Source organism: Hesperophylax consimilis, chromosome 13 (genome assembly GCF_061612785.1).
Source record: "Hesperophylax consimilis isolate HC1 chromosome 13, BYU_Hcon_1.0, whole genome shotgun sequence".
NCBI classification, from domain to species: Eukaryota; Metazoa; Arthropoda; class Insecta; order Trichoptera; family Limnephilidae; genus Hesperophylax; species Hesperophylax consimilis.
In genome coordinates this window covers 30,578,854-30,867,211 of record NC_142848.1, presented here as the reverse complement: position 1 = coordinate 30,867,211, position 288,358 = coordinate 30,578,854, and the positions used below count along the sequence as shown (strand labels likewise).

The 288,358-nt window shown below is 35.3% G+C and overlaps 9 protein-coding genes, 1 long non-coding RNA gene and 3 other non-coding genes across 19 annotated transcripts; 4 read left to right on the top strand and 9 right to left on the bottom strand.

Moving 5' to 3' along the window:
* Positions 1-11,286: 11,286 nt before the first annotated feature.
* LOC149418772 (uncharacterized) lies at positions 11,287-14,459 on the top strand. The gene is made up of 3 exons (XR_016302993.1): positions 11,287-12,916; positions 13,042-13,585; positions 14,166-14,459. It is a non-coding gene; the product is annotated as an uncharacterized LOC149418772 (long non-coding RNA).
* Positions 14,460-56,413: 41,954 nt separating this feature from the next.
* On the bottom strand, positions 56,414-62,806 carry LOC149418771 (uncharacterized). The gene is made up of 5 exons (XM_089638423.1): positions 62,541-62,806; positions 59,457-59,665; positions 58,625-58,840; positions 57,957-58,111; positions 56,414-57,017 (listed from the first exon to the last, which is right to left on the bottom strand). Exons 1-5 carry the CDS (start codon positions 62,692-62,694, stop codon positions 56,744-56,746), a joined length of 1,008 nt encoding a protein of 335 aa, XP_089494549.1. The 5' UTR covers positions 62,695-62,806; the 3' UTR covers positions 56,414-56,743.
* On the top strand, positions 62,798-87,009 carry Fcp1 (RNA polymerase II subunit A C-terminal domain phosphatase Fcp1). 4 transcript variants are annotated; one of them, XR_016303017.1, is made up of 12 exons: positions 62,798-63,549; positions 67,090-67,240; positions 68,167-68,304; positions 68,429-68,670; positions 71,082-71,275; positions 72,710-73,782; positions 76,494-76,653; positions 77,919-78,220; positions 81,053-81,239; positions 82,523-84,835; positions 84,897-84,971; positions 85,157-87,009. XR_016303017.1 is itself a non-coding variant. In XM_089638992.1 (10 exons), the coding sequence occupies exons 1-10, from the start codon at positions 63,332-63,334 to the stop codon at positions 82,744-82,746; spliced, it is 2,889 nt and encodes a 962-aa protein (XP_089495118.1). In that variant the 5' UTR covers positions 62,798-63,331; the 3' UTR covers positions 82,747-87,009. The 4 variants fall into 4 exon arrangements, 1 of the variants encoding a protein (XP_089495118.1); XR_016303015.1 differs by having other exon boundaries at positions 84,897-87,009; XR_016303016.1 differs by having other exon boundaries at positions 82,523-84,971.
* On the top strand, positions 76,280-76,411 carry LOC149418770 (small Cajal body-specific RNA 8). Its single transcript, XR_016303052.1, has one exon.
* Positions 87,010-89,598: 2,589 nt separating the features above from the next.
* mRpS17 (mitochondrial ribosomal protein S17) lies at positions 89,599-91,604 on the bottom strand. The gene is made up of 2 exons (XM_089638656.1): positions 91,387-91,604; positions 89,599-90,018 (listed from the first exon to the last, which is right to left on the bottom strand). Exons 1-2 carry the CDS (start codon positions 91,546-91,548, stop codon positions 89,659-89,661), a joined length of 522 nt encoding a protein of 173 aa, XP_089494782.1. The 5' UTR covers positions 91,549-91,604; the 3' UTR covers positions 89,599-89,658.
* Positions 91,605-99,963: 8,359 nt separating this feature from the next.
* PIG-O (phosphatidylinositol glycan anchor biosynthesis class O) lies at positions 99,964-122,363 on the bottom strand. Its single transcript, XM_089638991.1, has 10 exons — positions 121,723-122,363; positions 121,139-121,268; positions 116,593-116,814; positions 115,073-115,182; positions 111,617-111,778; positions 108,679-108,830; positions 107,360-108,594; positions 107,042-107,227; positions 103,214-103,419; positions 99,964-101,714 (listed from the first exon to the last, which is right to left on the bottom strand). The coding sequence occupies exons 1-10, from the start codon at positions 122,278-122,280 to the stop codon at positions 101,520-101,522; spliced, it is 3,156 nt and encodes a 1,051-aa protein (XP_089495117.1). The 5' UTR covers positions 122,281-122,363; the 3' UTR covers positions 99,964-101,519.
* A 129-nt stretch (positions 122,364-122,492) lies between these two features.
* LOC149418764 (uncharacterized) lies at positions 122,493-227,885 on the top strand. Of its 4 annotated transcripts, XM_089638653.1 has the most exons (10): positions 132,117-132,298; positions 132,817-132,857; positions 216,523-216,990; positions 218,709-218,845; positions 219,316-219,525; positions 220,024-220,221; positions 221,118-221,240; positions 223,098-223,328; positions 225,072-225,114; positions 226,573-227,885. In XM_089638653.1, exons 3-10 carry the CDS (start codon positions 216,648-216,650, stop codon positions 226,635-226,637), a joined length of 1,350 nt encoding a protein of 449 aa, XP_089494779.1. In that variant the 5' UTR covers positions 132,117-132,298; positions 132,817-132,857; positions 216,523-216,647; the 3' UTR covers positions 226,638-227,885. The 4 variants fall into 4 exon arrangements, with proteins under 4 accessions (XP_089494781.1, XP_089494779.1, XP_089494780.1 ...); XM_089638655.1 differs by lacking the exons at positions 132,117-132,298; positions 132,817-132,857; positions 216,523-216,990 and adding exons at positions 122,493-122,852; positions 127,606-127,781; XM_089638654.1 differs by lacking the exon at positions 132,817-132,857 and having other exon boundaries at positions 132,117-132,208.
* On the bottom strand, positions 144,784-144,902 carry LOC149418766 (5S ribosomal RNA). The gene has a single exon (XR_016303040.1). It is a non-coding gene; the product is annotated as a 5S ribosomal RNA (ribosomal RNA).
* LOC149418765 (5S ribosomal RNA) lies at positions 145,225-145,343 on the bottom strand. The gene has a single exon (XR_016303091.1). It is a non-coding gene; the product is annotated as a 5S ribosomal RNA (ribosomal RNA).
* Positions 227,886-228,417: 532 nt separating the features above from the next.
* On the bottom strand, positions 228,418-237,671 carry Gcat (Glycine C-acetyltransferase). Its single transcript, XM_089638421.1, has 8 exons — positions 237,443-237,671; positions 237,038-237,390; positions 235,381-235,482; positions 235,095-235,302; positions 234,025-234,205; positions 231,730-231,922; positions 229,347-229,524; positions 228,418-228,678 (listed from the first exon to the last, which is right to left on the bottom strand). Exons 1-8 carry the CDS (start codon positions 237,669-237,671, stop codon positions 228,521-228,523), a joined length of 1,602 nt encoding a protein of 533 aa, XP_089494547.1. The 3' UTR covers positions 228,418-228,520.
* Positions 237,672-241,581: 3,910 nt separating this feature from the next.
* Positions 241,582-259,263, bottom strand: LOC149418762 (ATPase ASNA1 homolog). The gene is made up of 7 exons (XM_089638990.1): positions 259,075-259,263; positions 258,881-258,986; positions 257,023-257,216; positions 251,264-251,393; positions 249,978-250,106; positions 249,583-249,759; positions 241,582-248,787 (listed from the first exon to the last, which is right to left on the bottom strand). The coding sequence occupies exons 1-7, from the start codon at positions 259,188-259,190 to the stop codon at positions 248,641-248,643; spliced, it is 999 nt and encodes a 332-aa protein (XP_089495116.1). The 5' UTR covers positions 259,191-259,263; the 3' UTR covers positions 241,582-248,640.
* A 3,013-nt stretch (positions 259,264-262,276) lies between these two features.
* On the bottom strand, positions 262,277-268,100 carry LOC149418761 (ribitol 5-phosphate transferase FKRP). The gene is made up of 4 exons (XM_089638651.1): positions 267,243-268,100; positions 266,144-266,329; positions 265,163-265,335; positions 262,277-264,281 (listed from the first exon to the last, which is right to left on the bottom strand). Exons 1-4 carry the CDS (start codon positions 267,987-267,989, stop codon positions 263,882-263,884), a joined length of 1,506 nt encoding a protein of 501 aa, XP_089494777.1. The 5' UTR covers positions 267,990-268,100; the 3' UTR covers positions 262,277-263,881.
* Positions 268,101-269,881: 1,781 nt separating this feature from the next.
* Positions 269,882-286,695, bottom strand: LOC149418760 (FIGNL1-interacting regulator of recombination and mitosis-like). Its single transcript, XM_089638650.1, has 12 exons — positions 286,487-286,695; positions 286,120-286,269; positions 285,469-285,701; positions 283,101-283,258; positions 281,573-281,766; positions 279,149-279,294; positions 278,066-278,192; positions 274,308-274,485; positions 273,569-273,776; positions 271,709-272,045; positions 270,785-271,036; positions 269,882-270,609 (listed from the first exon to the last, which is right to left on the bottom strand). The coding sequence occupies exons 1-12, from the start codon at positions 286,586-286,588 to the stop codon at positions 269,962-269,964; spliced, it is 2,733 nt and encodes a 910-aa protein (XP_089494776.1). The 5' UTR covers positions 286,589-286,695; the 3' UTR covers positions 269,882-269,961.
* Between the last annotated feature and the right edge of the window lie 1,663 nt (positions 286,696-288,358).

Below are 288,358 nucleotides of genomic sequence, written 5' to 3'. Positions count from 1 at the left end.
GGTGAATCTACATCACATTTGGAGTCGATTTTGTAGTATATTTTTTTTTTATTTGAGCTTTCGTTATCGAGTAAATCGAGTTTGAAGTTGATTTTTTTTTTTTTTTTTTTTTAATCAAATTCTTATAAATTATTACTGAAGATCAAAGTAGCCAACTAATTAAAACTATTTGAAAGTAAAACAAATGAAGAAACTCGGATTTGAAGCATTATTTTGAAATCACCCTTCATTTAACCCGGTGTAATCATAAAATATTTCTGCTCTGCAGGGTTAAAACATCTGTTATTCAACCCTAAACACCAGAAAAAACTTTAACCCTAAAATAGCCGAAAAATATTTTTTTTTGGTTTTTTTTTTTTTTTTTTGAAAATGCTCAAATCAAAAAACTTTATGTTTTTTTGGGTTCCCCATGTGGTGTAGATTCTCCAGTTTCCCGCTTGTACTACGAGTTTCCGGACACCGTGTATATTATCTTATATTTACGTATAGGATAAATAAAGATAAAATTCATAGTTCTTTCTTTTTTACTTAATGTATAATTTATATATTTTATTTATTTATTATTTATTAACGCCGATTATAGCGGCTTTCACAAAAAAATAACATTTGTTTTACATATTAATACAGAATATACATAGATAAAAAAAATATAAATATAAAATACATAAAAGAGAACAATAGAAATAGTTATTATAAATACAATACAACAATATATATGTATATATATATATATATATATATATATAAATATATAAACAATTCATATACAATAAATCCCGGATAAATTAATACTTTAAAACTATATTTGATTATAATCCATCTGAGAAGCGCTGACATACAGTTTTAATTAAATAGTGTTTGTATGAGGTTAAGCTAGTAATGTTTATAGATTCATCCAAAACATATTTATTACCAAGTACATGTAGGCGATTTATTATGGAATTGAGTTCAGCGTTAGATCCTGTATTGTTGCAATGATAGGGTAATTTGAAACGAACTGATCGATATTTATACGTATGTAACAAATTTTTTATTAATAAATAAAAAAAATAAAAAATGACGAGATTTATGTTTGGGTGAAGGGTGTTCCTCTCATTGTCCGCGCTCTGACTACTACAGAATGTCTTACTATTACCCATTGACCTAATATCTACCTATTAAATGTTACTGTTGTTAGTATCACTTAAGCTGGGCGAAGCCCAACGAAGTGCCGCCCGCAGGTACTAGCAGCAAAGGGTTTTTAACTGCTAGTCTAGAATTACTCTGGTATCTCTATTCTTATATAATTACAATAATCTCTTCATATTAAAATGAGTGACGTAATAATAAATCAGGAGTATAATAAAAAGAACCTTACAGCCTGCTTAAACCATATTTAATTATGAACCAAGTTTTAACCTTTTGTTTATGTGCGTTTTTTGTCACTTGTTGCAAATTTGACATCAAAGCTCATTAGCTCGGTAACCCCGCCACAAAGTGAAATCCAATCTAAACTCAAAAACAACTCTCCCAGACAGTTTTAGAGTAGCCTCACACACCGTTCTCGGCAGGCACGATAATTCCGGGCACTGCCCGCAGGACCCCTCCACGCTCCGCACAAAACTATTTTTGAGCCCCGGTCGGCCTCTGTTTTCACGAACTCTGCCGTTTCATCGCTCACTTGTAGCAGTTTGGGAAAAAAAAATGTCGACCTCAGAGTCTTCGGACTCTGAGTCTGAAATAGTAAGGACTTACGCGGCATATGTCAATGCCAAGTTGAAGTCCCGAAAAAGAAAGTCAGACAATGGAGATAAAGGCGAAGAGACCGCCTCAACTGGTGAAAACTCGAGAACTGAATTCAACCGAACTAGCGACCAACAACAAATCATAATGACCCCGAACTCCTGCCCTGAACAGGAGAAACTCCTCCCCTCCCTTTTGAGCCTGAGAAAAATTGTCTCCATCATCACCGAAGGGAGCAACAAGCTCAACAAAAACGATAAGACCGAAATTACATCTCTGGTTGACTCGCTTATGGCAGATCTCACATCCATCTCTCTAGAACTCACTGCAGTGAGGACCAGAAGCGTCACCATCGACCAGATCCTGGCCTCCCAACAGTCCCTAATCGTAAAAATTGACAAGGAGATCAGCAATCCTGAAACCAGCATCCCCAGTTCCACTACAAGTCCAAGATCCTACGCAAGCGCTACTGCCAGCGCACCCCCTCTGTCAAAATCCATAATCACGAATGGAGTCGAACGACCAGCTCCTCTCCTACAGCCTACCATTCTATTCTACCCGTCCATCCCAGAGGGCAAAACATCAGAGGAAGTGCAGAAAAACCTAAGCGAAATCCTAAACCCTCGGAAGGACGGATTCCAAGTAGTGCGTACGCGAAAGATCAAAGGGGCTGGGATTGCTGTCCAAACCACCACTCCCGGAGGCATTCTCAACATCCAGAAGGCGATGGTTAAACTGGCCGACAAGGGAATAAAAATGGTAGCTCCCCAGGGACGCCTACCTAAAATCGTGATATACGATATCCCCCGAGGAGACTCGGAAGGAGACACCGCCTTGTTCGATGAAATATTTGAGAACAACATCTCAGGCAAGAGTGTCCTCTCTAAGGTTGACCATCTGAGAACTATGAGACGAGTCTCCCTGTTCGGGAAGTAAGAGGGAGCTACCATGAACATGGTAGTAACTTGTCATCCAGAAGCCAGGAAACTCCTCATTGATAGCGGCCTATGCTTCCTGGGATGGAACGCTTGCAGGACCAGAGATTAGCAATACGGCCACATCTCCAAGGCCTGCACCCAGGAGAGCACCACCTGCAGACACTGTGCAGAGACGGGGCATGAGTTTGAATTCTGTCCGAAGAAAAATCTGGTGGCTACATGTGCCACGTGCACCAGATTCAAGAAACCAGCCAACCACGCGACAGGTGACAGACTCTGCCCAGCACTGCAGGCCGCCACAAACGTTTGTTAATTATTGTGTTATTATCAGATCTGTTATATAGAATTATTTTGGTATCTCTATTTATAAGTAATTATAATAAACTCTTCATATTAGTATGAGTGACATAATAATAAATGTGGAGTATATTAAAAAGAACCATATGAACCATAACAAAAAACCGAATTAAAGCTAACAGCCTGCCAAAACCATATTTAATTATGAACCAAGTATGTAAATCTATATCTAAATATTTTATAATGAGTTTTTGGAACTTTCATTCATACACATTCAATAATACAAAACAAGGCCAAGAAAGAAATCAGTGCGTTACATAGTGCCCATAGATGGGTCGCGCTTAGAAGCTTCTCGTCACATCCGTGTTTGCCTTCGATCTTCCAAAATTGGAGTTCAAATCCGTTATCTCCAGAAATTGGAGATAATTAGACTTCGAGGCATTTTGCAAAGAACTGAAAACCTCGCCGCTCTGTGATAAGGAAAAGTATTGTGAAAGTCAGGTAAAAGAGTTAGGGGGCATTTCACTATCTGTGATTATGTTCTGACTAAGCACTAATCCGCGGATTAGTCATTTTTTCGTTTTCACTATATCTAAATAACGCTAACGCTCGGGTTAAAGTTCGATTTGACTAATCAGTGCTCGAACCTCACGTTAGGCGCTATTCCTCGAATCAAAGATGGCGTCAAAACATTCCGAGTTTGACAGCGGAGAAGTGAGTCGAATTTTGTTGCGAATTATTATGGATACCGAGGTTTTTGATTTAATAGAAGAGATCGAGGAGGCAGAAGCAGGTGAAAGGGCGGCGATGCGAAGGCCGCGAGTTTTAAGAGCTCGAATGAATTTTTTGGAGGTGTTAGACGACACGGATTTTCGTTCACGTTATCGGCTCACAAAAAATGTCGTCGTTATAATTCACGACCAAATCAAGGAGAGAATCTGCCCAACGACTACCCGGTATGTAATTTTAATATGCAGCCTCAAAATACATTACAGAATAGTTGTATTCACATGTTTTATCAATCAATGCAGTGTATTCAATGACATTACTGTTTGTAATATAATATAGAATTGTTTTCAGAAATGATGCTGTACCGACAATTGTCAGATTATTACTGACCTTGAGGTTCTTCGCAACGGGGTCGTACCTGATGTCCGCCGGAGATTTGGTTGGTGTGAGCCGATCATCCGCTTGCAGATTTATCAAGGAGTGCTCGGAGGCTATTGGACAACTTCGTGCCACATATATACAATTCTCTCAGGACCTGATTCCCTTAAAAGAGGGCTTTTATAACCTGGCAAGGTTTCCGAGAGTCGTTGGGGCCATCGACTGTACGCATGTTGCAATGTCACCGAGTAAGTACCCTTGCTATTACAATATCACACTACACTAGTAATATAATAGACAAATAATAGTCATTACAATCACGACTACTAAACAATCAAAAATAAAAGCACAAATTGACTTCATTCAGAAGACTATGGTCAGACCAGCGACAAGCTTAATTGTTTAGTGTCGCCTAATGGCACTTGTTTGTAGATTCGACATGAAAGGATTCTCACCATGTACCTGTACAATTACAACATTATGCCATTTCCCTAAGTGAAAATATTTTCCTTTGTTTCAGATGGAGAAAATGCTGAGGTGTACCGCAATATCCAACGGCAACATCCCTTTGAAATTATTTTTAAAATCAATCCATCAACATTTGAACTTAAATAAAAATAAACTTAATAATTATTAGAACTTTATAATGTGTGATTTGAGTGCTGTGTTTAAAAGTGAATATTCTGAAATTTGCTCAAAAATATCGGACTTTCGAAACGAACGGCAACCGGTAAATGCACTCCAGATGTTTTCAACTAAATTCTCGGAAACTGGGCAAGCTTGGACACTGGCAAGTTTTTTACTAAGCCCAGGGCAATTTATTACCTAACCTTCGCTTTTTATTGCGGACAGAATGCACCACTTCAACAATTATCAGGAACAGGATTACATGGAGATAAATGATGGACTTGCCAAACGTCACAGCGGTGCTGCCAGGGTCTCTTGTCTATGTGAGGTGTCAGCGCTTTATTAGCAGCAGATACATACCTGGACGCTGTTGTTGGACGCGGTGGACTCTCTTACTGCAGCAGCTGGTCCAGTTCCTTCACCACTTAGGATTCTTGCTGCAGAGTCTCCATCTTCTATCTTCGTAGAACGTCACAGCGGTGCTGCCAAGGTCTGGTATCTGTGAGAGGATAGTGTGTCAGCGCTTTATTAGCAGCAGACACATACCTGGACGGATGACGAACCTCGTGCTGGCACTGTTGGTGGACGCGGTGGACTCTTTCGCTGCAGCAGCTGGACCAGTTTCTTCACCACCTGGGATTCTTGCTGCAGAGTCTCCATCTTCTATCTTCGTGTCACCTGTTCCTTTACTTCATTTTACTTAACTTAACTTCACTCTATTTTTGTAATATTTATATTTTCTGTAATACCTGCATCAACTGTAAAGCGCCCCTGAGGTGATATCTCACAAAAGCGGCGCTATACAAATTATCCAATAATAAATAAATAAATAAAATAGAAAAGGTGTTTTCTCCATGAATGTGCAAGTCATCTGTGATGCAGAGTTAATGATACGAGACATTGTAGCCCGTTGGCCTGGATCCAGCCATGATCAAACTATTTTTAATAATTCCCTCATAAAGGCGAGATTTGAAAATGGCGAGTTCGGCAACGGTGTTCTGTTAGGTGACAGTGGCTATCAAAATACGCCTTATTTGTTTACACCTCTGGCACGAACAAACACCCCAGCGGAAAACCTTTACAACGAATTCCAAATTCGCAGCAGAAATGTTGTAGAGCGGTGTTTTGGGGTTTTGAAAAGTAGGTTCCCTGTACTGCGGAGGAAAATAACACTGTCTATGGAACGCACCACAGCTATTATAGTGGCATGTGCTGTGTTGCACAATGTGGCAGTGAGAATGAACGATGAGCCCTTTCAGTTAGATAGAGAACAAGAATTTGACGTGATAGAGGAACAAATAATTCAACCTGATGATGCAGTCAATAATCCAAGGAGACATCTCATCTTGGATTATTTTACTCCCATGTTAAATAATCATGATCCTCTGAATAATTAAAAGGGTGTCGATTGCCACTTTAGTAATTCTTTATAATTCTAAGCTAATGGCTTTACTTGACAAAAATGTACTTTCACAGAGGTTTTTTTTTAAGATAGATAAACATTCCCGGGTTACGAATAACCTGACAATATTTTAAAATGTCTTACTACCACCACAGTAAGCGGAAAATGTTGCTTGTGTTGTGATGAAGGACTTAGCCAGTCGAGGAATTGAACACAATAAACCTGGGTGAGATCCAAACGCGATGTCAACTCAGCCACCGACCGGTCAAAGGTATGCCGCATTCCAAATTGCTGCAAATGGTTCGATGCTGAATGTCTCAAGAAGAAAAGGGAAATGCGGAAATTTGAGGTTTTACAGACGAAACCCGACTTTCAGCAATCGGAAACTTTGGATTGCGAAGCCAAATGCTTACAAGGAAGAAATAACGCAGAAAAAATCAAACTTTTGGTGTGAGCAAATTGAGTCAGAAAAGGACCCTCGAAAACTGTGGCTAAATATAAAGACTTTGTAGGAAGAGAGCAACATCGAGGTTGATTCCTCTCTTGAAGCAGATAGTCTTGCGACATATTTTAGAAGTAAAGATGAAAAATTTGGGCCCTCAGTGGGGTAGGACTGCCTTCTGTCGCAGCAACAAGTCCGCTCTCTGGTAACTTCACCACTTTTGCAGCAGTAACGGAAGAAGATGTCATACGTGCTGTGAAGTCTTGCCCAAACAAGCAATGCGCTCAAGACCCCGTACCGACCTGGCTCTCAAAATAATATCTTCCGGATATAGCACCTGTAATTACCGCAATTATCCAGAATTCTCTAGTAAATTCACTTCTACCGGGAACACTTAAAAAATCAATTACTACACCGATATTAAAAAAACAAAATCTTGATACTGATAATACAGATAATTACAGGCCAATATCCAACCTACCGATAGCCTACCTACCTTACAGCGCCCTTGAGGTGTTTTTGCACAAAAACGGCGCTATGCAAGTCATCCAAGTATTATTATTATTTATTATTATTACCATTCCTAACAAAACAGCTGGAGAAAATCGTTGCCAAACAATTGGTGGTGTACTTGAACTCCGCTGGTCTGTTTGCCAAAAATCAATACGCATATCGACGGTTTCATTCAATGGAAACTGTTCTTTTGCGGGTTATTTCAGACTTGATCATCGGAATGGAAGCAGTTAAGTTGGGTTTGATGTCTGTTCTTGATATGAGTGCGGCATTTTATAGATTATAGTGAATATATATGTTGGTTGAATAGGTGGGTAGGAATTAGAAGTGACGGTTTTGAATCGACCTTACGTATGTTTGGGGATAAAAGAACGAATGACAACGGGAACAGAATACTTGAAGTATGTTTGGAGTGGAACTTTTTGTGTCGAATACTTTCTTTCATCATAAAGGTATCCACCAATATACGTGGCAAAGAGGAAATGAGAGGTCAATTATTGATTTTGTAGTAATTGACTCTAGGTTGAAAGCCGTTACTGAGGACACAATAGTTTTTAGAGGGGCTAAGGTTGAAACTGATCACTTTCTGGTAGTGTCGAGAGTAAACCTGTTTCGCGGTTGGCGCTCTAAAGTGAAAATGGTATCAACTTCAACAAGAGTCACCAAACATTTTATCCCAAATTAACATCAATATTCCATCAAGAAAATCAACAAGGAGGATGAACGACATTTTCTATATTAAAGCCTACCACACAAATACAGGATATTTTTCCCCTGTACCGCGAACATTAAGAAGTTATAACATTATACATGGCTCTAATAATGTAATAGACATTTTTAATGACCAATTTAAACACTTCAAAAAAAATGTATTACCTTTAATCATATTAAGCTGATATTGTGATGAAACCCTTTATTTAATGAGAAGCAACATTGTACCTACCTAATCATTGTCTCACCAGTACAGGTGTGACAATAACAAATCGTTTATGAACATATTTGTATTTACCTTTTACCCATTCTTATTTGTTATTTACTTCCGCATATTTAGCTTATTCATTTTGTTACTATTTTTGTTGTTATTATGTATTTAAACATCCATGTATGTAAATTTAAAGTTGTTATTATGTATTTAAACATCCATGTATGTAAATTCTTGGGCACCATGCCTGTTTTATGTACTTAAATAAAAAAAAAAGTCTGACGTGTTTTGGTCGTTCTCGTCTTTCTTCGATAATTACGAGGGATATTTCATTTATTTCGCCCTTAAAAGTGTCAATAAATGTTCCTTACTGTCTTTTGTTGCGTAAGTGTACTAAAAACTAATTTTACTGTGACTAGTGTGGACGTAATTACAGATTTTAAGAATAGGTAACAAATAATATTGTTAATCCTAAGATATAGTGTGAATTCAGTGTCTATAACACGAGACCAGCATATTGAACATTCACCAGATGTGGTCATCCCTTCGGCCCTTGCCCCGTGCCCCTCGCCCACCCGCACCAATACTGCAAACCCCGCATACCATGCCGTTACAGACTGTGGGCCATGTATGTGGGTCATATGACCTGTCCATTGCTTCGGCCACAGAATCGTTGTTTCTCTGAATCTCCCCCCGCACAAGAAGAGAGTCATTTGGCGACTCCTGCAACCCCAGCGGCAGCTCTCGCTCCCCGCCGCTCGTGCCCCTGAGCACGTGGAAGGATGAAATCGGACTGAACCCGCGCCCATTGTTTTGCTTTCTAAATGGAGTGATTTAAAACAATTATACAGTGATAAAATATCTATTTTTAGTGGTAGTTTATCTGTTTAGCCATCCTTGAACCGTTTTTTTGGTTAAGTTTAGGATTAAGTTAAATATTACATTTAGCTGTTTGTTATTGTTTTTACACGTGCTATAAAGTGTATAAATAAGTATGTTTTTTAAAAGGCCCCAAAAAGGGCGTTAATAAATAATTGTGTGTAACGGTATGTTAAGTTTTTATAAGTAGTCCTTGGAAGGGAATGGCCGACAAAGATGTCAATGAGGTTCGCTATCCATCACATTGCCAAACTTAAAAAAGAACAAATGACAACGGGAACAGAACACATACTGGTTTGTTGAATGAAGTATGTTTAGAGTGGAACCTGTTTGTGTCAAATACTTTCTTCGATCATAAAGGTATCCACCAATATATGTGGGAAAGAGGAAATGAGAGATTGATTTTGTAGTAATTGACTCTAGGTTGAGAACCATTACCGAGGACAGAAGAGTTTTCAGAGGGGCTGAGGTTGAAACTGACCACTTTCTGGTAGTGTCGAGAGTAAACCTCTTTCAACTCCAACAAGAGTCAAAATAGAAAAACGATAATGTGAGAAGTAAGTATGTGAATTGTGCAGAGATGAGATTTAATGAGAAGGAAATGGACGATCCAAGTAATGGACGGTATTTCGAGGAAGTCTTCGAAAGCGACCTGAGTGACAGTGAATCCAGCGGCGAATCAGATTTGAATGAAGATGGAGTGAATGTTACCGAAATCAGCATGGATGAGATAAAAAGATTGATTAAATGTATGAAGAATGGTAAGGCTGTCGGTTTCGACAATATTGCTGCTGAATATTTTAAAGGAGATAGGCGTATAATTCTCACATGGTTGTGCAATCTTTTTAACCAATGTTTAAAGGAGGCTTACTCGCCTTTAGATTGGAGAAGGGCTGTGATCATGCCATTATACAAAGGTAAAGGGTGACGTATGGAATGTGGGAATCATAGGGCTATTAGCCTGCTAAGTTCAGTTGGCAAGCTGTATGGTAGAATTTTGATTGAAAGGGTAAGAAAGGAAACAAAGGATAAAATATGGGATGTACAAGGTGCTTTTATGAGTGGAAGGGGGTGCATGGACCAGATATTCTCATTGTGTATGCTCACTGAGAAGTCTCTGGCAAAAATCCAGAAACTTTTCTGTGCCTTTGTAGATCTACAAAAAGCATACAACCGAGTCAACAGGAAAAAGCTATGGAAGGTGTTGTCCAAGTATGGAGTGAAAACGAAGGTTTAAATATTTTCTATATGTATCTGATAGTATTATTACCCTAGCGTCTGGACGGTAATTCTGACGCGAGTGAGTTTTAGGGTTCTGAAATAGACGGCGAGTCTTTGTCAAACCCTATAGACGCGCCAGGCACCAGTGCTTGTGGTACATCCGCTGCTCCGATTTTTCATGTGCCGGATCCCACAGTTGCATTAAAGGAACCGTTAATGGGAGCACCGACAGATGCTATGTTGTATACAGACAGATACTCCCGGTTGGTGTAATGTACGCTACGCAAAGGCATTAAAAGAATATGCAGCAGAACCGGGATTCAAAGAGTTAGAAGTAAATTGCGAGCTCAATTCCCTCACGCCGGCATGTGCTCAACTCACAGGAATGGAAAGGACCTTTGCAGCAATTACTCACGTGGCGCTCCAACAAAGGCAGGTCATCCAGGACTCTATACAGAGCGTCCTAACCTGGAGCTGTCAGCCTGACACCGAACTTTCATGACATTTTCTTTTGTTGGTATTCCTGATATGAGTGGCGAAGGGATAAATATTTTCTATATGTATTCTGATAATTATACTTAAATTGTCTTATTTTCACTTAGGTTTCCCCACAAACGGGAAAAAATTAAGAAATGGATAGAAGCAATCCGGATTCAATTATGTGACAATAATTGGCTACCATTAGCAGGAAACTAATATGAAATTAAGTGATTGCTTTCTTTAATAGAGAAGCAAGCTGACCGCCGCCTGAGACGGTCATTTAGTTCATCCATACCGCTTTATCTGGTTTGTGTATTAAATTACTTCCGGGCGCCTCTACTTTGTCAGAGGTTTATACCTGCCGGCAATAGATAATAATTTTCAAGAGTACTAGTAATAGTAGAAAAGTACTAGTAATAATATTGTATTTAAACTGGCCCCAGCGACTCTCAATCTAAAATCACGACAGCTGCTGAAGAAAGGGCGTAACAGAATCCCTGCTGGCGTCACCACAAGATCCGCAACCGGAACAACATGCATGACAGTAGCCCGAGGCGCCCACAACTCTGATAACTGGAGGGAAAAGGCGGAGGAACCGCCATATTCGTTTGTCAATCCATCACATCTACAAGAATCCCCACTCCAAGTTGAAGCATACTGAAGCCACAATTATCGAAGTCATCATAGAGGATAAAGCGAATACCATCATTGCCGTCTACTGCAATAAGAGCAATAATCTCGTGAGAGAAGATTTAAACAAATTGTTCAATTTGTGACCCATTGTTGTGATAGGAGGTGATCTGAACGCCAAACACAACTACTGGAATAACTACACAGAATGGAACGCGAATGGAACAACACTCTTCACGCATATGCAGAAACATAACTACTCGATAATGGCACCGGACAAACCGACGTTCTACGTGCCGCGCGCAAATTACCCCAGTACGCTAGACATCGTACTCGAGAAAAATGTCAAATCGATCTCGCCACTGTGCACGTTAGAAGAGCTGTTATCGGACCTCCTGCCCCATGAGCTTCACTGTAGGAGGCATGATTTCAAGGAGCCCTGTGGAGGACTGGGAAGGATTCAAGAAGGAAATTAACGAATGGATACATCTGACATCAGGAACTCTGCGATCACCTCAAGAAATCGATAAGGCTACTAGCACTCTCACGGAAATCATACAACATGCTCAAAACACATTAATACCTCTCAAAGAAGTAGACTCATACACGATCACGCTTCCTGACTACCTTTTAACGCTCATCAAGGAGAAAAATCGCTTGCGACAGGGGCGGCTCTTGTAAGGAGGTCATTTGGACAATGCCCCTCCAAAAATATGGGGCGATTCGTAATCCGTAATCGTGGCGGGTCCAGTGCCATCTAGCGCCCAAATGAGAAGCTCCTGTATGTACCTAGCATGGGTTACTTTAAACTTTGACCGAAAAAAGATATTCTTTCTTTCTCTTTGCCTTAACCCTTTCCTTACCAGAGTGCTTCTGGTGGAACACGAAGGAAAAAAAAATTTTTCTCTTGATTTTACGAAACAAATAGCCCCGTATTTTGCATATCGCTTGAGGAAGATATTGCTTATAAGGAATAGAACAAATCTCGTACTGGCAACACATAATATTACTGTTATTTCGAATTAAAAACGCGTGTTTGGCAGCTTTTAACGGTTTGACATTTCTCAGATTTCAACATTATTTTAAAGGTAAGATATCGCATATTTCTGTTGAAAATAATTATTTTTCATGTGCCGGATCCCACAGTTGCATTAAAGGAACCGTTAATGGGAGCACCGACAGATGCTATGTTGTATACAGACAGATACTCCCGGTTGGTGTAATGTACGCTACGCAAAGGCATTAAAAGAATATGCAGCAGAACCGGGATTCAAAGAGTTAGAAGTAAATTGCGAGCTCAATTCCCTCACGCCGGCATGTGCTCAACTCACAGGAATGGAAAGGGCCTTAAAAACATTGGTTTTTCATTTGGTTTTCAGTAATAACATTCATGTTCCTGAGCTGGCACTTTGGTTGTTCGTGGATGTTTTTCATAGAAATCTTTCTTTGGCCTTTAATATTGTTTTACTTGTTTTTATTTGATTCTCTCAAGATATATTAATTTATTTTATTATTTTCCGGTAGACTTTAACTTATTTCAATCATTTTTATAGATGGAGCATCGTGGTTTGACACATGAGGAGATCACCGTGATACTGGAAGGAGATATTTCCGACGTGGAGTTGGAAGATGAAGAGGGCTGGTCTGTTGAATATTTAGAAGATTTCCAGAATGCTGCAGAGGAAACCAATGTGGAGGCATTGAGCCAAGCTCTTGGAATGGATGTGGAAGTCCATGTAAGTACTTTTGTCATTATTTCTTATTGTTATATTACAGCGATTATTGCGTTTGATGTTGATTTAAGTATGAACAAATTTGTGTTTTAAATAAAACCATAAAGTATATTTTTTTTTAATTATAGACTTTGGAAGAGAGGCAGCAACCAGTGGAAGGCGAGCCAGAGTCCTGCACCATACACACTGGGCTGTCCACAAGGACAGTCCAGTGAAGCCTCAGCTTGCCATGGACGGAGAACCGATCTACGGTGGATCAAGAAAGATGTCGATCATGTGGACTCTTACTGTGATGTTACTTTCTCAAACCCACCACTGGATATGTCTGCTCTACAATATTTTTTATGTTTCATAGATGAAAATATTATAAAAAATATTGTTGAGCAGACAAATTTGTATTCAGTTCAAGAGAATAGCACCAGCGTGAACACCTCGGTCAATGAAATGAAACGATTGCTAGGAATGCACATCATGATGGGTATCCTTAAGTATCCGGCATTCCACCTTTACTGGGCCAATGATACGAGGCTTGTCCGCAATAGACGATTCTTCAAAACCCCTCCCTCACCCTCGACCTCGACAAACTTCTAGATAGCACACTACCCACAATAATAACAGGCGACCTTAACTCCAAACACTGTTCTAGGCATTCCTGGATAACAAACAACAAGGGTAAGTTTACTGCCGTCTCTATAGAAGGCCGTTCTGTAGAAAACCAACTGACATTCAAAGAGTCCTGTTTTTGGGACTTCGTGGTAGCTTTTTTCTATGCGCCAGTATGGATGTTGTAGGCATCTGGAAAGTGTGTGCAACTGATTGAAGCAGTTATTTAACATTTTAAATCACGTTTCTGCAATATTTATACTTCATTTTTGTAAAACAATACGTTGGTGGTTATATACGATCGTTAAGGTAAGACATTTTAAATATATTTACAATTTTAACGTAGTAAATAATGTTTTCAACAACTTTCATAATGGCGGTTGACGCTTAGCTTTGGATCTGTACAGATTATCATTAGAAATGGTGTAATTTACTAGATAATATAATATAATCTACATAATAGAGTACTATGTAATAACATGTGTAGAGCTTTCTGAGAGAATAATAGGGTAATTCATAAGCCGCCACGTTTTTAGTAGGCACTTGGAAATGATACTTCGTTTCAACTCGATTGTTGATTTGTTTTCAAAGTGAAATTTGATTTGTTTTGAAAATACGTAGTATATTTATTAGTGGATATTATTTTCAGATGCCTCATAAGTGCTGTGTTCCCGGATGCAAAGCAAATCACACCAGTTCTCTGAAGAAGGAAGGAGCAGGTTACCATCTTCAAATTTCCAGCGGAGGAAGAACGCAGACAGTCATGGATCAGGGCCATTCCTCGCAAAAATTGGATTCCAGGTGCTTTCGCTGCATCAATCATTTTGACAAAAAGGATATTATATCGCACCCTAAAAAACCAAAATTGGCCATCGGAGCTACAGCAAGTATTTTTAAAGGTTTGCCAAGTTATTTAACAAAGAAAAAGGCACTGGATAGAGTGAATCCCGAAAATAGGAAGTTAAAAATAAAACACCGACACGAGGAACAAGTTGAACTTTTCTTTCAAAGTGACACAATAGTGATTTTGTTGGAAATATGCAAATAAAAATTAAACTCGGTGAGTGGAATGTAAAAACTATAAATGACATAACATATTTATACGCCACAAACTTTGACAATGTAGATAAACATTTATATTTAAGTTCTCAAGTTGTAGTTGACCATAATCTGAATATCAAAGTATTTGTCGGAACAAATGAACTTTCTCATAGTGAATTGAAGTGGTTATTCCCCAAAACTATGATATTGAGTTTATGGTCACAATTAGAAAATTTGTTGGAACGTTATCATAATATTAATATAGATGACAATGTTAATTATGAAGACAAGAGTCAGAATACTGTAAATAATCATTTATTAAAAGCTCATATTTATTTAAAGTCCGCACTAGACGCTGCCAGTAGTCTTGAATGTGAATTTAAAAACTCTTTAGAACTACTTTTAGATCAGGTTAGTTTATTAACATCAAAAAGGAGATGATATATGTAGTACTACCACTTTAATCTTTGGATTTACTCGAGGTCTCCTACATGTTACAGATTAATTAAAGATTTTTTTATTTTGCCACATAAAAGGTATTTACAAAGCATTTCTTCGTCGTTTGATGTTTCACCTGATTCTTCAAATAATTTATATTTTAAAAATATAGTAAAGGAGCTTTCGGAGCGTGAAAAGTTTGTTTCCTTATTGATTGATGAAATTTACATAAGTAGTTGTATTACTTATAAATCCAATAAACTTACAGGTTTTGCATCAAATGATTCCTCAAAAATAGCAAAAACAGTGCAATGTTTTATGATGTTTTTTCACTTCATGTTTTGGTGGTTTAAAAGAAGTCGTTCGACTGATGCCAGTTAGTTCTATTTCTGGCAGTGATTTGAATACAATCACCTTAAATGTTTTAAATTTTGTTCAAAAACTTGGCTTTACGGTCACTTGCATTATTACTGACAATAATCGGGTGAACCAAAATATGTTCAAACAAATATCTCCCTTGGATAATTTTAATAAAATATATACTTGTACAAAAAATTCTTTTCCTATTTATCCATGAAAAATTGTACTGTATTGTGTATAATGTAATAAAATATATACTTGTACAAAAAATTCTTTTCCTATTTATCCATGAAAAATTGTACTGTATTGTGTATAATGTAATAAAATATATACTTGTACAAAAAATTCTTTTACTATTTATCCATGAAATTCTAAAATATCTACTTCCCACAGTAAATATATATCTTTTTACCCATAGGATTTAGGCGAGTATGTATTCATTAATATGAATCAAAACGATTTGCATAGGTAAAATAGGTAAGTATTTATAAATATGAAATATCCGTGCCTTCACTTTAAATTAAATTCATTAGAACCTTTTAAATCAGAGCTGGAATGATGTCTTTGCTTCTTGGGGAAATAGGCCTCTTTACTTTGAAATTTGACTTCCCGCTAAATCTACAGCACGGCTATGTAAATAGAGACGACAGTGGTAAGTTTCTTTTTAATTACTTCGCAGATAAATGTATACACGCGTGTCGTCCCGTTGCTGTCATAGATAATCTTGTAAATATTTACATTAGTAAAGTGAGTACTTTAGATATACCATTTTATTTAGGAACATTTATTCTTCGGGTGTCTTCAAAAATATTCCGTTGCGGTGCATATTCTTCTATGGTCCATTTTTTATTATCTCCAATAATTTTAGATAAGTAGTTTGGATTTTTAATTCTTAAAAATGAATAACGAAGACATCGAAAACTTTGTGTTAGATTGTGATTCGGACTTTTCCATGAGTGATGATGAAGACTATGTTCCAGAAGATTTGGAGAGATAGATGAATCATCAGAAAATGGAGATAGTGAAATTGACATTTCTGGTTTGGAAGAACATTCCTCCCCTGATATAAATTTCTCCCCAATATGGGAAAATGGAATTAATTTCCAACCTGATTAATACAATTATCAACAATCTGGTTTAAGAGATTGTGAACTCAATCAGGAGAGTAGTGAAGTTGAATTTTTTGAGCTTTTCCTAAATAAAACTGTCGTGGGTTGCATTACAACCGAAACCAACAGATATTTTGATACTGTAAAATCACAAAAAGTATTTGCTCCAAATTCGAGTTTACATAAATGGAAAAATGTTGATACAGAGGAAATGTAAGTGTTCATTGCCCTAACTAAGCTAATGGCAAGAAGCAAGAAGGGAAAAATCGGTCAATATTGGACAAGCTAATTTCATCGCCAATATTTGGAGAAACCATATCAAGAGATCGGTATTTATCTATTTTTCAGATAATGAAAAACAAAAAAGGGGCGATACGACATTCAAAATAAGAGATTTGTGGTTATTGTGTGCAGTCAGTTTAAAAAATTCTTTTATTCATACAAGAATTTGTGCATTGACGAATCTTTGGTATTATTCAAAGGTAGATTATCAATTAAGCAATATCTTCCAGCAAAAAGGCATTGATTTGGTGTAAAACTATTTGTTTTATGCGATTGTAAAACTGGTTTCATTTTACAATTTGTCATTTATGTGGCGCTAAAATGGACATTGACATACCTGTTGGCACCTAAGCATCGTGCTACCTACACCTTTCCTTTTGATCTCCTTTGTGAAATGATTGTTGCCCATCGACCCAACTCCTACCTCCCATGCCGACTTAGTTGAACTTTAGTTGAGTTAAAAAAATCGTCCTGTCAACAACGTTTGATTACGGAGCCCCCTTTATCGACCGTGTTGAAAAATTAAAGCCATCGTGAGCTCGCGCATTGTGGTGAAATTTAGTGATTTGTTTATGAACCAGCGCAAAGGAAAGAAAACCGTGGAATAATAGAAAAGGTAAGTCGGCATATCCGAACTTTCCACTCCTGTTGCATTTCCGCGGTGCGACGGTGCTTTTCCGTCCCCAACAATACCAAATGTGGAAGAAGGCATATCGAAGCAAATGATTGTTTCTGGGAAAGCTGTGGTGTCATTATTGGCTGACTATTTAGGAAAGGGCCACACAGCATACACAGATAACTGGTATACGAGCCCTTTTTTAACTAGTTATTTGCACAGTAAAACCACTAATGCTTGTGGCACTGTTAAAAAGACGAGAAAATGTTTACCACCATTTGGTGATGTAAAAAAAGGAGACATGGAAAGCAAAAAATCTGGGTGCCTACTTGCAATCGAATGGCATGATAAAAGGGACGTTCATATGCTGACCACACCACACAACGCTTCAATGGTAGAAACAGGAAAAGTGAATCGGAAAACAAAGGATCCAATAGTAAAACCCAGTTGTAGAGTAAATTATAATAAGAATATGGGGGGTTTGATAGGTCAGACATGTTGATAACCTTCGTGAAATGTGTTCCTAAAACTTTTACGTGGTGCCAAAAAATTGAGTTTCGGACAATCGATGTAGTACCTCTCAGCTGTGACTCGTGCGCCGGCGCACAAGAAATATTTTTGCGAGTAGTGTTTGCTCCGTATTAAAATAGCGGAATTGAGTGAAAAAGTTTATTTAATCAGTATAAAAAGTTTATTTAATCAGCATAAAGTAGCTGCAGAGTTGAAGAAGTTGTCAAATGACAAGTTGAAGCAACGAAATTTCAGTAAATGTAATTTTTGTATTGCCTATGCTGAACTGTCTACATACATATCGCTACTTGACCACAGAGGGCAGAAAAACGTGCAGGAATTAAACAAAAAATAAAATAAATTAATGTTTTTCGCTATTCGTCAACAGATGGAACTAAATACATAAATTGTTTCAAACAAATTGCGAAACATATTTATTTTTATTATTCCAATAAAATCAAGAAACCTCGCATACAAGAAATATCTGTCTATTTAAAATAACTAAACTCAAATACAAAACCATCTTTAAAAAATGCCCCCAAAAAGTGATATGGATCAAAAATTTGAAAGCTTCAAAGAACAATTATTACAAACAATGAGCGATAGAATCGACCTTCAACTTAAGAATTTTATAACCACTGGAACGATTTCGGTCGAAAAATCGACCACTTTTATTTTTCTGCGATTGATATCGGTCCAAAAATGGACCGATTTTTCTACCATTCGTAAAATATTTATTGTAATTATTTAAAACGTTTCCATGGCCAGCTACTTGTTTTATTGAATAGCTGATAATATATTCTCTTTATGTCTATGAACTTATCCGTTGTCTTTGAAGTGTTATTTAACGAGTTTTCGCGGTTTTTTATGGCGTCCTGCCAGAAAACAAAATAATAACTTTTCAACATTTCACGAAATTTTGGTCTCTTCCTAAAATGCCGTAAGTAATTAATTTATTGGGTTTTTAACGCATAATTATATATCTGTGTAATCATGATTGACTTATCTATCTTTGAAATGCGTTTTTAATTCGTTTGTTTCTAATATATTGTTTTGGTGGAAGTTTTTGTGTAAAAATTCGTCCACTGAAGACGTCATCTGTTTTTGATTTACAATAATTTCATAAATACTGCACTCGCGCATTTGAAAATAGATATTCCATCAGAGTGATTCAAAACAAAGAGATATTATATATAAGTTTTATTTGAATTGGTTCATTATTAATACAGATATTTGCTAACCAATTATTTTAAGTCATATGTCAAAAAGTCAACTCTTTTTTAGATGTAAAATGGTGTAAAGCCTTCGTCACACAATAAAAATTTAGTCATTTAGTTGTATAATCAATTAATTTGTTTACTTTTACCAAATTTGTGCAGAAACAGCTGTCGTCCAGGGAAAGGGAGCACTCCACGACCCTGGTTTAAATAATTATTTTCAAATTTTATATTAGTGCAATATTTAACAAAATTTAAACATTTAAGTACTTACATTAAGTGTTTTCAATTTAAAATATAAAGAGTGGTGCTGACTGCAAGAGGAGGTAGAGGAAGAGGGAGAGGTGGGGTACGAGCTGGTGCCGGACTACCAGCTGGTGCCGGACCACCAGCTGGTGCCGTACCAGCTGGTGCCGGACCACCAGCTGGTGCCGTACCAGCTGGTGCCGGACTACCTGCACGTGGACGTCAACGCAGAGCTGCAATTGCAGCCTCGTCTGGAGTGTTAGTATTTTTTAATGTTTTTTTATGAAAGTACTTTGCTGTGGCCGTTGAACTCATCATATATTTGTATTTATTTAAACAGCGACCCTGCTTTGCTACTGGTGCGAGAGGATCGCGTCAAGGCCCTAAAGGCTGTTAGGGCCCTGCCTGCTTCCTTCCGGCTAGAGCTGGAAAGCCGAAAATTCAAGAAGCAGGCGGCGCGCATTTTGCTCCCTACCGCACCTCCAAGAAAAACTAAACAAAAGTAAGTAATCGTATTTAGATGCTTGATACAATATTATTGTTTTTTCCCGACAGCGTTCCACTCTTACAGTGAGAGTTGGTAAGATCAGCGCTCTGTGCATTTGGCACATTCAGTGCATATTTTACAGAGTTCTAATTTTATTGTTTATTTACATACTGTACTTACTGTTTCACACGTGAATGAGAACAATTTATATGATTTATGTAAATGTTTTCAGAATTCCATCTCCGGAGAGAACAACGTGTCCCTTTTCACAAGGGACACCTTCACCGTTGCCACGACCCGTTCCACCACCGTGGATGTCCACTCCTGCACAGACCCAATCAACGGCTCCCAATGCACCAATTATGCCAATCCGTGCAGCATCTCCGGAGCCGTTACCTGGGACATCGCGGAGTGGGGAACTCCAGTGTGGGGAACTCTTCTCTCCGGAGGCCGGCTACCACAGCGAGCTGTGGGTGGACGTGCCATTCTACGAAGAATTGTCGGCCTTTGGGAACGGTGAGTTTATTTTTTGAAATGTCATACCAGGGGCTCAATATAAAATCAATTATCTATATTTTATATTGATATCCCTAGCACAGTTTCACTGTTGGTATATTGGCAGGAAATAAGCATAGTACTTAAAAATTCCACCTCACAAACATACAAAATGTATTGTTGTTATGATGTGGATGCATCATTACACATCTTTTTTTTTCTGTAACGGGTATTGCAGAGTGAGAAATGAGACATGCCGAACTTCTTTGCGAGGATTACATTTGATTCACCGGCTTCTAAACGGTGTAATACAGCACTTTTTTCTTAAATTGAAAAAACACTTTCGCTTCACGGGACTCATTGTGTCGAGCTTCCTAGTCAAAAGCGAGGCTGTATTGGTAGGTGGGTTTTGTAACCGGACAAATTATCATTAAAATAGGTCGCTTTACGTAGTTGGTCACTTTAAACGGATACGTTTTCCTACTAAAAGCTATGAAACCTTACTAGAGTTTACATTATCGTCACTTAAAACAGTAGACCGTTAAATGCAAAGTCATTATATCCAAATTCTACTGTAAATTTGTGTTATCTTTTATTTCAGAGTCAGACATGGGCAGAAACAGTAACGTGGACGAGGCAGCTGTACTAGAAGAGTCTGTACTTGGAAACCGTGAGTTATAAAACTAACTAACTTACCTTCACGCCATTTCCCTGCAGGGGTAGGCAGAGAGGATGAACCACCATGCAACTCGATCTTGGCACACACACTCTTTTCTTCATTCCATACCTACCTGACTGTGCTATTCTGACTCCTGACATTGCCCGCCTCAAGTATTTGATTAACTTTTTATTTTTTTTTTTATATGAATACCTCACAAGAGCCTCAGCTGGAGCCAGTGAGACTATGGCATCCCCAATCGGGGTATGTTGTGAGGCTGAAGGTAGCGGGGAGGGGAAGGAGGTGTGGAAGAGGGAGGTGGAAAAGTACCTGGCTATTCAGAACTGGTCACCAAACACGGCTAAAGCCATTTCAAGCAACGTTTCAATTCTGAATGGGGTCTTACACCAGGGCGATACTATGGGTATCTTCCACTCTGGAACGTGCCGCAAATATAATATATACTATTTTAAATGAATTTTGTGTGAAAATAACACTAATTATTCAAATATAATTTATTTGATTTGATCCCGCGACCATCGTATTGCGAGTCATAAGCCGTACCAGAGGCAGTGGGTTATCGTAATATAGACACATTAAATTAATTTGGGTTTTCTGTTGTTTCAGAAATGGATATGGACAGATCGAGCGACGAGGATGACGAAGCGAGCGACGTCGACCACGAAGAGAGCGATGAGCATACCTTCTGCATGCCACCAATACCTTATCATAATATTATCAACGTTTCACCTAACTCCGCTATGGCCATAGACTTTAGTAGACAAGACCAGGTAGATAGTGCTGCAATGCGTTCGATTCTGCCGCCTGAAGGTTACTCTTTCGATTGGTCTAATGATATCTTACGTTTTACTGGGATAAGGGAGACATGTCTCATGTTATGTTGTCCTCAAAGGTTCTATATGATAAGGTTCGGTGGACATTTAATATGTATATTTCAATTCTGATCATTGAAATATGCATGTTAACAAATGCACAGGTATTCTCATTTTTCCCTGTTTATTGTACACATTAAATAACTCGTTTTATTTTTATGTCTTAATTATATTTTGTCAATTTTTCTGTAAAGAGGCTTTTCCAGATCTAGTCACTAAACATAACTAAGCCAATTCAAGCAATGTTCAATTCTGAATGGTGGTCCCTCACCAGAGCGATACTCAGAATCTCACTCTATAGCGAGGCACAATGATATTATTATGTATTGATTTTCTTAAATTATGAATAAACCAATAAATTGAATACATTTTTATTATGACAAAGTGTGTAAACAATGTTTAAATCAATATACTGCTCTTTCATTGTAAGCATACAACTGTAATATTGATTTAAAAGGATATTAGGGCTTAATAAATAAATCAATTATTGGTTCCATCAATTATTTTCCCCTCCCCCATTTTTTTTCGATACCTTTGCGTTTAGATATAAAATTATCACTATGATTTTATTTGCCATTCTACGGTCATACAAAGGTTTGATATATATATACAAATTTATCATCATTTTACATATTCCGATTTACCCTATGTAGCTTGACCTTAAGGTAGCTGTCAGAAGTGATTTTTCGTCAAATATTGGTGAATTTCATCAACTTTCAAAGTATCCCCCTGAAATATTGGCAATGTTTATATCTATGATATATATCTCATTTTAAGCCTTATTTCCTCGTTTTGCACGTTATATAAAAACATGGTTACAAATCTCCAGTTCTAATTTACAATTATTTAAAAAGCAGCACCATGATTTTGACATCGTGAAATAGGCTCTCCGTATAATTCATCAAATGAATAAAATAAACCAACACGGCGACTATGCTTACTAAAAATTGTAGACAGTTAATGTATCTTCCTAACGTTATACCAGTTTTTGTGGTAAATTTATTATATAGTATAATACAGTGATTTCAATTTTGACACGTCACGCACTCAAATTTTACAAAATCATTTTCTGACCAAACTTTTGAAGAGATCATAACATACAAAAAATTATTTTTCTATTATATTGTTGCATCTGTGGTTATCAAACAGGCCATAGAGAACATAAAAACGTAGAAAATATTCTATAAAGATATTTAAAACTGCCACTGGCGGCAATTTCAAATCACAAAAACGCAAATTTCGCGCATTTATAAAGTTTAAGATTTTTTAATAATTTATCTATCAATTCTAAAAATATAGAATAATTATTAAAATATAGGTGAATTCATTGGCTATATAGCACTACAATCAGTTTTATGTCTCCGTATTAAAATTCGGAGGTTTGATTTTTTTAATGTTGGCGGAAAATATTCAAAATCGTCGCCAAAAAACCGCAAGCAATCGTAGAAAAAAGTTTTTTGACACGCGATCGTTCGAGTGGATAAAGAAAGACATAAATAAACTATTTTTGGAAATAAAAAATGAAATACAAGACTTAGTTAAAAGCGTAGAATTCTGCTCAAGCAAAATTGATGATTTTGAGAAGGAAATAAAAAAAACAAATGATCACCAAAAAAAAAATGAAGCGAAAATTGTGGAATTGCAAAAAGAGGTTAAAAATCTAAAATTAACTGTAAACCATATCTAACAGAGCGCGCTTGAAAATTCTATCGAAATACAAGGAATTGAAGTGGAGAAAAATGATAATGTACGAAAACCCATCGAACTACTGATGTCGGCCCTAGACTGCAGCGACTTATTAAAAAACAATTCCTTGGTAAGCTACTACAACAATCCGGCCAATAAGACCATTTCTATTCAATTCAATTCAATTCAATTCAAAAGAAACAAAGGATAAGGTAACTAAACAAAAAAAATAAAGGAATTCTTACCCCTCAAGAAATGAAGTACTCGGAGTCAACACAGAAAATCTACATCAATGAAAAACTAACGCCAGCAAATAAACAGCTCCTATGGTTAGCCAAGTCGACAAAAGCATTTGGATACAAATATGTATGGACGAAGGACGGACAAATCTTACTTAGAAAGAGCGACGACTCCCCTATAATACGTATAAAAGATGCAAACGACATACCACTGCAATAAGCATATACTGGACAAGAAGAAAGAATTTTTATACCTTGTGAAAATGGATCCCACTGACGATTATACGTTAATAGACACAAAGGTATGTGAAGATACTACAGAACTAAAAAACTACATAAGTGAAGGAATTACTGACTTCAACATAATAAATTTAAATATCAGCAGTATTTATAAACATTTTGATGAATTTTGTATCTTCCTCAATTCTCTAGGATTTCAACCAAATGTGATTATACTTACGGAAACGCAAATGCGTGAATTTATCCCTTACTCCATCTCTGATTATATCACTTACTCACTTCCCTCTAAACATACTACGCATGACGGTCTAAAGATATTCTATAGTGCACATAAAATAACTGATGTAATAGTAAATATCCCTAAATTTAAGTTTTCAAATGCCATACATTTATCATTCACGCTAAGCAATAAAAAATATTCTATAATTGCTGTTTATCGCTCCCCTTCCTTAGATTCTAAATCTTTTATCACAGAAATAAAATATTACATAAAAGAAAATAACTGCAACCAATCAGATTTCTCGTTTATAGTAGGGGATATAAATATTAACATAGAACATTCTATCCTAAGCCCAATTGCAAATGAATATCTTAATGTTATATATAGCGAAGGATATCTATCTTATATAAATAGCCCTACAAGATACGGTTCTTGTCTTGATCATATATTTCTCAAAACCAATAAAAATTTTATACCTAGATCAGCTGTCCTAAAAATTGATATAACCGATCATTTCCCAACTTTTTACGGCCTAATACCTAGGAATTACTATAGACAGCCAACTAAAATGGACAAATCACGTAGATAAGCTTGTAAATAAACTTAGGTATTTAACTTACATTTTTAAACGATTAAATAACATAGTTGAGATCAAAAGAATGAAACTGGTTTATCATGCACTGGTGCAATCATCAATATCTTATGGAATAATTGGATGGGGGGGGTATCTATAATAACCACATTAAGCCGCTAGAAATAGCTCAAAAATTAATACTAAAAATAATGTTGCAAAAAGATGTTACCTACCCCTCCTTGCAATTATTTCAAGAAGCTAAACTCTTAGATATAAGAAAAATTTACTTTATGCAATGTCTGAAATATATATTTTCACGAAATGTACATTTTACAAAAAACGAAAATCGTTCTAGCAGTAGAGTAAATAATGCATATGAGGTTCCACTATGCAAAACTAGGCTTGCGCAGAGACATGCTTTTTTCATTGCCCCAAAAATCTACAATCAGAAAAATCTCTTTCAGACTATAGAAATTAGATCTAAAAATATATCGTCTTACAGCATATACAAAATTGTAATAAAGACTTGGATCACTACCATTGACACAAATACTTACCTGCTATAACATCCTACCTTTTGTAAATTTACAAATCCTTAATTTTTCTATTTTTTAACCTTTTTTTCTTAATTATAATTTTGTAAAAACGGAACTATTTTTTTAATAAACTGCACTAAACAAAATAATTATACCCACGAACTGGCGATGCCTATGTGGGACTTTTTTTTGGTATATATGCATACTATTCTATTATATTTTTTTATTTAATTGTATCATTTTATTTTTCTTATCTTAAAGCTACCTTTTTTTTATTTTTTATAGTACCTTCTTTACCTGTGAATGAAATGCTTTTTGTAATACTATAATAATTTTAATAATGTAATACTTGTTTTTGTAATACTTGATTTTTGTAATTATATTTTTATGCATGTAACAAAAGAAAATTATTAATAAAATTTTTTTAAAAAAACTTGTATTTCAGAGCCACACATGGTTTAATTTGTCTTATAAAACGTCATTTTTAGTGAAGAGAAATGGAAAAGTTAGGATTCACATTTACAGTGTTAGCAGCATTGGATGGAAAAACCAATGTGATCTGCATTACGTCAGTCGAGACACCCGATGGACATTTATTTGATATTCCTGATGATTTGAAACTTGCAAACAAACACACCGCCATACCAACTACGGATGTTTTTTACCAAAATTAAGAATTCTCTAAAGAAAAGACATCAAACACGGAAACTCTGGAATTCCTTAACCCAAGATTTGAGGAAAATTTACATAGACGAAGGTGGGAATTTACAATTTGGTGAACAATACCTGGATGAAATTACACATGAAACGAGACTTTCTGACAATAATACTAGTAAAGGCCCGAACAAACCGCCGCGATCAAAGCGCGTCCACGATCCCGTGCACGGTGGCGATCAGATGTTGTGTATGAACTTGTAGCAACGTGTTCACATCGAAGCGTTCTCTGATTGGCCGCGGCGTCCTGTGCAGCGTCTGGACGCGGCGATCGCTCGCGTCCGCGATCAGTTGCTGCTTGCAAGATCTGCACGCTGCACGCAACGTAATTATCTCTGAGTTTGTGGTATTTCTCATGATGTCGGATACAAATACAGAGAGAATGATCAACGAAATTAGCATCTGCCGATGGTTTTTTCATGTTTTCAGCTATTAAATTACAATTATTATCACTTTTGATATAAAATATAATAAACATAATCGATTAGCTATGAATATTCATATTTTTCCGATATTAAATCGCTTATTTTGAGATGTGTATTGACTACACAGCACCGGAACGCGTGTATTTTTTTAGCACAGTTCTATGTTTATATTTTGTACAAAAGAAGTTGTAATTATTATATATGTGTTCGATTAATTTGTTTTATTAACCATTCTTAAGAATTTTGTCCCCATTAATCTGATATTTAAAATATTGAAATCGAAAGAAACTCTTGTAATTAAAATTCATTAAAAAATAGTTTATTCAAATATACATAAATTCTAACAAAATTGCATTATGGGTTTCATTTTATCCTACCAACCCGTCGAAATTATTTATCTTACCAAACCGTCTTTTAAGTAAATTTACACTTTTCAGGGGCTTTTTCACCATCTTCCCAATAGCTTATCTACCCTAATAACGAATATTATTAAAATAAAAATAAAACACTTGCAGTGGTTAAAAAAATCGGCCAACTTATCCAATATATAGCCACTATACATAGGTTCGATTACCGAATTATAAACTCCAACTTAATAAATAAATAAACCGTAAATCGAAAATATTCGTTATTAGGGTAGATAAGCTACTATCTTCATCGTCTGCAATAGCCGCTAGAAGTAATAATTCTTCTTCAGATTCGTCTCCAAACATGATTATGATTATTTAAATGGTTCCCGCTCCGAGCTATACCTACCACACAACCGACACGAACGTACGAGTGCCACGGACACCAGCTGATCGCTAGTTGATCGCTAGTTTGGTGTGAACGGTTCTGCACGCGCATAGGACGCTCACCGTGCACGCCATCGCGGACGCAAAATGATCGCGGCAGTTTGGTCTTGCCTTAAGAGCACTGAAAATAAAAATCTAGGAAAAATAGCAGAAAGATTTTTACTTGAGAAGTTTTCAGGAAAAACATCAATGTTAATCAATGGATTTTGAAAATGAATGTACACGTTTCGAGATATTAAAGGAGACAGAAAAAATTGAGGTTTTAAAGTATTTACTTGAAAAACAGTGCCTAGATTGGTACACATCGGTATGTTAATAAAATATACAGTAAATGCAGGATGGGCAATATGGAAAACAAAGGTTGGTCACAGGTGGTTCTATCAAACTGGTATCCGTTGTTCCTTTCTCCAGAAAAGTCGCATTGTTAATGGCGTACTTGGATCTTTCAAAATTCTGCTAACATATGTTACATATGATACTGTAGCACAAGAGACTTTCTTCACCAGGATTTGCCATCGCAGGTGCTTCAGAAATAAGCTCTCTGCGACACATGAAGGGAAAAGCTAACTCGTTACTTTCTTTGAAACAACGAGTTTTGACATAACTTCCAACTTCTTCAGGAGTCACGCTCCGACAGCGCCGCCAACCACACACTTTTGTGCGCCGCCTTTTCCTACTGTGCCTATCTACAGTCTACCGATTGCCACGTGCCCCCACCGTGTCCAATATCGAGTTTATAATATCAAGTCATCGTGCCTTCACGTTTTTCTTCGCCAACTGAAGTTTTTTCGTGCAAGTGCCCGCCGCCGCAGCCAAATTGTGTCACATCTATAATTTATTCTGTGCCCCGACGCCATAACCAAACCCACGTGCCCACAGTGCATCGTGCCCCATTGTGTCACCAGTCGTGCTACACCTTATTTCAATCTGCCTTCGCGTTTTTCTTTATTTAAAGTTTTTTCATGCAAGCGCCCGCCGCCTCAGTCAAATTGTGCAAATTCTCGCTCTCACACTGTACAGTGCTAAACTCATCCAAACCAGTGATTTCATTCTACCGAATCTACGCCTTACAAAGTGCCGCATCCACGTGTCTGTTCCCAGCCTTTCCCACAAGCATTCCCGTTCAAAAAATCACCACAGTTCCAGTTCCAAACAACCTCCGTCTCAAATCATCCAGTTCCAAATCACTCCAGTTCCAAAATCACCTCAGTTCCCAAACCTCCCAACCTGTCCGGTTCCTAACCACAGTCAAGTGCCAAATTTACATTCAGTCTCTTTGAACTTTCGCCGTGAACCCTGGTTTTAACAGAGTATTAGCCGCCTGAAAGACGAGTAGGGCCCGTTGCTCGCTCAAACCCGAGTTTTCCCCGAAATCAGAGCTGTTACCACTCCAAATTCACCATCACGCCAACCGCTACCACGCCAGCCGCTCCACCACGCCAGCCCTCCACCCGTAAGCTTTTCTTTTGTCCTATTGGCTTATCTGGCATACAGCTCTCTCCAAGTTTAAAACTCATTCTATCTATTTTCATTCATTCATTCAATTGCAATTAAACATTTGTCTCTCTCTCTCTCCCCAACTACCCATCATGTCTCTCGCCCAATCCCAAACATCCAGCCCCATCGAAATGGAAATCGAAAGCATCAAACTTGAAACTTTCCTTGATTCACACCCCGACCAAAATTCCGTCACCGATGAGGATAAAACACACATATTCGATCTACAAGTCCGCCAATTCAATCTAGCCCGCTCCCCGTCCCTATCCCCTTGCAATTCGCCCCCCCAGTGACGCTATAATTTCATGCTTCATTAGCATTTATTTTACGAAGGTCAAACACGTTTGGTTTGTTTACAAACATCAAATACCGTAAATTTTTCAGTATTTGCGCAAAATTTAAATATTTTTTTTCGAGGATATTAACAGTGTTACTGTTCGAACTCCGAAAATTGCGATTTATAGAGTTTCGTGTGTTTTTTTGTGGTTTCTTTGTGTTTTCGTTATTTCGGATTCCGAACGTTCCGAGAGCGGGTAAGTCGAATTTTCGAGGGCGGAAGTCATGAAGGTGATTCACACGGACACGCGGGGCAAGCGTTCGAGGGTCTGCGGCGAAGACAAAGCCAAGAGACAGAGGGTTTGTGAACTAGCTCCCGCCGACCCGCGAATTGACGTGTTAACTCAGCAGATGGCCCAGATGCAGGAAATGTTGCGTCTGCTGCTGGAGAAGCGTTCGAATGCTCCCGTCCGTGGCGCCTCGGACGACGATGACAGCATCTCCCTGGACACCCCTGCGTCGCTTCGGGAGGAATTGGCAGGAGATTTGGGAATGGGACTCATCCATCCTAATAAGCCGTCTCGTGACTTGGATCTTGGGGAGTGGACAACTGACCTAAAGCAGCCGAAGATACCATCGGACGACCCAGGGAGGGTGAAAAAAGTGGAGCTCCTTCAGCATCTAGGGACGGCCAACTGGAACAATGTCCGCTACCTCGAGATCCAGAGGTCGTATGCCGCAACCCCTCTCTTCTCAATGTTGGCATTGAACCCGGAATTGAAGTGCCTAGTTCAGGAGGAATCGGCCAGTAAGTCAACGGACTCCTTCTGCGGCTCCCTGTCTAATGCTCTTTCCCTGCAGGCCGATCTCCTGAAGGCCTCCTTGCAGGAACTGGTCAACTGGAGTGCGGAACCGGGCACGAAGCTGAGCACTTCCACTCTTTTCGAGAAGGTGCAGTCTCTCTTCGCGGCGGGGTCTGAGTCCCAGAGGGTGTCCAAAGACATCATGCAGATGGTCTGCGGAAAACGGGCTAGCCACATTGAGTATCGACGAGAGGGGGCATTGCGAGGCATCAGCGACGGATACATCCGAGACGCCTTACGGAAGATCCCGCCCACATCGGAATTTCTCTTCGACCCGAACCTCCTGTCGGCCCAGCTGGATGGGTTGGGGGGAGTGAAGAAGTGCGTTTTGGTTGGGAAAGGGCATTTTGGAGAGCGGATCTGAAGTGTCGGGCCTTGGGTCCACCTCTTACGATTCACAATCTAGGAGAAGCACTGATAGACACCAGGACCAACAACCTCCCTCCTCAAGTAGTCCTTCACTCTGGAGATTTGGCTTTGTGGGGGTGGGACAAAAACCTAACAAGATGGTCAAGTCAGCAGAAGGAACTTCTTAGATCCGGGTGGAGAAGTTCCACCCTTCGCACTTATGCTCCGGCATGGCGGAGGTGGCAGCGCTGGGCGTCAGAGAATCAGCTCGATGCCACGCGTCCCAAAGCTGAAGACTTAGCCAGGTTCCTAGCCGATCTACACATCAGAGAAAAGCTATCGCTGAGTACCATTTTAGTTCACAAGTCAGTGGTGTGTACCTTAGGCTCTCCCCAAGACAATAGAGAGCTGAGCTCCAATCCGATAGTGAAGAAGATATTAAAAGGGATATCTTTAGCTAGACTAAGGCCTTCGAAACCCCCCATTTGGGACCCGAGGGTTGTATCATCATGGCTGGAGAAGAATTTGCCTCAACATATTACTCTCTTTGAAGCATCAAGGAGAGCAGCCACCATCCTGCTTTTGGCATCAGGGCGCCGAGTCCACGATCTCACATTGCTCCATTGCACAGCTGAAAGATTGTCAGTGGACAGTGAAGGCATCTCCATTTGGCCAGTGTTTGGTGGCAAGACAGATTCGGCAGACTGGCAACAATCAGGGTGGAGACTGGCTCGCTCGGAGTCTAGGAACATAGACCCTGTCTATTGGACGGAAATGGTCATAGAACTGTCAAAGGAACTGAGAGCGCAGGCGATACTGCCTAGCCTATTTATTACAACTTGTGGGACAGTGAAAGCGGCCTCCAGGGGGGCAAGCACAGAAAATTCGATAACTTTACAATATCGGATCGACAGACGTAACTTCCGACGAGTTTATATCAATACCCCCTAGCATGTAAAAGCTATCGGTAACTATACCAATATTGATAACGCAATAAATAAGAAATCTATATACGCTGGCAATACTGAAGCAGTTGTCTATGGATCGCTTCTCAAACGTCAAACGTGAAACTTCAACGGTTACCAACGGCTTTACGTATTATCTACAAAAATCAACTTATTATGATGTCGAAGTCAAATGAATCAATGTAAGTTATTTATTTATCTTGTTTATATGGGATTATCAATAAAGATGTGCTTGTAGACATTCAGAATGCTTTATTACGATTTCAGCAAGAAAGTACGGTCGACGGCCAGTCAGATTGATTTTCTCACCAACTATATGGCAAGTCATTCAGAATTCGCTGCTGGCAGATTTGTTGGTCCTCAGGGTGCCCAAAAAAACCGCGACATGTGGCAGAAGTTGGCAGAGCAATTGGCTGAACTAGGTCCTGCTAAGTCAGCCGAGCAGTGGAAAACAGTGAGTATTTTAACTTACCTAAACAAACTGGCTTTTTTTTACGAAAATGCCGGACTTCTAATCTAATCTATCATGAAGACACTTAATATAAGTCCGTAAAACACTTTTAAGCTGATATTATTTTTGTTCTTTTCAGACATGGCGTGATTTAAAGTGTAAGTCGCGGGCAAAAAACGCCGATCCCAAGCGAGCTGCTCTCAGAACTGGAAACACTGTTACCATACCGGTATTAAGTGACATCACTCAAAAAGTGATTAGTATCATTGGCAGAGCCAGTTCTGAGGGCAGTGGAGTTCCCGAAAGCTGCATAGGAGAGGGACCAGAACAACTTAAGTACTCCGATCAGCAGCTCTTCACGCCTCAGCCCAGTGTAGGGATGGAAACTGGGCTGAGAAGTCAACCCAGCCAAGAAGAGGAAGCTAGCTGCTACGCCAGATGTCGGCTGTCGTATGGCAAAAGCTCAAGAAGCCAGCAACAACATCTCTAAAGAGCTTGTGGCAGTCGCCAACAGATTTACAGATGTTTTTGAGGTATTTCCTACATATTTCTTTTTGAATCACTCCCAAGTAATTTCAAATTAAGTAAAATTTATGAATTGTTATTTATAATTTCAGAGTTCAGTGGCAACCTTTCAAAGTTCAGCGGCGGCCTTCTTATTCTCATTAACTTACTAGTTAACCATCACGCCGTTTCCCGCAGGGGTAGGCAGTACCAGTACAAAGGATGTACCGCCAATCAACTCGGTCTTGGCACACACTTCTTGCCTCTTTCACATTCATACATCGTCTCATAAATTAATGTCATCATATACAATGTAAAACGAAAATACGTCAATGTAAAATATATGGTCTCATCGGTAAATTAATGAATTATTATCTATCGTTTCAGAGGTACACTGCAGCACAAGAAGAAAGGGTTGACATACTCCGACAACAGATATTGAGGTATTACAGTACATATATATATATATAAATACACAGTTTCTTTGTTTTATTTTGCTCGGGGGCCAATTAGGCGAAAATCGACCTCTCTCCCCCTTAAGTTCAAACAACTCGAGGTTCGTTTTGGCGTGCCAGAAAAAAAGTTGCCTTTCATTTGTTTCGGTCTTCAGGCAAAAAGCGACCGAGACGCCTTCCCGTCCGTATAGAAGCCGAAGCTCAATTCGGTCTGTAAAAACTGAAAACACGAGTCAGTATAAGTTTGTATGAAAATGTTTTCTAATTTATTCGTTCGGGGTAATTTGTCGACACAAATTTGAGTAGCATCTGGCGGCGGAAACTGGAAGCGCTCGCGGCGCGCCATGCGAAAGTGCGCAGTTCTCTCTCCGGCCGCCGGGTTCACCCAACACGCAAAAAAATGATTTAATCGGGAGAGCTTCGCGGCGAAAGAGAAAGTCACGTGGTCACGCAAAAACCACGCGGTATGCTTTTTTTATAAAATCTACACGCTCGACTTGATGATTGCATTCCGCAGCAAACACGCGGTCTGCCTTTAAAATTATCGAAAAAATTCATCCTCCGAAGGTTTAGGAACGTTAATCGGCCGTTCCACAGATGGCGTTCGGTTCAAAATGTCTCACAGTAACCGGCTAAAGTTTTGACATTTGCCATTTGAAACGAAAATGCTTACAATCGGGCTTTTGGTTAATCAGAAATAATAGCCGATCATAGACTAGCAGCGAAATGTTGAATTCAAGGAAACAATAAAAACTGTGTAGGTACTTACTTGGCAGTATATTTAAAAAAATCGATAGTGCTTTTGAACGAAATAAAATAAAGTTTGGTAAAAATAATTTGGCACGTATACCGTCGCCCCGTAGTGAAAAACTACATCAATAGCGTCTCGCAAATTTATTATTTGTACCAGGATTGCAGAAGTTATATAGGGTGAAGCGGTGTTATTGTTTCGTAAAATAAACATTATTTTAATCAAAAGTTTTTGCAGTTTGCGTGTTTTTAATAATCATTAAATTTGAGAGGCGGGCATGGGTACCGTCGCCCTGGGAGCCATTCTTATATTAAGTGCTTATCTCTTTATTTTTTAAATTTTGAATTTTGTCAGTGACGAAAATCACTACCGAGTCACAGTGACAAGTTACATTTTTATTCTTATGTCGACATCCCTAGCTAGGGACGCTAACTTTAATTGCAATATCTATGGTTTTGAACTTTCTTTCGATTTCAGATTTTTGACTGTTAGAGCTGTGTTTTACGCATTGTCTGAAATTTTTTATTGATTTTACTGAATAATTATGAATGAAAGTTCGCAAAGTAGCGTTTCGGGGAGTGAGTTGATAGATCAGGGTAAGTGTGCTATAAATGCTCAGTGTGAAAGGCGAAATTTGCGAAAATGCTGTGTTCCCACACAAATTTGTGAAATATCTTCTGAATGCATCGGCGATAGGAAAATTATTGATATGGATGTTGTGCCAGATGATCTTGATAAGAGGAATTAGCTATTGATCAAGTGGGAGAATGTATCGCCGATACCAGTTCTAGAGGGTCGGAAAATAGGCGGGAAAATGAAAATATGAAAATGTTTGGTAATGAAAAATTCAAAGCGAATGAAAGTAAATTAAATACAGGAGAAAAAAAAACTAACTTTGAATCAAATAGCATATCAAAAGAAAAAGGCAAAGAATGAAAGTAAAAAACAGGCTGAAAATGTTCAGAAAAGCATTATTGTGGAAGAAGAACGCAAAAATAAAATAAAATTGATAAACAAAGTAGCGTATGAAAAGAGACAGCAGAAAAAGAATGCAGAAAAAGAATGCAAGAAGTTGGTTGAAAAAAAACTGTCTGAAAAAAAATTGTCTGAAATAAAACTGGCTGAACGGAAAGAACTAGAACGCAAAAATAAATTATGTTTGAATAAAAAAGCTGCTTATAAACAGAGAAAAATCGATTCGAAAGAAAAAAAAATTCAAACAGACAAACAAAACTATCGCATTAAACATGCTCAACGTAATGTCGATTCAGTGGCGGATGAAAGTCCATCAACATCGCGAGGTGTAGTGGAATTCATGGTTGATGAAGCATTTCACCATGAAGTAGTTTTTGCGCCAAATGGAGATTCTGCACCAACGAGAGCTGTTGCAGAATTCGTGGTTCATGAATCACTACACAGTGAAATTGTTTCTGCGCTGAATGAAATCCCTGCACCGACGATGATCTCCGACCCTGGTGACATATTAAATTTACAATACAATCGCATTAAATGCTCAACGTAATGTTGTTCCAGTGGTGGATGAAAGTCCATCAATATCGCGAGGTGTAGCGGAATTCGTAGTTGAGACATTACATGATGGAGCGGTTCTTGCGCCCTACGCTCCTGCACCAACGAGAGCTGTTGCAGAATCCGAGGTTCGTGAATCACCTCATGATGTGGTTTTTGCGATCAACGAAATCCCTACACCAGCGATGAACGTGACTGCATCTGACCCTGGTGACGTATTAAATTTTGGAACAGTTTTATTGCCCAGAATAGTCCTTCCACGCAATAGGAGCAATGTTTCTTCATTCAAATGTGCCATTTCAGGAACTTCAAATGCAATGTCTCCTTCTGTTCATTATTTAGGAGTTTTGGATCGTGAATGTACCGTAAACATCTGTCGAGCGGTTCATTTTGCAGCAGAGAGAAGTCGTCTGAAACATAGTTGTTGCCACTCTGGAAAGGTCTTCTTCAACCCACAATCAGACTATCCAGCCGAGTTTAAAGACTTTTTGCTAGGTAATGGTGCCCGTGCTAAGAATTTCAGAGCTTTCATCAGACAATACAACAATGCCAGCGCTTTTGCTTCTTTTGGTGCTAAAATTGTCAACGTTCCAGGCAGGGGTCCGTTTTGTTTGAAAATTTCAGGCGAGATATGTCATCTTACTTCAACCACGATGGAGCCAGAAGCAGATCGATCCCCCTCTTATGCTCAGTTATATGTATTTGATTCAGACACGGCAGTCATTCTTCGAATGAATCATCCGGCTAACGTGAATTGTGTCCAGGAAATCATGTCCATTGTAGATAGGGTAATCCGTCAAATTAGTCCTTATGCAGGTAGCTATATGAATCTTCAAACGGCTGTTGAGGAAGAAGAAGCACGTTGCAGAGAGAGCGGTGATCCACGGCGTATCGTTAGTTTGTTGTTTTCGCGTTCTTCATCCGACGATCAGCGGCGATATAATGCTCCAACGAGTCCGAATGATGTCGCTGTGATTTTTATTCAAGACCATCAAGGCAATCTGCCTGCTGAAATTGATATAGCCATTTTTCCCAATAATAGGCCTCATAGCACCCAACGCATCAGTATGTTATCTCCAAATTTAGATTCCATGGTCTTTCCTTTGCTATTTCCTTCAGGAGAATGCGCGTGGTCACCAGATCTTCAGCACCACCCAGATTTTGCGACTGGAGTTCGGAAGAATGTCACTTTGCTCCAATTTTATTCGCACAAAATTGCTATTAGGCGTGCTATTTTCAACCCCATTCATTCTTCAGGAAAGTTGTTTCAGCAGTACATCGTCAATTCGTATGTTCGCTGCGAATCCAATAGACTTAATTATTTGAGGTTACATCAACAGGAATTGCGTGTCGAGTGTTACCAGGGATTGTTGGATCATTTGAACGATAGGCATGTAGATTGTGACATTCGTGCAGGAAACGTCGTTATCTTGCCATCGACCTTCATCGGTGGCCCTCGGCATATGTCTAAATTATACCAGGATTCTATGTCAGTGGTCAGAAAATACGGTTGGCCTGACCTGTTCATAACGTTAACCTGTAATCCAAAATGGCGTGAAATAGTTAATGAGCTCCATCCATGGCAAAGTGCCTCTGATAGGCCAGATTTAGTGGCGCGAGTTTTCCAGCTGAAGGTTGAGGAGTTCATCGATGATATTGTTAAAAGGGAAGTGTTCGGTAAGGTTTTAGCGTACGTTTACGTAATTGAGGAACAAAAGAGAGGTTTGCCACATCTTCACGGTTTGTTCACTCTTGGTGATTCAGACAAGTTGTATTCCCCGTCCGATATAGATAGTGTCATCAGTGCAGAGTTACCCGACAGAGAGAGGGACCAGGATTTATATAGGACGATTCTAAAGCATAATATTCACGGTCCATGCGGCGCAGTCAATCCTAACTCAATTTGTATGGTTGACGGGAAATGCTCTAAGAAATTTCCTAAAGCATTTCGCGAAGAGACTGAAGCGGATTTAAACGGCTACCCGGTGTACAAACGCTGGACAATAGTGCAGAGGATCATTTGTGTCGTAGTCTCAAAGTAGACAATAGATTTGTCGTGCCCTTCAACTCATATCTGACAAGAAAATTCAACGCCCACATTAATGCAGAAATTTGTTCCTCCGTCGTTGCAATTAAGTACATTCATAAGTATCTCGCCAAGGGTCACGATTGTGCTCGCATGGAAATAAGACTTCTTCAAGAAGCAGCTGAGAGCACCAGCAACAGTGCGATTGTTCATGATGAAATTAGTCAGTTTTTGGACTGTAGGTTCATCAGCGCCCCGGAAGCAGCTTGGCGTATTCTTGAAAATCCAATTCACGGTCAGTCCCATACCACAATTTTACTTGGAGTACATTTGCCGGGCGGAGAACAGGTTTATTTCAGAGAAGGAAATGAAGAAGAAGCACTAGCGCTCAGCCACATTACGACTTTAACTGCTTGGTACAATTTATCGATTAGATGACTCTGCCCATTCCTATTTTTACCAGGATATCCCGAATTTTTTTGTTTTCAACAGCAATAAGATCTGGAAAAAACGCAAACAAGGGGGCGACAAAGTTATCGGGCGAATTGTTTCCGTTTCACCACGCAATCGAGAACTTTATCATCTCAGAATTCTCTTATTGAAAGTCAAAGGTGCTACTTCTTATGAACATCTCCGAACGGTTGACGGCGTCATTCTTCCTACTTTCAGTGATGCAGCCCGTGAATTGGGACTGACGGATAATATCAACGAATGGGTAAAGTGTTTAGAAGAAGGGGTTGTTTTCATGATGCCGAAGGCACTTAGAAATCTTTTTGTTGTCATTTTAGTTCACTGTCTTCCCTCTGATCCACTGCAAATTTGGAATACTTTCAAATCAGCCATGTCGGAAGATTTTCTCAGAAATGTTGATAGTGCAGACTTGGCGGTGAATCTGGCACTTCTCGAAATAAGTGACGCCCTCCTGAACGAAGGTTCTTCTTGCATCGCACAAGGTCTACCGGAACCTGATAGAACTGTGAATATAGACATTAGTCGTGCAGACAATGTAAATGAAGGAAACCTGGCATCTGAGATGCAGTCATTGTTGAACGCCCAACAACGAGAAGTGTTTGATTCAATCCTTCAAGTGCTCTCGGATAGATCGATTGAAGGTTCTTCTAGGTGCTTCTTCATCGATGGTGCAGGAGGAGCAGGAAAGACTTTTTTGTACAAAACATTAGTTCATTCGTTGCAATCGCAGGGGTTCAGCGTTTTAAGCGTAGCTTGGACTGGAATAGCCGCAATTTTGATTCCTGGTGGCAGAACGTGCCACACTGCATTCAATTTGCCTTTAAATTTAAATAGTTCGATGACGTGTCGACTTTCAAATAAATAAAACTTTAATAAGAAACGCCAAATTAATATTGTGGGATGAAGCTCCGATGGCTCCTATTTTAGCTTTTGAAATGATAGAACGTGCGATAAGAGATGTAATGAGAAACGAACTGCCCTTTGGCGGAAAAGTTATCGTTTTAGGCGGAGATTTTAGACAAGTCTTGCCCGTTTGTCGTAGAGCTTCCCGCGGAAAAATTGTTGCATCGTCCATCAAAAGGAGTCCGCTTTGGAGATTATTTAAAACGATCCATCTAAATATCAATATGCGTACTGCGAGCGACCAGACTGTGTTTGCCGAATGGTTGTTGGAGTTGGGGAATGGAACATTACCAACTCCTCAAAATTGCGTACCGTCATCAATAGTTTTACCATCAAGTACGATTTGCCAAGATGTTATTAGCGCACTTTACGGAGACTCTCATTCTGTAGCCGATTCAAATTTATTCAGTGATAGGGCGATACTGTGTCCCAAAAATGTAGATGCACGTAAAATTAATGAAAAAGTCTTAGAAAAATTAGAAGGTCCATTGAAAACATTTTATAGTATTGACTCCGCGAGAGATGACAAGGGTAATCCAGATCCCGAGGAGCAGGTTAGATTTCCATTGGAATTTTTAAATTCTTTCAATCCACCCAGTTTACCTGTTCATGCCTTGAATTTGAAGATTGGAGCCATAGTAATGCTGTTAAGAAATATGTCCATCGCAAATGGCTTATGCAACGGAACTCGAATGATAGTTAAAAATTTTTCAGATAACATTTTACAGGTTGAAACAATCACAGGAGATAAAAGGGGAAGCATTCATTTTTTACCTAGAATTATATTAGATACCTCCGCAGATGTAACTGTTCCTTTTAATCTTTACAGGCGCCAGTTCCCAGTTCAACTTGCTTATGGAATGACAATTAATAAATCGCAGGGTCAAACTTTTAATCAGATTGGTGTTTATTTACCAGAACCCGTCTTTACGCATGGACAATTGTATGTAGCTTGCTCCAGAGTTAAAACAATAAATTCATTAAAAATTCAAATAGTCGACGGAAGTCGTCAAGGTGTAAATGATGCTGGAGTTACAACCCAAAACATTGTTTACAGGGAAATTTTAGATTAGATATTGTCGTTTCATATCTATTTAAACCAGTAAATTTAATCTATTTAAGACTAATCTTCCCATTTTAAATTTATTCACAGGGTTAAATACATACAGCGTGGCTTGAACTTATCATTTAATGATAACGCAAACCTAAATTTGTCACTATTTAAGGGAACTGTTGATTTTTATCATTAGGAAAATTTAGTTTCAGATTAAATAGATTCCCAAATGCATTTTAACTATTTTTATATTCTGTTTAAACTTTAAAAAGTAAAACAAGTTAAACTCAAAAGTTGTTCTAAATATTACTAAAAAAAATGGCTCGACTAACATATTAACTATAAAAAAATATTAAATATCTTTGAGCACTATTTAAAATGAAATATAGATTCAGTTATAGAAAAGTAAACATCTACGATAAACGAATAATTAATTATCTCACACATACTTTGAAAAAGTATATCTTTTATAGAAACGTTGGCTAAAGAAGGAGGTAGTGCAACACAGCATAATATCCCAAAAACAAATCACTATAATCACAGAGATTATTATAAAATATACTTAATAACAGCATATCGTTCCCCACACGTTTCCATACTGACCTATCAGACTAAGTAGAAGAAAGATAAAAAGATCTCCCGAGAGTGTGTTTTATTTTAGCACAATTAATGAAATGTTTTTTCATCATTTTCTAGATAATTATTAAAGCGATATTTGAAAAGTAACGCAACTTCCTTTGACATGAGGAGCAGTGTTACTTGAATAGAATTTTGAAGGTACAGGCCTTTGTGGCGAATTTGAAAAACTATATTGGCGATAGCTTCATAATTCATTTGGCCTTCTCTCTTCTAGGAAGAAAGCTTTCGTAGCATAATGTTTTATCATTCAGAGGTTGAATCAAATTTAAATTGCAAACTTTAAAATGCATATCTCTATCAAAGGTTAAATTCTTTATTAAATGAAAAAATACGCTGTCAGATCAGATAAATTATTATTTAACAGATGGCCTTGAATTAACATAGGTAATTTCCAATAATTTACCTGCACAGTAAATTCCTTACAAAGATAATTTTGAAGGTAGATCAATAAATACTACTTTATTTATAAACCGATTCCTAGAATTCAACGATTTACAAATAAAATTGTATGTGGACAGTTTGTGTTAACGATTTAACATATTTTTAATATGTTTAAATAAAAGTTTCTCTGTTAATTTTAAAATTCTATACCTTGAGAGTACTTCATATTCTTATTTTTTAGTTGTAACACAAAAATAATTGTACAATATACGTAAATACAATTTTTTTATCAACGTATGTATTACGCTATCTTATGTTGGATTTTAAAATATATAAACACAGTTTATTATTCAAGTAGGCACTAACTACATCAAGTGCATAGTTTCTTTCAATATAATTGTTCTTCTAATATCAACTGTATCTCTTTGTCGACATTATGTTTTAACCTCCCGTAAATCATTTTATAGACAAATATATTTTTTACCACACAACTGCATCGCAAACTGATATAATTAGTAACATAATCAATGTAATGAAATATGGTGAATATATAATTTGTCAAATGTAATTAAATGAACTCTTTTTTTTACAATGATCAATAAATATAAAAATAAGTTGATATAATATTATATTATATATTATTATTCTGGTTGATATTTGACATGAAATATGAATATATGAAACGCAATTAATATGCTATATGGGTTTCTTTCTGGTTCTTCCCATATTACTTATATCGAATCAGGTTTAAAAAAAATAAATACACTTTAATGAAATTAAAACGTTGTTTGATTTTTACTTATTTCCAAAATCTGTTATTTTATTTTATTTATTTATTTATTTCATTCAAAAAACAGTTTTTACATAAAAAGCATACTCTGCACATCTCACTAGGGCATTCCTGTATCAAGATGTGCAGTTTTACAATTTATAATAGGTTAAAATTTCCATTATGTTGACATTACAGTTATTATAAATAATTTCATGGAGTGGACTTTCAACAAACTGCGTCAAACTGTACAGATGATTTTGAAGTGCCATAAGTCAAAGTTCCAGAATTTTTTCCCCCTTTTTACACTAAATGCACAGGAGGCCTGAATGAAAATAATTTCCCTCGGGGCTTATGGCATCTTTGGGGATGCAGTGAGGAGGGTCTTTTGAGGAAAGAAAAGAATGAATACAGGCCTTGAAGAGACTCATGTTGTAGGAGGGAGGAAAAGCGACCCATTATTTTAATTACAATTTGAAGAATTTCAAATTCTGTTATTATTTAAGTAAAAAAATTACATTTGATGAATTGTTCAAGTCCTGTGAAACAATCCATACTTTTACAAGTAGCGTGTGAATCTTAACACAGCATAGATTTGTTGGTCAAATACATTGTACCTACATATAGTTTTGTATTAATGATCGACAAGTCGGTGAATGCAATCTGTAAGACAGATGGTAGAAATATATTACAAGTCTGTTCATCGCTACGCAAATCATCCAAATTTTATTTTTTTTATTATTAAAAGCCAGTTGTTTCACAGAAATTCAAATATAACATTCAATTGCCATCAGAGAGCCGTTCAAACAATTTTGGCCGCGTTGAACGCTGATTTCAGTTTCAGCTTTATTTGGATATGTTTGTGGTTATTAAAAAAAATTACGTATGTATTATGGTAGATTATTCTCCCTGCCAATGCTTATGAATATACTCTGGGAGAAATAAGGATTATTATTATGAAACTATAAAATAAATCGAAGTGTTATGAAATAATTATTATTAACCTGCAAAAAATGCACATCCAACAGTTCAAACATAAATATTGAGTTCAAATGACATATGGAAACCACAGATCGATGATAAAGTAGATCGATGATCGATGAACAACCAGTGTTTTGAGAGAAATATTTAAGGCTAATCAAACTTAAATAATTTGGCAATGTAAAGTCACCATACATAAACGTCAATATCATTATCAATCAATAATAATTAAAATAACCGAATAATATTATACACTATATTATTGAATTTGATTTAAATGTAAGCATTCACTTTAACATACATATATTTAAATACATTTGTGTGTGCCCACATACACATAGATTCCATTCAAACATCACATTATAAATATAAAAGTAGCTAAGGCAAAATGCTAATTTTAGGAACATACATTCAAACATACATATATTTGAATAAATTTGTGGGCACACATTCATTGCTTCATTCACATGCAAACATACATATAACATTTTTAAAAGTTTTTAAATTTTGCGTGTTTTTGAGGTAAGGTTAGGTTAGAACATGGAAAATAGGTATTTGAATCAAATCACAAACCAGTCTATACAAGTAAGTTTTTAGATTCTCACGGCCAAAAGCATTTTTGTTGTTTGTTTTTGGGGTGTTATGCCGTGTTGCGCTAACTCCTTCTTTAGCCGACGTTTCGGACAGCGTTGCAGTGTCAATCATCAGGGCTGATCCGGTAGATCCGAAGATGTGTAAATTTTGGTTGTCGAGTTTGTGCTTATTTATTTGTGGCCTGGGCCCGTCCAAGTGCGAAATGCCAACGGAAGTGGCGACATCTGTGGCGAATTCTGAAAGCACAGTATTTATGATAGCCTGGGGCCCATCCAAGTGCGAAATGCCAACGGAAGTGGCGCCATCTTGTGGTGAATTCTAGAATTAGAAAACCGATTGACAGCGGTTAGAATAGATGGCGCCACTTCCGTTGGCATTTCGCACTTGGATGGGCCCCAGGCTATCATAAATACTGTGCTTTCAGAATTCGCCACAAGATGTCGCCACTTCCGTTGGCATTTCGCACTTGGACGGGCCCAGGCCACAAATAAATAAGCACAAACTCGACAACCAAAATTTACACATCTTCGGATCTACCGGATCTGCCCTGATGATGGACACTGCAACGCTGTCCGAAACGTCGGCTAAAGAAGGAGTTAGCGCAACACGGCATAACACCCCAAAAACAAACAGTCTATACAAACCTAGCGTAGCCCACAAACTACTTGAAAACTGGGATATAACTCTAAAGGGGACGCGAGCAGGCGTTATTAAAGGGGCAATTTTTGTTACAGAAAATATGTATTAGAATTAAATCACAAACCAGTCTATACAAACCTAGCGTAGCCCACATACTATTTGAAAACTGGGATGTAACTCTAAAGGGGACGCGAGCAGGCGTTATTAAAGGGGCAATTTTTTATTACTTAAAAATTTGTAGTCCCACACCCTCGCCTCATCTACATTCAAATACTACACCACGCAATTAATTTTTACCCATTAGTTGCCTGCAACGGGCAAAAAGCTAGTACATATATTAAAACTCAGTTTCTTTGTTTTTTTTGCTCGGGGAAAATTAGGCGAAAATCGACCGTTCTCCCCCTCAAGTCGTTTACACTCGAGGTTCGTTTTGGCGTGCCAGAAAAAAAGTTGCCTTTCATTTGTTTCGGTCTTCAGGCAAAAATCGACCGAGACGCCTTCCCGTCCGTATAGAAGCCGAGGCTCAATTCGGTCTGTAAAAACTGAAAACACGAGTCAGTATAAGTTTGTATGAAAATGTTTACTAAAATATTCGTTCGGGATAAAATGTCGACACAAATTTGAGTAGCATCTGGCGGCGGAAACTGGAAGCGCACGCGGCGCGTCATACGAAAGTGCGAAGTGCTCTTTCCGGCCGCCAGGTTTGCCTAACACACAAATTGCCTAACACTAAAGTTGATTTGCGGCAGTTTAATTGGCACAGCTTCGAATCTTTGATAAAAATAAGTCACGTGGTCAACACGAAACCACGTGGTATGCCTTTTTATAAAATCAACACGGTCAACCTAATGATAGAATTCCGTCAAAAAGGCACAGTCTACGGTTAAAATTATCGAAAAAATTCATCCTCCGAAGGTTTAGGAACGTTAATCGGCCGTTCTACATATGGCGCTCGGTTCAAAATGTCTCACAATAACCGGCTAAAGTTTTGACATTTCAGATTTGAACCGAAAAATGCCATTTTTAATCAGTCGGGCTTTTGGCCAATTAGAAATAATAGCAATCATAGACAAGCACCAAAGAGATGTTTTATTACATAGTGATGTTACTTCAAAGAAACGATAAAATCTGTGTAGGTACTTACTTTGACGGCTCATCTTTTGAAAATCGATAATGCTTTTGAACGAAATAAAATTTATTAATTATTAACGAAATAAAGTTGGGGAAAAATAACTTGGCACGGGTACCGTCGCCCCGTAGTGAAAAACTACATCAAAAGCGTCACGCAAATTTAAAATTTGTACCAGGGTGCAGAAATTATATAGGGTGAAGCGGTGTTAATTGTTTTGTAATCAAATTTTTTTCCAGTTTGAGTGTTTGTAATAAATTTGAGAGGCGGGCATGGGTACCGTCGCCCCGGGAGCCATTCATATTTTAAGTTTTTATCTCTTTATTTTTTAACGAGTTGGTACCTAATTGCGTTATGAATATATATTTTTTTTGTTTTTAAATATATTAAGTTTGAAGATTTTTTTTATATAATTTTTTCCAATAAAAGTTTTTACATTTTACATGTTTGTAGAGCGATGTTTTTTTCCGAAATAAAACTCGCTGGGACTTTTGAAGAATGTCGGTGACAAAAACCGTACATACGATATGGGTATCAAATTACGCGTCTCGACCTACACAACATGAATGGCTCGGTGAAAAAAATGATCAGTAAGCTCCTTGGCTCTTTTTTTTCTCCAAATATACATTTTTTGATTAAATGTTTTTGCTTTTCGCGTGTTTATAATAATATTAAATTTCGCAGGCGGGCATGGGTACCGTCGCCCCGGGAGCAATTCATATTAAAAGTGTGATCCCTTTATTTTATACGAGTATGTACCATTTTTGCGTTATGTGTGCATTTTTCCGATATTTTTTTATGAAATTAAATTAAAATTGAAATGAAGACTTTTTTCCTCCATAATGATATTTCTTATAGAGCTATTTCTGCGAAAAATTACCTCGAGGACGCTGTAATCTACCAGGAGCACAGAAGTTTGGGAAAATATTAAAAACGGATTATTAAATTTAAATTTAAAATTTAAATTTTTTCCATAAAAATTTTTACATTTTGCGTGTTTATAGAGCAATGTTTTTTTTCCAAAATATAACTCGCTGGGACTTTTGAAGAATGTCGGTGACAAAAACCGTACATACGATATGGGTATCAAATTACGCGTCTCGACCTACACAACACGAATGGCTCGGTGGAAAAATGATCAGTAAGCTCCTTGGCTTTTTTTTTTTCTCCAAATATACATTTCTTTTTTAAACTATTTGTAGTTTTGTAAGGGCAACAATTGTCTGATTCATACCAAAACTGTATGCACTGACTGCGTTCTAAGATAAAACTAAGACTACTTAGATTAGGAAAAGTTTATATGTTTTTTCATTTTATTTTGTTTTAATAATAAGTCTATATTTAACTGAAATAGTTATAAGTTTGATAGAAATTGTTAAGATTTGTTTAAAAAGTTTACTATTAAAATAAGTATTATTCAAAATTATAAAAAAATGTTCCTTCTTGATTTTTTGACTTTCAGATTAAAAACAAATATTTAATTATTAATTATTTCTTTTTATTTCAATGCAGCCCCTATCACCTGACATCAATCAAAATAAAATATTTGCTATAACAACAATTTTATCATATTTATTTTTGGGGTCCTCAGCGACCCTCGCGAAAGAAAAAAGGCGCAACGGGGGGAGGGTTAATAATTCAATGAGCTTTGTCTTGTTTGGAACCATTGATATTCGTATTCAATTAGATAGTGGCTATTGTAGAGCACTCGTAGACCACAACGAAAAAGTGGATAAAAATAGATATATTTTAACAATAATTTTGTAGTGCATACAGTTTTGTGGATCTTTTGAACTGGCATTAAGAGATCATGATGGATCAAAATGGAGTCCGATAACCCAGGTATATTTTGTGGTTAAACATTATTCAGGAAATAGATATTGTATTGAAAGAACATTTAGAAAGGTCTTCGAGATTTAAAGTTTTATCTAAGACGATTCAAAACGATTTGTTAGACTCAATTTTAGCAGTATCTCAGGAAGAAATTTAACTAGATATACAGAAATCTGAGCATATTGAAATTCAGGTGGATGAGACAACTGACAGTTCCACTAAAACCCTAATGGTATTTGTGATCAGATATTAGAAAGACAATGTCGTATGTGGAAATTCGTTAACCCAGAGGCTTGCACCGCAGTAGGATTAACAAATGAAATATTGACCCAGTTGAGGATCCTGGAAGTACAACCGTGACAACTGATAGCGCAATGTTACGAAAACTGGAGGCATTCAAGTTAAAATCAAAGAAACTTTCCCCCAGTGCTCACTACATTCATTGTTATGATTAAAAAGGATGTACCATAACGACGGGCGTAAAAGTATTTTTTGCTGACGTTCAATCATTTTCCGTTTTTTTTCAAGTTCTCCAAAGCGAATGCAATATTTAGATGAAACCGTTAACACTTTGCACTCCTATTGGATTCGCTAATGACCAGTAGTCTACTCTGGGGTTGAAAAAAATAAACATACTTTCCTTAGAAGATTAAAAAAATACATTATTTTACTCATTCTTTTTGGACAACCTGTTTCTCCTATATGGTGACCATTGCAGCGGGATAATATATTAGAACGACATTATTCGAAAAAAGTCACAAAACACAATTATTTAAAGTCAAGATAATTAGTAAACCATTTAAATTATGAGTAATATATTTCTTACAAAATTGAAGGTACTTATTTCGTAAAAGAGGTGTCTTTTTTGTTCGAAAGATTTGAAATATATTTGTAAGGATGTTTTCGTGAGCACCCTATTGCTTGTCCGGCAAAGGTTGTAAATCAATGGTTTACTAGGTCTTTGTATTCCGGGAATATCTACCCTCCTAAAGAATTCATTGGCTCTAGTTTTGGATTAGTTGGTGTTACTTACTTGAAAATGGCACCGAAAACAAAAGATAGATCGTCCCAGGAGGTGGAGCTGGTAAAATAAGAAGGTGGACCAGTAGGTAGAAGAATCTCAACAGATACACGGTGTTTTTGAAGAGACAAGTGTAAACAGTTTTACACACATTTGAAAAAAATAAAATAACCTAAATAAATAATGTAACTTAACACTATAAATGTCAATTTTCATATTAAAATTAATCACTTTTTAAGGTATGATATTTTTCATAACACACTCCAACGCACATAGCAGGTTTATTGTCACAAGTTTTACAAAAATATATGGTCCTTTTTCGTTGTTTTTTATCCGAACACACTATACACTCACGACATTTTTTTCATTTTGAGGCATTAGTATGTGTAATTTTCCATCCAACCTTTGTTCTGGATCGAGACAGTGTCTGCCTTTAGTACTATTTAATCCTCCTCTGTGATTTCCGACTAATTGAATGATAAGTTTGTCAACAAATTCAAGATGTGTCATAGCCTTAAGTTTCTTTTCATTTTGTTTTTCCTTATATAAAATATATGAGTTAACAACAGAAACTTCAAGACCCCAAAAAAATAATTTTCGCCACTATTTTAATGTTTTCCTCAAAAATGGATAGGCTGCAGTATACTGGTCTGCAGTATCCACGCCTACCATATATTTTGTATAATTTATTATCATATTCGGTTTCATTATGGTTTCTTCTTCGCCACCTCTCATTATTCTTCTTACAATTTTAAAATCGTTTGAATAATGATTGGTATATACTGTAACTATTCTCTTGTCCTTCCAAGCAAGAAGCAATTCATTGTTTTTGACACATGTTATCGTTTCACCTGACTTCAATTTAGCATTTTTTACTGGTAATGGAATATGCTTTCTAGTCGTCATTATTGTACCAGTTAGATGAGTTTTTAACTTCATCAATTCCTCTCCTAATTGCGGGCTTGTATATAGCCTGTCAGTAAACATGTGAAAGCCTTCAGCTTCAGGAATGGAAATTAATAAATTGTTGTATAGGTGTAAAACAATTCTTGAAGTAAATGGGAGATCAGGTCTAATTAACCTATTCGTGGTTACGGCACCATAATACGGAACAAATGAATAAATATAACCAGATCCCGAATCCGCCAAAATGTATATCCTGATGCCCCATTTATTTGGTTTGTTTGGATTATAAGTTTTAAAACAAATCCTTAAAATTTCCAAGTTTTAAAACAAATCCTTAAATTACTTAAAATTTCCCAGTTATCACTGTTTGATTCACTTTCACTTTCAGAAAAAACAACTCGCCTTCTTTTACTTGGTCGCGTTTCGATATCACTTCCACTATCTGATTCGTTACCGTTTAGCATAGAATTATTCACAATAGAGTCAACGTTATCAAATATCAAAAGGTCGTCATCACAGTCAGGTTGGAAGTCTTCAATGTTTTCAAAAGCATTATTCAATGAAGATTCAATATTATTTACACTTTGATTTATTATTTCACTTTGTTCGTTAATATTACTAAACACATCGTAATCATTACTTTCTTCGAAATATTCATTAAATTGATCCATGGCGATAAAAATATATTTAAAAATATTTAATTGTTATTTCAGTTTTGAAACGTTCACAGAATAATGGTCACCACAGTAGGAGGAGCTCCGCCGCGAACAATGTACCGATACAGACTGACCAAATAAAACGGCACACAGAAAAACACAAAGTAGGTCAAAAAAGCCAAAAATTCTAAGAAACACTATATAAGCTAATCCTTTAATGTATTTTGACTATGAATACATTTTAAGGAATATTTAATCCTTTGTGTACACCATTGTGAAATAAAATTCACATAATGTTATCGGTAAATGGGGAAAACAGAGCTTCAAAGTTACCGCCTGGTAAAGCCACTATTTTGGCTTTCGGAGCTAGCAACCAAATGCTCAGAAGCCAGAATATTGGCTATCGGAGTGCAATACGTTAAAGGTCGTCTGCCAAAGGCAGCTCCAACTAGGTGGTGTTTTAATGTCAAATGCATAATAACTGTATTCACGCATAAATCTGATATTTTTAAATGATTAAATTTAATTTTGGAAAAGGAAAATGATCAAAATACTCTAATATGTACAACAAAATTTGATAAATAACCTAGAAAAGAGTGTTTTTATTTATTGGTTAACATTATTCAATAAAATAATGCCTCGTTGCAAAATTTTATTTAAGCAAATGCATAAAAGAAATTTGGATGCACTATTAATACAAAAACATATTGGTGAATTTAGACATCATATTTTGGCCATACAGGCAGAAATGAGTTCTAACCCCGCAGATTCAATCAGTTCTCTAGAAGGCGAATGTAAGAAAAGGCGCGTTGATGAAAATAGTCATTTGCTGGCAATACAAGTTTGTGACACTATTTTAGTAGAAATGCAAAATAGGTTTAAATATGGCGATCATCTCATTTTATCGAATTTATTTAATAAAATTTTGATGAAATTTAATCAGTGTTTTTCTCCATCCATCATGTTTAACTCCATCAAGGTCAAAAGAGGCACTCGTTTTCATGATTGTTGCTATAAACGCCAATTGGAAAGTACCCGTTGGTTACTTTCTTGTGGATGGCGATCTGGTCGGCAAAGAGTATGACCTCGCGCTTGAGTGTTTAGAGGAAGCTGACAAAGGGGGTATTGATATTGTGTCCATGACGTTCGATGGTTGTCCCTCCAATATTTCTATGGCAAAGATACTCGGTTGTTCATTAGAGAGTAATTACTTGAAACCGTCCTTCATTCATCCGGTTACTAAAAAGGAAGTGGCTATTTTTCTTGACGCTTGTCACATGCTGAAGCTAGTACGTAATGCATTCGAAGCCAAAAAGATATTGATTGATAATAAAGGAAATAATTGGAATTACCTTTGTAAATTGAATGAGATTCAGGCGCGCAAAAAACTCTACGTCGCAAATAAATTAAGGCCAATTCATATTGATTTCCATAACAAAATGAAGGTTAATTTAGCCTCACAATTATTTAGCAATAGCTGTGCTAATGTAATGCATTCGAACCCAAAAAGATATTGATTGATAGTAAAGGAAATAATTGGAATTACCTTTGGAAATTGAATGAGATTCAGGCGCGTGAAAAACTCCACGTCGCAAATAAATTAAGGCCAATTCATATTGATTTCCATAACAACAAAATGAAGGTTAATTTAGCCTCACAATTATTTAGCAATAGCTGTGCTAATGTAATGCATTCGAAGCCAAAAAGATATTGATTGATAGTAAAGGAAATAATTGGAATTACCTTTGTAAATTGAATGAGATTCAGGTGCGTGAAAAACTCCACGTCGCAAATAAATTAAGGCCAATTCATATTGATTTCCATAACAACAAAATGAAGGTTCATTTAGCCTCACAATTATTTATCAATAGCTGTGCTAATGTAATGCATTCGAAGGCAAAAAGATATTGATTGATAGTAAAGGAAATAATTGGAATTACCTTTGTAAATTGAATGAGATTCAGGCGCGTGAAAAACTCCACGTCGCAAATAAATTAAGGCCACTTCATATTGATTTCCATAACAACAAAATGAAGGTTAATTTAGCCTCACAATTATTTATCAATAGCTGTGCTAATGTAATGCATTCGAAGACAAAAAGATATTGATTGATAGTAAAGGAAATAATTGGAATTACCTTTGGAAATTGAATGAGATTCAGGCGCGTGAAAAACTCCACGTCGCAAATAAATTAAGGCCAATTCATATTGATTTCCATAACAACAAAATGAAGGTTCATTTAGCCTCACAATTATTTATCAATAGCTGTGCTAATGTAATGCATTCGAAGACAAAAAGATATTGATTGATAGTAAAGGAAATAATTGGAATTACCTTTGGAAATTGAATGAGATTCAGGCGCGTGAAAAACTCCACGTCGCAAATAAATTAAGGCCAATTCATATTGATTTCCATAACAACAAAATGAAGGTTAATTTAGCCTCACAATTATTTAGCAATAGCTGTGCTAATGTAATGCATTCGAAGCCAAAAAGATATTGATTGATAGTAAAGGAAATAATTGGAATTACCTTTGTAAATTGAATGAGATTCAGGCGCGTGAAAAACTCCACGTCGCAAATAAATTAAGGCCAATTCATATTGATTTCCATAACAACAAAATGAAGGTTCATTTAGCCTCACAATTATTCATCAATAGCTGTGCTAATGTAATGCATTCGAAGGCAAAAAGATATTGATTGATAGTAAAGGAAATAATTGGAATTACCTTTCTAAATTGAATGAGATTCAGGTGCGTGAAAAACTCCATGTCGCAAATAAATTAAGGCCAATTCATATTGATTTCCATAACAACAAAATGAAGGTTAATTTAGCCTCACAATTATTTATCAATAGCTGTGCTAATGTAATGCATTCGAAGGCAAAAAGATATTGATTGATAGTAAAGGAAATAATTGGAATTACCTTTGTAAATTGAATGAGATTCAGGCGCGTGAAAAACTCCACGTCGCAAATAAATTAAGGCCACTTCATATTGATTTCCATAACAACAAAATGAAGGTTGATTTAGCATCACAATTATTTATCAATAGCTGTGCTAATGTAATGCATTCGAAGACAAAAAGATATTGATTGATAGTAAAGGAAATAATTGGAATTACCTTTGTAAATTGAATGAGATTCAGGCGCGTGAAAAACTCCATGTCGCAAATAAATGAAGGCCAATTCATATTGATTTCGATAACAACAAAATGAAGGTTAATTTAGCCTCACAATTATTTAGCAATAGCTGTGCTAATGCTCTAGAATTTTGTAGAAACGATTTAAAACTAAAAGAATTTGAGTGTAGAAGGGACCGTATACTTTTTAAGACTGATAAATGATTTATTTGATATTTTAAATTCGCATAATTTGCATCAGTTTGGTTTTAACCTTTCCGGGAGTATGGACGCGAATGAACGACAGTACAAACTTTCGCCAAAGGAGTATGGACGTCTATGACAGACATATATAGTTAAATTTCGCGCCTCGATTCTGTAAATTTGCATTGTATTGCCATCTATGGGCATATTCCTGTAACTTTACACCATTTTCAAATATTTACATCATTATCGACAGAGATATCGGCCGTTATTTATTTTGCGTGAGAAGTTCACACGAGCAAGTTCGGACATAAACAGACATATTCAACCATTGATTTCGGCGCGCACGTGTTTTTACGTTTTTCTCGCGGATTTCTAATATTTTGTTTGAATATCTGTACTTTAGAGCTCATATTTGATGTATTTTATGTTTTTAATGTGATTGTTAGTTTGTAGCTAAGTAAATAGCAGTGTGTCAACCTGTAAATTACATAGTTTTTAAACTTTTAATTTTTCTTGTGGTCCAACCATACGTAAAACCATATTAAAATAACTTTTTCGTGGTTTTGTGATATCTTGAGCAATGTGATTCATATGTTTAAACGTTTTTTATCATTATTATTTGTGTTTTGTGTTTGTTAGCGGATATTACGACATTTTTGGTGATTTTACTCTGACAGTGATTTTTGTGATTGAAAGTGTACTAAAACATCAAAAACCTCCACAAAATGGATTTAGGAGATGATGAAATCGCCAACATTTTGATGAACAGTGATGATGAAGAGGAAAATATTGAAACTATTGACGATCTATCATTATTCTCCGATGATTCCTCTACTGATGATGAGGAGACGGTTGTAGTAGAGTCGCAACCTAGTGCTAAACGGAGACGGGAGGAAGCCAGGATATGGTATGATACGAACTTCACTCCAACACTGCACAAATTCGATGATTTCCAGTCCGGAATAAAAACACATGTTAATTTGGAGGATGATTATCTTGAACTGCAGCTTTTCCAACTTTTTTTTACAAAAGACATTATACACACCATTGTTTCCGAAACAAACATTTACGCAAAATCCGCATCCCATAATGTATCCGCATCCCATAATGTATCCGCATCGTCAAAAATTAAAAAATGGGTCGACACTACGAAGGAAGAAATGTACGTTTTTCTATCTACCATAATTCTTATGAGTCTGGTTGGAAAAAATTGTATCAAAAAATATTGGACCAACAATCCCATAATAGAGACACCGTTTTTCAAAAAACTATTTTCGCAGGATCGTTTTTTACTTATCTTGAGAAATCTCCATTTTGCGAGTCATTGCTCCAATAATGACAGATTTTACAAGATTAGGAGCATTTTAGACCCGTTAAGAAAAATAATGAAGGAAACCTTTTATCCCTACCAAAATTTGTGCATTGATGAAAGTTTATTATTGTGGAAAGGAAGGCTCTCTTTTAAAATTTATATACCTTCAAAAAGGCACAGATTTGGCATAAAAATTTTTGTTTGTTGTGACGTAAAAACGGGCTATGTTTTGGATTTAATAATTTATACCGGTGGTGAAACAGACATTGAAAGCCACCCCAACGTTGGAATATCGGGGTCTGTAGTAATGACTTTACTTAAAGATTATCTTGGATGTGGGCATCGACTCTATGTAGATAATTGGTATACTTCACCCGCTTTGTTTGATTGTCTTTTTGAAAACAAAACTAATGCTTGTGGGACAGCAAGAACCAATCGGAAGCAAATGCCTAAATTGGATAGGAAAATAAGAAAAGGAGATGTCATATCATTTAATTCGGAAAATTTAATGGCCTTAAAATGTATATTGTGATGTTGACAAATATACATTCTAATAATATGATCGAGAAAACAAAAATTGACTACACCACAGGAGCTAAAAAAACACAAACCTGAAGCTGTTTTGGACTATACCATGAACATGGGAAGTGTTGATAACGTAGACAGAATTCTAGGATTAGGAGCTGTTAGCCGCAAGACAATAAAATGGTACAAGAAAATATTTTTCAGATTGCTAGAAATCTCAATAATCAATGCGTTTTTCATGTATCGTTCTGTGAAATCCAGAGACGACATTTGAAGAATTCAAAGAGAAGCTTGTTACCCAGATGGTGGAAAAATATCACACTCCACGGCCATCATCATCAGGGGGTAGGCGAGGCAATGACAATCCCATCAGGCTTACAGGAAGGCACTTTCCACAGCCAGTTCCACAAACGGAGTGCAAAGGCAGCAAATCAAAACAACGTTGTTTTGTGTGCAAACATACATCCATAAGGAATCCACAAAGGAAAGAAACAAAATATATATGTTATGAGTGTGACGTTGCTCTCTGTGTACATCCGTGTTTCATGGATTACCATACAAAAAAACAATACTAATTGATTGTATATTTTATGTACATAGTTAACAGTTTTATCCATTTTCGTTTCTATATTAGTGCTAAGTGAAAATAATTGTGTTGTATATATTTTTTTACTATTTTGTTCATGTGCCAATGGTTTGTGACTCCTGAAAAACAGAACCCGATTTTTTGTGATAAAAGCTGACAATGGTAAGTACGATTTTTTTTACAATTTTTGGGTCGTTCGTATTATCGTAAAGTATACATTTAATAAAAAATAAAAAAAATTATTTAGGTATGTAAAAAAAAAAACTCACTCCCCAGAGCACGGCCAGCATTACGTAACTTACTCCCGGAAAGGTTAAAAAGCCGATAAATGCTGAAAATCACAATACTTTCTAAATTTATTAATGTAATTCGAAAAAGTTCGATTTTTGCAAAGATTAAATAAAATAAAATTAATAAAATTTCGTAAATCTGATTTTAAAAGACAGCCGTTGCAGTAAACGCCGAAATATGTATTTTTACGTGGTTATACATCGTCCTAATTAGTATTATTATTTTGTAAATGGGAAACACCGGAATGTCGTATTTTTTCCAATTTATTTTGAATATCTGAGTTTGAAGGGCTGAGAAAATTCGTTTTACACGGAAATATGTTGTAGTTATACGAATTTACACCAAAGGGTCAGCTGCGAAATTTTGATTTACGCGTAAATATATCGTATTTTTACGAATTTATTTTGAATATCTGAATTTGAAATTTTAAAGGGCCGGCCGTGACGGAAACTGGACGCGGAAATATATTGTATTTTTAACTACATTTACTTTGAATATCTGAGTTAAAAGATCCGGCGCGACGGAAATCAGCCGCAAAATTTCGATTCACGCGGAAATATGACGTATTTTTACGAATTTACTTTAAATATCTGAATTTAAAAGGCCAGCTGTGAAATTTCGATTTACGCGTAAATCGCATTTTTATGAATTTATTTAGAATATCTGAATTTCAAAGGGCCGGCCGCGACGGCAATCTGCGTAGAAAATTCGATTTAGGCAGAAATACATTATATTTTTACGAATTTAAATCAAATATCTGAATTTAAAGGGTCGGCTCAACCAAAATCGGCCGATATTTCGATTTACTCCTAAGTATATCGTACTTTTACGAATACCTCAATTTAAATGGTAAATATATCGTATTTATTTCTAATATTTGAATTTAAAGGGCCTGCCGCGACGGTAATCGGCCGTGAAAATGTGTGGTATTTTTACGAATTTACTTTGAATAAGATAACTTGATGGGCCGACCGCGGCGGCAATCGGCTGCGAAAATTCGATTTACACATTTGCATTTAGATTTTTTCATAAAATTTCGAATTACGTGGGAATTTGTTAATTCGAAATATAATTTTTGATGTCCCGTGTATTTCGAATTAACAAGGTTCTACTACGAACCATAGGTAATGAGATATCTGTAATATCCCCAATAAAGCTAGCTATTGAATTACAGGCTAATTTTCATATGGAAAATACCATTTTTAACTCCTCCTGTTAGCACGAAAGGATGATAAAACTATCAGGTAACAATTGTTATTATTAAGTAGTAGTTGATAATATAAATGTAGAATTGTGGTATTGCTACAGAAGCTGTGGTAATTGGGCTCATTCTGATTGCTCTGGTTGTGACAACCCAAAAGATTAAATATGCTTAAATTCATAAAAAATTTTATTTTATTTATATTTTTAGTGTTTGATAATATTTTCTTTTTACACATTATTTTAATTAATTTTACTTGTACAGGGACTACATTTACGTACAAATATAACATTTAAAATGTGGCCTTACGTACCCCGAAAGGTAATGATTGTACTTAATTTTAAATAAAAAAAATACTAGTCAGTCATGGTTGAGTTCATAACTCCCACACCAATGAACAGTTTCTGAAGTCAGTCACGCTGAGCTGGTTGGTCATCTTCCCAGCACCCGCAGGACCACCTCAGCCGCCTCAGGCTCACGCATTTATAGAGTTCCCAAGCTGCTGAATACCAGACCGGGGAGGTTATGAGTTTTAAAAGAGAGCATACCAAAGAACAGTTTATGAAGTCAGTCATAATCAGCAGCCAGCTTGGGCACGCTGCCCCGGAGCAAGGTGGCCATCTGCCCCAGCACGCGCAGGGCCAACTTGGCCGCCTCGGGCTCGCGCATGTTCAGGGCTCCCGAGCTGCTGAGCACCAGGCCGGGGAACACCAGGCGGGACAGCTGCATGGTGGCAATGTCGGGCCCCAAATGCTCCGAGATGTGGGTCTGGAAGAGCGAGTAAAGGCGCTGGGCACTCTGCTCATCATGGGTGGAGGAGTCTTGGTCGCCAGCAAAACATCTGCAAGCAAATCAATACCAACTTAATACCTTGTTGGGCGGACAAGTAAAAGGTAGACAGATGCAAACAAAGTATGCATCACTCTGTGTGCCGCAGTGATATTCAGGCAACCAGAGATGTGCTTTATTTCAAATAAATCCATTTCAAATGGAAATGCAAAATGCAAAATGGGTATTTTCCATTTTGCATTTTAAATGCTTTTCTAAAAACCATTTTGCATTTTAAATGCTTTTCTCAATGCATTTTCCATTTTAAATGCTTTTCTCAATGCATTTTCCATTTTAAATGCTTTTTTGCAACATTCTTCGTACTATCTCCACTCATCTTTTTTTCATAAGCCCCAAATATCAGTTGGTCCTCAACCTCGCTATGAGAGATAATTTACATTTGTCAAGTTGCTCCCTGGTAGGAGCCCTGGCAATTGAGTGATACCATTACAAAAAATACTGATTCAAATACTGAACATGGGGCCATGACGCTGTAATATTAACTGCTATGTTTTTATGTTTTTACGTTGGCAACATTAGTCTTGCGCAAATTTTTTGTTGTCTCATAATCTGTAGTCGTGGTGTTTTTGGATTTACCATCATGTAATATGTTTGTTCTACATTGATGTCCATTATTAAATGACAAAATTGTTTAAAAATTCTATAATTATTTTAATTGTTTGACCTCAGAAACCATTTTGCACTATCAATGCATTTTGAAAATAGGTATTTTGCATTTGAAATGCTTTTCTAAAAACCATTTTGCATTTTGCATTTTCAAATGGAAAAGTTTTGACCCATTTCCATTTTGCATTTCAAATGGTTTTGGGTACCCATTTTGCACATCTCGGCAGGCAACACATAATCTTTTATGATTTTTCACTTTTGGGACTTGTCAATTATTCATTTAGGATAAAAAAATACAAGAACATCGTAAATGTGCACTACTCACTGTCTCCAGAAATAATGTACATCGTCAATTTCCATGGAGAAATCCAGGGAAGTGGGAAGTCTTGTGTGCGGCACCTTGTACTCATAGGATACCAAGCGGGCCCCCTCCACCGGAGGGAAAGAGCTCAACAGGGCGCTAAATAGCAGCAGATGGCTCTGAAAAAATACACCATTGAATAAATATATATATTTTTATTTTTTTTACATTAACCCCACACAGGAGACCCTGAGGAAAATATATTTCCTCAGGGCCTGTCATATTTTTGGATGCTGAGTGGAGGGTTTTTAAAGGAGAGGAAGTTCTGGGAAGGAAAAAGGTATAAGGGGTGGGTAGGAATCTAGGGATCAATGTGTCCAGGAGTGACGTATAAATATATCTCTCTCACTGAAGCGCAAGGCGATGGGTTGAGAGACCAGTTGAAGAGGTCAAAGGGTCTCCTCAAACCAGCCTCTCCCGATCTGGCACGCCACACAGCTGGTGGGCAGGCGCATCCTGCTAAATCACCAAACATAGCGAGCCACTTGGGGTGACCTACGGCAGAGGTGTTGATTATCCAATAAATGGTGCCCGGGGCGGCTGTACCCAAAGCCACCTTCCAAATTAACATAAGCATAATATATTGCATATAAAGACAACATCTGGAAAATACATCTCAGTAGAGTTCATACCTGCGTAAATGTGAGGGGCGTGACAAGGCAGTCAAACAACTTGCAGAGTGTGCGCCTAACAGCCACGCACACGCGCACCTTGCCGCAGTCCAGCAGCAGGGGCAGATGCGCAACACCGACCTCTCGGTGGGGCACCACCCCCCAAGAAAACAGGACACCATGGTAGAGAAGCTTATCTGCTGTGTCACTATCGGGGGAAGAGCCCCAAACAACTATCTGTAATGGATAATAATTATAATATACAGGGTGTATCGGCACGTACCCGAAAAACTTTAACCAGCTATTCCTTAGCACATTTGGAGTAAAAAATGTTATGGGCACTTTGCTGTCCGGTAACATTTTTTTTAATAAAAAATTTACTATTCATACTTTCACCCCATGTCACCAATGTTTTATCCTTTGTCAAAGTTTGAAAACCCATCTGGCAATATTTTGTTCGAGTTTCGTTGAATAATGTACGTACGTACCTACGTTGGCGCGCTTTTACAATCACAACGAAATGGCACGGCACCATTCGTCTCATTTTTAACTATTATTATTTAGTGTGTACGAAAGAGCGAGGACACTTTTTGACACACTTTCTAATAACAGCTGTTGAACACGAAAAACAATTCAAATGACAGTGACGGAGCGTGGATTTTTTATTTATTTTTTGTTTTTAATGGAAAAAAAATGTTACCGGACAGCAAAGCGCCCATTACATTTTTTACTCCAAATATGCTGAGGAATAGCTGGTTAAATTTTGTCGGGTACTTGCCGATACACCCTGTATAGTTTATCTCATACATACTGTGGGTCTTTATTATTTCCCTCTAGGGAACATTTTATATACCTTCAACGCATCATCGTGGCTAACTTCCAGCTTGAGGTTGTCGATAACGCAGATCTCTGCAGAATATTTCACATTTGTGGCAGTCTTGATGTTGTTGGCAAGAAACTGTTTTATCTTCAGAGCATACTGCTTCAACTTCACGGCGGTGTACTCCAAGCCATGCAATGGAGAAACTCGGCATATTTGCGACTGGGGTTTCTTCAGAAGAACTGTAATAATATGAAAATATTCAATTATTATAATATGTAATTCCTGTTTGATTTAACAAAACTACTTAGTAATTTAGTACACTATACAATACATCAAACCCTATAATAATAATAATAATAATAATAATTGGATAATTTGTAGAGCGCCGTTTTTGTGAAAAATCACCTCAAGGTATAATGTTAATGTCTTTCTCGGGCATCTCCGACTTCTTCCACCATTCACTACTGTATACCACAATGTTACTATTATACAACTACATTACATCGACTTTAATTCTACTCCGTATCTCATTCCAGTGCAAAAATATTGCGTTAAGTATTCCTCGGGCGTCCCCGACTTCTTCTCCCATACAAACCACTCTCTAAGCACCCCTGGCACTAATAAGAACAAACTGTGAAATTTTCATTGAAATCGGTTGACCACTTTTTGAGTTTTGTGAGCACAAACATACACAAGTTGAATTTTTATACATATTGATAAAATATAAATAAATTTGTTTCCATAGAGCTATACAATTAGAGCAGAGGTTCCCAAAGTGGTCTATATAGACCCCCAGGGGTCGATATCGGCTTACTGGAGGTCTATGTCGGCGAGAAAAAAATTTGGGGGTCCACGAGATTCAAATGGGGGTACATACGAGCGGACCCCCATTTGCCTTAAGTCAACATTTAGGAGTTCCGTAGATGACACAATACACCTAACACAAATAACACAGTTTACGCAATACTAATAGACTGAGAAATTACTTATTTCATATTTGTATTTTTATATTTCGTAAAGTTCTTTGTAGAGGTATATAAATAAAATTATATGTTCGTTTTCTAGTCAGTATTAATATATTGAAGCAAAACATTGCACATCGGAAGCCGCGAATTTTCCTAGATTCCCAACTTGTTTTTGAAAAAAGTCCAGGGTAATAATGACGTTCAACATTTAAATGTACTTCACACAGACTTCAAAACTAAATTTGAGGACATTTTGACTGTGGAAGTGGAATGTTGAAGAATCGGATATCACATGACAAGAACTGATCGGAATAAGCGCTAACAAAGAACTTAAGGGGCAGTTCTGTAGGGCCAGCTACATAAAGAAATTCCCGTTGCTTATCCAGCTACATTTTCATTTGGTGTAATACCTCACAAGGGCGCTCCTGTCTGCACAACGTAAAGACAGAGGAACTATACCAGGAGGTTGTTGGACAGACAAGGGAAGGGAATCTTCTTACAAAAAAGAGAAATGATTATCACATGGGACGTTAATAGTTTTAGGAAAATTCAATATTCGGCAGGCAGGGGGTCTACGGAAAAAAAAGAATTTGGCAAGTGGTCTACGGGGCAAAAGAGTTTGGGAACCTCTGAATTAGAGGCACTATGTCGTATATAATATCTTTTCGAAGTGGGTTCCAGGAGTTAACTTAGTTAGTCCCTTACTAAAGCAGGAGTGTCAAGACTGTTCACTCGTCATTCATTTCTGTCTTTCATTTCGCCTCTTGGAGTAAAATGACTGAACACAAAATGAAAGAAAAGTGTTGAATGAATTCATTAGTAAACCGATCCGTCGAAGTTGGATTTTGGCGTTCGGCATCTTCACTCGCGCTCGGAATGAGAGAAAAATGAAACATCTGAACATGTAATGAACGCTGGTTTATTTCTCTCAGTACAATTTTCAGTTTTATTTGTGCAGTAATACCAAGGCACACAACTTCGTTCGACAACATGAATCCTATAATTTCTATACCCGCTATATCCGATTTTTTGACAAAATGATCTGAGTATGACATCTTGTTCACATTTTTGCGAGCAACAAGAGGAGCCTAAAATTGAGTTTCAAAACCCTCCTTATCACGACCAAAAACCATGTTAAAACTGCGAGTGAGAAACCAAATCCGCTATATCATACAGAAAGTTACTATCAAAACCCGCTATATCGGATTCAACCAATCACAAGCAGTTATTTTGCCAAAATACAATATGGCCGCCACTCTGACGCTACGCTCGTGTGTCAAAATGATCTTCGCGTGAGTTTCTAAACCCGCCATGTCGGCTCAGTTGACTTTCAAAATCACGAAGTGAGTATCAAAATCCGCTATATCCATTTTATTTATCGAAATTACTTAATTATTGCTAGACATACATAGAAAAATAAATGTTTTTCGAAATTTTATTACTCCAATTCATTATATAAAAAGTTGTAATGCATTTACTTATGTACGCTAGAGATGTGACAGTTTTTTGCGGTTTTCTCCAAATCAATGAAAGTTGATATAGCGGGTATAGAAATTACACGACTCACATCATAGTGGGAAAGTACGGATGAATGTTCATTTCTATATCATTCTGTATGTGCCTTGTGAACGTGGAATGAAATAAAAATGAATGTTCACTCGATTGAACATTAACCCAAGTAAACCATCTCAATACCCGCTTAACCACCGCCACCACGTCGAAAGGCTCGGCCGTCTGACCTTTCTTTCCTGTAGTAAAGCCCATTGTTCAATACCTTCCCAGGTCATTTTAATGTTACGCGTCAACTGCAGTTGATGATTGTGGTTCAAATAAATAAAGTGGTGGAATAGAGAGTTGGAGGTCCAGTCCCCAACCAAGTGGATCAAATGTTTTCGCTTTGTGTCTCAACTAAATATATTATGTTATCAAGGTTTGTTTCATAATTATTTGAATAAAAAGAATTGTTTCATTTCATTCCGAGGTGCATTATTTTTTAATTAATGTGTTATGTTAAATAGTTTCAAAGCTTATATAATATCTGTGCGTTATGATTTCCAGCGTTTCGATGTTAACATTTTATGACTACCTAGAAAGAGAAAAACATAATTTGTGTAAGAAACCGACGTAAAAATGTAAAACAATTTCTTACTTTGTAAAGCATCATCCTGATCGCTCTCGTCCACTTCTTGATCATTAACGGTGTCTCCACAATTCAAGTCGATAGAATATTGACCGACGATCGAAGCTCTCGTAAGGCGGGTGCACAAACTTCTCCTGAGACTTGAATGAGCTAGTGAAGTCATTGTAATGTGTCGGGCAATTTATGAATTAGGCTAAATTAATATATTCTATAAAATCGTTAACAAATCAAGGTGGACTTTTGAAGAATTGATAAAAGCAAACATAAAACGTGCGCCGTGCAACAGCGAACCGAAATTCAAAAAGCCTACTGAAGTTCAACCGACAACAATTTACACAACGCATCCAGACAAGTCGTTATCGCGATTAAAACAGAAAAAAATCAAAATACGGTTATTTATTATTTTCAAATATTAGGTTGGTATTGAGTTAACATTTTTAGGTCTTTAGTTGGCAAAATTGCAAAGGAAACGGCGGTGACAGTTTATGACTTAATTTAGCTCGTTCCATTTCCGTTTTCAACGTTATAAAGTGACATAGTTCACTGAATTTTATTTTAAAAACAGTTACCGGTAAATAATTAGTCTGAAAATACGCCGAACACTCGATTGTGGTTAGTTTATTTGTCGTAAATTTGTCGCTGTCACTTTAACAACGTGATACAAATAAGAGGAAGTGCTTGTGTTGTGCGTCGATTAGAGTCAATCCTATTGGCCGGTTTAAAGAAGGCGGCAATTATTTTCTGCTTTCGCCCAATAGCGAGACGTTTTTTAAACTACCGAAACGCAACTTCCGTCCAAAATGGCCGACAAAACTGTGGTGATATCGGTTCCGCCGGGAAAATCATTAAAAATAGTGAAATGGAAAATTAGGAAAGACGTTTTCGTATCCATCGGACAGATTATTCTATTATACAATGACGAAAGTGAAAATGTGTCGGAATTACGCAAATTTAAGGCCACCGAAGCGGGTACAGTTAAGTCCTTGGCGGCTGTGGAGGGGGAAATTGTACAGCCTGGGTGAGTGACGTCATAAAATGTTTGGTTGTATTGAACGTTTTAATTTTGTACTAGATCATAAAACAGTATGAGACAACAGATGGGCCAGATGTTTAGATTATGTTTATCAAAACATCGCGGCATGAGTTGATGCTGCAATATTCATGTCAACCAATGAACCAATATAATATTTTATCTCCGCGAATACTTCAAAATATTTGTACACTTGACATGCTTGTTTAAAATTAATTAAATGCCGAAAAACCTTTATTTGTCGGGTTTTTATTCATTTTTATAATGTATTAATTGCTGATTATTCCTACCTACAGCAAACCGTACCGTTTTTTTGTTTTTTGCTTTGGCGGGCTTTTATCTCCCAGCCCCATTTATTTTGTTTCGGCGTCTAGGTAGGCGAGAACAGGTAATTTTGAAACACAATTGAATCTGACTTGCCTACTAACACATTAAAAAGTTAATACTTCCCTTAGTCAATATTAAATTATTTTTTCATTATTATTTGTTGTCTTTTTTGATCCTAATACACTAATGCTTTTTTTTTCTTCAATAATTCTGGCTCACCCTTCAAGGGTGTTCTATTTCTAGGCCATCATTTCAAATTATGGAGAGAGGGATGGCGAATTTATATATAAATTTTATTTAAATGGACAAATTTTCTAATTGATAATCGTATACGGAAAGTTCAGACTTCATTGGAGAGGTGTTGAACGGGGGAGGCAATTTGGGTTTGATATAGGAGCGGATATTTGTTTAGAGAGGGCCAACCAAAAATATTGACAAATAATTGAATCCTATAATTTCTATACCCGCTATATCCGATTTTTTGACAAAATGATCTGAGTATGACATCTTGTTCACATTTTTGCGAGCAACAAGAGGAGCCTAAAATTGAGTTTCAAAACCCTCCTTATCATGACCAAAAACCATGTTAAAACTGCGAGTGAGAAACCAAATCCGCTATATCATACAGAAAGTCACTATCAAAACCCGCTATATCGGATTCAACGAATCACAAGCAGTTATTTTGCCAAAATACAATATGGCCGCCGCTCTGACGCCACGCTCGTGTGTCAAAATGATCTACGCGTGAGTTTCTAAACCCGCCATGTCGCCTCAGTTGACTTTCAAAATCACGAAGTGAGTATCAAAATCCGCTATATCCATTTTATTTATCGAAATTACTTAATTATTGCTAGACATATATAGAAAAATAAATGCTTTTCGAAATTTTATTACTCCAATTCATTATATAAAAATTTTTAATGCATTTACTTATGTACGCTAGAGATGTGACAGTTTTTTGCGGTTTTCTCCAAATCAATGAAAGTTGATATAGCGGGTATAGAAATTACACGACTCAATTGATATAAAGTTCCCAGTTATAGACAACAAAAAGCACAATCTGGTAAAAAGTACTAATGCTTGAATTATTAGAAAACTCAAACAACGTCTCTTTTGAATTTGATAAAATTAAGATGAAGTTAAATAGAATAATTATGTATAGACAAACTTCTTAATCAATCTGTGAGTCAGGGCGCAAACTTGAAAACTTTGTATAAATTTATTCAAAGCTCTTGTGACTACAAATCAATTTGGGTAAACTCAAACAAAAAAGTTTTATTACAAATATCCGCAGAAATCACAACTCGGCCGGACCAAACAGTCACTCACAAGCCTGCGTTAAAATGTATAAAAACTACTAAAGAAGAACAATACGCATACTGTGCCAAATTTTGCGATTTATCAACTTCAAACTACACATACCAATTCAACACACAAACTTTAAATTCTTACTAAATAAATATATATACTTAAAGTAGTTTAAGTATATATATTTATATACTTAAACTACTTAAGATACCTCCCCTAAAAATAGAAGAAACATAATGTTTTAAAAATTATTCACTCAATGGACTAGAACTGTTGTGAACTCCTGCACCGTCCTGCGCTTATCTGCAGCTATCAACTTCAAAGTACCCCATCGAGCTACTAGGCAAAATGTATTATTCTACAACAATAAATTCGGGACTGACTACCACATATTTCTCACCTACATACACTTGGAAAAAATGTCACCTTAAATATTGGCATATTCAATAATAAGTTTGCCCCTATTTAAGAGATACTTGATGGACGTATTATTGCTTTTCAGGAGCATCCGAAAGGAGCTATATGTGTTGCGAACACCGGTAGGAAAAAAAATTTGTTCTTGATTAATTAGCTTTTTCGGTGAAATGTATAAAAACACTTTATTTTATATAATTTAGTGCATGATATAGAGAAGAACAAAAAATGGTTCATATAACATTTTTTTTTTTTTTTTTACATAATACAGGGTTTTCCAATAAGAGGTGTTATTTTGATATTCAAAGAGCTATCGAGAGATGATTAATAATTTTTTACGGCCGGAATTGGATGGTATTGTTCTGGACTGGATTTAACACCTTGCGACTTCTTCCTTTGGGGCCACGTGAAAGAGAAGGTCTACGCCAACAGCCCAGCGTCGATTCAAGACCTCAAAGATGGAATTTGTGAGGCTATCGATTACATAAAGCAGCCACTTTGCGATTTGGTTATGGAAAATTTCATGAAAAGGATATGGTCCTGTAGGCGTGGTCGTGGTGGTCATTTGACTGATGTTATTTTTCACTATTAATGGAATACCTTCCTCTTTATAATGAAATAAACATTCGATCATTTATATTAAAAAATGGCATTTATCTTTGAATACCAAAATAACACCTCTTATTGGAAAACCCTATATATAAGAGAAGAAAAAAGCAGTAATCAGTTTTTAAATTGCAGATGGCATAAAGACAATAATAAAATGTAGGTTCTTAATATATAGTTATACAAGTGCATAATTACAGAAAAATAAAAAAAGAGGAACAAGTTTTCAGATTGTAAATAATTAGAAAGAACTAACTAACTCACCATCACGCCGTTTTCTCTCAGGGGTAGGCAGAGAGGACGGACCGCCAAACAACTCGGTCTTGGCACACGCTCCTTGCCTCACATATACTCTTCTATTACTGACTCTTGACATGGCCCGACTCGAGCATCTGATTCACTTGATCGTGCCATTCGCATTTGCATCATATATCCTCCTTACACTCCTTTCTTCGCTCTTTTGCTCTATATGCCCAAACCATCTAAGCGTCCCTTTCTTAATCTTACTCATTACGCTTACATCTGCCTTGCACTCTTTGCTGATCTCCACATTGCTCACACGATCATACATGGTTTTACCACACATGGTTTTACCACACATGCTGGAAATAGAAGGGAGTTTGAAGTCGCATCTGTATTATTTTTAAAAAAGAAACACTTTACCGGTTAACCTGACACTTTTGAAAAACTCCTACTACGGTCATTATAAACAGAAAATGTTGCTTGTGCAACGATGGGGACTTAGCCAGCAGAGGATTGAACCTGGGCCACACTAGCCGGTCTTATCTTTTCCATTTATTTCACCTCCATGTCTTCAAGAAAATATAGTAAACTTTCTTGGTTAAAAAGTGACAAATAATAATATTGTTTCAGCTCCAAGTTGGTGGAACTGGAAGAGTGCTCCCACCCCACCGTCATGAAGGACATGTGTGCCGAGTGCGGGGCTGATCTACGCTGCGACCTGACCATAGCGCCCAACTCCACTGCCTCCGTGCCCATGGTGCACAGCGTACCGGAGCTGAAGGTAAGGATACTAGCCTCACCAACTCTACAACCCTAGGAGAGTATGTCCAATGAATGGTAATGGTTATAGTGAGAATAAAATGGAAATGATATTATCTGCATAAGTTCCACGGTTCTTCGAGGCATCACTACTAAACTGAAGAATACATTCTTTCATGTCTCTGACCAATGTCAGTAGCCGCCCGGGGCTACCGCATCACCGTTTCCAATGTTGAACTCTTGAATCTTGGAAATTTCGCCAGCTTCGCTGATATGGAGTCTATTTGCCAGTGGACTGTCACTAATCCAGCGGATTTCCGCACACATTAGGAACATTAATTCTCGAATTCGGTGCTATTGTCCATATAGACCCCACATAACTGATAGTTCTGTGAACAGTAGACCTAGTGTCCAAAAAAGTATATTCCTAATTTTCTCTTATTTAATAAATCAAAACCAAATATTTTGTTGAATGATTTGTAAGTAGTTGCTTAAATACCTACCAACAATAATTATAAACCATAAATATTTTAATAAACATTTTTCCAAAGAAACGTCACCATCTCAATGATATAATTTTTTTTACTCTTTTTTTCTTTCCGATAGTGACCATATTATTGATTATTCCGATTTGACAGCTCGTCGTAGGAACCACGAGCATGCGAACTCTGGCAGGATAATAGATAGTATCCAACACGTCTACTATCTTGAACCGAAACATAACAAACAAATTTAGAGACAGATGAAATGTCAAATGGTTGAGGTAAAATAGGACTTTGTTATGCTCAGTCTAAACTTCATAGTAAAATGATATTTTTTTCTGCTTTCTTTGTAATTTTTAATTTCTCCAATAATTATTCCAGCCAGGCAGCCATCATTGTAACAATTGTACTTGATTTGCCTTCAGTTGAAATATAGATTCACAAAGACATTACTTTTTGAATACAGGTCAGCGAGGAGGAGGCTCAGCGCCTGGGCCGTGAAGACAGCGAGCGCCTCCTTAGAGACCGGAAGCTGGTGCTGCTGGTGGACCTGGACCAGACCCTGGTGCACACCACCAATGACAACATTCCCGCCAACATCAAGGTGACTCTTCCAACTGCTCTCTGTAGTCTTGTAACCATGCATTTCTAGAACATGATAATAATGAATCTCAAAACATATTGTGCGATCAAGCTAATATCCAAATGCATTCATGATTGTATTTCAGGATGTGTACCACTTCCAACTGCGCGGCTGGGGCCGGTGGTACCACTCGAGACTGCGGCCCGGCACGGCGTCCTTCCTGCTGGCCGTGGCGCCCCTGTTTGAGCTGCACATCTGCACATTCGGGGCGCGCGCCTACGCGCACAAGGTGGCGCGTCTTCTCGACCCCAAGGCGCACCTCTTCTCGCACCGCATACTCTCCCGGGACGAGTGCTTCGATATTCAATCGAAGACACCCAATCTAAGGTCATTTGGTTTCTTCCCTTTATCAACGTGTTCTATGTTAAAGTTATCTCCAGGTCGGGATGGGTTTTCACAAAATGAGTTCCAAGCTAACAGTACAGTCCACGGTTCAGAATGCTTCCAAGCAGAGTTTGAACGGTTACCCGGAGAGAGTTTCCTATTTTTTTTTTTTAAACAATGTCCTCGATACATTTTTTGATACTCAGCAACGTGTAACCGAGTTACTCCATTTTCAACAAAATTTTCGCTGAAAAAGTTTAGTGTACAAATCTTTAAAATAGAACAATAATCATGTCCAAATGTAATTTATACATTTTTTGTATTATAAAACTAAATAACCATCACGCCTTTTCACCGCAGGGGTAGGCAGAGAGGACGGACCGCCAAACAACTCGGTCTTGGCACTCACTCCTTGCCTCATTCACATTCATACATCGTCTCATACATACTCTTCTATTATTCGGACCCTTGACATGGCCCGACTCAAGTATCTGATTCACTTGGTCATGCCATGTCTTCCTCGGGCGTCCCCGACTTCTGACACCTTTCACATTTGCATCGTATATTCTCCTTACACTCCTTTCTTCGCTCATTCGCTCTACATGCCCAAACTATCTAAGGGCTCCTTTCTTGATCTTACTCATTACACTTGCTTACTCATCAGCCTTGCACTCTTTGCGGATCTCCACATTTCTCACACAATCATACATGGTTTTACCACACATACGCCTCAGGGATCTCATTTCTACAGCATTCAGTCTACTTTCATCCTTTCTCTGCCAGTTCCATGCCTCACTTCCGTACATCAGGGTTGGTACCAGCACTCCATTGTGGACTGCTAGCTTCGCTTCTTTGGACAATTTTTTGTTAGCGCTAACTGCGTTCAGTCCTACATTAATGGAGTTACCTGCATTTACCCTTCATTTAATATCTCTGTCAGCCTTCCCATCTCTCGTAAACATACTCCCTAAATACACAAACTCATCCACCTGCTCCAAGTATTCCTCATTCACAACCATATTGCACACTGTTTTTGAACTCTCTCTTTCAAACACCATGAATTTAGACTTACTTACATTCATCATTAACTCATTCTTCATACATACTTCGTTCATCCTAGACACGGGAGACTGTAGATCAGCGTACAACAGGCAACATACTCTCAGATTACTCAAATTCTCACCCAATCCTACCTCTTTCAATTCTTGCATACAATTATCCACATATAGATTGAAAAACCATGGTGACATTACGCAGCCTTGTTTAACACATTTTGTGATATCAAACCAACCCGTAAAATCACCATATACCCTAACACATGCAACTCTTCCCTCATACAGAGACGCTTTTGCCTGTGTGAGATTCGTTTTCACTCCATACTTGGACAACACCTTCCATAGCTTTCTCCTGTTGACTCGGTCGTATGCTTTTTGTAGATCTACAAAGGCACAGAAAAGTTTCTGGCTGTTTTGCCAGAAACTTCTCAGTGAGCATACGCAATGAGAATATCTGGTCCATGCACCCCCTTCTACTCATAAAAGCACCTTGCACATCCCATATTTTATCCTTTGTTTCCTTTCTTACCCTTTCAATCAAAATTCTACCATACAGCTTGCCAACTGAACTTAGCAGGCTAATAGCCCTATGATTCCCACATTCCATTCGTGACCCTTTACCTTTGTATAACGGCATGATCACAGCCCTCCTCCAATCTAAAGGCGAGTAAGCCTCCTTTAAACATTGGTTTAAAAGATTGCACAACCATGTGAGAATTATACGGCTATCTCCTTTAAAATATTCAGCAGCAATATTGTTGAAACCAACAGCCTTACCATTCTTCATACATTTAATCGATCTTGTTATCTCATCCATGCTGATTTTGGTAACATTTGCCCCATCATCATTAATATCTGATTCGCCGCTGGAAACACTATCACTCGGGTTACTTTCGAAGACTTCCTCAAAATACTTCATCCATCTCTCTTTTATTTTTTCCTCATTCGTCGCCATTTTTCCTTCTTTCGATTTTACCACTTTCATGTTTCCGTTTTCTGGACCACTCCGGGACCTTTTGACTTCCTTCCAAAATATTTTTTTAATAATAACTAATTAATCACCTTTTATTGTACATCACAGGTACATACTTATTTGTCTATACTTATTGGTCTATTCTCATATATATTATGTATTAATCTTTGGTATACTTTGTATCCTGATGAACAAACCATTGGTTTTGAAACATGTTGAAAATTATTTTAAGTTATTTATTTATTCATTCATAAAACGGTACATTGCAATAGAATCCTCAGCCGCTCATCTCACTAGAGAATTCCTGTGTCGAGAGGATTATTAAAATGACGCCACGCACTGATTTTGCTATTGAAGAAATAATGAATAGTAATTGTAATTTCCAGGGCGCTGTTCCCTTGCGGTGACAATCTTGTCTGCATCATCGACGACCGCGAGGACGTCTGGAACCGCGCCCCCAACCTGATCCAGGTCCGCCCTTACCACTTCTTCGAGCACACGGGGGACATTCACGCTCCACCAGGACTCGGCAAGACTGACAGCGATAAGGAGGGACAGGGAATGCATATTGATATTGAAGGTGTGTCTTGTTATGATTGATAATATGACTCTCTTGGAACGGGGGGTATGCAGATCAATTTGATTACTTGTGATATCATTTATTGTGAAAAACAGTGAATCCAATTACATTTCACAAAATTTACAATTAATAACGAGCCGGCATAAGCATAACTACTAGGGGTTTTTAATTATTGCTTGAAAATCTCCAGACACGGATTGGTGGTGTGTTTTATATTTTCACAGAATTATTATTCTCGTTTAAATACTGCAGCTTCCACTTGTTTGCCCTCGGCACGTTGTAAATAATTTAAAAAATGATACGTGTTTAACCAGCGTGCTCGCTCTCCAGTATATTCGTGCCTATTACAATCAGGTCAGTTGCATTCGATCTTCCGAGAAATGTGCGGAAAAAAATATACCGGTTGGAATTGATTTTGAAAATAAATTCCTAGTGCGGCCTAATGCGCCTGTCACTTTTCTAGCAATAAATCAAAACTCTTATCGAGGGTCCGATAAGGGTTTTGATTACAATAATAACCTAAAATTTCTAATTTCACAAAATATAATCTAAATGTGATAAATTTACGAACAATTTTTTGTTGCTGTATGAATTCCAAAATCCAAAACATAGAAAGCTGAAAACTCCATTTTGGGCCAGAAAAAATCTTCATTTAGGCCGCAGATTGGGCATCCCGGAAAGTCCAATTTTCCGATTATGTCCTAAATCCTGTATCTAAATTTCGCTAATAAACAATTAGTTATTGTTACTTATGTGTTAATCTCAAGTGACCTACCAGGTAAGTATGGTACTATGTATTATCTCCAAATATTGTTAGTAATAACATAGATCATTGTAGATATGTATAATATATCTGTACAGCACCCTTGAGGTGATTTTGCACAAAAACGGCGCTATACAAATCATCCAAATATTATTATTATGCCTGGTCTAGACACTTTCATTCTAGCATTCTAGTGAGAAAGTTCGAGGGATATTATATGTATAACAGGTGGCGTAAAAGTCCTCACTTGATTCCTAAAGTTACTAACTTTGTTTGTAAAAATTAAAAAAATGGTTTGCGACAATTATTCCGCTTTCTTGAGGATTGTAGTGCTCCATGGTATTTAATATGTATTCTGCTTCTGTTTACTTCACAAATGTAAAAGTCGAGATGACTCCATTTGCAAAAAAATGAGAGCATCTTCCAATAGATTGATGACGTTGGCGCCACCTTTTACTATGACTGTTATATATTCGTAAAATACATTTGTATCTATCAAATACCTATTTTGCACAAAAAAAACGAAAAGCATTTAAAAAATGAGACGAATTTAAATATTTTATCTAGATTTTAATTTGAATACAAAATTTATTTGCATTCAAAATATATGAAGAGTAGATTATTTATTTGCATTCAGAATAATAATATATGAATATATTTTTTGTTCACAGAGTTAAACGATAAGAACAAAGTATCAAAATTTCCTGCTATAAAAAATGGTGCCACTGAAGACCTCCCCCTTTTGGAATCCGCCAACACCGATGATGAGGAGAAAAGTAATGACACCACTGAAACTGCCATCAGCGAGACGCCATCAGAACTCATGGAACAGTCTGCTTCCAAGATCGTTCCCGGAACCAAGTTTTATGCAGACACTCAACTAGATTCAGATATCAAAGTAGAAGAAGAATCCAAGTCTGAAGCTGGTGTTGAGATAGATGCACACAAGATGGACGTAGATAGGATAGAATCTGATACCAAGGTCGAAGCAGGTACTGAGATAGATGTAGATAACAAGATGGAATCTGATCCCAAGGTCGAGACATTTACCGAGGTAGACGCAAGTACTGAAATAGATGCAGACATTAAGATAGCGGCAATTGCAAAAGTAAAATCTGACACCAATACAAGTGCAGATAGCAGTGTTGAAGCAGGTAATGAGATAGAAGCTGACAATAATACAAGCATGGAAAAGAAGCCAGCCTTAGATACCCTGTTCGAATCTGAAACTAAGATAAGCATAGATGAAGAGCTAGATCTAGATACCAATTCAACTCTAGTCAATGAGTCTTCACATGAAGGGAAGTCATCTTCAGATACCCAACCTTTACCAGAAAATAATGCTTTATCAGAAAGCGAAATGAACTTTGAAGACATTGACCCTGAAAAAGTCTTAGAGAAGGAAATAGACGAAATAACATCACTAAACCAAGAGAATAGTATAGAAACTGATTTAAACAGCGACCTAACAACAGAGCTCGATGCAGAAATAAACCAGACTGACAAAACTAAAGATGGAGATGCAACAGCTAACGAAGCTGTGGTAGAGAGTGATGTACCGGTCGTTCCTCACACAAAGTGGAAGACAACGGAAGACGGCATGATAGAAGTAGAGGATAAAGATGACTATCTTCTTTACCTCGAGGATATCCTGAAGAGGATACATAAGTTCTTCTACGAGGTGTATGATGCCATGGAAGCGGGCTCCGTTCCGGATTTGAAGTCTATCATTCCACAAGTCAAGGTAACCCTTTTTTATTTGTTAACTATGTATTCCTTCTATTTATAGGAATAATTCCACATGGCTATACATATATATTATGTAGTACTCCAGGATCAGTCGTGATCGAACCGATCACAATCCAACAATAATTGAATGGGTCACTTTTTCTAAAAAAGATGGATCATTTGATCGATGAGCTGTCAGCTTAGTCAGCACCTGTGATGGGTGTGGCGAGTGACTATAGATGTATACATTTTGTAGATTCTACACAATGTATCATTTAGTACCTGATCGACGATCGGTACTTTTGATCCGATCACATCGTCAGTGGGTCGTGATTGACTCGGGTCATGTAAAATGATTGATCGACCCAGGCTAATATATAGTGACCAATAATGGGCCAGGATTTTGGTACCAAACCGGTAGCAATCTGTTCTATTTTCAATTGTTTTATACAGTAAAACCTGCATACAAGGTTTCAAGCTCTGGTAATTTTGGTTTAGTCAAATTATAACACACATTATATAAAGTTTTCCCACAAAAGAAGTTTTTCTTTTAGTCCTAAGAAAACCATATAAAGAGAGGTTCACTGTAATCATTGTCTAATCATACAATGCGTTGAAAGAGTCTGCGAGAATTTTTTAAGATATTTTGTTTTTGCGTCTCTACAGACGTTATCCCTGACTATACCTGTGAATTTATATCTTGGGCATGACCAATTACCACTACTTAGAGACAGGTATTGCTCTGCTTAAATATTTTTATCTTTTAATAATTTTTTGACTGGTCGGTGGCCGATTTGACATCGCGTTTGGGTCCCATCCAGGCGTAGTGTGTTCAATTCCTCGGCTGTCTAAGTCCTCCATCACAAATACAAGCAACATTTTCCGCTTAACTGTGGTGGTAGTAGGAGAGTTTCAAATATTGTCAAGTTATTCGTAGCGCGGGAATGTTTGTCTTTCTTTTAAAAAAAAAAAAATCATAATAATACATATACATAATATATCTAGCAATGAGATACTGGGTCAAATAAATTTCCTTGTAACCGAGTCTCACCGCCGAGGACGCCCTAATACGCCACTGCAGCGTAGGTATAGCTATACGAGGAAGAGGATCATATACTCATAATAATATTCATGCCAGATTTTTTTAGACTGGCAATCACTTTGTTCCAAACCTCAAAAACACTAGGTTTTGTTACTAACTTCACATTTCTTTAGATGACATTTCTATTGTCGTTGACCCGGTCTGTTTTTATTTGCATCGAAATCTGATCAATTAGATTTGAAATATCCCTCCGATAGCAAATGGGTATTACTGCTTCGAAAAAATTACACCAAATTCGTGCATTCTTCATATTGCCGGTGCTACCCTGACGCCATACTAAGGGCCAGCCGATATAAATCTGACATCTACTAATACAGTATGCACATCCACAGTGATCGTGAGTAACGTTTTCCACTATCGTTACGCTGACCTAATGTGCCCGTATAATATTTATACCGCGATTATGAGTAAGATGGTTGATCTGTAATGTTATAAAAATATGAATAACGACAATCAACCTGTTCTATTCATTTTATATTATTTTTATGCCATCTGCACTTTTGAAACTGGTGTATTTATTTTTTATCTTTTCTTGTATTATGTACATCGAAATGGAAAATTAGATTATTAAGTTTTTGGTTATTTATTTTGTTCTTATAAAAATATAAACCTTCTGTTGGCACTGTATTATGCAGTAAATCATTTAAAATATGTATCATGTTAAAGCCCATGGGGGCATTTAAATTTATTTATTTATTTATTGTTTGTTTGTAAATATTACATAATACAATTAATGAACTTAAAATGTCCAACTAGGCGATTGCCCGTTTTAGGACATTCCAATAAGATAATGTTTTTACATGTAAATTATGGTACATTATAGTGTTGACTATTCTGTTGTTAAAAAAAATACATATGTATATTCATATTCTAGAATACTTCCAGTTATATCACGACATATTTTACTATTATTTAGCTGACATAATAACTGAATTAACATAACATAAGCTGAATTAATAGATAAAAACAAGAAAATGAATTTGAAAATGAAACTGAATTGAAGAAATTCTGTTGGTAAAGTAATACAAATGTATATTCATTTTTTTTTTTTTACTATTGTTTAGCTGATATATTAAACTAAAGAAATATTAATATATAAAAAAAGGAAATGAAAAATAACAAAAAATAAAAAATGAAAGTAAAGAAGGAACTTTTCCTTTAAGGAGAAATATCACGAAGAATTGAACAATTTTCGAACTTTCTTTATGTAAAAATACAGTTCCTGTAATGCTAATATAATACCAATATAAGTTAAAATGTAAAGAAAAACAAAATTTACAATTTAATTACTGTTTTTTAGCATATTCTCGCATTCAACTCTCCCCAAGACCAGAAGCCAATTGTTTACCTGCATACGCAGAATATTAGTACTATTAATATTAGTACTATTATATTAATTAATAAATTCAATTGGGGTGTGAAATGATACACCGATTACTGTTAAGACTAAGTGATCTGTCACAAGACACCCCTACAACAACTTCCTTCTGATGACCTTTACTGACAAAGCTTAAAGTAGAGGACAGATACGAGGAGTACACCGCTTCCAGACTCTGGACAGCAACTCTCCCATAAGTTCTTGTGAACAAAGATACACGACTAATCGTTTGCTTCTGATATTCCAGGGCCAAGTTCTAGCTGGCACTAGCCTGGTGTTCTCGGGGCTGGTGCCAACGTACCAGCGGCTGGAGCACTCGCGGGCCTACCTGGTGGCCAGGAGTCTGGGCGCTCAGGTCACACAGGACCTCACACCCAACACTACTCATCTGGTGGCCGTTAGACCTGGTGAGTTCATGTTGTCTGGGTAGCATACTCTTCAATGGCGGAGAAGGTACAAAATTAGTTTCTAAGATATCTTTATTTTAGAGACTTCAGGTATTATGATAATAAGTACAGCGCCCTTGAGGTGATTTCTCACGAAAACGGCGCTATATAAATTAGCCAAATATTATTATTATTAAGTATTGGTTATATACATCTGCCTTCCTTTCTGGAATGCTGGGATTCACAGCCTTACGTAACAGGTGGGAAGCTGATATAATTTAAGATTTTCACGCCCGAAATTATTATCGTGATTTATTTTTGGGGTATTATGCCCTGTTGCGCCTCCTCCTTTTTCCAAAACGAAGACTAAAGAAAGAGGAAGTGCAGTACGCATAGACTAAATTAGACTAGACACGGCATATTCATTTAAAAATAACCCCAACACTATTTTGGTTTGGTTCACGTGCACATTTATGAAAAGGCCCATGCATTGTGTCGCAATGCGAAATGGGCACTGTGCATTGCGTTTTACCTTTTACTTTGCTTCTCAGCTATGATGTGCATGTTCATTTTTCCAATCACAAAAATAACCCAGTTCCAAAAATTTAAATTTGAATTATGTCCATATTACAACACCTCTGACAAAAAATTCTCCGTGGTTTCGCTTACGAGTTTGAACGCTTGTACAAGGAGTTTAAACAGAGTTGGGTTGTTAAGTTCATCTCCATATTTGTGACGTACGCTACGTGGCGTTATTTTTAAAATGAATTTAACTAGACAGGGCTAATCTAGTTTAATACATCAATGGCAGTACGGCATAATGCCCCAAAATATCACAATAGGTAGGAAACTATTTAACAAGTATAACAACATGACTTTCATGTTCCTGATAGTTTTACTAGAGTGCACGGACACAGATAATTCATTGTACCGAGATGCAGAACAATGGCAATGCCGGTCGGAAAATAATTATTGTTCTTTCAAATGACCTGAACACGAATATAGATATTTTCTTCCTAAACATTTTTTTTTACATAAACTCCACATAGGATATATATGTCTTCTTTGGGGATGCTGTGTGGTGGGTCTTTTGAAGAGAGGAAGGAGTGAACATGAGTCTTGAAGACAGAGGAAACGCATAGGCCGCCAAAGTGTTTCACAGCCGTGTTGTTGAAATCAAAAATGAGTCCTACAAATGACCCGAATGAAATGTGACAAACGTTAACCGTGTACAAATTTTTGCTGCCTGATCATTAACTAATTATAATGTAATATTTTGGTTGAAGGTACTGCCAAGGTTCACGCCTGCGGCCGTGTAACCGGAACGCCCCCTTTGTTGGTGACCCCTGGCTGGCTGTGGGCCTGCGCCGAGCGCTGGGCACGCTGCGAGGAGCGTCTGTTTCCGCTGCGGGGCTCGGGCAAGGGGGCGTCGGCGCGACGGCCCCCCGCGCACTGCGCCTCCCCTCCGCACCAGCTGCAGGAGGTGGGCGGAGCCCCCCGCAAGAGGACGCCCAGCGGACGTTTCATGGACACCATCAACCCCTTGCTGAGCTTCTCCAGTGATGATATAGCTGATATGGATAAAGAGGTAACATACGTTGTTTGTGTCTTGGGAAACTAATTGATAAACCAGGAAGCCAAACATTAACCTTCGAACTAACTATCTATCTATATAAATATAAAAATTCAGCCTGAGTTGTTGATCGATTTCTATGAATATTTCAAAGTTTATTCTTATTAGTGCCAGGAGTGTTTAGAAAGTGGTTTAAATGATATAAGAAGTCAGGGACCCCCGAGGAATACTTAGGGGGTATTTCACTATGTCGGGCTAAATATCTGAATAGCTATCCGTTGGCTGGCTTTAAAGTTCAGAATAACTTCGTTATTCAACGGCGACCGTTTCACCATTGTTTCGAACTTCCGGATAGATAACACTCGAAATAGTCTGGCAACATCGCAAAATGTTTGCAGTTTCTCCATCTACTGCCACGGCTGTCATGCGTCACAGTCCGCACACCGCGAAGTGTGCATTTTTTTGGTTATGTTATGTTGATTATCAGGTCATTTTAGATAGATTCGTGTCGAATTAATACATTGTTTCTTATTTTGAACACAATCAAATGATTCAGGATGGATCATACAAGCATTCAAATTCATTCTACAAAATTCGACTCACTTCTCAGCTGTTAAACTCGGAATGTTTTGACGCCATCTTTGATTCGAGGAATAGCGCCTAACGTCTGGTTCGAGCACTGATTAGTCAAATCTAACTTTAACCCGAGCGTTAGCGTTATTCAGATATAGTGAAAACGAAAAAATTACTAATCCGCGGATTAGTGCTTGGTCAGAACATAATCAGAGATAGTGAAAAACCCCCTTAACGCAATACTGCACTTAAAAAAAATATAAGATGTCTACAGAAATGTAAACAGAAAAGTGGGACACGGCGAATAGGCACATTTTATTTTAAAAACATTTATTAACCTCTCGGACTATTATTTACTTTGTGTTCCTTTGCGATCTGTCAAAACGTGAAAATTTTTGTGATATTTACGAGTTTTGTTAAAAGCTTCATAACTCACGTTTTGGGAAACGTAGCCTCATTCTAAAAGATGTTTTGGAAAGATTATGAAATTCACTATCGTATTATATTGTTATACGTAAATATTTGCGTTTCTAAATATACATTTTCTGAAAACGTCAAAAATATGTAAAAATCGCTGACCATTATTTCAAAGCTGTGAAAAATGTACTTTTTTCTGAGTATCATAAAGAAATAACACTTTATATATTGAAGAAATATAATTAAAAACTATTAGTCACCTCAAAATATTAACCGTCCAAACTAAAATATTTTTAATAAATTATTTAGAAACGCAATAAATTATGAACGAACAAGATGACAGATCCAATCGACTTAGATAATGCACCACTACATTCCATAGATATTCTTGAATACAGACGCGTAGCGTTATTCATTATCAGCATTATTATCATTATTCGGCGTGGTCTAGTGGTATACGCTTTTGACTACAGATCCGAAGGTCGCGGGTTCGAACCCGGCGTGCGCAAATAAATTTTATTTGATTAATTTGTGTTATTTCACAATTAATTAATTAAAAATAATATATAGTATATTTGCGGCACGTTCCAGAGTGGAAGATACTCTCAGTATCGCCCTGGTGTAAGACCACCATTCAGAATTGAAACGTTGCTTGAAATGGCTTTAGCCGTGTTTGGTGACCAGATCTGAATAGCCAGGTACTTCCCCACCTTCCTCTTCCCCATCTCCCTCCCCTCCCCAATACCCTCAGCCTCACAACATACCCCAATTGGGGATGCCATAGTCTCACTGGCTCCAGACGGGAGCAGTTGGGACTCTTGTGCGGTAATACTGTAAAAAAAAAAAAAAAAAGATACTCTGTTTTTTAAATCATGGCAATCCGTATACTAGTGATGGAAATAAATCGATTTTTGTAAAATCTCGCGCGTTTACGTGAAAAGACGTACTAATGTCTTGACCGCTATTATCATATTTACGTCTTTTGACGTTCTAATGTTCTGAGTGGTTAACACATTTCTCGAGGGTATTTTGTGCCAGCGCACTGTAAAGGTCCTGCGTGAATTTATTTAATTTGTATTCAATCTGTATATCTTCGAAAATAGTTAAAATATTTTAATAAAAATTTCTACATAGTAACTCAGCATACCCAAGCTATAAAAGTATTAAACGAAAATCGAATATTATTTGAAATATAACTCAATTAACCTTCTAATATGTTTATTACCGTCCGCCTATTGGTATTGGCCCATACGTGCTTTCTTTAAATATGCCCGACATCTCTCACTCGCTTGCACATAGGAGTTGAGTGGGTGCGGAACAGAGATAAAGATTCGAATCGGGTTTCACGGTCATAAAAACCCTCAATCCAGGAATTGAATTATTACAATAACATAATATACTATCCTTTTGTTGAAATGCCGATGTAAACGAAAGGCACGAAGATAAATGTAAAAAGAAGACTTGCATTATGATTCGATAATTATGTACATAAAGTTGGGACCTTTACAAAGAAATTTGGTACATAATATTCATATAAAAGTGTTGAATAATTCCATCTTTTTTGCCATTGAAATGAGGCCAGCGCAAAAGGTAAACTATCCTTCCCGCCGAACTGATAAAAAGTGTTTTTAAATTAAAATGTGCCTTCAAATAAGTGTTAAAAGACATTCCTTAAAACAAGTTATTTAAAAATTGATGTAACCATCTTTCATAAGGTCCAAGGTTGTAATTTTAATAAGACAATTAAAGATTAGTATCCAAAAAATTTTCTTGGCCAATTAAAAATAAGTGCAAGTTGCTGAATGTTTGGTCATACATTATCTGGTAATCAATTGTATATTTTGGTGTTATCCTCAGGTTGAAGATATCATAAACGAGTCTGACGAGAGCGATGGAGGAGACGGGGATGCGGAGAATGAAGAGGGTGGAGTGTTCAACGCAGACCAAGTAGGGGAAGGGGAAGATACTCAGGAGAGAGAGCTGAAGAAGGTGCTGAGAGGGGATGTTCCCAGTGAGAGTGAATCCGAGGAGAGCATGTCTGGAGGTATGTACACCAACAGTTAGATTATTATTCATTCTCAATACAAAATTAAGAATGTTCACCTTCCAACTTAACGTCTTGGGCAATTTTATGAGATATTCTTCGCAAACAATAAACAAACGTAGAGTCTTTTTGGGTGATATATCTCCCATTCTGACATGGTCTCATAAGAGTTATGCTATTGCTTTTTGTATTACGGTGAGAAATTTTATTTAAACAGCGTTACAAAGGGAGAATACCGCGCTTTCATTTTGCATTGAAAATTTTTAAATAATTCTCCGAGACAACATTTAGCATATGAAAAATATTTGTCAAGTTTTGAAAATTTAAACGAAAAATGAAAGTAGTAGTTACACTTTATATGATAAAAACCTAAAGTAAGCTACTTTAAACAGTAAGGTTGGTATGAAAGCAATGAAACTCTATTTAAATATTTAGCAAGATTTTAAATAATTTGTGTTCTTCAGTGGTTCCCGTAAGGTTCTTTTAAGTTCGGTTCGGTTAAGACTCTTGCGGTTTTAATCGTTTTTAAAAGACGATTTATTAATTCTACATTTTATTATGTATAATAAAACTTATACAGGGTGTATCGGGAAGTACCCGACAAACTTAAACGAGCTATTTCTCAGCACATTTGGAGTAAAAAATGTTATGGGCGCTTTGCTGTCCGGTAACATTTTTTTTCCATTAAAAACAAAAAATAAAGAAAAAATCCACACTCCGTCACTGTCATTTGGATTGTTTCTCGTGTTCAACAGCTGTTATTAGCAAGTGTGTCAAAAAGTGTCCTCGCTCTTTCGTACACACTAAATAATAATAGTTAAAAATGAGAAGAATGGTGCCGTGCCATTTCGTTGTGATTGTAAAAGCGCGCCAACGTAGGTACGTACGTACATTATTCAACGAAACTCGAACAAAATATTGCCAGACGGGTTTTCAAACTTTGACAAAGGATAAAACATTGGTGACATGTGGTGAAAATATGAATAGTAAAATTTTTATTAAAAAAAATGTTACCGGACAGCAAAGTGCCCATAACATTTTTTACTCCAAATGTGCTAAGGAATAGCTGGTTAAAGTTTGTCGGGTACGTGCCGATACACCCTGTATATTCGGATTCAGGGTTTTTTGATCTGTATGAATATATTCATATTTTATGAAAGTTCACCTTCCAATTTAAATACCAGTATTTTTGATCTTTTTACAAATGATTTCATGGTTAAAATTATTTTAAGTTTAACTTATTGTTATTGTGGTTTTAACGTATATGCTTTTCTCCTCCTTAGACCATCCACGAGGCTGGAAGAGACGCGCCCCCGAAGAGACAGCAGAAGAAGACGAGCCCCCGTCTTCGCGCTTCAGGCGGGGCGAGGCGCTCCCATCGGACGGCCCTGACGCCTCGGACTCGGACACCTGCGGCTCCCGAGAGCCCCCTGACGAAGGGGACGACGGCCAGTGGAACCTCATGGGGGCCGCCCTGGAACGAGAATTCCTGGGACTCGATGACTGAACTAAACTCCTAGTTTTAAAGTGATCCCCGTCTAGTTTTATCTATTTTTTAATCTTCTATTGTGATAGCTTAACTCATTCTTAAAATAAATCATAGCTAAGAACTTTATCTGTTTTGTTGGTGCGTAAATAACAATCACCGGTCTTTCAAATCTGTTATCCTAACATTAATCGCTCACTGGCAAAATAAAATCTCATGTAACTCATCGAAATACCCAGCTTGACAGCGGTAGTATATGTAGTATATATTTAAAGATTTCATGTCAAACCCATAACCTCCGATGCGTAGACCACTGCGCCATAAATATTCACAGTGTAAACTGTGAATGTGAAATTTATATATTGCTGCTGATCTGCATTACAAGGATTGAACCTCGAAGCAGAATAGGGTATTCTTTTTTTTCTTCTTTTAATCTTAAATTACAAAAATAACTATATTCAATATTTTTGGGTTGAAAATAAATTTTCCACAACAAAATTATGCATTTAGTAAATATTTCCTTAACTGCCGCACTTTTAATAGGTACATTTTATGGAAATTACATGTCGTTTCAATTTAATTACTACAAGAAACAACGATTTACATCGGGATACATGGTAAAATTTGCATTATAATTCCATTTTTATTCAATCAAACTTCAAAATTTACTTAAAATATAAAATATACATTTTTTTATTTTTTATGAAGCGACATTTGTGTAAGTTTTGTTTCAATTTAAACACACATAAATTACTTAATTAACCCAAACTAAGAACCTGATAACCTATTTTGTGCATGTAAATAGTTGTTACTTTGTATTAATTGTTGAAACAAAGTGTAATTTCTATAATCTGTGGGAAATAATTACCATGCATTTTTAAGGTTACTTTCTGTGAGTCTGCCATCCTTTCTAGCGGGTCCGGGTCCTGATAACAGATTTGCTAGCGGCCAATAAACTGCGTAGGCGAATCCTACGTCATAATATCATATCAGTCAAGTATGAAACATTTATGAATTTTGCAGTTTTAAATTGTTTTTAAATCAATGATTATTAATTATGTAACGAAAGTACTAAAATTATACATTTCTCGTGTGAAATAACCTATTGTCTCGTGCATAACCCAGAGACGGAGTTACACTTTGCTATGATCTGTTTAAGAGTGAGAGTCGTAGGATTATTAGTGCAAACATAATTTGCATCAGCATCTTATTTTTAATTAAACACGGTCGCCTTTTCATTCAGTCACAGTAAACTCGCTGTACAATCTTAGGCTATTTATGAAACAGATGACTGTGGTCATTATCGAGATTGGTGTAACCAATAATTTGAATAATATTTTAAACAAAATGAATGTATTATAATTGTGGTTAATATCCCATAACCTAGAGTCAATTAAAATAAAGACATTTAATAAAGGCTAGATGGAGTCCTCTTTTCAGATAATTATGTTAGATTATCTCAAAGGAGCTAGCATTAAGGTATCTAATAGCGTCTTTGAATATTGATTGGAATGATGAGTTTTGCGGGTGCAAAGATTGAACGATATCATTTATAGGCGTATGTGTGAATGGGGCGGATTTTGACAGAAAATAAATAATTACTTCAAATATTACCTCGGTAGGGTTCACTATAATTATCAATAAAAAAATTAAATTGCAGGATCTTTTCAATCTTTTTGCCGTATTAAGTGCGTAATGTTATCTTATGTAACCTTTGAACACATTTTGCATCAAATGGTTATGCTAATGTCCTAGCAATGTGAATCGGTTGACACCATTAAATAAATAAATATCTTGAACCACAAATTAATAATTTGAATGCTGTGTTTAAAATGGATACATTTTTTTTTCATATTGTTTGACTTTCGGAATATTACCACATTGCACTTCATCCTCCTTAAGATGATATGGTCATCTGCCTTGATGATGTACACTGCAAGACTGTCCATCTGTCTTCATGATGTACACTGCAAGTCTGTCCATCTGCCTTGATGATGTACACTGCAAGACTGTCCATCTGCCTTGATGATGTACACTGCAAGACTGTCCATCTGCCTTGATGATGTACACTGCAAGACTGTCCATCTGCCTTCATGATGTACACTGCAAGGCTGTCCTGCAGGTGACTCAAGGACGAAGTGGTCATCTGCCTTGATGATGTACACTGCAAGGGACCGTTCTGCAGGTGACTCAAGGACGATGTGGTCATCTGCCTTTATGATGTACACTGCAAGGCTGTACTGCAGGTGACTCAAGGACGATGTGGTCATCTGCCTTTATGATGTACATTGCAAGGGGCTGTCCTGCAGGTGACTCACGGACGATGTGGTCATCTGCCTTTGTGATGTACACTGCAAGGCTGTCCTGCAGGTGACTCAAGGACGAAGTGGTCATCTGCCTTGATGATGTACTGCAAGAGGCTGACCTCCAGGTGACTGAAGAATGAGGACGAAGCACAACAAGTCTCAATACCCAAGAATTAAATAACATAATACATACATACTTAACTTATCCGCCCCATACTACTTGTTGAAGATAATCCTATGGCATGTCTTCTTGGAGCACAACATCTTACGCAGCAATATCGAATTAAGCACTAGTTCATATTTTGTGTCCGTCCACGGTGGAGATTGTCAGTGGTTATACATACTAAGCAATATTAGTTATTCTACTCGTCGTTACTGTGTAATAAAAATTCCATCATAGAGAATTTTAATTTGTACGTAAATGGAGTCGCCAGGTTAATTATTTATGGTATTAGTACATACACACCTATATGAATTCAGTTAATGTTTAATGCACAGTCAAACTCCCTTATAAGATTTTCCATGGGTCCGAAATAAACACCCCTTTTAATATGGGAAACCTTTTTTTACTGTATTCAATTGTAAATTTTATAGAAATCCTCTAGAAGACCTGCCTCAGACAGTATGCATGTTAACTTGAGTGTGTATAGATATCTCTGTTACTCCAACAGTTAAAAGTACAAAATGTTTCCACCTGCTCTAGGAAATAAGTATAAGTTTAGTGATAATGTATATACATTTGACTCGGTACTAACAGTTAAGAAAGAGAAATACTTAAAACCTATGTTTATACATGCGTTTGTACAGATTGTTATTTATTTTTTTTACAATATGTCTAGTGTACGCTATGATGATGGAAATATTTTATTTAAAAACAATTTTACTGTTGATTTAGTGCGTTGGCGACGAATAAGCGTTATTTTGTATAAGATGTATCGTCAGCTTGCTGCATACAGTTTCTATCCATATTGAGTTCTCGCCCGGCAGTTTGGGGTTTATACCTATATCTTCTGTCATTCCTTGCAATGCAGAGATTTGACCCACTTTTCAACATTTGTGGCAAGTCAAAAATTTATTAAAAACGCTGAAAATGTGGCTTTGTTGGAGACTTGTGCAACAAGTTGAGCATAATAAGACACTCCTGTTTGCTACTTTGTGGATACGGCGCGATATTTATTTAATCAGCAGATACATAACTTATTCTTGTCACTCTGCCACTTGTGTTATACGTAAATATAATTTAAAAATTTAAGTTTATCTTGCTTTGTTTGATACCTACATTCATTTACTAGTTTCTGTTGTCTGTAGACCCAACTTTGCGAATATTGCATGATTTAAAATGATTTTTATCTCGTTTTGTGTTTAGGACTGTGATTGTTGGTCCATGATTTTGTTTGGTAATCTTCAATTAAATTTCTGCTATCTGAGCCTAAAATAAAGTATTATTTTGCTATAATATTCAGTGCTGTCAAAGAAACGAAACGCAAATTCATTTTGCAAGAAGTTAATGGGAAAATTCGATTGTGATGTAATGCATTTCTCGTTGTGAATATTTTGTTATGTATTTTGTTTAAGACTTCAGTGTCAGAATATATATAATGTAATTATTATTGAGAACATTCCTTATTACTTGTTAAGGTCTCACATTCAATTTTGTAATATGGGATCATCAGTTTCCAAACATTTTATTATTTTCTTTAAGTTGTTGAAAATCGCAACACACCGCACCCACCAAATTTCATTCAACTGTGTGTTTTTCTTCAGTGGGGGTTCTTGAAACCAATTTTATGAAAATTCAAATAGTGCGTACTTACATTGTCAATATGAAAATAAAAGCGCCTATTTGGTCGATCCATTCTGTGGTTTAATGTGCCTCAGATTTCGTACTGTTGTAAACTTGCATCAAAAGCTGAACTTTTCTTGTCTTTAATTATTGGAATATTATTTTTATTTTCTTCCGCAATAATTATAATTGACAACAATTATTATGCACACTGTTTTATTTTTAATCCTAAACCCCCATTGTAAAATTTATCCAGGTAAACTGTGATAAACACAAGTTAACCGGTGTGTGCGGCTCTCGCATAAACACATTGGCGGCTATCCCCGTATGCGAATGTCGCATATGTGGTTCAAGAAGTTTCACTAAATCACATTATGTTGTGTCAAAATATGCCGCAAGATATTTTGAAATAATATATATAATGAGAGTAAGAAAAATAATAATGCATAGATAGGCACAAAAAATGCAGAATTTAAGTGAAAAAAGATAAACACAAAAATGTGTGTAAGCAGTCGTTTATGGAGGATATTTGGACATCTATCGTCTCCTGTCGGGCCATCAGGGCGGACTCTATCCATGGCAGTGATGATTGTGTTACTTGATTGGCGTAATCTGCGCCATAAGCTTCCCATGTGATGGCGGAGAAGCGCTCTAAGAGAGTGTACTCGTCCCTCCAGGAACATTTCCGTGGCGCTGCAGTATCTCGGTAGGCAGAATAGTTGGCGATAAGAATTATTGTAAGTGACTTTTAGTTTATGCCATTGGGATGCAGTGTAATCTACCCACAGTTCTGACGTGTACAGCGAAGTGCAGAATGCATTGACTAGTATCTTTTTCACGTTTGTACTGCAAAAGTGAAAATGCCTTGCCTCTTTATTACCTGCTCTAACGGATATCGCTCTTTTTTGCCTTTCCATATCCTCGTTGTCTTTCAGGTCGTCTGTGATAATATGACGCTATGACTAACTAAATAGATTGTGTTGGAAAGCCCAGCATGATAAAGGTCAATAAAAATGAGTTAATGACGATCATGATTATTTTTTAAGCCAACCTGGTTATCAATTATACTAATCAGTTAATTTTAAGCCCTGAAATTTTTTTTTTATTAGTGTCACCCTAAAAAAACAAATCACCCTATCAAAGCTCTCGCAAATATAATTACATTCATTAAACATGGTTGATACTATCACTAATTACAGACAAACGCAACATTGATGACATAATGGATAATATGCATCACTAATAGTTTTCATTTCTGCATAGCATATCGGTAAGATCATGGACATGGTCAAATTGATATACCAGCCAACCAAAAAGAGGAACAATTCCTTTCTCTGATTTGTTAATAAGTGAATCTGACAGTATACAGGCAATTCGTATTGTAAAGTCACTATTCAGTCCTCGAAAATAAAATCTGCTTATAAATTACTAGTCCTTTTTACGGCATGCAAATAGCTGGCTGTGAAAAAAAACTTGACTACACTTCTGCAAACTAAACAATGCGCGACCATGTCAGCTACCGTGCCATTTCGATTCCACGTGACTTCCGCACTACCCTCCGCCTACACGAAATCAGCCGTACGCCTGCCACTTTACAGTATTTTGTATTATGTTTTATAGCTCGACGAGCGGAAATCTTTGTGTGACGAGTTACATAATGTTATAAAGACAACCAGTCCTAGTGAAATATGAATGGGTGATATTTAAATTGAAGTAGCTCATAGGCTCATACTATATTTTGGATTTATGGTTAATTTTTCCTCTATTTTTAGGAGAGGCACAGCCTGCCCTGCCTCATTGTACGAACCACCACTGCAAGTAAAATAATTTATGGTATAATTGCACCTCCCTTGCAAGTGGAATATGCTCTCAGTATCGCCCCGATGAGAATTTGAAACATTGCTGAAGATAATATACATATATTTATAGCTGTAGCTGTGCTTAGCGACCAGATATGAATAGCCAGGCGATTTCCGACCTTCCTCTCCCCATGATGAATATATCAAATAATATCTATCCAGTTCTGAAGAAATTACAATCCTTTCCCCCTCCTCTCCCGATCACCATTACTTCGTTTTTAATTCCTCGCTGCCAAAAAGCCACAAGCGTGGATGTAAAAAGCGAATTTTGCTTTAAAGGGCTTGATGAAAACGAAAGTTAAAAAAAAATTGTAACTAATATGAGTTTTGCTGGGGAGGGCAAAAGGAATATTAACATACTTCAAGCGGGTGAAAATAGGGTCCCATTCGAGAAAATGGATTTTGCTTTAAACTGCTATAAATTATTTTTTTTTTACATATCCACCGCACCCCAAATATAAACGTACTGTCTGAAATTAAAGCCATATATATCTTTGATGGGCGGACATAACAGTATAACTGCATTTTTGACCATTTATATGAGAAAATGTGTCTTGTGTATGCTGGCATCAATGGTATTAACGGTATAGATACACCAGTACTCAAAACATAAATAAACAACCATTTGTGCCTATTAAACTAACTTAAAATACTTGAGATAATTGGATTCATAATAATGTTTTTTTGCTCTCCTGAAAAGTTACACTTTTGCAGTTATACTCTTATGTCCGCCCATCAAAGATATATGATATACTTATCATTTTGAGAATTCCTTACGTAAGGTTTATATACATATATTCAATACATACATATTATATTTTTAGAAAGTAGAGAAAAGTCAATGTTTATCCTAGAACTCACAACCTCAAAATTTTACACAGTACACGTCAGTTAGTTGAGTATAATTTAAAAAAAAACAATAGGAAATGATTACAAACTATTTAATTAACTACAGAAATAAACAAGAAAAATGATAAGACATTAACTAGACAGCGTAAGGATCATTTTCAGGGAATTCATGGTATTTCATATAAGTTTCTTTATTGGTGAAGTCCTTGACTCCTTCCTGCCAGCCTCTGGGGGGAGCCTTGTCGTAGTCAAAGGTAGAATCGACCTTGCCGTACATCTCAACATCTCTGGCTATTTCATCTCGGTACTTGCCCACCACCACCTTCTTGCCCGTGATGGGGTCTGTGATATCACCAAATCGATGTACTATTTCCAGGACCTTGTGCGTTATCAGTTTGGTGACTTTCTCGGTGAGCTCTTGTATCAAAACAATATCTCCGGCTTTGCAAGTTTTTTCCGGGTCAGTCACGTAAAAGTATTCATCCTCGCGGAAGTACTAAAAATACAAAAATAATGCTAATAAGTTTCATATTGTGGAAATTCAATGATAGTTTCGTTAACATTGCAGGTTTCTTTCGATAAAAGTGTAATTTTGGTAAACGTACAGAAAATAGGGACACGCTAAATGCTACGTATAAACAGGACAAAACGCCAAGCCGCGAATTACGGAAAAGGAACAAAGCAACAGTAAGCGGCCTTTCGCGCAGTTTTATTTTAAAAACCTTTTGCACCAGCTAGACAATAATGAGAAGTATTTAAGTTTCCAGAAATGGAAAATAATGCAATTTAGTAGCCATTTCATTTTATAATAGATAATTTGATTTCTTTTCTTTATTCCATCTTTTGACATAACATTAAAATTGTTTTTTTTTAAATTTATTATTTAATGAAACCCAAACTAAAAACCTATTTAAGGATCAAAGGTTCATATTTTGGATTCAACGAGAGAAGAAGAAAACTAAACTTAAAACATTGACATCAATAACAATGGCCGCTAAGCGAACAATTGATTTTAATTTTAACGAAATAACTATTGAAATGCTTTATTTTCTATTTCTGGAAACTGAAATACGTCTCATTATTATCTATTTTTTTCTTAAGTGCGTATCAAGCATTGAGTTATATATACATAGAGTAGTTCCTTGCAATATCAGTGTGAAATGTTGTCCCCGTGCGGGAAGTAGGAAGGGGCATGTGGCGGCTGTCGCTTGATTCCTTCCGACCGCGAACAAACTCAACGAACAAGCCGAAGGTGACCGGCGGCCGCCGAATACTCCATGAGTTTTTAACATTAATAAGTAAATTTACACGACTACTGATTATGGTAAAGCCCTACCGATGAAAGGTTATATCATTGCTTTCCCTATATTTTCCAGTATGATTTGTACAATATCTCAGCGTGCATGTCGGCATTTTGAAGTTATCGCCGGAGACCTGTGCCCGGCGAGAGCTTGTAACCGACTGATGCCCGATATACCTCACATCAAACAATGATCTAATATGCGTGGCCCATACTTCAAACGCCAAAGCTGACTCTATCTATATATATACCTCATTGGTTTCAAGTGGGTCCCTATTTTCCGTACATTTCTGAGGAAAATAATTTTCGTCAGGACCTGTCATCTTTAGGAATGCATTTAAGGGAAGGAAAAGGTATGAGAAGTGGGTAGGAATCTGGAGGTCAGTGTGTATAGGAGTGATACTCTCACTGCGGTCCAATGCGATGGGTAATAAAGTGAAAACTCAAAAAAATAAATGATTCGTTAAATGGAAGAAACATTTGAGTACACAACAGTGTGGAAACGGCGTAAAAGCTAAAAAAGAGGACTTGTTTGAGGTTATGAACGTCAAAACTTAATATTACCATGGTCAACATCGTATCCATTTTCAACTGTTTTACCCTTATTTTAGAGGCATTTTGTTTGACACAGGGCACACATTGTCCAATTAACATAAAGTTCGGTCTTGATGGAATTCCGAAATAAGGCAAAGCGTTTTTAGCGGCAGATCTTAACTTTGCAGCCATTTTTCCGTATTTTCGTAAAATGAAATGATCGTCGAAAAAGTACTGTCAAAAAAAGGGTTGCCAATGCACATAAATAAACAACCCAATGCAGTCAATTCACATGTTCTAAAATACCCGATATGGTGAGTGATTTATTTATGATAGCGGTTCAAATTCCCCACGCGTTCCTTTACCTCCAAAATAAAGCAAAATTTTATTGAAATTATCCAGTCATATTCGGATTTTTTCTTTCGTTCATGCTTTAAAAATATAAATTCTGTTAAAAATTTGCTGCGAAGTAAAATTAAATTATAGTATATTCTCACAAGTGTTATTGTTAATATTATTTTTCATTACCATTATTTTATTACCAGTAAGGGATTACAAATGCTTGGATTTATTCTCAGAATCGCTAAAGACTTTAATAACATAAAAACTATATAATTACTATACACGTCTCTGGTTAGAAGTCAGGTTGAATACAATTCAACAATTTGGTGTCCTCATTTCAACTCTCATTGTTTACAAATTGAAAAAATTCATAATAAATTTTTACTTTTTAATTTGAAAATTGGTTTTCCTATTACTGAAATCAATTATGTCAATTTACGCAGTAAACTTAACTTATCGAAATTATCTGAAAGGCGAAAAATATTTGATCTCCTTTTATTATATAAAATTGTTCATTCAAGGTTGGACTGCCCTGACCAATAATATCTTTGGCCCTGACTAATATCTTTGAATAATATATTATTACTCTAAGGCCCTGACACTATAAATTTGCTATCTTTACATATACCTCCAAAATATACTAGACGGAATATTTTATTCTACAACAATAACTTCGCTACGAATTCTGTGTTAGAAAGAATACATAGGTTGGGCAATGAACTAAGTGATGTCGCTGACATATTTAATTTAAACTTCAATACATTTAAAGCCAAATTAGTCCACCACTTTTTAAATATAAATAATGTATGAGAAATCATTATATTTTTGATTTCGATTTTCTATTGTTTGTTTTATACTGCTGTTAAAAATTAAATTTGTAATTGTTATTTAATTAAAAGCCCAATAGGGCGTCAATAAATAAATAAATAAATATGATCGGATGGTCAAGAAATGTCTAGAATTCCCGCATTTTCCACACAAATCGGTTCTCCCTACAAAATACCCAATTCTTGAAAAATCTTAAAAATTACCCCCATTGTTGCAATTCGTGGGGAATTGGCAACCATAAATAAACCACTCTCTAGATCAGGGGTAAGGAACCTGCGGCCGGCGAGGCTTTTTGGTGCGGTCCGCGAGCACTTTCGGTGCGGCCTGCTCACTACAAAAAATACTATAAAAACGTGAGAATGGTTTTCTTTCACGGTATTTCAGATAGATTTTAAGACATTATTACAAAACCCAGAGAAATAAAATAATAATAGTTCATTATGTACCACTTTGCATACTCATCAGTTCAAAAGTTAGTCATACAAGATGGCTGCCAGGCAAATTCCCATGGACCTAATTTTAGGTTCATATCCGAAGCGGACTGCTCTCGGCATAAATAAACCACTCACCATAAAAATGTCTCTGGATTCAGAATGTGTCGGCACCTGCCATTTGACATGTTTACTAAAGTTTCAACTAGCAACGGACAGATAATCCGATTTTTTTACAATATGACAGAGGCGTCGCCAGCTTCCTAGCTAGAGGGAGGGACAGCGGTCAAAATAAACTAGAAATATTTACATACAAGCTGACATGTACACGGCATTGCTCAGGGTTATGAACAGGAGCCCAACAAAGATCAGAAAAACAACAAAGCACTTTTTTCTATACTTTTATTGAATGGATATTGGCCTATTGTTTTCCACTCATTGACGCGAATCACCTTTCGTCTTTCCACATTAGCTGGAGCGGTACATTGAGTAGGACATACGAAGCTTCAAAATTATATTTGAAACGTAGATTATGGAGTGTAAAATAAGTAAACATTGTAAAATGCGAGACACATAAAAGTGGTATTAAGCGATGGAGATATTGCACAGTGAACAAAAATTTGAATTTATTTATAGATTCATTTATATATAGAATATATTTTGAAAGAAATAAAATAATGAGGAAGGGTACGGAATACTAGGAAAAAGCGGGTATCCGTAATAGTAGTAACTAGTTAGTATTGGGAGTCACATGCTTTGTTGATCATGAATGGTGACCTTTTGAAGGTTTCCCTCATGCAGGATACTGCCGTTCCGCACCCATACGTATATATAACCGTTGCCTTTTCCAGGGGCACGTGTCTTTGCAAATAATATTTTATTTTTCAATGTCAGGTGTTCATTGACGTAGAAATTGGTGCTAGGAGCAGCAAGTCCTAGATCAGCGATTCTTAACCTCGGGTCGCGACCCAAATTTGGGTCGCGAGAGGTTTTGGGTTGGGTCGCGGAAATCGCGTATTGATATCCCGATCGATGTCACTAAACTAGTATAGTCACAATTATTACTACTCTCAGAACAAGGACATCTATTGTTCACAATCGCGACATGTTAGTTCTGTTTTAATGGGCGGAAGGGCGCGGGGCGCAAAGCGAGGAGTGCGCGCCATCGCCACCGCTCGGCTCACGCAGTCGGCATCGCTCGGTTCGGCTCGGTCACCACCCGCGCCGCCCGCCGCACCGCGCTGGTCGGTCGGTCTCGTCTCATCTCGGTCAGTTTGCTAGCGAGTTTGTTTACGATTGCACGCTCGTTCTCATACTGTTTTACGTGAATAACGTTTATACTTGACTACAATACACTCTTTGTTGACAACTACAAAGTGCTACAAAATTGTGATAATCAATTGTGGAAGATTAAAAGTGCAACTCGCGATTGCTGTTATCGAAAGAAGGTAAAATATTTTTTTCCAATAAATGACATTGTTAGCCTACAATTCGCCGATGAACGAATAGAATAGTATATTTCTATAATTTGTCGTTTTGTTTCAGTAAGTCTTTCGAATTGTGGACAGTCATGGCGAAACGGATGTTAACATACAAGCAAGAATTTTTAGCCTTAGGATTTATTGAAATAAAAGATCGCTCTGGTGTGCCACGTCCACAATGCGTGGTTTGTACGCAACTTCTTTCAAATGAATCGCTAAAAATAAACAAATTGAAGAGACATCTCGAAAAAGTCCATCCAACGTACGCAAATAAACCGCTTGCTTTTTGGAAAGAAAAAGAAACACAAACAAAGCGCATGAGACTTGATGCACCATCAAGTTCAGCAACAGTTTCGTTAGAAAAAACTACCTACGCTTCTTTCGAAGTAGCTTTAAAAGTAGCTCAATGTAAAAAACCCCATAGTATTGCTGAGCAGTTGATTAAACCAGCTGCAATAGCCATGGCAAGAACTGTCTGTGGAGATGAAATTGCGAAGAAGCTGGAAATGGTGCCAATTTCAAACGATACTGTGAAAAAGAGAATAGATTTAATGTCATGCAAGGTGATGCACTTTTAAAAGAGAGATTTGCCAGAACGAGTCTCACAAAATTTTGGGCACAATTATCTGGGAAGCCTGTTCTGAGCAATGAAGCTGAAAAAGCCCTGCTACCTTTCCCAACTACTTATTTATGTGAAGCAGGATTTTCATGCCTTGCTGTTATGAAGAATAAGTACAGGAATAGGTTGGATCCTCAGCATGACATGCGGTGTGCACTTTCTATAAACATAACTCCACGTATACATGATCTTTGTTCAAAAATACAACACCAGGGTAGTCACTGATTATTTTGCTGTAAATTTTTTAACTGTTTTAATGCTGGTCTGATTTTAATACAGAACATTTAAATAAATTTGTTTATTTCTAATTTTACCGATACATCGTATAAATTTTATAGTATAAAATTACATAACCTGTCAATGGAAAAAAAATAAAAAATTAGATTAGGGTCGCGTACTTCAAATATATTCGTACCTTGGGTCGCCAGCCAAAAAGGTTAAGAACCACTGTCCTAGATGATCAGCCGTAAGACCGCAGCGAGTGATGACATCATTGCGGAGACGCTTTGTCGAGAGCTGGACAACTGTTGAATATTACCCCTTCGTAATGTTAAATTTTACTATGGGTCTGTAAAACAATGGATGAATAAATTTTATTATATTATAAACTCTTTTTGTTATCCTATTTTGAGAGGGACCTTACCCGCTTGAAAAAAAAATGTCAAAGGGAAGCAAATAAAATAACTTTTATTGGTCGTTATAATTTATTGACCTAAAACAAAATAAAATATATTTTACAATAACAAAATACATTGCATAAATCACATCAAACAATACTGAAGAAGGGAAACACAATAAAAACATAATCATTACAAAAACAGTCCACTTTATTAAATGCATAAACTATCAGTTGGATAGCCCTGATATATTTTCGTCAATCTCATATTGTTGTCCGGAGAGAATTATTAATTTTGTACATTCTTTTATTATCATTAGATGAATTTAGTAAATGAAACGAGATTTGTCAGTTAATAAAAATATAACGATGATGTGTAATGGAAGATAATACAATATACACGGTGTCCGGAAACTCGTAGTACAAGCGGGAAACTGGAGAATCTACACCACATGGGGAACCCAAAAAAACATAAAGTTTTTTGATTTGAGCATTTTCAAAAAAAAAAAAAAACCAAAAAAAAATATTTTTCGGCTATTTTAGGGTTAAAGTTTTTTCTGGTGTTTAGGGTTGAATAACAGATGTTTTAACCCTGCAGAGCAGAAATATTTTATGATAACACCGGGTTAAATGAAGGGTGATTTCAAAATAATGCTTCAAATCCGAGTTTCTTCATTTGTTTTACTTTCAAATAGTTTTAATTAGTTGGGTACTTTGATCTTCAGTAATAATTTATAAGAATTTGATTAAAAAAAAAAAAAAAAAAAAAAAAAAAAATCAACTTCAAACTCGATTTACTCGATAACGAAAGCTCAAATAAAAAAAAATATACTACAAAATCGACTCCAAATGTGATGTAGATTCACCAGTTTCCCGCTTGTACTACGAGTTTCCGGACACCCTGTATAATAATACATGGTTCATGGACATACAATAATATGTTTCTCAGTTATCATTCAAATTGTTAACGAGAAAAGCAAACATGTCGACGCAGTGTTAAATTAATTTTAAATGTGTAATTTAACTAATGTTACACACTCGAAAAATAAACAGCACACAATTTTAACTCTTTGCACGCGGCCGTATTAACTGTTGTTACGGCAAAAAGTCTATACTCACACGCGGCTGTATCAACAGTTGATACGGCAACTTTGACGGCCGATATTCCCGCTCTCTTTCGTCATAAATGTATTTCTTGCTCACTTGGACATTTGTAGAACTATCACGATGCTGACATCTACAAGAATTTCTCAAAAATAAAATTGTATTTCATAAAAAAAGATCGATAACCAAGTGCGCCTCTTCGCGCCTTTTAGTCCTTTAGTTTACATTTTTGTCAACGGATGGCGTTAGTACTAGTTTGTCATTCACAACTTTTCATAACTAAGAATGATAAGTGATCATGGTGTCCCACTTGTGTCTATAAACACAGTGGCCTAAGTACACACACACCGAGAGTGGTTTATTTATGACGCCGAGTGAATGGCGGGACCACATTCAAAAGATACGGTACGTCTTTGTATGAAATTTTATGTTTTTGTTTTTATAAACATATAAGAGTGTTGACACACGAGGATTTGTTTTCATATTGTGGAGAATAATCTGTTCTCTCTATATAGTCCAATAAATCATGCCAGAATGCTATAATTTGACATTTAATTGCATACATAGGTATTTGAAAATATGTACCGCGTACGGGTATAGATAAAACGGAGCAAATTAACGCGTTCAAAAGGTTAATATGCAAACACAAAGATGTGAAACTAAAATTTTCTACATATTATTTTTATAAATAATTTATCGATCATAAAATACGATTTTTTGCTCACGCCATCTTGACAGAAAACAATTTAACAATAATTTATTGCAAGGTAATATAACAAGCAACCATCTTTATTATTATTTATTCATTTAATACTACTTACTATATTTGTGTCCCGAGACTTTCACATAACTCATTTGAAATAGCAGTACGGGTTTTAACCACTCGAGTGATGGATGTTCGGTTTTCGATTTAATTAATATCATTCCTTAAAATATGAATATGTAAACAAACAAGAACTGCTTAGTGTGGTTTAAAGCCAATGACTCCACCTAAATTTCAACATTTTTAGGGTATATAAATTTGGCACATTATGGCAAGCGATCACTCAAGAAGTTTTTGCAAACTTTCCATAATATGCCAAAAAACGTCAAAAAAAGTTCCAGATAGTGCACTTACCATTTTTCTAAAAATTTATCTCTCAAATAGAGACAGAAGTTCTAACATCTGTGATTCATTAAGAATCGTTGCTTTACGAGGTTATTTTTATTTTTTAAAGCATGAAGTGATTTTTCACAAAAATGGCAATATGTTGCATGTACTAAATGTTTGTATAGCGCCATTTTTTTCTATCCCATTACTATAACAATAATAATTTTATTTTTTGTAAAATGGTATCTGTTAAGGCGATGCACTACGTCGTGTAATATTTTAAATCGAGCCGCTATCAATAACACCCCTTACGTAGATGGCGATAAGGTTTAAATTCCCGCTTAACACCATCCGCCTGTTTTGATTTATGCAAGAAAAAAACATGGCCAAAAAGTGCCTTTTATTTTATTTTGTGGATTTTCAGGCATAAATATTTAATTTTTTTCTGATCATTTTATAAATAACTTAATTTACCACATTATACAATAAAATCATAACCGAAAATGGGTTCGTAAGTAGGAAATTTTGAATTTTAAAGCAGTTTTCGTAGGCCTTATACATAATTTTTTCTGGGCTTATAAAAAGACTTATCTAAAAAATACTCGATTATTTCAAAGGCCAAGATGTATTCTACCCGCAGTATTTAATTAAAGCATCTGAAACATTTCTAGGCGACCAAATTTTCAGACCAAAAACACATGATTTTGCATTACTACGTAGTGCATCGCCTTAAGTAGGTGATAATAATGCCTTGAAAAGTAGCTACTTCACTAAGTCCAGGTGCACACAGGCAACTTTAGTTTAGTTGCAGGCAACAGTGGCGTCACTGCATCAAAATCTATTATGGTAAATGGTATGTGAGCACACACAAAGCGACGCACACTAGGGAGGGGAGATATAAATTTTTTTTTATGAATTTGAAATAATCGCCAACTGTTGCCGCAATTAAAAAACACACGCCTGGAATAAATTGAATTTTAATTAACAAATTTTCCTTATTTAGATAATTTTTTACAATAATAATCTAAGACTAGCAAATGGACCCATTATACTTTGCTTGATTAAAACATATAATGTATTTACATATATTATTATTAAAACTTCACACAGAAGGCCCTGAGGGAAATAATTTCCTCAAGGGCCTATGTCATCTTTAGGGGATGCTGTGTGGAAGATCTAAATACGGGTTTCATAAACAAACATTGCAGCACAAAATAACTGAAAGTAATAGAAAGGAAAAAAAACGATTCTATGTAAAAAGAGAATAAATAAATAAAAATTTAAACTAGTAAATACTAATTATTGCACCACGCCCAAAATGAGAAGGCATGGCTGTTTAGAATACCAGACAATCAAAATAAGAAAATTTCTTGCAATTTATGATCTCATTAAATCTTCTATTTACATATTTTTTTTCCTCACGCTTACTTAATCTGTAAAAAGATGAATTATTTTAATTATCTTTAAAAAAACAATTTTCTAATTTGTGTACCTATGTTAATATTATGTTTGTATTTATTTCAAAAGTTTTTGATTATTGTTTAAAAAATCATTAGAACTAAATGTAAAGACTCCTCCCATAAACACGAGCTCCTGGAGCTCAACTTATGGAGAAATAGAATAATAATGAACAAATTATTTATAAGTCGGCATATTGTTATCATTTATAATGTTAAATAATAAATAAATAAAAAAAAAAAAAATAAATAAAAAATATATATAAATAAAAATGTAAATGTTTGTTTGTTCAAAATCTTAAATCTCCAAAAGTTCTTCACGGATTGCTTTGAAATTTTGACACAATTTTGCATTCGAATATGCGTGTGTTTTTATATATATTTATATTATACACGGTGTCCGGAAACTCGTAGTACAAGCGGGAAACTGGAGAATCTACACCACATGGGGAACCCAAAAAAACATAATTTTTTTTGATTTGAGCATTTTCAAAAAAAAAAAAAAAAAACCAAAAAAAAATATTTTTCGGTTATTTTAGGGTTAAAGTTTTTTCTGGTGTTTAGGGTTGAATAACAGATGTTTTAACCCTGCAGAGCAGAAATATTTTATGATTACACCGGGTTAAATCAAGGGTGATTTCAAAATAATGCTTCAAATCCGAGTTTCTTCATTTGTTTTACTTTCAAATAGTTTTAATTAGTTGGGTACTTTGATCTTCAGTAATAATTTATAAGAATTTGATTAAAAAAAAAAAAAAAAAAAAAAAAAAAATCAACTTCAAACTCGATTTACTCGATAACGAAAGCTCAAATAAAAAAAAATATACTACAAAATCGACTCCAAATGTGATGTAGATTCACCAGTTTCCCGCTTGTACTACGAGTTTCCGGACACCCTGTATAGATGTCACCTGAGACAGGTAAAAACATGCTTTTTTGAAAAACAGGGACAAATTGGACGTAAAAGCAAAATGCGATATTGTTTCTCTATCTGCACAGACAGACTGAGTAAAAAGCAACGCGTGGCGGAGTACAGCTAACGAAAATTCCGTCAACAAGAAAGTAAAAAATAGATTCAACTAATTAAAGTATGCACAAGGTCGAGTGCAATTTTCAACAAAAGATTCTAGGTATTTAAACTGGATTGAAGATACATCATATTACAAGTACTCTATTAACTAAAATAATGAGAAATGGATTCTCTTTCTATCATCGCAGCTAACCTGAGGGAAGAATCGCATAATGGAATATAAATAATATAAAAAATTATGTTCCTACTTATGCGAACGAGTGTGACGATGAAAAGTATATAAACAGTCTTGATAAAAATACCAGCCTACTTTAAACCTAGAAACGCCTTCAGCGGAATTATCAATAAATTCTATCTATCTACAAACCATAACAGCGGGTAACTAGTCTAGTAACTATTCACTCGTACTTATTCCCATAAATTAATAATATTATACAAGTATTTACAGGACATCGCCGCATCAGCTGGATTTTGTAATCATCTCAACGGAAGGCAATTTGGTAAATTGTATAAATCAGACCAAACAATCTTTACACATCTGCCCCGATGATTGGTAAAGGAGGTAACGCTACACGGCATAATACTTTTGGCCGTGAAAAGCTCACATCATACCAAATACAGGTATGTTTCTAAACTTCAATGCTGCGGAGAGAAAATACAAAATGTTATAAAATGCACACTATAATTATCCTAGATCAAAAAACTTAAATAAATCAACGTTAACAATTTACCAAGTTTCACCAACAACTGATATGTGGGAAGTTTTAGATACACGAAATGAGTCACTTGTCAACTGGTTCTATAGAAGAACATGCAGTAAGTGAGTGGTTCTGCAAGCCTAGAATAAAAAGCCTTTTGTCCAACTCTTTCTACGACATGCCCAATTGAGTGGCTATAATTTTGATATCTTTAAAGCAACATTTCAGTGAATCGCAAGAATTCATATTTCATTGATGATGAATTTGGAAATTTGCGAGTTTATTGGATAAATTAAGTAATGTTAATGATGATAACTTTAAAATCCAAAGAGTTCATATTTGAATTAGAGTTGTTTACAAATGTTAATATTCAATCGGAAGAGCACATCACAAAGACAACAAGTTGACGCCATATAATTGTATGGGAGATGTCCGGTGAGTGTTCAGTCCCTCTTGCTCTTTCCGGATCAGCTGGACTTGGCCAGGTGCGTGATGAAGGCCTCCAGGCGGGAGTGGATGCGGATCAGCAGCAGGAAGGCGAGCAGCACGGCCGCCACGGAAACGCTGAGACCAAGACCCTCAAAGATCAGTTTCGGAGCAAACACCTTCCACACCATCAGGTGGCGGCAGTGAACAGTGGCAGCTAACATGCACACAAACATCTGGAATGGAAGCAGCACTTTCAATAATTATGCATTATTTTTATTTATTTTTGTACCATTATACACGGCACAATTAAACTACCATATCGTCATCGTTCAGGCAAAAGTCACCAAACCAAAACACACATTTTTGAGATACTGCAAATTTGAGAGCTAAAATATGTTATATAAACTTTAAAATACGGTTTTAAAGCATTCAAATCAATGACTTTATTGTCTGATATTGTCTCATAAACTCAATATAAAATATGGCAAGTACAAATCACTCTTGTGATTTGATGAACACCAACATGACAAAGATAGACATTTAAAGAATATGTGCGTATGAATGAAATAAACGATAGTGGGCGGCATTTTCGAATTTGCGTTGAATACTACATTCTACATCACGGGTGTGATTGAGATAACTAGATATGCTTACTTGCTTACACTATAAGAGGAACACGGAATACTGTTTGAGACGACCTTCTGCTATTAGATTGTCCTTTAATACTTATATTTTGCTATATTCGTTATCTTACTTTCTCTAATGGGTAACTGTTATATCTCTGCTTTAATTGCAGATTTAGTGTTGGGAACTCTTGTGAAAAGTAAAAGGTTCTTTACAATAATTGCGTTTATTTACGTTACAATAAATAAGTCTGGATTTAGCTACACTGTTCATTACCCGAGGGTTGGTTGGTAAACGTGTTTTTGAAAGTGAAATTGTTTTTGATTTAGAACAATTCCATTATAATATTTTTTTTTCACCTTTTTCTGTAACAATTTCAAATCTAATTATCATGCGCACATATCGTTAAATCGAATACAAAATTTTGGTAATAAATTTGGTAATGTTGTTGATATATTTAGAGATTCCGTAGCAGTGCTCAAACGAAATCTACATAAACACTTTGCTGATATGTATGACTTCTCCACTCCATAGTAAAAAACCCATTTTTTAGCTTCTGTTTTTTCACTCTTTTCTTTTATGACTTCTTTTATGACTTTTTAACTTTAATATATATGTTTTAACTTTACAATTTAATATTGTAATTTAAATAACAATTCGAATATGATTTTAAGTCCCTATAAATGCTGATTAATTTCAATCCATTTAATTTTCTAAGTAAGTAAAAAAAGAAAAAAAAAACTGTTCTCCATAATGGTATTCTGTATTATTTGTAAAACATTTATGTACTACAGATATAATAACTATTTTATTTATATATGTACGTAAACTTTTCAATGTCACATAGTTAATGTAATAACTCTAATAACAATGTATGTAAAAGCCCAATGGGCGTTTAAATAAATAAATAAATAAATAAATAAATAAATAATGAAAAAATCCTTCATTAATTATCTCAATGCATATTTATCACAATAAAATGGAATTTTAGGTTATGGTTTACCTTTTATGAAATTGAACTGACGAGCAGAACGAAATCTAAGACGTACAATATAAATTATTATGTTTACTTAATTATGAATCAGTATGGTGTAGCATTATATCTCACCCTGACAGCCAAGAAGAGGATGAACTTGGCGGAGGCGTTGAACATGGAGGCCATGAGAAGCCCGTCATCCTCGTAGAGCAGCATCTCCCCGCGCTTGGCGTCTGGCTGGGTGGGGCGCGGGGGGGCCGGGGGCCCGTACAGGGCGCACAGCGGGAGCGGGGCCAGCACCAGAAGGGGCACACACAGGCCTGCCAGGATGTTGGCACCTGAACACAACACAACACTGTTATAAACTTCTATAAAAACTATTCAATATTTACATCAAAGTTACATGACTGCCATAAAATTGTTAACATTGATACAATGAAGGTTTTTATAAACACAATAGGTGATTAGTCAACTTAGATAATGTTGTCTATATATTGATAACTAGCAGTTCCGTGAACATAGCTTTCAAAAAAAGTATTTTCTAATTTTCTGTTTTGATAAATCAAAACCAAAATTTCCGCTGAAATCACATAGGTCAAGTAGGTACTTAACTTTTTCGCCGCTACGCGCATCAATTCATGCGGAAATAATTTGTGCCCCCAACGCTACGCGCATCATATGATGCGTTTGACTTTAGCGGCTGTATACTACGTAAATACGCGACGAATTTAGCAGATAACTGAACCAAAAAATAGTTCAATCCTTTATCTTACTGACATCTGACGTTTGCTGGTTAAAATATAATAAATTGTTTACATTGACATTGTGAAGGCGATGATTCGTTAAATCTTCATTCAGTCATTTGAATGTCGCGCCGCTGAACCGTTGTGTCATCCATAGTATTTCTTAGGTGATCCAATCAGCTTTGATGGACTTATGCGTCGATGTAAAATATTGACCGATTTCTATTTTGCGAATCTTTTTAAGTAATTTATTTTTCTGTGATACATTAGTTTGTTTGTGAACTTAAGTGACGTGACGTGTTTTAAAAATAGTTATTTTACTCAAGACTTTTTGATTGACTTTCGTTTGTTTGTGAACTTGTGACGTGACGTGTTTTAAAAATAGTTATTTTACTCAAGACTTTTTGATTGACTTTCGTTTGTTTGTGAACTTGTGACGTGACGTGTTTTAAAAATAGTTATTTTACTCAAGACTTTTTGATTGACTTTCGTTTTTTTGTGAACTTGTGACGTAACGTGTTTTAAAAATAGTTATTTTACTCAAGACTTTTTGATTGACTTTCGTTTGTTTGTGAACTTGTGACGTAACATGTTTTAAAAATAGTTATTTTACTCAAGACTTTTTGATTGACTTTATTTTGTGATTTTATTTCTAAATTGTGTGGACAACCTAAATAGTAATATATCTGTCTATATTTATAGGCTTACCGTTTATATATCAAAATTGAACTCCCTTAAAAATGACAAACCCCAGTCTTACGGAAGACAAAATTTATGAAACATTTTTAGACATTGACTCTGATTTAGAAATAAGTGAAGATGATCAAGATATACCAATTACTGAAGAAGTTAGTGACAGTGAAATAAACGCCCCCGGGACAAGCCAAGATCATGACTCTCGTACACCTAACTTAGATTATACCGTAAATGCAGACTGCTTTTCTTCTTGGACCTCTGGTCTATTTATTCCAATAGTTCATGAATTTGATGATTTTGTGTCAGGTTTTGATCCATCCACTTTATTTTCTGGTAATTCATCGGAAATTGACTTTTTTGAATACTTCTTGAACAAAGAAATAGTGACAAAAATGGTGATCGAAACTAATCGATATTATATAGCCACCATATCAAAACAAGAACCTTCCCAAAAATCCAGACTTCGTAAATGGGTTGACACATCTGTCGAAGAAATGTACTTTTTTTTTGCACTGTTAATGTTAATGACGAGAAACCGACATCTTACTATCGAAGAACACCTGGTCCACTGACCCATTGCTCACTAGTACAATTTTCGGAAAAGCCATGTCTAGGGATCGTTACGAAATTATATTGCGAATGTTACACTTCTCAAACCCCGACACACAAATTCCTGGTGACCGACTTTACAAAATTAAAATCATAATTGACCATACCCGAAAAATGTTCAAAAAAACTTTGATACCTTATGAAAATTTATGTATCGATGAGAACATAATTGTTTTCAAAGGGCGTTTAATTTTCAAACAATATATACCATCCAAACGTCACCGGTTTGGAATTAAAATGTTTGTATTGTGTGACGTGAAGACGGGTTTTATATTAGACTTCATTATTTATTGTGGCGAAGGGACTGACATAACTGACTCTGAATGTCTCGGGGTTTCGGGGGCTGTAGTAACGACACTACTTCAAGATTATTTAAATAAAGGACATAATCTTTTCATTGATAATTGGTACAGTAGCCCGCAACTATATGATTTTCTCCATACGAACAAAACCAATGCATGTGGTACGGTGCGGAAGACACGAAAAGGCATGGCAAAATTTAATAAACTTAAAAAGGGTGAAATGAAAGCACCACATCGTGGACCTCTGTTGGCTTTAAAGTGGTGCGATAAAAGAGAAGTTCACATGCTAACAACCTTACATGACGACTCCATGGACATGACGGGAAAAGTTGATTGGAAAACTCGTCAACCAATTATGAAACCCAAGTGCGTTCTAGACTATAATAAGTGTATGGGTTCTGTTGACAAAGTGGACTTGATGTTAAGTAGTATTAATTGCCTGCGAAAAACAATTAAGTGGTATAAAAAAATGGCCTTCCATATTATTGATCTGTATTTATTGAACTCTCATATAGCTTTTAAATCAATTACAAATAAAAATGTTAGTTTAGCAGATTTCCAATTAGCGGTAATACGACAATTGTTGCAAAAATATCATGAAACTTCCCGATCTGAGCCTCATTCTCGCTCTTCACACGATTTAGCTCTGAGACTAACTGCTAAGGCATTAGCAAAACATATGCCCCACCCAATAAAGGGAAATAATTCTCAAAAACTTCACCGAGCCTGCCGAGTGTGCGCCATTTCTAAAAAAAGGAAAATGTCCCAGTATAAATGCCCAGAGTGCGATGTGACATTGTGTGTGTGGCCATGTTTTAGAAACTACCATGAAAAACAAAACTTATAAATATTTCTCCTCGTGTTAACTTTTTATTAAAACTTTATTTGTTAGTAGATATAATAATAAAAATAATTGTGTTTTGATGATATCGGCGCAGTGGTCCAAATCCCATCGGACCGGGTAAGTAAATACTATAAACAATATAGCAGTGTGCATGCGATGGCGACAGTTCTTGTTGATTTCTTGTGATGGGTCACTGTTTATAATATTATATCTGTATCCTGCAGTTTATTGTTTATTTATGTGTTTCAACAAACTTCAAGAGCATTAATAAAGCTTTTAAGATAAGCAAATCATAAATCTGTCTAGAAATAAGAGATTTATAGCTGTTTCAAGTGGTAGGTTTTGATTTTCAAAGTGAGTACCGCGTACGAGTGTAATTTTCGGTACATTTGATCGCGGTGAAAAGGTTAAATACGAACCTACTTAATTATAAAACAATATTAAAAAAAAATTGAAATAAGGAATTATATAATTTGTCCAAAGAAATGTTACTCAACAACGATCCTTTTTTCAAACTTTCTTCAGGCAGGTAGGTACCGTAATATTGAAAAAATGCAAATAAGAAAGTCCAAATAACATTTGAAAAAAGAATCTATACTGAACCATTAAAACTCTTGAAACGGAAAGTACAAACAAATTTCTAGATTTGAGAAACTTTGTTACGCTCAATCAAACATCATTTTCACACATTTCATATTGAATTCAAAATTAAAGGTTATAACCTAGACTTCCAGGCCTGGACAAGCACAAATATAGCAATACTGACCATAAGTATTGAGCATGACGAGGAATGCAGGAATGGCGTTGTGCACAAAATGACCCGAAGTCCCCACAAAGGCAGCGCTCCACTGGATGGAAGATAGAGTGGCCTGGTGCCCCGTGCCATAGAAGAAGTACAGCGACAAAAGCACCCACAGCTGCACCCCGCAAGCGTCCACGCTCACCAGTTGAGCTGGACATGGAAATCACAGATATTACACGTAAACAATTTAAAGTTTCATTGTAACGTAATGTTTGAGGTATATTATTTTCTAGGGGTTTTCTCAAATATTTGCCTGTAATACTAGGTATTAATAAAGCTTACCCAAGGTATAGGAATTCTGGTAGCGAACGATGGCTAAGATGAGGAGCAGGATGGTGCCGGTGGCGTAGCAGAAGACAATGGAGGAGGCGGCCACGGGGCCCAGCAGCACAGCTACCACCATGGTCACACAGGTGCTCAGCATCACGTACGTAGCACTGTACACCGTGGCCAGTCCACACACCACGGGAATGTCCTCTTCCTCTTCTGTTTTCTTGCTGTTGGCATTCTTCTTTGCAAACATCCACCTCATCTGGTTAAACAGCTGCGGTACTATGTTGTCTCGAGCATACACGGAGAAGCTCTCCGCTTGCCTTTGCACGTGGAATGCGCTCATCGGCTTGATTATTAACACAATAATAGTAGTGGCCATTACTCCAAATATCAACTGAGCCAGAGCATCAGCTCGCGCCTGTTGCTTGGAGCCCGGGAGACCCCAGGATAAGATCCAGTGCGCTCCCGTAATAACGGCTGTCACTATGGGACCGTAGCGCCACAGCAAAGTGTCCGGAGCAGACAGATTCCCACAGTTCATCAGCCAACTCCTCGTCTGCATCACCAATAAAGCTAAAGCAAACAGACTCATACACACTGCGGGGGAAGTGTTTTGAGTTGTTTCTGATACCTTATTGAAGTAGCATTCTCCTTGTTCTTCGCGGCAGTTGAGGTAGAATCTTGAGAAGGTCATCAAGCCGCCCAGAAGGAAGAAGAGAGGCATTACTTTCTTAGGTAGGTTGGCGCTGTAGCAAGCGGCCAGCAGCAGAGAGATAAAGAGGAAGTAAGAAACGGAAGCTTCTTCCACCACATAGCTGTTGGAGAATAGACCACAGGCCGAGAGCGCCAGAGTGGCTCGAGCAGAGTAGTCCATACAGCTGCGCTTCTTTGACGTGTCGTACCAGTGCTGTGCAATCATGTCCCAGTTCTGAATGACCAGCATAGCCAACATAAATACAGACACCATCCCCGTGGAGAAGAGAATGGTAAGTTCTAAGTTTTCCACGTGGAAGAAAGCATGGCCAACAATGCTAACTAGGACCGCGACGGCCATGGCACCGTAAGAGCACCACAGGAAGGAACTCTGGAAGATCTCGGGAAGTCGCTCGGGGGGAATGCCATCCACAATCATGTAGCAGAAGAAGATGGTCAGGAAGATGAGCAAAAGGCCACGGCTCATCGAGAAGGAGTCAAATTGAATCCATACTTCTTGGCACATTGATCTCACGTCAATTAGGAATTCCCTGTAAGAAGACAATCATCCAGGTTCATGGAATAGTAAAAAAATAGAAATAAGTTCTATAATAAGTATCACAAATAAATAATACCTAGCGTCAGTGGCGAATGAGTAGAAAGCCCTCTCATTATAGACACTCTGAACTCGGTGACTGAGGATTGTGAATTTCTTCTCAATGTTTTCCATCTTATCGTAAGTGAACTGATCTGATGTTTCAGAGTACTGCTGCATGTATTCTGTAACCTAAAAATAAACACAAATAATTTTTCAAAACACGGATTCTGCAGTTGCTCCTTTGAAGTTTGTAGATAAAAATTGGATATGCATTAGGGCCGTGTTTTATCAGTAAATTGGTTACCGAAGTAAGTTTAATTCAAAAAAATATGTATGAAACGTATCGCTGATACAATACAGGCAAGAACTCACAAACTCATTTATCTATGGCTGATATAGATAGATAAATTTATTGAACTGCATTGACATATTTATTATGCATATCTCTACCTATTGTAATGATGCATATTACAGTAGAACCTCGTTAATTCGAAATCCAGCGGACATCAAAAATCAAATTTCGAATTAACGAATTCCCACGTAATTCGAAATTTTATGAAAAAAAAAAAAAAAAAAAATACGCCAAAAATCGATTTTCTCGGCCGCCTCTACAAATCCGGGTGGTATTTTAGTTGTAAATTCGTATTAATACCAATTATTTCTTTATTTTCGCGGTCGATTACCGTAGCGGCCGGCCCTTTAAATTCAGATATTCGCAATAAATTCGTAAAAATGCTATATATTTACGCGTAAATCGAGATTTTGCTGCGGATTTCGGTCGCGGCCTACCCTTTAAATTGAGATATTCGTAAAAATACGATATATTTCCGCGTAAATCGAGATTTCGCGTTAATTTTCCGTCGCGGCCGGCCCTTTATTTCAAATATCTGAATTTGAATTCGTAAAAATACGATATATTTCCGCGTAAAACGAGGATTCGCAGCCGTATTCCGTCGCGGCCGGCTCTTCAAATTCAGATATTCGAAATAAATTCATAAAAATGCTATATATTTACGCGTAAATCGAGATTTCGCTGCCGATTTCGGTCGCGGCCTACCCTTTAAATTGAGATATTCGTAAAAATACTATATATTTCCGCGTAAATCGTGATTTCGCGGTAATTTTCTGTCGCGGCCGGCCCTTTAAATTAAGATATTCGTAAAAATACGATATATTTCCGCGTAAATCGATATTTCGCGGTAATTTTCCGTCGCGGCCGGCCCTTTATTTCAAATATCTGAATTTGAATTCGTAAAAATACGATATATTTCCGCGTAAAACGAGGATTCGCGGCCGTATTCCGTCGCGGCCGGCTCTTCAAATTAAGATATTCGAAATAAATTCATAAAAATGCTATATATTTACGCGTAAATCGAGATTTCGCTGCCGATTTCGGTCGCGGCCTATCCTTTAAATTGAGATATTTGTAAAAATACTATATATTTCCGCGTAAAACGAGGATTCGCGGCCGGCTCTTCAAATTCAGATATTCGAAATAAATTCATAAAAATGCTATATATTTACGCGTAAATCGAGATTTCGCTGCCGATTTCGGGCGCGGCCTACCCTTTAAATTGAGACATTCGTAAAAATACGATATATTTCCGCGTAAATCGAGATTTCGCGGTAATTTTCTGTCGCGGCCGGCCCTTTATTTCAAATATCTGAATTTGAATTCGTAAAAATACGATATATTTCCGCGTAAAACGAGAATTTGCGGCCGTATTCCGTCGCGGCCGGCTCTTCAAATTAGATATTCGAAATAAATTCGTAAAAATATGATATATTTCCGCGTAAATCGAATTTTGTCGGCAGTTTTTCGTCGCGGCCGGCCTTTTAAGTTCAGTTATTTGAAGTAAATTCGTAAAAATATGTCATATTTCGGCATGGATCGAAATTTTTCGGCCGATTTCCGTCGCGCCGTATTTTTTCAACTCGGATATTCGAAGTAAAGTTAGTAAAAATACGATATATTTCCGCGTAAATTGAAATTTCGCGTCCGATTTCCGTCGCGGTGATGAAATACGATATATTTACGCGTAAATCGAAATTACGCGGCCGAGTTTCGTCGCGGCCGACCCTTTAAATTCAGATATTTGGCGTAAACTCGTAAAACTACGACATATATCCGCGTAAAATGTATTTTCTCGGCCCTTTAAACTCGGATATTCGAAATAAATTTGAAAAAATATGACATTCCAGTGTAAATCGTTTCAGATTTACAAAATAATAATACTAATTAGGACGATGTATAACCACGTAAAAATACATTTTTCGGCGTTTTACCGCCACGGCTGACTTTTAGATTCAGATTTACGAAATATTATGATTTATTTTCGCAAAAATCAAATTTTTTCGAATTACACGAACAAATTTTCGTGCGCGGACAAAAATAAATTTCGAATTACGAATTAACGAATTTCGAATTAAAAAAAATTTTGTATGAAAAAATTTTTCAGCGGAAATTTTTTTTGCGAAAATTTCGAATTACGCGTTTTTTCGAATTATCGGGGTTCGAATTAACGGGGTTCTACTGTAGTAGTTAAATTTATGATTTACAGTAATATTATAAACCCTTACAACATGTAATATTACTATTTTATTTTTATTTTACCTACCGGTACCTACCTACAAAAGGGGCTATTCTTGCTGGTAACTGGATAACTCAATACACCTTTAAAAAGTGATAAAAAGTCATGAAAAATGATGAAACAAAGACTATGCTAAGTAGGTTACGTGTTCACTTATTACGGAACCAAATAAATAAATATATATCAAAATTAATGATGAATTATTCATCCATTAATTTAAGGTTTTTTCTTTTGTTTCATTGAAAGTATCTATGTATTCTTCTTTCTCTTCGGCGCGATTTCCTTTTAAAGATCAGCCATTATCTCCGCTTTGGAGGATGGCGCTTGTTTTGCATTCATTTAGCAATGCGTCGTGTGTGGTTTAGAAACTGTTGTATGCATTACCTGCTTGACATTGGCCCACATATTGAGTAATGCAAACTGCCAGTCTTTGAATGGAACCTTCAGCTCTTCGGAGAAGGGAAGAGCATCGAGGATGATGGCTCCGAGATTAGAGTGTGGCGGTGGAAGCCCAAGGATGGAGGACAATGTGGGTACCAGATCAACCTGAAATTATATTTTACAATGAGCTCGCCTCCATTTTTTTCATGAAAATTTTTTACATTTAACAACAGTAAAATTAGTTTTTCAATATCTCCAAAAACGACAAAGTTATCAGCTTTGATAAGTGAACTTGGGTAAAACATATGCAGTGATTTCTGGTGACATTACACTAGACACGATTCAGCAAATGGCAGTGCTTCAGTACGGTCCCGCTTGTACTGTGATGTCACAGGCTTTGGGCCGTCCACAAATATCAACATTTTGACGGCCTATAAATATCATCATTATTTAAAATATTCTAAAAGTTATGTCATCTACGAGACAACCTCATTAAACATACCATGGAGTAATGGTACGATAATAATTTTTTTTAAGTGATATATCAATAAATTTCATTATTAACAAGTAAAGTGCTGATGGTGCTCCGGAAACCTTTTTTTTAAAAGGCTGAACTTGCCGATGGTGCTCAAGAGACCCGTTCTAATACCATCCACCCTGAATTTTTTTGCTATGCGATTTTAATCTATATGCTTTGAAAACTGTAGATAGGAAAAAATCAAAATCGCTTGAGCTAATAACACTATCGATTCTACTTTTTATTTCATGAATGTAGCCTCTATGACAGCTCAGGAAATAAATTATCTATGAATGTAAAAATTCGTTTTCGTAAAACAGCGTTGCGACAATGGAAATACACATTTGAGTTTTCAATGTACAGTGAAATTTCGATCGATCGTTCTTCGAATGATCGTTTTCCCGTATTTATAGTTTTTTCTTCCAGTCCCGAATTTATGTCATACAAAACTTGTGAAAATCGTTTCTCCGTGAATCGTTTTACTGCATTCATCCTTTAAATCACACAGTTTTTGTACATATTTTACTCGATCAATCGTTTTTAAAATTTGAACATACATTTTTAAACCATATTCCGTAGCAAAATGCTTGGTTTCGATTAACGGTGTCGTAAACAATGAGCAGAACATCAGCGGAAAGTTGGCACTATGTGTAGAATTCACACAAACATCTACTAGGCGGATCGGCTCGTTGAGCCTGTCCGGTGCAGAAATACACGGGCGGATGGATTCGTGTGTGAATGTTGTGCTTTAGTTTAGATATCAAATATTCGTACAGAGCGGTAGTGGGCGCGCGTTATTTTTATTTATTCCGTGTTTCAAGCGTTTCAAAATGAACCGATTATTTGAAATTTCAGATTTAACTTAACAAACTACAAAAATTAAAAATTAAACTTCACATATTTTTAAGAAAATTAAACATTTAAGCATGAATTTAGTGATTTTTTAAAAATTTCCTGCATCCATTGTTTTCCCGAATTCATGGTTTTTTTCAATAGATCCCTTCAAAAACGGTAGATAAAGGTTGCACTGTAGTACAAAGGTCATTATATCTTCGTAAACACCTTTTGATTAATGTTTTTCATGTAGAGAATGTATTCAGGTTTATATAGAAATAATAAATCCACTTCATATATTTGTCTAGATATTTTTTCGACAGTCATCTCACAAATGAGAGGGTTTTTTTGTTTAGATAAAGTTAACTATTTTGTAAATGTGTTACGATATAAACATTCAATATATTTTAATATTTAGATATACATATTACATAACAGAAAAATATATAATTTTTTTTTGTAGTTTTTAGTCTTATTTTTGAGCAAAACTAGTCAAGGAAGATAAATTTAAAAATAAATCAATAAATAGGAAGTTTTATTTATAATCGATTCATTTACTAGATTATAATAACTGTTGCTTATTTTTAATGGTGTTGTCTCGCACTGAGCTAATCTGTAAATAATTTATTCAAGAGAATTTTTTGGTTATAAGCAGAAATCAATCTTTTAAATTAAGTAAAATATTAAATTTACTACTTATAACTGTGCTTTTTCCACAACGAGGACTTGGAATTACCCAACGAGGACTTGGAACTCCCCAATGGCGGGATTAGTGCAATGGAGAGTTAAAATGATAATTTATATTCAATTATCTAAATCTCTACGATTTTTGCACAGATCAACACAATGAGGCAGTATTCTATTTATTTTTTAGTTTGATGAAAATGTTTTATATTAAAAGAGTTATTAACGACAGTAAAATTAGTTTTTCGATATCTCCAAAAATGACTTGAGTAAAATGGGTTCCATGATTTATTTATGTCTATTCTTGAATACATGTTTTACAAATGATTACAGTGGTTTATATTGTAGTACAGAGAAAAAAAGTACAGAAAAAAGGTATAAAAAATAAAGTTGATATAGGTAAAACTGTGTGTGGGTGATATTGTATGTTACGTGAACACCTCACTAGGAGAACCTGTGCTGAGGTGTTAACGTTTTTGTGATTAAGGGTGACAGGTATTTATGTGTTGTAGTAGAAAGTTATTATTATTTTTTTTTTCACAGACATATATTGAAACATGAAAACACACTTTTATATGAGAGTGTATGTATTTTTGGATAATTCTTGAATAACGTGTATAATACTTAATTTTACTTATTATATTTTGGTTATGTTTGGTTTGGAATTATAATCTTTTGAATAAAGTTAATATCTTGATTTTTTATCCAGGCTACGATATGTTTTTTGAGAAAGTTTGTAGATGTGTTTGAAGTCAATAATTGTTTCAAAGTAATGGGCATACTGTTAAAAAGTTTGGTTGCGTAGTATTGAAAGTGTCTTTGTCCGTGTGTGGTGTGTGTTATCGGAATGTTCAGTGTTTTATTTGTTGAGGACCTGGTTAATTGATATGATAACTCAACACAATGACAATTCAACATACCTTTAATGATATAAACATTAAAGTGATGAGAAAACTAACCTATTTGGCATAGTTTTTATTTCATCACTTTTTAAAGGCGTGTTGAATTGTCATTTTGATGAGTTATCCGATCACCAGTAAAATGTATGCAATAGTGTCCCATGAAGTCACACACATAACAATTCATAATTCGAATGGCAGTGCTGCAGTACCGCAGCACACGTCCCGTGACAAGTGCCAAGATTTTCAGGCCGGCATTATCCAAAAATTCAAAAAGTTCTGTTCTCAGCATGTTCTAATTAATGTGATACATTTGTAATAATCATGAAATTGGCAGTAGGAGATGACCTCATTAACTTTGCAGTCGAGGCGGTCTAGACTGGTAATATATTGGACATAAAAATATCTAAAGACTAAAAATATAACAATTAATCGATGGATTAATTTTTTTAAATTGTCCATTAATCCCTCTTTGGCAGTCTGCAAAGTTAAGTATGTCAAATAGCGTGTGCATTTAGTACTTACCTGCCTAACAGTCTTGGGGCTAAGAAGCTCAGGAGGTTGCAGCAGCTTATACGGAGAGTACATGAACATGGCGGCAGTCACCTCGGCTTCTGTTTCGCCTCCGTGGTCACCTGGACGGCCAAATTTAATTTATTTATTATTTTATTCACTATTCTTAAATTTTTATTTTTTTTATTTGTACAATATTTTATCTTACTTAAATCCTACAAAACTGATCAATCAGTTTGATTGTAAGGAATCTCTCATTTTTCGTATTTATTTGCTTATAATAATTTATTTAAATCTCAACTTGATATCTTGATGCATAATACATAATATTTACTTAAAAGTATATATCTAATATAAAAATACTTACTAATTATTATAATGCTTATGATCGTAATGAATAATAGTAATTTTTATTTATTTTTAACAATGGTTAACATTTCTAGGTATTTTTCACAATATTATTTGTTTTTGATATTATTTGGTTTACACAGATCAAGGTATTTATCCTCAATATTAATTGGATAAGATGTCTCATTTTTAATGTCTTCAGGTAATGCGTTAATTACATTTCCACAATATATATATATTTATTTTTTACATTCACTCCACACAGGTCTATGTCATCTTTGGGGATGCTGTGTGGAGGGTCTTTTGGAGGAGAGGAAGGAATGAAAAGACCAATGTTCTAGGAGGGAAGAAACACAGAGGCCGGCAAATCGTTCCACAGGTGAGTCGTAGAAGCGACCCGTTCTCACATGACAAATGTCAACCGTATACAAATGTTAGGCGCGCATTTGGCGTGATTCCTGACTATGCACCGATACCAAAGGGATCAATGACGCTAGTTCCTAGGAGCATCTTCCATTATTACCAGCAGAACAAGGACAGCATACCTACCTGGCGCCTGTGTTCTAAGGAATGCAATATGTTAAGAGAGGGGAATCCATCAAACGGACATCCAGTTTCTGCACTGAGTCAAGGTTTTTTTTTAGGAATTTTTGGATCTCCAGACTAGAGGTGGCTGCCAAATTCAACATTGGGTCACACTTACGATTTGTACAGAGTCAGCAATTTTGTACTGTTAAAATATCTGCGGGCTCTTTACAGTACGCCCAGCTTCTTAACTCTAGGCTAACTTGACTCTGGCTCGATAGAGCCCCCGAGCTTGAGCTGGTCACCAGAGAGTTACACCGAGCATATTAATGGAAGGCATGTTGGGAAGATCGTTTCCGTTGAAGAAGACCAGATTGTCATTTCGATCCCTTTCAGACATAATCAGACATGACAGGTCTTTTTTTGCATGAGAATACAAACAGACCATGTGAAATTTTAAACATTATTATAAGTTATAAAAAGGGTCAATTAAATTCCAGTTTCCTCAAAAAAATGTACTCTTGAACTTGAATCTGGTCTATTCGGGGTTGATAGATATTGATTTTGTGAATACTTTGACGTCCTTATCTCTGTGTGACTTGGTCTTCTTGTATTCTCAGGCCTACATGTAAGTATTAGCTATATTGAATGAAACAAACCTGTAGCGGTCATCCCATGATCCCCGATCACAAACAAGGCAGTCTGGTTGTCCATGGTGCGCACCACATCCCGAATGACCTGGTCCATCTCGCTGAGCTTGCGCCCCATCTCGGGATGGTGCGGGCCGTGCCGGTGTCCGCAGTGATCCACTCCCAGGAAGTGCGCCACCAGCAGGGACCAATCCTTCTGCAGAACCTCCCCGGGCAGGTGCGACTTGATGGCTACAACATTTAGGTATTCAATATTATAGGAGTTGACAGCATTGAAAGATTTACTCAGTAGCATGGCCTAAAAGGTTTAGAAATCATCTTTCTCTAGGTACTTCTATGATCTTGGTTTACCAGCCGAGATGATCCAATTAATGCGTACTTGCTAAATCGGAGCAAAACTCCTAGCACAAACGATGGTGCTCACGAGGGCACGGTTTTGAAGTGTTTTCATCAAAAATCCAACAAGAAGCGCTCACAAACTGGACAAATCAAAACCTGAAGGATTCGGACATACATATTTTTTGATAAATGCAGTACTTTAGTAGAAATTTGAAAGCTGTTATATAAAAAAAATATTTCTTATAATACAACTATGACATACTTCCTTTAAACATTCTCTAAAAATTCGTAATTTTTTTTAATAGATATTGTGCACTTTCTGCCAATATTTTCATATAAGATAATTTTCATATATATTTTAATCTTTATTAAAGAAATAAAGTAATTACATACAAAATCGTATTTTCATTGGGTTTTTACATATTAGGAGATTTAAATACTACTCTTCCATACAAGCGTTAGCTTGTGTTTGGAAGAGTGCACAGTACATTACAGTGAGAAAGTATAAAATAATTACATTATATGTATGGTAGATGTGATATAAGTATAAGTAGTTAAAGTAGATAAGTAATATACTTAATATAGAAAATGGGTGATATGGGTTATTTTTAAGAGTAATTTAAGTGGAAAGAGTTTTGTTTCTTGATAAGTTTGTCGTTAAAATGTTTTTTCATAGTGTTCAATGTTTGGATTTTGTCATGAATGAGTTTAGTTTCTTCCTGTAAACAATTGAGGCCCCTAGAAACAAAGACGGAAGTGTCCACCAAACGTCAAAAATGAGTTGAATATGCAGTTTTATAGAGAAAGGTTCATTCTATCTCGATAATATATCTGTTTTTAATATAATTGTCATTAAACCATAGTATTTTGGCTTTAAAGTTTTGTTGTTGTAACAAATACGGCAGTGTCCACCTCCTTCCTAAACAAAAGCGGCAGTTTTTCAAATAGCCAATCAGGATCCTTTATTCATAATGGCGGCCGTACTTGAATTCATACAAACTCGTGCGGAAGCGTCAGTGAATCGTGTAGTGAAAAGTTGTTATTTTTTTTGGAAATATGGAAATAATGGAAACTTTCCCCGATATATTGCCACCGGAATCAGTGAGAGAACGTGTTAAACAACCGCATAAATGGAAGGCAAACATCGCCAAGAAAAAAAGGTAAACCGCCATCATGTTGTAGGCAAATGTCAAAATATGACATTTTTAGATTTATCTGAATTTGTTCACAATTTGTTCGCAACTTATTCTGAAGCCTTCATCATCATGGGCATCTCGATTTTCGGAGACGAAAAGGTTCATTTTGAAAAGAAACAAAAATAAAACTGCTATTCTTTTAAAAGGAGAAACAAATTATAGATGTGACCTATCAACTTTCCATAATATCTGCAAGAGGAATTCAACTGCAAATATGATAAATCCCAGTTTAATTGAGGCTAATCAAATTTCGGTTAATCCTTTAAAATTACGAGATGTTGCAAAACTGCTAAATATCCACTTTGGCGGTGATTGGAGAAATATTCCCGAATTGAATTTCTACTCGAAATTATGTCCAACTACTTCGCTTGTACCTCAAGAAGAAGAATATGATTATGTTCACATAGAATGTAATGAGGAATCGGCAGAAATCGTGTCAGACTTATTAATGATTTAGTTAATTTTTGTATTATTTTATAATTTAGTTAACTTTTCTTTAAATCTATTTTTACCTTTTATTAAATCTATTTTACCTTTTTTTAAATCTATTTTCTGTTATCCAAAATTTATGAAAATTTCTAAGATAGAAGTGACCTATCAACTTTCAATAATATCTTCAAGAGGAACTCAACTGCAACTTTTTCAATAAAAAAAATCTTCCTAAAAATATTGTTTTCTTACATTGACTGCAACATCTTTGAAATTGTCATTTACATCAAAACCGTCAGTTTCCAACTGTTTGTGAAACAAAACAGCAAGTGTCCAAGATGGTCAAAATGATTGAAACAAAAACGGAAGTGTCCATCAAAAAAAATCATTTTTTAAAGAAACTGGGGCATTTAGATACAAAGATGATTTAAAATAGTATTCTTAAACCGGTTTACTATCATATTATTAAAATTTCCTTGCATATTGATGAATAACGGACTGATTAAACGTTTTTTTTAGATTGCCAACAATTTAACAAAGTGGACACTTCCGTCTTTGTTTCTAGGGGCCTCAATTGAAGTAAGCTCTTCCATGGTAAGTATAATAATTTTGGACAAATGAAGTACTTAATTTTGGGCATGGAAAAATATATTTAAGTCGAGTTAAAAATTGGTACTTGTCTTTTTCTTTTATGTTTTGAATTTTGAATGTACAGATCTTTAAATGAAGGTACATTAAATTCTTTGAATTTAATGTACCTTCGCAACAAAGCGCTTTGTTGCGAATTCTCCAATTAATGTTTTTTAATGTCTTGTTTATTACTGTCCGTATCTGTGATTTAAAAAAATATTAAATTAAATAAAAAAATCATAATAATGAATCCATGTACATGTCAGCATTTTCTGGGCAAGCTTGCTTAGATTTTAAAGAAAAAAGAGAGAAGAACAAATTTGCATAGGTAGGTACTTTGAGCTAAGCCCCTTTTTGAAATTTGACACCAATTATTATTACATATATGATCTTTTTATTATAAAAAAAACAAAATCACAAATGTTAAAGTTTAAGCTAGTTGTAAAAGCAGTTGATAAGATTTACATAGTTTACCATCTCATTAAAGAATATAAAACTGTTAAAGCAAATATGTACGGCATTAACTCAACTTTTAGGTTGGTACAAATATTCTACCTCCTTTATCATTCATAATGAATTCTTAAACAAATAATGCAGATGAATGCGGCACAACTAGTTTTATCTTAAAAGCAGGTGACATACATAAACCGACTATAAAATAATTTAATCAGGGGCGGATCTACAAAAAAGTCTGTAATTTTGTTACTTTGTTAGATTTACCACATGGAAAAAGGTGAGTGATATTATTATACGTCATATATAATATAAATGACAAGGCATCTAAAATATTACACACTCGTTAAATGCATTGGGGTAGTGCGCTAAAAATATTGCCCTACGTCAGGTCAGGTAAACCTTCAGCGGTGAAAGAAGCTAGCAATTAGCAATTTTGAAGCTTATACCGACCTGTCGGAATGATCAGTACGCGCACATGTAAACTAAAGTGGCGCCATCTCTCCGACGAGTTTAAGAGGCAATAGAGGGCGCCAATCACGTATCGGAGAAATTTCTATTCTATAGTCGACATCCACGCTCTGCGCGTATAGATAATTGATGTTCCCTTATGACTTTTCTCGATGAGCGATATGGAATTCGCTCGCACCACGTGACTTACTACACGTCATGCAAAGAACAAAAATTCGAGCCGGTTGAATTTAACTTAATACTCTTATTACCCTTATTTGCTTTGATTTTTAATGATACTATTATCGGTTGATAATTATTATTTTTAGAATGACTAAATTTTGGGAGTGCGTTGCTCCAACGCCCCTTATAGCTAGCCGCCACTGAAACTGACTAGGTATTTTGTGTGGAAAATCTTCAAATGAGGAAAATGTGGGGATTCTAATTGTAGAATACATATTGATGTACCGCTTCATTATTGAATATTTTGTTTTATAATGCATTGACAGCGTTTTTCTATTTTAACGTGCACGGTGTGTCAGCATTTGCTGAAATGTTGACCGTTAGATCTGCCCCTGGTTGTAATACGTCCTTGATGTTAATTCTTATAATTCTAAGTAGTTGCTCAGTAATCGTTGAATAGGTTTTAGAAAACTAAAGCACAGGAATTAAATACCTTTCAACAAGGGCCTACTTGTTTGAAATATTTTCCAACTATTCTCAAAAGCTTAAACTTACTCTACAGTGATGTACTTGTCTGCTATGTTAGAGTTTAAAAAAAAAATTGTATTTCTTATAATCTTATATTATTAATTATAATCAAAAATTATCAAATGGCCAGCTCCGGCATTATTAAATTTGTACTGGTTGTCTGGAATTTTAAGACCAATGCAAACAAGGTGCCATATTGTATGTAATGTAATTTTCAATGGTTAGTGGTGAAATCTCAGACTTAGCCAGGTAGTAACTACTATTATTTTATAGGCCGTTGTGGAGATATAGATATAGCTTTAGAATCAACAGCAAGGAAGTCGCTTAGGTGTCACAAAAAAACTAACCATTATCCACAGTATTGAGGTCCCAGGTATTGAATGAGGGCATAGCCACAGAGCGAACCCAGCGCTTTGGGTAGAGACTGGCCCAAGTGTCATCTCCTAGTAGGACCGCTTTTCCTCCGCGAGACACCAACTAGAATACATTACCAGAACATTTTATAAAGATAAGGAAAAACAAAAGTTCATGGGATTAACTTATAATTACTACACTGATGTTAAGTTTCTCCTTGTTTATAATTTATTATATGGCTCGAAATTTACTTTTATAGATGATACCAGGGACGGCCCTGAGCCAAACGGTGCCTGGGGCGTGTAAAATTTTGACACCTCAAAACCAGTAGATGCCTAAATAGGTGATCATTGTAATCAATAATATTCAGATGATTTGTATTTTAAAAATGATTTCAATGGTGATGTGTATTAGGTATTATCAGCGCCAATTGCGCCCTCATAGGGCCGGCCCTGGATAGTACCTACAGAGTATTACAACACACATATTATAATAATTAGCTGGACAAGTTTGGTCAGATATCATGAGTCACCTGCCTCCTAAGGTGTAACTGAGAATATGAATCATCTGGGCTTACCTGGTCAATAATATTATCCTCATTGATCTCTGGGGTCGCGAAATTGGAGCCAGCGTCGATGAAGGTCGGAAGAGATCCCGTGGTCAACCCCTTGAGTCTTTGCAGGGTGGTGGTTGGAGGATCTGCCATAAACTTGTACAGCCTTGTGCGGTCAGGAGAAGACTTTAATAGCTCCTTGATCACAGGCAGTTTGTTCTGATACGGCAGGGGGTTGGATAAACTCTCATTGTACTCCGTAAACTCGTACTTCAGGGCATCAATAACAATCAGAATCACTTTTGCGCGTCTCGGCAGGCAAGTACGAGTCGACGAATTCACGTCTTGCATGAGAGACACCAACCTGTCATCTTGCGTGCAGTAAAACTCGTGTCCATTTGTTATTTTCGTCTTGCTGGCCTCGAGAGGGCCGCAAGGAATATCAGTGTAAGACTGACATTGGGTGAAATCTTTTTGGGTTAGTCTTGTCAATAAGAATCCTCTGGTAAACATTAATATTCCTGAAATAACTAAATACGACAGCCATAGCAGAAACATAAAATAGCTCCATTTACTCCCCATTTTAATCTAATCATTGGTAAAATTACTAAAATAAATAACTTTTGGGAAATATTTGCCGGATTTTCCGACTTTCCGACAGCACTTTAAACTTTATCTATGGCTTTAAAATTTCCAAAATATTGCCATGATGCCTTTACCTTTTTCCCGATATAAAATATTCGAGGTATGCGTGATATTGTTTATGGATAGAGGTGCAGAAGTCATAGATACGATTTACAAAGTTGACAGCTGTGTTCTGTCATAATTCGAAATGTTTTTGTTGGAACGTAATACGATCTTAACATTGTTATAGTATTATCTCTCTCAATTATGCTATTTCTATAAATATTTTATGTGCAACATTCTTCGCCTAATTTATCGCCAACCTGTCCGAAAAATGCCACACGAGAAACCTTGACATAACCTGAACGTATTTATATTTTGTAGCATGATTTATCCCCGATCCTTCTTCATACCATGTCGCAGAGTTCAAATAATAACAAGGAAACATTTAAGTTGCTGGACGTCTCCAGCGAAACAGATTCTGATATCCTTCAAATTGAAATAGCCCCTAGGAAAAGACGATTAAACAGGTAACATTATGATAATAATATAATACTAGAAAAATATAATTTTATATTTTTTTAAATGTGTTTTATTTATAGGGATGGAAATACGTAACTATCCTTTTATTTAAGTAAATTTGTTGTCGCCATGCACACCTGATGAGTGTTTATGTTTTACAATGTACCCAAATGGTAATTAGTTTTATATAGCTACATCTGATTAGAACTGGGTAATCGATCGTTTTACATGACCCGGGTCGCTCAGGACCCGAAAGCACGCTCTTCGTGTGGGTTTTTACGGGCTCGCCGCCGGCCACCGTATCAGGTCATATACGACTCGAAACCTGATTACTTTTCTACCGGCTTCTTTCGTTTGACGTAGGTAGGTAACATATTCATAGCATGAATCTATATATATTTTTTATCAAACCTATTACCGATCAACCTTCCCGTCATCGGGAACGGGTTCCAAAAATATCTGGAAGAAGAATTGGTTCTACGTTCTATGTAGGTCTTCGGTAACTGGAAACCGGAACCACAATGATAGCCTATTTTAGATTTCACGAATCTACCATCTCTATTAAATAGACAAATTTTGTCTGTTTTGAGAAAATGATTCGAGATGTGATGCCCGGTCTACAAAATTCATGCTCATGCATCTTTTATTCTATCTTCTATGGCCGCTCGCTCTTTGGAAACCATGAGAGGGTTTCAATGAGTGGGTCATTCACGATCCACCCAGGACTACATCTAATACCATATTTGTTGACATTGTCTGGATGCATACATTTTATTGCAATATTTCACCAAAAATCAATCATCAAATAATTGCCAAACATTATTTTCTTCTTCTGCCAGATGTATGTGTTATTTTTGTAAAAAGTAGGTATAAAATACAACATAATAATTTTTGCTTTTGAAGCTGTTAATTCGTAAAAGTCGTGGCCGTGGTCCCGCTGGGCCGGTAATGGTAAGGAATTGACCAGTGGCGGTTTTCTCTAAAGTGCGTTTGTGCGGCGAACCCCCATTAAAAATATGAGAAAATAAAACATCCTTGTTTTATAATAATATAAGCACATTATAGATAGCACGCTATTAAAATTTCGACTTCAAAACCCGCGCCACCGAAAAATACGATGCCTATTCCAAATTTGTGCGAGTTAAAATCCGCGCCAAACTCTCCATACAAAATAATCTTAGCCGGTACAGACCCTATGACGGTGATATATACAAAATTTGGTCTTTCTTTGCAAAAATAAGACAAATTGTGTGCGCCGAACACGCGTTGTGATATCACGTGACCTCCGAACATTGACGAATGTAACCGAAGAAACCCGAGAACTTCGCGGCCGACGTTTAACCTTTGAACCATAGGGATGCAAGTTAAGTGTTATTTTTTTATGTTATATTATGGTATTTAACTTTGTAGTCATTTTTGTACATATTTTTGTTTTCTTGTTTCTGCATTTCTCCAACCGTTTGCTTATGGCATTTGTAAATCTACTACCTATTTTTAAATTTATTTCGTGCCACCTTTATTTGTTTTTTTTTTATGTTTTAAAATATCTATTATATATTCTACGAAATTATTCTTCTCTAAAAAACAATAATAATTAGCAACGTACCTACATTGAGTGCTATAAAAACATTAAACAATTTAATTCCTATAAAACTTTTCTCATTATCTAATAATTGTGTCTAGGTAAAGTGATTTAAAAACAATAATATGTAGGTACCCCTCCCACTAACTTTATTTAAGTTGTGTGACTGCTGCCGTATTCGACTATTTGACGTAGGACAACAGTAAGTAAATTTTAATTAGATATGTTTATCTTCTCTTGAATTTCTGAACCCCCTGTTAAAAAGACCACGAACCGCCACTGGAATTGACATAAACCAAAGACCCTGCGCAGACAAGTCCCAATGGCAAACCATAGTGAACTTTACATTTCTGCTCAGTTTTATTTTGATTTCTTACCCTTACCGACCCAGTAAGTCGACGGGCTTATTGGCTTATTGGCAAGTTGTCCATAGCAGGGTATTATTTCTATTTACTTTGGACCAGTTTCACGCGGTTAAACTAGTCTGGATGAAACCGTCTGGTCCAGAAAAAATAATTGTAAAAAAAAAATTTAACTGTAATAAACCACTTTTCTGATAATTTATTGGTTTTGATTTGATTATCGGTTGTAGAAATGTTGGAGAGTTTTAGCCACCACCAGGAAACACTTTCATTCGTGCCCTCTTCTGCTGCATATTGCCTATTGACCTCCCCGCTCCACACAAACCTTCCACCTAAGCTTAGTTCTCCCAACACTCCTTCCTGCAGGTCTCCTGCTGCCTATTGGCTATTGACCTACACACTCCACACCATCCTAACACCCCTTCCTGCAGTTCTCCTGCTGCCTATTGACCTCCGCACTCCACACCATCCTGTCATCTAGGCTTAGGCCTCCCAACATTCCTTCCTGCAGATCTCCTGCTGCCTATTGCCCACACCATCCTGCCACCTAAACTTAGGCTTCCCAACACTCTTTCCTGCTGCCTATTGTCCATGGTCCTACACACTCCACACCATCCTGCTACCTAAACTTAGGCCTCCCAACACTCCTTCCTGCAGGTCTCCTGCTGCCTATTGGCTATTGACCCATACACTCCACACCATCCTGCCATCTAAGCATAAACCTCCCAACATTCCGTGTAGGTTTTTGAAGTGAAATTCTCTTCGGTGGTCGGCTTTCCTTGTGGACAATTTCAAAATCATTACACTAAAATTTATAACTGCAATCACATACGGTCAATTCTGTTTTAACCCTGTCTGTTTTACACTATTTTGAAATAACATTAATAAAAGTTCTTACTAGAATCCTAGAATTTTCTTGCCCCATTCAATCACTACCCAATATAGCGTAGGTATAAATAATAATGTGTTTATTTTATGATATCCTGAAAGTGATTTTCATACTTTATTTATTTATTTACTGGGTCTACCTTGCCACGGTTTGCTGTAGCTCAATATGTCTGTGCAGACAGAGAAACGATAGTGCGTTTTGCTTTTACGTCCAACAGACAGCGCTGTTTAAAAAAAAAACATGTTTTACCTGTCAAAGGTGACATCTATATAAAATATGTATAAACAAACACGCGTATTTCAATGCAACGTTGCATCAAAATTTCAAAGCAATTAGTGAAAAACTTTCGGAGATTTAAGATTTTGAACAAACGAACATTTACATATTTTTTGTATAGATTGTTTTAAACATTTACAGAGTGTTAGCAATTATTACATCAGTGAAATTTAAATTGGGATGTACATAAATACGACTGTTAACACTCTAATTAAAAATGGTAACAGCATGCGTAAATTAAGGTTTGTTGTTACTAGGTGGAGATGCTACTAGTGAAATAACATAAATAATAGTAAGAAAAATTAAATATAAAACCTAGTACAGTTCAGAGAAAGAGAAGGAAGAATGTAAAGAAATAATAACTAAGCAATTACATCATTTTCTTAAATATATGAGGCTATTATTTATTAAGATGTCTATATCTATAGGTATTCCCATTGAAAATATAAATTATAATTACTTGATGAAAAATCTAAATTTATTAAAACTCTCAGATCGAAGAATTATATCCGACTTAATATTTATGTTCAAAATTGTAAATGGTAGTATAGACAGTCCTGATTTAATTAACCTCATTGAATTTCATATACCCACGAGAGCTACTCGTTCTAAAATTTTGTTTAAATGCAACAATATCAGGACTGAGTATTCCAAACACTCGCTTGTACCTAGGTTGCATGAAGTTAGTAATAGATACGCAGATGTGGCAGATCTATTTAACTGCACGCAAGGTAGGTACAAGAGGGCTATGCTATCAAATCTTTTCAATCAATATTAATTTAATCTAATTCTACCTTATTTGCACTATAGAAACTTATGTACTTGTATCTCTTGTTTACTTACTTACTCTCTAATGTCATTTCACAATCAAATGCCACATATATTTGTAATTCTTTTTAAAAATATTTCTACGATTTTAACTGTGACATGTTATCATTGTTTATGGTATATTTATACCGTTGATATTAAATAAATAAATAAATAAATATCGTCACATTCTACGGCATTATACAATCTAAAAATTCGAGACTGTACACATAAGTCGACACTTACTCCCATTTTCCTGCAGTGCACTTTTTACACGGCATTCCGTGGAACGTATCCCGTGTAAAAACGTTTGGAATTAAGGCGATGCCATACGTAGTAATGCAAAATCATGTGTTTTTGGTTTGAAAATTTGGTCGCCTAGAAATGTTTCAGATGCTTTAATTAAATACTGCGAGTAGAATACATCTTGGCCTTTGAAATAATCGAGTATTTTTTAGATAAGTCTTTTTATAAGCCCAGAAAAAAATAATGTAAAGGCCTATGAAAACTGCTTTAATGTTCGAAATCTTCTACTTACGAACCCATTTTCGGTTATGATTTTATTGTATAATTTGGCAAATTAAGTTATTTATAAAATTATCGAAAAAAAAATTAATATTTTTGCCTGAACATCCACAAAATAAAATAAAAGGCACTTTTTGGCCATGTTTTTTTCTTGCATAAATCAAAACAGGCGGATGGTGTTAAGCGGGAATTTAAACCTTATCGCCATCTACGTAAGGGTTGTTATTGATAGCGGCTCAATTTAAAATATTACACGACGTAGTGCATCGCCGTGCATTTGTTTTAGAATAAATAAAAAATAATTTGACATAATGGTGTAGGAGCCGGCGCGGTCGCAATACAGTGGGGCTGCCGCGACCATGGCGGGAGCGCTGGGGGCAGCGCGCTGCGGTGCTGATGGCGAGCGCGGCGCTGCTGGCCTGGCTGGCCGCCCTCTCCTGGGCCGCCGCCGCCCTGGCAGCTGACACGCACCGCCTGGACGCTGCACTGAGAGAAGGTAGGATCATATATACATATAGCTCAAGTTTCTCGCTTGTACTACGAGTTTCCGAACACCGTGTACATACAGGGTTTTCTAATAAGAGGTGTTATTTTGATATTCAATCGTAAAATATCAATGGTTTCGTTGCTTGTGTGGCACGTAGCACCGTCTTGTTGAAAGTAAACCTTGTCCAGATCAATACCATCCAATTACGGCCATAAAAAATAATTAATCATCTCTCGATAGCGCAATCCATTCACCGTAACTGTTGCTCCAGCCCAAAGATATTATAAGAACGAGATGTGCTATGAGCAGTTCATACTGTGTGGAATTGTTTTGCCCAGTGTCGCCGGTTTTGTTCACCAATACTACTGCACACCTTCGCTTACGCTAAGGACATATCGTTTCAGTTGGCACTAATACATAGAACAGATTTCTGTGCGTACACGTCCCGATAGTATTCAAAGTACCCTAATTAGGTAGTACTCCGCCTACGGTCCGGCGGCCAACATAGCATATCTCGTTCTTCTAATATCTTTGCTCCAGCCTCATTTTCGATAAAGTAAGGTCCAATGACTCCGTTGGACCATAAACTGCACCAAACAGTCACACGTTGAGGATAGAGAGGCTTTTTAACAATAACTCTTGGGTTTTCCGAGCCCCAGATGCGACAATTTTGCTTGTTGACGAAGCCACCGAGGTGGAAATGGGCCTCATCGCTCAAGATGATTTGCATTTGATTCACTCGAGTGAATTTTAATAATTTCAATGCGTTGTTGAAGAGTGTATCGTTCCATTTTTATCAATGGCGTAGTTTCTACTTGTCAAATGTCAAAAAATGACAGCTTCAAAAGTAACATCTACCGAAATAGCGGGCTATTCAAAATAACACCTCTTATTGGAAAACCCTGTATTTAATATGATGCAGAACTCTGGACAAGTTTTGTGGACATCAGATCTATCGTGAAGACGTGTCACTATCTTGTCCACCAAGTTTCTTACAGGTCCACCAGTGCGTAGAGGTTCATCGCTACCAGAATCTCCGCGCAGACTCCATTGAAATACCTGTTAAATAGATTCAGCGTACCTGCGTTTTGTCCATGCGTTATGCTACGTATAAACACGAACAAATTTCCTCGAGCTGCGCCGCCAATTATGGGAAAGGAACGAAGCAACCGCAAACGGCGTTTGTTCTGTTTATTCAGACCCCTATTCTGCGTATACATACGCGAGCCGAACTGCCGAACTGAACCTCAACTTATGGGAAAGGAATGAAGCAAAAGCAAATGGCGCGAAACGTCGCTTGCAGTTGCTTTAGTTCTTTTCCTATAATTCATGGCTCGGTTCGCGTTTCGGTTCGCAAATGTATACGTACCATTAAAAATTGCACTGTGCAGTATCTATGTCCTAAATGCCCGGAACCAGTAGACTATGATATCTGCAATTCGGGGACTTTTGTGAAGTTTGAAGGAGTCGAGAGAGAAAGGAGACGGTTATGAATAATGTTGGGAAATACCTGTCTATTTATATCTGATCACTAAACACGGCTAAAGCCATTTAAAGAAACGTTTCAATTTTTAACAGTGGTCTTTCGGGCATTTTTAGATTATCAACCCTTTGGGACATAGTACAAAAGTACAATGCACATATTATTTTACTAAAAATATATAATTGACTGAGCGTAAAAGTCCTGTTTTAACTATGTCGTTTTACATTTCGTCTCTCTGTATATTTGTTTGTACGTTCCGTTTCCGGCTCAAGTGAAATCGTCATGTTTATTTGGACTTTCTTATTCTCATTTTTTTCAATATAATTGTGGTAGGTACCTACCTGCCTGAAGAAAGTTTGGAAAAAGAATTGTCATTGAGAATAGTAACGTTTTTTGGACAAATTGTATAATTCTTTAAAATTTATAATTTAGTAGGTAGGTGTTTAAGTACTTACTTTCAAACCTTATGATTTCTTGAGTATCTTAAATTATTAAAATTCCAAACAATTAGTAATGTGACATAACACAATCCATATAAATTAAATTTTATTTATTTTCGTACCTGCTGAGATAAAATTGTTAGTCTGTGAGTCTATAATATTTTTGCATTACTTATTTTATTTTTTTCAAGTATTGTTTGTGTTTCATTAGTAGAACTCCAATATACTATTGCTTTGCAAGATTGCAAGTATGAGAACTGCCTAATAATATATTTTTATTATTTTAAAATTATTTAAAACAAAAGTGTTATACTCCCGCCACTAATTTATCTATGTTAACAGGATCCTACCCAGGAATCTTATATACCAAACTCAACTCACCAAAAAATCAAACAGCTATAAAATCATAACGGATTCCAGTTCGAATCCGATGCGTATAATGGCGCGGTAGGTACTCGGTGGCTAATCACAAAACGCGGGGGTACTTGCCCACACGCAACTCAATACAACAACAACCTTCCAAATAATATCATCTTTAGGTACTATTTCAAAGGGGCAGGACCGCGCCCTACACCAACTTTAGTACGTCAACTGGGTAGCTCTGGTGAACATTTTTTTTCCGATTTACGTTGGAACACAAATTTTTCGTATATAAATTAAAATTTCCACCCAAAAAAAAATACATTTTTTAATGTGCTGTTTTTTTGTAATTTTATTTTTCATTACATTTAAACGCTAGGGGAAGATTGTGTTCAGTTCAATCGATGTTTACCGCTACCACCAGTGACCAAATAAATGAAATAAAAACAATATATTAGAATATTTGTAACTGATCCACAATATCTCTTTTTTCTTACATGCACACTTTATCTTTATAATTTTTTTCTATGTTGCATAAAACACCCAATCGGGCGTAATAAATGTTTAAACCGTTCGTGTTTATTCCTGTACAAATGTTAAGCTATGTTCTGTATAGTACCCAATGTAATACTAACATGCTTAGCAATAAACATTTTTTTTTTATTAACATCAACAATGTTACTAAATATTATTCCGTTACTACTTTCATAGTACCTTAAATACCCATCTTGTACTCTATTATTATATTTATTTATTATTTTATTTATAACGATTCTCAACGATAACTAGTATTGTACCTGCTTATATTGTCTGCACTCGGCCTATTATGCTAGGTAATATACACTCATTATTGTACTCCCGATCAACTTATCTTTGAAATTGTACACATGTAAAAAACCTTCTTAGCGTGAATAAATATATTTTTTAAATAATTATATTTAACTCTATTCTTCGATATTCGAAATTTTATTATTAAATGCCTTGTACATCATAATTTAAAGCAAAAATAATTTAAATAGCATATATCCGTACTAGGTATTTGCTATACCTTTTGTTTAAAAAAATATTTTTTCCATTTAGTTGGGTATTTGGTCTCAAATCCAAATTTAAGTTTTGTATGAAAAAGGCCGCTTAGCCGTTCCCCTTAAGAGGAAGCTACAAGCCAAAAATGTGTATATTCTTGGTATAATATGAAAAGACAAAAAATTGAGGTAGCAGTGATGTTTATAATACATTTGTACATTAAATTTTGTATTTTTTTTCGTTATCAGTAATTTTAGTTAACTGTTTATACGAAAAAACGTATGATGAGCTATTTTTAATACTTCTTTTGTTTTCCAAATTTTAATATTTCAAAAACGGTTTTTATTTTTCGGATACGTTCAGAAAGGTGACCGGATAAATCGTCAAAATGATAAATTCATCTAATCTTTAAAAAGTTATATAAAGTCATGGAAAGTGATGAAACAAAAAACTTTATTAACTGGGTTAAGTAGGTTATAGGTTAGGTAGGATAAATAACCTGGTTAAGTAGGTTATAGGTTAAGTTTAAAAAATATATTTCATCGTTTTTAAGACTTTATATCACTTTTTAAAAGTGTGTTGAATAGTCACTGTGTTGAGTTAGGATGGAACCGTTCAGAAATATACACATTTATTTGTATTTTATTGAGAAGCGGAAATTCACACAAATTCTCCGATTTTCTTATAGCATCTTTAGGTTAAATTTTTTTTTTATCGTTTTTAATGAATTTATATCACTTTTTAAAAGTGTGTTGAATAGTCATTGTATTGAGTTAGCATGGAACCAACCGTTCAGAAATATCCCATTTATTTGGATTTTATTGAGAAGCGGAAATTCACACAAATTCTCCGATTTTCTTATAGCATCTTTAAGAAATATACCGGTCAATATGCCAGATGACCGAAGGGTTAAGTAGTTTGTCTGTAATCAGTAGTTGCCTGGAAAATTGGCGCGTCCATCTCGACCTGCCGGCTGCGCGCGCTCCGCTCCAGCTGGCGCCGTTTTCCGCGCAGCCCTGAAGTGGCCAGTCCCTTTCCCGCCGCGGGCGCCACTGTCGGCTGTCGCCATTCTTTCTGTCACCGCTAATCAGTTCGATTCCTGCCGCGATCCGTCACATTTGTTTTTTCCGGTCCGTATCGACTAATAACAATAAATATTAGAAGAGTATTGGTCGAGTCCTGCATTGTGTTGTGTTTTGTTTTGCGGTCATTGTGATGAGGTGCCGGATCGATCTGTTTTGTGTGGAGGGTTTTTGTTGATGGAGTTTCCCTCACAAAATCGCACATCAAATTTTATAATTTTTTTTCATCGAGCATTTTATTTAGTTTTGTTTCTAATCTTAGTTTTAATTTAGTTATCTTATTATAAATCATTATTTAAGAGTGCGGTTTTTAATTTCGTATTTTCATTGACACTTCAGTTTATCATTATTAAGGCATGTCACAGTTTATAATCTCACATTTATTCAGATTACGTTTTATATTTTCATTCTTCGATGGTGAAATCATAAAAAAATATTGTTCTCGAGGCGTTTTGATTTATGGTTCAAATGAATATATCATTAAATGTTAACTTTATTCACTAAAATGATTTATGCGAGATATTCGATAACAGACGTGTGTACTTGCATATTTTGTCCTTTCGAATATTAGGGCAATGAAATCGTTCGAATTGATACCGGTTTTAAATTTTTAGATTCGTAAATATTTATACGCTTTTTATTATATTATGATGTAGGTTTTGTTTATTTCTCATCGATAAATCTCCCTCACCGGTTGGTAAGTTTCCTGACCTTTCCTACTTTAAAATAATTAAGTTGCTTTTTGCATCTTTGGCAATGTACGATGAATTTTACGATTTACGTCGTCAACAACACGCCCTAATAAATGTATTTTTTCTAGGGGAGATAGTAGATAATATTTTTACGTTGTAGTGAGAGTAGAATAATATAAAATAAGAATGCCACTATCCTAATGAAACATTAATAAGGAATGATAATAACAAGCAGTGGCGTTCCATTTTCGATAATAATTTTTCCAAAACAAGGATTTTTTATTTAACGTTTTCAAACTAGGAAATATATTTATTTCCGGTAAATATACAGAAAATAGGGTCACGCTTAATATGTACATCTAATTTTAAAAACATTTTGATTTCAAAGTTTTAAGGTTTTTTTAAATTATCTTAGTCAAGTTAAAATATGAACCTATGACCCTAAAATTGGTTGTAAGTTTAGGTTTAGTTAAAACATAAATAAAAAAATAAAAACTAGCCTTCAAAAAATTCAAAAGTATGTTAAAACATGGCGTGAAGAAAATACGTCAAATTATATATTTACACATATAAGTTTTTTTTTACGAAATATTTACTTCTCATTGTTATCTAACTGATACCCAATGGTTTTTGTATTAACCGTGTCCCTATGTTTATATATTTATCATTTTAGCAACTTTTATATGCAAACAAACTATCACAAACCGTCACACAATTATTATAACCATGTGTACCAATGTCCCAATCGCATTACAAATTGACACATCCATCTCTGCAGGCTGCCAACTGATTTTTGTTTCATTGTTTTAATAATCCACCTGCTGTACCTTGCCTCGCGTTGCTGTGGTTCAGTCTGGATATGCAGATAGAGAAACAATAGCGCGTTTTGCTGTTACGTCCAACAGATGGCCATGTTTGAAAAAATCATGTTTGTCCAACCGATGGCGTTTGTTTATAATATTTTTACGTGTCACAGGTGACATTTATATAATATAACTATATAAAAATACACGCTTATTCGAATGTAACATTGTGTCAAATTTTCAAAACAATCAGTTAAGTACTTTGGGAGATTTAAGATTTTTAACAAACGAACATTTTTATTTATATATTGGTGTTTTGTATCCATATTATCTACCTAGAGCAGTGACACCCATAACTGTGCAGATAAGATTTTATATCTCTAATTTCAATAAATAAATGAATGGTCAGCTAAACGTAAAAAAAACACGTACGTTGTGCAAACTTATAGGTACTTACATATAAAGTTTTTTGTAATATCTACGCAGAAAAAAACACAGTTCGAGTTTCAAAAATGTGAGAAATTATACAAAATAGATAAAAATGTTATTATTTGTTTTCTACCTCTTTGTGATTGTTTAATTAATTAGGTAGGTACCTACTCTTATGGTAATAACCCATTTTTTTTTTATATGAAACCCTGTGACTTTGTATAGGAACATCTCGTTTTTTAAACGAACACGCCGACTGGTTTCGGCACAACCGGTCTTCGTCGATGTAAATTATTGCAAGTGAATATTTGAACTGTCGCAGTTTATGCTCGATTGTGTTTAAACAGATGTGGATGTTCTTATAAATAAAATGATGTACACAATGTATTTAATTTTATAATGTTCCACAACAAAGCTACTATTTTTGGAAATACAATATACTTTTATATACATTTTATAGTAAATATATATTTACTATAAAAGTATCCTTTTTTAGTTAAAACATAAATTTCCAGGCACCCTCACCGTGGAAAACATTGTCAACCAAGTTCATTGAAGCCTTAACAATTAAAAAAACATTGTTATTTCAGCAATGACGTTACAATATATCTAGACTTGTTATCGTCTCACAAAATTAGAGATAAAATGTGGAGCAATAAAAAACACTCTTATGTTTCCATAAAATTCTCAATTTTAACGTTGCTCACGTACTACAAAGATACACATGAAAAATATACGTGTATGAACGAAATAAACAATAGGACCGGGCGGCGTTTTCATATTCAAAAGTTACGTCGAATTAACTACCTCAAGGTCGAAGAGTTACAATGGGGTGCCTGACGGGTTTTGAGGTGTCAAGTGATAAGTCAGTGCCGTGTCATAATAGAGCAACGACAGTCTGCAAATGGCGGCGATTGTTGTTTATACTCGTTTCTACTGCTGATTTGTATGTTGTTTTACCGCAAGCACATACGTAAATAGAATGGTTAGACTATTTTAAACAGCGAAGTTTAGCGACGACACTAACTTCGTAATTTGGCTGTTGCGCGCCCAAACCTTTACTCTAGTCGGCGTTGCATTTATTATATGACGCATAAAATATTCTACCGGGAAAAAACTATACCGTTTTGCGTGTATTTATAAATGAAATGTTATTGGCAATTTAATTAGAGTTAGCACGCGACCTTACGCGACGCGTGACAGTTTAGTACCAAAACTACGAAATCGAAAGCACCACAATTGACGTTCCTTTTTGCTTGCCACTTTGAAAGTTGGACAGAGCGTCTATTATATTGTAACGTCATTGTTTTTCAGTAATAGTATTTAGTAGGTACCTACCACAAATTTTATCCATGTCCATTGTCCGTTCAACCGCCACTGGATGGCATGAAGTTCGTCCTTGTCACTGGCATTGTAAGGTCACAACTTATAATAATGTATAAATAGTATGATATAATGGAAATATGGAGTGCTTTATTCAGTTGACCGTAAAATTTGATGTTTTGTTCAATAATTTGTACTTCATTGACCAATAAATATGATTAATTGACCTACTTAGCAATATTAACAGCGCAATACCTACACGGTTGCGTTCTTGAAAAACGTTTTTTTCTGCTATGAAATCGATCATATTTTTCATTGCTGAAAATTGTTTAGTTTTTATTTAAGGTAAATATATATTTATGCAAAATGATAAAACAGGGTGTTAAGAGGCGTACGGTTCCATGATAAATCAACACATCGACAATTCAACACACCTTTAAAAAGTGATATAAAGTCATTAAAAACGAAGAAATTTTTTTTTAAACCTAACCTAACCTAACCTACTTAACCCATTAAAAAAGTTTTTTTATCACTTTCCATATCTTTATATAACTTTTTAAATATGTGATGAATTATCACTGTGATGATTTATCCAGTCACCGAGGCGTACTTGACTTTAAGGCGATGCCATACGTAGTAATGCAAAATGATGTGTTTTTGTTTTGAAAATTTGGTCGCCTAGAAGTGTTTCAGATGCTTTAATTAAATACTGCAAGTAGAATACATCTTGGCCTTTGAAATAATCGAGTATTTTTTAGATAAGTCTTTTTATAAGCACAGAAAAAATAATGTAAAGGCCTATGAAAACTGCTTTAAAGTTCAAAATCTCCTACTTACGAACCCATTTTTGGTTATGATTTTATTGTGTAGTGTGGTAAATTAAGTTATTTATAAAATGATCGAAAAAAATTTAATATTTATGCCTGAACATCCACAAAATAAAATAAAAGGCACTTTTTGGCCATGCATTTTTCTTGCATAAATCAAAACAGGCGGATGGTGTTAAGCGGGAATTTAAACCTTATCGCCATCTACGTTAGGGGTGTTATTGATAGTGGCTCAATTCAAAATATTACACGACGTAGTGCCCTATATGAGAAACTTAAAAGTGGGTTCAATGTCCAGTGTTTCTTATTATTATTTGTTTTCTACTAAAAACATGCAAAGTCAGTAGGTATTGGACAGCTAGGGTCGATGTGAGCAGTTAGTCGGTTATTCGGCTGAATGACCAGTGACGACATGTGAAATTGTGAAAAATAATCATAAAAAAAAGACCACCATTTTTAACTCCATATAATGTCAGGAATCATTGGTTAAACTCAAATACGTCCCATAACATCCTGTATACATATTATGCTTTTATTAAAACATTTTTGTAATATACATATTGCAGATATTTTATACACAAGTCCACTTTGACGGTAATTAAACCCGAATTTTGAAACACGAAAAAAATAAAAAATCTTTAAGTAAATAGTTTTTTTTAACCTCTTAATCATTAATGACACGACAATATTACAAAATGACTCAAACAAAAAATAACAAAATTCAAAATAGTTCAGAAAAGATACGGTCGCATCTAGGAATTGATCCCAGGCCCTTAACCTTGCCGGGGCTCTGCTCTACCACTGAGCTAATCCAATCCTATTTCCTTCGGTCATATTTTACTGTTATTCACTGTTTATCAATTTGGGAGGCGGATTTATGTACCGCTGCTCCGAGATCCATTTATTGTATAACCTACACCTCTGCCATAGGTCACCCCAAGTTGGTTGGTTCGGCACGTTTGGTCATTTAGCAGGGGTGCCCGGGTTCATCGGGTGAGGTGTGTTCAGGATGCACCTACCCACCAGCTGCGTGGCTTGCCTGATCGGGAGAGGCTGGTTTTAGGAGACCCTTTGACCTTTCCAACTGGTCTCTCTTGACTCATCGCCTTGCGCCGTAGCTGGAGGGATAGATCATTCGTATTCGTCCGTCACTCCTTTACCCTTCACGTCCTCATACCTTTTTCCTTCCCAGAAATTCCTCTCCTTCTTTTCACCTCAGGGCTTCCTATGTGTGATTCCTCAAGTTTTTGTCGCCATAACGTCACGGCTAGTACCACTGCTTCCATACACACCACTAGGTTCGTCAAGTTTTTCTCGCCATAACGTCACGACTAGTACCACTGCTTCCGTACACACCGCTAGGTTCGTCAAGTTTTTGTCGCCATAACGTCACGACTAGTACCACTGCTTCTGTACACACCACTAGGTTCGTCAAGTTTTTGTCGCCATAACGTCACGACTAGTACCACTGCTTCTGTACACACCACTAGGTTCGTCAAGTTTTTGTCGCCATAACGTCACGACTAGTACCACTGCTTCCGTACAGACCACTAGGTTCGTCAAGTTTTTGTCGCCATAACGTCACGACTAGTACCACTGCTTCTGTACACACCACTAGGTTCGTCAAGTTTTTGTCGCCATAACGTCACGACTAGTACCACTGCTTCCGTACAGACCACTAGGTTCGTCAAGTTTTTGTCGCCATAACGTCACGACTAGTACCACTGCTTCCGTACAGACCACTAGGTTCGTCAAGTTTTTGTCGCCATAACGTCACGACTAGTACCACTGCTTCTGTACACACCACTAGGTTCGTCATGTTTTTCTCGCCATAACGTCACGACTAGTACCACTGCTTCTGTACACACCACTAGGTTCGTCAAGTTTTTGTCGCCATAACGTCACGACTAGTACCACTGCTTCTGTACACACCACTAGGTTCGTCAAGTTTTTGTCGCCATAACGTCACGACTAGTACCACTGCTTCTGTACACACCACTGGGTTCGTCAAGTTTTTGTCGCCATAAAGTTACCCACGTCGCTAAAATGCATTTTTGAATGCTCAATTCAACGTAGGTTTTCACGCCCCCTCGAGTATGATTTTCCAGTTGAACGCTTAAAGCATTTTCTCATTTGGAGCGTTTCATCGCCGCTGCGACCCACTCGAGTCATCTAATGCCTAACAGTTAACACCTCCGTGTCACGTGTAATATACACACATACCTACAAACAACCTTTCCCGTGTTAATTCGTTTTATACCTTTTTTACAGGGGGCAAACATTGAATTTTCGCATTTCAGAAAAGCAGAAATGTAACATTGATTTATATTATTAAAAAAGATACTACTAACTAATCTAAACGAATCAGGAAACATAACAAGACACAGAAAATAAAAAGATGACGGTGACAAATAGGAATCGAACCCAGGATGTCTTATCTTACCGGGACAGTGTCTTAACCACTCGACCATTTTGTTCACGTTTTCTTCTGTTATTTAACATGTTATTTATAGCTCTCTTCTAATTCAATGATATATTACATTGATGGGTATAACCTTTCATTTCCATGGTTTGGGCATAATCTGTAAGAAAGGGGTTTAAGAAGAATATACGATGCAAATGTGAATGGTAGCAGAAGTCGGGGACGCCCGAGGAAGACATGGCACGACCAAGTGAATCAGATACTTGAGTCGGGCCATGTCAAGAGTCAGAATAATATAAGAGTATGTATGAGACGATGTATGAATGTGAATGAGGCAAGGAGTGTGTGCCAAGACCGAGTTGTTTGGCGTTCCGTCCTCTCTGCCTATCCCTGCGGAGAAACGGCGTGATGGTTAATTATTAGTCACTAGGCTCACGCCCGTATTATGGCAGTCGCACACGATTCATGTAATGTACGTTACAATTATATATTTGTTGGGAAGTAAGAGTTTCACAGATGCACTCATAGAGGGCGGTGCATAGAGCTTGCGTGGAAGTCCGCAAGATGGCAGCCAGTGGCCAGTAGTCGCCAGGGCCAGTGAGAATGCTCTACTGGTTCAGATCACAATTACCCAGATTCTAGTTTGGTTGACTATCGAGTCACCATTGTAATACGCGAAGTATTAATAAATCCATGATTTATCACAAAGAACCATTTATTTATAATCTCCTTCCACGACGAGTTGAAGAACTGTTTGTGGGAACACAACAATATTTATGTAATTATAGAATTATGTATTAAACGCGAACCGAGCCATTACGGGATAGGAACGAAGCAACTGCAAACGGCGTTTCGTGCCATTTACGGTTGCTTTTTTCCTTCCCCATAAGTTGAGGGTCAATTCGGTAGTTCAGAAATATAACGGAAAAGGAAATTCTTATGGTAAAACAAAAACTAAAAAAATCTATATAATTTTAGAAACCATATTAAAAATAGACATAAAGATAAAACTAAATAAATAATAGAGTTAAAACTTTTTTTTAAGGCGATGCCATACGTAGTTATGCAAAATCATGTGTTTTAGGTTTGAAAATTTGGTCGCATAGAAATGTTTCAGATGCGTTAATTAAATACTGCGAGTAGAATACATCTTGGCCTTTGAAATAATTGAGTATTTTTTAGATAAGTCTTTTTATAAGCCCAGAAAAAAATAATGTGTAAGGCCTATGAAAACTGCTTTAAAGTTCAAAATCTCCTACTTACGAACCCATTTACGGTTATGATTTTATTGTATAATGTGGCAAATTAAGTTATTTATAAAATGATCGAAAGAAAATTAAATATTTATGCCTGAACATCCACAAAATAAAATAAAAGGCACTTTTTGGCCATGTTTTTTTCTTGCATAAATGAAAACAGGCGGATGGTGTTAAGCGGGAATTTAAACCTTATCGCCATCTACGTAAGGGTTGTTGTTGATAGCCGCTCAATTTAAAATATTACACGACGTAGTGCATCGCCTTAAACAGTGTTAGGAACTTATGCATTCCTTAAAGAAGGTCTCCTTTCAAATAGCCAATGATGAACAAGGATAGTAAAACGGGATATAGAATTAATTGACTTTCAATTATTTATTGAAAAAAATTATTCAGAGTGCATGTAGTATCAATTATATTATTATTGTGGAATTTATTATATTCTTCGTTAGAGGTTGGTTCAAAATCAATGTTTATTACTGAAGTCATTTGTGTATATTAGTTAATAGATAGGAAAGCAGTTAATGTTAGATTATTAGCTGAAAGTTGCCGACATGTTTTATATTTATTACTCTAGAAGAGTGGTCAGATTTTTTTTTGTAAGAATTTTATTATTTTTAAACCAAGTATACAGATATCGGTTTTCTTTAGCTTTTTGCTTAGTCTTCCATCTCAGCTCTTTTTAATATGATGATAATATTTTCATATTAATAATTATTTAATTATTCATTTCATATTAATATTAATATGAAAATTTCTAAAAAAATCTTTCGATTTCTAAATTATGTTCGCTAAGAACCTACGTAATAATGCACATCTTAGCATTTCCTCGCTTTGGTATTAAGTAGGTACTAAGAACCTACGTAATAATGCACACCTTGGCATTCCGTCGCTTTGGTATTAAGTAGGTACTAAGAACCTACGTAATAATGCACATCTTGGCATTCCGTCGCTTTGGTATTAAGTGGGTACTAAGAACCTACGTAATAATGCACATCTTGGCATTCCGTCGCTTTGGTATTAAGTAGGTACTAAGAACCTACGTAATCATGCACATCTTACCATTCCGTCGCTTTGGTATTAAGTGGGTACTAAGAACCTACGTAATCATGCACATCTTACCATTCCGTCGCTTTGGTATTAAGTGGGTACTAAGAACCTACGTAATAATGCACATCTTGGCATTCCGTCGCTTTGGTATTAAGTGGGTACTAAGAACCTACGTAATAATGCATATATTATCTTGGCATTCCGTCGCTTTTGTATTAAGTAGGTACTAAGAACCTACGTAATAATGCACAGCATAGCATTCCGTCGCTTTGGTATTAAGTAGGTATTATAATACAATCTTCTATCTATGTTTACATATATACAATATTAATATATCTATCTATATCTGTACAGAAGAGTTTAAGTGGCGCGTGGCGTGGTATGATTTTTATAATAATCTACTGTTTTATCCCAAGATTGATGAAATTTTTTACACTTAACTTTCAAAACATGGGGAAGGAAAATTTCGAAAAAATAACATACTTATCTACTTTTCCCACCCCTTATAGCAGAAATTTGATGTTTCTTAATAATTTTACACACTTGACATCAAAATAAGTGGAAAATTACTGTCTACATCTGATTTCGAAAACTCTGTGTAAAGCCTGTATTAAAGAAGAGTGTCTGTGGGCGACTTTGTTTTTTATACTAATAGGTATACAGTTTTATTCCGAGGTTAATGAAATTTTGCACACTTGATTATTACAACAAGAGGAAGGTCACTGTCTATATAAGATTTCGAAAAAAAACACTCCCATCTGCTTTCGCACCCCTTAAAGTAGAATGTTGATAGTGAAATTATGCCCATTTGACACACAAACAAGAAGAGAGAGGTCTCTGTCTAAAAACTCTGCGTGAAGTCCGGGCAACGCTGAGGAATTAGATAGTATGATAGATTTAGAGTTTCTAAAATAAAATATTCCATGTTCACCCCTGAATATTGTGTGTGCTCGAAACTAGATACAGCCTTCAGTGTTGGGGTAGCGAGGGGCGGTGCGCCCGCGGGACCCGTTAGAGCAACCGTCCTCCGTGGTATTGCGATAGGGGAGGGGGCGGGGGCGCTACATCCCCCTGCCCGCCCCCGCCCACGCATTACTCTCGGGCGAGGGCGGAGTGACGCCACTGAACTCTGGGGTGGTTCTGACTGCGTGGCTTTTATAGTGGATGTGGTTAAGGTGTGATTGTAATCGTTTGATAGGCATCACAAAAAGCCACGAACGCAATCATCAATTATATTATGTTTATGCCTGACAGGTGTTAATAATAATTCCCTACTAAGTCTAAAAATAAACAATTATAAAGCAGCAAACAACTATTGATCGATAATATTATTATTGGGTTTATAAAAACAGTTTATTTTTAAACAAGTTCTGCTGTGTAATTATTATTACGCGTAATAATTATTATTAGAAATTAACCAAAATTCTAATAATCCGAAAGCTATTCTAATTAATGAACAAACCAATATAATTCGTTCACCCCTACTAGATATCTTCAAACCTAGTGCAAATACGAGTGCACATTGAAGTACTTAATTATACTATTAAAATAACCCTATGAGTCATCGTTTGGGAATAACTAACATTAAGACATTCAGTCAAATGTAAACATTACACTAATTGGGGAAACTTTACTAGGGTAATAACCATCAATAATTTCTAACATTTTTACACAGAAATCAATTAAGAAATCAGTATTTGAAATTAAAATACCTACCTAGAAATAATATAAATGTATCGTCTGTAAGTGGGCTACCCACAGTTTGATGATGCCTTTAGAGGGCGAAACAGCTGTCACGCGTAATAATAATTACACAGCAGAACTTGTTTAAAAATAAACTGTTTTTATAAACCCAATAATAATATTATCGATCAATAGTTGTTTGCTGCTTTATAATTGTTTATTATTGTATATATAAAAAAATAAAATGGAGTTCTACAAATTAAACTTAATAACAATAAATAAATAAATAACTATTGATCGGTTAGCTGGGTCATGAAAGTTGCATCATTTTCGCTATCTGCATTTTCTTTCACTTTCACTTTCTAGATCAACGCAATTATTTTCAGCCCCCAACCCTGTTTTAATTCAATTTATTCATTTTAAAAACATTACAAAATTGTTAATATTAATGAGTTTTTAAAATAAGTTTGGTAATAAAAATTCTTACATTAATATTATAAACAGTGGGTATATCAACTATACTAGTAAAAACATAGCTTGCCTTTTAAAGGCAGCTTCATTGATGCTAAACATGTCGATATCCGAATTGATTCTGTTCAACAGCAAAATTGCTCTCCTCACAGGCATGACCATTGGCAAGTTAGTCCAATTAGCCTGTTTCCGTCACGAGCTGTAAAGATTTAGTATCTAAGGGCAGATTCACATTAGGTCGGACTTTTTAAGTTCCTAAAAAAATATATGCTATTTGTGAAGATACTATATGGACATTTGTAGAGCTTAAACGGCAATTATATGAAATTCCATCAATAGAAAAAAATGGTGAAATATGCCCTGAAAATTATTAAAAATACATGTTGTTCTGTTATTTAACTTGTTATAGGTATGAAAAAATTCACAGTGTATCTTTAAAGGCAATTTAGGCATTTCTCCAGAGATTTTTGCTCATTTTAAACGAGTCGTGTATTATTAAATATGTTCACAAATTTCGTTTAATTATTATCGTATCTCCTATTTAAGCCATCTTCTTCTTCTTTTGAACGCTTACTAAAGTAGAGTTACGTAAGTCTTAAAAAGCACCGTTCACATTAGTGGAATCCGATAAAACTGTCGGCGACGACGCATTTGCCGGACGTTGATTTACGATTTTACTGTCGGGTCGGAGATTTCTGGCATAACAACTCGTATTTAGCCGTATCGAATGAACACTGAATAGCTAAAGCCGATATCCGACCAACGACGAACGTGTCGGACCGGCGTAATGTGAACCAGACCTACCTTAGAAAACAGACTAAGTACAAATTTCGAATTAAAACCTGATAACTGATAACCGATGGGATAATGAAGATAGATAGATAGATTCATTTTATATATATTTAGCAATTTATAGCTAGATTATCTATTGAATTCAAGAATATGTAACAATTTATTGGTAGTCTGCAAATGAGATCTTATTTTTTTCTTGCATTTCCATTTCAACCCCGGTTCACTTTTCCCTTGAATGTTTATTCAACGCGATGAACATTCTGTTGAATTGTCTCACCAGCTCACGGCCTAGGCATAATTTCTCCCTCGAGATTTTCTTTATACATTCGTCATTTTACTGCCTTGGGTTTAGGTACCTACTTTTTAGTTAAGTCAGTCCGCACGTCACGACTTTTAGAGCAAATTGTAGGGCACCTATTAGAAAAATTACTACTATCTCGCTTGTAACTTGTGATCGCACCCCTTTGAAAAAGTATTGAAGTGAAACTTCTTTACGCGCGTCATGCAATTTCGAGGAGTAAAACCAACTCATGACCGAAACGAAAATGCGGGACCGATTAAAGTTCATTTGATGTAGTAAAAGTTTTGAAGTAAAATATAAATGCTTCTTAGCTCATCTCGACAACTGGCGTTGGTGGTGTAATGGTCAGCATAGTTGCTTTCGAAGCAGTTGATCCGAGTTCGATTCTCGGCCATGGAATATTATTTTTTTGTTTTTAAGGAATTTTTTTTTTTTAATGGTTGACCATAATATCAATCCACTAAGTAATATTTTAGGCCTGTAGCATAATTGAAAAGTTAAAGAATGATATAAAATTTTTTATGATGTTAACGATAAAAAAATGAAAAAAAACATAAAATTAAAATAAAAAATGGGCCAACGGCACGCGGTGTTCCCAAGCGGTCACCCATCCAAGTACTGACCGCGCCCAATGTTGCTTAACTTCGGTGATCGGACGAGAACCGGTGTGTTCAAAATGGTATGGTCGTTGGCAAAAGTTAAACAATATTAATTTCTATTCTACCTGCCAATAAATATATGAAAATTAGTATAAAAAAGCCCTAATAATATTGAAAAAATTAGCAAGGTGTGTGCGAGGTTGATAAAAATAATCATTACATACGCGCTTGAAAAAGATCGTAATTACATTAATAAGTTTGTAGGAATTTTTTTTTTCAATGGTTGACCATAATATCAATCCACTAAGTAATATTTTAGGCCTGTAGCATACTTGAAAAGTTAAAGAATTTTATGATATTATTAATTATAGTAATGATAAAAAAATAAAAAAAACATGAAATTAAAATAAAAAATAGGCCAACGGCACGCGGTGTTCCCAAGCGGTCACCCATCCAAGTACTGACCGCGCCCAATGTTGCTTAACTTCGGTGATCGGACGAGAACCGGTGTGTTCAACATGGTATGGTCGTTGGCAAACGCTAAACAATATTAATTTCTACTCTACCTGCCAATAAATATATGAAAATTAGTATAAAAAAGCCCTAATAATACTGAAAACATTAGCAAGGTGTAAATATTATATACCTAGTTTAACTCACTCTCCTAACTCATCTTCGCTGTCTACAGGCAGAGCGCACGACTGTGGTCGTGAAGAACCGAGGTTCGATCCCCGCTTTAACTAATTTTTTTTTTCTTTTTTTATAACTTTTAATTTTTTTTATCACATGCTACTTATAAATATGTCAATAGACAGAAAAAAAGAGAGAATGAAATGAAAAGAGAGAGAGAGAAGAATACTAGAAGTTTCACTTCTGTCTTGCGTAGGCTTGACACACCCATTTTTTTTTTTTACTATTTGGTGACAAGGCACAGTTGCTTTTTGACGTATTGTAAATTGGCAAGACCTTTGCAATGATTATTTTCCCTGAAGGCAGGTTATCTTGCGGGTGTTACTGCTTATACTCGTTTCGCAACATTTTATACGCTCGTTCGTTTGTTTTATTTTTACGTTTGCCCTTTTTGCCCTCTCCCACTTCAAAGCTAACAACTTTTTTAATTTTCATCCGGGCTCGTTTTTTTTACCAAAATGTGCTGTCACAACTTTGGTGAAGTCTCCGCTTCAGATTTACTACAGTTGTATTAATGAATTATTTCAGACCTGGTTGTGTTACACTGAGTCATTAACAACTTAATTGATAGTCCTGCCATCCTTGACACTATTAACCTCCATGTGCCGACTAGGAATACAAGACAAAATATAACATTCTTCTGCAATACATACACGACCAACTATCAGACACACTCACTGACCAATAGGATGCATGATCTGGGCAACAAGTATGGGGGTGCTATTGATTTATTTATTGACTCCATTTATAGAATTAAGCACAATCTATACCAACACTTTGTCGAATCCTACAAATTAGAGTAGAGTTGGTAAATTAGTTTTAATGATTTGTCTTATATGTAGTGTTGTTGTAATTTCTTTTTTACTTTATGTTACTCTTACGTTTTACTAATTAGCTTGCTTCATGTTTAGTTTTTTTTAAAATTATTTTTTAATATTTTCTCATTATACTTGTAATCACAATTTTACAATTGTGTATTTTGTACCTTCTTTACAATGGATTACATCTATTTACTGTCAGTATCTCCTGTATAATACAGATATTCTTCAAGTGTAAGCCTTTTTATGAGTACATATATATAAAATAAAATAAAAAATACGCAATACGTTTAAAGAATAATATTAAGAAAGTGACTCTTGCTTGATGACATTTTCGGCTCCTGTTGTTATTATGATTATGAAACTTTTAAATGTCCATTTATCTGTCTGTAATTTATTAAAGACTATCTTCGTGTACCTGGCGTTGCTAGGAGACTTATAAATGGTTTGGGGTAATGTTTTGAGGTTGTTAATTCTACATGAGTACCTAAACACTGGGTGCATTTTTAAGGTGGAAATAATATTATTGTTTTGTAATAAGTATTTGTTTCTCTTGGTCGTGCCATGTCTTCCTAGGGCGTCCTCAACCTCTTCAACCATTCACTTTAAATTCTCCTTACACCTCTTTCTACGTTCATCACTTACGTCTCATTTTACCGCAAATAATTATTTGATTCGTGTTTTCTTCGGGCATCCCTGACTTGTTCTACCATTCAATTCATAAATCATGTCCTCCACATTGTAACTGTTAAAAAGCTACATTATTTCGACTATAATTCGACTCTTATCTCATTCCAGTGCAGAGATAATGAGTCTTTCTCGAGCGTTCCCGGCTTCTTCTCCCATTCAAACCACCCTGTAAAACACTCCTGGCACTAATAAGAACAAACTTTGAAATTTTCAGCGATATCGGATGAATGTATAGGAACGCATACAGGACCAAGAAATAAACATTAATTTTTATAATGTATACATAGAAGATAAGACGCCAAATTGTTTCTTACATTTGTATAAGTACTATACATAGAAGATAAGACGCCAAATTGTTTCTTCCATTTTTATATGTATACATAGAAGATAAGACGCCAAATTGTTTCTTCAGTTTTTATATGTATACAATTTAGGGTGTCCCACGACATAAGGAAGAAAAATTTTTTATGAATTTAAATACGCATACCCTTTTATTTTTTTCCATTTGATCCCATTAACTCATATAATAAATAATATTTTGATTAAACACCGGCAACTCGTGCCGACTTGATGCCAAACATATATGATACAAACATTTGTACAGAGTTAATATGGAAGGATTTTAAACTTTCATTTTTGTGTGATAAATAAAATTTAAAAATGCACAAATATTCAATTATGTAGTATTTTATATTTAAAAATGGTTTATTGATTAAATTTTCTCTTCAAAGTTTGTTTTTTACAGTCAGGATAAATCTTCCGGTGTTCCTGAACGCATCGTAACAAAAATTGTTTTTGTTCCTCTTCGACCGTGATTAAGCTCTTTCAGCTGTATAATTCACTACCCTCAACGACGACACCTTCTTTCTGGCTTCTTGATACGAAACATTATTTGACCACATCGTAGAGCATTCGTTAAGAAAACTGGCATCTATTTTCAGACGATCAAACAAGGACTTGCTTTTGACTGAAATGAAGTCTTAAATATTTTTCTCTGAAACAAAATTCACTAAATTATGATATGAACAAAAACCTCAATACAAAACATAAATGTTACTAATTATTAATCTTACCATACAATTTACCATCAAGATCTTCCTTCGATGGGATGTAACGTTTGTCATAGGTTGATATATTATTTTTTTTGATATTTTCAAGCATTTTTATTTTAGTTGTTGGATCCACAGCGCCGTCAAACAGCGATATAATAGATACTTCATCGGTCAAATACCATAAATGCTTACTGAACTTCTGTAAAGCTGCCATTGAGATGTTTTCATAAATTTTTTCGTAATCCTTCATCTATTTCAAAAAGCACAAGCTATGGTAAGGTGCTTTAACTGCTATAATACATTGTAGCCATGGCTTGACATAGGATGTTACTATGAACAGGCAAACGTCTAAAAGTGCCGCCTTATCCTTACCGGTAATTTTATTTTATTACTTATTGGAAACTGATCGATATTATATCCAAGAGCCTCAATAGTAGCTTCAAGAATGAAAACAGAATCTCTCATACTTAACTGGCACCTGTCTAGCGCTGCGACTAACTTTAGAGTAACTAAGTCTTTTCGTATCGACGTTTTACTGGTTTCATGTTGAGTTTTCTGTAGCGGTTTTGGAAAATCTTCTAAATTTGTGACTTCGTTAGAATCAGAAGATGATTCGTTTTGTTACAGTTCGTAGAGACGATGTTGATGGAGTTGGCGCAGATAAACTAATTTAGTACGCCGCTTTTCTTCCTCGATTGTTCTAAGACGCGCTCTCTCTTCTTTATCTGTCAGTTTTTTGTCAACCCCCCCTAAGTAGCCAGAACGACCTAGCTCTCTTTGCCGCTGCAAGAAGATTCTATCTTAATTTATTTTTACTAATTCAAAGATTTGGTTGGTTGGTATACGCGCTTTTTCCCAATAGATACACACTCGCGTATAGTGAGATTAGCACTTTGATTGACACTTAAATTCACTTCCCGGATATTGTAGAACAAAATTTCAAGAACTTGTCCATTAGATGGTAGTTTAGAACCCGATTTTTGGTATTTTACGACTCCTATTAAAAATATATTTTTTTAGAACTGCCTAAATCTAACGACATCTTGCCTGAATGAGTGATATTCGTTTACTAACAAAAAACCAAGTTACTAGAAGCTCATCAACACGTTTGCTCGCGGGCGTTTTAATGTAAAAGTACTAAAATGTTTCGATGCAAGTTGGCACGGGTCCGCAGTGGTCCCAAGTAAACGAAATTTTATTTATAAGTGTTTTGTCATTATTGAAACAAAATTAGAGGGTATGCGTTGAAAAATAACAAGTTTAATTTTTTTGGGACGTCCTAGTATACATAGAAGATAAGACGCTACATTGTTTCTTCCATTTTTTTTTAATTTTGATAATATGTTTCGTAAAAATGGTGTTGAAATCTATGTTGAAAAAAGAAAATACCTTGTCGAAGCCGGGTAGCAAAACTAGTAATTTATAATATGCACGGTCGTCATGTCAAGGCTCATATTATTATAATTCAACAAGGAATGGAAATAAGTTGAAATCCTTTGGTAATATCGCCTTTACTTTGCACAGCGATGTAGTTATTTTGTTTAACCTTTAGCCATTATTACAAATTAACACTGGTTGACATTGCTAACTAATATATTGTAGGTCAGAATTCAAGGAATTCACTTTGAATACCTAATAAGTTACTTATTTCCTAGAAAAAAACTAACTATAATAATATGTTTGTTTTCCAGCGTACTTGCGTGGGGTGTACGATTTGTAAACAACCCTGAATATCAAGCAATACAATAATTGATAAGGGACCTGAAAATTCACGTCATTTTTCGGCGAAATACTTGTTATTTTTGGATAAATTATTGACGACCTCATTATAACTTTGCTGAAAATATTTGGGGTGCCAGTGCAAAATTAATCTTTAGAAGTTGGCTAAATTTAGAAAAAAATGATCTGAGTTTTAGTAGTAACAATAATAATTATTAAAAAGTAGCTGTAAACCACTACGCGTTGCTATGGCTCAGTCTGTCCGTGCAGATAGAGAAACAGTAGCGCAATGTTACACAGATGTCGCTGTTTTTCAATAAAAGCCTGTTTTTACCTGTCACAGTTGGCATCTATATAATATAATAGCTTACGTGTACCCAGCGTTCCTGGGGGTTATCGTTAGGATATAGACATATACCGCACTGGACTTTTCTGTAGGCCCTTTTAAGATATACAATTCCGTAGTACATTATTTTGATGTATCTTATAAGGTTTAGTCAGCGTTAACAATTTAGTGCCCGAAAATATATTTTTACGACTTGATTATAAAACTTTTCTCTACTTTCTATTAATATAATATGCGAGTATTATATATGTAAACCTTAAGGAAAAAATTCTCTAAATGTTAGTGAAAACCCTGTCAAAATCTGTTCCGTAGTTTAGAAGAACTAAGCCCTCAAACAGACAGACGCATATAGCAACTTTATTTTATACTACAGGGTTTTCCAATAAGAGGTGTTATTTTGAATAGCCCGCTATTTCGGTAGATGTTACTTTTGAAGCTGTCATTTTTTTACATTTGACAAGTAGAAACTACGCCATTAATGAAAATGGAACGATACACGCTTCAACAACGCATTGAAATTATTAAAATTCTCTTGAGTGAATCAAATGCAAATCATTTTGAGTGATGAGGCCCATTTCCACCTCGGTGGCTTCGTCAACAAGCAAAATTGTCGCATCTGGGGCTCGGAAAACCCAAGAGTTATTGTTGAAAAGCCTCTCTATCCTCAACGTGTGACTGTTTTGTGCGGTTTATGGTCCGGCGGAGTCATTGGACCTTACTTTTTCGAAAATGAGGCTGGAGCAACAGTTACGGTGAATAGATTTCGCTATCGAGAGATGATTAATGATTTTTTATGGCCGGAATTGGATGGTATTGATCTGGACAACGTTTACTTTCAACAAGACGGCACGTGCCACACAAGCAACGAAACTATTAATCTTTTACGATTGAATATCAAAATAACACCTCTTATTGGAAAACCCTGTATTTAGAGAAGTATAAAGAAACACACGCGTATTCAAATTCAACGTTATGTCAAAAATTCAAAGCATTCGGTGAAGAATTTTCGGAGATTTAAGATTTTGAACAAACGAACGTTTACATTGTTATTTCTTTAATAGATAATAGTTGCTTAGTGTAACCACTTTTATTGTTTAAATATAACCGACATACTTTGTGAGCAATGCTCTCCTCTTCAAGGTTTACCTAAAACTAAATTTAATAAATAATTATAATTATTGGGTGAAGGAATGAGGGATGGGGAGGGAGGGTTACAATGTGTACAAATTTATCAGAGAATAATTCAAAAAGTTTGATTAAAAATAACATATTTTAATTCTTCTTTTCGGAAATAAAATTTTTATTATTTTAATAATAATAATTATTTAATTATTAAACGATAAATTGCCCGTTCCAGAGACGTGAAGTGTGAACTAGGAAAGGATATGTAGTATCTAGTGTACCTGCCTATTCAGTTGTCGTCCTACTTTAAGGAAAACCTACTTGCAAATATGGAACTTTTCTAAGAATGCTTTATACTTTTAAGATAATCACAGTTTGCGGTGAAGTTTAACACATTTCAAATGTTAGTTAACATCGACCAAATGAGTTAGTAAGCGTTAATTTAAGTGTATTGTTATTTGTAAACGGCAGATCTAATCAATTTCGCCCTTTTGAACTGGTGGGCAAGTAACAATTATTGTCATTAGGAAAATGCTAGGCTTACACGACACGTGTATTGACGGTTTTTTATTGTTTTTGACGTGAAAATTGAAAATCGAATTGAAATTTCCATTTTATATAATGTCGAAGTGGGTGAAACTATCATATTAGAATGATAGTTTCCTATTAAAAATAAATTACGAAATGTGTTGGATTGGGATGTGAAAATCTCACCATTTTTGACATTTGACTATTTTCAGCCCGCCATATTATTTTTATGTTGAGCTTATGGAGCTTTTAAGCCCCCGCATACCAAATTTCTACCGATTTATAACAAGTTTCTCGTCAACTCTTTAAGTTTTTAAGTTCTAAAAAAAATATATGTTATTTGTGAAAACAATATTTAAACATTTGTTATGCCGAAACGTTAAATATATTAAATTCCCTCGATAGAAAAAAAATCGCAAAGAAATCCGAAAATTATTAAAATCACCATTTGTTATGTTATTTAATATGTTATAGGCATGAAAAAATTCACAGTGTATTTTAAAATGCAACCAAAGCACTTGAGAGATTTTTTCTCTATTTCGAACGAGTCGTGTTTTATTAAAAATTTGCGCCATTTTCGCTTGATTATTATCGTTTTTTCAATATTAGCGCGCTCCCTCTAACATTCGTATTTGCATATCTCCCTTTCAAACCATCTTTGAACGCTTACTACGGGGCCTTAAGTATTTAATAAACTTATTGAATGAATAAATTAACCTAAAATAGTATCTTGACTAAATCCAATTGGATAATACAAATCGACATAACGTTTTTACAACAACAAAAATGACGTTAAATTTACGTTTATTGATTGATTGCAACCAACATATTATTGTATTTTGTGACTTTCAAAATTTCGGTTAGTTCTTATTTAACATATGGTGGAAAATTTAAATATGCAGCTCATATAATAACATTTTGATCGTTCGAACTTTCCATTACACACTATTATTCAGTACAAAGAGGATTATAGAGATTTTTTTATTTATTTATCAATATATATATTTTTTACATAAATTTTTCGACATCTGTCTCACTAGGGTACACCTGTGTCGATACAGACGTATTCAGGTACTTAAAAATACTTACAAAGGGGCTATTATAAAATTATTGAATCTATTATTTTATTTTGTATGTGAATTGTTGTTACTGTATACGTGTTATTTTGTTTACATATGTTTGTGATAGTGGGACGCGATTAATAATTTATAATATTATGATATCAGAGTAATTATTTGTATTTCAAGAAACAATTTGTATTTGTCGATTAGAATAAGGAAGTTGAGTCCATTTTTTTATTTTTTTTTATCAATGTTCGCATTCAAACTTAAATACTGGTATTTTTTTTTAAGTTTGTTTTAATAATTAAATTAATTCTCAAAGTTTAAATTTTATTAAGCCCGCCAAAACGAGCGGAATCTGAGCGGTAAGAGGCGGGGTGTGGTGTGACGTCATTCGAACTGTGAAAACCACGTCGCTTAAGCATTTTGTATGGAAAAATTTGTAATTCTTCAACAGGGAATTCCAGTAATTTTTTTACCAATGTTAACCGTCTATTAGAATTGATGTTATTAAAAAAAAGAAAATTGATTAAGATTTCATAGTTAAATTAATATTTTAAGTTAGAATATTTGCTTTTCCCGCCCGGTACGGTACTTGTACGGTATTGCCGTCGCTACTTGTTGACGTTCCCCGCGCGAATTCAGGACCACCGCGCAGAAAAGTAAAGACCAAAAGTAAAATAACGGTTTTCAGCCCAGTTCACTGTGAGACTTTTCTGGGCGGCCGGCGGCCTGAAGTGTATCACATGCTATGTGACATGTATAATAATAAAAACTTCTAAGTTATGCAATCAACAACATATTATTATAAAGCACTATACGAATATGTATCTTTAGAAATCCATTTCATATAATAATAACAACAAATACGTACATATATTTGACAAACCCAAATAAACCTTTGGCCTATACACCTCTCTCATCTAAACCGACCATCTCTCATGTAATAGAAAGATATGCAAGAGGTTATCCGTTGAACTTACAAGTCACGACACATGTGACGTCAGAATTCTTTCGACCAATCGTGGAGCGTATACAGTCTATTGCTATTGAATGCTTTTTCAAGAACGTTTAACTAATTCTAAGAATAATAATATAGAAATATATTTATATATTTAGAATCGATATTTTTTGATCTACATGAACATATTTTTTATAAGTCAAAATATTTTTCACTCAATTTCCTTATTGCTGCCGTGAATTAAGGGGAACGGCTGCGGGGGCCTTTTCATACAAAACCTAAATTAGGATTTGAAGCCAAAATAACAAAACTGAAAACATTTCAATCCAAAGTTAATGCAAATATCTAGTACTGATATGTGCTACTTTATATATTTGGGATTTAATTTATAACATAAACCATTAAAGAATTACATATTTCATGATTTTATAGGCAATTATTTGTGAGTTAATGATAATTATTTAAGAAAATAATTTTACTCTACTAATATGATGAAATATAAAATTAAAAAATAGAAATGATTTTTAAAAAATACAGTGTGTGGCAAGCCTACGCACGACGGAAGTGAAACTTTTAGTATTCTTTTCTCTCTCTTTTCATTTCATATTATTATTATTCAGAATGCTGTACATTATAGTTTTAAAAAGCATAAATTTATTTATAGGCGTTGTTGTTAACAAATGAACGTTTAACTAGATTCCTAATATTGACCTATTTATAAGTAGCATGTGATAAAAAAATTAAAAGTTATAAAAATATGGGATTCGAACCCGGGTCCTGCATAACGAGTGTCGAACGCTCTGCCTCTAGACCACAAGGAGAGGTATCTCGCGCGACGAGAACCGCATATAACGTGTACTCCTCAATTGACTTTTAACGTGTAAATTTTCGTTTTCAAACACGGCAAATGAATAATATCACATAACGTCTCGTTAACGCTTTATATAGGGTCGAATAGAAAATATATCGGCAGTGTGAAGTCATATCTGTCGTTTTTAAAAATATTTCCGTATATTTATCCGTATATTAATTAATAATGGGTGTGTTTTTTACTAAAAAAACTTGTCACGCACGTCTGCGAGAATAATTAGTCGCGTTATCGGCCTTGATTAGTAATTTTAATGATTCAAAATATTTTTTTTTTATTTATTTATAGAATACATGATAGTACAATAATACATTTTCTTACATGTGATACATTAAATCACCACACTAGGCGACTGCCTGTCTCGTGGCGACCAATGGTATATAGTTAGTATGTGAGGTCTAGTGTTAACATATGAATTAAATATTTATACATGTTTAAAGTATGAAAGATTATATTAGAATGAATTATAATGGAAATAGAAAATATAAAAATGTTAAAGTAGAAAGCAGAAGACAAAAAAAGGAAAATAAAAAGAATAAAGAAGAAATAAAAATAAAAGAAAAACAAAAAAATAAAAAATTTAGAAGTCTAAGACATGCTATTATGCAGGAAAAGATCAAATATATAACTCTCTTTTCTGGTTGTGTAAGTGTACATGCATGTATGAGCGCGTAAATACGCGTGTACACGCATACATCCACACACACACTTATTCATATTTATAGATGCATACATATTCATACAAAGGTATACAAATATATATGTATACATACATACATACACATATATATATATATGTATGCATACATACATACACACATATACACATGCCTACTTGTACATAGTTGTTTATTCACTATATCACTCATTTTTTATGACAAAAATTGTTTTCTTATTTTTTTGTATGGTGATAATATTGAGCAATACAATATGAAATAAGACATTTTTTAAGGTTATTATGATAGAAGCAGAGGAATCTAGTTCGGAGTGTAAGAATTTATATTGAGTACACATATAATTATTATTGCTATGACTCATATAAAAAGTTGCCAGGAAAGTAGTGATAATTAGATTATATACTTGATTCTCAAAAGATATTAAAAGACTTGTGATTGGAATAAGGATGGTAGTAATTGTGTGTGTTTCAGAATGGTTTAGCTGTTAGATAAGATATTTAATACATATTTTAGTTGTTTTTATGATAGAGCTAGGAGAGCAATAATTAGAATAGTTAGTATATTGATGGAAATATTTAAAGTAAATATACTTCAATTTCTTTTTGTTAAAAGTTACAAAAAAAAAAAATGTTTGTGATAAGTAGAGCACTAGTGATGTTATATATACTAATTACAACATAAGTAAGCTGGATGAAAATATGTTTTATATTGGTTAGATATAGTTTTTCTGTAAGAATGGGATTACATAATATAAACTCACTAATTGTGTTAAAAATGGATGAGCTTGATAGATTAAAGAAAAATACATTATATCTCATGTAGGGTATCCTGGTGGTGGTGTGATTCATAAAACACAAACAAAAAACAATCGATTTAAATAATAATAATACTAAGAAGAAGGAGAGTACACTATTTTGAGAATGTGTTAGTTTGTCGAAATTCGTGGTATGGCTCATGGAAGAATCAGAGAAAAAAGTTATGTTTACAGAATTAACAATATTAAAATATATATAAACAATATACTGAATAATAGTAAGGTAAATATTTTTGTTTTAGTTGGACCTAGTTTGGTGAGGAAAATAATTTATCATCGAGGATGCAACTAAATTAACAAGCGAAACATACCACAATGCGAATGAAAAGATGCATATGATTTTGCAATAAGATTGTTTATGAGTTTTAAATGCTATTGGAATGTCTTTATGTATTTTCGCGATAGATGAGATATATATATATATGTTCGAAAGCAATGTAATATAATATTAGAAGACATACTAATAGCCATTAGGGAAAGTAAGAATACACATTGAGTATAATAGAATATCGGGTAGAAGCATTTTATAATACAATCATGAATGTCTGGTATAATGGAGTGATATAGCAGCATAGTAGCTTGTATCGTCAGTCACAGTAATTGACGTTTAACACGGTCCAGATCAGCAATATTATTTATATAAATTATCTTGGAAGTATCCGTTTGTCTCAAAAGAATACGCCCTCCGGTGGACCAAGAGTGTTTGTAATTATTGTCTCTGGCAAAATTTTTTGTTTGAGATAGCAAAAATTTTCCTTTTTGAGTTAATTGATCGGATACATAGATGTGTTTGGCGGCTTGTGATAATCCTAGATCCCTTGTATTTATTTTATTTGTCATAGTGGTTGTGGATTTTTTGTAAGTTTTGAATTTGGATAGGAAGTCATCCCGCGATGTTGTGGTGTTGAACGTCGCTACGATAGGTCTTGGATTTTTGTCGGAGAACTTCGGTCCCAGCCTGTAGATTTTTGTAAATACAGAATGCACGCCGGTATTTTCGTAGTTGATAATTTTAGAGATTTTTTTGAGTACTTCTGCATTATTTTCAATGTCGGACTCCGGAACACCTCTTATCTCGATATTACAGATTTGGCTTAAATACTCCAATTTATCGATTTTTTCATCTTGTTTAGAGATAGTACTTAGTAGCATATTATTATGATTTTTTTGTGTAATTAATTCCTCATTGGCTATTTCTTGAGATTTTTCGATAACATTTATACGTTTTCTTAGGTCATCTTGCTGATCTGACATAAATTGGATAGATTTTATTATTTCGTTATTTTGTGAGATGAGAGCTTCATATTTGCGTACATATGAATCAAATTTGTCTTCCACGAATTTCATAATGGATGTTTTGAAATCAGTCAGCTCTTTAATAAACAGTTGAGAAGTTAAAGGACCATTAGCGCCATCTATATTTGTGGTTGTTAAGTTGTCCGTGTCGTTTGGTTGGTTTGCAGATTTCGGCAGTTGAGTAGACTGTTTTGCTTGTTTGATGATAGATGGCGGTTCTTGCTCGTTGTTCAATAGTATGTCGTTATTAGTCTGTTTTGGTTTGGTATTTTTAGCATTTTTACTATTACATTTCTTGCATTTCCATTGTAAACTTCTTGCACTACGGCGTGAGGTTTCAGTAATATCCGCACAGCCAAGATGGTAGTTCATTTCACAGACACTACAGCATATAAAATCTGACGGAGTGTCAATGTTTTTTTCGCATACAATGCACTTTGTATTCATGATTATGTTATTTTATGCGATCTTTACGTACAAAGAGTTATTTTTAAGTGGATAAGATAGTAATCGGTATTCACTATTGCGTCACGTGAAGCGGAATAAGAGAAAAATAATGTTGATTTTTTTTCCAGTAGGTAGAGTTTGACACTTCGTGGCAGTTTTGGAAAGTAGGTAAAAAAAAACACTAAAACAAGCCACTCCACTTAATAAAAATTATCTGGTTAAACGCGCGGTCTACGATTTAGAAGAAAAGAGCACTTTAAACTTAGTTTACTATTGTTTTGTTAGGTAATTTTTAATAATTTTATGTAGACATAGAAATACGTCAACACTAGACTTGTTGGTAATGTTGTATCAAAATAATTAATCAACATACCGAGCGACTCTACCGGCTCGATTTGTAAGCTATATTTCGACAAAAATATCATATAGGTACCGACCGTTAATTCTAGCCAATTACTCGAGTGAACACCTGCCGGTCTAGAGTCTCACTAAATGGATTTAGACATTTCGGGAGACTATCGGTTAAAATTAACAAATTTATGTAATTTTTTAAAAAATTATTTTAAAAAATGTAGATATTTTCTTATATGTATGCCTGACAAAGTCGCAGCACGAGAGCATTTTATCACTTTTCCTCGTATTAAAAAAATCACAAAAAAAAAATATATATAGTTAAAGCGGGGATCGAACCTCGGTTCTTCACGACGACAATCGGGCGCTCTGCCTCTAGACCGCGAAGCTGAGTTTGGAGAGTGACCTAAACTAGGTATATAATATTAGCTAGGCTCCTATAGCGAAATGATCCCCGTTTTTCGTGACGGTCATGAGCCGATTTTATTCCGGTCCTCGAAAATGCATAACGCGCGTAAAGAAGTTTCACTTCAAAAACATTTTGATTAGAATTTTAATCACAAACGACCGATTTACGTTGGAACACAAATCGGTTGGATATAAATTAAAATTTCTACCCAAAACGCCGTTATCACGAAGTTTTATTTTATTTATCATTATGTCAACTCTGTAAGAAGGGTAAGATTATTTTTTAATAATTAAATTAACTCTTAAATAATTCCAACGTTGTCTCTTAAATCATAAAATTAAATTCATTAATGGCCATTTTCAATTTTTAAAACAAAAATAAATTAAATAGCACATATCCGTTCTAGAAATTTGCTAAACCTTAGGATTATTTTTTTTCTGTTTGCTTTGGTATTATGGCCTCAAATTCAAATTTAAATTTTGTATGAAAAAAGATCGCGCAGCCGTTCCCCTAAACCTAGCAAACAATATCACAATACGATACAAAATGTGGTAACCGGATAAATCGTCACAATGATAATTCATCACATCTTTAAAAGGTTATATAAAGTCATGGAAAGTGATGAAACAAAAACTTTATTAACTGGGTTAAGTAGATTAAGTTAGGTTAGGTTAAAAAAAATGAATCGTTTCTAATGACTTTATAAAACTTTTTAAATGTGTGTTGAATTGTCACTGTGTTGAGTTATCATGGAACCACAAAAAGTATACAATTTAATTTTCTAATGTGCATTTATTCTTATACTTTGGAGGTACGTCTTATTGATGTATCTGGAGGTGTCTAGCATGGACGATCGATAAAACCCTATGATGAAATCCGTCATGTCTGTCCAGCTAGCGATATTTGCAACCACTGTGCAGAATATGATTCCGACAGTCGGTAGACAAAATGTCGCTCTAGTTCGTTTTTGTCCAACAGACCATTTTTGGCGAAATTGAGTTAAGTATGCAGTTGTACTCAGAAATCATTTATTTATACGATACAAGTGAAAAAAAAAATTTAATGTGTTTTCCAGACGCACTTTGTCTTAAGTCAACCATAATTAAAAAACATTCCTAGCGTGTTTGTTATTCCAACACTTTGTCCAACATCCAAATTAAAAACATCTTTTGCGTAATTTTACTTAAAAATAATTATTTATCACTTTAAATCATTTTAATTAGATTACAATGAGCTAATTTCATTGTATATGCGTTTTTCGTAAAAAAAACTTTGAAGCGCTATTTCTCCCGATTTACGTTTTCGTCTGTTGGATAAAAACGAACTAGATCGACGAAAAGTCGCTGCTTTTAGCGCGGCCTCTAAGGTGTCGGATAAGCTATCGATATGCACAACTGTTTGGATAGTGTCGTTCGTTATGCAAAATAACTGGCTTATTAATTAACGGAGATGAACTAACCAACCTCTAAGAATTGAAAGAAATCGAATGCACGATCCATAGACTAAATGATATATATACATATAAGACACAGTCAGTTGATTCCGTTCCAGCCTGGAGAAACAAAAATTGTTAGTTATGAGTTATGACTAAATACCGCGTGAACTAATTAACTCCTTTTTTAATGCCAAAAACTTCGTGCGGATTGCCAATCTACCGCGTTAAAACAGGTCTCAAAACAAAAGATTATGAAATTTGATCACTTCTGTCTTTTGTCTATTAAGCACAATAAAAAACGCAAGCTTCTTGAATATAAACTGGTTTGGTGAAAAGCCATGTACAAACCCGAGAGTCTGAATGTCTCGGCAATGAAACTTTACCATGTCAGAAAATGCGCTTTAAAAATTCTACTAAGTTTCTTCTCTAATGATATAAGAAACTCAATTCTCTAGGTATGATTTGAGATTTTCTCTTTGAGATTCTCTAGCTTAGAATTTATTTTTTTCACTTGTAGCAAACACTTTGTGGGGTATACATAAATATATTAATTAAAATAAAATAACTTTGTTTGAATACCACTTTATTGTATATATTTATAACCAACCGGTTTCAGTTCAACCCGAACCTTCATCAGGGTTAATAAAAACATATTGTTTTTACATGGTTTTTTATATGGGTAATATGTTTTTATTAACCCTGATGAAGGTTCGGGTTGAACTGAAACCGGTTGGTTATAAATATATACAATGAAGTGGTATTCAAACGAAGTTATTTTATTTTAATTATTATTAGAATATTTATTTTGTCTTATTTGTGCTTAGTTCTCACAAAAGCAAATATCCAGTGTTTACGACGGTTTTTAGGTATTCGTGTCCTAAAGCATCCACGGGGAAGATTCGAGGGAACAGGAAAAACCAATAATCGAATGTCAGAAAATTGATATTATGCTTCTCCTTTGTTTGGCAAAAAAGGCGGATTGTCAACGTATTGTCAAATAATACGTCTTATCTTATTTACAATAATAATATTCTATTTGTATGACAACGTCGTGAATTTGTATCCACTTTTGAATTGTAGGTACAAATAACAATGGGCGACATGTTTATCTATGATAGAGGATACATTGCGAAACAAATGATTAGCTGTAAGGGGCCGTTCAAGTATTATGTAAGCAGATTTATTATAATTATTTACCCCCTCTTCCCCCTTGTCACCAAAAGTAAGCAAAGCTCTTACCCCCCCCCCTCCCATGCTTACGTAAAAATTGGTACCTATATGCATTTTTCTATTAATGTATTCTGTTTTTTAAGCGAGTACCTAAACTTATTAATTATTTGTGGGAATCCCCGAATATGTATTCTGTTTTCAAACATAGACAATGTGTAAAAAAAAATAACTATTGCTGAGCAGTGCTGACGTAATCACTATCTCGACCCCCCACCCCCCCACGTCATCAAAAATAAGCAAAGCAAAGACCCCCCTGCTCCCCTATAGTGCTTACATAATACTTGAACGGCCCCTAATACACAATAAAAGTAAATTAATATAAGTAGCTTACTTGACAGCGTTTATCAAATCACTTGTATTTAGACTTTGTCATTAGGAATAAATTATTATTGATGTGTGAAAAAATCAATTTCAAACAATTTATTGCTTCGGAGATGACCCTCCAGCTCCTATGCTATACTAGTCCCAGCGAGAGATTGTACGTGACGTAATCGTTCTAGTACTAACTTTGTTTTTTAGGTTTCAAACAAGACGCGTGAGAAGGAAGAGGACGAATGTCGATGACGTCCGTACGAGCACGCGCTTGGACTGATTTAGCTACCCATGCTCGTTTTAGCGTGGCATATACGTATTATATGTTCGAATGACAATAATCTTCCTCAAGAGAGGGGCTTAGATAAATTGGGGGACTGCCGCGGAATATCATTTATTTGTATGGGATCTGTCACTTTAACAGATTACAGCCGCATAATTACTGTGCTCCTTAAATTGTTCGCATAATTTTCAAATATCGCCTGGCTAGAAGATCACAGAGCATATCGTCGCAACGCCAACACTTATAACACATCATCTTTTTAGGTTTGACAGGTCTGTGTATGGCGAGCAATATGGAGTTATATAAAACGCTTTGAACTTATAGCGTAACCTGTCACTCCCATCATGCTCGATGGTTTTAAACTCCTTCGAATATGTCTCAACGTGTGTACCATCTCGCTCTTTGTTTTGTGCTCGATATCTAGCCAACCAACGCAACGGTTCGATGGGAAAAAGATTCAGGGTCCGTAAATTTTGCTCGATGTTCTACAGAAATTTACGATTTGACTGAGCGTTTTGGTGGTATACTCGTACCTATATATGGCGTCTTGTGTCGCGCTGCTCGGGCGTGTGAACGCAACGACGAGCATGTTTCCAAGTCAACATGTTCGATCGAGCCAAACTGTCGAGCATGAATATACGTGTGTAGCTACCCTAAGGCCGTATGCTTGTTTTTCTATTTCTCGTGTTTCCTGGCACAGGCCTTGAGGTTTTTGGCTTTGTTACCCTGTTCCTTGGATACCCACGTATCTGAGCTTTCTTCTCGCCAATGTGGGACATTAATATCACAGATTAATCACTGTTTCTTTGTTCTCTTCGTGTTTCCCGAATTACTAGGTACTTGGTATTTTTCACTCTCAACAATTGCACTGCCACGGAGAAAAAATTAGTAATGTTAATTTATTAAGAATACTTCAAATTATTCGTAATCCGGTTACGGATTACGTTAAAAACGGGATTGCAAGCCCTTAACGAATGAATTGATAGGTTTCCAGTGTTGCCAACTCGATTTTTGCCAGATGTCATTCGAAAATCTTGTTTTGATTAAGTTGGTATCAAAAATTATGCATTAGGGATAGGGGGGTGTTGGCTAGAGAAATTCTGAGAAGAAATTAACCACTTCCTTCGAATTTTCGTGTATCCTGGGGGGAGAAATTTTTTTCGTTTCCTGGGAGGGGGGGTTTTCGTTCTGGGTTTCAATACAAAAATAACAGTTTTGTGTGAAAAAGGAGCTAGATTATCTGAAAAAACTTGCTAAGATGTTAAACAATTTTTTTTTGCAGCTGACGGCCTCAATATAGAGCTAAATCTAGCTCTAAAAGATTATATATTTAGCTGAGTTTTTGTTCATAAAATACTAATATTTTCGCATATTGTCATTATATATTATCAAGGCAAATGCAGGTGCATGAACATGTGCGTTTCGATATATTTTGAATTCACTAAAATTTTATCAGGAAACGGCCTGCAATCCCTTTTTTAACAACATTACCAATAATTTGAAGAGATATTTAATAAATTAGCTATACTCATTTTTCTCCATATCTCTCATCTCGTGACATTGTGCTGTCGATAGTCTAGTCGATAGTATGTGGATAGAGTTTATTTCTTTCTTACGAATTTATTTTGCCATTATCTTTGTATTGTTTCTACTTTGGACATTTTCATATGAACAACACCACGACTTATTTTATTTTATTTTTTTGGGAAAATCAACAAATTATTAACATATATAAAAATAAACTAAATACAAAGATAAAATCCAATAACAGATTTTCACTTAAAATTATAATAATAATAAAAAATATTAAAAAATATTTAAAAAAAACTAAGGGTTCTGTACCTACCCGTGGCCTGAGAGATTTACTAAAAATACAATATTGTAAATAATAAATAAAAAATAATATAAGATGTAAGAACACAAATAAATAAAAATTTAAAGTAAACTGATATACTAATAACCAGCTAAATTTCAAAAATTTAAAGTTAACTGATATACTAATAACTAATAATTTCAAAAATTTAAAGTTAATTGATATACTAATAACCAGCTAAAATTCAAAATATAATGTATTGTGAAATTTCAACACAGCAGCAATCAATAAAAGCACTACACAATAGCAATAATAACAATATAATAAATGTATACCTATAACTAAATTGAACACATGAGTATAAATTGGAAGGCAAGTAACTGGAAAGGATTCAAAGCAACAACATGATAACTTTCAGTAGAATATTTAAAATTATTTAATGTTAGTTATTACATATCTTTTAAAGGTTCTTAAATTACATGTGAATATGTCCATTGTCCATATCATTAAAATTCTTATTAAATAAACTACAGGCTCTGAATATAAACGCATTTTGTCTGATATTAGTAGAACATTTATGGAGATGAAAAAGTGATTTTTCTCTAGTTCTAACGCTCGGGACTCTAAAATTAATTTCAGACAGAAGGGGAGAACAATCAATAAAGCCATTGATAATTTTATGGAGATACCTATATTATATCTGCGGAGTCTCTTCTCGTTTTTAATGGCTCAAGTCCATAAAGGTCCATCGAGCTGTTTACGTCAAGGTTTGAATTTAATTTGAAATTTAAATGATTGACAAATTTTCTTTGGATGGCTTCAATGCGATTTATGTAAATATTATATTGAGGATTCCATATGGGAGTGATACTTAAATATACGTATAGATACGTGATACTTAAAGTGATTTCTTTATAATAAATCATTATGTACGCCCGTTTTACTACGGGCACAGCAAACGGCAAACATTTCGGACTGGACGAGATGATATGGTATAAGACTGTCTAAGGACCGTAATACCCGGAGGCTGGCACTGGGTATTGTCTCGTCTTGCGTAATGTACTGCGTGGATGGGTCGGCCAACTAAAACTAATTAAACGGACATCCGAAATTTATAGCTCATACCCACTGAGCTAGAGATAGGATTGGTCAAGTTAGTGTTACCCCAAAACTTCATAACGAAAACTCTGTTAACGCTTCAGGTTTTTTAATATTTTTACCAATATGTCCCAAGAAAATTCACCATGAATTGCTTATTACTTATTTTTGAAATATTTGCATGTGAAATATAATACATTTTTAATATCAAACATGAAAATGTTAGCAAAAATCTTTGAATAAAAAAATCTTGAAATATTTGCATGTGAAAAATAATACATTTTTAATATCAAACATGAAAATATTAACAAAAAATCTTGCCAGGACATTTTGACTCGGAACATCAACATAATTTTCAAATAATTCGATATTTATAAAACATATTCCTTTTGTGTAAATAATAAGTATATATAAATAACACAATTTTAAACTTTTTTCCACTTGTTTTTATTTGACCGTGGCCGGTTTCAGCCTGTTAGGGCCATCTTCAGACTGGTCTAATAAATAATAAGTAATAAACTTTCAACTGTCAATGAAAAAATGTCGAAATTCGTAAACATGAACTTTGAATTTTTTTTTAAATTTTATACCTGTAATAATGTGTGAATATTTGATACAAACTGTGAAGAATAATTATTTATCTTTCCAATGTCGAACATATCACACATATCTACGGAGTATAGAAAAAAAATATATAAAAAAATACTTTTATAATGCAGTGACGCCCCGGTCAGATATGTTCTTCAGAGGCTATAATTGAATATGATGATTATGGCTAGTAATGTCCTTCCGAGGCCTGAAGGGTTAACATGATTAATAAAACGTCCATAAAGACTTCTCGGTGTAATATTGACTCCCTTGTTACACTACGCAACGCCTAGGATTTTTTTTACTGTGGATTTCGGTAAACTAAGGACGGGTTGTTTCGGAGAATTTGAACGATTCATCAAATTTCAACGTTCATTTTCGGGTTCTGTGAAAGAATTATTCAAGTTCTGTTTTTATATCATTGTAGGCTAGTTGCTTGTCAAAACTGAAATAAAAACAGAACTTGAAAATGAACGTTGAAATTTGATGAATTGTTCAGATTCTCCGAAACAACCCGTCCTAAGGATTGTAGCGAATTGACTATGCTAAAAAATCTTTAACTTTTAAAATTTCAGCCATTGATCTAAGATTATTTTTCAATGTTTATTTTAGCTTTTTGCACCTGCAGTAGCGCCACGTGGATAAAAATCAAATGGAAAATTGAGTGAAGACACACAGTGGGCTGAAAATCGCCTTTCATAGACATAGAGACTTGAATTTTCAGGGGTATTTTTTTTGGATAGAAATGGATTCTGCTGATCATTACTGTGCTATAAAATTTCGTACTAAGCAATTGCGTGTACAAATGAAGGAGTTATCATTCTTTTAAGAAAAAATTGTATGGCACTGACATTAAAAATGAGGCTATCTCTGGAATCATAAGGTTGGCCATTCTATCCTTACACACAGATATACTACTATTTATTTGTATTTTTTGACATAGGTACTTTGTATTGTGGCGCAACTTGCGATTTTTTTTTTAAATCCTCAAGTTGATAAAAAAACTTTTTTATTTTGATGATTCATTTTAATGCTTAAATGCTTTATATATGAGTATGCTTTGTCTAGTTTACAATATTTTATTTACACTGCAAGCCTAAAAGCATTTAAGCATTAAAATGAACCATCAACATTAAAAAGTGTCAAAAAAATAAAAATAAATAGTAGTATATCTGTGTGTAAGGATAGAATGGCCAACCTTATGATTCCAGAGATAGCCTCATTTTTAATGTCAGTGCCATACAAACTTTTCTTTAAAAAATGATAACTCCTTAATTTGTACACGCAATTGCTTCGTACGAAATTTTATAGCATAGTAATGATCAGCAGAATCCATTTCTAGCCAAAAAAAAATACCATCGAAAATTCAAGTCTCTATGTCTATGAATGGCGATTTTCAGCCCACTGTGCGACATTCAAACCTATTTTGTAAATGTACCTAAAAATGCCATTAAACAGTATCATCATAAATATTAATAAAAGCGAGTGGCCAACATTTTTAGCCGTTATTTTTCTCCAAGGTATAATTAGATAAATGAATAAAATTTTACAGTTTTAATCCGTTTTTTCAAATTTTTACAAAAATATTCTCGGTTCTTCACCAGCTTTAGTCACTGGCCCACTACGGATGATTCAATTCCAGAAGCCATTAAAATTATAGCATCCCCATCTGGATAATGTTGTGAGGCTATAGGAAGTAGAGGTGATGGCGGGGAGCAGGGGGAAAGAAAGTCGGAAAGGTGGCAAATAAAGCTAAAGTCATTTGAACCTACTTTTTCGGTATAGTATGGTAGTCTTTCACCCGGGCGATACAGAGACTGGTTTTTCTTGTTTTGCCACCTTATTTCGTGTAACTTATTAAATCTGTTGAAATTTTGTTAATTCCTCAACTTACCTAGAGAAATGTATGTCATTATACACTTTCTGACTTAGGTACTCGTTCATAATTCCGTAGTAAAATTTGATTAAAAATAAATAAGTACTTGATAACTAAAACTGATGTACATGATAAAGCTCCCTCAGATTAGTTAGAAAACAATGAGTGAACACTCTAATTACGAGTACCTACCTACTTTGTTCGGGATACAAAGTGAAGCTTCCGAACTGTACATAATTAATCAACCGTTTCTCGGAGTGGAAAATGAACAGAAGGATCAATAAGACCTTAACATGAAAAAATACAATGAAAATACTCCCACATAAACGCCACCTTTAAAAAAACTGCTAGAGAATGGAGAACTTAGTAAATATCGTATTTAATAAATTTGTTAAATGTTAAATTAGATTCATTGTTTTTCAGAATATATATTTTTTAAATTACATCATTATCCGGCTTTACGCGAGTTTTTTTCTCATCATTACCCGGCATTGCTGAAGTTTTTTAAATTAACATCATTACCCAGCTTTGCCTGATTTTTTTAAATTATCATCATTACCCGGCTTTGCCCTAGTTTTTTAAATTACATCATTACCCGGCTTTGCCCGAGTTTTTTAAATAACATCATTCCCCAACTTTGTCCGAGTTTTTTAAATTACATCATTACCCGGCTTTACCCGAGTTTTTTTTAAATTACATCATTACCCGGCTTTGCCCGAGTTTTTAAATTACATCATTATCCAGCTTTGCCCGAGTTTTTTAAATTACATCATTACCCGGCTTTGCCCGAGTTTTTAAATTACATCATTATCCAGCTTTGCTCGAGTTTTTTAAATTACATCATTACCCGGCTTTGTCCGAGTTTTTACAATTTCTTTTTCTTACATACAAAATGACAACAAATTTGCCCGAAATGCAACATAAATTTTTCGATATTTTTTTTCTTTTTGTCCAAGATACAGCTTGTGGTGGAAATTACGATGCGAATTTAAAATAGTTATAAAATCCGGATAGAAATCTGAAACGATTTCACGACGCCAGAGCTCACCGTTAAAAAGTTTTTACTGCTACATACTACCAGATTTCTACTCTATTGTTTAAATATGTTAAATTAACAAAAAATAAGTAAATTTACTTACTTTCTATTTACTTTCAGGTTTTGTTTTGTATACTACCTAGAATGCTAGAGTAGATTTTTGGGCATTGAATTGAGATATTTTTTATGTCAAATATAAATGATTTCTCAATTCAATGTCCGAAAAATGCAAATTTTGCAAATAACATCTTACGCCATTGATTATCGTTGTTACTAATGTTAAATATTATAATTATTTAAAATTTTCTTGTCGATGTTTTATGAAGTTTTTTGTTCAAGATTTTAAATTCAAGAAATTTAATAATAATAGTTATTTAGTATTAGTCCTATTATGAACAGTCCAGTAAAAAATGTACTTATACAATAACCAATGTTTTTTGTGCTAAATTTATGACGCAAAATCTCACCGGAGAGTTTGTCATTGGAGCAAAAACAGGTTTTCTGAATAAATTAAAATGAAAATTTTATTGTTTTTTTTTTATAACTGTCAGGTTCAGACTTCAGAGCGTGAAATAATTTTCTCATAACTAACTAATGGTTTAACATTTATCCGCTAAATCTGTTTTTGAGTTGTTAACATAATTCTCAGATTACATGACACGAGTTGTCGAATTGTTGAACGTGTTATATTTTGCTTTGAGTCTGCGGGTCGCATTACGTCCGCAAATCCCGGCTCCAGATTGTGTGCTTAGTATTAAAGGCTTGATTAAAGCACAAGTTTAACCCTCGTCTTAAGGGATCGCAGAGGGAGCCTCTCCGTGCCCTCGCAAGGACATCAATTAAGATTATTATCATATATGAAGTCTTACCTTCCACACACTCCCACCAGAGCAGGACTGGTCGTAGTAAATACGTTTTTTTTAATGAAAGACAAACATTCCGGGTTACGAATAGCCTGACGGTATTTGAATATCTCCCGCTAACACCACAAAAAGCGGAAAATGTTGCTTGTGTTGTGATAGAGGACTTAGCCAGCCGAGGAATTGAATACACTACGTCTGGGTGGGGCCCAAACGCGATGTCAACTCAGCCACCGATGATTTCAGAGAAATGTATATGCAGGGAGTATCGGCACGTACCCGACAAACTTTAACCAGCTATTCCTTAGCACATTTGGAGTAAAAAATGTTATGGGCACTTTGCTGTCCGGTAACATTTTTTTTCAATTAAAAACAAAAAAAAATCCACACTCTGTCACTGTCATTGGAATTGTGTCTCGGGTTCAACAGCTGTTATTAGCAAGTGTGTCAAAAAGTGTCCTCGCTCTTTCGTACACACTAAATAATAATAGTTAAAAATGAGACGAATGGTGCCGTGCCATTTCGTTGTGATTGTAAAAGCGAGCCAACGTAGGTACGTACGTACATTATTCAACGAAACTCGAACAAAATATTGCCAGATGGGTTTTCAAACTTTGATAAAGGATAACACATTGGTGACATGTGGTGAAAATATGAATAATAAATTTTTTATTAAAAAATAATGTTACCGGACAGCAAAGTGCCCATAACATTTTTTACTCCAAATGTGCTAAGGAATAGCTGGTTAAAGTTTGTCGGGTACGTGCCGATACACCCTGTATAGACCGGTCGGTGGCCGAGTTGACATCGCGTTTGGGTCCCACCCAGGCGTAGTGTGTTCAATTCCTCGGCTGGCTAAGTCATCCATCACAACACAAGCAACATTTTCAGCTTACTGTGGTGGTAGTAGGAGATTTTCAAATATTGTCAGGTTATTCGTAACCCGGGAATGTTTGTCTTTCTTTTAAAAAAAAAAAAAATATATAATATATGTCTGGGACTATGTACCTGATTTCTACCATTTTCATCGACAGCGAGTCTATCTGCCGAGTTTCAGCTCGATCGGATGTCGAAAAGTGAGTTAATTTCCGCTTCTGAGATTTGCATTAATTTATTAATTCTTGACCGAAAACAAATATTAAGTCCAAATAGATGTATTTAAAAAATATATACATACTACATACCCGTCTCAGAACAGACATCGTCTAGTGAGGCGGGTATCGTACTTTTTTATTACATTACACCATACAGGGGCTCTATTCCTGAATCGAGGGCGCTCGTAATCGCCGTCGAAAGTACGTACGTTGGTCGTCGTTGCTATTCCCGAAATTGGTCGAAGGTACATACTTCGACGCCAAACGTCAAAAGTCATTCCACACAACAACTACTGGGTATAACCAGTAGAAACAGGGCAGCGAGTGGTAGGTTGTTGGCGTTTCTATGGAATTGGCTGTCAAAATCTAGTCTAGCTGTCAATTTTTGTTTTACCGCGCGGATTCCGCAAATGTAAAAGTGGGTGAAAATTTCCCACTTACTAAGTCTTTATCGGAGCTTACAAGCTCAATTAAGAGTTGCTTTTGGCAATTTTTAATATGTCCCGCAGCCATTTCTGTTTTGAATAACGAATAACTGTTGTCTGTTTGACAGTCACACCATAGAAATCCCAAAAACATCAGGAACATAGACAATATTCACAGGGGTGCCAATATAATCATCTCTTGTACCAACTTCGACCGTTCGACGCTCAAGAATACGTAAAATTGAATCATTCGAAAAAGTTAGTCGCGACGACTAGTAGTTTTTCACTCGAAGACGGCGCATACGAAAACGATTGATCGTTTAACTCCAGAATCGCAGGCCTGGGCCTACGTCATCGTTCGGGATGCTGTGTTTTTTTGAGGAGAGAGGAGTGAACATGGGTCTTGAAGAGACCTATGTTGTAGGAGGGAGGAACCATAGAGGCCGGCAAATCGTTCTACAGCCGAGCTGTTGAACTCATGAACGAGTCTTAGAAACGACCACCGTATCATAAGTTTTCACTTTGAATGTATCACTACTTTATATTATTATGAAATCTAAAACAAAACTTTGAAAAAACCTAACGGGTAATATTTTGATGAGCCGATCAACAAAAATATGGCGTCTGTGGTTCATTTTGTGGCCGCCTGTAGATAAACATGTCTCAATCTATACACAAGATGTCAATTGGTTCATGTTGTGGCCACCTTTAGATATACGTATCTCAATCTGTGCACAAGATGTTATTTTATTTTATGTTGTATCTGCCTGTGGATATACTTATCTCAATCTGTACACGATATGTCAATTGGTTTATGTTGTGGCCGCCTGCAGATATACGTATCTCAATCTGTACACAACATGTCAATTGGTTCATCTCAATCTGTACACAACTGACATGTTGGTTGATGTTGCGGCCGCCTGTAGATAGACATATCTCAATCTGTACACAACATGTCAATTGGTTCATGTTGTGGCCGCCTGTAGATATACTTATCTCAATCTGCACACAACATGTCAATTGGTTAATGTTGTGGCCGCCTGTAGATATACGTATCTCAATCTATGCACAAGATGTCAATTGGTTCATGTTGTGGCCGCCTGTAGATATACGTATCTCAATCTGTGCACAAGATGTTATTTTATTTCATGTTGTATCCACCTGTAGATATACTTATCTCAATCTGCACACAACATGTCAATTGGTTCGTGTTGTGGCCGCCTGCAGATATCCGTATCTCAATCTGCACACATGTCAATTGCTTCATGGTGTGGCCGCCTGTAGATATACTTATCTCAATCTGTACATAACATGTCAATTTGATTGCGTCTGTTAATTAAAAACTTTGAATATATTTCATGCTTACTAATTTGAAAAGCGAAAATGGTAATACCCATCTATCGGATTTACTTTAAAATTGAAGATTTATTCGCCTCTTGGTTTCCCTGCGGGGATACCCGTGATTTTACACTTTCCTATAAATAAAATTACATAATATTGGCACGCGGTGCCATTTTGCCCCTGCCTATAAAACTTGTGCGCCCGGGGAGTTGCGCGTCACGTAAATTCAGTTTTATATTTTTCTCTGAGCCCGCGGGGATTATCATCTGCGAAATGTGGAATATTCTGTCGCGTGAATTGAGGCGTCAACTTTTTGATTTAATTCCGACGAAAATTTGAATTCACAAAAAATCTATTTTCATTCCAGATTTTAAGCCCCGCATTCCGAAATTCTACCGTTTTATAATATATTTCCCTTGAACACATTAAGTTTTAAAGTTCTTAAGAAAATATATGTTACTTTTTAAGATATTGTCTAAACATTTACCGAGCCGAAACGGTAATTATACGAAATTCCCTCGATAGAAAAAATCACAAAGTATGCTCCGAAAATGATTATAATCACATTTGTTCTGTTATAGGTATGAAAAGGTGACCGGATAAATCATCACATCTTTAAAGAGTTATATAAAGTCATGGAAAGTGATGAAACAAAAACTTTATTAACTGGGTTAAGTAGGTTAGGTTAGGTTAGGTTAAAATTTTATTTTTTTCATCGTTACTAATGACTTTATATCAATTCTTAAAAGTGTGTTGAATTTTCACTGTGTTCAGTTATCATGGAACCGTATGAAGAAAATAACAGTGTATCTTTAAATGCTATTTTAGACATTTATCGAGAGAATTTTGCTCTATTTTAAACGAGTCTCCTTTCATTTAATATTATCCCATTTTTATTATTTTTTTATTGATTAACGTCCTATCGGGCTTTTGCAGAGGAAATTGACAATTTATGTATGTTAGTGTAACATAGTACGTGGATAACAGCATAACTACATACAAAAAAAAATCAAATGCTAATACTAAGATTAACATCAAATCCAAATAATAACACCTGATATTGTAAACAAAGCAAAGTGATAATTGAATTATTATCCTTTTTCACATTAGCGCGCTCCCTTTACTTACATATTAGTATTTACGTATCCCCCTTTCAAACCATCTTCTTTTTTTTTGAATATTTACTACGGAGCCTTAACGAGGTTTTAATATTATCTTAGGGCTAAGGCGATGAGTTTTTAATCGCGATGTTCAAAATCGTATCTTTTTATTTGAAAATTGATCACCTAATAGAATATTTATTGATTTTTCAATAATAGTTTATTCATTATTTAAAAATAATACATATTTTTAGTTCCATGACAAATCAGAACACTGATAAATTTAAACTTGAAAAGTGATATAAAGTCATTAAAAGTGATGCAAAAAAGTTATTTATAAAACTTCTCCTAACGTAGTTAATTTATTTTTTAATCACTTTTCATGACTTTTCATCACTTTTTTTAGACGTATTCTGATTTATCATTTATTTAAAGATTGTTCGAACAGGACATGAACTAAAAAAATTGGCAACATGCACTATTCGTAGTGTGTAGCCAACGGACAAAAATAAATTAGCAAAATTCCTGTATCTGCAATATCGGTGAGGATACAGGCATGTTTACAAAGGTCTAAAGTTAAGTAGAGTGATTTAGTTAATCTGGAGACACTGTCCGCTTGTGTAAGTAGTTAGTTACCGTTTTAGCCAAGTGGTACGGCACCCCTGAGGTAATTTTTCTTTACGATATGCGCGATTTGAGAATGGAGCGGATGTATTTTAAGAGGCCGTGCAGTATTTTTTGTATCCTCTTTACTCCTGTCTGAAAGGGTGACCGGATAACTCATCAGTATGACAATTTAATATATCTTCAAAAAGTTATATAAAGTCATGAAAATTGATGACACAAAAACTAGTTTGTGTATGTTAGTTTTTTTCATCGCTTTTAATAACAATAATCACTTTTTAAAGGTTTGTTGAATTGTCACTGCGTTGAGTGGTCATGGAACCGTCTGAAAGCAGCCCCAACGTACTCACGTGGGCACGTAAAGGTTAGATTCTCACATCCTTAAATTATTAATTTGATGTTTCCATATCGTCCACGTTAGAAAGGTTAAAGTTTGTAATTACCACTTTATCATTCAGCGAGGGAGAAGCTCCCCCATTTTGGGTTTTCATTTTATTAATATTTATTTTGACGTTGGTAGTTTTAAGTTCATTAACATGGTTGTCGTGCATGTTGTTTCTTTTATTGTTGTTACGTCTCACGTAAACTCGCGAACGGTGAGTATAAAATCTCAGTTTTTTTAGTCTGGATTTTTCAACCAAATGCAACGTCATTTCCATCATGATTTATGAACCTTCGATGCTTCGTTAAAATACTTCCCTTACGGTGTTTGAAAATCTCTCGAGCTCCTCTGCTTTGAAGGTGCTTAGTACACTGGGTACAATTTAGAATTTAGTAATTTTTATGTTCGATAAAAAAATATAGTTTAATTATTTTTTTCATGGTTTTTAAATAGATACATATTTATATATCTCCTAATACAATCCTAATAAACACAATGTTGCATAAATTAATTACATATTTTCATGATTTAAATTTATTTATATTTTCTTCTAATTTAATTTCGTCTTGTAATAATACAAATATTTTCACTGCTCCGTACATCAACGACTTTTTACTACGGGTTTTTTTTCTAAGATTATTTGTATACGTAAATAATTTTAATAATAGCGCCTATTTACATATTGACACACATGGGCGTAAGTAAAATATTACGTTTTCGTGCTGAAAACGAGGAAAAAACATCGGCCACGCATAAAACCCATGATACGTTCATTACAGCGGGCAGACCGCCGGCTACTACTGACAATCACGAATCGTGGCACGTCACGCTCGCTACCGCACCAATCAAGTCATCAACGCATACAGGCATGCTTATGTGTATATTATCGTCCTTTACCGATTTTTTTCCCAATTTTTCGACATTTTTTTTTCAGTTGCTTTCGATAAATACAATATTTTTTATTAATTATTTTATCCAAAACATAAATGTATTGCTGAGGAACACCTAAAATATGAACTCTGTGTTTGGTTGATATAGAGATATTGAAACAATTATAGACATAAATCAATTAACAGCACCGGCACGGAAAGGTTACCTGTCAAAAGATTTCAAAAATATACCGATGAAATTTAGTCGTCGCTTGGTGTACCTACCAGTAGGATTTTATATTATAATATACATAATGAATGCATTTTCCAAAACCATTGAAATGATGAGTGTGTGTAAAGACAGCGTATGTCTAGCTGATGATATATTGGGCCGGTATATCAGTCAGTCCATATCCTCGCTATGTATGACATTCCTCGCTCAAATTTTAGCCGTCTAAATCTGTCGCTCCAGCTTTGATAAGCGGCAGAAAAGTTCCTTTTTAGACGTCGAGACGCTAGCAGTACAACACATGTCAAATCTGACATTGAATTGCCAATTTTTATCAGCATGGACTATTGTAATCATTAGCGACGAGGAATGTCGATGTTATTAATTGACAATCAATTACGGGATTTTAAAAGTTTCAACCTCAGGACAGTATGTTTTCAGTGTTAGTAATAATTTCAAAGAGAGTGCACTGACTCCAGCAAAACAACTACTATTTAAAACTAGTTTCCTCGCTTATAGCACCGTGATGATTGAAGTGAGGAACTTTATCAAAAATCAACTCGTAAAAACCGCTGCGGTTGGCATTTTGAAAGTTCGCGATCTCGCGATAACATTAGTAGTTTAGTTTTACAAAGAAAAACCAAACACGGCCTATATACAGATTATGTTACATTCCAACCAAGCCGAGCTTAAAATCAACAGAGATACCGGGCCATAGTGGTGTTACGATGCGTTTGCGTGCATAAAATAATAATGCCTACGTTGATCGATTCTTTGCCTGAACCCATGAATACGAGGTTTATTTTTAAATTTCATTATATTATTCAACGAGGGCACATTGAGACGTGATGTAGTGCTAATTAATACATTGCCTTCAACGTAAAGAGTCGAAATAGCATAGTAAAACTGAAATTAGCCGAACAAGTTTGTGAAAATGTTATCATTCTCAACGACACCCGAGCGGTTAGTTACTGACCCATAAAGGTCCGAATTGCAAGATTTTTGCTGGCCAAAAATATTTGTAAAAAATGGAAATAGTTATTATGTACTTAATAATATGTTTTTAATGGTTAACATTATTTGTAATATCAAGAATCTTGAATGTTATCTGCCTCACTTTTTCCAGCTGTTTTGAGTCACATTTTTTTTTCCATGACGAAAAAAGATTGTTTCGTATCGATTTTAAAAGTTTTAAAAAAATACGGTTGTTTTTAATTAAGTGGTAATTTTGAAAGGACTCACTTTTTAGACGAATTTTTTTTGTTGCTCTTTGAATTTTGTCACCCACATATTTAGAACTGTCAATAAAAATAATATAAAATATGCAATATTTCTATTTTATAAATGTTTATACTTTTTGTTCATATTTATAATACTCGTATACTAGTGGGCCCGGGCAGTCGTTTTCCTGCCACAGACCGCCTTCTATGTAGACCACATTTTATACAGACCTCATTTTATATAGACCGCCTTTTATCTATTGCCGCCGTTGTCGGATATTTTACGCATTTGACATACATGAATGGTTGCATGATAACTCAACACACTGACAATTCAACACACTTTTAAAAAGTGCTATAAAGTCATTAGAAACGATGAAAAAAAATTAAACCTAACCTAACCTAACCTACTTAACCCAGTTAATAAAGTTTTTGCTTCATCACTTTCCATGACTTTATACACGGTGTCCGGAAACTCGTAGTACAAGCGGGAAACTGGAGAATCTACACCACATAGGGAACCCAAAAAAACATAAAGTTTTTTGATTTGAGCATTTTCAAAAAAAAAAAAAAAAAACCAAAAAAAAATATTTTTCGGCTATTTTAGGGTTAAAGTTTTTTCTGGTGTTTAGGGTTGAATAACAGATGTTTTAACCCTGCAGAGCAGAAATATTTTATGATTACACCGGGTTAAATGAAGGGTGATTTCAAAATAATGCTTCAAATCCGAGTTTCTTCATTTGTTTTACTTTCAAATAGTTTTAATTAGTTGGGTACTTTGATCTTCAGTAATAATTTATAAGAATTTGATTAAAAAAAAAAAAAAAAAAATCAACTTCAAACTCGATTTACTCGATAACGAAAGCTCAAATAAAAAAAAAAATACTACAAAATCGACTCCAAATGTGATGTAGATTCACCAGTTTCCCGCTTGTACTACGAGTTTCCGGACACCCTGTATAACTTTTTAAAGATGTGATGAATTATCATTTTGATGAGTCGTCCGGTCACCACATAGAATACATGAGCAAGTCACATGCATCGTAGATATTGTTTGACTTTTCATTTGAAATCGACCATTTCCGCAGATTGTGATTCTTGTCGAATGCGAGCGGTACCGTTCTACACTCTTAAAGCTGCCTTGAAGTGTGTCTTTCACAGTGTGATGGATTGCCGTACGAATACAAATACAATACAAGCAACAGAGCGGCTTATCAAAAAATATTCTCATATCTCGGTCCTAAAATATATAATAAAATCCCCTCTCAGCTGAAACTGTGTGAATTGTTATCCTTCGGTCCAAGAGTGACAAAATGGCTGTTGGATCTAGGCAGGACTGATTCCGAAATGATACTAAAAATGTAATTTGATATCACGAACGCCTCTATGTATCTTTATTTATCTTTTTTAAGTATCTTCGTTTTAATATACTTATTTTATCTAGTCTTGAATCCTGTATTCGTCTAGGATAACTTGAAACTTGTAAATTTGACTGTCCTGAAACGAGAATCCTTCCTAGTTGGACAGTCAAAATCATAAAATGTAATCAATATTATATTATAAAAAAATAATAAATAAATAATAATACGATCCATAGAAAACACTTTCGATATACATTTTTTATTTCATTTTTTATTCATCTCATTTTCAAGTGTAAACATTTAAATTCTTAATTGATAATGAATAACAATGAAATGTTATAAATAAGTTAAATAAAGATAGATTCTTAAGTCTGAACAATGTTGCTGTTTCAAATTATAGCAATGAATTTTAATTTAATATAGCGCGATTTGATTAATAATATTTGTTGTCAAACCTTCTTTTGCCAGTATGAATAGATAAAGCTTACGCAACTTAAAAATTAATTATGACCAGAGGCGGTTTTAGGAGTCCAGAAGTGGAAAGTTAAGGCGATGCCATACGTAGTAATGCAAAATCATGTGTTTTTGGTTTGAAAATTTGGTCGCCTAGAAATGTTTCAGATGCTTTAATTAAATACTGCGAGTAGAATACATCTTGGCCTTTAAAATAATCGAGTATTTTTTAGATAAGTCTTTTTATAAGCCCAGAAAAAAATAATGTATAAGGCCTATGAAAACTGCTTTAAAGTTCAAAATCTCTTACTTTCGAACCCATTTTCGGTTATGATTTTATCGTATTATGTGGAAAATTAAGTTATTTATAAAATGATCGAAAAAAAATTAAATATTTATGCCTGAACATCCACAAAATAAAATAAAAGGCACTTTTTGGCCATGTTTTTTTCTTGCCTAAATCAAAGCAGCTGGATAGTGTTAAGCGGGAATTTAAACCTTAAACCTTATCACTTATCACCATCTACGTAAGTATTGTTATTGATAGCGGCTCAATTTAAAATATTACACAACGTAGTGCATCGCCTTAATCGAAAAAAAAATAATACAAAATGTTAATAATAATAATAATTGAAAATTTAAACTTTGTTGATGAAAATGTAGTAGAATTAGCTAACTTACTTCATAATAATATAAACAGATATATAGATGTAGAGCCAACAGTTAGACCAAAATTACCGAAATTGCATACGTCAAAGAAATTATCTAAATTAATTTTTGAATTAAATAACATAATTTTACCAAAAATCATATTTGACGAAATTAGTTTTTTAGATCTTCATACAATAGTATACGCTAGTGCGATTACTGTTTGTAATAAGTTAGGAATTAAATTATCATCCTCTGACGATAGATCATATAGTTATAGTAAACCAGAATGGCAGATCAGATTAGAAAATGATGTAGTATTTTTAAGAAGTAACATAGCTAGAGTAATAGAATATAAAAATGGAAATAGAAGTAGGAAAATTTTGAGACATGTAGATGAAATTGGTAGAAAATTTGGTTATAACATTGATAGTCATAATAATGAAAATATAATCAATGATTTATTGGATTTATTAAAACAAAAATTAGGCGTAAAAGCTAGTAGATTAAAAAGATATAATTATACGTATAATAAAAAAAATAATAATAGATTATTTCAGAAAAATGAAAAAATATTTTATTCCAAACTTGACGATAAACAAAATATTATTTCGAATAATAATATTCCGTTACCATCTGAATCAGATATGCGCGATTTTTGGACTAAAATTTGGAGTAAAGATATAAAACATAACGAGTCAACTCCATGGATAGAAAATGAAGAACTCAATTTTTCAGGTATTGAACAAATGAGTTTTTCTAATATATCGGTTGAATTGTTAACCAAAATTATTAAAAATACTCATAATTGGAAAGCCACGGGTTGCGATTGGATACATAATTTTTGGTACAAACGTCTGACTACTTTACATCCTCTTTTGGCAAAAAATCTTTCAAAATTTGTCAGTCAACCTCAAAATTTTCCAAACTAAGGGAATTATATGTTACCCAAAAGCGAAAATATTAATAATCCTTCTCAGTACAGACCCATTACATGTTTACCGACAATATACAAAATTTTAACCTCTTGTTTAACAGATTTAATATATACTCATTTAGATGAAAAAAATATTTTATCTGAACAACAAAAAGGTTGTCGCAGAAAACATATGGGATGTAAAGAACAATTAGTTATCGATTCTGTAATTCTAAAACAGATTCAAACTCGAAAACGTAATTTACATACTTGCTATATAGACTACCAAAAGGCTTTCGATAGTGTCCCGCACTCGTGGCTGATCAAAGTATTAAAAATATATAAAATCAACCCCATTATTATTAGCTTTTTGGAAAATATTATGTCCTTTTGGAATACCAATTTACTTATCAATTTAAAAGGTAAGAAAATAGTAATACCGGGCATTTCAATTAAAAGAGGGATTTTTCAAGGAGACTCATTGAGTCCTCTTTGGTTTTGCTTAGCATTGAATCCTCTATCTAAAATGTTAATTAAAAGCAAGTTTGGAATAAAAGTTAAGGGTAATACAAGGGAGAGTAGTACAATTTCGCATTTATTATTTATGGATGATATAAAATTATTTTCGAATTCTGAACAAAATTTAGAGAAAATGATCGAGGTAGTTAAAAACTTTTCAGATGATATCAAAATGACATTTGGTTTAGATAAATGTAGAACGATCCATATAGAGAAAGGCAAAATTGTAGATGGGGACGAGAGTATATTTAGAAATTTCCAAATTACTAGTATGAAAAGGGATGAGGTTTATAAGTATTTAGGATACCCACAATCAAATAGATTAGACCATAGTAGTATTAAAAATGATATTAGGATTAAATTTCAAAATAGGATAAGGAAAATTTTAAAATGCAATCTATCTGCTAAAAATTTAGTAAAAGCAATAAATACTTGGGCAATACCTCTATTAACGTACTCATTTGGCATAATTAAATGGTCTAATACAGATTTAGATAACTTAGAAAGATTAATTTGAACTACGCTAACAAAATTTAATTGCCATCATCCAAATTCAGCTATAGAACGAGTTAATTTACCTAGAAATTTAGGAGGTAGAGGTATAGTCAAAATAACTTCTTTGAAACATAATCAGGTAGAAATGCTAAGAACTTTTTTCCATAGGAAAGCTCATAGCTCAGAAATGCACAAAATAATTTGCAAGGCAGATAGAAATATTACACCTTTAAATTTATACGATGAGAATGCCAACATTTTTATAAATCCCAACCAGGAATTATTAGATTCCTGGTCAAATAAAATTTTACACGCAAAACACTTCAATTATCTCAACCAAACGTATGTTGACAAAATTAAGTCAAACAAATGGTTGAGTATTGGAGAGTTGAGCGCAGAAATAGAAGGATTTATGCTTGCAATTCAGGATAGAGTCATTAATACTAAAAATTATAGAAAGCATATAATCAAAGATACAAATCAAATTGATGATTTGTGTAGAAAATGTTTGGCTTTTCCGGAAACTATAGAACATATTATATCGGGATGTTCTATATTAGCACCGTCCGAGTATACATTTAGGCACAATCAAGTTTTAAAAATAATTCACCAAAATTTGGTAATTAAACATAACTTGATTGACTGCCGTAATGTAGTACCATATTATGAATACGAACCAAATTCATTTTTAGAAAACGAATTTTATAAAATATATTATGATAAAACTATACTAACAGACCGAGCGATTAGTCATAATAGACCCGATATAGTTTTACATGACAAAATTAAAAAAATAACTTATATCATTGATGTTGCTATTCCAAATTCCTGTAATATTCAAAAATCTGTTAGTGAAAAAATAAGAAAATACACAGATTTAAGAAATGAAATAAAAAGAATTTGGCATTCTCAGACTATAAAAATATTACCATTCGTTATTTCGGCTACTGGCATTATACCTAGCTCTCTAATTAAAAATTTAGGCGTATTAGATCTATCAAAAAATTTATATATAAAGATGCAAAAGTCGGTCATTTTGAATACATGTAGGATAACAAAAGATTTTTTAAATATTTATGTTGAGGGATCAGTAGGATTTATAGGCCCTGTTAGAAGTTCTACCGAGCCGAACCCTCTGATATGAAAATATCTGGAGACGGTGAATTATTTTCCCATTTGATCTCTGGTGAGTTGACGTGTTGTTCTTTTATTGTTTTGTATTTATTTTACTATATAATGCACTTACATAATGTTGATTGACTAGATGATCATTTGTGGAAAAGTGAGTGGAAGGGTTAAGTTTTTCCTTTGGGGAAGATTTAACCCGGACAACTAAATCGGAAGTTTAAAAATTCGAATAGCGCCGTTTTTGTGGTATAGCGCCGTTTTTGTGTCTCAACTTTTGTGTAAATCACCTCAAGGGCGCTAAAACATATTGGTAATGCGTAGTGAATATTATAAAATCAATGTATGTAATTGGTTTGCCTGTACTCACATATTCTGAAGCCGGTAGTATAATATTGTTTAATTTAAGATTATTTATCTAATTATTTACACAAATAACTAATGATTTTTATTTTTTCTTTTGAAAGATCTTTTCCTTCTAAAAGTTTTTAAATCATTAACTCCAACCTCAGTCCATTGTTTGTATGTTGATACATTCATTTTATTGCACCCGCAAAACCACTGACAAAAATTATAACCTCTTTATTTTTCTCTCTTGTAACATACACTAAATGTCACTTTATTTGAATACGTTTGTTATGATTCAATGAATTGTTTGCTATTATATTCAATACGATATCCACAGAATTTGATTCTGATTTGATTTACGTCAACAATGATAAACATAATTTCGCGAACTAATATTCAAGTTCAAGATGGCTATCGTTTATCATACAAAAACTTTCGACTGACTTTTTTTCACATCTTCCTCTAATACCTTAATAGTCCGAAAACCCATTAAAAATATTTTTTGTATGATACTAAGCATACTGCAGACACGGTAGTGTTTACCTACTTTGTGTCTATAGCAAAGAGTAAGAAAGGAGATTGGTTTGTGACAAAATTTAAAGTGACTTCGGTAGTTACATACAATATATTCTAATTTGAACGCTAGATAGCACTGGAAAGAATCGAAAAAACGTGCGAATCTGCACGAATATTAAAACTAAATTAATAATCGGGTAGTTGGTTAAATCTTTTTTTAATATTAATACTAACTATTACAGCATATTTTATAACTTGAAAAAATCTTTCACAGAACTTGAAAATGAACGTTGAAATTTGATGAATTGTTCAGATTCTCCGAAACAACCCGTCCTTAATGTCACTTTATTTGAATACGTTTGTTATGATTCAATGAATTGTTTGCTATTATATTCAATACGATATCCACAGAATTTGATTCTGATTTGATTTACGTCAACAATGATAAACATAATTTCGCGAACTAATATTCAAGTTCAAGATGGCTATCGTTTATCATACAAAAACTTTCGACTGACTTTTTTTCACATCTTCCTCTAATACCTTAATAGTCCGAAAACCCATTAAAAATATTTTTTGTATGATACTAAGCATACTGCAGACACGATAGTGTTTACCTACTTTGTGTCTATAGCAAAGAGTAAGAAAGGAGATTGGTTTGTGACAAAATTTAAAGTGACTTCGGTAGTTACATACAATATATTCTAATTTGAACGCTAGATAGCACTGGAAAGAATCGAAAAAACATGCGAATCTGCACGAATATTAAAACTAAATTAATAATCGGGTAGTTGGTTAAATCTTTTTTTAATATTAATACTAACTATTACAGCATATTTTTGGGAGGTCTTTGACCAAATGACCTTTTTTGCCGCCACTGATTACGACCCTTTTTTCCTATAAAAAATCCTTTAAATCGCACTAAAAAATATGGAGAGGGGCGGGGGGGGGGTTGTAGAGGAGTTCAAATTTATGGTTGTATCATAGACATATGAATATTAGTAGACCTGCCCTAAGTGATTAAAAGCGTATTATCCCCACTCCCCATACCGGTTCCATTGAGCCGGCTGGGCTCGCATATGGCCTCAAGTGAAATTTGAAAACGTGACGTCATCATTCTTGTGCGAACTATGGTCGAGGCATCATCGGTTCATTTTACGAAATAACACGGCAAAATGTTGACTTGTGATATGAAAACTTGTAAAAATAGATGTGAAAAAGAGAATAAACCCAATTGTCGTATTACATTCCATAAGTAAGCATTATTTTACTTTATTTTAAGTTTATTCACACCGTATTATATGGATCAGTTTTAGAAACATATACTATCACATCACAATGTAGCGATTCTCAAGTGTGCTCATCGTTGTTTACTGGGGTAAGTAAATTATGAGACATTTGTAAAAGTGTCTTAACTAAATACTCTGAAACTAACTACGACTCTGAAAATAGAAGCTGCCTTACTTTGCCGAATTTGGACTTCGCAAATTAGTTCATAACGTGGCGAGTAATTTGCGCTCCCATGTAGAAATGTCTATTCATTCAAAAGCAGATTTTACTTTTAAGAACTAAATGGTGATATTATAATGCGAGATGCCTATTTACTGTCAGATTGATTTATTGACGAATCACAGTCAGCCTTACTCTCTTCGTTCTTCAACAGTTGATTTTACCCCTCGCCATTATCTTCTCGTCTATTAATTCCTATGTCTGTGGGTTGTATGTATTTTTGGATGAAAAAGCTAAAAAAAAATCTTTTTTTTTTTTAAATTTGCTCTCGACAACATCGCCACCTATCGGGTCCAAAAATATCCCACGCTTTAAGCTGGTGAAATCGGTTTTGCGGTTTAGGAGATTTGCGTGTACGAACTTGTGATTTTTTATATATTAAGATTGTACTGTAAACCATTCCATTACAACAGTTTGACATATTTTGACATACGGTAGAAATGTGACAGAAGTTCTAAAGGCCGCTACAGACTAGCAGTAGTTTATCTGAGGTTTAAAAAAACGCGTGGAAAGGAATCGACCAATAGGCATGGTTTAATGAAAGGTGGCTTTATTAATAATATCTGGGCCGGCCAGCCGTCTGTAGACGCCTTAAGTTCTAACACTCGGTTGTAACTAAGTGCAGTTTACCTATAAGATTTACGTGCATTTGCACTGTGCAGTATCTGTTGCGAGTTGCAACTTCCTCCAAGGTTTGTTTGCATGTTGTAGGTATTACTAGTATCTCCGGGCGCTATGTCTATATTGGGGCTCATTACAAATGCAACAGCAGTACTTCGCGTTCGCTTTCAATGTCACCGAAGAAATGATTACCAAGAATACTAGATACCTACCTAACTACCTTTTCTAGGTCAAACAGTGCGTTCGTAACATGACCTATATTTAATTTGCATTTTTATTAATTTAATTCTAGCTGACGTGTAACCCGGCGTTACTGGTTATCGTTAGGAGATAGACATATACAATCACAGACTTTTCTGTAGGCCTGTTCAAGATATACAATTCCGTAGTACATTATTTTAATGTATCTTAAAAGGTTTAGTCAGCGTTAGCAATGTAAACGCCCGAAAAAAATTTTTTACGACTTTATTACAAAACATCGACTTTTTTCTACCTTCTATAAATATAATTTACATGTTTTATATATATAAACCTTCCGGAATAAATTCTCTAAATGATGGTGAAAACCCTATCAAAATCCGTTGCGTAATTTAGAAGAACTAAGCGCACAAATAGACAGACACGGAAAACGATTTTGTTTTATACTATTTAGAGATAAAACAGAAAATCTGAACGGCGAGTTCTAGCGCATTTAATTTTGCAGTTAGTTCTTCCCCAGGAACATGAGTGAAAAAATCAATACCCTCTCTTGATTTTGTGAAACAAATATACCGGTATTTTGCGTATCGCTTGTGATATATATTTCTTGTGGAGTCTGTTTTTCTTGCTAGATTGCAATCTTTATTCTTGCGACCAATGTCGTAGATATAATGACAAATCACGTTTCGTCTGGTTAGCTTGAACTGGAATCCATTATTATTTGTATCTCATCTTTATATTAATGCATTGTAAATGATTTTTTTTTTAAAACAAATAAAAAATAACCCCTGGAGACCTAAAAATAATAAAAATTAAAATTAGTTATCAAAAGAGAAGATACAAAAAATTTCAAATAATTATCTAAGTTATTATCAAGCCTAAAATATGGTCGATATTTGGAAATAAAATTTATCGAAAGGGTTAACATATTTCTACAATTGAGACTAATTTATCAAACGAAATAATAACTTTAAACCGCCCATCTCTGTGAAAATGGCGTAATACTGAAGTATTTAGTCTCAACAAGTTAGTTTATAAATAAACAGAAACCCAATTAAGAATGTCTACATATATAATGAATATCAAGTACATTATTTGTGTAGAGCGGCGGTAGTGGATCATAATATGACAACTAAGGACGGGTTGTTTCGGAGAATCTGAACAATTTATCAAATTTCAACGTTCATTTTCAAGTTCTGTGGAAGATTTTTTCAAGTTCTGTTTTTATTTCAGTTTTGTCAAGCAACCAGCCTACAATGACATAAAAAAACAGAACTTGAATAAGTCTTTCACAGAACCCGAAAATGAACGTTGAAATTTGATGAATTGTTCAAATTCTCCGAAACAACCCGTCCTAAGTACGGGTGTGTTGTATAATGTATTGTGGTGAACGAATATTATAACACGTTTGTATTTGATATGTTATTTATTAAACCAGCCCAGCTGGCGATCTGTTGACAAGTGGTGACAGCTAGGGTTTGTATAGCACAGACAATATATTAGGAAATGGCCATAGATAACATTATACTGATAACACCAACATCCCTCTTTTCCTAATAAAGAAAAACAAGTCAAGACAAGATGAACATTACAAATATAAATTTTTCTTTTCAAATAAACATAATTCATGACATAGTAATAAACTGTAAGTGAAATACAATTACCAAATTTAATTATAATCAGATGGATTATATCTATCAGGTTTATTAACAATTCTGCCCGAACGAGTTCGAATGCTTGCCTCATTGTTTGTCAGCTCATCAGAAGTTGTAGGACCTGGATAGAACGGGATGGAATGAAAATCATTGTCAAAACGTACACCTTTCTCCGATGAACTATTTCAGCGGTGATGATGATTCCTGACGTGATCTGTCTAAATTTAAGTGTTTCCTATTCCTGCGATATCTTGAACCATCGGGAGTTTCAACAATATATGACCTTGGGCAACCTTTAACAATTTCTACTACAGTAGCTGGTGACCATGAACTTGACACATCTTTTTTAAAAACTACTTTATCGCCTATCTTCAACTCAGACAAGTTCCGAACCTTTTTGTCAAAATATTTTTTCATTTTGTTTTGACGACCCTTAAATTTATCTTCATATTCTTTAAATCGCACGACTTTTGGTCTAAGTTGACTGGATGTTACGGGTAAATTACATCTAAGTTGACGTGACATTAAGAGGCTTGCAGGGGATGGAAAATTATTTTTTGGACTATTTCTGTAATGTAACATAGCAAGATACGGATCAGTTTTGGATTCAAGGCATTTTCTTAAAATATTCTTTACTATTTTTACTGAACTCTCAGCTTGACCATTTGACTGAGGATAGTTTGGACTAGTGGTGATATGTTCAATATACCACTCATATAAAAAGTTTTTAAAAATGGCTGATTGAAATGGTGGTCCATTATCACTAACAAGCGTTAACGGTATCCCATGACGTGAAAATATAGATTTTAAGTGTGTGACTACAGTTTCCGCGTTATAATTGTGTAACATTGAATTTTCGATGTATTTTGAATAATAATCAGTAACAATGAGATAATTTGAGTTGTTGAAATGCATTAAATCTACACCTACCTTTTCCCAGGGAAAATTAGTGATACCATGGGGCAAAAGAGGCTGTGACGGGTTATTAGGTTTAAATTTAGTACAAATCTGACATTGATCGACAATGTTTTTAATATCAGAGTTAATATTCGGCCAAAAAATCATATTTCTGACTAGACTTTTTGCTTTTGACATACCTAAGTGACCTTTATGTACATCTTTTAAAATTTCAGGACGTAAAATTGACGGTATAATTAAACTAGGTCCCTTAAATACCAGATCATTGACAACATGAATTTCTGCTTGAAAATTCCAGTATGGTTTAACGCAGGGTTCAATTACATTTTTATTTGACGGCCAACCGGTTTTATAATATTTCATTAAAGTTAATAAAGACTGATCTTGTTTCGTCGCCTCAGTGATTAATTTCAGTTTTTCTTCTGAAACTGCCAGACTTGACATCAGTAAATTGATATGTATGTCAATTTCTTTTTCCGCATCTGTTATTTCTGTATCAGGTAACGGCGCTCTAGATAACGTATCGGCAATATACATAAATTTACCAGGTACATATCTGACGTCTAAATGGTAGCATTGTAGAGACATCATCATTCGTTGTAACCTTGCGGGAACTTCAGAAAGTGATTTCTTAAAAAGTGTGACTAGTGGTTTATGATCTGTTTCAACATTTACTACGTGGCCATAAATATACTGATGGAATTTTTGACAACCGAATAAAATTGCATATAATTCCTTCTCTATCTGTGCATAATTTTGCTGACTGGACGTTAGTTTTTTTGACGCATAAGCAATCGGTCTACTTTCCTGCAAAATAACTGCGCCCACTGCGCTCTGCGAAGAATCTACTGATAATTTTAACGGTTTTTTAATGTCAAAATTAATAAGTACTGGAGATGAACTTATAATTTTCTTTAAATTGACAAAGGACTGATCGTGATTGGCATCTCATTGCCAGCTGACGTCTTTATTTAGCAAAGTCCTTAAAAGTTCTGTTTCTTTTGACAAATCTTTGATAAAAGATCCCAAGTAATTAATCATACCTAAAAACCGTTGTAAGTCTTTCTTACAAGTGGGAGTAGGTAATTCTCGAATAGCTCTAATCTTTGACTCATCTGGCCTGATCCCTTGACTGCTAAAGATATGACCTAGAAAAGTAACTTCCTGTAAGCCAAAGTGACATTTATTTAGATTGAATTTTAAATTTACTTCTCTGGCTCTTTTAAAAACATTTTCTAATCTCCTTTCATGAGATTCAAGATTCTCTCCCCATACTAAAATATCGTCAACGAAAACTATCACCCCTTCTAGATCAACAAATATTTCCGTCATTATTCTAGAGAAGAATTCGGGAGCTGAATTAATTCCATACGGAAGTCTTAAAAATTGATACCTGCCGAAAGGTGTTTGGAAAGTGCATAAATCTGAACTTTCACTATCTAAGCGTATCATCCAAAAACCTGAAAATGCGTCTAGATTTGAAAAAAACTTCGCTCCTTTAATTTTAAACCTAATTTCGTCCATTGAAGGTGTTGGATAATGCGTTCTGCAAATAGCCCTATTTAAATTTCGTGGATCTAGACAAATGCGTAACTGTGAATTTTTTTTTTCTACGACAACTATGGAACTCACCCACGGTGTTGGTTTTGTAACCTTGACAATGACCTTCATTTCCTCCATTCTATCTAATTCTTCTTTTAATTTATCGTGCAGCTTGAATGGAATCTTTCTTGGTGCATCGATTTTAGGATGAACATCAGATCGAACTGTTAGATGACATTCGTGAGGTAAGCATCCGAGACCCTGAAAAACATCGTTAAATTTCTTTATTAAATTGTTCGAATTATACATTGACAAATCATTGTTGGGAATATTTTCAGAATTATTCGTGTTAGAATACACACGTTTTATTATTCCCATATTGCATTGCAAGTAGCTAGCCCTAATATAGTTTGACATGATTTCAACTCAGTGATGACAAAGGGAATGGACATATTTTTATCATTATTATAAAAACAATTTAACTTACAAATTCCTTTTGTAGGAATGTTAGTACCACCGAATGAATTTATTTTAAATGCTGTTTCTGTGATAATATTTTCTGACAAACCAAGTTTATTAAAATTTGTAAAAGACATAACATTTACATTGGCACCGGTATCTATAAGACATGAAATTATAACATTATTTATTCTTAAATTAATGTGCCATGAATTCAATGTTGAATTAATATTGTTACAATTTAATGTATCAATTGTATAGTCGTGGTTGGGTATTTTACTTTGTGACAATGTATTAAGATTAATTTTCCTACCTTTCAATTTCCTATTAAAACAAAATTTCGAATAATGCCCAATCTTGAGACAATTAAAGCATTTAGCTAATGATGCCGGGCAGTTTGTGCGGTGAATTTGTCCACATTTGGTACAGACTCCGCCCTGACTTCCGGATTGACCTCTGGATAGACTGCTCGGACTTCCCGATGGACTTCTGGAATGATTGCTCGGACTTCCGGATTGACTTCTGGAATGGCTTCTGGCTGATAGTGAAGATGAAGAAGGGCTTCGTAGAACTTGTTGTATAATATTCCCCTCAAGACTTCTTGTGTTTTCCCTCGATACAACAATCGCTCTTGACAAATTAATCGCTTTTTCCAAGTTTAACGACGTTTCTTGTAAAAGTCTTTCTTTCAAGTAGTAAAGATTTCGATTTAGGTTACATATGAATATGTCCTTTATTAAGGATGTTTGTAGATTGCCGAAATCACAAGTTTGACTTAGATTTTGTAGCGAAGCAATAAAATCTTCGACTGTTTCACTGTCGCCTTGTTTCCTCGTGAAGAATTTAAATCGTTCCACTGTCACATTTATTGTGGGTATGAAGTGTTTATCGTAAAGGAGTAAAATACCGTCGAGCGTACTTTTCTCAATTGTGAGGCCAAATGAGTTAAAAATTTCTACCCCTTTCGGGCCAATCGTGTGTAGAAGCCTGGCCACTTTTTGAATTTCCTTTTCTTCATTAAAATTATTAGCCATCATATAAATAAGGAATGATTGCTTAAATTTCTTCCACTCACCCGCCATATTTGGAACAATCACCATAGGCACAATATGACTCGACATTTTATTTCTTTTGACAATTTGTTTTGGATACAAATTATTGACTCTTGATGTGACTTGACTTGACTTCACTCACAATATATTTATTAAGACACTTCTGACACCATGTTGTATTGTGGTGAACGAATATTATAACACGTTTGTATTTGATATGTTATTTATTAAACCAGCCCAGCTGGCGATCTGTTGACAAGTGGTGACAGCTAGGGTTTGTATAGCACAGACAATATATTAGGAAATGGCCATAGATAACATTATACTGATAACACCAACAGGGTGTAACAGAGAATTTGAAAATTTCAAAGTTCTGTGAAGGTCCTATTGAAGTTATGTTATATTATATCAACACGGGCCAGTTGCTTTACAGAACTGAAATAATAATAGAACTTGAATAGAACTTTCACAGTTCTTGAAAATGGACTGTGTAATTTGATAAATTGTTCAAATTTTCTGAAAAACCCGTCCTAAGTAGGTATATTAGAAGAATTAAATTTATTGAATATTATGTACATTATTTGTGTAGAGCGGCTGCAGTGGATCACGTGACAACTAAGTAGGTGTATTAGATTGGAAATATTAGAAAAATGAAATTTATTTCTTTCAGAAATATTATTCCAGAAGTTAAGAAGCTCTTTTAGGCTACATTTAGATACCTAGTTCCTTTTTTCAAGGAAGAATGTTTTTCTGTGCTTTCTCCTTCCCGAATAGCCAATTAAAGTGATTGACGGCAGATGAATTGAATACATTTAAGCTGTCGAAAAGCAAAGGCATGTCAAATTTCATATAAATCTCTCTTCAACGTAACGGCTTGAATACATAATGTGCACAGGAGGCCCAAGGATTACTAAAAATCGCAAGCCCTTCTAACCGTTTAGTCGGAATTCACATAGGGAAGCAGCGTAGGTATTTTCTCAATTCACATTCTTAGTCCTGTTACATTCACTATGAGTCGTATGGTTAGTCACGTAAATAATGTCTAACTGTGCAATAAAGTACAAACGTCGACAATACGTTATGTACAATGAATTGGTATTCTGTTATAATTATTAAATATCTCAAAATTAAAAAAAAAATTACGTTGCAACTGACTAAAATGTTTCTGTTGATATTATTTTATCACATTTGAGGAATTTCGTCAAATGTGTTTTATATTTTTTTGCGACAAATATTTTAGGCCATATTATGAAAAAATTTCATGTTATTTCAATTATAATTATAAATGTTTGTTTTTGTTTATTATTTTGTGTTTTGGGATAAGGATGTCAAACCTTTCAGAGTGTTGAATAAACTGATAATATTTAACTAAGAGTTTTATTTTTAATAATAACTATTGTATATGGAGGTCCAAATAGCTGTCACACGTAATCTGACAAACAAATCTTGAAAAATAAATTAAACCGTTTTTTTCAATAAAAAAACATAGTTATTATTAAAAGTAATAAAAACTTTAAATTAAATTGTTCTGTGCTCTTCAAATTAAACTTCAACACAATAAATTAATAGCACCAGATAGTATTTCAATTACTCTCACTTCCATCCCACTCTAATTCAAAATTATTTTTTCAAATAAATAATAATTTCATACTTTTTATTCAATTGATTTGGAGGATATTGGCAGATCATCTATTTTTATTTCACTTTCTTAAATTGCATGTTACCTACGTTTCGTAAACTCTTATGTTTCATGTAACCTATATTTTGCTAACCTATGCATTGTTAAATCTTATATTTTATAAGATATATTAAGGCACTTTTTGGCAATGTTTTTTTCTTGCATAAATCAAAACAGGCGGATGGTGTTAAGCGGGAATTTAAACCTTATCGCCATCTACGTAAGGGTTGTTATTGATAGCGGCTCAATTTAAAATATTACACGACGTAGTGCAATATTTTATCGCCTTAAAATAATTTATTATGTCGGGAAATAGAGGATTGAACCCGCGACGGTCCATTCGACAAAGTAACCGATCTCTCGACCGAATACATACACGTTGTAGGTTGTAAGCTTCCACATCACAGTACGTTCGCAGCGCAAATAATGGAATTCTTCGTGTTCGGCATTTTGAATTTCCATGTATTTTTTTCATTTCTTTAGGGATAATTTCGGCATTCTCTGAAATATCGGCCCGAAGAGAATACCTACCCATTTGACCTACAAAAGGCCCCATCCCCTGGAGTTGTGTATAATGATGTATTGGAATTTGCATGAGTTTCCTATCCATCAAGTCTCTAGTGGCCATTAGGATAGATTCTACTGTCGGCCTTCTGATAGCGTCAGAGTTAGAGGTTACAGATGATATCGTGTTTACTTCCCGGTCTTCGTGTATTTATCTTTCCGCTTATCCATTTCTAAATTCTAAACTATTATATTAATTTTGTAATAACAATAATGTAGATATCTGGTATTACACCCTGCATATTTCGCATATCATTACTGAGGTAATTTTACAATAATAATTGCTGTCATGGCGTAGTTGACGGTATTATTTTCATGCAACGTCACTGGTTGTGATTATATGTACATTGATTGTGGTTATATGTACATTGATTGTGATTATATGTGCATTTTATTTTTATTTTTTATTATATTTTACACACTTTACAAATATAAGGTCATAAAGTCCTGATAAACGGCTTTTTAGCAGTTTTTTCTAACGGGTTCTTTACATTATACATCTTATTATAGTGAGTTTACAGTTACATTTTTACAATTATATGTATAAAACAAAAAAGTTTACAGAAATATAAAAGCAAAAGAAAATTATGAAAAAACATAAATAATTTTAAAAGTCTTAAGAATAATATATCATTCTAAAGCTAATACAAATTAATTCTTTCAGTGCGCCAATTCTTTCAGTAAGTTCACCAATTGTTTGTTATGGGCACAGTTTTTAATTTCAGCAGGTAACATATTAATGTTTCGGAGAATTTGAACAATTCATCAAATTTCAAAGTTCATTTTCAAGTTCTGTGAAAGATTTTTTAAAGTTCTGTTTTTTATTTCAGTTCTGTCAAGTAACTAGCCTATAATGATATAATAACAGAACTTGAATAGGACTTTCACAGAACCCGGAAAAGAACGTTGAAATTTGATGAATTGTTCAAATTCTCCGAAACAACCCGTCCTAAAACAACTGGAAATCATGTATAATGTTTAGAATGAATCATGAAGAATGTTGATTTATTTCATTCCTTTCTTATTTTTCTATATTTTATTGTATGTTATGCCAATATGGATTACATTGCTTTGCACATTCCCTGCAAGTAGCCCTGAATAAATAATAATGAAATTATTATAAATTTGGTGCTCGAAATCACTGCTTTTTCATAAAATTAACGTCGATTAACATTTAAAATTACATTGCCAGTAAGTATCTAATACTGCGTAATTATTACTGGTGTTACGAGATACGTGGGAAATCTATTTATGACTTAATTAACGGGAGATTTTCCAGTCTAGTTAGGAGGCCAAGTTAGTGTCAACACGCTCCTTAGTCAATCGCCCAGTAGCAGTAGCTGGCTAGTACCTACCTACCCCTACGTCATGAATGTGTAAACAGCCCTTAAGGCCAGAGGGAGAGCCTTCAATATTTTATGTGTCCAGAACACGTAACCTGAATATGAGCTGACACGTTATTACTTATATTTTTATGCAGACTAGAAATAAAACGTGGACATTTTAAGTACGTGTCCGTTTATTTTATTTTTCTTATTAAGGCTGATGTGCGGATACTCAGTTAAAGTTTTAGTGCCGATAAATCAGCGTTTATTGAAATATTGTTATCAGTTTCGTACAATGTAATATAAGCATCTACGATAATTGTGTATATATTTTAATTTTCCTCGCAAGGTGTGATTAATTTATCAAACGCCCATCTCTGTAGAAATTGCGTAATACTGAAGTATTTAGTCTCAATAATTTAGTTTATAAATAAACAGAAACCCGATTAAGAATGTCTACATACAATGAATATCAAGTACATTATTTGTGTAGAGCGGCGGTAGTGGATCATATGACAAATGACAACTAAGGACGGGTTGTTTCAGAGAATTTAAAAACTTCATAAAATTTTAGTTAATTTTCTAGTTCTGTGAAGGTCCTATTTATTTATACTGGGTTTTTACAGATATTCGTACTTACGTGAGAACTATCCAGTTACAAAAACTCAGTTAAGTTACAGCCAAAATATACAAATTACATACATACAGGTAAAAATGCAATTAAATACAGGTTACGTACAATTAATAAACCAAATAAATAATAATATAAAATTATAGATAAGCTCAGTAAAATGACAAATAATATTAGGAGAGTTACAGTGATACATAATATAATTATCTAAACATATTATTTAGGAGTAGCAGAACTTTTTTTTAATCTGTTTAGATTATTGACGAAAATATCTACTTCAGCACACTCAATCTTATTATACAGTCGATACATTTGGGTCAGAGGGCTAAAATTGGCAATTTTATTTTTGAAAATATTCAGGTGAAAAATGCTATGGTGTCTTAAATAATGCGAATTGGAGACATTTATTTCAATATTGCTAAGACATAATGAGGTATCTCGATGGCCGTGGAAGTTCTTGAAGATCTGTTATTATATCGACATGGGCCAGTTGCTTCACAGAACTAAAATAATAATAGAACTTGCCACTTAATACTTGTTTTTTTTTAACAAAAATGAAACTAAAAACATCAGGTTATTTTATTTTTTATAAAGAGTTAACATAATTTAAAATTTACCAGTTAAAAAAAAACATAACAGAAGCAACAAAAAATGTAAAAAACTTAACCATATTCAAAAAATAAAACAAGGTTAACTATAATAAAAAATACAAACAATAAAAAAATTTGGCGAGCGCAGTTCGTTTGTTTATACGAGTCAAAAGACGCGAGTAGTGTTCGGGTTGTCGCGGTACGATATACGCGCCGTCCGCGAACACCGCTCGTTCAAAAGCATTAAGTGGTTAATTGTTCAAATTTTCTGAAACAACCCGTCCTAAGTAGGTATATTAGAAGAATTAAATATCTCAGAACCTGTTCTGAGATATTTACGTTTAATTATTATTTTTTTACACAGATTTTATAACGTTTTTTGTTACATTTTATTATATTTCCTTACTTGCTCTGCCTAGCTTGAACAGTTTTGCAGCAAGTACTCTACAACTTCATTATGAGTATGATAATTTTTGCGTTTTATTTATACTCTTTGCCCGCTGTCCCATGGGTCGGTAAGCAATCGACATATACCTTGCGCAGAAAATTATGTTCATTATAGGAAGGTAACGGTCTGGAGCGCAGTTCAGTGTGGAATTTTTCTGCGCAGGGTCTTAAAGCATTTGGTTTATGTCGATTGCTTACCGACCTGTGGGACAACGGGCTTAGTTTCTAGTACCTTCATATTACCTTGTTCTTCGTTTATTTAATTAATTAATTAAGTGTAAACTTCATTTCATCAAAATTCTCCAGTCTTTTTTTCATAAATATCTACACTACTTTTGCCACTAATCTTCTAATAAATGTCACATCAATAGTAATGGAAGGCAAAATAGCAAATGTAATATCCAGTGTTTTTAATATGGTGCCCTCTGCGTGCAAAGTTGTATCTTCTCCAATCTTAAGCTTTCTAATTAAAGTATGTTTATCTGAAGTGACCTGCCCCGTAAGTTAAACTGCGTTATACAGTTTATCCAATTATTATTATTATTGTTAGACTTATCGTGTACGAACACGGAGGGAAATCGATTTTTCCCTCAAGATAAATTAACAGGTCTTATTAATAAAACACCAATTTAAAAATGTTTTATAGATTTTCCTTCGTAATATATCACGATACAAAGAAAAACACATTATAAATAATATATCCGGATTTTCATGAACACCTGTTTCTGCAACATATATATCCCTAATTTGCTAAAAGTTTATCAGGAAATTTTGTTAATTCGCGTCCCAACGTTTATTATTCAGCAATGTCCTGTACGTCATTCGTAATGCCTGCAATCCCGTTTTATACGTAATAGGTTTTTTTTACCAATAATTTGAAAAGAATTCTTAATAAATTAGCAGCACATTTTTTTCCGTGAACTGTTAACTTATTCCCTCAAAAAATACAAACTCCTAAGATCATAATAATATATTCTGGGTGCTCCGCTACCGTTTTTGGTGGTAAGTTTTTTTTTACTGAACGTGTCTTTCACCATCGTTTTTTTTAAGAAGGTCAATGAAATACTGCCCCTTTAAACTTTTCAAGGGGTCTAGCATTGAAATCAATAACTTTACAATAATTAATGTCAGTAAAATAGGCGTAACTACCGCGCATTTTTTACCGATTTCCCGAGCACGGTCGCGCTGTTGATAACTAGTCCAATATTGATAACGCAATAAATAAGAAATCGATGTACGCTGACTGGAGATTGGAGATGTACTGAAGGTATTTACTATCTATAAATTGACATTCCGAAACGTCAAACGTAATAATGTTGATTTGAAATACGACAGTCCGAATTTACCTTTTGACACTAAAAAAAGAGTTAGGACGAGTTGTTTGATAATTCTTCAAATTTCAAAGTTAATTTTCATGTTCTGTGAAAGATGTTTTTAAGTTCTGTTATTATTTCAGTTCTGTCAAGCAACTAGCTATAATTATATAATAACAGAACTTAAATAAGACTTTCACAGAACCCGAAAATGAACGTTGAAATTTGATGAATTGTTCAAATTCTCCGAAACAACCTGTCCTTAATTGTTTAATGAAGTCGTTATTCACAACTTGTTATGCGAACAAATTTCGTTTCTCAAAGCCTGAACCAATGCAGTCATTGGTCCGAACGAATTCAACTCGCTTTTAATTAAGAGCTTCATTAGTTCTACTCCATTTGTTAATAAGCCAGTTATTTTGAACAACGAAGTGTATATTGACAGTTAACAGGAGCTTATCTGATACTATGGAGGCCGCGCTAAAATTTGTCTTATCGGCTTTTGGATTATTTTTTATTAATCGCTGACCGTGCTCGCAAATATCGCTTACTGACCATATATGACAAATTTAGTTACGACAGTTGTTCACAATCCTACTGATAAACTGTTGCGTCGAAATTTTGGCTTGCTCAAACATTGCTCAAACGCACAACTATGCTCTTTCCAACGTAAAGGTGACGACGACGGTTAGATCAACCAATTTGGAAGCCAAACTACTGGATGTTTGCCTCAGTAAATGACTAGTTATAAAAAAAGTGTCGACGCGGTGGCATTAAAATCAGGCTAACACTTTATTTTTAACATATTAAATGCGTTTGTTTATAAATATATATATATACATTAATAGTAAATACAATAATCAATTCGTCAATATTAATTTAACATTGAAAGTTTTTACTTTGATTTCATTTTATTGTCTATGAAAGTGGGCGGGGCCACTGAAGATAATCAACGTTAAAGATGTTTGGAAACAGGAGAATCGAACGTTACTGAACAAATCACTTGGCTGATCGGAGCCTGATATAGATCGTTCGACAAGTTGGGAACAACGGCCGTTAATATCGTATTGACATAGGTCTTTATCGGTCGCCCTCTGGAGTCAAATTAATATGCGAAATCGAAAAGAACCAAAAAAAAAAATATCCTCTACAAAATATATTTTAGTGTTCACTCTTTATTATGCGCTATTTTTTTCTAGAGTATCGCTGCAGAGTTAAATTAGTGTTATTCCGTTCTTATGTCATATTTCCTCTTTATTAATTATCATCCTTCGTCTCAATCAATATTTCCACTCAGTTGCGTGGGAACAGCGATGTTTCGAAAATGCCGAACCACTCAGAGTGACCTCTGTTTAAGTCCAATCTTAATTTTCTTTTAGTTTTTCGGTTAATTCTTCCCACTCGACTTGCTCTACGTAAAACGACGTGCGAATAAATATCGCCCCTGTTAGTTGGAAATGGCTCTTTGTAAGAGTCCGCAAAATAGACAAAATATAAAAAAATAGAAAAATAGTCTCAAATCGAAGTAAGTGATATGCACCCGCGAATATTCGCCGATCTAATATATACTCCCCAAAATTTTGAATTCAGCAAGGTGATAGGTTGAGAGCGTCCGGCTTGAGAGGTCAAAGGGTCTTTCTCAACAAGTCTCCCGATCAAGCCCGCCACGCGGTAGGTGGGCAAACGTAACTGCCGCGAAGACCTAGACAACCTCACCCCATGAACGGGGGAACCCTGCTAAGTAGCCAAATGTAGCAAACCACTTGGGGTGACCCACGACAGGGATGTTGGTTATACAATTAATGGTTCCCGGGGCAGCGGTACCTATTGAAATCCAAAATTAAGTATAGAATGCGACGCCTAGTGGGCGGGACCATTAACAACAAACATTCAAGTCACTCTGTAGGTATAAATGTTAAAAATATATAATATGGAGCCTTTTCTTCGTTTTCCTCAGTTTTCTCGCGTGTCTTCTTAGCTTAACTGTGGTTCGTGTTACAGTTTTTTTGGTTGCGTACATGTTGTGTTTATTATTGCGTTTACCGTAAACCGAGCGCTATTTATCGAATTTATCAACGATTATAAAAGGCGGCGATAAGAGATGTCAGGTATCTGATAATCAGGAAAACCGATTACCGTCTGGAGTCATGCAACTTCGGAAAATGTTACTTTTATTTGCTTTGGGAAATCTAGTTACGCGTACAATGAAACGTTAAATAAAGCCTATTGTTCTACGGTGCTTTTGTATTAATTATTAGTATTATTACTCTTTAAAAGCCACGGCGAAGGGTATTGTGTTTTATAATATCTTATGTACCATCTTGTATTTCAATGCATAACGATAATAAATCTTCCCTTAACCCTTCAGGCTAATTTGTTCGCTTTTGGGAACAGCTCACACGGAGAAAAATGAGTAATTCTGATTTATTGAAAATCTCTTCAAATTATTAGTCATACTTTAAAAACGGGACTGTAAGCCTCTTCCTGATAAAAGCGTTGGTAAATTTTTAATAATGTCGGAACACGTGTTCATCCACATGCTTTGGTCTTAATAATATATCAGGACGAAATGCCAAAATGACTTTTATAAACACGTTTTTGGTCATCGTGACAAAACATTGGCATTTTAGAATACCTATCAATTAATTCATTAATGATTATTTTTTATAAGCAATAATTATTAGCCTGAAACACTCATCCACATTGAAAAATCTCCTGATAAAAGATACATGACGCCAACGGGACGTATCTTTTATCAGGAGATTTTTCAATGTGGATTAGTGTTTCAGGCTAATAATTATTGCTTATAAAAAATAATTGTTACCCTTTGTGCTATGCATAAAAAATCTTGTCTTAAACATTAGTTTACCAAAAAAATAATAATTCATTAATGGCCTACAATTCCGTTTTTAACAAGAATACCAATAATTTGTAGAAATTTTTAATAATTTACATATATTTTTTTATTGTGTTGTTTTTTCCGTGTGTATGGTCTCAAAATTGTCGTTGTCTCCCTTACTGTCATGGTTAGAAATATGATCTAAACGATGTTAGAAAGAGAAAACACCACGGTTTATATTCAGTTAACCACAGAAGAATTAAAAGGCACAAATTTATGAATCCAAAGGTTCCGACCACAATTTGAGCAGACAATGTCTTGAGCGTCTCCGACTTTTCCACCATTCCCTACTGTATAATGCTTATAATAATTTGTTATTCATTATGCTATGCACAAAAAAACCTTGTCTTATATATTAGGTTAGTAGCAGTTAAAGTATATCATACAGTGTATATCACAATGTTATTGTTAAAAATCCGGTATTGTGTTAAGTATTCCTTGGGCGTCCCCGACTACTTCTAGCATTCAAACCAATCTCTAAACACTCCTGCCACTAATAAGAACAAACTTTGAAATTTGCAGCGATATCGGTCTACTACTTTTCGTGTTTTGCGACCCAAACATATGCAGGCAGAATTTTTATGCGTTAAGAAGATAATAAAATTTGAAAGCGTATTTCTAAACCCTTTTCAGTATTTGGATGCGTTCAAAATATTATTATTCCATTTATTTGAATTTTATTGCAAGCGGAAATTATTTTATTCCGAAAGAATATGCCAGAAACAGAAAATCTGTATGGAAGAGAAAAATTTGTCGAGAGTAAGAATTTCTGAAATAGTAAAATTGCTCTTTATTCATGCTTATCCACGATGCATATTGAATCAGGTTACAGTAACGAGAGAATTAGATCAAACCAATCAATCAATCAAAACATACACACAAACACGAGTTAGATAAGAAATAGGGCACCTGTATATATTGGCACAGTTAAGCGCATTTTCCTTTTTCATTATTATTCATTTATGTACCTACCTAGCCAAAGAAAATATAAGCATCGTTCAATGAACATAAACCAAAAAATCAATATCTACAGTAATGTAATTTACAAAAATTTCAAATTTCAGTTACAATTGTAAATTTCAATACTATTTGTATCTAAACCAATGTTAAATGAAACAATTTATAAATATTTTTTTCAGAACAACTGTTCGTTATATTTATTACTTTATTTATAATGGAAAACCTCAAAGTTATAGCTAATTTCAAAAGTATAATAAATAGTTAGTTACAAAATTGTTTCCAATGTGTGTCAACGGTGTCCGGAAACTGGAAAACCCCAAAAAAAACTTTTTTTTTTAAACTTTTCGACACATTTTAAAATACAATAAACAGCTGATATTAACCACTAGCAACCGTTTAAAAAAAATATAACTTCGGACTCCATTTACTCGAAAAAGAAAACTCAATTCAAAAAAAGTTTTACCATAAAATCGACTCAAAATGACAGTTTCCCGCTTGTACTTACAGTTTCTGTACAACGTGTATACATGATGTTCGGGAGTAAAGTGCACAAAATTCGGGGGGTGATTCTCATGATAGTAGAAGCAAAAAGAAAAACAACTTTTTTTCTAAATTGCGTTGTTTTTTATCCTATACAAAAATATTTTTTCATGCAAACAATTCACCGTTTTACCTGAAAACTATCCTTGAACGTTGAAATTTCGATAAAAATTATTTACCTTTTTTACTTCTACCATCTTGTAGACCCACTTTCCGAAGTTTTGCACCTTACCTTCGGACACCCTGTATGTATCTACATAGGGTAACCGAAAGAAACTGAGTAATGCTAATTTATTTAATTCTATTATAAATAATAATTTAATATAAGAATCTCTTCAAATGATTGGTAATAGAGGTTGCTTTAATATTTGCGTAAGAAACGCCCCAAATTGTGACAAATAGGTCCCATTATTACAATATATTTGTGTACTTTACAAGATCAACACGACTCCCGTTCAGACTAAAACGATTCGCTCGATATCCCCCTGGGCGACACTTTTTATTCTCCATCGGGTGAAAAACGCCCTCAAAGGGAAGCGTTTTGCCGATGTGCAAGAAGTAAAACAAATAACCAAGGACATAAAAAGGCCTGGACAGAGCATCAGTGCGATTTTGAACGAACGCTATTGAAGCCAAATCTAGAGTGAGCGGATATTGCCTGCCAACCATCTTGTATGACTAACTTTTGATCTAATTTGCATGCGGTGCACAATAAACTATTATTATTTTATTTTTTTCTGTGGTTAATCCAGTTATAACGGTTTATGATTATTTGGGGATGTTTGATGAGACAAGAAATGGGAAACGTCACTAAAAAAAAGTGGGTTTTGGCATTTTCCATACGTCTTCACCCTCACCACGACTTCAAATTGTTCTCGAATTGCTCCATCCAGAACTTTTTAGGTCCACGTAAATAACGAGAGAATCCATAGACATCTATGGGAGAGTTACTAAAAGTCATCGATAAAGCAGTCCCAAAGAGAGGTCGTACGTGACGTCACCATTCTTGTATAGTATAATGGTACGTATACATTTGCGAACTTACACGCGAACCGAGCCACGAATAACGGGAAAGGAACGAAGCAACTGCTAGCGGCGTTTCGCGCCATTGTGGCTGCTTCGTCCCTTTCCCATAAGTTGAGGTTCAGTTCGGCTCGAGTATGTATACGTAGCATAAGACGTGTGAGATGGAAGCTTTTTATGTAAGCATTTTAGGATGATCGTCGATGATGTCACGTTCGACCTACTCTGGGACTGCTTTAAATAAGTGCTTTGTGTATTTACACTGTTGTGTATTGAAAAAAAAAACTAAGTGCATTGTCCTCCGTGGTAGAGTGGTTACGTTTAATCCTTGGCTACAAATCCGGATGTCACGGGTTCAAATCCCGACGTGCGCAAGTAAATAATATTTTTTTATTGGTCCATAATTTTTTTTTACACACATAATAAGTTTTTTTCAAGACAGTAATATTGATTTATATTTACACAAAATCTCCTGATGAAGTGCTCAGGAGAGGAATATACAGGGTTTTCCAATAAGAGGTGTTATTTTGAATAGCCCGCTATTTCGGTAGATGTTACTTTTGAAGCTGTCATTTTTTTACATTTGACAAGTAGAAACTACGCCATTAATGAAAATGGAACGATACACGCTTCAACAACGCATTGAAATTATTAAAATTCTCTTGAGTGAATCAAATGCAAATCATTTTGAGTGATGAGGCCCATTTCCACCTCGGTGGCTTCGTCAACAAGCAAAATTGTCGCATCTGGGGCTCGGAAAACCCAAGAGTTATTGTTGAAAAGCCTCTCTATCCTCAACGTGTGATTGTTTGGTGCGGTTTATGGTCCGGCGGAGTCATTGGACCTTACTTTTCGAAAATGGGGCTGGAGCAACAGTTACGGTGAATGGATTGCGCTATCGAGAGATGATTAATGATTTTTTATAGCCGGAATTGGATGGTATTGATCTGGACAGCGTTTGCTTTCAACAAGACGGCGCTACGTGCCACACAAGCAACGAAACATTGATATTTTACGATTGAATATCAAAATAACACCTCTTATTTGAAAACTCTATATTTTGAGATACTTAGCATATTTGCGTCAGTATATTTATTCCAGAGTGGTAGATACTTTCAGTATCGCCCTGGTGACAAATGGTTGAATTATTAACACGTGGAAAAAACAATTTTTCATTAATAAATTCCTGTTAGTTTTTTGCCACCCCGGGTAAGGGATCGAGGAAGAACCAGATATAGAGAACTTAATATTGAATGCTTTTGTTCGTGGGTTTTTAAGTTGGATCCCTCTCCCGCTTCCCGCTGATGATGTATTTATATAAGATTTATTATTCGTATGAAGTCATATATTATTATTCCATTTCCGCATTGAAGACCAAATGATACTAAATTATTGTTCTGCCATGCCACATTATTATCGTTTGTCGCGTGATTTAACAACCTTCAATTATTCCGCTGAAGGTCACAGCGTTCAATCTCTTCCAATGGCTGCTGGAGCGATCCTAATGGCTTCTTTTGTTGTACGCACCTCCTTTGTAAGGGGTACCGCTGATAAGTCCAGCATGACCACTCTTTCTGATACGCGCGTCGTTATGCGAAAGAGGGAGAGGTTACAAAGGAGCTCTCATCTCGGTATAATATGAATAATTATTATCATTATGATTGTTATTTTATTCGGACTGAAATTAGTCTTCGAGGTTACCTTTATTATGCTGGGTTTTTATACAGATTTTAGCTTTCTTGAAAATTGATCTTCTTTCCGATTTCACCCATTTTCCGAAATCAGTACCAATTTTGAAAGTGACTATTGAATTGAATTTTTATAGAATATATTATGATATAAGTAGGTACTTTATCGCGTGTCTGAATTCTTCCACAGCCAGTTCCAACATTGAAAATTACACTTAAATTCAAAGCAAATTTGAGTTCATTGAACGACAGTTGCGAAGGACGCACATACAAACGAAATTAGTGTTTTAAATGATTTGGCCAGAACTTAAAAAATTTTAGATTTCCGAAAATATTTAAAATTCTAATATTTAAAACTAAGGGCCAGTTGTTTCTCAAAGTTTGAACAAATCATCCAAATTCAAATTTAGTTTTCAAGTTCTGTAAAAGTTCCAGTCAAGTTCTGTTATTTTATATCTTTATTGGCCAGTTGTTTTAATAGAAAATATAACGGAACTTGAATTTTAACTTTGCAATTTGAATAATTGTTCAAATTCTGTGAAACAAACAACTGGCCCGGCATTTGAAAACAATCCAAAGAGTTCAATATAAATAATACGTAAACTAGTCGGGGAAACTTTTACTGTCGAAAGTTTAAGGGCAGGTTGTTTTATCGTATAGTCGTGGCTTACCCAAATTTAGCCTAGTAACTTTAGCCAAACTTCAAATTTCTAAACACAGGTTAAACATTCCTCAATAATAGTTGGACCTTTTTCCTCCAAGAGTTCGACAGTAATAAGTTCGATAGTAATATTCGTTCATCACTTTTAGAACTTGATGAAACAGAAGGGTACGTATGATTATTGCAGAGTGAATATTTCATAGCTATCTCTTGGCGCTTCCGAAAAACTCAACATCATCAAATTGGCGTTAAGCTTAAATAATATTTAAGCCTAAGACGAGAGAATACCCTAAAATAAAGCCAGAATCTTAACGACGTAAGTGAATCAGCCGTGCACAAAATATGCGATGCGCGGCTCTGGTGTATTAGACAGACTTGCGGTTGAATTTTCCCTATCAAATCTATAAAATAATGTGAGAATCTTAACGGCGTAAGTGATGAAGTCGTGTAAAAACAAAATTCGGCGCGCGGCCCGGCGTAATGGACGGACCTACGGTCGACTTTGCCCTAGCAGGTCTAGAAAATCGAACTTTCCGTGGGGGTTATTTTAATTATTTCTGATGAACGTATTACGAATATTTGAAATGTTTCTACAGGGATCCCTCGGGAAATTACTAATTAATCGTCTAGAAAAATAAAATCTGGTGCTTATTGCTAACTTTATATTGAAAAGCGTTTTACTTAAAATATTTGAATGGCAAGGTCCTGTTTTTATTAATCTTAAAAATAAATAACTTACATCCTTAGGGATCCCTCTAGAAACATTTGAGATTTTAGTAATACGTTCATCAGAAAATATTAAAATGTGAGCGTCGAGCAAACCCACATTATTAGAGTCTTATGTCGCCTTAAGCTAAATTAAGAATTTTGGATAAACACACCTAAAAGATGAAACAACCCGGCCTTCGTCTCGGAACTCTTACTATACCTAGTAGCTAGTGAGCTTATTGGCGATGCCATAAGTAGTAATGCAAAATCATGTGTTTTTGGTCTTAAAATCTGGTCGCCTAGAAATGTTTCAGATGCTTTAATTAAATACTGCGAGTAGAATACATCTTGGCCTTTAAAATAATCGAGTATTTTTTAGATAAATCTTTTTATAAGCCCAGAAAAAAATAATGTATAAGGCCTATGAAAACTGCTTTAAAGTTCAAAATCTCCTACTTACGAACCCATTTCGGTTATGATTTTATTGTATAATGTGGAAAATTAAGTTATTTATAAAATGATCGAAAAAAAATTCAATATTTATGCCTGAACATCCACAAAATAAAATAAAAGGCACTTTTTGGCCATGTTTTTTTCTTGCATAAATCAAAACAGGCGGATGGTGTTGAGCGGGAATTTAAACCTTATCGCCATCTACGTAAGGGTTGTTATTGATAGCGGCTCAATTTAAAATATTACACGAAGTAGTGCATCGCCTTAACCGGAACCATTTTTTATTGCTAAGTTGTGCAAAATCATCAATTTTATACCCAAGACTTAACATTTGAGGTCAAGTTTATCATCGGTACACAATACTGTATGGTAATAATATGAACAAAAGAAATAATAATACTCGTTTATGGCTTATCGATGTTTACCGAAATATTTTGTTTCAATAATGTGAAATTTTATTTCATTCGTTTTCAGTTATTGGGCATTACTACAAATATAATTTTATTTCAGTGTTTGATGTTACTTCAGTAGTTTTCAGTTATTGGGCATTAATAATAATAATAATATTTGGCTAATGTATATAGCGCCGTTTTCGTGAGAAATCACCTCAAGGGCGCTGTACAAATATAATTCTTAAATAGTTAATACTAGAACTACTGACTTAAAACTAGTGACTTACATCTAAGACTTACGACTAAGGTCTATAACTACTGTCTTAATGACATATATATTTACATATGTAGAAACTTACAACTAACACTAACAATCTAATTTTACTTCCGTCAAAAGAAGAAGGAAGTTCTATTACATTAGGGTGTTTTTATAATTTGTTTTTATTCTTAGCTGGATATATATGTATTTTAAATGAATGAATGAAATTAATCGTCGATCTTGAACGCATTTAGATGATTCATCTGCCAACAATGAAACCGATTGACTTGTTATGTTCCCGCTGATATTGTCCATTGTCCATTGGTAGGCAAGTCAATAGCATTTTGACTTTTATCATAAGTTACTACAAATATAATTTTATTTCAGTCGTTTTCAGTTATTGGGCATTACTACAAATATAATTTTTCCACGTAAAAATATTCTGAAAATATGTCGAACCAATAAGATGTATTGTTTCCACAGGCATCACATGTTCTGTCTGACATGGGAATATCCTTGCCCGCTGCGAGTATCGAACTCGATCCGTCCGACTGTTAGAAGCGCTTCCTATTTATCTGCCGATATTTTATTTTTTTTATTTTTTATTTTATTTTATTTTATTTTATATCAGTTATCTGCCGTCTCATTATTAACTTTGGACAATCGATCGATTAAATACCTGATTAATAGTGATTAGTGATGATGTTACATTTAGACTAGCGACAATAATTGATAATTTTTTTTTTTTTTTTTTATAGTGAATACCTCACAAGAGTCCCAACTGCTCCCGTCTGGAGCCAGTGAGACTATGGCATCCCCAATTGGGGGATGTTGTGAGGCTGAAGGTAAGTGGGGAAGGGGAAGAGGAAGGTGGGGAAGTACCTGGCTATTCAGATCTAGTCACTAAACACGGCTAAAGCCATTTGGAGGAACGTTTCAATTCTGAATGGTGGTCTTACACCAGGGCGATACTGGTAGTATCTTCCACTCTGGAACGTGCCGCAAATATACTATATATTATTTTAATTAATTAATTGTGAAATAACACAAATTAATCAAATAAAATTTATTTGCGCACGCCGGGTTCGAACCCGCGACCTTCGGAATGGCAGTCCAATGCGTTACCACTGGACTATGCCGGCCGTCAAATAATCGAATAAGATGAACAGGTAGTTCCCCATTTACGCATACCTAATCGATCAGAGGCTTCAATTACACTCGACTGAATTTTATTCTGTGCACTTAAATTATTATAAATGGAAAAAGGGGTCTACGTTTGTTACAATTTAAAGGTATCAGTTTCACAAAACTCCAAAAATTCTCGTTTCAAATTTTATACAAGTTTTTTTTTGTTTTTTTTTTGTTTTGGAAGTTCAATCATTATTTTGTAATCTTTAGTAATTGAATACAATATTAGCGACTCTCAAACGAAAATTTTAAATAGAAAATCAGAAAAAGATTCGGTCGCATCTAGGACATGAATCTAGGACCTCGGCCTTACCGGGGCTTTGCTCTACCACTGAGCTAATTAGACCATACCCCTTCGGCCAAATTTAACTCATCATACTTCGACTAAGAACTACCAACATTATCTTAATTTTCTTAACTCTTGACAGGCCAAGATGCCAAACAAAACGTCTGTAACCAAGCGGGTCTTCCGACGAGTCCATGCATTTTTCTATCTTATGGGCTTTTAAACTATAGAAATCCCAATTATTAATGGTAACTTATGTATTTGCGCAGAAATACGTAAAATACTAAAATTATATGTCAAGTATTTAAGCTAATATAATGAGGATAGTAATTTTGGGTACTACCTACTCCCCCACTTGGCTGGGGGATAGTTAACGCATATTTTAATGCTGATTATCTTTATGTATGATTGTAAGATTCTTGCCGAACTGAATGCAATCTTTTCCTTGATGTGACCGAATCTTTTTCTAATCTTTCTGTTTCGAATTTTCGTTTGAGAGTCGCTAATATTCTCTTGATTTTACTCGGAGAAAAATGAGTGAGGTTGATTTATTGAAATCCTTTTAAAAACGTGATTCCATTTCGCAACAAAATATTAGTCTAGAAAATACAAGTTAAGCAGTATAAAGGGCAAACGAAAGGCAATTGAAAAATATAAAAATACGTTTCATGACGAATGGAAATGTGTTGAACAGTTGAACACACGAACGCCAAAATGTGTCGCCTTATAAATATCAATATTTGCTTTCTAATAAAAGGTAGAATTGAATTTTCTCCTTTTCAGTTTACGAATAACAATACGAACAGGCATGTTTGACTCAGTAAACAATATACCGTCAATCATCCGCAAAAGTCACCACAAGAAAAACCTTATTTTTATTTTATGTACAATTGCGGTAGGTACAGTCTGAAAAGTATAGTGTAGAAAATAAATAAATAAATAGATAATAAATAGACCAAGATTGTTGAACTTTAAAGAATGTATGTTAATAAAGTTATATGGTCCAGATGCATATTTTTCACATTTTTATTATAAGGTATTTGAACGTTCAAATATGTTTTTAACGCTTTGTAAGCACAATGCATAGAAAGTTTTTTTTGTATTTTACAAATGTTATAAGCCCTTTATTTGATGTCAAAATAAAATGAAAAAATAAACTATGTGGAAGAAATAGAATATTTCTTTAAGGGGAAGCTACAAGCCAAAAATGTGTATATTCTAGGCATTGATGATATAACTCAATGATTCTAGGCATTAAAATCGCTTGACAAACGGAGTCTAGAAACGTTCTATTTCAAGCACAAAACTGTTTTTTTTAAAATTTATTTTGTTAATAATTTTATAAGAAAGTAAAAAAGTTAATCAAGTGAAACTGTCTCAGATAATCTTGGCCATAGTAGTGTATTTTTTTTAAAGAATTTTTTTTTTTTTTTAGTTGTTTAGATTAAAAAACTTTATTGAGTAATTTATTATTTTATTTGTATTCTCAAAAGAATGTATTCTCAAGGGAAACGATAGGAAAACCCTCAATTTATCTGAAGCATATTTGTTGATATTCATAATGTACACCAATTCCTTATAAAGATTAATAAAAATAGTGATTTAGCATTAAGCTTCGCCTTAAGAGGACCAGCTACGCGGCCTTTATCATACAAAACTTAAATTTGGATTTGAGGGCAAAATACCCAACCAAAATATATAATATTGTGTTTTAAATTATGATATATTGGCCAAGAATTAAATTTTGCGTGATTTAAAAGGTAATTTGATTTAATTTTTTGTGAGTTAATTATAAATTATTAAAAAATATTTTTTCCTTACTTACTGTTTTAAAATAATAAACAAATAAAACATCTTAATAAAACCGGTTTTTTTGGTAGAAAATTTAATCTATATATAAGTCAAATTTGTGTTCCAACGTAAATCGGTTGTTTGCGATCTAAATTTAAGCCCATGAAAAAGCCTTTTTTCATGATTTTTATTTTATATTATTTCATCGTATTTATACAATAAATAAAGCAAAATTACTTTTTAAATAACTAACATTATCTCGCAAATGATTGCCAACGTTGCTACTAATCCATTTTACCATTAATTTCCATTTTCAAACGGTTTGTTCTATTTAAAAAAAATCGTAGAACATATCAGTCGTATTCTTGTAAAATTTGGGTGGTAAGCATAAGCTGAATGTAATACATATAATATTGTGTCAAAATCGGTGTTGCCATAATAATTTTTAAAAATACCTACCATTTTATTGAATTTGTACATTTTTTTGTCAAACTGTGCCTACCTTATTTTTGTTGGCGGAATTTTTCTGCCTCCCGGAATTTCGTGTATGGAAATGAATGTGCCGCATTTATGTAATGCGAGTCCACCCGTCACCAGTCACCGCCGCTCGTGATCTTATGTAAATGGGTAGGTACTAGGTAGCTACTAGCTACTACCTACACACCTTGTCTTTTTTTTTCATTTGTCTCCTAAATAAGCGTGTATTCGGAATGGGATATTTAAATTATTAGATTCTTATTTTCTGCGTGTTCTATCACCGCTGCAGGGTGTCTTGATATTGGAAACTCGGAATAATTAGGATTATCATTTTCAAAATTTTAAAGAATGGTTGCTTTATTTATTTACAATCCATACCACAGGGTTTTCCAATAAGAGGTGTTATTTTGAATAGCCCGCTATTTCGGTAGATGTTACTTTTGAAGCTGTCATTTTTTGATATTTGACCAGTAGAAACTACGCCATTAATAAAAATGGAACGATACACGCTTCAACAACGTATTGAAATTATTAAAATTCACTTGAGTGAATCAAATGCAAATCATTTTGAGTGATGAGGCCCATTTCCACCTCGGTGGCTTCGTCAACAAGCGAAATTGTCGCATCTTGACTCGTGCAGAAACGGGCGGTCCGTTTGATAGATTCCCCAATCTTAACAAACGGACTGCAATCTTTAGAGCACAGGCGTCAGGTAGGTATGCTGTCCTTGTTCTATCGGTATTACAATGGAAGATGCTCTGAGGAACTAGCGTTATTGATCCCTTCGGCACCGGTGCGTAGTCGGGATACACGCCAAACGCGCGCCCAACATTTGTACACAGTTGACATTTGTCACATGAGAACGGGTCGCTTCTACGATTCGTTCTTAAGTTCAACAGCTCGGCTGTGGAACGAACTGCCGGCCTCTGTGTTTCCTCCCTCCTACAACATGGGACTCTTCAAGACCCATGTTCACTCCTTCCTCTCCACAAAAAGACCCTCCACACAGCATCCCCAAAGATGGCATAGGCCCTGAGGGAAATTATTTTCTTCAGGGCCTCCTGTGTGGATTTAATATAAAAAAACAATCTGGGGCTCGGAAAACCCAAGAGTTATTGTTGAAAAGCCTCTCGATCCTCAACGTGTGACTGTTTGGTGCGGTTTATGGTCCGGCGGAGTCATTGAAACTTACCTTTTCGAAAATGAGGCTGGAGCAACAGTTACGGTGAATGGATTGCGCTATCGAGAGATGATTAATATTTTTTATGGCCGGAATTGGATGGTATTGATCTGGACAACGTTTATTTTCAACAAGACGGCGCTACGTGCCACACAAGCAACGAAACTATTGATCATTTACGATTGAATATCAAAATAACACCTCTTATTGGAAAACCCTGTATAACATATATGCGGGCGTATTTATTTATTAATAAATCAATTGAAATGGAATTTTATGTGGAATTTCAATTTGGGAGGCGGGTTTGGGTACCGCCGACCCGGGAACCATTTATTGGATAACCAACACCTCTGCAATAGGTCGCCGCAAGTGGTTTACTACGTTTGGTGAATTAGCAGGGGTGCCCGGGTTCATCGGGTGTGGTGTGTTCGGGATGCGCCTTTCCACCACCTGTGTGGCGTGCCAGATCGGGAGAGGCTGGTTTGGGGAGACCCTTTCACCTCTCCAGCTGGTCTCTCTTGACCCATCGCCTTGCGCCGCAGAACACTGATCCCTAGATTCACACCTACTACCCACCCCTCATACCCTTTTCCTTCCCAAAACTACCTTACCTTAAAAATTCCCTCCTCACAGCTTCCCAAAAGATGTCATAGGCCCTGAGGGAAATTATTTTCCTCAGGACCTCCTTTGTGGTGTTAATGTAAAAAAAAGATACACGTTACATAGCTAGAAAATAACTTTAAACTGAATTTATATTGTTAAATTTGCCTAAAAAAACTCTTAACCGTTCTGCTAAGATTTAACGAGGCTTTATGATAATAAATGGTGTTAGTTGATATTTAAAATTTTACGGATGTCGCCCGAAATTAGGAAGATATACAAATTTTCACAATATTGTCAAATGAAAATATAATTATCTGAGGATAGCGAAGTCCTGTTTTACTCGACCGTTTTGCATTTCTTCTGTCTGTAAATTTGTTTGTTCGTTCCGTTTCCGGTTCAAAGATGTGGCCGTTTTAATGGTTCAGTAAAGATTTTTTTTTTCAAAGCAAGACTAACATTCCCGGGTTTACGAACCTGACATGAAAACTAGTACCACCTTTTTTATCGGTAAAACATTTTTAGCATATTATATCACCTGTTATGGCGTTAACGGTATTTTTCGCGTTTTATCGAACTTATAATTATTTATTCATTAAAATCAGTTTCTAGCATTTCCAAATGTTTGGAATTTTTCACAAACACACTAGTAATCGACATTCATTTCGATTACTTAGGATGGGTTGTTTCAAAGAATTTGAACAATTCATCAAATTTCGATGTTGATTTTCAAGTTCTGTGAATCTTCTACTCAAGTTTTGTTATTACATCTTTATTGGTCAGTTGTTGCACAAAACTGAAATAGTTGGTGAAATATTATATTATTTTTTTTTTTTTTTTTTTTTATTATTGAACATTATAAATGATAACAATATGCAGACTTATAAATAATTTGTTCATTATTATTCTATTTCTCCATAAGTTGAGCTCCAGGAGCTCGTGTTTATGGGAGGAGTCTTTACATTTAGTTCTAATGATTTTTTAAACAATAATCAAAAACTTTTGAAATAAATACAAACATAATATTAACATAGGTACACAAATTAGAAAATTGTTTTTTTAAAGATAATTAAAATAATTCATCTTTTTACAGATTAAGTAAGCGTGAGGAAAAGTATTTAATATAATAATAACAGAACTTAAATAGAAACTTCACAAAACTTTTAAAATCAACTTGAAATATTTTGTTGTTTGTTTTTGGGGTGTTATGCCGTGTTGCGCTAACTCCTTCTTTAGCCGACGTTTCGGACAGCGTTGCAGTGTCCATCATCAGGGCAGATCCGGTAGATCCGAAGATGTGGATCCGAAATTTGAACAATTCATCAAATTTCAACGTTCATTTTCGTGTTCTGTGAAAGTCCTATTCAAGTTCTGTTATTTTATCATTATAGGCTAGTTTCTTGAAAGAACTGAAATAATAACAGAACTTGAAAAAATCTTTCACATAACTCAAAACTTAACTTTGAAATTTGAACAATTCTTCAAATTTCAAAGTTCCGTGAAGGTCCTATTCAAGTTCTATTATTATATAATCATTGGCCAGTTGTTTCAAAAAATTGAAAACACAACAGATCTTGAATTGAACCTCCATGGAATTAGAAATTTGACGAATTGTTCAAATTCTGTAAAACAATCCGTCCTTACGATGGGATGGGTTCTCTGAATGTCTTTTTAAAGTTATGTTATTATATCATCATAGGCCAGTTACTTGACAGAACTGAAATACTAACAGAACTTCAAAATTAACTTGAAATTTGAAGAATTGTTCAAATTCCCTGAAACAACCCGTCATCATACTTACTTACATTAATGAACTCATTCTTCGTACGTAATATAATATCTATATTTTTCCTTTTAATGGTTTTTCTTTCTCATCTTGTAGCTGAAATATTTGACATATCTAATAAGAAATCAATAACCACCTCTAGTCGCATTTTAAGTCAGCGCAATGTTGTATTGCATTCAATGTGTTTATCTCATATTAATTATATTATCAGACAGTGTTTACAAAGGTGTTGTAGATAAAAGCGTCACAATCACTAAGGACGTGTTGTTTCACAAAATTTTAACAATTCATCATCAAATTTCAAGTTAATAATGTATTTTGGTATTTTGTAGGTAGATAGATAACTGCTGATTAATTATTATAATATTATACTTATTTTGTATTTGGTCCGTGCGAAGAATGCATTTACCTGACTACATACCAATATAATATATCTACGTACTTGCTTACTTGCGTACGTGGTCTTCGTGTTCGTGGTGGGGTGCTGTTTAAATAGATTACATGACAATTAAAGAAATATCCCTATACGTCATTACACATTATAATTCCTATATATCACGCTATACATTATAATACCTACTCACATCTGATTTTAAGATAGATAAGGACCCACCTAAGTATATACATGCAGTGGGTGGCCAAATTATTAGTTACACTACAGTTTTTTTTCTTATTAATTAATCAACAACTTTGAATGTATAAATAAATTTATTGATAATTTTATTTCTTCATATGAAGCGGTTACTTTGTGATGTGACATTATAATTTGAAATTAAACAATAACTTTGTAAACATCACTTATAGGTAAATACTTAATGCCGACCGGGTTTCGCTACAACCGTAGCTTCATAAGGGCGGTGCAGTATAATACAGATAATTTTATTACTTAAATCGATAGGAAAAATCTTTATTAAGTCAGATTATTGGAAAATGAGGAGGATTACGTTAATAATTACGCTTCGACATGAACGAAAAATTCGTGACATTTGCTTAGAAAATGAGAGAAAATTTACGAAGGAGTTACGAAGCCGATTATTTCTGCTAGAACAACTAGGCGTCGTCTTGTAGAAATGGATTTCATACGCTACGAAACCACAACTGACTCTAGCCATGGAGTTGAAACGTTGGCATGGGCTAAACTAAAGATAATGGATAACAATACATTGTATTTTATTATCTTTGGGCTAAGCTAAAAACATTGATGCATTCCGGTTAAAGTCTGGCAACTTACCAGACTTGAACCCGACCGAGAACTTATGGGAGCTTCTGAAACGAAAAATATCAAAAAAAATACAACAAACAAACAAAATCTTTAAGATAGATAAGAAATTGGCATTAGGGTGAAGAATTATAAAAAAATGTTAAAAATTCAGAGCATACCTAAAAGTGAGCAAACGTCAAAGAAATTTCTAGTTAATATTGAGAGATTTAAAAAAAATGATGGTGGTTTTTTCTCAAGTACGTATTATTTAAAACAAAATAAGTATTTTTATTGTGTAAGAAATACATAATATACCTAAAAAGATTTAAAAATAAATTAAAACAAACCGATAATAATGAGATTTTTTCTTGTGTAGTTTATAATTTGGCCACCCACTGTAGGTATAGGTACTTCATCTTATCTGTACAACAACCAACTATATCTATATGGATTGTACATTATATAAACTTGGTTAATATGAAATTTGATTTCCAGTAAACACTTTGTTTAAAACCACTATTTTTCCACCGTCGCGTGTCGACCCGTTTCGGAAGAACCTGTGTATTTTAAAATAAAATATACAAATTGTAACAGCTCGTATCCGAAGTATTTTCATCGGCGATTTCTATATTTGAAGTAAAAAAAATGTAGGTGTTATTTGGCTTTCCGATGAATTTTTTCAAACTTTCAAATAAAATATTCCTCACTCATCGCAACCGAGTAGTTGGGTACAGCCTAGCTGGTCACGTGATGCATTCTGTCTCGTTCTACCAGCACGGTAACAGACGAGACAGAGCGCGCATCACGTGAACCCCTCGCGACGTGTGGCAGAATGCACAGGGGCGCAGTGTGATGATAGATGTTTGTTTTTAATTTAAAAAAATATCATCGGACAGCAAAATGGCATTTAAATCTTTTACTCCAAATATGCTCAAGAATCGCATACACCTGTTCATTGTAAAATGTAAACTGTCAAATTTCACCCGGGCAAGCCATAAGTAATGAATAAATTGAAGTGTACCTATAGTTTTACCCGTCTAATAATGTATTTTTATATGATATGTGATGTGTTTAGTTGTCTCCCACCGAAAGTGATGCTAGTTTATCAAGTGGTTGAATGAAGGCGAAGACGACACTTTAGTTTTATGAGTAAGTAGTGTGATAAGTGAGGGTTCAGTAGGAGCAGGAGCAGAGTGAGGAATGACAGCGCAGGCGGGCGGGGGCGGGGTGGGCGCGCCCCTCCGCTCCGGCAAGAAGATGCGCAAGCGGCGCGAGCTGGACGCGCTGGTGGGGTACGCGTCCGGGGGGCGGCGCGCGGCCCCGCTGCTCATCGCGGGCTCCAGCGACGACCGCGACGAGCCCGCCCCTCCGCCGTGGCTGGCCCGCCGGGGGCGCAGGCCGTCCCGGGGGCCCTGCGCGCCGGCAGCACGCGCGTGCGCCGCGCTGCTGCTCTGTGCGTGCGCCACGGCTACTGCTACGGTCGTCTGGCTCTTCATCGACGTGCGCGAGCAGATCACTTCTCTGCGTTCGGAGATGGAGCTAGGTTCGTGGTTACTACGTGTAAAAAATCTTTGAGGATCTACATGACTTCAAATCCGAATTTTCTAAATTATTCTTTTCAACCTTTTCAGCAAAAGTTTCTGTTCCCTTATTATACACGGTGTCCGGAAACTCGTACAACCAGGAAAGTGGTGAATCTACATCACATAGAGAACCCCAAAAAACTACTTTTTAGATCTGAGCATTTCGTTTTTTTTTTAAATTTTATTTCCTTTATTTTTCGGCAGTTACAGGGTTAAAAAAACTTTTGGATATGGGCCCACACTTCAACTAATAACAAATACAGCTCATATTAACCCTCAAGCGACCGATTTTTTCAAATTTGACAAAAAAATTCCAACATCGGACTAGATTACTAGATTGCTCAAATCAAAAAAGTTACTCCACCAAACCGACTCCAAATACGATGTACAGGGTTTTCCAATAAGAGGTGTTATTTTGAATAGCCCGCTATTTCGGTAGATGTTACTTTTGAAGCTGTCATTTTTTGACATTTGACAAGTAGAAACTACGCCATTAATAAAAATGGAACGATACACGCTTCAACAACGCATTGAAATTATTAAAGTTCACTTGAGTGAATCAAATGCAAATCATCTTGAGTGATGAGGCCCATATCCACCTCGGTGGCTTCGTCAACAAGCAAAATTGTCGCATCTGGGGCTCGGAAAACCCAAGAGTTATTGTTGAAAAGCCTCTCTATCCTCAACGTGTGACTGTTTGGTGCGGTTTATGGTCCGGCGGAGTCTTTGGACCTTACTTTTTCGAAAATAAGGCTGGAGCAACAGTTACGGTGAATGGTTTGCGCCATCGAGAGATGATTAATGATTTTTTATAGCCGGAATTGGATGGTATTGATCTGGACAGCGTTTGCTTTCAACAAGACGGCGCTACGTGCCACACAAGCAACGAAACATTGATCTTTTACGATTGAATATCAAAATAACACCTCTTATTTGAAAACTCTGTAGATTGACCAGTTTCCTGCTTGTACTGTGGGTTTGAGAACATTGCGTATATACTTGTGGTAGATCTGAATTAAGATTCCTTTTGTAGTTTCTTATTGTTTGCACTTTTCACGAAACCGTAAAATTTTGGCAGCTCTCTCTTTTTCGCAGGCATTTGTTTATGCATATATTGGTTGTTACCCACTGGAGAGTTCTGCTATATAATCAATTTTAGCCTTGAGTGCTCGGAAAGTGTTAGATTTGGAAATTTCCCGCCCTCTTTTAAATAATTATATCTTCGAATTTTAATATGGATATTATAAAGTGTTTATATAGCTAGAGAGCCATTGAATGGACCTACATTTGATCGTCTATCGCATATTTTTAGGATTCGTGAAAAAATATTTTAAAATCGTTAAATTTATAATGCTTCAATGCTTGAGTTGATAAGCACTGATCAATGATTTGTAAGAAAAAATATTTCAATCTTTTCGTATCATGGAATGTCAATAGCAAAATTAAGTCGAAAGAGATGCGAGACATCTTTTGTTAGAGTGTGAAACTACAAAGTTAGCTTTATGATTAATCGAAGATTTCAATGCGCTGGAGCTTACGAAATAATTCCAATGTTTTAAAATATCGTCAAATTGCCCACAGTTTGGATAGCGTGAGCTCGCGGGCGTTTGCAAATTGGCCAAAATGTGGCCAAATAAGGTCTATTGACTATGATGTTGTTATTTTGTTTCCTCCATAGTGTCCATGGGCAGTCAGAGCGTTGGAGACGCCCTGCAGAGATGTCACTCGGCTGCCAAGGAGCTTCTGCATAACCACACGGAGATGGCGGCTCGCCTGGACCATTTGGTGCTGCGGACAGATAATCTCACTGCGCAGGTTGGTTTTCTCTACTATTTCAAAGACATCCAAATTAATAGACTTGTTTAACGTAAAATCTGGGTATCATTTCAACGAGATGGAGGCAAACCATTTGACCATATTTTTATCACAAGGAGGGTTCGAGGATGCTTTGAATAAACTACGTCGTCGTCACTCAGTCACTCGTCGTCAGTTGTACGTTGACTGGCGAAGAGCGCACATTGAAATAACCTGACCCTGTGCAGAAAAGTGAAGTTTACTAAAGTAAGGCAATGGTTTGCAGCGCAGTCCATTGCGGGGCTTTACTGTGTAGGGTCTGAATATTCGTTTTTAACCGAACCATCTATAAATCGAGTTGTGTAGTTCAATTTCTCGATTGCTTAAGCCCCCCATCACAATATGCAATATTTCCACTTAGTGAAGAGGTGGTAGGAGATTTTCAATCTTTCACCTTTATTTTGGATCGTAAAATGTATCTTGTGTTCCAGGTGAAGGTGCTGAGCTCCGGCCTATCGGAGGTGACCCAGCAGGTAGCAGGCGCCCCGGAGCTGGTGTCAGTGCCACTGCAGCTGACAGATCTGCAGGCCAACGTAGCGCGCTTCGGCTCACAGCTCAAGGACATGGACTCCACGGTGGGGGCGCTCAAGACGCAGGCCAACGCCCAGGACGACTGCAAGAAGAATATCACCGTGCTAGAGGTGAGGCATTCCAACATTCTGTTTATAATACGGCTTCATCAGACGGCTGTTCCCTGATAATCTGTAGACGATTCCAGAAGGTCTAAATACTTCAGTTTTTTTTAATAAGTTACTCAGGAAGCGAGGGTAGTAGTCAACAATGAAGTTCTAATACCAAACCGATGAATGGCAGTGAAGCATGGAGCTGGAAGAGGAAGTATGAAAGTAGACTGAATGCGGTAGAATGAGACTCCAGTAATAAAACCATCAGTCTGAAAAAATATGAAGCAAGTACATATGTGATTACCAATCAAATGGCCGAGCATACCCAGGAGAAAGTCAGTAGGATAGAGCCAAGGGTAGTAGCCATACTCCCTCAGGTAGAGAAATCTCAGAAATTTCTTCTGAACTTTCTCCAACACGAGGGAATACTTCACCTCCAAACCACCGACTCAACCTCAGGCCTACTCCTTACCAATGCGTTGTACAGTATCATGAGAACCCGTATGTCTTCCGCAGTCTCAAGTGTCGCAGCTGTGGAACCGCAGCCTGGGTGCGGAGCAGCAGCACAGCAGCCTGCAGGAACTGGGCCCCCTGCGCAAGCAGCAGGCCGACCTGCAGGCTTCCTTCCTGCAGCTCTCCAGCAACGTGTCGCTGGTCAACTCCACCCTCACCTCCATGATCAGTTGGGCCACTCAGGATTATGACAAGGATCACGTGAGTTTCAAATTTTCTGATACATAAATCTGAACATGGTCTCGCTCTTTGCTCAAATAATGAGAAAACCACTGAAATCTCCATCTTTTACATTTCAAGCAACAACACATCTCTGGAACAAGTTGCCCTTTGACATACAAAGTGTTCTTTCCGAGTCATGAGTTATGGAGTTTTGAAATATACATTTATTTTTTTAAATTTTGTTAAAATTTTCAATAAATAATTGAGACTTGGACGAAGGCGGGTTGTAAGTTACAACCAGTGGCGGCTCGTGAGTTTTTAGTGTACTGAGGTTGATATAACATACAACATTATTGATGCTGTTGTAGCCGAAAACGATTTGTTTTTGATTTAAGATTTTGACAAAAGTATTTTTGCTATTTGTTTTTGGGGTGTTATGCCGTGTTGCGCTAACTCCTTCTTTAGCCAACGTTTCAGACAGCATTGCAGTGTCCATCATCAGGGCAGATGTGTTATCAGATGTGGCAGATGACAGATAACACATCTGCCCTGATGATGGACACTGCAATGCTGTCCGAAACGTTGGCTAAAGAAGGGGTTAGCGCAACACAGCATAACACCCCAAAAACAAATAACAAAAAAAAAAAGATTTGTTTTTGTTTTACCAAAATCGTTTTTGTATAAGTATTTTCGGCTAGCCACCAAACTGAAAAATCTTAACATTTTTGTATATTTTCGGCTACATCAACAAACTCATACCTAACAATTTTAGTGTGCCAGAATACTATAGAGTAAAAACTAAAGTCATGAGCTATACCACTGGTTGTAAGTGGTATTTGTATTATAGTATTATGACTTGTAAGTGTTGCATTATCTGTGAGTGGTATATTTTTTCAATAGTGTTATATTTATACCGATATTTGTGTGTGTTGCAGCACAAAGTGGTGGGACTGCTGGAGTCTGTGCAGAACAACTCGGCCGCCCTGAGCAGCCTTCAGACTGCGTGGAGGCAAGGGAACGACGTGCTTGCCAAGAACATCTCCGACCTATCACATGAAGTAGGCTCATTGCACACCTTTCATTCTCCACACCTTTTTTGTGTTTCCTTAGTTGTGTAATTTACTGGGAAATTGTCAATATGTTACAAAATTACAAAATTTTGCAAGGAGTCAAAATTAATCATCGAAAATACTAATTTCGGTTGTGGGGTCTGTCCGTGTGTTTTTCAGATTGTAATTCTGGTTCAATGAACTCTTTGATTTGTTTTGAATTTAACTGTCCTTTTCAAAATTGGAACTGATTGTGTGACGAGTGATAAAGTACCTACCTATAATATAATCTTTTAACCCGAACACTGTTCAACAAATCAGATCAGAAATTCACCCTGTGGAGGGGGTTGATTTTGATATTTTAAATGTATCATTGTTTTTTTCAAATTTCTTGATGAAGAATTATTGACCTTCTGACATTCTGAAAAACAAAGCATTAATCATAAGGACGGGGTTAATTACACACTTATGTGACTACCACACAGACCTTGACTTATACGTGTGTGTCAGCCAGTGGCGGCTCGTGACTTTTGGATTACTAGAGTGCTTATATTACAAAAAATGGCTTTATTGATGTTGTTGTAGCTGAAAACGAATTTTTTTTTTTCGAAAAATTGATTTTTTGTATGAAGATTTTCAGGAATTCCGTGCGGCGCACGGCTGTACTGAAATTTCCTGAAAGTATTCATACAAAAAAAAGATTTTCGAAAAAAAATTAAAAAAATGGTTTCAAAAGTCACGAGCCGCCACTGGTGTCAGCCATGGTTAAAAGATTAAAAGAAAATTATTTTGTCATTTTCTAAATTGGAACATATGCCAAGAATTCTGACTATAATATATATAATTTCTTTTGTGAGTATATTTGCCCGTATACAAATTTCTATATATATAAAAATTCAATTGTGGTCCACTGGAGCGATTGGTTGTATGTATATATTATTCAATTAATATCATTCCACATAATATTAACTCTTTGCACGCGGCCGTATCAACTGTTGTTACGGCAAAAAGTCTATACTCACACGCGGCTGTATCAACAGTTGATACGGAAACTTTGACGGCCGATATTCCAGTGCTCTTTCGTCATAAATGTATTTCTTGCTCATTTGGACATTTGTAGAACTATCACGATGCTGACATCTACAAGAATTTCTCTAAAATATAATTGTATTTCATAAAAAAGATCGATAAGCAAGTGCGCCTCTTCGCGCCTTTTAGTCCTTTAGTTTACATTTTTGTCAACGGATGGCGTTAGTACTAGTATGTCATTCACAACTTTTCATAACTAAAAATGATAAGTGATCATGGTGTCCCACTTGTGTCTATCAACGCAGTGGCCTAAGTACACACACGCCGAGTGAATGGCGGGACCACATTCAAAAGTTACGGTACGTCTTTGTATGAAATTTTATGTTTTTGTTTTTATAAACATCTAAGAGTGTTGACACACGAGGATTTGTTTTCATATTGTGGAGAATAATCTGTTCTGTCTATATAGTCCAATAAATCATGCCAGAATGCTATTTGACATTTAATTGCGTGCATAGGTATTTGAAATTATGTACCGCGTACGGGTATGGATAAAACGGAGCAAATTAACGCGTTCAAAAGGTTAATATGCAAACATATGAACTGTTTACTGCGGTTTAAAGCCAATGAATCGTCCAAGATTTTGCCGTCCATCCCATATTTTTAGGTTCTATAAATTTGACACATTTTGCAAACTTGCCAAAAAAAATAGCTTAAGTTCCTATTGGCATCGGAAAGGTCAATGTAGAAAGATCCCAATATAATAATATCCCATGCTAACTCAGTATATGTAGAAACTAAATAATAAAATTCTTATGATATTCTTCTAAATTACAGATAGCAGACAAATCTGCCGAGTTCCAGCGCCAATTCCTGGAGTTGAAGCAACTCCAGCAGCAGCTGGCGGCGGCGCAGGCCCAGCTGTCTGGGCAGGGCTCCGCACCCCCCGGCCCCGGCCCCAGTGCACCCTCCCCGGGGGGTTCCAGCCCTCCCATACCCTCCTCCCCCGCAGCCCCCGTGTCCTCGCCGGGAGTCATCTCGGGCTCGGGAACGAATGATACACCAAAGGTGAACAAATTTTTTTTAATGTTTTCTAAGTTAACCCAAATTCCAATACGTAGTTCAATCCTTCAGAAATAATTGTCACACACGGTATCCGGTACACTAATTGTTTCAATAGTTTTTTTTTTTTTTTTTTATGTTTGTTGAAAATAATGTAACCTTACGGGGGTACCCTGTTCTAAGGTCACATTGTATATGGTAATTTATGTGAATTATAAATTGTAAATTTGGTCAAGTTTTTTCAGTACGTCTTTTTTTTTTGAAGTAATTTTTGTAAAGTTCAAAATATACAAGAGGTAAATTATAAAGCGAAATAATAGAAGAAAAACATAACATTATACAAGAAAAATGTGTAGTGATAAAACATAAATAAGAAAACCATAATATAAGGTTAATCTTCGTTAGGTTGCAACATTTATCTATATTCTTCCTTCCCGTGTCCATAATCCATGTCTTAATACTTCTTTTAAAGTCGCTTATTTTTTTAATGGTTTTTATTGCAAGAGGGAGGAAATTAAATAGTTTTATAGAGAAATATTGCAAATTTCTTTGCCCAAAAGTCTTTTTGTTTTTTTTTCTTATTTCTTTTTTGTGAAATGTATGTTGTAACGAGGATCTTGTCAATCGACTCGTGTTTATAGTAAAAGCGAAAAACTGGTGAATCTGCATCATATTTGGAGTCGATTTTGTGGTATAGCAATAGATATCCAAATAGACTTGCCCTAACATAAAATCTTGGTATCATTTCGATGAGCTGGACAAACCACATGACCATATTTTTGGCACCAGCAAGTTTTGAGAATGCTTTCGATAAACTACGACATCAGTCGTACGCTGACCGCCTAACATCGCACATTGAAATAACCGAACACTGCGCAGAAAAGTAAAGTTCGCTAAAGTAAGATGTTTTAAAGTTTGCAGCGCAGTCCATTTTGGGTCTTTTTTGCGCAGAATCTTACCGAACAGCTTATAAATCAGATTGCGTAGCGACGCAAATATGAGAGGTGTGTAAATTATAATACATTCGTAAAATTAACTAAATAGTTTATCAAAATAATCAATTTTGGAAACAAGCCCAAAATTTTGTTTACCCATTTTGGGATTTATAATGTTACGCAGCTAGAATTTTGCCCATTGTAGACAGGACTAGTAATTCGTAAACAGATATTATTTTGAAGAACTAAATGGTGATATGTACTACAATGCGAGTTGCCTGTATACTGTCAGTTTAATTTATTGACAAATCACAGAAAGGGAGACGTTTACTAGGCCTCCCTGCCCTGCTCTGCTCTGCACAAGAGTTCTAAATGCTCCCAACTGTCCAGAGCCAGTGGTAGTATGGCATCCCCAATTGGGGTCTGTTGTTTAATGTGTGGGAGGAAGAGGCTTGGAAGTACCTGGCTATTCAGATATGGTCACAAAACACGGCTAAAGCTATTTCAATCAACATTTCGATTCTGAATGGTGATCCTCATGAAATTGTATTACAATACTTAATTCTGGTTGTAGAAGGGGGAATAAGTTCAGAATATCACTTAAAAATTTTCAGAACATTTTGTGTTACAAGATGGGAGAATTCTAATAAGAATGGATACTACCATTACGTTTTGTTGACCGTGTTATATCAAAACCGTGCGTAAACGCTGTTGACTGTATTGTATTTTAGAAGTATTCCAAATTATTATTCTGGTAGTCCCAATTTTTTTTAATATGTTTTATGACTGGTCCCATGATGATTTTTTTTTTCAGATGATGACTTATGCCCCAACACCATTTTCCGGAATTACCCAAGGTACGGAGTTAAATTATCTACATATTGTAACAATTATTAGCTAGTCTGTTTGGCATCATTTCTGTGAACATCCCCATAGAAGGAATTTGGGTAATATGGCGTGTATGGATTATATTATGTATCAACATTTTTAAAATTTTTTATGTAAATATTAACAACTTTAACAATTTTAATAATTTCGTTTTCAAACACCGTATTTATTATGTATTTGGAAACACTCGGCCGGTTGTCAGGTAGCCAATCTCGAATAGTGTCTGGTTACGGCAGTATAACTCTTTTCTTGTAGCGATGAGTCGTTCACGAGCGATCCGCACAATTGAGCTAGCTCTTTTTGATGAGCTGTATTTGTACGACTCCCGGTAAGCCATATCACGCCTCAATTGAACGGTTATCCTTTTTTATCAGTAGAAATCTTAGAAAAAATAGTGCCATTAAAATTATCGCAGTATGAATTGTTATTACATACTATAATTATTGTATAAATACGTATTAATTGTTATTACGTGAAACGTATTAATTGTTATTCCGATATCTGGACTTAGACGTATGTAACTATTAACTACCTAGCATATTATTTATCTCGTTTTATGAGTATGCATACCGGTAACGATAACAGAGTCGTACAATCATTCATACGCTGGGAGCCTTATCGGGGAAGCAGTACTCGAGTCGTGTTGTGCGAGCACAGTATTCTAAGCTCATATGCTCTGTGCTCGCGGCTCCCGTTCAATCGAGTCGAGTCTTTGAGCCGTATGAATATATTAGAGCTGGTACCGTGGCTCCCGCTCTTAATAAAATTAGTCATGACCCATCAAAAATTTCTTGTGTATTTTGCATTGGATTTGATGATTATTAATATGTGCAATCATGTACATATATTGTTTCTTTTATTTAAATCTTTCTAGGCCACCGTCTCAACATAGTTGACGGCGAGATACATGCCCCGTCCACTAACGTCTCGGCATGTGAGATGGCACCATAGTATAAAATTACACCTGTAGTATGTGAATTGTAAAACATTATTATATATCAAAAGCTGTTCTATGCTGCATATGATCCCCCAAGGAGTTATTAACTCTTGGTATAAAGTTAATAATTACGTATTATATTCTGCTTTTTAAATAAAAAATAATTAGATTAAATAATAATAATCGGACCAGCAAGGCTGCGGATTCGATTCCAAAAAAATGATGATGATGTCAAAAAAAAATTATGTATTTACGCACAATAGAATAAAAATAAAAACATTGTTATAAAATATGGACGCCCGGTCATATATGACCCTCAAACCGTGGAGGGGTTAAAAGATAAAAAAGAAAGTTAAACATTCCCGAGTTACAAATAAACTGAGAATATTTGAAAAACTCCTACCATCATTATTAGTGTTGTTGCTTGTGCAATGATGAAGGACTTATTCAGCTACTGACCTTATTGAATATAATGTTTTATGTGTTTCAGCTCCGATTCCCCTAATGAGAGCGGCCACCGGTAAACCCAGCATCCTCAGTTCCGGCAGTGCTTAGATTCCTCCAGTTCTTATTGCTGTTCAATTCTTACACAATATTATGTAAACAACTCTCTGCAGTGATTACTTTTATCGTGTACATAATACATTTATTCACGTTGTGATTTCCTATTGATTTATGACTTAGATTCTATAAATTTAAGCTTTTATAAAATTAACTTTTCCTGAAATTTATTTGACGCTAATAATTTTATTTTAGAAATGTTTTTGTTATTTCGGTATTATTTTTTAATAATTTTTATTTTTAATCTTCTAGTATTACAAATTGATTCCTTAGGATGTAATTATTGTTCTTAAATTTATTTTTATTTTTATTTATATTGAATTATAATATAAATCATTCAAATAAATCTTATCTTAGAAGAAGAGTTGGTGCAATCAAAAATATTATGTATCAGGGTTGTATGACACTAATTCTCCTCGAAACATTGAAAATATATTTATCTTAAATTGGATTTTAAATTTTATGTAAATATTTTATTCTTAGTAGGACTTTTATTGATAAACAATAATTAATTCATCTTTTATTAATCAATTAGAAGATTTTTCTTGGCATTTAGGTAGATAAATTATTTATTGTTTTTGTGATGTGTAACCAATGCAAAAAACATAATAATTGTTTTTGTGATGTGTAACCAATGCAAAAAACATCATAATTCGACGTGTTAGAAGAGTGTGGTCCATTAATGCCAAAAAGTCATTTTATTCTGTCGCTAGGCAAAATATATAAGGAGTGCTACGATGTTTTGTGTACTGCCTTGTATGAAATCTAATGTATTTTTATTTCAGTATAAAAATAACATTTTAATCGCTAGTTTTATAAGTACGTAAATACGTGTACCATGGCATTTCTGGTACATTGTGGAATTTTATTATTTAAAAAAAGTATATCACTCTTTCTATATATTATGTTATGTGCCTGTTACAATAATAATGATTTATTTTCAGATATTTTTATTATCGTTTCACCAAATCCCGTTTCATTAAAAATACACAGTAATATAATTATTAATTTGTCCCTCCTGTGTAATAAATACTACCAGAAGAAAACTTCTGTAAAAATATTGAGATATTTTTTGATCTTTGTTTGAGTATTTAACGAGACAGAGATTTTAGAAGTATTCTCTGACCCCCAAATGAATTAATTGATATATACACCAAAACGAATATGATAGAATGTATTTTACAATTAAGTAGCACATGTTTGTGATATTCAGGAAAATAAATGTGTTGATTTTGTCTTGAATTTACTGAGTTTTATTAATTAGTTACCTCGCCCCGATACCTTATATGTGTACCCTTATAAATAGGGATTTTGCAGTGTGATGTGTGTGGGGAATTTTACCCAATGTGTGTTGCGCAGTTATTATTTGTATATTAATTATACATCCAGTTCCAGTAAAATATTGGCAGTATCAACAACGCTGGCCGCTAGAGGCGCTAGTGTGGCATATTGACGTTGACATTCCTTTCAATGGCGGTAAATTGAATTTATTCAGTACTTGGTGGCCGTGCTGTGCACTTTCTAATTTGCATTATGATCTAAATACTAGCTGACGTGTACTCGGTGTTGCTCGACTTTTCTGATCAAACTTTGATCAAAAGCTGACTGTGGTCTTATTCATATTATAGGGACTGACCAACTGTTGTAGGTTTGTTGAGTCTGCCTTGACCGGCTACGGGTGACCACGGCCACCGGCCCTGTGGCTGGTCATAATGTGTATTACAAGTTTATGTAACAAGGCCATCTGTAATAGGGTGAAGAAAAACAGTTTACGCTAGATTTTTTAGAGTATATAATTAAAAATATATTTTATGTTTAATAAGATGGCATCAGAGTTCATTTAGAGCAAAGAATTGATGTGAGTTGTGGAGGCGACGTCACTGTATGATATTAAGTTGGCGGCCCACCTTGGTGAAGGCGTGCACTGCTCGCTCGATGTGGTGGGGCTCGTGGGCCGCACTCACCTGCACCCGAACCCGCGCAAGCCCCTCCGGCACCACGGGGTAGCTGAACCCTATCACGTAGATCCCCTCCTCTGCAAACACACATACCCCATTACTCAATAATAGACATGCTTTTGTGATCAGACCAATAATGCATAAGCATAAACATACGCTACAAAATTCAAAAATACAAAAGGTGGCCAAACTTCAAAAGCCAAATAAAGGTTTTTTTTTTCCATTTAAAGTAGTTCCTTGTATCCTCAACTCAGTGAATATAGTTCCAACTATGTCAGAAATTTTTTGCATAGAAGGATACATAGTATTACATGATCCAGCATCAAGCCACCATTTTGGTTATGTTAATATTATGTTTCATAAGTTGGGAACGCACATACTGCTACAAACAGTTGACATTGGCAGTTTCAAGAAGTGACTACATGGTTCTCATTAAAAAAAATACATATTACAAAACTACACGGCACTTTGCGTATTTCGAAAATCTATTTATAGTAGCAGCTAGTGTATCCCCTGCAATATCATTTCAGTATGTTCCATTAATTCTTAAGGTTAGGGTTTTACTCCATAATTTGTGTGTAATTTTTACAATTTTAGATGCATTTTTAATCCCTATTTTTAAACGTATTTCTGCCATTCTCTTGAAACAACAGGTTTTACAATGGTGTATTTAGTTATGCTGGGTGATTTCTCGTATTTTTGTTATCTACATATATCAATTCTAATTGGTAAGTTGATAGCTTACGCAGTATTTGATTAGCCAGGCTGTTGGCCAACTTGGCGTCTCCAATCATGACGGGACAAATAGGATGATCATCTCCGCTGACTTTAAAGCCGGCTTTGCTCATTCCCTCTCGGAACTGCTTGGTGTTGGCTTTCAACTTCTTGCATAAGTCTGACGATTTTTCCAGCATGTCGAATACCTACAAAAAAAAAAATTTTAATACTAGCGCAGACACATGAAAAATCATGGAATCGTAACGTGTTCCACTATTATCACACGAATAGCAGTGCGCAGGGACCAGATTCAGTAGTTTCCGATAGATTGACGTCAGAGTGTTGGAGGTCAAATTGGACTAATTGGAGGTAAAAAACTTGGAACGAATTTTTTCACTTAGTATCTGAATTCTCGACAAAATTGTGCTAATTTCGAAAATGGCAATTAAAATAATTTTCTGTTAAAAATACTATACAATCGAGCATGGTTATAACGATCACAGCAATAGCGAGTTCACGGCTATAAAGAGCAATTATTACATAACTATATTTTAGTTCAGTCTTATCCTCACATGATTCACTGATATACCTTGCAAATAATTTTGAAAACAATTTAGTTCAATTTTGGACATGCAGCGTAAATTAACCAAAACTCTATAAAAAATATTCTCAGCCAGAGTTTTCAAGAATTACCACAAACATTTTGAATTTCAAGTGGATAGTATAAAATTGAAAAGCGGGCCGCAAGAATTGAGCCGCAGGTTGTGCATCACTGGTTTGTGAAGGATAAAATTTTACAGCCGAAAACCAAAACAATTCCGCAAGCTAGTTATTTATGACAAGTACGATTTTACAAGCGTTAGGTACAGTACGCACAAGCTAGTGATTAAAAGATAGACAATTTAGTGATATTTTCTTGAAAGCCTTAAACCAGGTGATGATAGTTATAATGCCTTGATTGTTTTGAAGGGGAAATTCAGTAGCATGGAAGCAAAATCTTTAAAACAATAATTTATTTTAAATTTTGTTAACATAATTGTATTTTTCTAATATGCTTTTTTAATAAGTAATAAGCTATACCTTCGTAATTTGCGAATATATTGATAGCAGAGGCACGTAGGTAGGTACATATATGTAGTAATATTCGGTATTCTAGATATTAATAAATAACTACTGATTTGGCTTAAGCGGTTTATTATAACATATCCGAAAAATAAATAAATGTAGAAAATGCAACAGAATGATTTGCGAAAGGAAGGTTCCAGAATATTTCCTAGCGCGTCACGTAGGCAAATAATTCGATCTCGATGTCACGGTTGCTGGTAATGTACTGACCATTTCGTTCACGTTGTCGCTTATATAGGTGGAAAATAAAACAATCTCGAACATTCCAGTTGCTACAGTAATAAATATAAAAAAATAAAAGAAAATCCAAGAAGCTTGTTCGGCAAAAGCTGAAACTTCTAGAATAACATTCGAATCAAGTTGTGGCGTACCACTACACATACAACTTTAAAAAAACCAATTTGGATGTATCGACTAACGGCTATTCGGAACAAATTTATTCGGTCCCATCGTGCTCGTTATAACCAAGTTTGACTGTATTACAGATAGGTACTTTATCATTTGTCTGAATTCTCCAAATAAACACTTGAAAATGATGACACTTAAATTCAAAGCAAAAGTTAAGAGGAAGCTACAATCTAAAAATGTGTATATTCTTGGTATACCTTATATCGTAGGTAATAGGCATTAAAATCGCTTGACAAACAGAGTCTAGAAACGTTCGATTTCAAGCAAATAACTGGTTTTATTTATTTTGAAAATAATTTTATAAGAAAGGAAAAAAGTTAATCAAGTGAAACTGTCACAGATAATCTTAGCTATAATACCGTATTTTAAACAAGTTGTTTCCTTTATGCGTTCATACATTTCTATTGAAAAATATTTTTTTAGTAGTTTGCATTTATATTTTTTATTGAGTAATTTATATATTTATTTGTATTCTACTCAAGCAAAGCGATAGGAAAACCTTCAATTTATCTAAAGCATATTTTTTATTATTCATAATGTACACCAATTCGTTATAAAGATTAATCAAAATAGTGATTTGGCATTAAGCTTCGCCAACCGGAGTTACGGACAGAGCCGCAACCACAATTAGTATGTTATTTTAAAATTCAAGAGGCTAATTGAGCATAAAACCATCATAAGATTATCTGGACAAGATAATCATGACCGTGTATGTGCTCCCATGGAAAAAAATATTGTAACTTTTTTTACATAAATATTGCATAATCCATCAATGAAATTGATAAATATGTTGCACAGTTTTACGCTAAAGTGAACTTAGCGTTTGCTCGGTTATAATTGTTGAAAGCATTGGTAAGTGGCTGTTTGGTTAGCAGTACCTTGGAAGCACTCCCCACCACGGAGGGAGGCAGGGAGTTGGAGAAGAGGTAGGGGCGAGACACCTGGCGAAGGAGGTCCACCAGGGGGCGGGGGCCCGTGGTGTAGCCCCCCATGGCGCCCCCTAGCGCCTTGCCCAGCGTTGAGTTGATTATGTCAATCTTGCCCATGACCTGCGCATGCTCCTCTGTGCCACTGAAAATCACATTTTTTAGAAGAATGTTAATAAATTTTGTTGTGTTACATTTCGCAGCAACCCGGGCGTTTATTATTTAATTTTTTTGTACTGCATATTTGTCGTAATGTCATGTGAGTCGTAAATGTGGTAAAACTAGTAGTTCTGTGAACAGAAGACCACATATTCAGAATAGTATGTTTCTAATCTTTTTCTTGACAATAAATAACAACTTTTTGAATTTACGATTTGGTAAATAGTGCTATTTTCTTCAATTCAAAATTAATATTTTAAGGCCTTAGTATAGCGGCAAACTGTCATGTTGAAAGAACTATAATTTGTAAACTATATAAATAAGAATGTAAATGCTCGTTAGTTCAAAATCTTAAGTATCCGAATTTGCTCCGATTGTTTGATATTTTGACACAATGTTGCATTCGAATACGCGTGGGATTAAATATTCCTATATTATATAGATGTCACCTGTGATGGGTAAAAACATGTTTTTTGAGAAAAACAGCGCAATCTGTTGGACGTAAAAGCAACACGAGCAATTGTTTTTCTATCTGCACTGACGTATTTTCTTAAGTCATTGGCACAGACAGACTGATCCACAGCAACGCGTGGCGGGGTACAGCTAGTTTGTAATAAAATGCTTTTTAAGCCTTTCTTTTATCTTTTTTAATTATCCAAACTAAGAATCAATTTAGCAAAAAAGGTTTTTATAGGTTTTTATGTTCTTAGTTTGGTTTTCTTAAAAAGAAATATTGTTTTTGGTAATTATGTATCATTATTTTTTTATAAAGAAATACAAACGTTCCCGAAATAACCTGACAATATTTTAAAATCTCCTGATATCAACACAGTAAGCGGAAAATATTGCTTGTGTTGTGATGGAGGAATTGAAAACACTATGCCTGGGTGGGACCCAAACGCGATGCCAACTCGGCCATCGGCCGGTCAAAAGAATATGTGTCTGAAGTAAACATTTACCTAGAATAGTTATAACACCTCCAACTTCTGACATTTCCCAAACATTCTATGATGGCAGTATGCTACACTGCTACTGCCAATATTTTACTGAAGTTGGACATATTATTAATATTATAGGGTATTTGGTTCATGTGAGCATGATGAATAAGATTCAATCTTTTGGACATATAGAGCCAGGGGGGTATAACTCCAATCGAAAATTGGAACTGAACTATTGTCACGTCATATGATTGCCCAACTATATCCACCAATGAAAAACTCTGAAAGTCTATGGAATAAACTTTCAGAGTTTTTCATTGGTGTATAGTATAAAAAGTAGACTCCGAATGAGAATTGAACTGTCTATATATTGGCATATCTATGCTTTTTCAGGACCAAATGTTTCATAGAAAAAGTCCGAAGATATCGATCTAGTGAATGGTTTATTTATGTGTAGAGCAAAAGTGAATAATCGAGTTGGATCATGTCAAGAGATAAAATAACAGAAAAGTATGTATTAGAATGAAGCAAGGAGTGTGTGCCAAGAGTAGTGTGGTGGTCCATCCTCTCTGCCTGCCTGCCTTAGTTAGTTATGTTTACTTACAATATGTATAAATTGTATATTTATTGTAAAAAACATACAAATATTAAATAAATAAAAAAATACCCATTTACTAGACAATGTCTGTTCTAAGATGGGTAACGTATTATAATTTGACCTGAGACTGGCTAAATCGACGGTACATAAGGGTTGAGTCTCCTGTAATGTTAGAAATAATCTTTTATGGCCGAGGGAAGTATGGCATCCTTATTTAGAGAATGTTGGGAGGGTGACCAAAGAGGGGAGGGGAAGGCTGGGAATACTTGGCTATTCGGGTATATTTGGTTTTACGCCCAGCCAGGCTTTTAAATGAATTTTAAGAACAGAATATACCTAGTGAGCTATCGAAAATTATGCAAAAAAAAATTCAAAGCATGATATAAACTGAAAACTGAATATGAACAAAATATATACAAAATGTTTATGCACAAAATGTATTTATACAAAAAGAGTATATTTACAAAATACATAACATAGCCATGGTCACTTCAAGCAGCACTTGGATTCTGTATGCAGGATGAAATGTGTAATAAATGTGAAATAACTAACCGTCCCGTATCCCCAAAGAATCCCGTAGCATGACATTCGTCAATGAATGTTAGGGCTCCGTACTTCTGTGCCAAGTCCACAATGGCTGCCAACGGAGCCACAGTCCCGTCCATGGAAAAAACTCCATCCGTCACTATCAGCTTCAGCCTCGCATCTGTACTCTTCAGTTGGCTCTCTAGTTCTGTAACCAGGTTTGGATAATATAACCTATTACTTGTGATAGGTACTACATCAGTGGAGTGTTGTGTGCTTTCCTCTGATTGTCTTGTTTTTACCAGAACGCAGAAGTTTTTGGTTAGTATTTTAGAATATGTAGTCAGGAGGAAAATCTTTTTTCTTTATTTTCTTTAAAAACCAACCAAAAACAATTGACCTGAATAATTTAATGAAAAGCCATGGTATGCCCATTTTTTATATGATTTGTTTTAAATATTATTATATTATCAATACGTAGTTACAGAACATGTTATTGCATCAAAGAAATGTGCGCATTATTTATAGAGATTAGTATTTGTTCAAGTGTTCAATTCTATTCAAGATCACAAAACAAGCTTTTCTTTTCATTCATCTGCATACTGAAATGCTGTAATAGCGGGTATTATCCACATGGTTCGGAATGTCGGTACCGTGCGCCGCTCCAGGCCGCCACGCGGAAATGTAAAGTCCGAAAGCAAGGTTTATTTGTGACTTTTCTATGCAGCGTGTAGTACCGTCGTTCCGAATCATACATGTAATGCAAGCTATTTTATAAAATAATCCAATAATGTTGTAAGTACCTAATTCAGATTTAACTTTTGTAAGTACATAAATTATTTATTTGTTTTATTAAGTTTACTTTGTATCCTGAAGAAGGTTGTTTTCAACTCTCAAATCAACATTCAAAGTCAATATCCAAGTTCTATGAAACTTCTCTTCAAGTTCTTTTATTATTCCATTATGGGCCAGTTGTTTCACAGAACATGAATAGAATTTTCACAGGACTTGAATATTAACTTTGAAATTTGAATTCTGTGAAATAACTAGCCCTAATTGTTTCAATATTATTTAACGTAAATTAATGTTCCCTTTACCGGCCATATCCCTGTTTTTATATCGCAGTTTCTTGGCTTTGCATAGTCTGATGCCATCGATGATGGAAGCGTGGTTTAGGGCATCAGAGAAGATAGCATCCTCAGGAGTCAGGAAGGCTTCAAACACTCCGGCGTTGGCATCGAAGCACGAGGCATACAAGATGGCGTCTTCTCGCCCGTGGAATTTACTAATCTTCTCTTCCAGTTCCTGAAATTAACTCATTAACGTCATTGATAGACTGACTTATTACAATGTCAACAACAAGTAAATAATATTAAAATAGACCTTGTGTATTTGTTGGGTGCCGCAGATGAATCTGACTGAACTTAGTCCACCTCCATATTTGTCCATTGCAGCTTTTCCTGCTGAAACGATTTCTTGATTGTTCTGAAAAAAAAAAGTATTTAGTATCTACCCATTTACAGGCCTCTCAATTCAACCAATCGCTCTATTATCAAAGTGTTTCATACTATGTATGTATATTGATGCTTGCCACACTTTCAGTCGAAGGCGATAAACTTAGAAGAACTGACATGGACTGATAGATTCGCGTAAATAGATAGCTACTAAGTCTATTTAGGTGAAATATATATATTTTTAGTTTCTATTTTATGTTATAAATCTTTAGGTTATACCTCTTATGCATAGTTTATTAGTGTTGTTAAATATTATCACCTGCAACAAAAATAAAATATTAAAAATGTTTTATTTTTGTTATATCTGTTTTAATATTATTATAATGTGTATGTATGTGTACCTCTTTATGTTTTTTGTTTAAATTGAATAATGTGTGCATGTACATTTACATGTCGGTTATATACAGGGTGTATCGGCACGTACCCGACAAACTTTAACCAGCTATTCCTTAGCACATTTTTTTTCAATTAAAAACATAAAATTATAAAAAAATCCACACTACGTCACTGTCATTGGCATTGTTTCTCGTGTTCAACAGCTGTTATTAGCAAGTGTGTCAAAAAGCGTCTTCGCTCTTTCATACACACTAAATAATAATAGTTAAAAATGAGACGAATGGTGCCATGCCATTTCGTTGTGATTGTAAAAGCGCGCCAATGTAGGTACGTACATATATTATTCAACGAAACTCGAATAAAATATTGCCAGATGGGTTTTCAAACTGTGACAAAGGATAAAACAGTGGTGACATGTGGTGAAAATATGAATGATAATTTTTTTATTAAAAAAAAATGTTACCGGACAGCAAAGTGCCCATAACATTTTTTACTCCAAATGTGCTAAGGAATAGCTGGTTAAAGTTTGTCGGGTACGTGCCGATACACCCTGTATATACATATAAGCACACATTTCCTAAGTATAATAAGTTTTTTCATCATTAAAAGCACCCATTGACAAACAACTCAAAAGTAGTGTATTGGGACTTTTCTCATTTGCTAGACTATTTCTTTCTTGTTATATTATTTTCTTTTTTAAATGCACAAATCTAAGTTGAATTACGTTGATCTCTTGTAAGAAATAGAAGGTAGTATTATACTGGAGAGAATTACTGATTTTCTTATTAGAATCTTGTAACTTGCATCCACGGGCCTGTTTAGATCAGGGGGATATTTTGGTCCCATAATGTTGGATTACATTTTGCGTCTGTCTAACGCCTCATAAACGCGCTGGGCCAACGTGTTGGCGCCAACCTGTGTGCACGAAAACCGACAATAATCGGGTTGACCGGCCAACTCTGGCGGTCAACGCGTGAAACGGTCAATATACGCTGATACTACACGTTGGGCCAGCGTATTGGCCTATGGGTTGGGCCAACGTGTACTTGGGGCTTATTGATTGAATACCGAAAAAACGGTCCTTTTAAAAACGAAAACGGAATAATAAATTCAATTTATGTTTACATAGGTAATAATATTAATATTTCGGATCGGAATCTGTTCAGTATCAACTCGAATAATGAACTTACCGCCAATCCAAGATAATTATTAGCGCAGAAGTTGAGCACTTCGCCTTTGCCATCCTTGACGGTGATGTTGACTGCCTGCGGAGATGTGATGATCCTCTCGCCCTTCCAGGTGCCCGCTCTCTGGATGCCCGTCAGTCGCTCTCCCAGCACCTCCGCTAGCTGCTGGCGCGCGGGACTCGAGTAGCGGCGGACACCTAAATATACATTATTATAGTGGTGTTGATTGCCTGAAGAGAGGTGATGATCCTCTCGCCCTTCCAGGTGCCCGCTCTCTGGATGCCCGTCAGTCGCTCTCCCAGCACCTCCGCTAGCTGCTGGCGCGCGGGACTCGAGTAGCGGCGGACACCTAAATATACATTATTATAGTGGTGTTGATTGCCTGAAGAGAGGTGATGATCCTCTCGCCCTTCCAGGTGCCCGCTCTCTGGATGCCCGTCAGTCGCTCTCCCAGCACCTCCGCTAGCTGCTGGCGCGCGGGACTCGAGTAGCGGCGGACACCTAAATATACATTATTATAGTGGTGTTGATTGCCTGAAGAGAGGTGATGATCCTCTCGCCCTTCGTGGTGCCCGCCCTCTGGATGCCCGCTAACCGCCCCCTCGGCACAAAGAGCGGCAGACAAATATACATACATTATTGTGATGATGTCATCACTATTTTTCACCAACATATCCTACAGGCGTCGGTAGCTGATAGGCCCGTTGAAAACTAATATAAAATACGCATCATTTGACGGGCAGAGAGAGAGAGAGGTTCACGAGAAGTTACATCGAGCTCTCAGTGGCCGGCAGACCATACCTACACACTATTTTTTATTAATAAATTACTATCCCAACTATAGTCGGGATAGGTACTCGTCGGGATTATTGTCGGGATATTCGCGGTAAAATTAGTAGGTAAACTGCGCATTTATCTTTAGTTCAATTTAAGATCAAATTTACAAATCTCTTGCAGGATTGGAAAATTGCGTTCAAAAAGGAGTACCAAAAACAATTCTGAAAGTTCCGGTTAAAACTCCGACAGAAGAAATATTTAAAAACTTTCATGTCTACAAATGTAAAAAAATATATTTTATCTACTAAAATATATTATCTGCCCAACATAAAAGCCAAAATATTACTCCCAGTTTGAATATATCTTTTGCTACGAAACTATATAATGCTCTACCAAATCAAACGAAAAAATTACGGAAATGAATATATTTAAAACTAAAATAAAAACATGGCTGAGAGAACGCCGTGATAATCAATTTGCAAATATTATGAAGACAATGTATAACTAGAAACTAAATACAAAAATATTTTAAAAAAAAACTCCAGGTGACCTCAGAACAGGAAACTCGGGTGAGGACTGAAAACTCTTAATTTATACTTCTATTATGCTTTATACTTACATCATGGACAAACTTTGCCATATAAACTAAAACAAACTAATTAAAATAATAATAATAAAACAAATCTAAACAAACAACAAAAAAAATCCTGTACATTTTACATATTGAATTTCACGTAAAATACTAGGTACGTACTATGATTCATCTAAGGGCTGCCATTAGATATACCCATATAATTTTACCATAAATAAACCTCCATTCAAGTACCGCCCATGGAGGAAAGTCTTTCTATTGACAATCAAAAGTGTAGGTAGTTCCATTGAATCATTATTAAAAAAATTATGGAAATTTCAATTGTTATCAAAAAAATTACGGAAACCGATTAAATTGCAGAACTTCTGTTATGCGTGATTTACTAACTTATCTAATAACCTAATATTAATTTGATTTTTTTTACATAAGTACCTGCCTACAATACAAGCGTTTACTTGTAGGTAGGTACCCATTAATTTTCTTCAAACATTCACTAAAAAAGCACAAAGTATGCAATTAAAAGGATAAGCACAACGAGCACAACTCAGCGATAATGTTGTCTCAACAACTAAATGCCTTCAAGACGTGAACAAAAAAATATTTTGGTAGAATTATAATTAAGATATTTGTTGTATTTTGTCTCACTCTTAAGCACACACTATGTATTTTTTATATTAGTTTAATTTTGTACTCTGATGATGCTTTTGTTAAGTAAAATCGGTGGGTCGTAATAAATTAAATAAATTCTTCGTTACATACAAATTTGTTGGTCTTTTGTTTCATAAATAAATAATATTTTGTTAGAGCATAATTGCCATCTATCACAAATAACATTTATTTATTATGTATATTCCTTCCCTAATAATAATCACGAAACGTGTTTTGTAATAATCAAACAATACAACTGCATAAGATGAAGAAAAAAATCGAGTTAATAATCTACCGGTTGTAAAATTGTGTTTGTCATAAAAAACCAACAGCTGCTGGTATACTCACAATCAATAAGCACATTGGATTTTGACATTATACACTTTAATCGCACTTTTACCGCAAATATGTATAGGTAAGTATTTATAATATATTATCTACTTGACGATACGTCAACAATTCAGGTCTCTATAAAGACAACGTGTCCAGCCTCCTAATCCGAATGAGTGGCGAATAGAGCACTTACAGTGGTCGATGTAGAATGGTGACCTCCGGCAAATAAAACCAGTTGTCCGGAGCGTACTTGTGCTAGTAACTAGTAATTGATTGATATTCTCAAACAATCCGCCCGAGCAGACTACGTGCCTTTTTCGCAGATCATCTCAATCATTTTAAAACACGCGCGCTGCTGTCAAACTTTCAAATTTTATTTTGTTTGATTTTATTTTTGAAAACATAGGTAAAACGTATCTAAGTACCTATTTATAGGTAACATTGTTTAATTCCTCGATATCGATTCGTTCCCTTGAGAGGTGCCGCCTGTGCGAAACCAGAAAAAAAGCCACCCCTGTCAGCAGTGGCGGCTCGTGACTTTAGGGTGCACTCACAAATAAACCACTCACTGGATGCACTAGAGTGCTAATATTGTAAACGGTTCCATGACAACTCCTCAAAATGACAATTCAACACACCTTTAAAAGGTGATTAAAATTGATGAAACAAAAACTAGGTTAAATAATTACATATATAACCTAGTTTTTGTTTCATCACTTTTCATAACTTTATAACACTTTTTATAGGTGTTTTAAATAGTCATTTTGATGACTTACCCAGTCACCATTACAAACAATGGCATTAATGATGTGGTTGTATCCGAAAATGATTTTTTTTATTCGGTTTTATGTATGAAGATTTTCAAAAAATTTCTGTTTGACCGTGCACCGCACGGATTTTCTGCAAATCATCATACAAAAACCGAATTTAAAAAAATCATTTTGTGGTACAACACCAATAATATCGAATTTGTCAAACTTATCACACTCAAAAGTCACGAGCCGCCACACACATAGCTACCTATACTGAGAGGAACTGGCATGAACCTAAAAAGTTTTTTCTAAAGGGCCTTTTTAGGTCCATTTATCAGTGGCGGGTACATAGTTTTTTAATCAGGGTAAGAAGTAGGAAAAATCGGGGCATTTTTAGGTCCATGATAATCCATAATAAAATCCCAATAACCACTTTTATGAATGTTACAAGCCACTGGTTTATATAAATATAATAAATTCTCAGACCCGACTCTTAGCCAAACGGCGCATGTCTCTAGTAAAAACCAGGTACTATCAGCGCTTTGGCGCCTTGCCAAGTCGGCGCCGAAACGGACTACTCTAATTGCGCCTGCACAGATCCGGCCCTGCGACCATAAATATTCTAAGATTCCAATTTTTACTAAGCAGACCTAAATAGCTCGGTCCCTACAATGACAATAAATAATGATTACGATTAGTGATAAACACGTCACTACATTCTTTTTAGAAATATGCATTCCAATCTGAACTTGGAATCGAACCTTGGGCGCGAAGGAATCTATAAAATTAGCATGCGCACCACCATATCGATTTTAGCAACGCCATGAAATAAAAATCGCACATCTTCCATCATCTACTGATTTAATAAATAATATTCGGTAATTTTTTTGCTAAGAATAAATATAATTATTTTGCAGAAATCTATAAAACTTCCGTGCCTACCATCTATCGATTTTTAGTCAAATTAATATTTAGGAAAATTTGAGCTAAGAATCGCACCTATTTTTCGAAGATGTAAAACTCGCACGCGAATTGGATAGATTTTTTTGGTAACAAAGGTCTGATTGAGATTTAAATTTCATATTAATTTGAGTGAAATTGGACAGATGGCGCGCGTGCAAAATATTAATTTAACTAAATATCGGTAGATGGCAGGCATGCGAGTTTTACAGATTTCTGCAAAGAAAGGTGTAAATCATGACTTAAATTACTTCAGTTTCTTAGCTGAAAGTATCCGATGTCAAGTATTTTAGTTTTTATTATTGTGACAACTGTTTCGGCGGCTATTTTCAAAATTTTTGAAGCGTACATGGACAGTTGTATTTGATGGGAGTTGTTCTTTGGAAGATATTTCAATTTTATATCCAAGGAATAATTAAAAGAAAATTTTATTTTATAAATTCTTTATTATCATAACAAACTGAAATTTATAAAACATCTTCCCATAATATTTGCATTATTTATATCAAAAGTAGTATTGTGGATGTATGTGTATAATCATTTCATTTCACCAAAAAAACACCCAAAAGCTAATATTATAAATTATCTAAAACAATATGTATTATGGAAAAAAAAAGAAATTCAACTTGTAACAACAATTTGCCTAAAGAAACATATTTTTCTTTTCATGGAAAATAATGAACTTCAATGGATGTTTTCATTATATTATTAGCCAAATCATATTAAAAAAAATTGATAATCTGAAACAAGTGTTGTTTAAATACACTTAAATCGAGGCACAGACAATAAGAGATACCATTTGTAGCACCTATAATTATTATAGCATTGTTAAAAGGGTTACATTCAATATTCTCGATGGCCAATAATATCTACAGTTTGACACACTCTTTGCAGGCGATCAAATGGAGAATTAAAGTCGGGTCTCCAGCGACCGAAAGTTTTCAAAACATCGGTAAATCATAAACATTGCATCGGGGCCACAACGTTTTGTTTTCCATCAACCACGGAAAACAAAACATCGCGGCTCTGCCCTAATTGTTAAATGTTTGTGGTAATATTGTCGCTGGAGACCCGCCTTAACCTTTCCGGGAGTAAGTTACGTAATTCTGGCTGTGCTCTGGGGAGTGAGTTTTTTTTACATACATAAAGATATATATTTTTTGATTAAATTTTATGATAGTATGCAAAATAAATAACAGCCGATATCTCTGTCGATAATGATGTAAAATGTTTAAAATTGGTGTAAATTCACAGGAATATGCCCATAGATGCATATTTACAGAATATGCATCGAATATGAATATGCGAACCCTGTCGTCCATACTCCTTTGGTGAAAGTGTGTACCGTCGTTCATTCGCGTCCATACTCCCGGAAAGGTTAAGAAATAATAAACTATTTTGTAATATAATCACATAATCACAAAAATCCGCACTAGCTATGCCACTTGCTGCAAAGCTGAGTGTGTCAAACTGTATAGTATTTAGAAACAGAAAAAAAATAAAAACCTTGTTTAAGAATTTAACAGTCAACAACTAGGGTCAAATAAACAAAAAGACACACCCGCTATATTTAAATAATGTTTGGAACTCATAATATTATGGTTACACACAATAAGGCCATTTGATTGATTATTGAACAATGTTAAGAATGCATATAAATATATATTACGTTGAATTAAAAATATGAAACATTATATTACATCTCATGGAAATCTAGCGATTATAATATTTAGCAATACTGGTTCAAAAGTAACCATAAGAATCGATGTCTCAAATGTATGACACCAGCAAGCGTTTTTTTATTTGCTTGAAAGAGGTACATATATTGTGCATTAAATATTTCCTATCTAAATTAATCTCTAACAACTTTTGATTGCATGAATTTTGTTGTATTCCTTCGTAATATACTAGAAATAAATTAGATTGCTGTAAATGAGTAGAATAATGACATGTTTAGTTAATTAATACATAGGTAAAAATAATTTCATCAGAATGAAAATTCAACACACCTTTAAAAAGTGATATAGTCATTAAAACTGATGAAACAAAAACTAGATTTAATAGTCACCTATGTAACCTAGTTTCACCAATCATTACTTTTCATGACTTTATATCACTTTTTGTAGATGTGTTGAAGTGTCATTTTGATGACATACCCGGTCACCGCTAAAAATGTATTGAATGAATAATAATAAAAATAAAAACAAGAATAGCCAAGAAATAATCAATTGGCAACAAAGGGATGTGAAATAAGATGACCCTCATCTGACCCAAACAAATGGTTACTTAAAATTAAAGCAAAGGAAGACAAAAAGCCAAATGCTTTATTTCTCAGAGTCATGAATACATTTTTTATAATTTGCATATAGAACTATAAATATTTATTTATGTAATTATCGTAATGGCGTAACGACATTGGTTTCTCGATTTGAGTTGAAAGGTTTACGGTTAAACGCAACGTCCATTATAATCTACGCATTCGTAGATGGTGTTATTTTATTAATATAAGCTTTTGCAAGTAATATTTTACAATATTAAGACAAATTACTTGTTTGCGCCTAACAGTACCTAACAGCTTTCAGGTCAGCCTTTGCATTTTAGTGCCCCTAAAAACGTGAACCGTCGATACTTCTTAAGCATTTTTTACAAATATTCAGGTGCAGGTTTGCGAATCTAATCTTAATAAAACATATACAGAGCGATCAAAAATTCAAGTGACACCCTTCACGGAATATTGAAGATATTCACTGGTAACAACATATTTTTATCGAAGGCAAATAAAGATATGTAATAAAACAAATATTGTGATTTCTACACCATACATACGCAATATGTATAGTGTTACAGTAGAACCTCGTTAATTCGAAATCCAGCGGACATCAAAAATCAAATTTCGAATTAACGAATTCCCACGTAATTCGAAATTTTATGAACAAAAAAAAAAAAAAACGCCGAAAATCGATTTTCTCGGCCGCCTCTTCAAATCCGGGTGGTATTTTAGTTGTAAATTCGTATTAATACCAATTATTTCTTTATTTTCGCGGTCGATTACCGTAGCGGCCGGCCCTGTAAATTCAGATATTCGTAAAAATGCTATATATTTACGCGTAAATCGAGATTTTGCTGCCGATTTCGGTCGCGCCCTACCCTTTAAATTGAGATATTCGTAAAAATACGATATATTTCCGCGTAAATCAAGATTTCGCGGTAATTTTCCGTCGCGGCCGGCCCTTTATTTCAAATATCTGAATTTGAATTCGTAAAAAAACGATATATTTCCGCGTAAAACGAGGATTCGCGGCCGTATTCCGTCGCGGCCGGCTCTTCAAATTCAGATATTCGAAATAAATTCATAAAAATGCTATATATTTACGCGTAAATCGAGATTTCGCTGCCGATTTCGGTCGCGGCCTACCCTTTAAATTGAGATATTCGTAAAAATACGATATATTTCCGCGTAAATCGAGATTTCGCGGTAATTTTCTGTCGCGGCCGGCCCTTTATTTCAAATATCTGAATTTAAATTCGTAAAAATACGATATATTTCCGCGTTAAACGAGAATTCGCGGCCGTATTAGGTCGCGGCCGGCTCTTCAAATTCAGATATTCGAAATAAATTCGTAAAAATATGATATATCTCCGCGTAAATCGAATTTTGTCGGCAGTTTTTCGTCGCGGCCAGCCTTTTAAGTTCAGATATTTGAAGTAAATTCGTAGAAATATGTCATATTTCGGCATGGATCGAAAATTCTCGGCCGATTTCCGTCGCGCCGTATTTTTTCAACGCGGAAGTAAAGTTAGTAAAAATACGATATATTTACGCGTAAATCGAGATTTCGCGGTAATTTTCTGTCGCGGCCGGCCCTTTATTTCAAATATCTGAATTTAAATTCGTAAAAATACGATATATTTCCGCGTTAAACGAGAATTCGCGGCCGTATTAGGTCGCGGCCGGCTCTTCAAATTCAGATATTCGAAATAAATTCGTAAAAATATGATATATCTCCGCGTAAATCGAATTTTGTCGGCAGTTTTTCGTCGCGGCCAGCCTTTTAAGTTCAGATATTTGAAGTAAATTCGTAGAAATATGTCATATTTCGGCATGGATCGAAAATTCTCGGCCGATTTCCGTCGCGCCGTATTTTTTCAACGCGGAAGTAAAGTTAGTAAAAATACGATATATTTACGCGTAAATCGAGATTTCGCGGTAATTTTCTGTCGCGGCCGGCCCTTTATTTCAAATATCTGAATTTAAATTCGTAAAAATACGATATATTTCCGCGTTAAACGAGAATTCGCGGCCGTATTAGGTCGCGGCCGGCTCTTCAAATTCAGATATTCGAAATAAATTCGTAAAAATATGATATATCTCCGCGTAAATCGAATTTTGTCGGCAGTTTTTCGTCGCGGCCAGCCTTTTAAGTTCAGATATTTGAAGTAAATTCGTAGAAATATGTCATATTTCGGCATGGATCGAAAATTCTCGGCCGATTTCCGTCGCGCCGTATTTTTTCAACGCGGAAGTAAAGTTAGTAAAAATACGATATATTTACGCGTAAATCGAGATTTCGCGGTAATTTTCTGTCGCGGCCGGCCCTTTATTTCAAATATCTGAATTTAAATTCGTAAAAATACGATATATTTCCGCGTTAAACGAGAATTCGCGGCCGTATTAGGTCGCGGCCGGCTCTTCAAATTCAGATATTCGAAATAAATTCGTAAAAATATGATATATCTCCGCGTAAATCGAATTTTGTCGGCAGTTTTTCGTCGCGGCCAGCCTTTTAAGTTCAGATATTTGAAGTAAATTCGTAGAAATATGTCATATTTCGGCATGGATCGAAAATTCTCGGCCGATTTCTGTCGCGCCGTATTTTTTCAACGCGGAAGTAAAGTTAGTAAAAATACGATATATTTACGCGTAAATCGAAATTACGCGGCTGAGTTTCGTCGCGGCCGACCCTTTAAATGCAGATATTTGGCGTAAACTCGTAAAACTACGACTTATATCCGCGTAAAATGTATTTTCTCGGCCCTTTAAACTCGGATATTCGAAATAAATTTGAAAAAATACGACATTCCAGTGTAAATCGATTCAGATTTACAAAATAATAATACTAATTAGGACGATGTATAACCACGTAAAAATTCATTTTTCGGCGTTTTACCGCCACGGCTGACTTTTAGATTCAGATTTACGAAATATTATGATTTATTTTCGCAAAAATCAAATTTTTTCGAATTACACGAACAAATTTTCGTGCGCGGACAAAAATAAATTTCGAATTACGAATTAACGAATTTCGAATTAAAAAAAATTTTGTATGAAAAAATTTTTCAGCGGAAATTTTTTTTGCGAAAATTTCGAATTACGCGTTTTTTCGAATTATCGGGGTTCGAATTAACGGGGTTCTACTGTATATTACAAACTCTATATTCATAAATCTGTTAAAATCTTGTAAGGAAGTTCCTTGGCGCACCGTTTCGCTTGGCGCTACTGCGTGTGCGTCCGCAAACGCAGCGCACCGGAACGACATTGATACCTTCCCTGCTCCCCTCACAGTCGAGGCACCACCATCTTAGAGACCGGACGCGTGCTGTACATGCGTCCTTGCGCCATTGTAGTTCGCGTGGCTTTTAGACCATGCAACGCCGCAAACCGCTGCAAGTCTGCTGTAACTACTATCTTTGTGTGCCTTTCATAATCAACTTTAACGTAACATATTGCCCCCGAGAAAGAGAGATTATATAATGTACCCGTTAGTTATATATCTTGTGCCGTGCCTTATACGATCATAAATGTATGTCCCGCCTATGTATGCCGTGTCCTCGATGTACCATTAAACCATTTCCATCACCCACTGTTTTATATGACGACAGAGGATTTCCAGAAACCCTTCTTACCAAAGGTGTGTCAGAAAAGTAAGTCTTAGACGGCCCATCCCTGTGCTAATTGGAGTATTCACTCACCTGCCGACCATCTAAGCTAGTCAAAGGGTGAAGTTGTGTTTCCGCTCGCCGGATTTAAACGCAACAATATGAATAAATAGTTTTGACCATATAAAAATGATTTATTCATATTGCGTATGTACGGGCGCAAACAAATAATTCATCTAAATATTTTAAAGCACAACTTGCAAAAGGTCTATTTAAATAAAATAATTAAATTAATGTCATCTATGAACACTTAGACATAACCTTAAGGATTTCACCCTAGTGCTAATATATAAAGGAATTTATCATTTATGTTTTCTAGATAGAGCGAATAAGCAATTTTTTTGTTCTGTTCAAACTGGATTTTATAAATAATTAAGAGGCTTAATTTTAGTAATTACGACTTCGAAAACTTCGAAATCAGCATCAACGTCAGCTTAAATCGACTCTATTTCCTCGTCAATGTCTGCCACAACACATTTTATATGTTTGTAAATTAAATATGGGTCGACCAATTGTTTTACATGACACAGGTTGCTCAAGACCCCCTGGCGATGTGATTGGGTCGAGAAAACCCGCTCTTTGATTGGGTACTTTTACACAGGTTTCATTTTTTACAATGCTGTAGAGCAGAGGAGAAAGATCGATGCGGGCGCCGCCTGCCGTAAGTTGAAAGTACTAGTAGTACCCGAGACTGACTACCCTGACCACCCATCGCCCCATCTTGGAACAGGTTCTTTCGTTTGACGTAGGTAGGTAGTAGGTAAATGATTGCTTATTTTAGATTTCAGGTATCTACAATTTGACTATCGCGAGAATGATGTGCCCGGTCTACAAAACTCATATATCTATGGTCGCTCACATTTATCAGATAGGGTTACAATGGTCGGGTAATTCACAATCGACCCAGGAATAATAAGAGTACATGTATGCCAGACACATATTATGTGTGTGTGTAACTCGAAGTTGCCTATTTGTAGTAAATGACTACCCCGCGATTTGTACCAAAGTCACATTACTTACTCATACTACTTAGAATTCCATAAAATCTGCTGAACAAATTCACATTATGAAAAACATGAATATGGCACAGAGGTATTTTTAAGATCTACTAGATCTTACCTCACCCTTTTTAAGATCTACTAGATCTTACCTCACCCTTTTTAAGATTTACTAGATATACCTCACCCTTTATATGTTTCTACATAAAAATATTAGTGTTTGATTTTAAATGAAATTTTTTAATAATTAAAAATAGTGATTATATGTAATTGACACTTCATGCCATATCTTTTTTGTTATTTGTTTTTGGGGTGTTATGCCGTGTTGCGCTAACTTCTTCTTTAGCCAACGTTACAGTGTCCATCATCAGGGCAGATGTGCCCTGTAACGTTGTCCGAAATGTCGGCTAAAGAAGGAGTTAGCGCAACACGGCATAACACCCCAAAAACAAATAGCAAAAATACTTTTGGCCGTGAAAATCTTAAATCATATTTATGCCATATCCATTATTTTGTATAACTTTAATGGTAATCCATAGTTTTTAAAAACTTCAATGGAAATAAATTTGTTTAACTCTATTATTGAAATACAATTTGGAAAGCGCTTCATTATTTAGGCACATACGGGGTTATTAGATTAACGGAGAACTCCTTGACTTGATCAGCCCCCCGAACCTCCTTGTCCAGCAGTGGGAGTTTGGTAACATGGAAGTCTTCGTACAGGTCGGCTATCTGATCCAAGTACTTGGCCTGAACCTGTAAAATAACTCACTTTAGGGAAATATTCAATGTGGGATGATATAAATAAAGCATAAAACATTTAGGTTGATTCATTTTTTTAACGCAGAAGTTAAATTATCGCCGTGCGCCAGCTGATTCTATTTTCTTAATAACTGACTTGTTTTGTGCAAAAACAATGTTTTTATAAATTGTACCGTCTTTCCACAAAATGTGTTTATATATTTATATAAATAGTATATAATCTACCGTAAGTGGATTCCCCTGAATGGCTAGTTATATACAGAGGAAATCATTTTTTACTAGTGTCCTTAAGAACAAGAGGTAAGTGATCCAACGTTGCCTGAGTTTCAACACTCTTGTTACAAAAAATTCAAGATGCCGTACATATACAATCAATATGGGATTTTGTCTTATTTTTTTACTAATAAATTGATATTTCCAAGTATTAAATAGAGCTAGAAAAAGCTGTGCAAATTTCAAGATGGTAGAGCGAACCGTTCGCGACCACCATACAAGAATCCCAACTGCTTGAAACCACTGGAACAATGGCATACCCAAATGGGATGTGTTGTGAAGCTGAAGGGAGTTGGGAGGGGAAGGAGATTGGGCAGAGGAAGGTTAAGAAGTACCTGACTATACAGATCTGGTCACCAAATACAACTATTGCCGTTTCAAGCAATATTTCTAATCTGAAAGGTGGACTTTAACCAGGACGAAACCGAGAGTATCTACCACTCGGGATAAGCAGATTTCAGCTTTAAAGTCAAAATTATCAGTTCTAATAAGAGAATTGTTAGTGAGAGTGAGTACCTTATGCCTGGCAGCGCACATGGTGCAGGGTTCACAGTTGGGTCCCTTCATGAGTAGCTGGTTGACGATGATGTTGTGTGTATCGATCCCGCATCGTGTAAGCTCCTGAACCAGCCTCTCCGTCTCGTACAGAGAAAGGAATTCTGCTATACACACGCACACAAAGGTTGTTTGTTCCTGTCAAAACATCATCACTAAATAACTATTTGAAATAAAGGCTTTCAGATTTATGCAATTTAATCTTCTAAGAAAGTATTATGTTGGTACTCAACTATATAAACATATGGTTAGAGAAATTAATATAATTGGGGGTGAAAATTGTTTAATTATTTATTGATTGATTCTGCATTCGTAACAAAAAATGTATTATAGAAAATGAAAAGTTGTGGACTGACCCGATCTTTGAACTGAGAATTGACAGTCCTGATAATGGAAAGCATCTCTTCCATTTTCCCAGTGAAGGACTCTGCGCTGAAGTCTGCCATTCCAAACATGGTGGCCATTTGGTTCAGGAAAGGGGATACCTGAACAAAACAATCAATTAGCAACCAAAATGTGTTAAGCATTTTACTTTGATAGAACATAATTTAAATCAAAATCAATCCAATGTTAGATTAAGTTTATTTGCAAGTATACCACTTGTTCAAATTCATAATCTTAAAATAATTTTTAGTCTTGCGGAATTCTCGACACTTGTATAAATTACCGCCATTAATTAATTTGCTTGCCAGGTGGAACAAAATGTAGTGTTAAACACAGCAGACAAAATGAATGCTCAACGAGGCAGAGGCACAGATAAATTAGTAAATTCATTAGTTCTATAAATGGATGTATTGCAAAGAATAGCCATCACAGTATCTTGTTGTAAGCCGATAGGTTTAAGAATGAACTTATGTTTCTAATTGTTTATCTAAATTTGGAAATAAATACCCGACGAACCAGAGTTTCCCTAACATATTTGGCTGACCGTGACGCAATTTCACACTTCTTACTAATTTATTTACTAGCTTAACCCCGCCACGTATTGCTGCGGCTCAGTCTATCTGTGCAGGTAGAGAAACAATAGCGTGTGTTGCTTTTACGTCCAACAGTTGGCGTTGTTTTAAAAAAAGCATGCTTTTACCTGTCTATATAACATAGGTATATAAAAATAAAAGCGTATTTCAATGCAAAGTTGTGTCAAAATTTCAAAGCAATCTGTGAAGAACTTTCTGAGATTTAAGATTTTGTACAAACGAACATTAACATTTTTATTTATATAGAAGATAGATAGATTGTATTTGTGTTTATTTTGGAGGACTTTATCATAAATTTTAACAGTTTTACAATGCTTTTGGAAGGCGAAACAGCTCTCATGCGTAATAATAATAATAACTATAAATAGCAGACTGCTGGTTAAAACAGGTTTAGAATTCTATGACAGGGCGCCAGAAGATACTATCACACACAATTTTCCTTAGAAAATAAAGCATACTGAAATGGTAACCAGAAACAACAGAACCGCGACAAAACAGAACACAATAAATTAATAGTTTAGGATAGGTTTGTTTGTTCTTTTTGTTTTCTCATATAAATAATACAGAAACTCTTACTGCCTCCAGCTGCTGCAGTACCTTCCACTTTGGGAATGACTGCGGCAATAAGCAACAATTAGATAAGTGAGCGTTGCTTGGTTGGTTACCTTGTGGTTAAGCCGAAGCAGCTTGCCCAGCCCTTTCTCCACAACCTGCGGGAAGGACAGCAGGCGGAGGGTGTGGCCGGTGGGTGCCGTGTCAAACACCACCACGCTGAAGTTCATGCTCTTCACCAACCTGGACAACATGGTTACAATTCATATTATGTATAAACTTTATTAAACGAAGCAGATCTGAAACACTCTCCAATGGTGATACACTCAGCGCAGATTTTTCTGTCTGAAATTTGTGGGTCAACATGTCTACTTTCAGCTCCCAACCTCATTTAAATGGGATATGAATATGAATTTGAAATATTCGGTTAAATGTAAAAAAATAAGTCAATGCATATTGCCATAAATAAACCACTCACTATATCAATATCTTTGGGCTTTTTGTATGAAAGAAATTGGTCCTAAAAGACCATTGATATGCCAATATATGGACAGTCGGAGCCTACTTATTATACTATACATCAGAGGTTCCCAAACTTTTTTGTCCCGCAGACCACTTGCCAATTTTTTTTTTTCCGTAGCCCCTCTGCCTGCCGAATATTGAATTTTCCTAACACTATTGACGTCTCATGTGATAATCATTTATTTTTTTCGTAAAAAGATTCCCTTCCCTTGCCTGCCCTACAACCGGGTGGCGATATAGTTCCTCTGTTTTTACATTGTGCAGACAGGGGCGCCCTTGTGAGGTATTACATCAAATGAAAATGGAGCAGGATAAGCAACGGGAATTTCTTTGTGTAGCTGGCCCTACAGAACTGCCCCTTAAGTTCTTTGTTAGCGCTTATTCCGATCAGTTCTTTTTGTCATATGATATTCGATTCTTCAACATTCCATTTTCACAGTCAAAATGTCCTCAAACTTAGTTTTGAAGTCTGTGTGAAGTACATCTAAATGTTGAGAGCGGGAGCACACAGAGAGCGGTCAGAGTTCTGGGTTCTAGTGACCGATGACCGCTCAAGAGTTCCAAAGCACCAGAGATGTTCTTTATTTCAAATAAATCCATTTCAAATGGAAATGCAAAATGCAAAATGGGTATTTTCCATTTTGCATTTTAAATGCTTTTCTAAAAACCATTTTGCATTTTGCATTTTAAATGCTTTTCTCAATGCATTTTCCATTTTAAATGCTTTTTTGCAACATAAGCCCCAAATATCAGTCGGTCCTCAACCTCGCTATGAGAGATAATTTACATTTGTCAAGTTGCTCCCTGGTAGGAGCCCTGGCAATTGAGTGATACCATTGCAAAAAATACTGATTCAAATACTGAACATGGGGCCATGACCAGTGGCGTAGCTAGGTAACCAAGGGCCCTGGGGCAAATGAAAAAATGGGGCCCCACTGCTATGTAAACTGATTAGGTTTTATCAAATAAAAATATGAAATATACAAACACTTTAAAAATGCTAAGCTACTTAAGCTCTTTTTTGTGTACTGCAGACTGCAGGGCAGGTAATAAAAATATTAAACAGTAACAACATAAATTACAATTAATACTTGGTGTAGGTTTGGCTGATAAAACGAAATAGAGAAGATTCAAGGGTTTATTATATAAAAGTCGGGCCTACCAACTGACTAAATAACAATTATATTTACAATTTTTTCCTAGCTTTAGTTTTCGCAAAAGTATCAATGACTTCGTTTAAATCCAGGCTTGATGCGGTTTTGTTTTCAATTGCTATTAGCGATAAATGTCGGAGTCGAGTTTGGCCCATCTTATTTCTTAAATAATTAATTATTATTTTTTTTGGTAAACTAATGTTTTTTAAGACAAGATTTTTTATGCATAGCACAAAGGGTAACAATTATTTTTTATAAGCAATAATTATTAGCCTGAAACACTCATCCACATTGAAAAATCTCCTGATAAAAGATACATGACGCCAATGGGACTTGACGGGTTCCCGTAGTCCCGTTGGCGTCATGTATCTTTTATCAGGAGATTTTTCAATGTGGATGAGTGTTTCAGGCTAATAATTATTGCTCTCAAATATTTTTAATTTGCTTAATGACCTTTCAGCTGCTGCAGAAGTGACAGGAATTGTAAAGAATAATAACATTGCTGTAAATACTTCCGTTAGGTCGCATTCTAGCACTCCATATTTGCTCATTATTTCCTTACATAATTGGTGAACAGTCCATGCTTGAGTTAGTTGAGGTAAAACTAGATGGTAAATATTAATAAATTGAAGTGAAAAACTAGGGCCTATTATATCTGAATATTTTCTTTGGAATTCGTCACACTTTTGTAATAAAGTTGCTTCATCAACATGTAATAAAAATGTTGGTGTTAGAAAATCGAAAATATGACAGACTGCACTCATACCAATAAAACGTGTATCTAATTGAGACATTACTGTGTCTAGTGCATTATTGAAAATCTCAATTTTAAATATTTTTCTCGGTTTGGAAATCGGTGATCAGCAGCTAATTCATCAAAAAAAAATTTCTTTGATAATGCCTTTTTTCTTGAAAATGGGTATCAATACCATATTTTCTTGCAGTTTCACTGGCTTTGCACTTGAATAATTCGAAATCATTTCTATAAACTTCCAACTTTGCTTTGGTCTCTGCTAAAAGTTTACTCGCCTCGCCCAAATTGATGTCGCATTTTTGTAAAATTTTGGATGCATAATTGATGTCGTTCAATACACTGTGCATGAATTCGCAAAGCAACACGAACTCGAAATTTAGCATTTTTGTTTTAATACTCTCTGCTTCACTACGCTCATCTTTATTAGGACTCTTTAGAACTGTTTCTGATAATGGTTTGATAATATCAAAATAACGAAGTTTTATTGCAGATATCGTATTGACCCTACTGGACCATCTAGTCGGATTTAGTTTTTTTAGAGTGGTGTCCGATTCGCCAGTGAATTTCGACAGTAGATCCCAACGTTTGATGCTGTTTCCGAAAAAGTTATACAAATCTTGCAACGTTGCGAAAAAAATCTGTATTTCCACACAACTGCTAACGGCATAATTCATGACCAAATTTAAATATGTGTGGCACGTACTCTGCGTTAGGCAGCTTCTAGTATTTTGGAATAACACAGCCAAAAACGATTAACTGGCCCATATTTAGAACACGAAGAATGAAGGCTGTAAAGGCCCCATATCAAGATGTTTTTCGTTATCACTTCATATTTTGTTCGTGAAGTTTCCCAAGTCATAAGAAGATTTATCGTACACATTTTCGAAAAATGTAGAGGTCTGTGGTTCCTCCAAACTGCTCCAAACCCTCCACTCTTATGTGTGTCATGCACGTTCACATGATTGGCGGCGGAGGTATCTCCAACTGCAATAATTGTCGAATCTTCTTCAGTAGGCTTCTCAACCAACACTGCAGTTACCACATTATTTGAGTCACTATCAATAGAAATATTTTGGCCATATGTACTTGCAGAAGGCTGACTAAAAAACTTGTCTATTTTGGGCAATTTTTGTTTACTATCTTCTCTTTCTTGGCGTTGTTTGCGTTTAAATGCACCACTGGGTTTCTTCTTTTTATCCATATTTTAATACGTAACAAGTGTCGTTGGGGAATGACGCACATATCCGTCAAATTGACAACACTGCCAATCTACAGAAAGAATTTAGGGGAATTCCCTAGGCATAACTTTTGAATTTCTCTCAACTGAGTTGTCATGAATAAAGTGGGGTTGCAAGTTGCAACCTGTTATACTTATTTTGAAAATGGGAGAAATTTCCAAAAGTTCAGTTTGGTCGATATTTCTGGTAAGGATTCGAGGGCCCCCTGAGCTTGAGGGCCCTGGGGCACTGCCCCGCGTAGCCCCTAGGTAACTACGCCGCTGGCCATGACGCTGTAATATTAAATATTAGATAGCAGTTTCTATGTTTTTACATTGGCAACATTAGTCCCGCGCAAATTTTTTGTGGTTTCATAATCTGTAGTCGTGGTGTTTTTGAATTTACCATCATGTAATATGTTTGTTCTACATTGATGTCCATTATTAAATCACAAAATTGTTTAAAAATTCTATAATTATTTTAATTGTTTGACCTGAGAAACCATTTTGCATTTTCAATGCATTTTGAAAATAGGTATTTTGCATTTTGCATTTGAAATGCTTTTCTAAAAACCATTTTGCATTTTGCATTTTCAAATGGAAAAGTTTTGACCCATTTCCATTTTGCATTTCAAATGGTTTTGGGTACCCATTTTGCACATCTCTGCAAAGCACACAAGCGGCATTCAAATTCTCGCGTTCTAGTTTCGTTTGGGTCTTTGCATATGCAACATGTCACTAGAAAGTTCATCATCCGATGAAGAATTATTGCTCTTGTGGAACTTATCAGCTTCTAAAAAGAAAAGGAAGTATTGGGTGCACCCAATCAACACAACGCGAGAAGAACAAGGCGAATTTACTAGTATTTTTCAGGATTTACTTAAAGATGAACAACGATTCTATATTTATTTTCGAATGTCGATTAATAGTGTTAATGAATCATACAACCCGATATCGAAAAACGAAATACTAACTGGAGGAACTGTATTTCATCAAAAGAAAGGCTGGCTGTATTTTTAAGGTATGTATTTATTTATTAAGGATAAGAAAAGACATTAGAATATTTAGAAATATAACAAAATATACGAATAAATAATTAACATCACTTAAATCGTATAATAAACTCCTTTCCCTAACCAATTCAATTAACTTTTCCGTGTTTGTAACCTCAGACATCGCGGCGTTCTGGCGTTCTCTGCCTCGACGGGAAAAGAACTCTTAGAACGCGACGTTCCGTTTTGACCGCCGCGGTCTGACTGCCCGCTGTGTGCATTGTTGTTATAGTATCAGTACATTCTAATGAACGCCGAGCGCGGAACTCGGAACTCCTGACCGCTCTCTGTGTGCTCCCGCTCTGAACGTCATTATTACCCTGTACGTTTTTCAAAAACAAGTTGGGGAACTAGGAAAATTCGCGGCTTCCAATGTGCAATGTTTTTGTTCAATATATTAACTCTGACGAGAAAAGGAACGTAGACTCTATTTATATAAATCAATAAACAACTTTACAATATATAAACATACAAATATCAAATAAGTAATTTCTCAGTGTATTAATATTATAATTTATAATATTAAATTATAATTTATAATTATAATTATTTAACATTAATATTATACGTAAACTGTGTTATTTGTGTTAGGTGTATTGTGTCATTTACAGAACTCTTAAATATTGAGTTGAGGTAAATGGGAGTCCGCTCTTATGTACCCCCATTTGAATCTCGTGGACCCCCAAATTTTTTTGTCACTGACATAGACCCCCAGAAAGCCAATATCGACCCCAGGGGGTCCATATAGACCACTTTGGGAACCCCTGCTATACACCAATGAAAAACTCTGAAAGTTTATTCCATAGACTTTCAGAGTTTTTTATTGGTGGATATAGTATCGGAGTAATACCCCCTGCATATAGCAAACAATTAAACAATAGTAAGAGATACCCCATTTATCAGGTTCCATGGCAACTCAGGACAGTGGCTATTCAACAAACATTTGAAAAGTGATATGGTCGTTAAAAATGATGGGAAAAAAATGACCTATAAACCTAACCTAGTTTTTTCATCACTCTTCAGGACTTCAAGAGTGTGTTGAATTGCCACGGTCCTGAGTTTTCCGGTTACCATTTATCAATATTTCAATTGATATTATCAAACCCTAGATGGACATTTCCAGAACACTTACTTCATCGTATTTATTTAGGAATCAAACGTGAAATAGGCTTACTTCATGACCTCCGCATAACTCATGGCTTCGTCTATCCCCGGGAAGGCCCCAAAGATCTCCTGTATCATCCCCTTTCCCATCTTCAGGGCTTCACTCTCCCCCTCAAAGTACTCCTCGGGCAGCTCATTTAGACCCACATTGGGGTCGATCTCCATGGCAAACAGATTGTCCACCCCATTTACTTTAGTTGGGACCTGAAATTATATTCATTTACTCATAATTTAAAGGCTGTACTTAATTATGTCAGAAGTTAAGGGAAATTATAAGGAAAGCTACACTTAACAACTGCAAATGAATTCTTCGCTTTCAGTGCCGAAATGCAAAATTTACAAATACCAATATCACATGAGCTGAAACTAATGAACATACAATGCCCTTTTAACACACTTCGACCGGGAAAGGTAGTTTTACCCGTTCGGTCGATTAATGCTTAACGGCGGGAACGGAAGTTCTACCTTTTGCGCCAGCCTCATATCAATGGCAGAAAATACGGAATTATTCAATGTTTTTATATGAATATTATATACCAATCTCTTTGTAAAAGTCCCAACTATATGTACATAATTATGGAATCGTAATGCAAGTCTTCTTTTTATATTTATCTTCATGCTTTTCCTTTACATTGGCATTTCAACAAAAGGATAGTACATTATTTAGATAACATATTTTGTTATAGTAATGCTTCAATTCCTCAAATGAGGGTTATTATGACCGTGAAACCCGATTCGAATCTCTATCTCTGTTCCGCCCCACTGTGTGCAAGAGAGCGAGAGATGTTTAAAGAAAGCAGGTATGGGCAAATACCGATAGTCCATAGACATATGAATATTAGTAGACCTGCCCTAAGTGATTAAAAGCGTATTATTCCCCACTCCCCATACCGGTTCCATTGGAGCCGGCTGGGCTCGCGTATGGCCTCAAGTGAATTTAGAAAACGTGACGTCATCATTCTTGTGCGAACTATGGTCGAGGCATCATCGGTTCATTTTACGAAATAACACGGCAAAATGGTGGCTTGTGGTATGAAAACTTGTAAAAATAGATGTGAAAAAGAGAATAAACCCAATTGTCGTATTACATTCCATATATAAGCATTATTTTACTTTATTTTAAGCATATTCACATCGTATAATATGGATCAGTTGTAGAAACATAATATACTATCACATTGAGAAACGTCTGGACGCGAAACACAAAGCTGGTTGGTTGCTGGGAAGTAAATTATGAACATTTATAAAAGTGTCTTAACTAAATACGTAAACTAAATATTCAACTCTGAAAATAGAAGAAATTTATTTTGCCGAATTTGGTATTCGCAAATTTGTTCATAACGTGGCGAGTAATTTGCGCTCCCATGTAAAAATGTCTATTCATTCAAAAGCAGATTTTACTTTTAAGAACTAAATGGTGATATTATAATGCGAGATGCCTATATACTGTCAGATTGATTTATTGACAAATCACAGTCAGCTTTACCCCCTTCGTTCTTCAACAGTTGATTTTACCCCTCATCTTTAATTTCTAGTCTATATATTCATATGTCTGTGCGATAGTCAGACTAATAAATTCATTTCAAATAATATTTGATTTTCGTTTAGTGCTTTTATAGCTTGGGTATGCTGAGTTACTACGTAGAAATTTTTATTAAAATATTTTGGATTATATAGCTATTTAAAAGAAATTCGCGCGGGACCTTTATATTAGCCCGGAGACAGCGTAGCGCCAGTGCAAAAAATACCCGCCAGAAATGTGTTAACAGATGGTTAATAATGACTGTGTGGTATGAGGCGCAGTGGATGACTTCCGGAGATTCGGAAAACTAGAATACAGATATAATATTGCACTGTCACTCTCTCACCTTTGAGAATTTCTGATCAAAGGCGTCGGATATGTTGTGAGCCGGATCGGTAGAAATTATCAAAACCGATTCCCTTACTTTGGCTAATTGGATAGCGAGACTGCAACTGTAAGGAAAAGTAAAAAATAAATTAACGAATACACATGACAAATACGCAAATATGGATATTTAACGAGGGTGAGGTTAAGATTTACCTGCACGTCGTTTTACCTACTCCGCCTTTTCCACCGACGAATATCCATCGTAAAGATTTCTGATCAATAACATTCTTTAGCGAGGGATCTAAAGGTTCAAATTCTAAGTCGTCCATGATTTGAATGAGTGTTTATTAAATGAGAAATATAAAACTGACAAACAACTAGCAATTTTGGCAATAGATATCTATCTGAATCTGACATTGACAACCAGAGACGTGTCAATTTGCGCAAAATACAAAATTTTATGATAACTTTTTTCTATCTGCTTTGTCTATGAAATGCGCGAAAAGTTAGCTATTTTAAAATATAGTAAGTTCTGCTGTGTAATAATAAGCACACAGCAGAACTGGGTTATAAATACACTGTTTTTTTTCAATACTTTGTTTACTTTTGAGTGATTTTTTTTAGGATATTACCCTCAGCATCATTTACCAAATACGACTAGACACGGCATATGCATCTAAAAAATAACCCCAAAACAATTTTAATTTGGTTCACATGCACATTTATGAAAAGGCCCCCGCATTGTGTCGCAATTCGAAATGGGCACTGCACATTGAGTTTTGCCTTTTGTTGGTCTAGAGTTAACCTATTTGGAACGTGGGGTTATTTTCAGATTGGGATTAACTCCAGAGGGCAAATCTAGTCTTATTACATCAATGCTCAGTATACTATAAAGGTATTACAAAGGTTGAACAACCATTTAATACAGAATAATGGATGGATAGATTCATTGAGCTCTATCATGTAAAACATTAGTTAAAATAAAACAAAAATTAAAGTACCCATATTTGTAATAAGCATTTACTTTGTGGCTCGTCATAATTTACAATAAAAGATATAAATTTGTTTTAGACCACTTTAATTTTAATTGTACTCTACCGGTTTCGGAAGCACCCTTCCTTCATCAGAAGAATATTAAAACTAACCTATGATACAAAATATTGACAGATATATACACAAAAAATATAATTTAGGTGTTTGAGTGGGAGGTTAACAAGGGGGATGGGTAATTGCGGGAATTCCGGCAATAACAGAGCGTTTGCCGGCAATAACAGAGCGTTTGAGCGTTTCAGAGTTTGCCAATCATCTTATTTCCACCAATCATACTTTTAATAAGGACACAGGGGTTAAAATTCTTCACCGTAATAATAAAAGCAAAAGATTGGATAACTTAGAAGCTCTTGAAATCAAAAAATCCCTAAATAATAACGCTAGTATATTGAATAACCACATAAATTTATCATTTAGTCCCATTCTAGATATATTTCCAGTAAACCGCTGTGTTATTGCCGGAATTCCCGCAATTACCCGTCCCCCTTTGTTAACTTCCCACTCAAACACCTAAATTATATTTTTTGTGTATATATCTGTCAATATTTTGTATCATAGGTTAGTTTTAATATTCTCCTGACGAAGGAAGGGTGCTTCGGAAACCGGTAGAGTACAATTAAAATTAAGTAGTCTAAAACAAATTTATATCTTTTATTGTATATTAAAGTACCCGTTTATGTCTTTTTTTACATTGTGTGGATACACAGGATGCTATCTTAGTGAATGCTGTATGGAGGGTCTTTTTTAAGGAAAGGAATGTGAGGAAGTTCAGGGAAGGAAAAGGTATAAAGGATGGGTTGGATTCTGGGGGTCGGTGTGTCCAGGAGTGACGGACGTACGAATCCACCCCTCCAACCGCGGTGCAAGGCGAAAGAGTCCGGCTCAAAAGGCCTCCCTCAATCAGTGTCACTCGATCCGGCCCGCCATGCAGTAGGTGGGTAGACACATTCGCAACCAAGGCCTAGACAAACCTCACAGCCATGAACCCAGGCAGTACTGCTAAGTCAAAAAATGTAGCGAATCATTTGGGGTGACCTACGGCAGAGGTTATCTAATGAATGGTTCCAGGGGCGGCGGTACCCTTATCTCTCACTATGAAAATTATTGGTTAACATAATAGGATATTTAAATAAATAATTATATAAAGCTTTTAATGTTTTTATTTAATCTCAATTGAAATATTTTGTATTCAAATTCTGAATTATATTAGAGAATATTTAATCTGGCAACACTAAAATCCACCACAGCGTTTTTCGCCAACTTATGTGACTGTACATAATTATAAATAAAACCCATAGATAAAACCAGTTTGTTTATTATTTAATATATTTATTTTTTATTGCATGAATTTTAAACAAAGAGACATTTTCTATTCAATAACAGGAAATAGATAATCTACGATTGGCACATAACATAACAAAGTATACCTAATCTACAAATAAAAAGATTTAATGTTTCGGTTATTATTGATAATATTATAATACAAGAAAATGATTATTATATTATTTTTCAACAAACTTTAATAATATTTATTCACAAATAGATTTTAATTAACATCAATTTGAACTAACGGCAATATAACAGAGATATTTATAAAAATTAAAACAAATGCTTTAATTTTTGTTTTACGATCTATTTTGTGCTCGATGAGTAACCGGGAGACTTTCTTTGATATACTGAGCTAAGTGAAGTCATTTCAAAGTAGCTTTTGAATCCAATATTCAAAAAAACTTTATATGTATATATTATAATATAGTTTTTAATATTATGCGGTACTATAACATTTATTTTGTATCAAAGTTTATAAAAAAACCTGGATATAAATATATCACAAAAAAAGTCTACATTATTTTGACTAATTTTTAATATTATTCTGTGTCATGACAATAAAATAATGAGTGCACGACCGACCCTGAGCCAAACGATGCCTGGCGCTAGTAAAACCTCAAGGGTGCCGCATTAGGTATTATAAGCGCTTTTGTTCCTTGGGTTCTTGGTGCCTGGAGCGGACTGCTCCAACTGCGCCTACATAGGGCCGTCCCTATCTTTCACAATGTATCAGTAAAAAATATGAAATAAAAAAATTATCTATATTTATACATTGTTAACTATTTTATGCTATGAGATCACAATTTCATTCAATAAAATGAAGTCTAAAAACATAAAGCGTGAATAAAATAAATGTAAGTCTATGGAGTATATATTTCACTAATTTCAAAGAGTAACATCAATAACAGTTTAAACATTATTTGATTAACACTTAAATAAATAACAAGTGAGATCTAATACTGTTTTGTTTGGAAAAATGATAAAATTACAACATCATAAACATTTTATTTATTAATAATTATGTCACTATCAGATGGTAGGACGGTAAAAGTACAACATTACAATTATATTAATGTTTATGCATTAATTACTTAGTAAATTTTTGTGTATTTTATTTTAAAAGGATGTTATTTTATATTTAAAATAAGTTTATAACATCATCAATTCAAAATAATACAGTATTTTATAACTAAGCCATACAATTAAATATAATGAGATCATCACTACTATTATAAACATAGAATAAAGAATAACACTAGAAGTGTCTTCCATATAAATTTGAATGGAAACAAATGTTCCATTTAGCCCAATAGCCCAGCGTTCTGTCTCATTTACACTCGCCTGACATCTTAGACCCATTTTGAATTTCACAGTTTTTAATTGGAAATTTAATCCTCGATTAGGCAAATATTTAGATCACGAAACACGCCCACAAGGCACTTGTTGTGTTATTCATTATTCTATGATTATAAAGATATGGACAATGAGAAAGCTTTCATACTAGTGAAAATTAATAATAAAACACTAGGACACTTTAAAAATGTCTAAAATAAACTCTGAAAATGTTTCAGTCTTATAAAATTATATTACCAGGAACATACAAAAATGAGTAAAAATGAAGTCACGGCATTGTAAGAATAAAACGTACAAATCATGATAATTTGATGTTATTACATCAAGACTCCAAAAATTCAGACAACAATCATTATACAAATAATTCCACATGTTAAAATTTTCTCCTCTAGTGTGTAATTATTAAGGGCTCACATACCCCTAAAGGCGCTGTAAAAGTAAATTTGAAAAATTATTAGGGCAAAATTAAATTATTAAAAAAATAAAATTGATGATTTCACATTTATTTCAATTAATTTTTCAAGTATAAGAATAAATAAATTCTCTTAATATTAACATTATTTTTTACGGGTATAAATGGACAACTGAAGAAACCATGGCACCTCCTTATCGGCATCATAACTATAACAACTACATTATTTTACAAGATTTATTTTTATTTTTGCAGATTGAATAATTTTTGGTGAAGTTATGAGGCCGACAAGGAGGCGCCACGCCACGGTTTTCTTCAGTTGTCCATTTATAACTGTAAAAAATAATATTAACATTAAAAGAAAAATAAATTCTTATGGTTGAAAAGTTAATAAAAGAAGAAATAAACATTTTTTTTACCATATAACCTTTATAATATGTTTTTAAATTTACTCCATTTTCAGCGCATGCAGGGGTATATGAGTCCTTAAACCACATTGTCAGTTTAGTAATATAAATAAAGTTAATAAAACAATGACAACAAAACAATAGCTCATCGAAGTAAATAAACAGCTCAAAGTTATGACTACCACAACACGGGCATTAGCCTAGTTTGATAGTCAAAAGAAAATGTACTGCATCATCGTGTAAATATTTATTAAATAAAAAAAAATTAAAATAATAATTTTCGATCAGGTTTAGTCACAACCAAGACTGATTATAAATCTAGATAAGGTGATTTTGTTTTGCAAGGAAAAGTGCTCCGATGGTGCCAAAACAATAACAGGACTTGAATATCAACTTTAGAGAAACAAACACCCTTAGGTGTACATTTCACAAAAGTGTACACTCGTTTTAATTTTGATTATTTATCATTTTAATTTTGATTGTTCTTACTTTTAACATTTTTCTTTCCAAATTTGAGGTCCAAAAACTCCTTTACATTATTAGGGCAAGGCATTTGTTTGCCTGCAAATTCTATACTAGACATGGGGTGCAGAAAATGATCTGGGAAATCAGATTGGTTCTCAACAAACCAGGCGTCCTTACTCATGGTTCCATTTTTATGCCTGAAGGGGAGGATGTCAACGTGCAGACGGTTATGCTTGCTGAAGAGAACTCGGTAGTAGTCCCCTTGGGTGGCTTTCTCCCAGAGGAACCCTTGGGGGTCCTGAGCGCCCCCGCGGTGAGAGGCTCTCAGGAGCCACTGGACGTGAGACATGTCGGACTCGTAGATACCTATCTCCAACTGCGAGGCCCAGGGCAAGATGTCTCCCCTGGAAGAACAAATGAGGAACCGCTGAACCAGTGCTACGAATTTATTTGTTTCTTGCTCTTCAAAGCACTGTGATCTAATAACATTATGTCTTCATAATGTTATTCCCAAATAAAAAGTATTTTCAAATAGATAACCGCAATACGGCCATAAATATGAGAGATAATAATAATAATAATATCTTTATTTAAGAAATTTGCAACTATAACTAAGAATACATGTTAACAAATAGATAAAGTTGAGGTTTCTCATAACCTGCCTCACTAGGCTAGTGGCTAACCTGTGTCGAGGCAGTCATTTTAAAAGTTAATTTAAATACATATGAGTATACACTTATATTATAATATAATCGCTCAATATTTTTGTTGGATTAATAGTTTCAAATTTGGGTGAGGGCACCGGTAAAGGCCCTATTATTACTTTTTATTAAAATTATAATGTTCTTTTCGAAATTTGTTTGAGTATCACATTTTTTGTATGTTCTAGGAAGAGTATTGTACAATTATGTTGCAATGTACCTAAAACTTCTTGACTGAAAGTAGTATGCATTACAGGAATTTGGAGTAAATCTTTGTAATTGTTTCGAGTACCTATGTATTCATATAAATTTGTAATAGGTTCATGTGGATTGTTTTTGCATATATCTGCGGAACGTCAAACACATTCAAAATATAAATTTTTTGTCTGTAATTAGAGGTAGCCTAAGGATTATTTTGATTATGGTTTTCTGTGCTTTTATGATTGGGTCTAGTGCAGATGAAGATGGCTTAGTATGAATAAGCTAACAACAAATAGCTTAAGACTGAATAGTGTAATTGCTAGGGAGATTGCTGGAAATAAAGATAGCATAGATATTAGTATTAAACTGTGTCTATGTCTCACCTTTTAACAGCCCCGAGCAGGGTGTTACCCTCCAACCAGCAGCGGGCCCCCGCCCCCTGCAAGGTGGTTAGTACGTGGCGCAGGGTTCGGCGCAGGTGCGCCAGGCAGCACGGGGGGGTCCAGCGCCCTACAGCGATATAAGAGGGGGTCCCCACTACTGGCGGGAAGCAGCGCTTTATCACAAAAATGTACAAGATTTGAGGTTATATTATTAAATCAGGCTCTCGGAAACTCAAAACAATAGGCTTTCAGGGCAATCTTCCAAATTGAATTCACAAAGGGTTGTCACCTCATGATTCTTGCCCCAAAATTTTCAGTATTGTCCCATGAAGGAAGGAGTTATAAACTAAATTAATAGATTTTCTTATTCCTTGTGGCACTTCTTACAGATTTTTGTGTAATAACAGCTGTGCAAACTGTGGACAGACTTACAAATGTAAAACTGTGTACTAAAGAATGAAGGGTAGCGAACGGAAATCGCTGAATTTCAGCAAATCATTCACAATCGCTTATACATTCACATTGTTTCGCCATTCGTTGCACGCATTCATTCACTAGTGTTCCGGCCAAGAGAATACTAGTTGAAAGACTTCTTTTCGTGAAAATTAACCGATGCGGAAAAAGACGATGATATGCAAGGGCTAAAGCGAGCGAAAGCTGTCCACAATGCGCACGATGTGCACCCTCTGATGTACGTACAGCTTGGGGAACATTGTGTTTTATTATTACTTTTTTTTTAAAGTAGATATAATGATAACCCTACTGGGATCTCCAGTGTTGAAGATTTCATTCACATATGATTACAATTTAGTAGTATGAATAATATAAAGTAATTATAAATATATTGAATCATGTTTTTTTTCTGAAAAAGGCAAATGAATGCGCTCATTCACTTTTGCTCAACCGTCCAGACTATCCAATTAGATAATAGGTACCAACCTACAAATAATATTATCATTAAGTGGTATATTACAACTCTACCTCGGAATCCCGGGTGCAGCCATGCCACTCAATGCTGCCACTCTCTCGGATCACCTTCTTGATCCCCACGGCCTGGTACATCTCCGTCCTTTTGTTGCTCTCAGCTACCTTCATGTTCTGCTTGGCCGGCTGGGATCTGAACAGTGCCCTTCCATCCGTAAAGGACACGTCAGACAGTATGTTCACCTGAAACATTTATAATATTTTATGACAAATCAGAACACTTGAAAAGTCATATAAGGTCATTAGTGATGAAAAAGAAGAGAACTAGCAAAAATGTTCTGATTTCTCCTGTTACCATAGGTATTCTGCCTAGCATAAACCAACAAATTGATAAACATACTACATATTTATTACACAAAGATATGTTGTACAAAATATTTTAAATAAAATCTGCTGGGAGGATGTTATGCTGTGAAAGAATTATCATTAGGTATACGTAGCTATAAGTCTTCACACTCAGTTTTTTTGGTTTTTTACACAACATTTTGTGTGTGAATGCCTTTAGGCTGGAAATAGTGCTACACATAGATTGGTCGCTTGCAGTTATATATAAGCGAATGAATGAAGAGCTGTAGTGCCACTTGATTAGCTATGCGCAGCTTACGAGGATGATCGGTCCAGCGTATCAACGGTACGACGTAGGTCCACTGACGGTACGCGTGGTTCTATTTCCGGCCTAATGGTTCTTATAATTATTTATATTCTTTTATTTTAGCTTGAATGTAATGCTCATATTAGTATATACATTAAATTGTACAACTAAACTATATTACTCTAAAAAGGCCAAGAGGGACAGTGCCGTGCGATACTCCAGACTGCAGTATAGAAAAGTAAAGTAACAAGACGGCCTGGAGCAGCGGTGCCGCCGCTCCGAAGTATGCGTGAGTGAGCCTAATGAATAAAATTCCTCAAATATCGAGGTACATTATATAATATAATTCAAATCCAGATACCCAGAACGGTAATGTCCATAATAAAAAAATAACAAACCTATGCCAATATAATATTACTGTGCATAAGTTGAAATGTGTAAACCACTACACTTAAGAGTAAGTGTATATACAATGAAGAAAACAAATACAAGTAACCCACTCACCTTGAGCTGTTTGGCAACCGTCTGAAGATAGAATGCTTCTGGGAAAGGCAACATGAAAGGTCGAGGAAGGCCCTTAAGGAGCTCGGTGGGAACAAGCAACGCATGTTTTCCCGATACAGAATCACAGATTGGTTTCATCCTCCCTTGCTCATATTTAAGGGACCATTCTCGCAGATTCAAATCCACTTTCTGACAGATCAAAGACCGTGCACTTGAAAATGGAACGGCAACATTTACATCATCCTTCATTATCTGAGTCAACATCTGTTGAATAACTTGACGCGAGGTAATGCGCATCGAGTCCGGGATGAATAACACGTATTTACTCTTTATATGTGTCAATGGATCAGACTCTATCGCATTTGACATGAGATTGACTTCTAAATTGACCATTTTCACATATTTAAGTGACTTGTTCGAAGACGTGAATTCGAACGGCGGGTATGGTGGGCTGTCAGAGATCACAATGATGGGAATGTAGGGAAGTAACTGAATGATAGATTGTAATGTAGGAGCGACGTCATTTTCGAAGTTTTCAAATTGTCTTATAACAATGGTGATCATCTTAGTGATGTGTTTGTTTGGAGGCTTTGAAGACTTCGTGGGTCGGGGATTCTTCATGGGATAGGTTACCGCCTTTCCATCCCAGAAACCCAACGATACCCATATTAATAAGAGAAGTCCTAGTTGAAAAGCACCGAGATACAGTATATAACGACGTCGACATTTACAGATGGACAATCGCATTATTAAGTATAATATGTGATCCTGATATCATCAGGAAACACTTATTTTATATCATCAAAACAGCCGAAAACATTTGGCGATTGAAAATTCATAACAAATGAACAGCGAATCTGACAGTCGGAATTTTGACAGTTTGTAAGCAAAGCCAATATTATTTATACCACAGACTAGCACGAGTAGCATAGACATAGCATAGATGTGGACATAAATAAACCAATCACGATCTGGATAGACGCATAGAGAAAATAATAATAATAATAAAATGGGCGGGAAAAATCAAAAATAGTTTTAGTGAAAGTAATTTCAATAAAAGCAAACATTCATTTTAAAACATGTAATTTTTATATATAAAAAAACACAGGAAACAGAACAGTACAAAACAATATTGTGCCTCAATTTAAAAAACACGATTGCAATTAGTTATTTTTCAACGTTTTCCAGGATTTAACCTGAATTATTTTTTACCACAGAGTTAAATTTGTTTAAAACTTTACAAAAATTGACCCTATAACTTTTTTTGTTTTAATTGCCGGCAACCCGGGCGTTTATTGCAATAACATGATCAATATTACAAACATGAAAGTAACCCGCCTCACTAGAAGATTTCTGATTTCTGTTCTGTTGAGTGTTTCTGTGATTACTGTCCTTCATTATATTTTAGGTTTTTTTTTTACCTGATTGATACCGATTTATCAGAGCAACTGATTACACTTACTACTTACTTTCTAAACTTATTACTTTTGTAGATACAAGGTGATGAGTGTGGTTTGAGTCGGTCATGTTCCCCCTACAAGTTACGGAGGTTACTGAAGATTTGGAAATTTGTCTTTGTAAAATTGAATGCGTTTTGATTTTTCTACTAGGGTTAAGTTTATTGAAACCACTGGTAGCAGGGCATTAGTTCGATTTTGTATGAATGACATTGAAGCCAAATCTATGGAGAGGGGAAATTACCAGGTAGCCATCTTGAATTCTATTTTTTGTCATTGGATATATGGCTATGTCCTACAATGTTTCTCCCCAAGTATCTGAACCTTGTTTCCAACAGGGCGGAACATTGGCACCAAAGATGAATCGGTCTCTTCATCCTCTTCACATATCCTGCATCTGTTGGTGTTTTCCACTCCCAACAACTGCATGTGTCTCCTAAGATAGTTAGTAGTTCTGCCAGTTCCCTCAGTGAGTTTCTGTCCATATTGAGTAGTTGTCTGGTTCGCCTTGGGTCTGGTCCATTTATGAGTACTTTGTATTGCCTCATTCCGGGTGCCCTTCCGCATTCCTCCCAGTGCCGGGATTTGACCCACCTTTCAATATGTAATTTGGTGTGGCAAGCTGCACTCCTACGGCCGGCTTGGATCCCGCAAGTAGTGCTTTCACCCCTTTCCTTGATAGTCCATCAGCCCGCTCATTGCCCTCAATTCTTTTGTCCTAGTACCCAGGTCAGAGTTATTTTATTGATGGTAGCAAGTTCTTCAAGAATGATCCTGCATTCCATCACCAGTCTGGAGTGGCATCGGTTACTTTCTAGTGCCATCAGGGCTGCGTGGCTATCAGAGCATATTCCTGTGTTTGTATGACTAACTTTTGAGTGATTTGTATGCAGTTGTGCATAATGAACTATGTATTGTATTTTATTTTTGTATTAACACGGTTATAACGGCTTTTGAGTTTTTTAGGGTAATTGATGAGACAAGGAATGGGACACGACATTAAAAAATTTACATAGGTTTTGGCATTTTTCATACATCTTCCCCCTCACCCTGCGGCTTCAAATTGTTCTTGAATTGCTCTGTCCAGGACTTTTTAGGTCCATGGTACATAGGTACAAGATTTATGATGATTCAGATTGGGGGCCTTACTTAGAGGAATAATTATACAAGAAATTAGGAAAATATATATTTAATGAATTTTTCTATTAAAATAGAACTAAACTAGCACATATTTATATAAACACATAATAACAAATAAAGTATCATTTATCCACCAAACTATTAATGGTTTCCCTTATTGAAAGTAAAATGCTTATATGTTCATTAGCCAGGGATTTTTCTGCACAAATTTGTGTAAGTAGTTCAGAGTCATTCTTTAATTTCTCAATCAAAGACACAATGTCCGCATCATTACTGGTGTCCATTTTGGCCTTTTTATTTGGTAGTTCATTATCATTGCTCATATTCAAGATATAATCTATATCCAAATCAAAATCACCATCCGGGGAATCCATAAGAACTATATTTTCACACTTATGCGTGAAGTTAATCGGTGGATTTATTACGTAATAATCGTTCACTGAAATCTCATCATTTTGATTTATTTGTTTTAGAAAGAAATTCTTAACCTTTTGTTTCAGCATTTTTCTTCCATTCACAGTTTGGCTAATTATGCTTTCATTTGAAGTAATTCTGGAAAAATGAGTAATAACTTGAAGACTCAATATGCTGACGAGAGATTCTTTATCTTCGAGTAGATTACGAAATAATGTTGCAATTAAAGAGATTAATTTCTCTTCGTTATTGTCTTTAGCTATATTATAATGAACGAGCGTATTTAAAAGGTTCAGCACTCCAATTTTGACGCAAGATTGTGATTTCTTAAGTAGCGCTTCAATAATTTGGAGTATCTGCAAATAAAAAGACAACCTAAAAATCATAAATTCCACGCAGGGCGGTACTGAGAGTCTTTTCTGTTACGACATGAATTGTAAAAGATTATGCCGGCTATTTAAAAATAAACGTACTTTTATCCAATTTTATTTCATGCAAATTTATCAATTGATTTTTTGATTCAAATATTACCTCGGTCCACTGTTCATTAGAAAAAGAATGCTGCATTTGGGAAGTAATTTTACATAATGCGGTTACATAGGTGTTCAACCATTGGCATCCCGGAACGCTGCTTTCACTTGAGTTTAACATGTTCTCTATCCCTGCATTTAAGATGAGCCTTCGCCACGCTTCGATGATGAGTAGGGTCCATTCGGAATCTTTAGAATGCTGAATTACAAGATTTTCATCCGATGTGGTTGATAATAAGTTGAAATGATCAATCTACAAATAGATATAAATAAACATACATAAAGGACTTGTGAATAGTGTCACACATAACACATCTTAAAAGTATAAATAACAGATAAGGTCAGAGTTGGATTCAATTAACAATACAATAAATGGATAAGAAATGAATAAACCATAAGTTTAGCGCGAGAACCATAAGAGCATTGTAGAAGGTAATATGTACAATCATTTTAGTAATAGCTGTCACCTAGACACATATACCCCATAAGTGCGTCTATCGGTTATATCTTTACTATAATAAACAGTATATCTTTATTATTAATATAGTGAAAAGGCTAAAAGGAAATGGACTATTAGCGCGGAAACCATAAGAGCATTGTAGAATGTAATACAATTATTTTAAAGCTGTCACCTAGACGCACATACCCCGTAAGTGCATCTATCTGTTTAGTTTTATTATAATAAACACAGAAATTTATAATTATACTGAAAATGTTAAAAGGAAATGGACTTTATTTGTCAGCTCTTCGTCAGTTTCGAGATATAATTAAAAAGAAGAAAATATATTATACTAATACTTATGTTATTATTAAGTGCCATACAACGTAACTTTGCAAATTCATTTTCACAAACCACAATTTTTCTGAAAAATTGTTTATTCTGCATTTTTATAAAAATACATGGACGCCTTAAAATTGTACTTACCATGATTTTAAAATCCTCTTCAGAACATTTTTTCTCAGCAAAGAAATCGGCCAATACATTACGAGAAGAAGACACAACATTTTCTATCACAGACATATTCTCTTCAGGGAGATTATGCAGTCCGATAGCACTCCAGACATTTGTGTACTCCAAGGCTGGGAATTTTAACAGAACCTGTGCTTTCATTTTGTTGGGCAAAAGTCCAAATAGTCTACTCAGAAGGTGGGAGAAATAAACTACTTGAGGCATGTCTTTAGTCATCTCCGATCTGTACAGTTGATCAAACGATTGCATCAGATATGCCATCTGATCAAAGCGGAATTCTGCAGAAGCAAATCTGAAAACATAATGGAATTAAACATACTAATTTCGGTTATCGGTACATACATGATTAGAAATTGTATATGGGCGTAATGCGTAAAATTATATGAGTTCAATGTACTTTTAATTTTTCAGAATTGGAACTGATTAGTATAAATCATATCAGACATGCGATAAAGTAGGTACCATCATTATTTTATTAAATAATTCTTTATTTTAAATATGTATTTGTTTTGTTTAAATTTTTACCTTTACTTTCATTAGAACTAAAAGTTTGGAGAACATACGACTTTGCACTATATTATGAACCCAGCATATTCACGATTTACAGTTGCTATTTTACTCTTACATTACCAGCTGTACCCCGCCACACATTGCTGTGGCTCAGTCTGTCTGTGCAGATAGAGAAACAATAGTGTGTGTTGCTTTTACGTCCAATAAAGGGTGCTGGTTTAAAAAAAACATGTTTGTCCAACAGATGGTGCTATTTTTCAAAAAGCATGTTTTAAAGGTCACAAAAAGCATGATTTTACCTGTCGTTGTTGACATCTATATAATATAGGTATAAAAAAACATGCGCGTATTCGAATGCGACATTATGTCAAAATTTAAAAGCAATCATTTAAGAACTTTCGGAGGTTTAAGATTTTGAACAAACGAACATTTTTATTTATATAGATAGATTAGACTTATCTAATTTGAGATACACAAATGGTAGAATTACAATATCCTGTGATTTTCCATGGGTAGAGGTATGGACTTGCTAGTTTACATAATACCAGGTGTTCCACACTTATACTGCGAAACTTTGGAGGGTGATTATTCATGATAATCTAAGAAAAAAATCCTAATAAAGTTTTTTAAACAAAGCAGTTCTAAAATTTATTAAAAAATTCTAGTGTAATCGTAGCTTCACTTTACACATGTTGTAACACCTGAGAGGTGACGTGCCTAGTAACAACTGTTATTCATTTGGAAAATATGAAAAATATGCTCCAATAATTATTGTTTCAGATAAACAAATAAAAGAGTGTTTGAGATCCGAGAGCCGAGAGCCGAGATCCGAGAGCCCTACCCCTCGACCACGGAGGCTGTTAAATTAAAGTTATCAAAATAATTGATTGTGAAGGCACATGTACAAAATAATTGATTGTGAAGGCACATGTACAAAATAATTGATTGTGAAGGCACATGTACAAAATAATTGATTGTGAAGGCACATGTACAAAATAATTGATTGTGAAGGCAGATGTACAAAATAATTGATTGTGAAGGCACATGTACAAAATAATTGATTGTGAAGGCACATGTACAAAATAATTGATTGTGAAGGCACATGTACAAAATAATTGATTGTGAAGGCACATGTACAAAATAATTTATTGTGAAGGCACATGTACAAAATAATTGATTGTGAAGGCACATGTACAAAATAATTTATTGTGAAGGCACATGTACAAAATAATTGATTGTGAAGGCACATGTACAAAATAAATGTTGCATTCAATTGTAGTTAGCAGATAAATAATCACTTCATACCTTGCAATAATTGTCCACAAATCAATGGCCAGGAATGCACCCCAGATTTCAGGTTGTAATATGGTCACCAGCATTCTTTTCTCAATGGCATCCAATCCTTTGCAAGATATTGTTAGTGCGCCAGTATGTATTAGCGTGTAGTCATAAAGACAAATATTTTCTTTGCCTTCATTGCTAAATTGAAGTCCTTTGATAAATTCTACATGACCTAAAAAATCACAAAACAGAGATTTTTTTTAAATTTTGTTTCAATTAATGTGCAAAATAATTTTTCACATAATTGATTATACAATTGGCCAAATTGTATGGGGAAAACTGGTGAATCTACAACACATTTGGAATCTTTTCAAGTAAATCAAGTCCGAAGTTGGAATTTTTGAGATCAAATTTGAAGAAAATCGGTCGCTAGGGGGTTATTATCAAACTGTTCAAAATGCATCGACGCAGACGCAGCTCCAAATCTTTTTTAAACCCTTCGCAGAACAGAAAACGAACACGTCGCAGAAAAACATAGAATTTTTTATTTAAATCATCTGTGATGAAGATTCACCATTTTCCCCGCTTGTAATACGTGTTTCCGGACACCATGTACAAGGAGATAAAGTGCAGTAACTTCGGGAATTGCTAACTGCAAGTTATCTTGGACTTTTGGGAACTAATTAATTGATTTTCAATTGTCACACTGGTTTACTTTTTGATTGAGCTTGTGTTGCAATTTTTGAAAGGGACAAATGCTTACACGATGGAATGATATCAAATACACAATTAATGATATTATCTTCTTCTTGGTTGGTCCAGCAATCTCTTACATCTTGGCTGACTGTTAGAAGTAATTTCATCACCGTTACGCTAAATACTAGGCAGCCCAGGCTAAGGGACTTATCTCGCACAAGTTGTCTCATTTGCTGCAAATAACTCTGCAATGCAAATAAAAGGGTTAAGTATTAAAAAAAGACGAGTATCTTCCTTAACACAAACAAATTTCATATGTATTATCTAACAAATATTATAAAAAACAACACAAAAATATTTCTAACTTCTCTAATATAAGTTAAAATTATAAGCGTAAAATGTTGCTTGTGCAATGATGGTTGGTAGAGGAATTGAACCTATAACGCATGGGTGGTTAAGTGGTTACCCTTAGAATTTTTCAACTCATTTATTTATTTATTCATTTATTTAACGCCCAGAGGGCTTTTACATGTAGGTGGTACAATTTTAATGACAGTTTTGAAACATGAGAAAGAAATATTAAAAATAAAAGAATATAAATTAAAAAATAGAGCGATTTGAATGGCTTACAAAAATATAACTTCCATTTAGGAATAGTGTTTAACCCATATCTTCCTAGTGATCGGTTATTCGATCGGTTGATACTTTATTTTTTTATGTGAAATTGTGAACACATTCGTTGTTAATTTTTTTATATTGGTACACCTGAAACTATTAGTTGTCAAGCAGTATTTTTGACGTTTCACAATTCCCGCGTTTATTATTCCAATTTAAACTGTTTGTAAGGCAATTTTTCTTAAAAAATATGTCTTGTAGTAAAACGTATGTAGTTTTGGTATATTATAATATAATTCTATTTATGTTTGTGGTTTTATACTTAGAATAATGTTTGTCACAATATTGTAACATATTGAAATTATTATAAAATTGATTGTGGGTAGTAAAATTGGTATTTTATAAAGTGATCGATTTTTCGATCAGTAGGATGATATACCAGTGTGTTGTTATGCATTCATATGAAGGTTTTATTTAGATATTTTTGTTGTTTTTGTTACAGTTTGTCAGTAAATGAAATTATTTCACATCTGGAAGATGACACGAATATTTTATAGGCTGATATTTATATTACTCCACCAGATAATTATGATAAAAGTGACGAAGATGGTGGTGACGAGGAATCTACCCATATAAATAATTTGTCGAGGCAACAACTATTAGCAGAAGCTGAACTTAGGGGCACTGTTGCTACAGAAACTTGTATTGACGTGGAAGACAGTTTCTTGGACGATCACACTCTCCAACCTACGCCTAGTACATCATCAGCAAAACCACCTCCGCAGAAAAAAAACTTATCCAGTATCTAGACGTTGGAGGGCTATAGATATTCCAGATAAGCCTGAACAAGTGACCTCAATACCCAGTTTCCTTGAAGATGTTGAAACACCAATACAATTTTTCGAGTTGTTTTTTGATGAAGAGGTATTTGAGCTGTTGCGTTCAGAAACTGAAAAAAATGCCATTCAGAAAGGGAAACACAATTTTAGAGTTACTGTGACGGTTGCGTCTGCGCAGTGTGGTGTAGAACCTGTAGGTAAGGTCAAGCGTTTTTGTGACAAAAAAAGGATGTTGATCAACCCAGGTGTTTTATAAATTATAATAAATATATGGGCGGCGTAGATCTCCTAGATCAAAATGTGGGGTGCTACCGAATTTCCATTAGGCTGAAGAGATGGTATTGGCAACTACTTATGTTCCCTCTCAATGCGTGTGTGAACAATGCCTTTCAATTATATAAAATATCTCCAGCATCGAAAAAGGGCAACAGTTGTCATGATCTATTATCATTTACCAGGTATATAGTTACGACATATTTTCTAATGAAAGAAGCCTCTAACACCTCCGTTGGGAAACTTTTGGTGCCTAGGTCATTACTGGCTGTTATAAAACGGGTTCCAGCTATAATGCTAGATGGAAAGGCCCATCACACTGTCAACCAAATTAAATCTAACCGATGTGGATTATGTCATAAAATTTTTTTATGAAATGTTCAACGTGCAATGTCGCTTTACATCAGAAATGTTCAGTCGTTTTCCATTCAAAATACATTTCATAGATATACACAATGTCTTAATTAATTCCAAACAGTTTTAAAATATATAATTTTTATAAAAAATAATAAAGTATGGCATATACACAGTTTTTTATTTCACAATAAGTAACATTCTTATGAAAACAACCCACGTAGGTATATTCCTACTGATCGATTTATCGATCGGTTTCAAAACTCAGCAAATAAATGAAATAATTTTTTTTTTTAAATTGATTTTTTATGACATACATTATAAGGTGCTAAGACCAAATTTTCATCAAAATCGTACAAGTCTAGATATGCTTGGGATAATATGGGTTAAAAATGAGTCTTTTACGTAATCCACAAAATTCGCAAAGTTAATATTAAATATATCGACATCACCCTAAGGGGGTATTTCACTATGTCGGGCTAAATATCTGACTAGCTATCCGTTGGCTGGCTTTAAAGATCAGGATAACTTCGTTATTCAACGGCGACCGTTTCACCATTGTTTCGAGCTTCCGGATAGATAACACTCGAAAAAGTCTGGCAAATAGTTTGAAGGCCTAGCTTCATTTATATAAATTGTAGAGCCTTTTATTCAAAAAATTAGATTCATGCGAGAGCTCCGAAGGGGTGACCATAAGTCACCTATACCGGGGTGGGACAGGGTGGGTGTACCTTCAAAGTCTGGCAACATCGCAAAATGTTTGCAGTTACTCCATCTACTGCCACGGCTGTCATGCGTCACAGTCCGCACACCGCGAAGTGTGCATTTTTTGGTTATGTTATGTTGATTATCAGGTCATTTTAGATAGATTCGTGTCGAATTAATACATTGTTTCTTATTTTGAACACAATCAAATAATTCAGGATGGATCATACAAGTATTCAAATTCATTCAACAAAATTCGACTCACTTCTCAGCTGTCAAACTCGGAATGTTTTGACACCATCTTTGATTCGAGGAATAGCGCCTAACGTGAAGTTCGAGCACTGATTAGTCAAATCGAACTTTAACCCGAGCGTTAGCGTTATTCAGATATAGTGAAAACGAAAAAATGACTAATCCGCGGATTAGTGCTTAGTCAGAACATAATCAGAGATAGTGAAATACCCCCTAAGTATTGGTTTCCCATAGTGTGAAACCGTTGTATTGGGGAGTTCGCAATGTAATTGCACTTATGTGTGTTGCATTGGAATTGGTTAATGAACTAATTGGTCATTATGTAGTATAATTTAATATTTCCTAGATTTTTTTTTAATCATGAAATTGACAAAAATTTACGGTTTTTAATCTTCCTTTTCGAGTTCTATCAAAATAATATTTATATGTATTAATATAATGGATATTTACCATAAGCAAAAAGTATGTTTGCTGCATAACCCACTAAAAACTCTTGAATGTTGTGAAACCGTACAAAAGTCCCAACCGCTTCCAACCGTCGGAACCGTTGAGACTACGGCATCCCCAATTGGTATGTTATGAGACTGAAGGCACTGTGAGGAAGGTGGGGAAGTACCTGACTATTCAGATCAGTCATCAAAGACGGCCAAAGCCATTTCAAGCAATGTTTCAATTCTGAATGGTGGTCTTCTGGCGCAGTTTCCGCAACTACTTTCAGCATGTCATTTATTACCTTCCAGACTTGTGGAACTTTAAATATTGGATTATTAGGAGTAATTTAACTTACTTGTCTAAAGTGTTGATCGGCAAGTAAATTCAATAAGAGTGGTTCTGCCCCAACGGTTATGTATGACCTTATTCCTTCTATCATAGATTTATTCATACCTAAATGTACCAGCTGGGGGGCTGTATACCTTCAAATAATCAGAATCAATTAATCCACACTCTAAATGATGTCTATTAAGGACCAAATCTTAAAAATTGGGTTTCCTCAACTTCTATTTATTATTTTTTGTTCCTCTTATTCACCAACGTTATACCTTCCACAAGATGGCTAAAGTTAGTAAATATTGCATTAAAACATTAACTTGTTAGTTCTCTATTGAGTTAAAACATTGACTTGTTAGAGTTCTCTAATGATTTACAGTTAAAACATTGACTAGTTAGAGTTCTCTAATGAGTTACAGTTAAAACATTAACTTGTTAAGAGTTTTCTATCGAGTTACAGTCAAAACGTTAACTTGTTAGAGTTCTCTATCGAGTTACAGTAAAAAAATTTACTATTTAGAGTTCTCTAATGAGTTAAAGTTACAGTTAAAACACTAATTTGTCAGAGAATTAAGTAAATACATAGATACATATACGAGTATATAATACTTGTAAATGAAAAGTTACTTTTTTGTTGTTTGTTTTTGGGGTGTTATGCCGTGTTGCGCTAACTCCTTCTTTAGCCGACGTTTCGGACAGCGTTACAGTGTCCATCATCAGGGCAGATCCGGTAGATCCGAAGATGTGTATGATGATCTACCGGATCTGCCCTGATGATGGACACTGCAATGCTGTCCGAAACGTCGGCTAAAGAAGGAGTTAGCGCAACACGGCATAACACCCCAAAAACAAACAACAAAAATGCTTTTGGCCGTGAAAATCTAAAAACTTACCCGAAAAGTTACTTTGTTTTTAATCACTTTACCAAAATTCATATATCCCCTAACCTTCTTAGAATAAGTATAAATAATGTATAAATTCTAATAAGTATTTTAAAGTAATTCTTTTAAGTATAATGTCAAGCAACAAAGTGTTTGCTTTCTTTGATAAAATATTACATTCTTTCAAAACCGGAACCACAATATAACATTATAATACTCACTGGTAAATGGAAGAAAAGAGAACAATAAGATGGCGCAGATCAGAAGACAAATGTCCGGAATATACTTCACTTATTTTGATCAATATTTTAATTATGAAATTACTTATTTTAAGACATCTTGTAAAGTTTTTTGGGTCATTTATTTCCTGAAAGTAAAATAAGATAAATTATTTACATTGAAAATAACAAGCGTACAGCTAAAGAATAAATTATATTTCAAATAAATGCTACACGTTATAAAATAGTTAAGCTTAAAATGTATTTTCATTGTCTGGTAATGTTACGCTTTCATTTAGATCTTCTAAACTAAGCAACGGATTTTTTCGAGTTTTCACACTCATTTAGGGAATTTCTTCCGGAAGGTTTACATATATAGCAACGGATTTTGATAGAGTTTTCACACTCATTTAGGGAATTTCTTCCGGAAGGTTTACATATATAGCAACGGATTTTGATAGAGTTTTCACACTCATTTAGGGAATTTCTTCCGGAAGGTTTACATATATAAAAGATTTATATTATATTTATAGAAAGTAGAGAAAAGTCGTTTTTTTGTAATTAAGTCGTAGGTTACATTTCTAATGCTGCCTAAACCTTATGAGATGCATCAAAATAATGTACTACGGAATTGTAGATCTTAAAAAAGCCTACAGAAAAACCGCGACGGTATTTGTCTAATGGGTACCCAATGATAACCCCCAGCTAAGCCGGGTACACGTTAGCTAGTAAAATAATAAAGAAGTCCCATCGTACACCGAGATACTTAAAGGTTTATGACTGTGACGCAACCACAAGTAACCCACCGATATGCTCCTCTTTCCGTACACGGCCCTACCCTAATAAGGAAGTTGAGTAAAAAATATTTTGACTTATAAAAAATATGTTCATGTAGATCAAAAAATATCGATTCTAAATATATAAATATATTTCTATATTATTATTCTTAGAATTAGTTAAACGTTCTTGAAAAAGCATTCAATAGCAATAGACTGTATACGCTCCACGATTGGTCGAAAGAATTCTGACGTCACATGTGTCGTGATTGTACGTACAACAGATCACCTATGGTGCATCTCTTTCTATTACATGAGAGATGGTCGGTTTAGATGAGAGAGGTGTATAGGCCAAAGGTTTATTTGGGTTTGTCAAATATATGTACGTATTTGTTGTTATTATTATATGAAATGGATTTCTAAAGATACATATTCGTATAGTGCTTTATAATAATATGTTGTTTATTGCATAACTTAGAAGTTTTTATTATTATACATGTCACATAGCATGTGATACACTTCAGGCCGCCGGCCGCCCAGAAAAGTCAAACAGTGAACTGGGCTGTAAACCGTTATTTTACTATTGGTCTTTACTTTTCTGCGCGGTGGTCCTGAATTCGCGCGGGGAACGTCAACAAGTAGCGACGGCAATACCGTACAAGTACCGTACCGGGCGGGAAAAGCAAATATTCTAACTTAAAATATTAATTTAATGAAATCTTAATCAATTTTCTTTTTTTTTAATAACATCAATTCTAATAGACGGTTAACATTGGTAAAAAAATTACTGGAATTCCTTGTTGAAGAATTACAAATTTTTCGATACAAAATGCTTATGCGACGTGGTTTTCACAGTTCGAATGACGTCACACCACACCCCGCCTCTTACCGCTCGGATTCCGCTCGTTTTGGTGGGCTTAATAAAATTTTAACTTTGAGAATTAATTTAATTATGAAAACAAACTTTAAAAAAAAAAAAAAAATACCAGTATTTAAGTTTGAATGCGAACATTGATTAAAAAAAATAAAAAAAATGGACTCAACTTCCTTATTATACTGAACTTGTTAATTTTTTCAAGTACAGTTGTAGAAATAATACGGTGTCAAGAGACTCTAACGACAAAGACTTAACATTGTTCTCTTTATATTTACAAGCATAAAAACGATCTAAAAGAAGATTTTGGGTTCCTCCACACAGCAAAATAAATGTTAATTATAGGGCATTCGTCGCCGCCAAGGAAGTATATGAGAATGATGTCAAATTGAGTTTTCTTTCCAACCTCAATCCACTTCTTCTCTGCTAAATCCTTTCTAACGTATTCCGGTAAATTACAGTTATACAAATATGGATATTTTCCCATCTTCAGAACATATTTAACATTCCAATCATGTTCTGACATCATTTCTGTTAAACAAGTGGCAGACGCGAGTAAAACTCGCGTAGCGTGCTACCGGCACATTCAGTACCAGCTACCAGCATTTTCACTGATGTCAAAACCCATAGGCAATGTGTACGAACAGTAGCAAAAAGTAGTAGTATGCTACGCGCACAAAACTCTAGTTGCTTCTAAGTATCTCCATGTGCGAATAATAAGATAACAATGACTGCCGCATGTTTCAGCAGTATGAACAGCATTCAAACTCAACTCACGCTGTTAACTAAAGAGTTGAGAATGTTCTGAATCTCCCGTGAGAGGACCTCCGTGGCTTTGTGGTGGACTTGTTTATCCTTCAGCCAGTCTAGGTGCTTTTCACAGAGCTTGCTGTAACCTTTCCACTCCTCGGCCATGGTCTTAGCGTCCAGCGAAATCACCACCTCTCCGATATCCACTATTATGTCCAGCACTGAAAAAAATAACAACATTTCAGAGTTTATACAATCCATTAAAAATGTATTAGTGAAAATTCTAAAAATAGTCAAAATGCATCACTGCAACATAAATATTTTATAGTTGTGATCAGAGATGTGCTTTATTTCAAATAAATCCATTTCAAATGGAAATGCAAAATGGGTATTTTCCATTTTGCATTATTTAAAATGCTTTTCTAAAAACCATTTTGCATTTTAAATGCTTTTCTCAGTGCATTTTCCATTTTAAATGCTTTTTGCAACATTCTTCCTACTTCTCCATTCATATTTTTTTCATAAGCCCCAAATATCAGTCGGTCCTCAACCTCGCTATGAGAGATAATTTACATTTGTCAAGTTGCTCCCTGGTAGGAGCCCTGGCAATTGAGTGATACCATTACAAAAAATACTGATGAAAAATACTGAACATGGGGCCATGATGCTGTAATATTAAATGTTAGATAGCAGTTTTTATGTTTTTACGTTGGCAACATTAGTCCGGCGCAAATTTTTTGTGGTTTCATAATCTGTAGTCGTGGTGTTTTTGGATTTACCATCATGTAATATGTTTGTTCTACATTGATGTCCATTATTAAATGACAATATTGTTTAAAAATTCTGTAATTATTTTAATTGTTTGACCTGAGAAACCATTTTGCATTTTCAATGCATTTTGAAAATAGGTATTTTGCATTTTGCATTTGAAATGCTTTTCTAAAAACCATTTTGCATTTTGCATTTTCAAATGGAAAAGTTTTGACCCATTTCCATTTTGCATTTCAAATGGTTTTGGGTACCCATTTTGCACATCTCTGGTTGTGATGTTATCCAAACAGTAATAGGGAATAAAAAGAAGTCTTCTGCAACATGGAGGGAGATGATCCTTCCGTGTCCAGATTCTCCAGTTATAATTCATTCAAATCACTAATTTTGAATCCTTTACTTTCAAATTTTCTTTTTGTAGCTAGTGAAATATTTAGAACTAGCTGTACCCCGCCATGCGTTGCTGCGTTGCAGTCTATCTGTGCAGATGGAGGAACAAAAAGGTGTTTTGCTTTTACGTCCAAGAGATGGCCCCGGTTTAAAAAAAAATCATGTTTGTCCAACAGATGGCGTTGTTTTTCAATAAAAGCATGTTTTTACCTGTCACATGTGAAATCTATATAATATAGGTATATAAAAACACATGCATATTCGAATGCAACATTGTCTCAAAATTTCAAAGCAATCGATGAAGAACGAACAAACAAACATTAACATTTTTATTTATATTGATAGATAGATAGAAGATAATTATTTTTTGATTATAAACAAATTTAATGAACAGTACCTTCTAGCATTATAATCATGTTGTTTTCCTGAGACAAGTCAAAGTGAATGTGCTCTGTTAGAACCACAAAGTATCTGGTCTGAAGTTCGTGGCACTTCTTGAAAACATTTGTTATGTCCGATCCAATCTGGTGGTAATATGAAGAGTACATAGTTTCACTGAAATAAACATTTGTGATTTTAAAATCTTTTAAATTTATTTGTTTATCTATTATTGTATTCGGTACGCTGCCTCTTTATTTTTTATTCAAAAGCATCAGTCTAAGGCAGCGTTTCTTAACCTGGGTTCGATCGAACCCCAGGGGTTCGGTGGAGGTCAAGACCCCCGACTTATATGATTCGTGGTGACACACCCCGCTTGTCCATCATTGGCTGCAGGTGATCACGCAGCGGTAGAGCTTGCGATTACCGGTCAAGATGGCCGCCCGAAAATGACCATAGTCATTATATGCGGACCATAAACATTTTACGTGTATCGTCGGTACCTACCTACTTTCAAATATAAAAAGAACATTTTTACACTCTATGCTCCATAACGGCAAAATTCTATGGTCACGATATAGCCGCCATCTTGACGATTCATTTTTTGACATTACACAGTACCGGTTATCTTACAGATTAGTGTTGTGTTCTGTGTATCTTAAGTCGTGCGATACCTTTCTTAATATTTTAATATTTGATCCCTTCGCACTAACTATGTCGAGCAAGAAAAGAAAGTGGTCGGATGAATATGTGCAATATGGATTCACATGTATAACGGAACGTGATGGGAGTCAGCATCCTTACTGCATGATTTGCAATGCCAAGTTGAGTAATTCTAGTTTAGCACCAGCAAAACTAAGAGAACACTTCCTTAAGCTGCATGGAGATGGAAAATACAAGAACACAACGCTCGCTGAATTCAAGGTGAAGAGAGCCAGATTTGTTGAAAAGGCTACTCTGCCTATACTCGGCTTTGTACCCGTCAACAAACCGATCCTCACAGCATCTTACCAAGTTGCTTACCTGATCGTTTTGACATGTTTCATGTTTTGATTTAACCATTAAAATTGAGTGTTTTGATCTTTTTTTTTCTTTTTTTTTTCATTTTGTACACCTATATGTATATAAATATATACCATGTTTTGAATTTGTAAAAATCTCATTTTATTTTTCAAATTAGGAGGGGTTCGGTGAATGCGCATATGTAACTGGTGGGGTTCGGTACCTCCAAAAAGGTCAAGAACCACTGGTCTAAGGTTTAAAGTCATAAATATCAATTTAAGGAATACTGAACTCGATCCGTTTGACTGGTAGCCGAGTGTCGTGAGGACGTGATTAATAAATCACTTCTAAAATGTATTATTTAAAAGTAATGTCCCAAGCTAAGGTGTGAGCTACCGTGCTTAGGCTGAATGACCTGGGGAACAGTGTCACGAACGGTGCCTCCGAGAAGCAGGGTCGCATCTCGGAGTATTTAGACCTTACCCCAGCACTCGGGGCTCTGCTGAAGTGGACCTTCTATTTCCCTAGATACTTGTGGGACGAAAATTGGACCTTTCGACAACTTCCTCTTCCCTTCAGGGAACCAAGGAGTGGAGACGAGATCCTCTTCCCTCGTGGGGCCTTCAGGAAACCAAGGGGGAGTGTACTCTTCTGTCATGGGGCTTTCAGGGAGGAATGGATTCCTCCGTCGCGGGGTCTACAAGGAACCAAGGAGGAGTGGAGAGGGGAGACGAAGCCATCTTCCATCGTGGGCCTTTAGGGAACTAAGGAGGAGTGGAGAGGAGAGACAAAGTCCTCTTCCATTGTTGGGTCTTTAGGGAACCAAGGAGGAGTGGAGATGAGAGATGAGGTCACCTCAGTGATCTCTCCCAGTGTGGGGCCTTCATGGAACCAAAGGGGAGTGGAGAGGAGAGATAAGGCTCTCTTCCCTTGTGGGGCCTTCAGGGAACCAAGGAGAAATGTAGAGATGAGGCCCTCTTTCCTCGTAGGACCTTTAGGGAACCAAGGAAGAGTGGAGAGGAGAGATGAGGCTCTCTTTCTTTGTGGGCCCTTCAGGGAACCAAGGGCGATTGGAGAGGAGAGATGAGACCTGGGAAGACACATTGTGAAACCAGAAGACATAGCCACATATACAATGACAACCCTGGCGAACTTTATAAAAGCGACTGGGTGACTGTTAAAGGAATGAGGACAAATGGGAGATAGCACAATGGGCCTATGGCCTAAGTGCTTACGGGAACTATATGTAAACCGTCTCCGCTCTACAAATAAATAAATACAAAAATGGGATTACCGTGAAGGTTACAATGGACATGGATTTATTCGGCTGACAACACTTCACACATTTTTTATATGTTCTGTTTCCAAACTATACCCGTGCATACCTGTTTTTGCAGTGCCTAAATATATCCAGCAACACTAGTCCAATACACTTAGGCAGGTCTTCGACATCGAGGACACTGACAGGGCTGTTGCTGATTACGTTGGTGAGCAGGCCAATAAAAGACTGCAGAAGCCTCAGACAAAGGCCAAGGTTTTCAGATAAATCGGATTCAATCTGTGATGACGAATTTTCAAATTCACACGATCCTAGAATGTCGCCAATCGCTGATAATAACTAAAAAGGAAAACCAAAAATTATTATGACTTTAAATTAAAAGCTACAATACTTTGCAGTTTTTATTTCAATAATTGTCATGGTTAAGGGATCGAGTTCTAGATATGAATCTGCATTTAGGGTAATTCTTTGTTACTCGTTTGTTAAAAACACCTCATTGGAGTTTCATTATCAATAAGTAGGCAGCCAATATACATATTTGAGAACTCAAAGTTATAAAAAACAGGTTTAACGTCAAACAATCACAACATGGAAATCAATAATGGCAGCTGTAAGTAAAGATAAACAATAATATGCACTTCATAATTGCTGTATGTACAGCGGTAGACAGGTAGTGAACAAGTTTTATTTCTGTTTCATCGTGTTAAAGGTTATAAGTTCAAACAATTATTAATACTATTATTGTTAATAACATTACCTCTTTAATGCAATGGGTTGATGCTGTGAGACCTATCTTGATTATATTTTTTCTAGATTCCGTATTTGATATTGAAACAAGAACATTGGAAAAGATGTCAACAATATCGGACACCCGAGACTTGGTGCTTCTGGATTCTTGATAGCAGTTGTATAATGGGGGTTAAGGATTCAAATTGTTACTTAAGTACCTATAATTAGGGACTCTATAAGAGTGAAAATAAGATTTATTTAATCATTGTGACAATTGGTTATCTGATGTCGATATAGTTAGGTAAACAAATGACGCGAGATGTGCAAATATATCATATACTACGAATTCGTATCAATAGTTAAAAATCAACCAAGGAATAAATTGAAAAGGATATTTTTATCACTGTAATTTCTGCTTCGCTTATATTGTAATCATCAAACATTATTCGCTGAAGAATCTCTTCCATGTGAAACGAAGATTTACCTTGAGATTCCATTATTAAATTAAAGATCACTTCTTGTTATAGTGAAAGTAAACTTTGGTAAACATGAACATTAAAAAACAACTGCCCTCAAAACATATTCAAAGAACCGTCAGTTTGACCCCGCCATTTTTTTGTCAACAAAAGATATGTTGCCAGTCTTATTTTATTTGATGAGGTGGATAAGGATAAAAAAATATATATCTTTAATGGGACTTGGACACGGTCAAGCGGCTTGATCGCAAGCACGTAGTTTATTGTCTATGGCACTTTGTGTCAAGCATTTTGACCGTGTACCGAAGCTGGCTTGCAAGCATTGCGCAATTCTACGTGCTTGCGGCGAGGCTTGATGCGAATTTATATTTTTGTGGGAATAGACAAACGACAATAGACAAATAAATATCACGTATCTTAAACAATGATATAAATTGAATAAAATTGTTATAAAATAGGTACTTAGTTATTGTTTTTGTGTTCAATTTGTAGAAATCCATCTAATTTAAAATTTTTGGAAGTATTTTAGTATTTTTTAATAATTATGACAGCGGTTTTCAAGGTCATTAATAATCAAACTGTAGAATAAATAATTTTCTGAATTTTCAATGGAGAAAACATATTTTTTGTATGAATACCGCACAAGATATTCATACAAAAAATAGCTGTAGCCTGTAATACACTTTGCAAATGCTCATGGGTAAAGCGGTACCTTAACTTGTACCATTCTTGACACCAAATTCGTTTCTTTTTATTATTTTATTCAAACATAAAGCTAACGTAAGAGCCAAGAACGCGTCTTTGACAGATTCCATTTTGCCGCGAGTCACGAAATGACAGGAAGGCATAGAAGTACATATACATAGACCACCACGAAATCACAGGAAGGCGTGGCCATGCTTGACGGAGAGGCTTGATGCGGGCTGTCAAGCCGCTAAGCATAGACAATAATAGACAACAATAGACAACAATAGACAAAAAAACTACGTGCTTGCGATCAAGCCGCTTGACCGTGTCCAAGTCCCTTTATATTGCTATGGCCTATTTTTTTCATTTTTTTTTTTTTTTTTTTTATTAATATCAATAGCAAAATTTGTACATTATGTAGGTTTAAAGTATAATATAAGTATATTTTTTGTATTTTTTTCACAGTCCTCCTCACTAGGGTTTCCTGTTCTGAGGCGGCCTGTAGATTGTCTAGATCAGTGCTCCGCAACCGGTGTGCCGTGGCACACTGGTGTGCCGTGAGACGGTCACAGGTGTGCCGCGGTCAAATTCAATGTATTTGACATTTTACAATATTTCATTATGTATTTAATACACAATGACAAAATATTTTTCATAATATTGTCTATTTTTCATTGTCTGCAGATACTGTTAAAAGACGTATTCACAATATACATATTAGAAACACTGATTAGAAAACTGCTATTGGCTGAAAAATTTGCGCTTCAGATCAACGAAACAACCGATATTAAAAATAAAGCACAGTTGATAGCTATTGTACTTTTCGTTGACGAGGACTTTATTAAAGAACATTATTTATTTTGTAAGGAGGTTCCAGAGCGAACTACCGGTGAAGAATTTTTTCAAGTAACCGATGATTTCTTCAAAATATATAATATTAAATGGAGCAATTGCATTACTGTTTACACGGATGGCGCTGCGGCAATGACGGGTAGTAAAAAGGGTTTTGTCTTTTATGTAAAACAAAAAAATCCAACGTTACAATTTACACACTGCTGCATAAATCGAGAAGCATTGATGGTCAAAAATTTACCGGAGGAACTT

Coding starts and splice junctions, on each gene's coding strand:
- LOC149418771 (XM_089638423.1), bottom strand. CDS start 62,694: ATGACTTCACTAGCTCATTCAAGTCTCAGGAGAAGTTTGTGCACCCGC. Junction 58,112..58,624: donor CGCCCCTCACATTTACGCAG/GTATGAACTCTA, acceptor GTATTTTTTCAG/AGCCATCTGCTGCTATTTAG. Junction 57,018..57,956: donor GTACATTATTTCTGGAGACA/GTGAGTAGTGCA, acceptor ATTTGCTTGCAG/ATGTTTTGCTGGCGACCAAG.
- LOC149418760 (XM_089638650.1), bottom strand. CDS start 286,588: ATGGAATCTCAAGGTAAATCTTCGTTTCACATGGAAGAGATTCTTCAG. Junction 283,259..285,468: donor TTTAGGCACTGCAAAAACAG/GTATGCACGGGT, acceptor TGTTTATTTCAG/TGAAACTATGTACTCTTCAT. Junction 272,046..273,568: donor TTGTGGACAATTATTGCAAG/GTATGAAGTGAT, acceptor TTATGTTTTCAG/ATTTGCTTCTGCAGAATTCC.
- LOC149418764 (XM_089638654.1), top strand. CDS start 216,648: ATGACAGCGCAGGCGGGCGGGGGCGGGGTGGGCGCGCCCCTCCGCTCC. Junction 216,991..218,708: donor GCGTTCGGAGATGGAGCTAG/GTTCGTGGTTAC, acceptor TTTCCTCCATAG/TGTCCATGGGCAGTCAGAGC. Junction 223,329..225,071: donor GAACGAATGATACACCAAAG/GTGAACAAATTT, acceptor TTTTTTTTTCAG/ATGATGACTTATGCCCCAAC.
- Fcp1 (XM_089638992.1), top strand. CDS start 63,332: ATGGCCGACAAAACTGTGGTGATATCGGTTCCGCCGGGAAAATCATTA. Junction 78,221..81,052: donor TAGCTGATATGGATAAAGAG/GTAACATACGTT, acceptor TGTTATCCTCAG/GTTGAAGATATCATAAACGA. Junction 81,240..82,522: donor CGAGGAGAGCATGTCTGGAG/GTATGTACACCA, acceptor TCTCCTCCTTAG/ACCATCCACGAGGCTGGAAG.
- mRpS17 (XM_089638656.1), bottom strand. CDS start 91,548: ATGGCTGCAAAGTTAAGATCTGCCGCTAAAAACGCTTTGCCTTATTTC. Junction 90,019..91,386: donor TGGATACGATGTTGACCATG/GTAATATTAAGT, acceptor TTGTATTTTTAG/TACTTCCGCGAGGATGAATA.
- PIG-O (XM_089638991.1), bottom strand. CDS start 122,280: ATGGGGAGTAAATGGAGCTATTTTATGTTTCTGCTATGGCTGTCGTAT. Junction 116,815..121,138: donor CCTCAATACTGTGGATAATG/GTTAGTTTTTTT, acceptor TAAATGTTGTAG/CCATCAAGTCGCACCTGCCC. Junction 107,228..107,359: donor CCAGAATTCCTATACCTTGG/GTAAGCTTTATT, acceptor TTCCATGTCCAG/CTCAACTGGTGAGCGTGGAC.
- LOC149418761 (XM_089638651.1), bottom strand. CDS start 267,989: ATGCGATTGTCCATCTGTAAATGTCGACGTCGTTATATACTGTATCTC. Junction 266,330..267,242: donor CGGTTGCCAAACAGCTCAAG/GTGAGTGGGTTA, acceptor TAAATGTTTCAG/GTGAACATACTGTCTGACGT. Junction 264,282..265,162: donor CTGCTCGGGGCTGTTAAAAG/GTGAGACATAGA, acceptor TTGTTCTTCCAG/GGGAGACATCTTGCCCTGGG.
- Gcat (XM_089638421.1), bottom strand. CDS start 237,671: ATGTATGTATATTTGTCTGCCGCTCTTTGTGCCGAGGGGGCGGTTAGC. Junction 237,391..237,442: donor GAGAGCGGGCACCTGGAAGG/GCGAGAGGATCA, acceptor TATAATAATGTA/TATTTAGGTGTCCGCCGCTA. Junction 235,483..237,037: donor ATAATTATCTTGGATTGGCG/GTAAGTTCATTA, acceptor TTTTTTTTTCAG/AACAATCAAGAAATCGTTTC.
- LOC149418762 (XM_089638990.1), bottom strand. CDS start 259,190: ATGGACGACTTAGAATTTGAACCTTTAGATCCCTCGCTAAAGAATGTT. Junction 251,394..257,022: donor AGTTATGCGGAGGTCATGAA/GTAAGCCTATTT, acceptor CATGTTGTCCAG/GTTGGTGAAGAGCATGAACT. Junction 250,107..251,263: donor TGCTTCGGCTTAACCACAAG/GTAACCAACCAA, acceptor TGTTTTGTTCAG/GTATCCCCTTTCCTGAACCA.